The 288,358-nt window shown below is 41.5% G+C and overlaps 1 protein-coding gene across 1 annotated transcript; it reads left to right on the forward strand.

The window, feature by feature from the left end:
• Positions 1–12,211: 12,211 nt before the first annotated feature.
• Positions 12,212–207,478, forward strand: odad2 (outer dynein arm docking complex subunit 2). The gene is made up of 20 exons (XM_039753888.1): positions 12,212–12,275; positions 16,904–17,154; positions 32,603–32,760; positions 36,390–36,591; positions 42,246–42,352; positions 44,045–44,181; positions 49,154–49,270; positions 74,267–74,478; positions 86,361–86,528; positions 86,638–86,785; positions 111,971–112,117; positions 112,760–112,969; positions 120,833–121,069; positions 121,286–121,396; positions 122,720–122,874; positions 144,118–144,360; positions 160,366–160,480; positions 169,854–170,042; positions 170,195–170,416; positions 207,033–207,478. The coding sequence occupies exons 2-20, from the start codon at positions 16,931–16,933 to the stop codon at positions 207,144–207,146; spliced, it is 3,216 nt and encodes a 1,071-aa protein (XP_039609822.1). The 5' UTR covers positions 12,212–12,275; positions 16,904–16,930; the 3' UTR covers positions 207,147–207,478.
• The last annotated feature ends 80,880 nt before the right edge of the window (positions 207,479–288,358 follow it).

Genomic DNA, 288,358 nt, shown 5'->3' on the forward strand with positions numbered 1-288,358 from the left:
CTTTTCATTATCTGTCTGTCTGTCTGTCCTGAAGATCTTGCTATTTGAGTTGAGCTCAGACTTGAGGAGCAGGCGCAGTCATCTTTAATGTTCTTTTGCTGTCTTCTCCTCTATCTTAGTGTGCTGAATGTCATCGTTTTCTTCAATGCCCAAGTTCTTATAGGTGTCTTCCTGTATCAGGTTCTGAAAACCTCTCTTATTATCCAGCTGGATATTTCTGCTTTAAAACAAAATGAGGAATAAGCTAAAGATTTGGGATGTCCCCATGACCAATGGCTTTAATGACTACTTCATTTAATAATGGAAAAAAACAGTGATTGCAAAGGTGTCCATGGTAAACAAAACGCCAGTCACTTTTGCAGAAGGACAGGGTCTCACACAGTCGTGGGTTCACAACATCGACTTCTGTGGTGATCCATTGTTATATGGTGACAGGGGCAAAAGCAGCAGGGTTTCCAGTGTCATAGAGGAAGTGATGTCATTGGTCTTCTGAACAGATCTACTGACCTGTGCTCGTGTCCAAACACCAAAGCGTTCATTGTGATCGCAAAATAAAGTGCTACACACTGTGACTGGTGTGAAATAGAACTCCAATGTGGAGAAGCAGCAAGGGTGAGCCCAGACCCCCTGCGAAGGAAACTCATTTCTACCACTTGTATCTGCAAACTAGTTGTTTCAGTCACTACCCAAAGCTCGTGACCATAGGTGAGGGTAAGAACGCAGATCGACCAGTACATTGAGAGCTTTGCTTCTCGGCTCAGTTTGATCTTTGTTACAGCGTGTCCTGGGTCTGTCTGGAGGTCTCCTTCCAGTTGGACATTCCCAAAACGCCTCCAAAGGGACGCTTCCAGGATCAGGTTGCCAAACCACCTCAACTGGTTCCTTTTGATGCGGAGAAGCAGCGGCGCTACTTTGAGCTCCTCCATTATCTGCTACTTATCCAGGTCCAGGTTGCAGGGGCAACACTCTAAGGATTGATTAGTTGCTTTTCCTTGCCTCCTCCTGCAGCTCCTTCAGGGGGATACCGAGGCATTCCCGGGCCAGTTGAGAGGTATAATCTCTCCAGCATGTCCCGGGTCTGCCTTGAGGTTGGATTCCAGATGCCCGAACCATCTCAACTAGCTCCTTTCTCTTCTTTGAGCTCCTCCTGAATGGCTGAGCTTCTCACCCCATCTCTACCACTGACCTCAGATACCTTTGGAAGGAGACTCAGTTCTGACCCTTGTATCCTCAGCCTACTTCTTTCCAAAACTCATGACCATAGGTGAGGTTAGGAACGAAGATTGTCCGGTTAGTCAAGAACTTCTCCCCTCTTCACTACAACTGACTCGGCTGACAAAACTGTGGACGCTGCTCCGATCCGCCTGTCGATCTCCCGCTCCCTTCCACATGTTCCAGTAGTCATCGTTAATTATTACTATTATTATTATTCTAAGGAGACATACAAAAATGAACCATAAAGCATACAATTCAAATGAAAAATATATTACGTTAACAAGCAAGAAGAGAATAAAATTCCAACTTCAGCACAAGGATTGCAGTGGCGTAGTTAGTCGAGGGTCCTGTAATTAAACCCAGACCCTCGGCAGTGGGTTCAACAGCGGTAACCACTGCACGTCTCCTTGAATTACTGACTTGATTTATAAAGGCATTGAAATTGGCTATGAGGAATTCGCAGAGTGGCCACCTAAAGCATTAGGCCTCAGGGTTACATTTGTTTAAATAATCAATTTGACTTTTTCTTTTTCCCCTAACCTTTCACCTCAGTGCTTTTACTAAAGCATTTGCTAGCAGTTTTGCTGTTGAGTGGTGCGGCGTGGACGGGGCGGGGGGGTGCAGGTATTACTTTATATAGTGCCATTGTCAGCACACACATGATAAGGAGCTTGACGGAGTAGCGCATATGGACTTCTGTATATTGAGCAGGGGGGTCACCAAAACTTGGAGGCAAAAAAATAAATAAAATAAAGCAAAGGCAGTATTGGATCTCAGGGAGAGGAGGAGCTGCTTTGCTATTCTGGTACTCTGGCCACACAAAAGTGACCACAGAAGAGATGAATAAAAGAGAAGAGAAAAGGGGCGTGCGGTCTGGGATTTGCAGAAACTGGCTTGGAAACCGAAAACTTTGGGCCCATAGGGCGGCTCAGCCACATTCAGTGCTTACTGTATTGTGTAACCTCAATGACCCCAAGAGAATCTTCTTGATTAGCATCATCTGATGATCTTTGAATGGCACTACGAGCCGTAAATAAACCACAGAGTCACAGAAAAAGATCGCTGGGATTTGAACATGTTTCTTATAAAACAAAAATCGGTTTTTGCGTAGGGGGGCTGCGTCGGCTTTCATCTGCAAAGGAAAATAGGATTTAAAGGTTATTACCAGGCTGGAAAGGAAAGAAGGGTAGAAACCCAACATTTTGGCTGTATAGTCGTCATCAGGTGTGCAGCTGAAAAGGAGAGATGAGGTGACATATTGGGGGGGGTGGGGCAAAGCCAGGACACGTGACATGACAAAATGTAGGATTAGCTGCCATTAGAGAAGATGACAGTCACTCTCACTCAACATTTCAGAAAAGTAGTGGAAGGCAGCAATGCAGAGAATTCACTCGCGCTCCATATGCACAAAGCATACAATTATTCAACTTGAAATCATCAATCGAGCGCATCTCTCTCGTTTAAAATTGTCCAAAATGTTTCCAGGGAGAACATTGCAATCAAGTTCTGACCTCACTGGGCCACATGTTCTGGGCCTGCACCAAGTTCACATCATTCTGGACCAAAATCAGACAGCCTGGGTGTCCCAATCCCTCCTAATCCACTAACAGCTGTGTTTGGTGGGCTCACAGAGGGGCTTAAAGTGGAGAAGGACAAACAAACTGGAATTGCTTTTACTTCATTGTTGGCACGTAGACTTATCTTGCTCAACTGGAAGAATCGTAACTCACCTCTATAAGTCAGTGTGTAATGGCCGACCGCTTACCCGGCCGGCAGCTACACCTCCAGGACTTGTGGCCTGGATAAATTACTGAGGTTGAATCTAATTATCAAGCCGCACCTTTAACAAATTAAACTTTTACCCACAATTGACGGTGTAAATAAGCACAAAAGAAAAGCAGATATGTAAACTTAAACTGATAAATTGTATTAAATGAAACAGAAAAAATAATAAAATAAATAAATATATATATATACTCAGCAAAAAAAGAAACGTCCCTTTTTCAGGACTGTGTATTTCAACAATAATGTTTTAAAAATCCAAATAACTTTACAGATCTTCATTGTAAAGGGTTTAAACAATGTTTTCCATGCATGTTCAATTAACCATAATCAATTAATTAACATGCACCTGTGGAATGGTCGTTAAGACCTTAACAGCTTACAGAAAGTAGGCATTTAAGGTCACAGTTCTAAAAACGCAGGACACTAAAGAGACTTGTCTACTGACTGTGAAAGATGCCCAAAGAAAGATGCCCAGGGTCCCTGCTCATCTGCGTGAACGTGCATTTGGCATGCTGCAGGGAGGCATGAGGACTGCTGATGTGGCTAGGGCAATAAATTGCCATGTCCGCACTGTGAGACGCCTAAGACAGCGCTACAGGGAGACAGGAAGGACAGCTGATCATCCTCGCATTGGAAGACCACGTGTAACAACACCTGCACAAGATCGGTACATCCGAATATCACACCTGCGTGACAGGTACAGGATGGCCACAACAACTGCCCGAGTCACACCAGGAACACAATCCCTCCATCAGTGCTCAGACTGTCCGCAATAGGCTGAGAGAGGCTGGACTGAGGGCTTGTAGGCCTGTTGTAAGGCAGGTCCTTACCAGACATCACCAGCAACAACGCCGCCTATGGGCACAAACCCACCTTCGCTGGACCAGACAGGAGTGGCAAAAGTGCTCTTCACTGATGAGTCACGGTTTTGTCTCACCAGGGGTGATGGACGGATTCGTGTTTATCGTCGAAGGAATTGAGCACGTCTGGGACCTGTTGGATCGCAGGGTGAGGGCTAGGGCCATTCCCCCCAGAAATGTCCAGGAACTTGCAGGTGCCTTGGTGGAAGAGTGGGGTAACATCTCACAGCAAGAACTGACAAATCTGGTCCAGTCCATGAGGAGGAGATGCACTGCAGTACTTCAAGCAGCTGCTGGCCACACCAGATACTGACTGGTACTTTTGATTTTGAGCCTCCCTTCATTCAGGGACACATTGTGAAACATTTTTAGTTTATGTCTTATGGTGTTGACTCTTTTAGTGTTCATACAAATATTTTACACATTAAGTTTACTGAAAGTAAAAAGAGTTGAAAGTCAGAGGACGTTTCTTTTTTTGCTGAGTATATATATCCCTCCACCAAAGCAACAACGTGACAACAACCTATATGAATATAACAAACCCTCCCTTGCCCTTGTAACATATAACAAACAACACGAATAACAAAAATGAATGAGATACGGAAATGAACGGTCGTGAACTTCAGTCTGAGTAACAATTGTCCTGAATGCAGATGACTGGTTAACCGATATATGGAGTGTTTGTAATTCCCGGAACAAAATGGAACAGCCTCACCGTGTATCCTTGGCACGTGGTGAATGATGAAATCCGACCCCGGGGTCTCTCGTGATGAGGGTATTGGAGTAAGTCTGGCGGAATGAAAAACAAATTGGATGGAAATGCGCGATGTGGAATACAGCAGGTACAGATGGTTAGTGGTCGTTCAAAATGAACGACTCCTTCTCTCTCTTCTTTGATTGTTTTTATAGTCCTGTGATGGATGTAATTGATTGATTGTAAACCGGTGTTTTCCAGGTTTGGGGCTGCGGTCTCCCTCCATCATCCATCCCCCTTTACGGGGACGGCATTCACTCACATACACAAACAGCAAACGGGACGATGGAAACAAGACGCACGTGGTACGAACACTGACAACACTATTACTGCTATGTAGCCCCGCTACATGTGGGTAACTGATGTTGAAAACTATTTGAAACTGGAAAAAATGAAATTCTCACTTAGTGGATCTGTTCAAAACACTTTTAAATTCTGGCAGGATCTAATCAGTGACATTTTAGAATAAGCATTTAAATAGAGGAAGCAGATTCTCTTCCCTTTTATTTGTTTTAAATCCTATTTATTTTTTAATTACCGTTGTAACAAGAATGAGTCCCCAGACATCATAAAGGTTTGGGGCAGCCACCCATATAAAAGTTTTGAAATATCAGAGATGTTCACAAGACTGAGTCCAAAACAGAACTGAATATTTGGAGGTAAGATGGCGGTTTTAAGGGCCAGAGAAGGAAATGATGTTATCTATGCCGGAACCGGAAGTGTCGTCATCAGAGGTGCCGGAGCTGGAAGTGACGTCATCAGAGGTGCTGGAACCTGGTGAGATTTCCCGGGAATGGTCTGCAAGAAAGTGAGAGAGACGGTCAGCACATTCTGCCACCCCCTGGTCTGGTGTAGTATTACAGTTACCCAGGCCCTTTAGCTGTCTCCTACTCGCATGTGTGTGACACCATATATACTCACGTTTAAGCTTGATATTACCATATAATTTCCGGTATTTTATAATGTCGGTCATATAAGTTAAATGCAGAAAACTCACACTATTGGCCCAAGAGATTACGATATGGTAATGCCCACCTGAGAGAGTAACCACAGAGCACACGGCCTTTGTTTTCTATGTATTGTGCCCATGTGACCACAAGGTAATACCCAAACTATTCTGAAGCGACGTTTGCAGTGTTTTGTTTTTTTTATCTTAAGAGCATCCCTTATCTATGATGGGAGCGTTCGATCAGAAGAAAATATGAAGCAGGTTTCAAATTAAAAGTTGTTAAAGTGGCAAAAGAAACTACGCTGCTTCCACAAAATTCGATGTGTCTGAGAAACTGGTGCGAGATTGGAGGAGGCAAGAAGATCAAGTGTCGTATTTCTGAACTGGTGTATAAATCGGGGTCTGATTTTATGATCAATTTTTCAGGTTTCAAGACCCGACTTATACGTGAGTATATACTGTACAATATTTATTTATTTATTTATTTTCTTAATTTTCCTACTATTAAAGTTTTCCTCTGTTGGCCTAGCTCTCATGGGTGACTGTTGATTTGATTCAAACTTAGTATTGTAAAATTTGACTTGCTTGTATGGAATGTTATTTGATTTTATTAAATTCAATAAGATGTTAAATTTGATTTTATTACATTCAATACAATGTTAAACAAGACCTAATAATAATAATAATAATAATAATAATTCATTACATTGATATAGCACTTTTCAAGGTACTCAAAATGCTTTACACATTAAGCGGGGAGCCACTTCAATAATGTGTAGCATCTGCCTGGATGATGTGACGGCAGCCATTTTGGGCCAGTTTGCTCACAACTCATTAGTTGTTAGGTGGTAAAGTGGTAAGAGAGACAGTTAACCAATCAGAGATGGGGAATGATTAGGAGGTCAGAATGACCAGGCCAAAGTGGACAATTTAGCCAGGAGATTAGGATACTCCCTACACTTTACTAAGGATGCCCAGGGATCTTTAATTACTACAGTGAGTCAGGACCTCGGCTTTACGTCTCATCCTAAGGACGGTGCCATTTTTAGAGCACAGTGTCCTTAGCACTGCACTGGGGCAATAGGATTCACATTCAGACCTTGGGGTAGGTGCCCCCTGCTGGCCTCAGTAACACCTCTTTTTCCTGGTTGATCTCCCATCCAAGAAATATGTGATCCCAGGCTGAGAATGAGCTCTGCCTCGTCTGTTTTTCTTTGACAAGTGTCTTTGAAGCCCTGTGAAAGAACGCAAACAGAAATATCAGGGTAGCCATGATCAAGGGATGTGAAGGGTCCTATAACCGACTTTGTGAAGTCTTTGATTTTCAACAACAACAACAACATTTATTTATATAGCACATTTTCATACAAACAGTAGCTCAAAGTGCTTTACATATTAAAGAATAGAAAAATGAAAGACATAATTATAAAAAATAAATCAACATTAACATCGAATAAGAGTAAGGTTCAATGGCCAGGGGACAGAAAAACAAAAACTCCAGACGGCTGGAGAAAAAATAAAATCTGTAGGGATTCCAGACCATGATACCGCCCAGTCCCCTCTGGGCATTCTACCTAACATAAATGAAACAGTCCTCTTTGGATTTAGGGTTGATTTTAATGGCTCAGATACACTCCTTGAAATGGTCAGCTAGCTGTCTCTCTGTTGCACCTCTGTAGACGGCTGGACACTTTCTACAAGAAATGCAGTAAATAAGATTTTTAGACTGGTAAGAGGCTTGTTGTTGAGTATGAAATATACCAGAGGGACCAGAGAGAAGGGTAGTGTTGGTGACATATTTGCAGATCACTCAGTGGCTCTTGTCACAGTTCAAAGTGCCTGGTGAGGAATGTGGCCCTCCTCTGTGAAGTCGAGAGCATGAGATGTCACGGTAGGTTAAGTGATCAAAGGAAGGAGATCAAGGGAGGGTTAGGAGAAAAGACTTCTGTGGAAGAATCAGTCAGGAAAATCAGGGACATTTAGTTTGATGACCTGAGGGAGAGACAGAGAGTGTTAGAGCAGAATGGGAGGACCAGCATGGCATGGGTTTCATTATTGGGGCTCCTCTTAAGAATGGATGATACAAGGTGTGCTCCTGGCTTGATTGAGGGTCCTGTCCACAATATGATAAGTGTATCCTTTATCGAAGAACAACCTCCTTAATCTGAGTGCTTCATTACAGAAGTCAATCTCATCAGTACAGAGGTGGTGGAGTTTAATGAACAATGAACGAAGTAAGACAGATTTTAGCACACCAAGGATGGAAGGGATGGGAGGAACTGTCGAGAAGGTAACACAGAGAAGGTAACTCTGTGAGTCAGTTGGTTTGGAATAGTCAGAGGTTTCAGGTCCTGGAAAGCTGATAGAAAGACTGGTGTATCAAAATGGTAGAGCTGTGGTGGAATTGTCAACTGCAAACCTGAGAGATGAATGGAAACAACTACAGTCATGAATGAATTCCTGTAGCTGGCTTCTGGAGTACGTGGCAGCATGAACACAATTTATCTTGTGTAAAAGTCTGAGGCAAATCCTAGGTAGTCAAGTCAAGTCAAGTTGAGGAGCATGCACTGGTACAATGCGTTGCCACACCCACTACATGACGAAACAACTCGGGATCCCTGTTGGCAACCCCCCAGGCAGACACGCGGTCCAGTCCCACCCTCCGGAAATGACCCTCTATCTGCCGCAGCCAGGTGTTACCCCCTTGGCCTGGTCCAGCCACTCGGGTCCCCAACAATGAAGATCTTACGAGCCGTATCACCCTCGGGGAAACGTGTCACATGGCCGTAGTGCCGTAACTGATGCTTCCTCACAATGCAGGTAATGTGTCTCATTTGGGACTCCATGAGCAATCGCTCATTCAACACAAAGTCAAACCAACGGTACCCAAGGATTTTCCGGAGAGACACAGTACCAAAGGAGTCCAGTCTTCATCTCAGGTCACTCGATAGCGTCCATGTCTCACAACCATATAGCAAGACAGGAAGCACCAGGACTCTAAAGACTTGGACCTTTGTCTTTTTGCATAGATAGGAAGAGTCACCAGAGACATGAATGTCACTGCCGAGGTAAGTAAACCTCTTGACAAGGTCGACACTCTCTCCGCAGACAGACACACTGCTGATGGCTGTGCCCAGGAGGTCATTAATCCAGGCCTAGGTAGGAAGAAAGGAAATGCCCTTCCATCCAGCTCTTGGCATTGCGAGGTCCTATTCGTGTGCACTGCAATGCCACTGACCTGCTTAAAAAAAAAAAGTAATCAAAAGAGAAAGGATTGAGGATAAGAATTAGCTCTGCCAGTCTGATGAGGGTGTTCAGGGGAGGATCTGGTCTGGACGTCTCTTGAGTGTCTGTCTGAGGGCAATGAGACCTTCATCATGAGGAATGACTGTATACAGAGAGGCGATGTCCATGGAAAAGGACTGTGAAACATAAAACTATCAAACAAGTGGAGGGCATGCTTGGTGTGTATATATATATATATATTGTCACACACGTGCGCATGGGAGGCAGCTAAAGGGCTTGAGTGACGGCAGTTCTGAGGCAGGCAGAGGTGTGGCAGAGTGCACTGACTCTTTTTCTCACTTTCCTGTAGACCATCCCTGGGAGACTCCACCTGGCTCTCTTGACATCACTTCCGGGACCGAACCAATGGACACAGACCTTACCGGCTCCGGCCCCCCTGATGTCACGTCCGGGCCTGATCCAATGAGTGACGAACATGTGCCCGATTCCCATGACCTCACTTCCTGTCTTCCACTTTAAAAGCCTGCCCTTTTTCCCTTTTCCCTCAGTCTTGTTTTGGACTTGGTTGTATGCACTTCAGTGCTCTGTACTACTACAAAACGCTTTTGCAGCCAGGAAACCAGAATATACGGGTGGCTGCCCCAAACCTTTATCGGAGTATGTCTCATTTTTGTGACAATATATATACTGTATATGTATATAGCATATATATCTCTCTATACATAAAATCCTATGTCTGACTGTCTGTCTGCTTTTCACGAGAGAACTACTTAACTGATTTAGATCATATTTTTTTCTAGAATTTGCTTGAACATTCCGGTTGATGTTGCGACTTCTCTTATCGTGCTATGTATCATAGTTCGCTTGCGGTACAAATTTATTTGCGCAAATCCGAGAGAGAGATGCAGAGGGCCTAGGGGAGGGGGACAGGGCCCTCCTCACTCACGCACCAGTCTCGGGGCGTATCTTACATCCGCTTAGCTAGCGAACGAGAGAACATCTTAATGGATTTAGATCTGGCTGTTTTCAACAATTTGCTTGAACATTCCGGTTGATTTTGCGACTTCTCTCATCGTGCTAATAAACATAGTTTGCTTGCAGGAGCGATTTATTCACGCTAATTCGAGGACCGAGGGGAGGGGGAAGCGTGACGTCAGGAGTGGGGAGCCGAGCAGGGCCCTCCTCACTGTCCTGTTTCACTTCTACGCGGGAGAAGCTGCGGGAGGCAGCTAGATTATAAATCTATAACAAAAGTTAGCTCTGAAATATTATGGAGTTTTATCTCAAACATGGTACTAGTGGAGAAAACTTGTAACACAAAAACTAAACTGCTCATTGTGCGGCCAAGGCCTCCCTAAAGAGGTGTCAGGTAGCCCAACTTGACGTTGGATCAGCTTACTTGCGTTACCAACAGCCGCGGCTCATTTCCTCTCACAATTCCTATCTGCTGGTGAATTCATGCTTTTTGTTGTTTTTTTTTTTACTTGCCAGAACAAGCAGGGTGGGAGCATTCACATGCTTCTCTTCGGTAATTTCTTGAGACAGGGGGTCCGTGGCTGCCATCCAATGCTCTCTGGTGCAACCTTGACCCCCCTCCCCTCAGCTAAGGCATGTGATATTCAGGTGTTAGCTGACCTCTTAGTACCATAGTGGAGCAACAGGAACTCGCCATGGTAATCTGCAGCGAAAAAAAAACTGAAGGGACGAACCCTGAGAGATCTTAGAGGCCCTCCAGTCCACAGCGCCCTGCTTGAGGTGCCCTCTCACAGTTTCCTTTAGCTGGTGTTATCAGTTAGCTTGCTAGAGATAAACAGCACAGACAAAAATGATTCACCCCACAGGCACATTAAAAATGCAGAAGGGATAAATATGTGTACAAATCTTTTGTCATGCAGAAAACTGTGACAACTTTCAAGGGGACTGAATAATATTACACGCCACTGTATATCAAACTCAAAAATCAAAACTGATATCCAGTATGAACAATGCTGCACATCCTCTCTGAGACGCACCAGCTTTGAGAATTTGTAACCCATGAATTATTCTGCGTAAGTGCATCACGAAATGCTGCTGGGACTCCTTCATACCAACAGCAACCTGCTTTTATAATACCTCACTGTGACTGCTGTCTTACCATTAGAAAAGTAAGAGAAAGAGAAATTGTCTTCCTTTTTGTAATTCTTGTCTGTAGTTCAGTGGGTTTGCTGTTAAGTATACAGGTATTTCTATATTTCCTGAACTTCTGTAAAAAGCTAAGTTTCCCTCTATGGACAAATAAAGTTCTATCTATCTATCTATCTATCTATCTATCTATCTATCTATCTATCTATCTATCTATCTATCTATCTATTTATCTATCTATTATATAGTGCCTTTCATATCTATCTATCTATCTATCTATCTATCTATCTATCTATCTATCTATCATATAGTGCCTATCTATCTATCTATCTATCTATCTATCTATCTATCTATCTATCTATCTATCTATCTATCTATCTATCTATCTATCTATCTATTATATAGTGCCTTTCATATCTATCTATCTATCTATCTATCTATCTATCTATCTATATAGTGCCTTTCTTATCTATCTATCTATCTATCTATCTATCTATCTATCTATCTATCTATTATATAGTGCCTTTCATATCTATCTATCTATCTATCTATCTATCTATCTATCTATCTATCTATCTATCTATCTATCTATCTATCTAATATTGCCTTTTTATGTAACCTTATTCTATGCTTCTATTATATATTATCCTTATAAATATTTACCTTTATATTTACCTGCCTTATGTATAGGCTCTTCCTTTGAGTCAGTGGAAAGCTTTGAATGGCCACTGCAACACCAAAGCACTTAGCCACTTCGACACTTTAAAACTGCACTGCGGCTTCTTAATCATTTCTACAATGTGCACACGACGTCTCACATAGGGTCACGTAATCGGGCCGAACTGTCAACCCCATAATTAACGTGGCCGCTTTGTCTACCTAAAACAAAAGAAATCATTAATGAAAGATGACGTACACCACGCGCCCGTCTCTTGTACATTGTACATGAAACAGGGTCATGAAAAGATAATTACAAGTAAATATCCACCACTCGAACAGGAAATAAGTTAAGGCAGTAGGCATTCTTTAATTGTGCAATCCTGTTTGTGAAACGTCTATATCGACACGATTTTAATTATGTCTACATTTTATGGTATGTAGAAGAGCGCTGCATACTTATTTGATCGTGTTAATTACCTGGTGAAATAAAACGTCGTGCGAAACAATGCATTCATTAAGCTGTTTGCGCGCTCGTCGAAGTGTTTTGGGCAGCTCAGGCACCCGTTGTTCACACGTATCCTAGTAACGAGACGCGCTCCTCCACAAGCGTTTCTAAGGCAACAAAACCGCCGGAGTGCTTCAACGAAGTTCGCTCAGCTTGCTACTGTAACACACGAGTAGAAAGGTAAGTTTTCTTGTATTAAACACACATAATACATATGTTAAATATGTTAGATATACGTAAAATAATGTCCAAATAGGACATGCTTGCTTGGTATGTTACATAGCGGGCAAAAGCTAACAACATTTTATAATATAGCCTGCGTGAATCAATAATTAAATCTGTGCTTGTATTAATGGAGATTTTTGAAAAGCAGCAGAATTGTTTCCTTATATTTTTTCACGCAACTTTCGAGGTGTTTTTAATCATAAGAAACGTCGTGCGTCTGCTTTTTTTATTTAACTTTAAAGATTAAGTTTTTTTTTCTGATTTAAGTAATAGGTCCAGCTAAACAACGGATAAAAGGGAAATATATATGCCTGTATATATAATGTGTGTAATTATTTCGATTGTGGCCTTACCAAAAACAGCATTTTGGAATTTTTCTTTTTATTCCACAAACATACACTACAGTATATCATCTATTACAGCGCGCATTGACGATTGATTGCTATTAATTGCGTCTCCACTCTTTTATCGTATTTTAAGTCTCTGTATTCAAACAGCGGGTGCTTGAAGTTTGCACGTTCTTGATTTATTTCTACGGGCTCCCTCACTTATCAAATCAAATCAAATCAAATCAAAAGTAGTGCAACTTGGTGAGTAGAGGAAACATAAATGGCAGGGTCAAGCCAGTTGCCCCATCCCGGGCTGGTTCCTGATAATGCTAACTTTGGAAGAAAGAGGGTTAGGAGTCTGAGTGAAGGTACTCCAGATACTTACTGCTTAAAAGTTTTAGAAACAACAGTATGAAGGACATCCATTATCCAACCCGCTATATCCTAACTACAGGGTCACGGGGGTCTGCTGGAGCCAACACCAGCCAACACAGGGCACAAGGCAGGAAATAAACCCCGGGCAATGCACTAGCCCACCACAGGGCGCGCACACAGTAGGGACAATTTAGAATCGCCAATGCACCTAACCTGCATGTCTTTGGACTGTGGGAGGAAACCGGAGTACCCGGAGGAAACCCACACAGACACGTGGAGAACATGCAAACTCCACACAGGGAGGACCCGGGAAGCAAACCCAAGTCTCCTTACTGCGAGGCAGCAGCGCAACCACTACGCCACCGTGCCGCCCACCATACATACAGTTCTCTCAAATTTGAAGACAAGGACAGTTAATCTCAAATGCTTTTAATTGATTACAGGTCACAGTTATGCACGCTGGGGAAATTCATAAAGACTGGTAAACAGCAAATATTATTCCATTATATTAAAAAAGCATATTGGGAATATCCATGCAACCATAGGCCAGTAACCTTAAGGTGCATCACAGACAAATTAATAGAAGGAATTATTAAGGAAAAGACTGAGCAGCACATGGCAAGAACATGAGCTGTAGGGAACAGTCAACATGAGTTTAGAAGAGGGAGATGGTGTTTCACTAATATGTGGGAATTCTATGAAGAAGCACCAAAAGGATACAATGTGAGAGATGCATGTGATGTTATTTATGTTGATTTTCAGAAAGCACATGATAGGATGGACATGTAATTAAAAGAAGTGGGGGTTACAGGAAGCAGAGGCTGATGGGATGAGGAACCTTATGTAGATGATATCAAAAGTGGTGTCCCTCCGGGCTCAGTGTTGGGGCTGTTGCTATTTTTAACATAAATGATCTAGATGGGAATTTAAACAACTAGCTGCTTAAATTTGCAGATGATACCAAACTATATCGATTGGCAGATAATCTAGAATGCGTTGAATCATTACAGAGAGTCTTGGACAAAACACAGGCTTCGACAGATTTGTGGCAGATGAGATTTAAAGTATGCAAACATAATTAATATATGTAAATGTAAAGTATGACAAGTAGAAAGAAAAAATTTTAAATTTGAAAAACACAATGTGAGGCTGGAAAAGTGAAAGTGCTGCTTATGAGAAAGACTCAGGATTCGTAGTGGACTCTATACTATCAACTACCAGACCGTGTTCAGAAACCATTAAAAAGGCTAACAGAATGTCAGGTTATATAGCGCCTTGATGTGTGGCGTACAAGACCAAGGAGGTCCTGCTCAAGCTTTTTAACACACTGGTGAGGCCACATCTGGAGTCCTGTGTGCAGTTTTGGTCTCGGGTCTATAAAGAAAGACACAACAGTGCTAGAAAAAGTCCAGAGAAGAACAAAGAGGCTGATTTCAGGACTTCAGGGTTTAAGATATGAGGAAAACCTGAAGGAGCCGAACCTGTTCAGTTTAAAAATACAGAGATTAAGAGGTGACATCATTAAAGAAATTATAAAGAGAATTAGTCCAGTGGATCGAGACTGTGACTTTCAAATGACTTCATCAAAAACACAGGGACACAGTTAGGGAAATTTGTTAAGGATAAATATCACACATTCATTTGAAAGTTATTCTTCCCGCTGGCACATGGAATCAGTGACGTGCGATGAGGTTCATGGATGGTGAGGCACTGACTCCTTCACAGTCAGATTTACAAATATATTAACCCAAAAGAGTAGCTTATTCACTGGCTGCAGGCTTCTTGGTAATTGTTTCATGTTACAATATCCTGTGTTAGTCCAGACATTGTCACAACTTGAGAACAAAAGGCATGAAAAGCAGTAAAGGCAGTTTCTTGTAGGACAGCCTCACAGCCAGTCTTTTCGGGTGTACCACCACTCCGTCTGAAAAGACCAAGTTGTTTTTTGTCCCTTCCTTTGAAGCAAACCTTTCGCTCCGGCGTTGGTCTTCCATTATTTATCACTTTCTGTGTTGCAGTTTTGAGAAATTTTTTAACTTAGACATATAATCAGGGTGGCATGGTGGCACAGTGGTAGCGCTGCTGCCTCACAGTAAGGAGACCTGGGTTTGCTTCCCGGGTCCTCCCTGCATGGAGTTTGCATCTTCTTCCCATGTCTGTGTGGGTTTCCTCCGGGCGCTCCGGTTTCCTCCCACAGTACAAAGACACGCAGGTTAGGTGCATTGGCGATCCTAAATTGTCCCTAGTGTGTGCTTGGTATGTGGGTGTGTGTGCCCTGTGGTGGGCTGGCGCCCTGCCCGGGGTTTGTTCCTGCCTTGTGCCCTGTGTTGGCTGGGATTGGCTCCAGCAGACTCCCGTGACCCCGTGTTAGGATATAGCGAGTTGGAAAATGAATGGATGGATGGCTGGATAGACATATAATCTTCCATTTTGGCAGTCAGTCGGAAAAAAAAATAAAAATAAACAGACGGCTGCAGTGCACTTGACTTTCTGATATCGCTAACTTATTGTCACCAAGAGCCTCTGCGTAGAAGAACAGCAGCAACAAGCACCTGTTGGGCTCACATGTGCCCCCTTCAGTGCGGCACGGTACTGTCTGCCTCACCTTGGGCCTCTTCACTGCAGTTTTATGCCTGATCAGCAAGACTAAATATGTCACACACATTCATTAAAGATATTAGCCAGACTGTGGAAAGTCAGGGTGTATAATAAACATGACTGCAAACATTATATTGGCGACATGCAGTGAGACAACACCAGGCAGGCGCCAATTGTCTGCATCAGCCCAGTGTGTGGGGGCCAGCGCAGTCCGAGGTGAGGTGAGGCTCGTCGCTGTCGCACCTCTCATTTCTCCCCTGTATTTGAACAGGAAATGCGCCAATTCAGCGATTTGAACTATAAAAATCATCAAAATTATTGGAATCATACAGAAAACAAATTTATGGCACAGACCAGTGGACAAATTTAGTTTATGTTATCATTATTAGTTTTACTTTTCACGATGATCCTCCCTTGTTACCCCGGACCACACATCCCTGAGCCCTGCGTGGAATAAGTTATCAAGTATTGCGGTGGACAATAGGACTCTAAGGACATTCAGAATTCAGCTTGATGTTGTTTTGGAGGAATTAGGTGCATAGGACGGTGTTCTCTGCGGTGGGCTGGCGCCCTGTCTGGGGTTTGTTTCCTGCCTTGCGCTCTGTGTTAGCTGGGATTGGCTCCAGCAGACCCCCGTGACCCTGTAGTTAGGATATAGCGGGTTGGATAATGGATGGATGGATGGATGGATTGGTGCTCTTGTCTAAAGAAATTCCATTTAGGCTACCAGGCAAACACCTAATCCTTGTTGTGTCTCCCATCTTTACAAATAGACATTGGATGTTCCAACAAATGGGCCTCAGTCTGTTAGAATGGGAAATCACACACAAATGATAAGCACTGGGACTCCACGAGGTTGTGTACTGAATCCTATGCTCCGTGCTCTTTTAATGTATGATTGTGTTACTAATCAGGAAACACCAACATCAACAAATTCATTGATGGTACCACAGTTATTGGTTTGATTCCAGGGGGGCCATGAGTCTGTGTATAGGAAGAAAGTGGGTGGATCTTATGGTATGGTATAATTTAAAGAAGAACAAGGAGATGATTGTAGAGCTACAGAAGAGGAGGTAACACCCCAGAGCACTGCACACTGGTGGGACAGAGGTAGAGGTTTCATGTGAGGACGCTGATCACCATTAGTGGAAAGACAGAGGAGTGGTAAAGAACATGAATAGAACCGTGTTAGCTCCTAATATCCTTGTCTAGGCCTTTACCATTCATGTATGTTATATGTTATATGCACTCTGATTAGTTTTTAAATTTTATTTTTCAAAGTTAACAGGAACAAGTACATTTGGTACCATGGGAGTGGCACTGACTAGAGCGGCTCAATGGACAACTGCTGGTTTTGGTACAGGCAAACTGGAAATTACCCCATTGAATGAGTCCATCCTACAAGAGATTATAGCATTTGTGGAAAACTTTAGCAGCAAACATCCTCAAGAGTCGTCTGTAGTTTTCAAGGAGCCACTACAGTGGACAACAACTTTAGAGCCAAGCCGGTTTGGATCAGGTTATGAAGTCAGGTATGTAAAGTGGGTGATGGCGTCCTTTATAATTTCTATAACTCTATGATGGCTTTGTCTATGTTTGTCTATGTTAAGGAGTGCTGAAGTAACATCACTTCAAGAGAGGCCCAATGAATCAACAAACTAATTAAATGGGCAGGCTCAGTTATGGGATGCACTCCTGACCCCCTAGAGGTCATAGAAGAGAAGAAAATGAAGATAAAACTGTTGGCCCTTGTGAGCAATGCTGCACGTCCTCCCTCTGATACACTAGCATTGCAGACTTTTGGCCAACAATTTACTCGGTATACCCTGCTGTGGCACTGTGCTTTGTATCAATTTGTGCCATAGAAATAGATGTTGTTGCTGAATGAGTGTGTGTGTGAGCAGTGCCTGTAAAAAGCCCTTTCGGAGCTCTAGGCGGCGTTGCCAGACGCTGCCCCTTATTGTCTGTAGCGGGTGGACAGTATTATTAGACTTCGACAACCCTTAAGATTCCCCCTTGCTATCTAGAGCATGCACCCCTTCAATAGCACAAATGGCACCCCCTTGTGTATATACTGCAGACTTGAAGTAGCACACACCCCATGGTGTCCGAAGCATGCATACCTTCACTTTTATAAATGGTGTCCCATGGGTAAAAGTGTCATCAGAATTGACTGTCAGGGGGTGTTTGGGGTTTTCTTCTCAGTTTCTAGATTGTGTATCCTTTCAAGTGGGTTTTACCCTTTATGTATATACCACAGACTTTAAGGAATGAGTGCCCCTTGGTGTATGGAGTGTGCACAATTTTATTTTAATAAATAGAGCCCCATGGGTAAAAGTGCCCACTCAGTATTATCAAAGTTTGACAGCCGTGTTCCCCCTTGGTTTCCGGAGCGTGTATCCCTTCAGAAGATAAGGCACCCCTTTGTGTATATACGTGCCCCTTGGTGTCTGGATCGTGTGCACTTCTGTTGTCATAAATGGTGCCCCATGGGTAAAACTGGCCACTCAGTATCATCCAAGTTTGATAGCTTTGGTTCCCCTTGGTTTCTGGAGCATGCGTCCCTTTGGTAGTACAAAAGGCGCCCCTTTGTGTATATACTGCGGTCTTTAAGGAGCATGTGCCACATGGTTTCTGGAGCGTGTGCACTTTTACTGTGGTAAATGCTGCCCCATGGGTGAAAGTGTCCACTCGGTATCATCAGAATTTGACTGTCAGAGAGGGGTTTCCTTCTCGGTTTCTGGAGTACGCATTCCTTCAGTAGCACAAATTGGAATAAGAACGTTTTACCCTTTGTGGATATCCCACAGACTTTAAGGACTGTGTGCCCCTTGGTCTATGTACCTTCATAAACAGAGCCCCATGGGTAAAACTGCCTACTCAGTATCATCCAAGTTCAACAGCCTTGGTCCCCCTTGGTTTCTGGAGCATGCGTCCCTTCGTTAGTACAAAAGGTGCCCCTTTGTGTATATACTGCGGCCTTTAAGGAGCATGTGCCCCTTGATGTGCAGCGTGTACTACTTTTACTGTCATAAATAGTGCCCCATGGGTGAAAGTGTGCACTCAGTATCATCAGAATTTGACAGTCGGTGGTGGGGAGAGGTGCACGTCTCTTCAGTAGCACAAACTGGAGTAATTCGGTTTTACCTTTTGTGTATATACCACAGACTTTAAGGACTGTGCGCCCCTTGGTGTATGGAGTGTGTGCAGTTTTACTTTCATTAGAGCTCCATGGGTACAACTGCCCACTCAGTATCATCAAACTTCAATAGCCTTGCTCCCTGTTGGTTTGCAGAGTGTTATGTACTTTCAGTAGTACAAAAGGCGCCCCTTTGTGTATATACCATGGACTTTAAGGAGCATGCGCCCCCTGGTGTACAGAGCATGTGTATTTGTACTTTCATAAATGACAACCCATGGTTAACATAACCACTCAGTATCATCAGAGTTTGAGGACTGGATGATGGGTGGGGGGGGCTGTATGTCCCTTCAATAGCACAAATTAACCCCCTTTTGTGTATACACCATGGATTTTAAGGAGTGTGTGTCCCTTGGTGTACAGTGTGTGCACAATTTTACTTTCATAAATGGTGCCCCAAAGATAATGGCGGCCACCTATGTCACCCAATGGTTTGACTGCCTCTCTGTGTGAGTGCCGTCCCTTCCAAGACTATTATCTATTTTTGCTGGGTTAGGCTGCTCCGTGATCCCAAGCTGATGAAAGCAGTCTTTACACTTAATAGATTAATGGATGACTTTATCTAAAATAATATTTTTGTTGAAGATGTAGTTAAATGTACTAAAAAGAAAGGCAGAATATCAGATGGGGCAAATATTCTTCTAACCCGAAGAGGCCAGAGATGTCTTCCTAAATGTTCACAGTAATGCAGCCCAGGTATTAACCATACAATTGTCTTCATAGGGTTTAAGAACTGTTATTACAGCAGATCATACTACCCAGAGTGCTACAGTGCATTTTCATAGTAAACAGCATCCCAATGCACTATACAGCTGAGGTCTAATGATTTCCATGATAATACAGCTGGCACTCTGTCAGTTGACGTAGTTCACTAAGTTCACATACACAGAGTCAGAACATCAATCTTGCGATTCGCAGCCCATGACGTGACCACTGGGGCACACTGAACATCTCTAGCAGCTCCCCTATACAAGTCATACAGCACCCTCGGGTCCCTTCTTTTTGACACAATAGTCAAAATGGCAGCAAGATATATAAACTAACCAAGCTTCAGTTACCTTGTGTTACTGAGCTTTTAAAAGGATAACACCAGTTTGAACTTGTACAGTACTTTCTCACAGCGTATAAGTCATACAGCACCCTTGGGTCCCTTCTGTTCATTCTTCTTACAGCTTCTCTGCTCGTAGTTTTTGAATATTAAGGTGATGTTGGACCCAATTCCACAAGCCCTTCCAGATTTTTAAAATTATTTAGTGTTAAAAAGCGCCCATCATTTGTTGATTGTCTCTCCTACCCAATCATGCTGTGATCTGATATGATCTGCAGAAATGTTCAATTAGATTTAATATGTGTGCTGAGTGCTTGGACAACACAAGTCATCGCATCACTCTCTCTCCATGATGCAATCCAGATCTTTTCTATTATGCTTTGAATGAAAGATAGCAGAATAACAAATCACTCCTCATGTGTAAATGGTAGCACTTCATTTTTTTGTTTTATTGGGCTCAGCTTTTCTGCTTGTGTGCTCTTTTCTTTCCTAACTGTGGAGCAGCTCATGGGGCTGTGCTGTTGTTTTCTTTGTAAACCCTTCTGCTTGTGGATTGACGTTTGACAGTTTTTGACAAGTGTCTGGTGGTGCCTTTAAAATGTGACTTATGCAATTTAGATTTACAGATCTCATTAGCATTAGGCCGTACATCTTTATTGAATATGCTAGTTTAACAAGTGGATGTTCGCCTCCATGCATTCATTACTCTTGTCTTTGTTGATAATGCATTCTGTATGTAGTAGAAATTTAACATCTCTCTATTATTGTTATTGTCTCTATTATTACTTGTCAAAAATGGCAATTAACAAATGAAATGAGACAGAGCATTATTACCCTTAGAAGTGTAGGCCTCTTATTTAGAGAAATTGGAAAAAAAAATCAAAGTGTCAGTGAGTACAGTGGCGAGCTACACAATCCAACTGGAAACTGGGAGAAACTCTGACAGGAAGAGATGTGGCAGAGCCAAAGCCACCACCCAATCAGAGGATGAATTTCTCAGGGTCACCAGCTTGAATGAACGTTTCTTCACTGGTGCTCCCTTTCTCAAGCGTGTTCTGGTAAGCCCTGCTTCTCAGACGTCAGTGTCTTATTATATCCCTCTATATATACTGTAAAATCCAACGTCTGTCTGTCTGTCTCTATGTCAGTTTGCTTTTCATGGGAACTACTTAACAAATTTAGATCGCTTTTTTTTTCTATAATTTGCTTGAACATTCCAGTTAACTGTGCGACTTCTCTCATCACGCTAAGTATCATAGTTTGCTTGCAGGTGCAATATATTCACGCTAATCCGAGACAGAGGCTGCTGGCCGAGGGGAGGGGGAAGCGTGACGTCAGAAGTCCTGTTACATGGGCAGAGGCACGGGGTAATGCTAGTAGTATATATAATAATAGCATGTATGTGTATTGTGATAAGAAGAAGTCTCAGACAACGTTAAAGAGTTGGGGATTTAGCCCCATATATTGTTTGATGATCTTATTTGGTCAAATTGAGTATAAATTCATTCAATAATCGACATTTTATTGGCGTTCTGCAATGGCTTTTATATTCTGAGAAAATGGCGGCAGGAAATGAGTTGTCACGGAAATGGCGTCATCTGGATGGGCCCGGAAGTGACGTCATCAGAAATAGCCGGAAATGACGTCATCTGGATGGGACTGGAAGTGATGTCATCAGGAAGAGCCGACAGTGGCGTCATCGGGAAGAGCCGGAGGTGACATCATCTGGATGGGACCGGAAGTGACATCATCATGAAGAACCGGAAATAATATTGTGGAGGAAGTTGACGAGTCGCCATTTTCATAATTCTGAACTGGTGCAGGTATTGTAGAGTTATTTAACGTCTTTAGTTCTGTAAGGTCAGAGAGAGAGGCATCATTACCACAGTACAACCCCCCATCTGTGCATTCTTCACTCACCTGAGGACCTGTTGACTGCCTCCTAAGCACACGCGTGTATATATATATATAGTGGTGGGCAGCCAAATCCCATGCCTGGACGGGATGCCCCTTCTACATATGTTCTGGGGGAGCAACCATGGACGTCTCAGGACCTCCCCCGGGATGCTTGGTGGCAGCCTCCCTGGCTGACGATGGTGCCTCAGTTTCCCGCAAGGCATCATGGGAGGTGAATTTTTCCAGAGCCCTGTTGGGATCTGGGGTGGCCGCCAGGGGGTGCTGCATGGGTCCCTATATAGGGTGATCCAGATCTAATTATGCAATTTTCATTACGCTATAACTTAATAAGTTTATTACATAGAAAATCACCCGAAAAATCCCAGACCATTAAGAAGTGTGTGAACTGACGACATGAAGAATCGTCTTCGTGCTGAACTGGAATCGTCCCCGCATAAATCAAAGTCATCCAAACGATCTGGATCTGCATAATTAGATCTGGACCAACCTGTATATATTGTGTATAATATATATATTGTGATGCCCAATTGTGCGTACAGCCACCCTAACTCTGACACAGACAGGCAGGACACAGTTTTACCACAGAACAGACACTTATTTGCAGCTTCTCTCTGCTCCCCATAAACCAACACAGTACATAAAGCACCAACATTGTCCCTTTGACACTGTCTTCACTCCTCCACACAGACTTTGTCCTCTTCCTCCCGATTCTGGCCACTGGATGCTGGTGATTGGCCCTTTTGTGCTTCTTCCGGCAGCAATTCCTGGTGTAGCAGAAGTGCTGCCAAATAGGGCCCTGCAAAATGTCCATGCGACCCTTGGTGGTGGCCATGGGCCCCAATGGGGTTGAGCTTCTATGCTCATGACCCATGGCCCAGCTGGAAACCAAGGAGGCTGCCCTGTGTCGGTCCGGGGGGAGAAACTCTCCTGGAAGTGCTCTCCCTCCTGGTCCTTCCATAATCAGGGTGTCCCGGCCAGGTAAGGGCCCAGACTGTCTGCCGCTATATATTTATATATATATATATTGACTGCAGTACCATGTAGTGACACAATGATCAAAATGGCAGCAAGATATATAAATTAATCAGGCTTCAGTTATGGTACTATGTTACTGACCTGTTGAATGGATAACACCAGTTTTGACTTGTGCTTTATCTCAGCGTCAAGTTTTTTGCTCATTTTCTTTTGTTCTCTTCCTGCCTTTTGTTAAGATCAGGATTGTTCCACAAAGGCAAAATGGCGTGAGGCCTCCAGAGGTTGCTACTCAAGCAGGACAGGATCTTCACTGGTCTGTCCTACAGAGCCTTCACCTTAACCCAGCTGTGCCCCCAAACATTACCTGCTGTCTTCAGCTGGAGCAGGCCCAAAAACGGGGAGCTGGAAAAACAATATTCACAAAATATAACAAAAGCCCCACAAGATCAGAGAGGATCGTAAACCTTTGGATTGAATTAAAAAGGCAAACAGAAAATATTTGTACTCCAAGGATTTCCTCACAGAAAAGTAGATAATACATAGAAGAAGCTCAAAAGAGCAAAAAGAAACACAAAGGAGTTGTCTAAAAGACAATCCTAAGAAAATGAGTCCCAAAACTTAAAGTAAAAATCAGAATCAGAAGAACATAAGCAATCTGACAAGCGAGTGGAGACCTTTGAGTCCATATGATGCCTGTTTGTTTAGCTAACAGCGAAGCTGTCCCAACAGCTCATCCAGGTTCTTCTGATTGGTTGTCCAGGTTTCTGCTTCAACTCCATGTCTCAGTAGCTTGTTTGAGAGTCCCACAACCCTCGTAGTTAAAAAGTGCTTCCTCGCTTCAGCCCTAAATGCACTTCTCCCTGAATTTAAGTAAGTGATTCACCCTCAAGCTGAAATAATGTTGCTATGTTTGCTTTATCAGCATCCCTAAAGATTTTGCGCAATTTCAAGTGCAATTTCCTTCAAGCAAACCTTGCCCTCCATCTCCCGAACTCCAATTCACCCAGATGAGGCTGAGAGGCTTCTTTTATGCCAGACCCAGGAGTATTTCCGGTGCCACCCAATTAGCAGTTCCGGGTCAGATGAAACCTCCTTAAAATGGCTGAGTTCTCTCCCCACAGCTCTCTCTGGTGGCACCTACTTTCCCCAACAGGGCTGTCCAATAGGAGTGCAATTGCCAAGATGCCCTGTGAGTGTAAAGATGGGAGCTCTACTTGAAGGATGCAGCCACCTGCCATACTGGGGAACTAAATGACCCCAAGACACAGTCTTTCCCTGTCCTTCCAATATATCTTCCTGACCAGGAAATGTACCCATAACCAACTGGGCCGGGTTGCCTGTCCATTCAAATCCTTCCCTTATGGCCTTGTTCATCCAGTCCATCCATCTAGGTATCTACTATAAATATATATAAATATTTGATTTTTTTTTTTAAGTTTTGATACACTTTATTAATCCCTGAGGGCAAATTGTCTTTTCGCATGACCTTCGGAGGTCAGAGTGCAGGGTCTGCCAACGAACAGCATTCCTGGATCAATTTTCAGATTAAGAGCCTCATTCCAGGGCCCAGCAGTGTAGGATCCCTTCTGGCCATAATGGGATTTGAACCAGCAGCATTCCAGGTACCAGCGAATAACCTTAGCTTCAGAGCCACCACTCCATCCTCTGTGTTATATTACAATTACTAGGGGGCTTCCCCCCTTGCTTGCTTCATTCTTTCATTCGCCAATCCCTAACCCCAATTTCCCCTTCCTGGCCACGTCACTTCTCTTCCGCTTGTGTTTTGAAGAGGGGGGGTTGAATGCACCCCAAGGAGACGCGGTTGCTCCTTCGAAACCCCCTCTTAAATGGTGATACAATTTGAAGCAAATACTTTTATTTTTTACCTCCTCTTTGCTCAATCAGCTGCTGGCTTGCTGCTGCTGCCACCATGCCGCATGATCTGTGCTTCGTACATTTAAAAGCTTTGTCTTTCTTCTCCCCCAGACATCCTCTGATCCTGTTGGGGGTCCCACTCCCAAGGCGCGCCCCTATGAAGAGGAAGATTTTCTATTCTTTTAACTGAGAGATGGAACTGTCCCCTCCGACTACACACGGAGCTCGTTTCACTCCTGAAAGAGAATTACGTTTTTTTGAAGCGTTTGAATAACGTTTCTGTCTCTAAAATCTCCTGTGTATTTGTGCAACTCTGTGACCCAAGCGTGACAGCGTATGTGGATTTCACTTTCACCTTTTAATTCTCACAGATACGCCTCTTCATTGTGAAGAAACACTACTTTTCCTTGATGGCAACACAAATTAGACGATCTACAAGTCTGAGACTTAAAAGTTTAAATCCAAACAATATCTACATACTTCCGTCATATCACCTATGTCCATATATTCGATCTCTTTTCGCTTTCACCTTTTCATCAATATCGCATTGAATTTTGATTCCGTGTTTGGAATTACATCGTGACAATACAACGTATAACTGCCGTTGAGTGAAAATCGTTTCTTTCTCTCTACACATACTGTTTCTGACAATAGCATTCACACAAATGAGAAATGATTGACTTTTCCTAATCTCTTTGCATAAGCTCTTGTCTTGCGGGGCTTGAAATTTTCTTTCTTGGGGTTTTCACTTTCACCAAACAACAAATGTTTTAAGTTTTGGGGATACGCCTCTTCATTGGGAAGAAACACACATTTTTTTTTTCCCTGATGGCAACACGAATTAGATGATCTACAAGTCTCTGACTTAAAGTTTAAATCCAAACAATATATTCCATGTCTTTTAGCTTTTCCGTTATTTCACCGTGTAATAATTTCTATTTGTTTGCACTAATGCAATCTTTACTATCATTTTTTGGAGACTTTCGAATTTTTGTATTTCCATTATCTCTAACCTGCTCTACATGTGTATCGCGCTAATGTTTTTGAATTCTTTACGACGTTCTACTTTGTCATCTACTCTTTGTCTCGCTAGACGTGAAAGTGTCTCTCTGAGAAAGTCTCGTCTCATCCCAAGATTTTTTTTATATAATAGAGAGACATTATAATAAACAAACAACAATCCCCCCCCACCAGCACACATATTAACTCCTGGCTTGGATAATGAAGAGCTGCTGCCGTCAAAAACAAGCTTGAAGGTGGCAGTTAAGCTGGTGAAACATGTCCAGTGTATTATCATTTAAATACAGCAGGTCCATTTTTAAAAAACAAACAAAAATACCCATGAATCCACACTGATCCATAACACTTTCCCATTGTTAAAGTGCATGGGCTAGAGGAAACTGGGCGGTGGGTTTTTAAGAAGGAACTCTGCAGACGGAGCCTTTTTAGAATATTCTCATTCCGTGAGTCATGTCTGGCCCTGTGAAACTACCAATTGGATGGCAACATGGCGGCAAAAATGTTGGCCTCATCACTGTGTGTGGATCTGTAACTTCTCCTCATGTTTGTTTGGGCTTTCAAAGATATGCATGTTGGGTTTACTGATGATCCTACATTGGACCAGTATGAGTGGGCCATTCAGTGGACTAGCATCTCATCTGTTGTGTGGTTCATGTCACTGTGCCCGTCACTGGGACTGAAAGGTTTGAGAATCTTGCTTTATGTGAGTTGCCAGGTCAGTATGTTGGAATGAGCACACTGAGTTTAGTGGTGTCACTTCACCACTCCAGGACAGTAGGCCCGAGCAGCAGCGTGTAAAGTCTGTATGTTCTCCTTGTGTTTCTGTTTTTGTTTCTTCCCAGCTCTTATTCCCAAATCACAAAGGCACGTAAGTTTAGTCGATTGGTCGACACTGAACTGACCTTGTATGAGTGAGTGTGGGTGTGTGCCCGAGTTACGACTTGAACCCAGTGCTGCCAAGATAAGCTCTGGCGCCCCCAGAATCCTGCATTGGAATTAATGTGTACAAGAAAGCCAGTGAATGATAATTTTAAGAAATCTGAGCATAGTGAAGTGAAAGCAGAGCCTATCCATTCTCTCTTTCAGGCTTATGTTGGCTACACTAAGGTGCCTTTCATAATATCAGGGATTTAAAATCTGCTTTAAAGTTAATAGTCTCTTGCTTGTAATTGCTTTAGCTGCATCTACTTTATTATTTAAAAATGTGTTGTAAGTAGCGTAAAAAGATTAACTTGCTGGCTTCCCAGCACCTCCTAGAATCTGTATGTGATTAAGCTGTGACCTCTGAAAGGAGTTTGCTGAGTGATCTGCTTTCAGGAGAAACCACAGATATGTGTTTATTATGTGCTGATAAGAGCTGAGCAATGTGCAAATGCCCAATAGATAGCAGATCATCTGTGCTACAAACTTTCCATGTCTGTTTCTCATATAAAATTTGGCTACATCTCTTAATACAAGGAGAAGATTTTATATTAAACTTTTAAACAGTACTGTTTTCAAAAAGTATTATATGTACTGAAGTTCAGAGAAGAGATGGGACTCATTACTTCAATGTGTGGTATATGACCGGCCATTCATCCTGGCCAGTAGCCCCAGGCCGCCAGATGGAGCCCTCCCTGCAGCATGGAGGTGCCCCGAATGCCAGCAGGGAATCCTGGACAGTTGGAGTTTTTATCCACAGCCCTGCTGGATACCATGGTGGCTGCTAGACGACGCTGCAGGGAGGAGCAAGGATTATTGTTCTTACAGCACAGTCGTGTGGTCCGAAGAAATGACGTACTTCCGGGTTGAAGAAAAGGAGTTTTCACCTGACCCGGAAGTGCTGGATAATCACATGGACTGAGGGATCAGAAGCACTTCCGGGTCACGAACTATAAAGGACTGTGGGAGATCCCAGACGGACGAGCTGAGTTGGGAGGAAGGGAACGACGCATCTGGGAGAGTGGAGGATTGATTATTGTGTATTGATTTATGAGTATAGTGTAGTGGAGGGTGCTTTGTGCACATTATTACTTTAATAAAGTCAATTATTGGACTTTTACCTGGTGTCTGGCATTTGGTCTGATGGTTCAAGGGGATGACAGCGCCCCCTATCTGTCACAAATGGCACAAACTGATCTCTGTTGTAGTTTACATGCAGTTCCATGCATGTATTTTAAGGCTTGTGCATGTATAGAATTTCACACATTTACTTTACATTTTGAGTTGAAATTGAATAAGTCATAACTGTTATCCTCTTGGGGTGGCATGGTGGCACAGTGGTAGCACTTCTGCCTTGCAGTTAGGAGACCTGGGTTCGCTTCCCCGTGCTGTTCTCCCCGTGTCTGTGTGGGTTTCCTCCCTCAGTCCAAAGACTTGCAGGTTAGGTGCATTGGCAATCCTAAATTGTTCCTAGTGTGTGCTTGGTGTTTGGGTGTGTGTGTCCTGCGGTGGGCTGGCGCCCTGCCCGGCATTTGTTCCTGCTTTGTGCCCTGTGTTTGCTAGGATTGGCTCCAGCAGACCCCTGGGACCATGTGTTAAGATATAGCGGGTTGGACAATGACTGACTGATTGTTATACTCTTGATTTTCATGATTTTACATGATGTCTTGGGTACTGGTCATGTGACCACATTGTCTCACTTTTGATGTCACATTTAAATTATGGCAACAATCAATCATCCAGGTCATCTCTTGGAGGTTCCAGATCCCTTTTCTTTATTATTAGTAGTTAGTTTTTAAACATTGGAACATTAGAACAATCTAGATGAGAACAGGCCATTCAGCCCAACGAAGCTCGCCATTCCTATCCACTTAATTCCTTAAAAAAAACTTCACGTCGAGTTTTGAAACCCCCTAAAGTCTTACTGTCTACCACACTACTCGGTAGCTTATTTCAAGTGTCTACGGTTCTCTGTGTAAAGAAAAAGTTCCTAATGTTTGTGTGAAATTTACCCTTAACAAGTTTCCAACTTATCTTTTGATTGGCATTGCCCACACTCCACTAGACTGGTTCAGATCCTACCTCTCAGGTTGCACTCAGTTCATTCAGCTTAAAACTTTCATATCCCAACCCACCGCTGTTAGTTCAGGTGTGACAGAGCCCTGAAGCTTCTTCTTTTTTATTATTTACCTTCTTCCCCTTAGTAATATCTTTTGTAAATGTAAGATTAATTTTCACTGTTATGGCTGATGACACCCAGCTCTACCTTGCAAGTAAACCCACCTCTTCTTTTCCACCATCTTCGCTTATTGACTGCATTGCTGAAATTAAATCCTGGTTTTCTTCAAATTTTCTTGAATTAAACAGTGACAAAACTGAGATGTTATCCTCATCGGTATAAAATCAACATTATCCAAAGCCGATAATCTTTCATTTGTTATTGATAACTCCTTTGTTTCCCCTTCACCTCAGGTCAAGAGTCTGGGTGTCATCCTTGACAGTACTCTATCGTTTCAATCGCACATTAATAACGTCACCCGATCTGCCTACTTCCACCTACGCAATATTAATTTGCATTCCATCCCTCCCTCACTCCCCATACCACGTCCATCCTTGTTCACAGTCTCGTTACTTCTCGTCTGGACTCCTCTTTGGTCTCTGTAATTAATCTCTCCATACACTTCAGCTGGTCCAGAATTCTGCTGCCCTCATCATTACTCGAACCCCGTCTATTCACCATATTACTCCGGTCTTGCAGCCGCTTCATTGGCTCCCAATTAAGTTTCAAATTGATTTTAAAATTCTTCAAGTTAACATTTAAGGCCATTCATAACCTCACCCCTCCATATCTGTCCAACCTTCTTCATGTTGCCATTCCCTCCCGTAACCTTAGATCCTCTTCCTCCATCCACCCTGACCGTCCCTCTCGCTTGTCTAACCTCCATGGGGAGCGCATTCAGCCGTTCTGCTCCCAAGCTCTGGAGCTCACTACCTACTGAGCTTAGAAATAAATACGGAACCATTCTCAACTTTCAAATGTAAACTTAAAACCCATCTGTTTAAAATGGCCTATTCTCAATGATTACGATGGCTTTGTTTGGTTTTACCTTTTTATATTTTCTGGTGCTTTAAGATCTGTTTACAATGTGCTTTTTATGTATTGTTTGTATGTTTTCTTTGAGTGCTTAGAAAGGCGCCTTTGTATAAATAAAATGTAGTAGTAGTATTATTAGCTGTGTCCCTGTATTCTTGATGAACTCATTTTAAAGTTACCGTCTCAATCCACTGGACTAATTCCCTTCATAATTTTAAACACTTCAATCAGTTCTCCTCTTAACCTTCTTTTGTTTAAACTGTAAAGGCTCAGCTCTTTTAATCTTTCCTCATAACTCATCCCCTGTAGCCCTGCAATCAGCCCAGTTGCTCTTCTCTGGACCTTCTCTAGTGCTGCTATGTCCTTTTTGTAGCCTGGAGAGCAAAACTGCACACAGGACTCCAAATGAGGCCTCACCAGTGTGTTATAAAGGTTGAGCAGATCCTCCTGTGACTTGTACTCCACAGATCAAGGCGCTATATAACCTGACATTCTGTTAGCCTTCTTAATGGATTCTGAACACAGTCTGGAAGTCGATAGCTGAGAGGCCACTACGACTCCTAAATCCTTCTCATAAGATGTTCTCTCGATTTTCCGACCGCCCATTGTGTATTCAAACCTAACATTTTTACTTCCTATGTGTATTACTTTACATTTACTAACGTTAAATTTCATCTGCCACAAGTCTGCCCGAGCCTGTATGCTATCCAAGTCCTTCTATGATGATGTAATGGATTCAAAATTATCTGCTAATCCACCTATCTTGGTATGATCTGCACACTTAACCAGCTTGTTACTTATATTCCAATCTGAATCATTATATATATTAAAAATAGTAGCACACAGGACTCCAGATGAGGCCTCATCAGTGTGTTATAAAGCTTCAGCGTCACCTCCTTGGACTTCAGGGCGCTATATAACCTGACATTCTATTAACCTTCTTATGGCTTCTGAACACTGTCTGGCCATTGATAGTGTTGAGTCCACCATGACTCCAAAGTCCTTCTTATAAAGGGTACTTTTGATTTTCAGACCTCCCGTTGTGTATTCAAACCTCATATTTTAACTTACTACATTTAACACTTCACATTTACTGATACTCAATGGTTAACAGGTTCAACTCCTTCAATCTTTCCTCGTATCACTGAGGAAACCTGTAGCCCTGGAATCAGCCTTGTCGCTCTTCTCTGGACTTTTTCTAGTACTGTTATGTCCTTTATGTAGTCTGGAGACCAAAACAGCACACAGTACTCCAGATGAGGTCTCACCAATGTATGAGTGGTGGCTCTGAGGCTAGGGATCTGCACTGGCAATTGGAAGGTTGCCGGTTCGAATCCCATAAATGCCAATAGGGACTTTGCTCTGTTGGGCCCTTGAGCAAGGCCCTTAACCTGCAATTGCTGAGCACTTTGAGTAGTAAGAAAAGTGCTATATAAATGCAAAGAATTTTTTTTTTTTTATAAAACTAGTTTGAAAACAAGTAAGCCCTAGTGTCACATATTGATTATTATTTATCTGTCTAAATTTATGTACAGTCAATTCTTGTTATCTGTGAGGGTTGCATTCCTGAAAACCTCATGGAAACTGCAAATGTGGATACTGAAGAGTTGATCCTGTGGGGAGAAATGGAGTTAGCTATTGGCGGACCCTATTCACCATACACTTTTGTTACCCATTACCTTCAAACAAACCTGTTTCATTGGTGTTTAATGTCTTCTCAGGCAGGTACCCTTCCTCCTTGATGATTTTAAGCAGGAGTTCTGCAAATTCAGCCTCACCGTAAAGTTTCACGTTTTTATGTTGCGCCCTCCACTATGTTTACCTATCATCTGTATGGGAGAAGTAAAAGCTTTAGATTCGTCAAAAATATCTCCAGTTTTCGACGGATCTCGATGTTTTAGGGTCCCCTGATACTGAAAACATTGATATCTTGATGATGGGTGTGTGTCTGCCTCTGTGTGTGTCACAATTTCTTCAGTACGGTCCAGAGCTAAAACAGCTAGAGGGAAACTTAAGCCTGTTATGACTGACGATGTGCTGATTTGTTTTTGAGCCAAATCGTGCAAGAGAAGGAGGTACTCTAGAAGAACCCTCAAATACCGTGATTTTACAATTAATTATGAATTGTTCTCGTCAGTTGCTATTGCAATGACCTATTTTATGATGAGAAAGAACAGCATCAGGGTGATAAATTATTACTAAAATGGTATAAAATAGTTTGGGTAACTTGGTTTCTAGGGTGCAAAGCCAACTGACACCAATGTCTGAATTTTTTAAGTTTAAAATGAGTAAACTAGCCAATACTAATAGAGAATGATTACACATTTTTCTGATGTTCGTAAATTTATTTGGCTTTTTGTCTTTTAATAGTGGTGTCCATAATACTTCCCTTGTGATTAACCACCTCAGTTATCCACAAACCAATTTGCAATTCCATTGCTTGGTCACAAACCATTGAAGTCAGTTTAGCACTTTGTGGAACAGATTCACGCAGATTTACGGATGTTGTCTTCCTTTTGAGAGATTGATTGGATAGTTGATTCATTTGCATGAAATTGTCGGCCTACAGACGGCATCAAGTTTCCATAATGAAGCAAGTTTTTAATTCTTGTCTTTATTTGAGTGGGGTTGCTGTTAGGTATATTTCTATATTTCTTGAACTTCTGTAACAAGCTAAATGTCCCTCTTGGTACAAATAAAGTTCTATCTATCTATCTATCTATCTATCTATCTATCTATCTATCTATCTATCTATCTATTATATAGTGCCTTTCATATCTATCTGTCTATCTATCTATAATATAGTGCTGTTCACGTCTATATATCTAGTGCCTTTAATGTCTATCTATCTATCTATCTATCTATCTATCTATCATATAGTGCCTTTGATATCTATGTATCGTAAAACTAATATTATTTTATTTTTTTCAGCAAACTCTCAGTAACCTCTCTTGAAACTGATAAAGATGGCCGACCTCTTCTTCGCCTCTCTGCATCCAACATTGAAGTTCTCAGCTTCAGCCAGCTATCAACCATACTGAGAGTGGCTCAAGATAAAAAACTAAGAGAAGTCCAAGCCTGCCTTGAAGGTTAGCACATTAGTGACGCTGTGCTTCTAAGACATAGACAGTGGTGCGGTAAGGTGGGGGTATTAAAAAAAATTATACAAAACCTTCTTCCTTGTACAATTAACCCTCTTTTGAATATAATTTAAGCCTAACTGGTAATTCATTAGAACATTAGAAAGCTTTAGACAAGAACAACCCAACAAAACTCACCAGTCCTATTCGTTTAATTCCTCTAAAAAACATTGTTGAGCTTTTAAGTGCTCTAAAGTTCTACTGTCTGCCTCACTACTTAGTAGCTTATTCAATATGTCTGTGGTTCTCTATGTAAAGAAACATTTCCTGAAGTTTTGTGAAACTTACACTTCACAAGTTTCCAACTGTGTTCCCGTGTTCTTGATGAATTCATTTGAAAGTCACACTCTCGTCCACTGGACTAATTCCCTTTATAAATTTAAAAACCTCAATCGTGTCTCCTCTTAATCTCATTTTGCTTAAACTGTAAAGGCTCAGCTCTTTTAATCTTTCCTCTGTATCCCTGCAATCAGCCTAGTTGCTCTTCTCTGGACCTTTTCTTGTGCTGCTATGTCCTTTTTGTAGCCTGGTGACCAAAACTACACCCAGGACTCCAGACGAGGCCTCACTAGTGTGTTATAAAGCTTGAGCAGAACCTCCTGTCCACATCAAGGCGCTATATAACCTGACATTCTGTTAGCCTTCTTAATGGCTTAATGGAGGGGACTGGGTGGTCTCGTGGTGTGGAATCCCTGCAGATTTTATTTTTTTCTCCAGCCGTCTGGAGTTTTTTTTTTGTTTTTTCTGTCCACCCTGGCCATCGGACCTTACTCTTATTCTATGTTAATTAATATTTTCTTACTGTGTCTTTTATTTTTCTATTCTTCATTATGTAAAGCACTTTGAGCTACTTTTTGTATGAAAATGTGCTATTTAAATAAATGTTATTGTTGTTGTACTCCAAACATAAGCCGACATTCTGTTAGCCTTCTTAATGGCTTCTCAACAAGTTGATAGTGTTGATTCCACTACGACTCCTAAATCCTTCTCATAAGCAGTACTTTTGATTTTCTGATTGCCCATTGTGTATTCAAACCTCACATTATTTCCTTTGTGTAATTCTTTACATTTACTGACATTAAATAAAATTTTTTACAAATCGGCCCAAGCCAAGTCCCTTTGTGATAATTCAGTGCACTCCAGATTATCTGCCAATCCACCTTGCTTGGTAAATTTAACCAGCTTGTTACTTATATTCCTATGCAAATCATTTGTATTTATTAAAAATAGCAGCTAACACCAGTACTGACCCCTACTGGACGCCACTTTTAACTTCACCTAATTCTTCACCATCACCCTCTGCTTCTTGTGTCTGAGCCAATTCTGTACCCACCTACACACCACACCTTGAACTCCCACTTCTTTTTGTTTGATGCCCAATCTCTCAGGTGGCACCTTATCAAATGCTTTCTGAAAGTCAAAATACTGTAAATAATATTTTATTGGCCACTCTGATTGTATCCTTTATGTTGCTTCCTCAAAAGGTTATGGTCACAATGGTGTATATATTATTTAACTCTCTGAAAAGCACACAAAGCGATGGTTTCACACATAAATCAACATAAAACGTCTGTTGCTATGTGCTGTGGCTGCTGATGGCGCATGTTCAGCATGTCTGGCAGCAGTGGGGGGCACATAGGTGGTCAGCAGGAATGCAAGGTGGGCTGGCTGCCTGGCTGTCTTTGCACAGCAAGTGGGTGGCAGTGGTGGTTCTCAGTGTGACACAATATGGTTTGTACCTTTCGTTATCATAAGTGGTCCTCCCAGGCGAACTGTGCTGTAGGTGCATCAGTTACACGAACGTGTTCAGCACCACGATCAGTTGGGGATCGATCAGCTGATGCCAGTACCTCCCTTTTGTTTTCAATATCCATCTCCAGATCACTTGCATCAAACATGGAGTCTGACAAGTCTGAGTCCTATTTAATGTCCATGGAGTATTTTGCTTTGCACATTCGCTTTGGTCTCTTGCCAAATGTCGATGTCATTTTCGAGGTTGTTTGCTCTTCGCTACTCACGCACGTGTAGGGAATTGAGGTTAAATCAACAAATCTTTTTAACTTTCCTTCAAGGAAAGAGAGTTGACCTAAAACGCAAGGGCAAGTTTTGTTGCATTTTACAGCTGATTACCGTCCTCTGCCCCTGAATTTTGACATCAGCCCTGAAAGAGTTAGTTCTGTCAAAAAGTGGATCAAGATGTCTTTTATCTTTATATTTCAATAGAATGAAAAGTAAATGTGTTGTTTTAGAATATAATTGGCTGATAATTGATGAAGTACAGCATATCAAAGATCAATAATTAAAGTTGGAAAAAAAGAACTGGTGGGTCGCCCTGCTGTTTTGTTTGTTTTATTATTGAAGCGATTTCCAGTAGTGGGTTGCTGGATGTTTTCTGGGTAAATACTGGATGGGTTGGTACTCATAAGGGCAGAATGGAGAGGTGCCAGTATAGAGGACCATTGAGTCCCACCCTACTTCAAGCTCTGTAATCATTATGTTATCATACTGATGGTAGGTTGTGTTAGTTTTATTTAACATCCACCCGCAGCCACGGACCATCTGTCACATACCTCGCTCCATAAGGCCGCAGCTGCATGGGAAGGCTCCACCCTTCTCTCAGCCCACTGCCACTGGTGGCACAGGTCCGTGGCGTGGCCCTACACTGCACTAAAACCCAATAAATAATAAAAGCACTAAAACTAACCCTTTCATAAAACAAAACCCAAGCCCCCGTCATAAAAAAGGACAACAAAGGAATTTAAAATAACAACTAAAATCGGGAATAAATAAATCCACCATTTAAAAAGTTCAAAATCCTAAAATGACCTCTCCTGGCTTGAGTTCATGGTGTCCTACTGTGACAGTGACACTATACCAGCACTTAACCCAACACAGACAAACGCAGTAGGCACAATTATAAAAACACAAATGATTTTATTTTCTTTTTCCTTCACCTGTGGGCAACATTTTCCCCTTTTCTCACAGGCACACAGCTCAGTCCCAATGCACAAACAGCACACCTTAACATGCTTCTCTTTTTCCTTTACTCTTTGTCCTCCACTCCTTCTTGACATATTTCTTCTCCCTCCTCCCGACTCTGGCTCACCGACTAGTCTCTGCTGGCCCCTTATACATAAGTCAACAGGAAGTGCTCCAGGTGCTCGTTGCCCCACTTCCGGGTGTGGTGGAAGAGCTGCCAAGACGGGCTCAGGAACAGCTGCAGCACCCCCTGATGGCACCCCCAGATCCCAACAGGGCTTTGGATAACTCCATCTCCCATGAAGCCCTGCGGGAGTCCAAGGCATCACTACAACCCATGGGGACTGCCATCTAGCGTCCCAGGGAAGGTACTGTGCTGCCCATGCTTGCTCCCCCGCGTCCCGACCGTCTGTGACACTACACAGTCTGGCACCTAATCCACTTGCTTTTTCTTCTGTTCTGCTCTTTGGTCCTCATCATCACAGGTCATCCCACTGCTGCCACCAAATGTGACAGTGGCGGGTTACTTGGCACTTCATTTAACTGCAAGACGTCTGTTATTATTATTTTGTTTAATTGTTATTGTTTTCAATTTCAAGCCAACAGAGATCCAGTGGCAAAAATTCTGGGTGCAAGCTATGCCACAGTTGACGGAGAAGATTATTCTGTTTTGCGTCTGCTGGAGAAGGTGAAGCAAGATGATGATGCAAATCATGACGCTGAATTTGAGATGAAAGTCTTTCTTCTGATTCAGCAACTTGACATGCAACTGATGAACAAATCCTTAAAGCAAATTTCACAGTACGTATTTATCTTAATCTCGTTCTATTGAATGCAGCACGGTTGGCCAAAGGATGAAAAATTAAAATAACATTGGTAATGTGTTTAATTTACCTCAGTGCTACCAGGACAGGCTCAGATAAAGCAGACCCTAAATTTGTAAAGACGTGTATTTATAAGTAATGAATGGATGGGTCAATTAAATGACAATTTTTGGTATTTATAGGGTCAATATAGGAATTTTAACTTGAGTGTTGCTTGAAATTCCCTTGTCTACCTGGAAACAGTACCTTTTGGTGGCTCACAGAGACAATACAACCCTTATCACTAAACAAAGCCAAACAGCTATGAACCACTGGACATCCAGGGTATTTACCTCAGACAGACGTAATTTGTTTATTGACACTGTCAGAATAAAGTCATCATAAAGGTTTGGGGCAGCCACCCGTATAATACGTATATCCTGGCTGCAAAATAGTTTAAATAATTGTGATATGTTCACAACTCAGAGTCCAAAACAGAACTGAAGTCTTTGAGTTAAGATGGCGGCTTTATAGGCCGGCTAAGGAAGTGATGTCATCTGCCCAGGAAACAACGTCATCAGTGATGCCGGAACCTGGTGGGATTTCCCAAGAGTGGTCTGCAAGGAATGGAGTGAGATACTTAATGCACCCCGCCTCCCCCTGGTTTGTCGTGGAATTACTATTACATGGGCCCTTTAGCTGCCTCCTACTCGCACATGTGTGACAACACTTAGTGTAACGATGCCTACACTCAACAAAGAGTGCTAGACGAAAATGAACCGCATTAAATCGAGTTGAAGAGCGGCTTCCTAGTGAGGCAAAATAATAGTAGACCACACTTTTTCCTTGTCTGAAGCATCAACATCACATTCCTTTCTGTTCTTCAATTTCATTCATTGCACAGGTGATGAGCAGTGTCTGGTTTCTTCCAATTGATGACAAACAGTTCAATCTTGGTTTCATCAGACCAGAGAATCTCATTTCTAATTGTCTGAGAGTCCTTTAGTTGTCCTTTTCAATCAATCTATTTTGTGTGTCATCTGGCCACCCTGCAATAAAGCCCAGATTAGAGGACTGTGGCAGTGGTGGTTGACCTTCTGGTAGTTCCACCCATCTTCACATAGGTTCTGTAAAGCTTAGTCTCAGTGACCATTGGGCTCTTGGTCACTTCTCCTGCCAATACCCTTATTCCACATTTGGTCAGTTTAGCTTAGCGGCCAGGTTTGAGAAGAGCGGTGCACGTTCTGGACTTCTTCCATTTAAGAAATATGGAGGCCACTATGCCCTTGGGACCCTTCAATGCTGCAGTAATTCATTTTTATTTTTTGCAGTCTTATTTAGATCTGTGCCTGAATGTAATTCCTGCAACTTCATGGTTTAGTTTTTGCTCTGATATAAATTGTCAGCTGTGGGACCATTTCTAGTCATGTCCAGTCAGTTGACTGCAGGTGGACTCCAAACAAAGTGTAGAAAAATCTCAAGGACGATCCTGTGTCATACCAGAGGGTCTAAATACTTGTGTCAATTGGAGATTTCAGTTTTTTATTTTTAATAAATTTGCAAAAAATCTTAAAATCCTGTCTTGGGGGATTAAATGTTGTTTAATGAGGGACAAAATGGACTTCAATGATCTTAGCATTAGGCTGTAACATCACGATATGTGAAAAAAAGTGAAGGGGTCTGAATACTTTCTGATGGCTCTGTATATACAAAGGCAAAGCCACATGTGACAAACAGATGTGATTGGCTGATACTCAATTCTAGCATTAACAAGAAACAAAAAACAATAACAGAGAGGCAAAGTCTAAAACATATGAGCAGAAGTCAAAATGAAATGAAGGCTCACAATTCCAGAGGAAGTCACGATTGATTGAATGTCATGAAGGCCACAAGCTTTTCAGATGAACTGAATTAATGACTCAAGTATGACAGATTTAATGCACAGACAGTTCAAGTTAACAGGTAGAGCCAAAAAACAGGACCCTTAAAACATACCGAATACGTCCGTTTTTCAGGCCAAGACAGCTGTTGAGTATTGACCCACATCTTGCAATTATACAAACATTGTACAAGCTTATACGTGTAATTTTTGAACAAAAAAAGACCAGTATAACGGGTTTAGGCCATTTTAAAAGACAACCAGCAGTGGGCGCTTCCTCAGCACTTGTAGTTTTCCTCTAATTTGTCATCGTCACGGGGTGTGGTTTCTTCCAAATCCGACCAAATCACAATGAACTGTTCGTGTCACGTGGTGGGATGTGTTTTGATGTATATCTGCATTTATGTGCGAACTCACACAAGCAAATAGAAAACGTATCCCTACTTCGAGAAAAATAGTTCCAGAAATATGCGATAAAATTATTATTTCCAGATCCCTTTTGTTGTCACAAACATGCAACGGAAACATGGATGGCATGTTTTCTTTTAGAAGGACATTTATGGTAAGTTTTAGACTTTTTTTTTTTTGGTGGTTCTTCATGCCCTTATGCCCCATTGTAAAACTCCAGTGCAGGCAAGATAATTTTTTTTTAAATTTATAGAAATCGCTAGACTTTGGAATACAATTTCATTTGGAAAATGCTTATATACCATATTTGTGAAGAAATAACTTTGACTTGAAAAATACCAAACATCCTTTAACACTTTGGAGGTGGGAGTCAATTTATGTCGACATATACGGGTAAAGGTAGATGTTGACTAATATCGACCTCCAATGGTAGAGGGTAGTAATCAGCTGTAAACATCGAGAAAACTTTCAGTTATGTTATATTTCGACTCTCAAAGCTATTAGTTAGCTTTGTTAATTTGATCTCAAATTCCTGTGCAAGTAGCACAAAGTAAACAACGTCTAAAATGGCATCGACATCTGTTGGCAAAGTGAACGCAGAACACAAAATACTCCGTGGATGATGGTTTGCTTATTATTGCTGAATTGGACTCTGCATTGCGGTGGGCTGGCGCCCTGCCCGGGGTTTGTTTCCTGTCTTGCGCCCTTGTGTTGGCTGGGATTGGCTCCAGCAGACTCCCGTGACCCTGTAGTTAGGATGTAGTGGGTTGGATGATGGATGGATGGATGGACTGTCTTATCAAACTCCGATTTTGACGCAAGTGATCTGCAGATCAAAACTGAAAGCAAGCTACCTGTGTCAGCGGATTAGTCCCCAGCTTATCGTAGTGCTGAACACGTTTGTGTAACTGATGTGCCTAAAATCTGGAATAGCTGACCAATAGAAATTAGTCAAGCTAATACGGTGGAGCACTTTAAAAAACTGCTAAAAGCTCACTATTTTAACATGGCCTTCTCAAAGCTTCATTTTAGTATAACCCTGCTATTCTTTATATCCATTAAATTATATTTTTTATCATGACTCCACAATCTGTGCTAACTCCTACTTTCTCTGCTGTTCTTTTGCTGGTTTCTGTGGTGGTGATCTGCGTCAACACCACCTGATCAGGGCACATGCAGTCCCTAGACCATCATCGTCTAATTCTTTCATGTAAAGCCTGAAAACCTTGAGGACTGTCCATCCATCCATTTTCTAACCCGCTGAATCCGAATACAGGGTCACGGGGGTCTGCTGGAACCAATCCCAGCCAATACAGGGCACAAGGCAGGAACCAATCCTGGGCAGGGTGCCAACCCACCGCAGGACACACACAAACACACCAAGCACACACTAGGGCCAATTTAGAATCACCAATCCACCTAACCTGCATATCTTTGGATTGTGGGAGGAAACGGAGTGCCCGGAGGAAACCCACGCAGACACGTGGAGAACATGCAAACTCCACGCAAGGAGGACCCGGGAAGCGAACCCGGGTCTCCTAACTGCGAGGCAGCAGCGCTACCACTGCGCCACCGTGCCGCCCCTTGAGGACTGATTGAGATCATTTATGTTCGGTAGAATGCCCAGTAGGGGCTGGGTGGTCTTGTGGCCTCAGGACCCCTGCAGATTTTTTTTTTTTTTTTTTGTTCTCCAGCCATCTGGAGTCTTTTTGTTTTTTTCTGTCCTCCCTGGCCATCAGACCTTACTTTAATCTGTTACTCAGTATTGCCTAAGCTTATTTTTGGTTTTTTTTTTTTTGTATAAATTTTCATCCTTCATCAGGCAAGATGTATCTTGCCTGAAGAAGGGGCCTGAGTTGCCTTGAAAGCTTGCATATTGTAATCTTTTTAGTTAGCCAATAAAAGGTGTCATTTTGCTTGGCTTTTCTCTACATTCATAATGGCTAACACGGTACAACAACCTAGTACTACATCCTTCATCTTGTAAAGCACTTTGAGCTCCCATTATTTGCATGAAAAGGTGCTGTGGAAATAAATGTTGTTGTAGATGCGCCCAAGGCAACGTTCAACTGGAAGTTACAATGACAAGATTGCTTAGTGTGCAGCAATGGGCGCCTGAAACAGCGGCACCAGTGTAACACATACTGACTGTAAGCAGTGTAATGTGGCGATGCATGCAGTTGGCTACTTCAAATGTTATCATACCATACCTTGTAGTGCTATGCTATGTAATAAGTATGTGAATTCACATAGTGCCCTACGGTGGGCTGGCGCCCTGCCAGGGGTTGGTTTCCTGTCTTGTGCCCTGTACTGGCTGGGATTGGCTCCAGCAGACCCCCGTGACCCTGTAGTTAGGATATAGCGGGTTGGATAATGGATGGATAGATTCGCATAGTGTAGAGGCTCATGGAACATAAAACAAAGTGGCATTTGTCATAAGTAAATGTTTTATGTTGATTTATGTGTGAAACCATGGCTTCATGTGCAAATCAGAAAAGTGAGTTTTTTTGTGAAAAATATTCAGCCTTGGGCCAAAACGGGAAAAAAAAAATAGCCCTCAAAGAGGTAAGAAAAGCTCAAGAGCAATAAATAGAAAATGTTGTATCACCATAAAGCACTGCTATCCATCCAGGTTGTATTTGGGGTAAATGCCACATCATCGCTCTGCTTCAGCTTTAGACACATTTTAGGAATTAAGGAAAATGATGCTTAAGATTTATAATGATTGAATTAAGAGTTGTAGCTGCTCCCCAGCTTGACCGCTGGACTGTTCACTCTGTTTTCTGTCTCTGAGGGAGGGAGAGGGCGGGCGGTGAGGAGCAGGCCCTGATACAGTGCATTGCTGCACCCACCACATGACAAACCAACTCAGGATCCAGATTAGGACTCCAGTGCATCCATGCAGTGGGTGACACCTCAGCACCACACTAGTTCAGATGGAATGGAACCAGTGTGAGGGATTTTTATGGTGGCTGGAGTGCCAGTTCTGCCACCAGCCCCCAGGTTTACCTCTGCAGGTTGGATGGGCCTACACGCAGGGCAGGATGCAGATTAACGTCATACCCATCTGTGAGGAAGTTAACGATAAATGGCATGGACAGTCAATTCTGGTTTGGTCTGTCTGTGATTAGTGTCAGGCAAAGAGGCCTCACACCCTGCCTACCAGATACATGGGCAGAAGTTAAATTAGGGAGAGTGGGGTCCCTCGGTGACACCCCCAAAACTGAACAATATTACTTTATACCATCTGCGAATTACTGCATTCCGCGACCTAATAGTGAGCAGCTTTCTTTCAGTTTGAAAATTGCCCTGCGTCTCAATCTAGTGGTTCTCATTGCAATTCTTGACACTTTTTTTGTTTGAAGAGAAGTGCGGCTCAGTCCGGCCACAGTGAAGAATGAGGTGGAACTGCTGAAAACCTTCTGTGGGGAGGAACAGGAGGCTGTTTTGAAGTCCGTGGAATACACATCAGGTCAGTTATTTTAATATTTTGAAATTAGACCAAATATCAGGGTTATTATTTTTGTAATATTCATATTTTTAACACAAAACAATTAGAAAGAGAGGAACTAAAGGAATCTTTATGCAAGCCTGATGCACCACATGTTGGAAACACAAAATCATATGTCCTTCCACCGAGGAGATTTGTATGCTCACATGTGTCCGCTCCCATCTGTCTACTCAGATGTGGAGTGAGAGCCGTGTCATTTCTTTGCTGAATGTTATTCTTCAGCTGTCTTAGCTCATGAGGACACACTGGTCTACCAGACCTTTTCTTTGACAAACGTATTTCCAGTAATGAAGACCGCTGAGTGCATCATCGGCAGCCCTCTATCAAGCCTCCAGGACATTTACACCTCCCGCTCCCTACATAAGGCCACCAGCCTCGTGGTTAACCCCTAGCACCCCTCCCATAAACTGTTTACCTCCCCCAAAATCCATCTGGAAGAAGATTCTGCAGCATCAGGAGCAGGTCTGCAAGACCAGGGGTGTCGAACTCCAGGCCTGGTGGGCCACAGTGGCTTCAGGTTTTCTTCCTAACCCTTTTCCGACTAATCAGTGAACAGTTTTCATTGCTAATTAACTCCTTTTCCCCGTCATTTTAATAGCCCTGTTTTTAAGGATTAAAATCACTCTTGCTGTTAATTAAACCCATTATTTAATCCCGTGGCTCGTTGCTGCTCTTATTCTGCCACAGCAGACGTTTCCAAAACAGTTGATTTTTCTGTTTTTTCTAAGAGCACCGTCAAAATGTTTTGGTGACCTAAAAGATCAACCTCACTGAGACCTTCAACGTTCTTTATTTTCAGATATTGTGTGATGGGCACAGGTGAGCTGGTCATGTGGCGGCTTGTTTTGTGTCTCATTATTGTTTGGCTACTAATTAAGGAAGCAGAGACAACTAAGGGGCCTGAGTGAAGTTAATTAAAAGTAAAGCAAAAGAAGTTAATCAGCAGCAAAAACTTGTCACTAATGAAGAAGATGGTTAGAATGAAAACCTGCAGCCACTGCGACCCTCCAGGACTGGAGTTTGACACCCGTGTGCTAGACTGCCATAGCTTTTTCCCCCAAGCAGTCAGGCTCCTGAACACCATGCTGCCCGCTTCTGCACTGGACTGTCTTCTCCACAAACTGCTCTGCCCTATTTAATCCCCCCGGCTGCTTCTTATACTGTACCTACAATGCTTATGCCTACAATGTTATGTTTACATGCCAGCATTCTGGTCCGTATGTACATCCTTACTCTCTCAACTCAATGCATACTTGCACAATTGTTCATATTTGCACGGTGTAATTGCACTAAAGAATTGTACATACTGTATACTCCATGTTTACACGACTTACCTGCCGTTTTGCACTGTTTCTTATGGTCCTTTTTGCTAGATATATTTTCATATTTAAGTATAGGTATTGTATATTTAGTATATATGTGCAGTTATATGTACAGGTATTATATTATTTATTCCGTCCTCCCATTCATCCTCTTGTGATCAGTCTGAAGTGCTGTCTGGTTGTTCTGTTGTCCTGTTGTGTTGTACGTTGCACCTTTGGTCCTGGAGGACGCTATTTTGTCTTACTGTGTGCTTTAATGTATATGGTTGAGATGACGATAAAGCTCTATTTGACTTGACTTGACCCCAAAATGTTTTTTTTTTTTTTTCAGACTATGAATTTTCAAATGGTTGTCGTGCTCCCCCATGGAGACAAGTTCACGGAGAAATTTGCTATCTAAAAATTAAACCACACGACACCGATGTGCTCTATGCCACCTGTAGTACAGCAGGTGTTTTTCTTAATGGGGTAAGTAACCATTGTTAATTCTAACACCAGTTACATCCAGTGTCCTGTTATTGTTGTAATGGGTTGCATAACTGGTGAAAAAAAAAAGATACAGTAGGAGAAAGGCCTGGGACACATAAAGGCTGCCAGAGTACATCTCTGCCATCTATCTCTGTCCAGCAGTGGGACAAAAGAGCAACTTCTAGAGGGTAGAAGAAGATTCTGAAAGTAATTTTTATGAGGATAATTTTAAGAGAGTGAAGGATTCTGGAAAGTTCATTCATAAAATTCTCTGCCAAATGGTCTAAAATAATTGCAAATTCAGCCATGCGTCGAGTTACAGCAGCATTTGGGACCAGCCGTTTGGCTGCATGCCTGTCATGAAGTATACAGGTCAGTGCATTTAAGGCTCTGGTCTGGTGTGGATCACTGGTATGCATACTCTTAACTGCCGGTACACAAATTGATCTTCAAATCTCGGCATCCGTTCACTGTGTCCTCTTACATCCTCGCAATCTATCTTTCCCCTGGATTGTGCAGCCAGTGGATTGTGGTGTGCTGTCATTGGTTTTGCAAGTGGGTTGCCTACGCCAGTGTTCCTGAACAGGTAGCCGCCATTTCATCATGGGTTGCCATTCTTAATTTATGAGTGGGTCTTGGTGGGTTGCCTGAGTGATCGGCAGCACTATGCAATATGCTTCAAGGCAGGCCCCCCGATTGTGCAAGTTTCACCAAGGAGAGATTTGCAATTACTGCTAGAACTGAAAAAGGTAAAATTGGGTCATGGGAGTGAGGATCATAAAGGTCGAGAAGAGATGGTGTAAGAGAAGGCAGTGCATTAGTCACGTGGAGCAGCACCAATCAAAGCAAACCATAAAAGACCATCCAAGAGTCAGAAAACACATGAAACCCTGTGAAATAGAGGGGGGAGAGGTTTGCAACACGCGCTGATACAGCGCATTGATGCACCTGCCACATGACAAATGTGGAAGCATGTTGTGGACAGCACAGTTATCAATCTGAAGCCGAATCATCCTTTTCTTCTTCTTCATATTGTGAGGTCTCTGAACTCATTTGGGACCCCCCCCCCACTCCCCACCCAATGGGAACGACACGCTGAAGTGCGTCCCGAAGTGCAATTGCCACGTCTGTGGAAGATTGTTTGTCCGTTGCCAGGGCAGGGCAACAGTAGGCTCACAGCGCTGCAGTGAAGCGCCACAGAAGCAAATCAATAAAGATCGGGGTCACGCTATAAGTTCCTGTCTTGCACCCCAAAACATGAGGCTTAGTCTCAGTACTTTAGCAAAACCAGCTCTATTCAGCTTGAAACAGGAACAGCACGGTTATTTATTGTAGCGTGATCTGCCACTCTCCTATGCTCAGACAGGGTCGTGGCCAGGTTAATGGCCAAGTAACACTGTGTCCTGTCATTTACAATGTCCCTTGCATCACCCATCGACATCTTTTCTGTTTGCTTTGGTGAAGAGCCATAGCAGAGCTGTGAGCCTGCTGTTGCCCTGGCAACAGATAAACAGTCTTCCACAGACACGGAGATCGGACTTCGGGACGCTCTTCGGCGTGTTGTCCAGCTGGGGGAAGGCCCAAGAGAGTTTAAAAACCTCACATCTTCTTGAATGAGTGCCGCATTAATAGGAATGTTTCTTGAACGAGCATCACTGAACCACATAAAAACTGCTTTTTCATCATCTTAAATTGCAGCAGGTCACATACGTTTGCAACCCGAGATTTTTCTTCTTTTTTTTGCTCAGTCTTTCAAGAAAGTTGACAGCGTTGATGACGAAATTCCAAATTCACGTCTTTGTGCCGCAATCGAGAGCTGCAAAAATATAAATTTTTTTTTTTTCTAATGTGCATAGCTGAGCTGCGACCACAGAACTAACTGCTCTGCGGATGATTCATTCAGGCATTTCAAGGTCTTTTGGGAACTTCGTTGGAATGAAAGTGTCTGCTGAATGTATTTCTAATAACAAGATTTCTATAGACTGGGAAAACTGTCGGGACCATAAAAATACTTCGTTGTAATGAAAATATGTTTTGTAAAGATATTCGTTGTAATGGAATTTTACCTGTATTTCATTACAGTGGTAACCTCTTCCCGATTCTCGATGTTCAAAATATAGAAAAGACTCGCAGACTCAAAATGTATTAAAACTAACTATTTGGTTTGATTTTCTGGTAATGAATCTTTGCTTCCTTTGCTTTGATTTCTGGTTTTGCGTAACGAGGAAGTATCAATTAAAGTCTGTTTTTTATTTAGTCAAATCTCTGCCATCCATAAAATTAACCACCAACAACATTTTTTTTAAATTAAAGATGACCTCTATAGTCACAGACTGCTTAAGGAGATTCTCTTGAAATTAAGGAAAAGATACAGTGGAACCTCGGGTCACGACCATAATTCGTTCCAAAACTCTAGTCGTAACCCAATTTGGTCATGACCTGAAGTAATTTCCCCCATAGGATTGTATGTATATACAATTAATCCATTCCAGACCGTACAAACTGTATGTAAATATATTTTCTTTAAAGATTTTTAAGCACAAAAATAGTTAATTATACCATAGAATGCACAGTGTAATAGTAAACTGAAAGTAAAAACATTGAATAACACTGAGACAAACACCCTGGCTCCCTGCTCAACTTCACCCGAGGCTGCATGTGAGCCTGGGCTCGCTCTCTCTCTCTATCTCTATCTCTATCTCTCCTGCTCTGGCTTTCTCCTCCTGCTTCCTGCCTTCTCCTGCAACCTCCCGTTCTTTCCTGTTCTCTTCTTTTTCCCTTTAGCTGACTCGCGTGTCTATTTATGAAGAGGACGTGGTAGTCGTGGCAATCAGTAGCTCTTGGTAACAATTACGGATGCGGACCGCTTCTCACCTGTGCACTAAGGTGAGCAACGGCCACATCACGAACTCCTCAGGACCTGCTTCGGCCACACACCACCACTCCCCCTTGCTAAGCTGCGAGTGCGGTGATTATTTATTAAAACTGGCCTTTTTGATGGGAGCTGTGGACACGCTATATCACAGGAGGAAGCTGGGTTGAGAGGAGGTTACAGTTTTGAGGGAGAGAACCTCTGCGTGATGCACTGAGAACAACGTACAGTACAGGGAGAGACTGAACACGTGCAGAAATCATCGGCGCGCATGAACCAGAAGGGAAACTGGCTTGTTCGTCACCCGAATGTGTGGTCGTGAACAGATGCTAAAGTTTGGTGAATTTTTTGGTTGTAACCTGATTTGTACGTGTTCTGAGACATTCGTGACCCAAGGTCCCACTGTATATTAATGGTTTATTAGGAGCTGTGTAGTGTATGAAAATGAATCCTGGCTGATAAAGGTGGAATGTAAAGCTAAAACAAAAATGGCTAAGATAATAATCACTCGAGTTTATCCTAGGAAGAGGAAAATGAGTGCAAAGTTGAAGTTATGTCTACAGTACTATGTTTTCATTGAAAAACGTCATTCGGCCTCCATCTATAACAGGGTTTTTTATATCGTTTATGAAAGTGTCTCCATCACAATAAAAATGACTGAAAACACATATGGCATAGACATTCCACCTGAACTCAGCATGTGTTCAGTACAATGGCTGACCCTACACTCTGACCTCCAATGGTCATGTGAAAAGACAATTTCCCCTCAGGAATTAATAAAATATATCAAATCGGTAACACCGTCAGCCATGGGATTTACAAAAAAGTTTTAGCGATTGCTAAATTATTTGCCTTTTTCACATGTAGGCAGCACTCAAACTGTACAAAATGCACTTTAAATGTTGTCAATGACAAAGAAAAGAGTCAGAAAAAGGTTTGGGGCAGCCACCTGTATGTTGTTCCTGGCTGCAAAATAGCAATAATTGATGTTACAGTACAAAACAGAACTGACTCAATAGCACAAAGATGGCAGCTTTAAAGGAGAGCGGAGGAAATGACATCAGTGGGCCTGGAACCAGAAATGACGTCATCCATGGGGCCGGAACAGGAAGTTATGTCATCCGAGCCAGGTGGGATTTCCAGTAACTGGTCTGCAGAGAAGTGAGAGAAAGAGTGGTGTGGCACTGGTGTGGCATGGAATTACTCTCATTCAGGCCCTTTTTTAGCTGCCTCCTAGGTGCACAATGTAAACAAGTGAGCAACACAAAACATGCTATGGAGTACAACTCCTCTGTGTCCACTAAGTTGGAAAATGGTTGTCTTCCATGAACGGTGACCAATCAGGGAAGGAGATGTTGTAGTGAGGAGGATCCAGTCAGGGGAGGGCAATGTTATAAGCAAGAACAAGTTAGAGTCTGGTTAGACTGTGTTTTCAAAAGTCCGCGTTTTCACCAATCTGCAATGCAATGCTTTGACTGTGTTTTCAGAAGTATGCGGGTCTAGAGATCATCTTCAAGAGTCTCCATTTTACCCCTAATGTCTGTTTTTAAATAAAAATGTAGTCGTGTGGATGTAGCCTGAGGAAAGGTTTTTTGGAGGCAACTGGCCATGGGAAAAAGGTGAAGAAAACATATTAAAAAACAGAAACCTTGACAGCCTTTAAGAAGTAATCAGGGCAGCTTAGCCATTAGCCAAAGAAACAAACTTGATGGACTGAATGGTCTCCTCTCGATGCCAAAGAGAGATGCCAAAGAAAAGGTTGATAGAATGGTGCGAAAAGAAAGAGTCTTACTCCTTGGGATATCCAAGATGGCTGAAAATTGAAGATCTGAGGTTGGCAACTGTCTATCCCTGGTAATCTTAGATGAAGGTCATTAAAGAGTCTGTTGTACTCATTAATTCAACCTGGGTACATTCTGCTTGAGTATCCATACTGGCACTTAGGTGGTCTCTGTAGCACACAAGCTGGGTTCTTTTCAAATCTGGTCTTAGTTTTGCTTCTTTCTCTGGCTACATTTTGCTAGCAGGACCACCTGTCACAGCATATAATGTTTGTGGGTCACGTCTGCTTAAAATCACGTTTTTGCTTCTATTCAACAGGGTGTGGATGAGGAAAAAGAGAAGACGGACTATGAACGAAAAAGTGAGGTGTACAAAGACTTGGTAACCCTGCTAAAACAGAGATCCTCCCATTTTGCCAAAAATATTGTTAAGCAGGTATGCCTTCATTTGTTTTATTAAAATCTTGAGCAGCATGCACTGTTCCCATCATTCTGAAAGATAAGCTTATTAATAATGTTATTGGCTGAGTGATCATCTATACTTCACAACAAAGTTAAGGACATCTCGTTCCTATATTGGCATCCACACAACTCTGTGTGTGAATTTCAATGTTTTCCCGTTTCTCTAGCAGCTCACTTTGTCTTGCATGAAAAGACATTAAGTTGAATGGTGTATCATATGTGGGGGTAATTTATGGTGGTATATTATTTTGGGATTCCTATTTTGGGATTGTTCTTAATAGAGTTAAATGGCTAAATTCACAAACAAGTTTTTTCCAGTGAATATGCTTAGATGAAGGGAATTTAGTGGAAAGACAAACCTTTACTTCCTAATACCTTAGTGATGCCAGCATGACATCACAGAGCTGTGGCGGCCAATGTTGGATGGGCCAGACACCTGGGTGTATAACACTGACCCTAGTAGTGGGCAAAAAATGAACAGAAAACGTTTAAGTACAAAAGGTGCACACAGAAGAAACTGGAAATGTATTGGTGTGTTCGTGTTTACATGGTCTTGTGTGTAACCTGTGTGTAATATGTCAGCTAGCCCCTTTAATAGTATTACCCATAGTGCTGTGCAGCTCATGTGAACAGAAAGGAGTGAGGAATCAATGAACTTCAGTGCTGCGCAATTTGGTAACCCAGGAGTAGAAATGGTCAGTCCAGGTAGATACACTGTTAAAGGGAGAGACCAGGGGGCAAAGAACCACAGGATAATAACAGGAAAACGAAAACACCGAGCATCTATCTATCTATCTATCTATCTATCTATCTATCTATCTATCTATCTATCTATCTATCTATCTATCTATCTATCTATCTATCACTCATATAATGCCTTTCATATCTATCTATCTATCTATCTATCTATCTATCTATCTATCTATCTATCTATCTAGCTATCTATCCCTCATATAGTGCCTTTCATATCTATCTATCTTTCTATCTATTATATAGTGCCTCTATCTATCTATCTATCTATCTATCTATCTATCATATAGTGCCTTATCTATCTATCTATCTATCTATCTATCTATCTATCTATCTATCTATCTATCTATCTATCTATCTATCACTCATATAGTGCCTTTCATATCTATCTATCTATCTATCTATCTATCTATCTATCTATCTATCTATCTATCTATCTATCTATCTATCTATCTATCTATCTATCTATCTATCTATCTATCACTCATATAGTGCCTTTCATATCTATCTATCTATCTATCTATCTATCTATCTATCTATCTATCTATCTATCTATCTATCAAAAGCTCTGATATTGATCGAGTAAACTTATCCAAAACAATGCATAGTAAAAATGATACACATTACTGAAATCCTATTTCAAATGCTCAGAAACTATTGATGACAGTACCCAGATTAAAATAATAAGACTCCAGGTAAGCCATTAGAATTTTAAAACAGTTGTGACATGACCAGGACCCTCAGCCCAACAAACTTGTCCATGCTGTTCACCTGATTGCCCCAACTGCCATCCAGCTGAGATGTCTGAATGTTTGTTCATCTGTAGAGTTTCAGAACTCTTTGTCTATAACAAGCTAAAGCACCCAACAGAGAGGTGAGCGGCCATATAGTAACATGGCAGTCGTATCAGGCAGAGCTCAGCTGGTAGGAGACCCAGGACACCCTGGAGAGGTTGTGCGTCTCAAGTGGCCGGGCGTCAATTCTGAATTTCCTAAGAGGACTGTTGCTGTGGATAATGAGGCCTGGTGGTGATTCTTATGTCAAACACAAGCCGAGATGAGAGACATACAGTAATGCTCACGTTCTTTGTTTTTGTCATTACCACCATCTTAAAGCTCTTTTATATGAATGTCTTCTACACTCTTGGTTAGAAAATTACACAATGCTGATTTTCTGTGCTGCAGGGGAAATACGCTGGTGTGTTTGCTGGTTGACAGACTCTAAGATAAACTAATTTTGTTTTATACCTTAAAATCCGGGAGATGGAAATTTTGTCATAAAAGTTTATTTCCTTTTTACATTACTAAGAATCACGGGGTTTAGCTAAATCTTAAGATATTCTAACTTTGCTTATAGGTTACAGATGTAAAATCGGCACCCATTGGGACAAGAGTTTAAATGTTTTAAATTATATCCAAGTACAACAGTAATTTTATCTGAAATTTGTAGACAGGATCTAGACGTTGTTTCAGTGCAGCTTTAGTCACAAAATGTTGGAAATATTTTGCTTTTCTAAGAAAATAACCCTTGACACCCAAGTAGCAGTCCATTTACTTCATTCACTGTGTATTAAAGTTGCAGTACGTCAATGACACGTTTTTAGCAGAGCTTCTTTTTTCTCATTAATCATTGTAACTCGGCCAGCTTTCCAGATGACTTAACGTAATTTTCAAAAAAATATACACAAGGCTTGCAGGGATTTACAGGATTTTTCCAATATAGGTGTTATTGCTACCAACAGAGACTGATAAAAAAATTTATTTCACGTATTACCATGTTCCCGGAGATCTGACGCAGTTTCCTTTGAATGTGAAAGGCCATTTTGATCCACCAACCTCTAGGACTGAACAGTGAGAAGTGAGGGCTTTACCAAGTCTGACCTCTGAGTTTGTTGAATTATCTCTGAGTTGGACTGTCTGGCAATCCTAAAGACAAAGGGGGTGTTTGCATGCTGGGAAATCATGGAAGTGACCGAATTTTAAGTAACTGGGCTAACATGGAATCATATTGTTGAAGTTAGGCCTATGGGGTTGTTGAGTTTGGTTAAGCTGAACGGCCTGTTGCTGTCTAAACGTTCCTAATTTTTTTAAAGATATTTTGGATTCAGTGCTGTGTTTCCCCCAAGTTGAAGTTCTTGTTGGTATGCCCCAAACATCCAAAGCTCTCGCACTAGCACTTTTTATTAGACTGTAATGCAAGAGGCTCATGTCTCTGAAGCGGACGGCATTACTGGTTACTGTAGTCATTTGGGGTGGGAGGGTCTTTTGATGGTCACAGGGGGCAAATCAACGTGAGTGGTCACTTTGTCTGCATGGAAATTCTCCTTTCTCAAAGGTAGACCTACTGTGTGAGTCACATCATGGTTGAAAGAGTGTAATGTCCGTTCAGTTCATTTTAGTTCTGTTTGAGCTTGGAAAGCACTCTTACAAGTCCAATGTGGTAAAACAAATACAATTGAATTAAATTAAGTTGAAAATAGCGTAGAGATAATGGAAAGAATAGAAATATCATGTAATATGTACATAGAAATACACACTGGATTCAGAAAGTATTCAGTTACAGCTTCGTAAGTCTTGCACACATGGATTTGGGAAGTTTATCCCATTCTTCCTGGCAGATAATCTCAAGATTCATTAGGCTGAGTAGAAAGTGTCCATAAACTGCCATTTTCAGATCACTCCACATAGTGGGGTACAGGTGTGGGCGCCTCATGAACAGACAGCAACTAATTGCAAGGGTTTTGGCTATATGCTTCAACTGGTGATTTGTCGTCCTGAAAGGTGACATGTCCCCCAGTCTTAGGTCACATGCACTCTAGATCAGGCTCTCTCCGAGGACCTCTTTGAAATTTGGCCGCATTCATATTTCCCTCAATTCTGACCATTCTCCCTGGGCTCTGTTGCTGAGACACACCCCCATGGCATGATAATGCCACCACCATCTTTCACTGTACGAATGGTAGAGGGCAGGTGGTCAGCATTTCCTGGTCTTCACCTCACATAGTGCTTGGAGTTCTGCCCAAAATGTTCAATGTCTCATTAGACCAGAGAATCTTCTTCTTCAAGCTCTCGGAGTCCGTTAAACTGTCTACCATAACCGCCCGAGTAATGAAGTGCTGCTAAATTAGTTGCTTCGGTGCTCCCATCTCAGCAGTTGACTTCTGAAACTCTGTCAGAGTGACAATTGATTTCTTGGTCACCTCCATAACCAAGGCCCTTCTTGCCTGTTTACTCAAATTGGCCAGATGGCCACCTCTAGGAAGAGTTCTGGTAGTTTCAGACTTTTCCCATCCATTTCCCAAGTATTGATGCTACTGTGTCCATAGAATTACCCAAAACTTTAGAAATGTTTCTATACTCTTTCCCCTTTCTATGCCTCACCACAATTTGATCATGGGTGGTCTACAGAGAGTCCCCTGGACTTCATGGCTTGGTTTTTGTCCTGAAATGCAGTGTGAACTGTGGACCTTCTATACACAGGGGCACGTCTGCCTTTCTAAATGATGTCCAGTCAATTCAGTTTGCCACACGTAGACTCCAGTCACGTTCTAAACACATCTCAAGGATAGCGAAAGGAAAAAGGATGAACCTCAGCACAATTTGGAGTGCCCCACGCAAGGAGTCTGAATACTTATTTGAATGAGGGATTTCAGCTTTTGGGGTCTTGATACATTTGCAAACTTTTCTACAAACAAGTATTCACTTTACAATACAATACAAAACAATACAGTTTATTTTTGTATAGCCCAAAATCACACAAGGAGTGCCGCAGTGGGCTTTAACAGGCCCTTTTTTTTGACAACCCCCCAGCCTTGACTCTCTAAGAAGACAGGAAAAACTCCCAAAAAAACCCTTGTAGGGAAAAAATGGAAGAAACCTTGGGAAAGTCAGTTCAAAGAGAGACCACTTTCTAGGTAGGTTGGGCGTGCAGTGGGTGTCAAAAAGAAAAGGGGTCAATACAATACAATACAATACACAGAACAGAACACAAGTAATACTCAATATAATACAATAGTAAAATAAAAATATTACGAGTACAGAACAGAATTCAACAGTAGATGATATCACGTAATACGATTCTGATTTGTTCAGATTCCTGGAGACCTCAGCCATCAAGCTTCCTCCCCCTATTGGCCATTCCACAGCTGAATCAGTGCTGGTTCAGCCCATACAATGAAAGGACCCCTCTACCTGACGATTCCTGCGATCATCCATCAGACTTTACCTTAGGCAAGCAAAACAACTTGGCAGGCGGGCAGTGGCACCAACTGCCACATTTGAGTACTGAGAAGAGAAACAGAATAGGTGAGGGTTAGTAACAACTTCTAACTATCATGTTACTTATGTTTTAGTGCTAATAAGTAAAAACAGAGATGCAGTCTGTACAGTTAATCAGCAGCTCTAGTCAGGGTGTGCTAAACTGAAGTTGTGAGTCTTCAGCCGGGATTTGAAAGCTGAGACCGAAGGGGCATCTCTTATAGTAGCAGGCAGACCACTCCACAGTTTAGGGGCCCTGTAACTAAAAGCTCGACCTCCCACTGTTATTTTATTAATCCTTGGAATCAGAAGCAGACCAGCATCTTGAGATCTTAATGTGCGCTCAGGTTTGTAAGTCATGTGTAGTTCAGACATGTAAACCGGACTTTCGCCATGTAAGGCTTTATATATTAGATGGAGGATTTTGAAATCTGCCCTGGACTTTGTCATTATGAGTTAAATCTATCCATTTAAATTTAAATCTGCATCACAAGAACATTAGCCCAGTGTGAAGAGGTGTGAATGCTTTCTGAATCCACTGTAAATTAAAAGATCAGTTGTCCCATAATTTCTTAAAGCAGTTCCCCAATTTCAATGATTTGACTTATTTAACTGTCTCATATTTTAGGCATATTTCTCATACACTGTCTAGCTTGGGTAAAACAAGAAGCGGACACAGAAGAAGGATGGGGCATATCCGTGACCCTGGTTAACAAAACATCAAAATCAAAATAATCTTTTCACGGAGATAAAGTAAACATTTTTTCAGACAGGAGTCCATTAGTGAACTGACTCAAATATGGCCGAACTGCTGGATATAAGGATTCCAGGCAGGAAGGGGAGGGTCCAGGAGGGTGGACAATAGATGGGAAGTAGAATGGCCGACACTCTTCCATTCTGCAGAAAGAGGACGAGAGACAGCATTAGCACACAACACTTAACTCCTGGTTCGGTGGGTAACTACCTTCATCAGAGCCCTTAAGCTGCCTCCCAAGTGCCCACGTGTGACCCTGGAGACATCAGCTGTTGAACTCTCATAGTTGAAAGTTTGTGCCCCCTTCCTGAAGTTCATCATTTTAGATATTATAGAGATTTTATGATCCTGAGCTTGTAATGAATCTGCTAAATAACAACCTCCCACATGTATAAAAGGATTTGAATTCTTAGATTATCACACTAGATGGAAAAAGTGAGTGTGAGATTGATAAGTGAATTGGAGTGGCAGCTGCTGTTCTGCGGGCACTGTACCAGTCCATGGTGGTGACATGGGAGCTGAGACTAAAGACAAAGCTCTCAGGTTTGCTGGTCAGTCTACATCCCTGTCCTCACCCATGGTCATGAACTGTGGGTGATGACCCGAAAGGATCAAATCATGAGTACAAGCAGCAGAAATAAAGTTTCTTTGCAGGGTGGCTGGGCTGACACTCAGTGATAGGTATGGAATCTCAGAAATTTGGAAAAGATCAAGAGTTGAGTTGCTGCTCCTCCAGATCATAAAGAGCTAGTTGAGGTGGCTTGGGCATTTCGTAATTCGGCATACTTAAAAGCCCAAAAGCACATATTGATTTTTTGATTGTTTGCTTTTCTCTCTCTCTGACATTCCCTCTAGACACTTCCCATTCAGCGCAAACCCTGTGGCAGACACAGACCCATTGGGAATGCCTGTAAATTCCCCAGAAAGAGTTGGGACCTGTAGCTTGGGACTGGGAAGTTTGGGGTTGACCTGCTTGGTTTGCAGCCACCGTGACCCTCACCAGGAAAAGTGGTTTCAGCAAATAAGATGAGATTATCACACTGTTATATTTAACAAACAACCGGATATTCTTGTGTGCAAAAGTAAATGAACCCTGTTAAGCACGTCCTTTAGGCGTAATCAATCTTCTCCTCTAATGGGTAACCAGTCCTTGAGAGCTTACTGGAGAGATTTGTTTCCTCTAATTCCTCCTAACAAACTCTTTGAGTGTTGATAGAGGTCTCATTTCCTTCCAAAAGCCATCTTCACATTCTGCCACAGCATTACAGTAGGATTCAGGTCAGGGCAATTCCAGGACCCCTTTTTCCTAAGCCATTCTTTAGTGGACTTAACTTTGATGTTTTGGATTGTATCAAGCTTGAATTTTCAAACTTGTGGCCTGATGTTCTTCACAAGAGTTCCTTTGTATTTCTCAGAATCTGCAATTCCCTCGACATGATAAAGTTTCCTACACACAGAGTAAGACAAACAGTCCCCATACATGGACACATCCACCACTCTGCTTGATACGTTTTGCTGGTGTTAGACTGTGTTGGATCGTCACCAAGCGTGGACCCTTCAAATAGGACAATTATGAACTCATCTTTCCAGAGAACAGAATTTCAGATCTCTTCAGAATTGTATTAGTGTTCTTTGGCAAACTTTTTGTGGCATTTCCATCCACAGGGTATTTCTGCTCAGGGCTCTTCTTGTTAATGTCCAGAGACCATTGTAGGTCTCTTGATGTTATTTAGAGATTACCCTTTGTCTCTGTAATTATTCTTCTTACGGCTTTGAACATTCAAACATTAGAACAATCGAGATGAGAACAGGCCATTCAGCTCAATAAAACTCGTCAGTCCTATCCACTTAATTCTTCCAAAATAACATCAAGTTGAGTTTTCAAGGTCCCTAAAGTCCTAACTGTCTACCACACTACTTGGTCACTTGCACATAGCAAATAAGCACAATAATACAAAGCTTTGTTTGCCTTCTTCTCCGCATCCACTTTTACTCCAGCAAGCTTTGTCCTCCACTTTCCAAATCCTGGAGCAGTGGCAGCCGGCTCCTTTTATTCAGTACCCAGGAGCACTTACGGTGGTCCATTAGCATGGTCCAGAAGCATTTTTGGGTGAGGTGGAAGACTAATGAGGTTGGGCTCTGCACCTCCTGCAGTGTCCCCTTGTGGCACCTACAGAACTCAACAGTGCCGTACCGACCTCCAACTCATTTTGGCACATAGTTTAGTACTGCTGCCCAACGGCTCAAGATTTCTGGATCTAAGCATTAATTTACATATTCTCACGTCTGCATGGGCTCTTCCTCAGACAGCCCCATTTCTTTTCATATATTAATCTTCATTACTCAAGACCATGCAGGTAGATAGTTTTGTAAGCCATTCTTCTTTAACCCAAGAATGTTCATTTTAGCCCATCAGTTAGCACTCTCGCTCTGTTCAGTGACGCCAGACCACGTAATAGTTTGACTATAAGCTGCTGGAAGAAACCAGATACCCCATGTGAACACAGGGAAAACATGCGATTTCCACAAGGAGTAGGGATCGAACCAGGGTCCTCTATGATGCCATCAGGTAAGGCGTGTGTTTAAAATTGAGTTTCCCATCTGTTTATTTTGTCAACCCACTAATTCCATTTCAGCATCTGCCATCGTGTGCTATGCAGGATCAAGTAGTGAATGGCATGACTTCTCATCAGAGGGGGCACAATAACTCTCAATGGCTACTAGGAGTGGGCAGTATGGCCTAAAACCGATGTCACGGTTTCACTTGATACCAGTATAAAGTATTTGTATGTACTTTGCAGAATGAAACTTATTTATTAAGAAATAACAAATGACTGATGTAATTAACACTTTTATCCATCGAAACGCTGACCCCTGAAATGTTTAGTTACTCGGATAGATTCAACTGCAGGTGATCACCTCATTTGAGCCGATTAAAGTACAGCTTCATTCTCTCTCTCCCTGTCTTACTAAGCTGCTCAATCGCTCATGCTGCCACCGCTGCCAAGCAAACACAGCACAAGACACGGGTTCTCCCTGTCCTCCTTTTCTGTTTGCATCGACTCACCGATCAGGTTGGAGTGCATATCACGCTGGGCAATTTCGGTTGCTGGTTCGAATACCATAAATGCCAAAAGGGACTTTGCTCTGTTGGGCCCTTGAGCAAGGCCCTTAACCTGCAATTGCTGAGTGCTTGGAGTAATGAGAAAAGCGCTATATAAATGCAAAGAATTATTATTAATGTATTACAGTAATCCCTCCTCGATCGCAGGGGTTGCGTTCCAGAACCCCCTGCAATAGATGAAAATCCGCGAAGTAGAAACCATATGTTTGTATGGTTATTTTTATATATTTTAAGCCCTTATAAACTCTCCCACACTGTTGACATTATTAGAGCCCTCTAGACATGAAATAACACCCTTTAGTCAAAAGTTTAAACTGTGCTCCATGACAAGACAGAGATGACAATTCTGTCTCACAATTAAAAGAATGCAAACATATCTTCTCTTCAAAGAAATGCGTGTCAGGAACAGAGAATGTCAGAGAGAGAGAGAAAAGCAAACAATCAAAAAATCAATATGTGCTTTTGGGCTTTTAAGTATGCCGAATCACCGCGATAAAGTGGCATTTTGTTGAGGAGCGTCCGTATCCGCTAGGCAAGCAGCCTCTGTGCAAACAGCCCCTCTGCTCACACCTCCTCCATCAGGCAGAGAGAGTGAGAGAGACAGAGAAAAGCAAACAATCAAGCACCGCGCGAGAAGCATATCGTATATCATTGAGGAGTTTTATTTAATACGTAATACATGTTCTGATTGGGTAGCTTCTAAGCCATCCACCAATAGCGTCCCTTGTATGAAATCAACTGGGCAAACAAACTGAGGAAGCATGTACTTTAAATTAAAAGACCCATTGTCCGTAGAAATCCACGAACCAGCGAACAATCCGTGATATATATTTAGATATGCTTACATTTAAAATCCGTGATGGACTGAAGCCGCGAAAGTCGAAAGGCAATATAGCGAGGGATCACTATATTATTGTTACTAGCAAAATACCCGCGCTTGGCAGCGGAGAAGTAGTGTGTTAAAGAAGGAAAGAGAAACAAAAGGAAACATTTTAAAAATAACGTAACATGATTGTTAATGTAATTGTTTTGTCATTGATATGAGTGTTCTCATATCTATATATATATATCTATATCTATATATATATATAATATATATATAACAAAATCCTCAGCGCTTCGCAGCGATGTCGTGTGTTAAAGAGGTTATGAAAAGAAAAGGAAACATTTTAAAAATAACGTAACATGATTGTCAAAGTAATTGTTTTGTGTATTTGGCAGCAGCGTCACGAAGTTGTTTTCGGTAGCTGCATCAGAAAATGTACCACAACGTCTGACACGCCTCCTTTTTACTGTTTTCTCACAGCTTGGATTGCTGCTGTCATAATGGGTTTGAGTTTACATATATATATATATATATATATATATATATATATATATATATATATATATATATATATACATACTTATCTACATAATATATACACACACATACATACATACACACACACAAATTATATATGTGTGTGTATGTGTATGTATGTGTGTGTGTATATATATATATACACATACATACATATATATACACATACATATACTTGTGTGTATATATGTATGTGTCTATATGTGTGTGTATAGCTTTGGTCACTGAGTGCAAGGGAAAAATAATAAAATATAGTCTATAAGTTATTAAACAGTAAAACATTAACGTTTTAAGAAGTAAATCTACATTGAGCACTACTGGAGTGGTAGCGGGTAAACTACATTTTAAAGACAGTGTAACAGAACAGGTAAGTAGTACTAACAGCAGCTAAAATGTATATGGATCATCTCTCGGTAGTAGATCCCTTTTGAAAGGTGCTACACGACGGCTGTGGTATAGAAATTACATTTTCTATGTGAATGTTCAAATTTCTGCCTCTGGTAATGTGCCTTACCGGCAATTAAAGAAAATTAGTTTTGTGTCCTCTGCAGTGTTAAGAGAGAAAGGCTTTGGTTTGGGATAAAAAGAAAAAAGGTGTAAAGAAAGGAAAGTTGCCTTTTTCTTTTATATAGTATAGAGAGATGTGTTCGCTGACGTTATGATCGCCTTTTGGGGACAGTCGCAGTGGGTCTTGTGTAGACTGGTGAGATGTCCCCGCCTTTAATCGGCTGTGATGGTACTGTCAGTCCTCCACTCCTGTGCGTGTCTTCATAATTCGAGGTGAGGACCTCATAATCGTATACGTGCAAAAGAAAGTGTGAATCGCCTTAATATTATTTTGCCGTGGTGTAGAAAAGAGGTCCCGTGTTTGCACTTGTCTGGGCTATAGCGCAGGGGGAGGATGAAAAAAATTAAAAGTGCTCACTTTGACTTAAGGCAGAAGCGCAGTCAGCGTCTCAAAGGCCGGCACAGCTATGCACGCGCGCTGGCTGCTCGACTTTTGCTGGGCAGGAGACCCCAGTTTGCAGACACGTTCATGATATCAAAAGTCTCAGCGCTCTTTGGAGGTCATTCATTCATATATATATATAGCAAAATACCCGCCTCGCAGCGGAGAAGTAGTGTGTTAAAGAAGTAATGAAAAAGAAAAGGAAACATTTTGATAATAACGTAACATGATTGACATTGTCATGAGTGTTGCTGTCATATATATGCCTGCCTAAATAAGTCACCCTCGCTTCGCTCTTACTTTTTACCGTTCATTTAATCATGGCTAGTGGCGGAAAAATTATAAAATGGAAGGAGGATTACACTGAGTATGGCTTTACCAAAACAATTATTGATGGCGAATCGATTATTCATAAAGCTTGAATTGGTGATCTGTTTTTCTGTGTTAACCTCATATTTTTTCATACTTCTTCTCAAACTAAGGTGGTGCGAGGGTAAAATGAATCGGGATGCGCTGATCAATGTAATCGTGTACCAGGAAATCATGCATTGACAGAAGTTCCCCTTTGCTTGTAATGCAAAGTGTGATTAAACGCGTTATGGAGCACATGCATCGAAGCTTCTCAGCTGTGCTTGTGCTAAGAAAAGGAAAGATTTTAAAAATAACGTAACACGATTGTCAATGTGACCTTTTGTAAGTAGTGCCTGGAGGATTCAGTGTGGAGAAACTCTACAGACAGCATGTGTATTAACTTGTGGATTTTTCTGTGAGTATTTGGTGGCAGCGTCACAAAGTCGCTTCTGTAACACTACGTTAGCCGCGGAGCTCAGCTCAGAGCGAAATGAGGTGAATGGGAGGGGAGATGATGACGTGACTCCCCCACCCGCCTTAACTGTCAATCCCCCACAAACACAGTCTCTCAGAATTTGCATAAGCACACCCCTTCACCTACAATTTTAACTTAGTTACAAAGTGATCAAAACTCTCGTTTATATCCTGCGTCCTCTCATTAAACTTGTATCCCGCATTACCTGTGGGCATGAGAAACGCCAGCGGTAGCCTGTCTATGAACTTAATTTAAAGTTTAGGTTTACACCTTGCTTTCTTTCCGAAGTAGCAGCAGTCATGAATATGGTTGTATATGTCACTCGCTCGCTTCTTATTGTTTCGCTGCCTTCTCAATTATATAATGCATGTTTTCTTAAGCGCTTTTTGGAGGTCTTCCTGGTTTTCTACGCACTGCGTTGACAGTCAGTTCACGTGATTATGTGGGAGGCGTGATGATGTCACACGAAACTCCGCCCCCCACCTGCAGTTCCCGAGAAGCACATACTGAGGTCTGTCTGTAAGATATTCCACAATCCATTCTGTCCAAACACTTCCCCCGTAATTCTGAGAATGTGATTTTAAACGCTTTAAGAAGTTTACTCGCCGTGGAAGTTGCTGTAAATGGTTGCGATTGCTCGGGTTTTTTGTAAGCCAGTTCATTTCTACTTCTTTATGAACAACTTGCATGAAGCAAAAATAAAGAAAAGATGGAGACGATTGCCTTGATTTAGGCCCAATATTGATGTTGTGCAGCCTTTTTTCTTTTAAGAGAAGCCATATTGTGTACCATCGTCATGGTTTCCGTCCAGCGTTTCTAGCGGGCGTGGTCTCCAGGGTCGTGACCTTGACGTAATCAGCAATATATGGTCAGCCATTTGCATTAAGCCTGTGGATAAAAATCCTTATTTTCAATTTGTGATTACTTTCAGGTCTGGTCTGGGTTTTGACTTATTTCATGTTATCTGACTTTGAGTTTTGCCTCTCGTCTGGGTTTCGGCCGCTTCAGTTTATTTTTATTTTCTATTGTTTAACTTTTGCTCGCGTCTCTCAGTTTTTCCCATAAAATTAGTTATCTGTTTTCCTGCCGAGTCAGGACAATGATGGGGCGGCGAGTTTATAGGAACATGCAAGAGCAAGGAGACCCCCATTGTGTCTTTGACCAGATTGACGGTTGAGAGTTTGCTGTGGTGGATGACACACACGACATCTGGCTGGATCTGACCAGCTTCTTACAACAGGGTGTAATTTACTGATGTTTAATTTAAGCGTGAATGCTTATACTTGAACAGATCGTCCCCAAGATCCAGTGACTTGCAGCCGTAAACAAAAAGGACAGAATTTAAAGGCCATTGCAAATTCATTAAACTTTGGTCCGATTTGAGTTTATTTAAACATATCCTAACATAAACTTTGGTTTTATTTTCCTGCTACATGAGCTATCTATTATTTATTTTCACTGCTAATTTAAAATGCTGTAGTAATCAGGGGAAAGTTCAAGGCCGGCTTTATGTGACAGTAGCTCTCAAGTGGTTTTGGGGTTGTTATAAATTCGGCTCTTGCGCATCTTATCAAAGTAAAGAAGTAAAATAAATCTGGGCAATTTATTTATAAGTAAGGAATGAGACTGGATGTTGAGTGAAACCTGTGCGACGGAGCGAGTGTTATGAGAAAGTAAAAAGGCTTGAATTAGGCAGACACAACGACGGCAACGTCAAGGGACGCCATGTTTATTAGGACAGGCCGGAGTCGCGGAAGAGAGAGTTGAAAAGAAAGGCTGACACACGGGCCACACTGACGGTTATATACTTTTGTTATACATTTGCGATGATATTTTAGAATAGAGACTTTGAGGGCTTGCTGTAATGCATCTCTTAGTCAATAATCGCTGCATAAAACAAGCAGAGCTTTTGTTAATTCTTGTGACCGATACGTGCCTTTACACTTGACCGATAGACAAATCACAGTCAGCCCCCATTCTAAAGTGTTGCCAGTGCTTTGTACGTCTTTTTAAAAATCCAAACAAAGTGTTTATTAAGGTCTTGATATGTAACTGACTAGACAGGGACAAATTTGTTGGTGCCCCTCCACAAGAAAAGAAAAACCTGCAATTGTCTCTGCCATACAGTTTTACAATACAATGCAGTTTATTTTTGTATAGCCTAAAATCACACAGGAAGTGCCGCAATGGGCTTTAACAGGTCCTGCCTTTTGACAGCCCCCCAGCCTTGACTCTCTAAGAAGACAAGGAAAAACTCCCCAAAAAAACCCCAGTAGGGAAAAAATGGAAGAAATCTCGGGAAAGGCAGTTCAAAGAGAGACCCCTTTCCAGGTAGGTTGGGCGTGCAGTGGGTGTCAAAAGAAGGGGGCCGCCAATACAATACAATACACAGAACAGAACAATACAGCATAATAATAAAAATTTTAGAAGCACAGAGCTGAATTTAACAGTAGATGATATCACATAATAAGATTTGGATAATTTTAGAGTCCTGGAGACCTCATCCATCAAGCTGCCTCCCCATTTGGCCATTCCACGGCTGAAACGTTGCTCCGATGAAAGGACCCCTCTTTCCCATGATTCCTGTGATCCTCCATCAGGGATGACTTTACCACAGGCAGGCAAACAACTTGGCAGGTGGGCCGTGGCACCAATTGCCACATTTGAGTACCATAACTTGAACCTGACAAAAGGAATTGGCACCCATCATTGTTTATTCAGCATTTAGCAAAAATCTGACTTTGCATTAGCGTTTTGATCCAACACAATATTTCAGATAATAAGGCAAACTAAAATGATGGGATCCTTAACCTCAGATTTGGTTGCACAGCCTTTTAGGATTTGCAGTTCCTGCACACAAGCGACTCCTGGAGCTCCCCATTAGTCTTCTGTGCCTGTCCACAGGTTGTATGGCCCACTCGTCCTGAGCAAACTGCTCCAGCTGTGCCAGGTTTGAAGGGGGGTCTTCTCCAGATGATTCAAATTAGGGCTCATGGAAGGTCAACAGTGTGTTTTTCCTCCTTATCCTGATGGAGGATCCATGACCTGTATCTGAGGCAGAGCTTACTGACACTGGGCACGATGTTTGGCTCCAGAGTGTCTTGATAGTCTTATGATTTCATTGTTCCCTGCACAGACTCCAGGCACCCCATGTGAGAATCAGCATAGCAGCCCTAAAACATAAGCGAGCCTCCTCCATGTTTCACAGTAGGCGTGGTGTTGTCTTCTCTGTGGATGTAGAGCTGATGTGACTTGTCCCTTGTCCAAAGGACATTCCCCCAGGAGCATTGTTCTTCATGTCCTGTGTGTCTCTATCCTTGTTTTTCATGTTTCTGCTGCTGTATGCATGTGAATCTTCCCTTGAGATGAATAAAGATTATCTAATCTAATCTGATCTAATCTAAAAACTGCGGTCACCCATTCAGGAATTCATTAGCCCAAGCTAGCTTCAGTTTAATTTGTATGCTGTAATGAGTGCTGCGACAGTGGAGACAGACAGACAGACAGACAGACAGACAGACAGACAGACAGTCACACCAGTATTCCACGGTCCAAGGATTTCTTCCTCTCCTTCAGCCCCATTGATGACTATTCTCATGTGTGGTCAAGCCAATTCTGGAGGCAATGCACCAGCTACATACTCAACAGATGAACGGTGCCAGACCTGTGTCAGTGCCAAGGTTAGCGGCTCTACGTTTGATTGTCTGTCGAGTGACCTCAAAGGCAAGTTGTCCACAATGGATACGCTTACGCACACTTCAATCTATCAGAAGTGAGGATTCTATCAGTTCCCGAGTGGCATGATGAATTTGCTCTTCATTTAATCTTTGAATCTCATTTTCGGATACACACACACACGTAACTACGTGCATTTAAGAAGCGCTTCTGTTTGCTACGATATCTTTCTGTCATTTTGAGCATTGCATCACTACAGGGTGGCTCATATCTCTCTATTATAATGAAAAAAACCTTTGGACGAGACGAGACTAATCCTGCGATGAGACGTGACTTTTTGCAGAGACTTTTTAGAAAGAAGTCCCACCAGAATGAGACATTTGCCATTAGATTCTTCAAGTCACACCATACTTACAACTTTTGGAAGCAAGTCATGCGAGACGGAGACTTTTACCATGAGATTCTTTCAAGTCAAGCCTTACGTAAAACTATTTTCAAACAAGACCACTGTCATCAGGTACATTCTGGAACAACCTGGACAGACACCAATCCATTAAAGAGCTTACTTATGAACACACACACACACACACTTACGAAGATCCAGTTTAGAATCACCCATTCATCTAATTATGGCAGTGGGAAACAATGAAATCAAATGAATTAATGAGAAAAATGTCAATCAGTTACACAGAAAATTGATTAAATGCGTATCAATATAATCATTCATTGCCGGTGAAGCACTTCTTGCTCAAGTGACATTTTTCTGGTTTGTTTTAGTTGTTTCTCTTGTTATATTTTCAACCCTTACTTGCTTATTTTAGTCTTAAACAGCTGTATTCGTTGTTTTAAATGCTCTCTATTAACAATAATGACAAAGGAACCAGCAGTTCTCCATCTGGCTTGTCTCCATTTCCACCCCTGTGTCGTCATCATTCACTATTTGCTTTAATTAAGTACTCAGAAGGAAACTGAAGGGAAATTGAAAAACTAAGAATTAGTCATCCATGTTAGGCTTCAAATCACTTGGATGATCATTAGAAAGGGAAAAAAAATCTATGATTTAAGAATGAACTGACATGGTGGAGGGAAAACACTAAGAAGCCATGAAATTGAATAAGATCTGTTAATGTTGAGGACTGGCTTCTAATTACGTAACTGGGTTGGAACAAAAACCTGCAGCCACTGCGGCCCTCCAGGATTGGAGTTGCAGTTGGCCACCCCGTGACGTGTGATGACGGCAGCTTTATGCTATCGGGGTGCGTCTCTGAGACGGAGACAGACTGGTCAGAATTTTAGGGGAAGGATGAGCGCAGCCAAATGCAGAGACATCCGTAAAGGAAACCTGCTGCGGAGTACACACCACTTCAGACTGAGGTGACAATGACATCGAGTATACTGTACAGCCAAGACAACGCTGGAGTGTCTTTGGGATAGGCCTCCTGACCTATCTATCTATCTATCTATCTATCTATCTATCTATCTATCTATCTATCTATCTATCTATCTATCTATCTATCTATCTATCTATCTATCTATCTATCTATCTATCTATCTATCTATCTATCTATCTATCTATAGCTTCTTAACATACAATCAGTTATACATTTAACAGTACAGGTTGCAGATCTCCAGAGGTTTCATGCAGAGTGTTTTGGTCTCGATTTGTGAACACTCGATAATTTCTCGATGCTCAGTTGTTTCAGAAAGCCTGGGGAACCCCCTTGGTGATTTTGGCTTGCAGACATTTTGTCGTTTCCGTGATTGTTGGGAGGGGGGGTGGGTTTTTTTGTGAGTGACCCTTGAGGATTCTAGCGTGCAGACGTTCAATTGTTTCATCAAGCAGTTGGGGGTCCTTCTTGGTGATTTCACTAACCAAGGGGGAGTCTCAACTGTTCTATCAGGCATTGTCATTTGTGTGACATAATGTATGCAAATCTCCTTAAATGAAAGTCTGCAAAGTGCACTTTAATCATGATGTCTTGTTTGATTTGTAATTTTAAACTGTGGAACAGAGGAGGAAATCAAGGAAAAATGTGCCTTTGTCTCGAACATCATGGAGGGCCCTGTAATTCTGCAGTTTTTCACTACCTTTATCGTCACAGAACTCCCCAAGATGGGTGAGATCTCCAGAAATAGCCATTGAAGCAGGCCTGACTCCCACCGCTCAGCCGAGAGGAGGTGCTCAATAATGTCAGAAATATTTGATATGGAATTTTAAAATTTGGAGGGCAGAGGAAAATCAAGAACATAATGGGTCCTTGTCCCAAAACATTATGGAGGGCACTGCATGTGCTTGTCTTTGTGGTTCATCCTGGCATCTTCTTCAGGATGATCAGGGTGTTTTGTTTTTGTGCTGCACTTTCTGCTGCCTGAATGGATCCCCACGTCCTCAGACCCGGGGATTTGAAAAACTGATGGATGTCCCGTGCTTTTCTTCTTCTAAACAGCTTTGACTGACATGGCTACTTGCGTTTTTAAGGAATGCGTTCAAGTTTATTACCATAAAACTAATGTTGAACATTTCAGTTTATTGCAAAGTGTTTTATTGACTGATAAAGCTAAACTCTAAAACATTGTTTCTCCATTTACTGTTGAATTTGGAAAAAAATGTATATTTTCACCATTTAGAGCTGCTTTAATCTTTTTATAATTGCATCCAAATGTATTCACACATGTCAAAAATGTTCTGTGCAAAATAAGCTCATACTTTATTCCATTATTTCAACACTGGAAGCAGCGTGGTTCCAAAACGACTCAGACTTGCTTGATGACAGCCAAAGATAACATTGAGGAATCTTTGAAACTATTCCTTTGTTTCTGGTGCACAGAAGCTGCTCGTTTTTTTTTTATTCCCTAGTTTTGTTGAAATAAGTTGGGGGAAAATGCAAATACAATCAGATCCAGTTGCCATCACCGTTCTTGAATTGTTCAGAGTGACCCCATGTTAACATTAGAAGGACTCACTGGCATTGTTCTGTGTTTCTGTCTTTTGTCATTTTCTTGTTTTTTCATTTCTTGCACCTGCCATTCTTTCCTTTCCCTTCCTGCTCAGTTTTTTATTGAACTGTAGACCCTTGAAAACCACAGCTAAATCAATTCAGTTCTGATTATTTTTTTATATGCAATATCATTATGGAAGGATAGATAGATAGATAGATAGATAGATAGATAGATAGATAGATAGATAGATAGATAAGGCACAATATAATAAATTGATAGATAGATAGATAGATAGATAGATAGATAGATAGATAGATAGATAGATAGATAGATATGAAAGACACTATCGATAGATAGATAGATAATGAAAGGCACTATATAATAGATGGATAGATAGATATGTGAAAAGCACTATATAATAGGATTTGTGAAAGGCAGTATATAATAAATAAATAGATATGTGAAAGGCACTATTATAATAGATAGATAGATAGTGAAAGGCTCTATATAATAGAAGATAGATATGTGAAAGGCACTATATAATAAATAAATAGATATGTGAAGGACACTATATAATAGATAGATATAGATATGAAAGGCACTATATAATAGATAGATAGAACTTTATTGGTCCCCAGGGGGAATTTGGCTTTTTACAGAAGCTCTTTAAATAAATAAATGCATAAATACAGTATATACATACTTTGGTCTCTACACACACTGGGGTCCTAACTTGGCTGTCCCAGTCCCAGTGAGGCACTATGCAGACGTATTACTGTGTGTATTAAGGAGTCCCCATTGCATTTCCTGACACACTTCTGCTGACTGATCCTTAGTATTGGTGTGTCAGAAAGTGGATGTGCAGCATTGTTCATAATGGTACTCAGTTTTGTTTAAATACTCTCCTTTACTACGACCTCCAGGGTTTTCAGTGTGCATCCTCATATAACTGAGCCTGCCCTTTTAATTAGTCTGTTGATTCAGTGGGCCTCTCCTGAAGTGATGTTACCAACCCGGAACACCACAGTGTAGAAACTCACCAGAGTTATAGCAGATGTGGAGTTGCTCAGTACTCGCATTAAAGGAGTGCAGCCTCCTAAGGAAGAAGAGGCCTGCTCTGGCCTTTCTTAAATAGTTTTTCTGTGTCAAAATTTGTGCCAAAATTAAATGCAATCCAAAGTGGTTCCTACACTTATATGCATGTGGTGTGTGACATTTTGGCACCCTTTTACCGTGTTGTAATTAAAAAACATATCAACCAATTGATCGATTGCTTTTTACTCTGGCACACAACTTTTGGTCATCCTAAGGTTTTACTGTTGTTCCTAATGGTTGTATTCTTGTTTGCCAGCCTCTTGATGGCTTCTTTGGCTTTCATTGGCAAAGCTCTTGTCCTCAGTTTTGTACAATGGAGACTGCAGACTCCAAGGGTTAGAAGCAAGCCGAGGTGTCTTATGAAGCCTGAGGAATCGCAAACACCTATGACACCACCAAACATTATAGTGTCCTGTAATGGGGGGGCCGTGTAACCGAAATGTGTGCAAATCCCCTTAAATGAAAGTGTGCAGTGGTAGTGCTGCTGCTTTGACTGTGGAAGATTGTGGGTTCGCTTCCCAGTTCCTCCCTGTGTGGATACGTAGCGCTTTGAGTACTGAGTAAAGTGCTATATAATATATATAATATGTAATGAATTATTTATTATTATTAAAGTGTACACTTTAATCGCAATGATTTGTAATTTTAAAGTTTAGAACAGAGGGGCAAATCAAAGAAAGAATGTGTCTTTGTCCCAAGCATTCGGAGGGCTACAATAAGGGGTTTCAATAAGCAGATGCCAACAATTTGGAGTATTGAGATTCTTTAAAGAAATAAAAAATGCTGTGCACTGTTGGAAAGAAAAGCAGAGGTGCCTGCGAGTGACTCTGCAGACCTCGCCGTTGCTGTCTGGGATGTGTCATGTTTTCCTACTTGAAGTAGCTTTCATATTTCGGGGAGGAGGGATTGTGAATGACTTGTTAAATTTAACAGCCCATTATTCTGCTATTTGGTTTTTGAGAGTTTTTTTGGTGTGTGTTCTGTACAAGTACGGCTGTCTATCCGTTTCATTTCTTTGCGGCGTATTTTTACATCTTTCGTGACTGATATGTCTTGTGACAGTAGCCAGATAGCACATTTCATAATTGAACTTGAGGAGCTGCTGCATCTGTTTAACAGTTAATAGTAAAACAATTTTAAAAAGCGCACAGTGATTAATTTTCCATGAACTTCACTAATCAATCTCAATTTGCGTTACGTGCCGATTTTGTACATTAGTGGAAAATATGCATAAATGGGTCAGACAATTTTTTGCATTTTTTTTTTTTTTTTTCTGTTTTGCATAGCGCTTAGGCAGCTCTGACTCCAAATAAAATAATACAGAAATCAGACTGGCGGAAACAAACAGGCACTTTTGTGGCTGCTTGGCCAGCACGCTTACTGGGCCTTCAGAACGTATTCAGACCCCTGCGGCCTTGTGCTAAAATCATTCCCCTCCTCAAGCAACATTCAATACCCCAGAAGGACAAAGTGAAAAGCAGGATATTTACGGAAATTTAGCAAATTTATCTGAAAAAACAAACTAGAAACGGCACACGGACTCAAGTATTCCGACTCTTTACTCAGAACTTTGTTGAAGCCCCTTTGGCAGCCATTACATCCTGGAGTCGTCTTGGGTCTGACGCGGCGAGCTTTGCACAGCTGGATGCCTTTTTTTTTTTATCCTCATGATCTGTCAGGCTGGATGGAGACCGTCAGTGGTCAGCCATCTTCAGGTCTCTCCAGAGAGGGGTCACTTCTGGGCTTTGGCTGGGACACCCAAGGACATTCCCAGAGTTGTCCCTAAACCGCTCCTCTGTGCTTAGGGTTATTGTCCTTTAGGAAGGTGACCCTTGGACCCGAGTCTGAGGCCCAGAGTGCTCTGGTGCAGGTCTGAACTTTGCCATAACCCTGTCGTCGTGTCCCTGGCCCTGCCACTGGAAAATAACCCCACGGCATGAGGCTGCCACCACCTGCCACTTGACTGTTGAAATGGCGTTCGGCACATTTACTCTAAAAGAGTTTCTGGACTGTTCTGCATTGCATTGTGGCTCCTTTTCAGTTTGCATTCTGTTTCTATGACAGTTAAAAGTGACAATCCTGGCTAAAATGACACCGACGGAAACAGACATTAGAGAGCCAGAAACACAAGGAATGAATGGCCAAATAGTGAGGTGGAGAGGAGAAGAACGTGCAGGACCTTCAGACCACAACTTGATGTACATTGTAAGGAGAACCGCTGAATGCACTTTAAAAAGTACATTATGTAAATATAATACAATAAACAGTTAAAACAATGATTTTAAATGGATAAATACTCAAAAACATACATTTAAGGAGTGTTTTAGCTGTCAATTCAATGTGCAGGACTATTGGTGTGTTGCTGTAAAGTGACAATGGAACAGAAACTGAGATTTGACTAAAGTTTGAATACATTTATTTATATTTGCATAAGGAACGCACCCCAAACCACCCGCCCCGACAGCCCCCCCCCACCCCATCTTAGCCATACTGTAAATTGATCCTGATGGCCCCCACACCTTAGTACTGTGAGAAACAAAAACTTAAAGATGGCAAGTAGACGGTTTATCCTGATTGTGCTGAAGGTGTAATTCTGTTTTTTTTTTTGATAAACTGCTGAACCTGCTGCACATCCTACTTCACAAAAGCAATCTTTGGTTTCCCACCAGAAAACATAAAATAATTGCATGAAACATTGAAATTGTACCAAAAAATGATGGTCTGTGTGTCTGACTGTCAAATAATTGGAAGTCATTTAACTGTTAGGGTAGAAACACAGTATAGGATATAGTCTTTATCACAATGTCAACTAACTACAATTGTTTTTACAGTAATTTACAGTAAATTAGCGACTAAAGAATTGCAGCACTATTACTGTTGAAAAAATTCAAGAAATAACAGCAGCAGGCTGCTACATCACATTAATTTTGTGGCTTAGTTTACTGCAAAGGCCCTGTATTGTATTGTATTTGTACTGTAAAATACAGTAATTTGATTAAATTACAGTATATACACAGTAAATCGCAGTATACAGTAATTTGATTTAGATAGATGTGAAAGACACTATATGAGATAGATAGATAGATAGATAGATAGATAGACAGATAGATAGATAGATAGATATGAAAGACACTATATAACAGATAGATATATGGATATATAATGCCTTCCCTATCTATCTAACAGATAGATATATGGATAGACAGATAGATGTGAAAGACACTATATGAGATAGATAGATAGATAGATATGAAAGGCACTATATAACAGATAGATAAATAGATAGATAGATAGATATGAAAGACACTATATAGATAGATAGATAGATAGAAAAGGCACTATATGATACATAGACTGATAGATAGATAGACTGTGGTAGGCTGGCGTCCTGCCCGGGGTTTGTTTGGGATTGGCACCAGCAGACCCCTGTGACCCTGTAGTTAGGATATAGCAGGTTGGATAATGGATGGATGGATGGATGGATGGATAGATAGATAGATAGATATGAAAGACACTATATAACAGATAGATATATGGATATATAATGCCTTCCCTATCTATCTAACAGATAGATATATGGATAGACAGATAGATGTGAAAGACACTATATGAGACAGATAGATAGATAGATATGAAAGGCACTATATAACAGATAGATAGATATGAAAGGCACTATATAACAGATAGATAGATAGATATGAAAGACACTATATAACAGATAGATAGATAGATAGATATGAAAGGCACTATATAACAGATAGATACAGTTGATAGATAGATGGATAGATAGATATGAAAGACACTATATAATAGATAGATAGATAGATAGATAGAAAAGGCACTATATGATACATAGACTGATAGATAGATAGACTGTGGTAGGCTGGGGTCCTGCCCGGGGTTTGTTTGGGATTGGCACCAGCAGACCCCTGTGACCCTGTAGTTAGGATATAGCAGGTTGGATAATGGATGGATGGATGGATGGATGGATAGATAGATAGATAGATATGAAAGACACTATTTAACAGATAAACATATAGATATAGTAAAGGCACTATATAACAAATAGACTGGTAGAAGAGGAGATTAAAGACGAGGCTATTAGTGGCAGCGCCCCCTCTTGCCCCATCTGGGTATTGCATACCTGTGATGAGGTTGTTCCTCTGACATGCATGTGTGACACCAGTTAGCATTTAAAATGATTATTTAAGAAAGAGCTAAGGGAGTTGACCATTAGGTCACTGAAGGAATGAATACTGAAAATGTGGCTTTGCTGTTTTATATGAATAACAAATGAAACTCCAGTCCTTTCAAGCAGTAATAGCCTTTAGCAACACTAGTAATGTCCCGACTGTATTTTGAAATCAATTCAATTGCACTTTCAATAAAAACAGTAATATTTCTATCAAAACATGAGCATTACTGTCTGTGTCCAGACTTTTGGCTGTTAGTGTATGACAGACATTATGTCATTGATATGAAACTCACTAGAGATACAGAGTTATCAGGATGAGATGTTAGGACAGTGTAGGTGTTACCTCACCTGATGAACTTGATCTCCTGGTTTGTCAAGTGACATTTATTTGGTCCTTATGTATAACTGGTTATATGCCCTTGTTGGCCCTTGGGCTGTCTATGCTGTCACCTTCTCTTGGCCTTCTGCCCATGCCCCATGGCCTCCATCTCTCCATGTTTTTGTCACGTCAGTATTTACTTCCATGGCAGGTTGTGTAGACACAGGATACGCCACTTACTGGTAGTTCTTTACCCACACCAGTGCTTTATATGATGGTCCAGTCCAGTCTGGGCTCATCTTTTAAGATATGAACCTTGTCGTATATCTTCTGTATGCCACATCTGCACCTGACAGCTCTTCCCAGCTCAGTTAGCCATCATGGTGTTTATTAAGTGGATGTGTTTGTTTGCTGAGGTTTTTTAATATGATTTTTTTTTTCATATGCCTAAATTACATCAAGGGCAGGTAAAGCATCTCATTTTGAGTTGCATAATGAAGTTCAAATATATTGTCATGTGTGCATCACATTAAAACCAACATCAGACAACCCATTCAGGAAGCGGCCATGCAGTTGTCGGTATGCGTCATCGTTGTGATCCAAAAGTTCACCACACGACATGTTCTCTAGTTTTGATGATGTCTCCACAACATGTTGTTTGTAGTTCTGCATCACATTTTGTTCCTCTTCATAAAAGACCTCCTTTTTTTTTTTTGCTCTTTAGGATTTTGCAGTGTACAAAGAACCCCTGTCTGCACGACAACAAGTGGACCCCGTTGATGCTGAGGAAGAAGGACAAACTCAAAGGTCTGGCGACCATCAAACGAAGAGGGCGCACGAAAAGGCTTTGCAACCAACTTCGCAGAAAATGACAAGCAGCAAAAAGAAATTAGAACCCTCTCTGAAGTGGAAGACCCTCGGCTTACCTGCTCAGAGGTGGGAAGCAATTTCTTTTTCTCGTGTCAGTTCCTAACTCCTCTTCACTTCTTTGAATTTTAGCTTTTTGATTGTAAATTTGACAAATGTATTCTTGGTAGAGGCATCTAGTAGTGGAAGCTCATCTCGGTCATTATTATCGGTGGTGTCGGGTTCAAGAGGCTCCCAAAAACTAAGAAGGAGCATGCGGCCGACCTGCACCATCACACCCTCTGGAGGCCTGCTCTCCAAAGCCATGTGTGCATCAGGTCCTGTTCGACATATGGCCTGTTCAGGTCGTAATAGAACTGGCCGTGCAATGTCTTCTCCTTGTAGTACTGCCTTCTGGTCTCAATGATCTTGGACTTGAGTAACTGCTTGGTTTTCTTGCGGCTAGCACTAGTGGCCTCGGGCAGACCATACTTTTCTTTTATCTCATGGCTGCTGTCACACACGTGCGATTGGGAGGCAGTGAAAGGGCCTGAATATTAGTAGTACCACGCCAGATCAGGGGGTGGCAAGCTGCACCGACTTTCTCCCTCAATCCTCTGAAGACCATCCACAGGAAATTTCACTAGCTCCTGGCGCCATTGTTGACATCACTTCCGGTACCACTGCCTTTGATGATATCACTTCCTGTACCAGTGCTATTGTTGACGTCACTTTCTGGTCCTGATGATGTCACTTCCAGTTTTGGCGCTATCGATGACATCACTTCCGGTCCGGGTCCCGGTCTTGATTATGTCACTTAAAGCTGCCATATTTGCACTCTTAAATCAGTTCTGTTTTGGACTCCAAACTGTGAACAGCTCAACCAAAATACCCATTTGCAGCCAGGGCATAATATACGGGTGGCTGCCCCAAAAACCTTTTTGATGTCTGTGGGCTGTTATTGTGACACTGCTCTTCACAATAGACTTGCACTCCAGCAAGGCTTGGTGGTGTTTGAGCAGCAGTCATATTATTATTATTATTATTACTATTACTCCGCAAATCCCCGTGTTTGGTTTACCAGATATATAATTTAAAGTGATTATTATTTTCATGTGAATTGTTACATATGCATTATTTTCACTTTTACAAACTTTTGTAAAAACAATACTTGTCCTTTATTTCTGGCCCCGGGCGTGGTTACATCTCTTTCTCGCAGGACGTATAATGCTGCTCGTGTTGTGAAGGGGGGTCAGCTGAACGCACGCTAAGGAGATGCCGGCGGATCATCTGCTGGCTTTCTGCTGCTGGCGAGCTGCCTGTTCTGCTTGTCGCATGTCGTTGTTTCTTTTAAGAGCTGGGAGCACATGAAGCGTGTCTGCCAACAGCAATCCAACAACTCCTAGGTTAGATGTCCATGGACTTGTTTTAAATGATGGCTCACCGCCTTGTCTCGTGTGATGTTGTAAAAACAATACTTAAATCTCTTTCTCGCAGGACGTATAATGCTGCTCATGTTGTGAACGGGGGTCAGCTGAACGCATACTAAGGAGATGCCGGCGGATCATCTGCTGCTGGCAAGCTGCCTGTTCTGCTTGTCGCCTGTCGTTGTTTTAACAGCTGGGAGCACATGAAGCGTGTCTGCCAACAGCAATCCAACAACTGCTAGGTTAGATGTCCATGGACTTGTTTTAAATGATGGCTCACTGCCTTGTCTCGCGTGATGTTGTAAAAACAATACTTAAATCTCTTTCTCGCAGGACGTATAACGCTTCTCACATTGTGAAGGGGGGGGGCAGCTGCTGTTGCACTGCCCGTCGATCATTTTAAAGCCTGTACAGCTGCTGTCCTTTTTGCCACTACATGTGTCTGCTGCTCGCATTGTGAAGACGGGGGATTGGGGTGGCTGAACGCACGCAAGGAGAAGTGGTCGGATCATCGGCAGCGAGCTGCGTGTTTTGCTTGTCACTTGTCATTGTTTTAAGAGCTGTGAGCAAGTTAAAGTGTCTCTACACGGGACTTCAAATTGACTTCAAATTCAATCTGAGAAGATCACATCTCGTCTCCCTAGTCTGCCTCCCCAAGATTAATTTTTATAATAGAGAGATTATTTTTATTGTTATCTCTCTATAATAAAAAAACATCTTGGAAGGAGACGAGACGTGATCTTCTCAGAGAGACACTTTCATGTCCCGCAACACGCGACTTTATGCCAAGAGATTTAACCATGCTTGGGGCTGGAAATAAAAGACAAAGAGTAGATGACAAAGTAGAACGTCGTAAAGAATTTAAAAAAGTTGGTGCGGTACACATGCAGAACAGGTTAGAAATAATGAAAGTACAAAAATTTGAAAGTCTCAAAAAAATGATAGTAAAGATTGCCTTAGCAGCAAATTATTACTCGGTGAAATAACGGAACAGCGAAAAGAAATCGAATATATTGTTCGGATTTAAACTTTAAGTAGGAGACTTGTAGATCGTCTAATTCGTGTTGCCATCAGGGAAAAAAAATGTACCATTTCTTCCCAATGAAGAGGTGTATCCACGAGAATTAAAAGATTTGTTGTTTGGTGAAAGTGAAATCCTGCGAGAGAAATCATTTCTCATTTGTGTGAATGCTATTGTTAGACACATTTCTTGTAGAGAGAAAGAAGCGATATTCACTCACGAGCAGTTATATGTTTGCATTGTCATGATGTAATTCCAAAGACGGAATCAAAATTCAATGCAATATTGATGAAAAGGTAAAAACAAAAAGAGATTGAATATATGGACATAGGTGATAGAAGTGTGCCGTGTGAAATGCAGATCACGTTGCACGTCAGCAGTGGCAAGCCAGCAGCTGATCGAGCAAAGAGGAGGTAAAAAAAACAACTGTATTTGTTTCCCATGGTGATCACCGTTTAAGAGTGGGTTTTGGAGGAATGAACGTGTCTCCTTGGGGTGCGTTTAGCCCCCTTCTTCACAACGCGAGCGTAGGAGTGTGGAGCATAGCGCAGGCCCAGGGGTTGGCGAGCAAAGCGAGCTATTATTATTATTATTATACCTGATACATCAACAACAAAGACAACATTCTTAATTTTATTTTTTGGTATTTGGTACACTATATTAATACCTCTGGGGAAATTGTCTCTTTGTATTATCTTTGGAGGTCTGATACTATTACCACCTCTAAAACTAATAATATAAAATGCAACAACTCCTACTAATAATATTAATAATTAAATAAAAACCAATAATACTATTAATGAACATGCTTAATAAACTTAAAGCAGTAAAAGGCAAAGGCCTCACTGACTCACTGACTCACTCACTCACTCACTGACTCATCACTAATTCTCCAAGTTCCCGTGTAGGTAGAAGGCTGAAATTTGACAGGCTCATTCCTTACAGCTTACTTACAAAAGTTAAGCAGGTTTCATTTCAAAATTCTATGCGTAATGGTCATAACTGGAACCTATTTTTTCGTCCATATACTATAATAGACTTCTGCTCGATGCCCGTGGGAGGTGGAGTTACGCCTCCCACGTAATTTAGTGCCTGCCCATATAAGGCCGTCTGTCAGCAGCAATCCAATAGAAACACTGCTGCTAAATATTCACGGGTGAAGGACTGTGCTTATGCAGAGGAAGATGAGATGGTCAGGGTGGTGTTTGGCACAAACTCAGCGAAACTTCGAGAGAAATTTTTAAGTGCTGGGTCTTAGCTAACATTAAATACAGCTGTGGACATCGCATGAGATGGCACCAGCACAGCTGGGAAACTTCGATGCATGTACACCGAGCGGCTCACGTGAACTGACGCAGTGCACAGACAAAAAGCAACAGTTCCAAAGAGTGCTGAACAAAAACCAAATTACACAATTGAGAAGGCAGCAAAAAAATATGAAGCGTCTGACACATACAAGCATATTCATAAGTGCAGCTACTGCGGAAACAAAGCACACGGTGGAAAAAGTGAATGTCCCGCTAAAGGAAGACAGTGTAAAAGAAAACCCGTGCATGCAGTGTGTCACGTCTCAGATAAAGAAGAAGACGAGCTGTTTATTGATGCAGTAAGAAACGAATCGATGAATGAAACCTGTCATCTTTACAACGATTGACAAACACGGAATGTAACTTAAACACAACACATCGTACAAATACGAATCTGATTGAAAGAAATAATGATAATCAAATCCTTGATGACAGCAACACTCATAACACTCACAAAACAATTACTGTATATTGACAATTGACAATTACTTTTAAAATTTTCCCTTTCCTTTTTCATAACTTCTTTAACACACTACTTCTCTGCGAAGCGCGGGTATATATATATATATGTATATATATACCCCGATCTACATACTCTCAAATAGACAAACCACACACTGTGGCGTGCCGACGTCCAAGTTTCAATTCCCGAGAGGGGGTGAACTGAGTATGTGCGCACGCTTCCCGATTCATTTTACCCTCGCATCCCCTTGGTTTGAGACGTATGAAAAAATATGCGTTAACGCAGAAAGACAGATCACCAATTGAAGCTTTATGAATAATGGATACTTTATTCGCCATCAATGATTGTTTTGGTAAAGCCATACTCAGTGTATTCATTAGATGAACAGTAAAAAAGTAAGAGCGAGGTGAGGGTAACTTATTGAAGCACGCAGGCAAAACCACAATAGCACGTGGGCTTGATGTACTGTAGTGTGCGTCAACTCTATCTGAATTGCCTGATCACATTTGAAAAAATATATCTTTTCAAGTTCTATTTAGTTGACACAAATATCTTTGGTTGGAATGTAAGGCGAATTTACTCTTTACATTTGTATGGTGAAGAAAAATGTATGCAATGATGCCTACATTTAACTTACATTCCTACCAAAGATATTTCTGTCGACTAAATAAAAATTCCTTCTATTTAAAATTTAAATAGAACTTGAACAGATATGATAGTTCATAATATCCACGCAGACTTGCACGTAAGAGCGGGAGTCATCTGTTTTAACAAACAGCGTATTGCACTGATACGAAATAGCCTGCCCATTTAATTATTTAGGAATGGATAAATAAATTAAGATTTTGTACAAATAATGTCTTTCATTTTTCTTCCTTGATGGATTCTGGCACCCCCAGCAACAGTTGCTCACACCCCAAAGAGTGTATGTATATATATATATATATATATATATATATATATATATATATATATATATATATATATATATATATATATATATATGTGTGTGTGTATATGTATATATGTAGATATGTATGTATATGTATATATATGTTTATATATGTGAGTGTGTATGTATATATATATATATATATATGTATTTGTGTATATATATATATGTGTAGATATATGTGTATATATGTATTGTGGACCCGGCCCGGACACAGACAGGCGGACATATTGTTTTTCACCACCACACGTTTATTATTTACAATATTTACACAAGTTCAAGTGCCACACAAACCCCAACACAGTCCTGGCCACCCAATGCCTTCTCTTCGGGGCGCCTCCACACTCTCTTCTGCCTCGTCCTGCTTCCACCCGACTCCAGCCTCGAATGAAGGGAGACGGCCCCTTTTATCTGGTCCCCCTGGACACGCCCCAGTGTGGCGGAAATGCCGGCTGTTCTCCCGGAAGCTCTCCGGTGTCCTCTTCTTCTTCCCCAGCACTTCCTGGTGTGGCGGAAGTGCTGAGGTCCAGGGTCCCCAAGGCATTGGGGCGCCCCCTGGCGGTGACCACGGGTCCCTACAGGGTTGGGCTTCCAAGCCCTCTACCTGTGGCCCCCAAAGCAACCAGGATGGCGGCCCCCACATGATCCCAGTTGGGCACACGCCCACTTCCAGTCCCTGAAGGCGTCCTGGCCGGGTTGGCGCCCCTGGCATCCTTGACAGTATATATATATATATATATACTGCTCAAAAGAATTAAAGGAACACTTTTTAATCAGAGTATAGCATCAAGTCAATGAAACTTATGGGATATTAATCTGGTCAGTTAAGTAGCAGAGGGGTTGTTAATCAGTTTCAGCTGCTGTGGTGTTAATGAAATTAACAACAGATGCACTAGAGGGGCAACAATGAGATGACCCCCAAAACAGGAATGGTTTAACAGGTGGAGGCCACTGACATTTTTGCCTCCTCATCTTTTCTGACTGTTTCTTCAATAGTTTTTCATTTGGCTACAGTCAGTGTCACTACTGGTAGCATGAGGCGATACCTGGACCCTACAGAGGTTGCACAGGTAGTCCAACTTCTCCAGGATGGCACATCAATACATGTCATTGCCAGAAGGTTTGCTGTGTCTCCCTGCACAGTCTCAAGAGCATGATTCTAGGAGACAAGCAGTTACTCTAGGAGAGCTGGAGAGGGCCATAGAAGGTCCATAACCCATCAGCAGGACCAGTATCTGCTCCTTTGGGCAAGGAGGAACAGGATGAGCACTACCAGAGCCCTACAAAATGACCTCCAGCAGGCCACTGGTGTGAATGTCTCTGACCAAACAACCAGAAAGACTTCATGAGGGTGACCCAAGGGCCCCATGTCCTCTAATGGGCCCTGAGCTCACTGCCCAGCAGCATGTAGCTCGATTGGCATTCGCCATAGAATACCAGAATTGGCAGATGCACCACTGGTGCCCTGTGCTTTTCACAGATGAGAGCAGGTTCACCCTGAGCACGTGACAGAAGTGAAAGGGTCTGGAGAAGCCATGGAGAACATTATGCTGCCTGTAACATCATTCAGCATGAGCAGTTTGGTGGTGGGTTAATGATTGTCTGGGGAGGCATATCCATGGAGGGTCACACAGACCGCTACAGGCTTGACAAAGGCACCTTGGCTGCCATTAGGTATCAGGATGAAATCCTTGGACCCATTGTCAGACCCTATGCTGGTACAGTGGCTCCTGGTGCACGACAATTCCTGGCCTCATGTGGTGAGAGTATGCAGGCAGTTCCTGGAGGATGAAGGAATTGATACCATTGACTGGCCACCACACTTTCCTGACCTAAATCCAATAGAACACCTCTGGGACATTATGTTTTGGTCCATCCAATGCCACCAGGTTGCACCTCAGACTGTCCAGGAGCTCAGTGATGCCCTGGTCCAGATCTGGGAGGAGATCCCCACAACACCATCTGTCATCTCATTAGAAGTATAGATATCCAGGAGGATTTCTTTTTCCCATTGCATGTGTTTTCAAAGTGTTCCTTTTAATTTTTGAGCAGTTTATATATATATATATATATATATATATATATATATATATATGTGTGTGTGTTGTGTATATATATATATATGTGTATATGTGTATATATATATATATATATATTGTATAGGAGGTCAGGGATTGTTCGACAGCACCTGGGAAACCACTAATGTATTAACTTTCTCCCTCTGCTTCCTCATAGAAAAAAGACCGCCCTGCATAGTATATATATATATATATATATAAAATGGCCGACGCCAGGAGTCGGCGCGCGCATTATGAACTGTTTGTTTATAATTTTGACCTGTTTTTTGTCTGTACAATATACGGGCCGGAAAACCCCAACCCTTGCTACTGTCTCTCGGTCCTTTACAAGTGGCGTAGTCGGCAGGATAGAGATCCCGGAATGACGGAGGGACAGGACCTGAACATGCTGCAGGGAATGAGCGCCCAGCTCCAGGCCCTGCAGCAAGCGCAAGCCGCTACCAACCGGGAGCTGGAGGCCCGCGAAGGCCAGGTTAGTGGAAGCCCAACGGGCGAGACCAGACCCGCCCAGGCAGCCGCCTCCTATGGTCCGGCGGGCCTTCCGGAGGACGCCGATGCCTACCTGGGCATGTTTGAGAGGACGGCCACCGGAACGAGTGGCAGCGGTCAGTGGGCGCCCATCTTGGCGCCATACCTGAAGGGACCAGCGCTGCGGGCCTATTATGACCTCCCTGAGGAGGAGGCTAATTACGACCTCCTCAAGCCCGAAATATTGGCCCGCTACGCGGCATTAGCCCGGCCAGCAGGCGTCAATGGCGGAACTGGGTCTTTGACCCGAAAAGCCCTTCGCGCCCAGGCGCTCGAAGTTCTGGGGCAAGATGGGCCGCTGGCTACGGCCAGAGAGCCCGACGGGCGGAAAGTGGTCGGCGGGTGGCCTGTGAAGGCCTGGTCAATGCAATGCCCAGTTCCCTCGCCCAGCAGGTCCGGGGCACGCTTATCAAACATGTCGGGCCTCCTCGACGCCCTGGAGCGCCAGTTGGCGGTCCTCCGACTTGGGGGTCAGAAAAGCCTGCTCGGGGAACCGGCAGGGACGGGCGGCCACCCCGAGCCCCTCGACGCTGCAGAAGCGCCAGCCAGAGCCAAGAGAGGCCGGGTCCGCCGCTGTTTCAAGTGTGGCGAGACCGGCCACCTGCTGCCAAACTGCCCCCATCACATCGCCCGGAGCCTATGGACTGCAGCTGGACATCAGCGGAGAGGTATTGTACCCGCCGCATCCCTTGGCGAGTCCGAATCACGGGAGTGGTGTTGCTAAATGGAGCACGCCGTGGTGGCTTTGTTTGATTCCGGCAGCAACATTACCATTGTTGCTCGCCGCTTGTCTTACCGCAACAGTGGTTAAAGCAGCATTTGTTGGTTACCTGTGTACATGGGGGACTAGGTCATATCGTTCCGCCACTGCTATCTTACCTGGAAGGGGAACCAATCCAAATGACGGTCGCTGTGTTACCTGACCCCCCTTCCCAGTGATCTGGGACAAGACTGGTCTAAAAGAATCAGCGGTAAGCCATTCGCGCTCCCGGGCCTCGCTGGATCTTGTCATGAGGGGAAAAGGCACCCTCCCGCGGCCTCCACGCCGTGCACAAGGGCAGGCCCTATGGGCGCTGGTGTCTCGGGGACCTTCCGTGGCTACGGACCTTGACCCGAAGATTCCGCCGGAGAAGGGACTAGCCAGGAACTCTTCCCGGCCCAGGCCCCAAGACCCTCTCGGCGCCTGGACCATCAATTTCGTCCACGATGTTGTCAGGCATGTATACAAGAACACATTACCCAGTCTATATCAGTATAGATATCCAGGAGGATTTCTTTTTCCCATTGAGATCTGATGTGTTTTCAAAGTGTTCCTTTAATTTTTGAGCAGTTTATATATATATATATATATATATATATATATGTGTGTGTGTGTGTGTTTGTGTATATATATATATATGTGTATATGTGTATATGTATATATGTATGGATATGTATATATATATATATATATATATTTTATATGTGTGTGTGTATATATATATATGTATATATATATATATATATATATATATATGACAGCAACACTCATCACTCACAACAGTGACAAAACAATTACATTGACAATCATGTTACGATATTTTTTAAAATGTTTCCTTTTCTTTTTCATTACTTTAACACACTACTTCTCACAACTGGGTATTTTGCTAGTATTTAGATATATTAAACAAATGAACATGTGAATATATCACCCACACTTATGAATTGATCTAAACTTTAATTTGTCCTTCCATTGACAGCGGATAGCAATAAGGCTGTAAAAGAACACACACGACAAAGTGAAAGGTTTGGGGTTCCACCCCGTATACTTGAAAATGGTTGGTTAGTTTGGTCTTTACACACGTGAGCTCAAAACAGAACTGTAGGAACAACAAAATGGCTGCCTTATACAAGGGACGTTCAAAAAGTTTCCAGACTATTTTTTAACTCTGTTTAGATAGATAGATAGATAGATAGATAGATAGATAGATAGATAGATAGATAGATAGATAGATAGATAGATAGATAGATAGATAGGTAGATGAAAGGCACAATATAATAGATAGATAGATAGATAGATAGATACTTTATTAATCCCAAGGGTTTATTAAGAATTTCAAAAACAAATGACATAACTTTTCTACATAGTCACCTTCCTTTGCGATGCAATTTTCCCAGCGTCGTACCAACTTTTTAATTCCACTGATGCACCGCTGCTTTCACATCATTGTGGCTGTAACTGGACGTCCGGAGCACTCTGCATCCCTCACACTAGTACGGCCGTTTTCAAACATTTCAGCCTACTCATAGACGACTCTGTGAGAGAGAACTTTATCCCCATACTGATCACACATGCAGAGATGAATTTGTGCTCCCGGAACACCTTCTGCCTACAAAAAGCGAATGACAGAACGCTGTTCCTTTTTGGTGCAATTTCTAAGTTTCGCAGCCATCTACACCACAGGGTGACAACTCTTATACTAAACTGCAAGGGCAGTCGGCTTGCCAGACAGAACTAGTCACATGACACTTTCAGATACGACCAATTTCTACTCCTCCAGCCTTCACCGTTTCCAATGAAAATATAAAGTGTGGAAACTTTTTGAACGTCCCTCATATTTTTGGTAGACAGGAAGCGATGTAATGGGAGAATGGTATTCTGGGAACCGAAAGTGACATCAGAAGGAAGTGAGATCTTGAGAACTGGAAGAGAAAGCGATGTTGGGTGTCTTCTGAGGACTGGAAGTGGCTTTAGGCTGAGGGTTTGTCGGCTGAGGGTTCGTCAGAATTAGGGGGCAGTGCCCACCCCTGGTCTAGCGGAAACACACTCCCAAGTGCACGTTTGTGACAGTAATGTTACCTACCAATAAAATGAACCACCAGCTGAAGTTCATTTGAGCTGATTGCTCTTTTCGTATGTCAAAGTTGCTCACCTGTTGCTTTTCCACAATTCATCCAATGACTAACTAGTAAGCAGGAGAGCCCAATTGTGCTGGTTGCATTTACAAACGTGTTCTCAATGCAGAGCACTTTTATGGGTGCTGAGGTCTATATGGTGGTTATACGACTGCATGTCAGTTTGGTACTCTAACGACAGATAGTTTCTGTTATACATTTGATTTCAAAACTATTATACATAATGCTATTGTTACTCCAGTAAACTGCTAGCTTTGGCACAGTGGCAAGTTATATAACGTTAGCTGGCTCGCTGGAAGTTAGTGGAATTTCGTTTTGTGAACACACCTGCAAGTTATGCTTTCATTAGTTATGCTTTCATAGTTTTCTTTTCTGCTCTCCTGACTGGTGCTAACTTGAAGGCATCTCTCTGCTCGTTAACGCAAAATGACCACAATAGTTGACTGTCAGTGACGTTAACCTGACAATTCATGAAACGGCAACAACACCATGAGGTCCACCCTTCTTCTCATCAGACCTTCGACCATGGGCCCCACTTGCAGTGTGTGATTAGTGTATAGCAGTGTTTTTCAAAGTGGGGCTCCACGAGAGCTACCCAGGTGTGCCGTGGAAATAATAGTGTAGCACACCTGATCTGAACCTGAGAAGAGACAAGGGCTCCACAGGTGGCTGAGACCTATCTGAGGAGGACAGGACTAGCTGCAGAAGCTGGCATAATAGCCACTCTGCGATCGCCATGTTGCAGAGACAATACTTGGAGCACTTTAGAGGAGTCTTCCTGCTGCTGGAGTCCATCTGCCTGGGTGTGTGGTGGCCAGTAAGCCTCACAGGACTGGTGGATAGTGGGCATACGAGTAGTCTGTGAGGCAGAGAGGGGCAGACAAAGAGACGACACAACTGGGGATGCACCCAAAGTGCTCACTAAGTGCTGTGTCTGCGAATGTTGGAACTGCTTTTTTACTGACTTCACCCAGTAGCCTCTCCCCTGTGGACAGTTGAGGATGTGAATGAGATAACAAGATGTTTGTGGTTAATAGAACTGTGGTGTCCCTTAGGATTTTTTGGTGTGCCACCATAGGAAAAAGGTGAGGAAACAGTGTTATCCAGGAATTTGCAGCTCTGCATTTATTTACTAACTGTCTGCTAGAATGACACAAGAACAGAATTTAGTTTTTGCTATCAGATGCTGCTTTGTTTTATCCTCAAAATATACTTGATCTCAACTAAATAAACCATCCAAAAGATAACTAATTAAAGAATTCCCATAAGGCTCAAGTAACGGTGACGGATATTCTTTGCAGTGAGCAATCCGATTTGAAAGAGCAGAACGAAAATGGGAAAAGAAGAAAGACCGGAAAAGACGACACAGAAACTGAAAAGACGGACAAAAAGCTACCAAGTCCAAAAAGCAAGAAACGACCAAATTTTCCTTCTTCCCCTCTGCACGCCAAACATTCAGGGCAAATTAGGTAAGTCTAGCTCCTAGCTTTAAAACTATAATTATTCATTAAAAAGACATATTTGTTTTGGTGTTCAGCAAATTTCATGATCTGTTTTATTTACTTTGGATTATGTAAGCAAAATATCAGGAGCATGGACCGAGGAGTTCAGCGAGAGCTCTTCAGAGAGTGAGGAAGATGAAGATCAGCTTGATCGGCGTCAAGAATCCAGTACAGATTTACCATCGGAGTACTGGCAGATTCAGAAGTTAGTGAAGTATTTAAAGGTAAGAATGAATTTTAATTTTGGTCTGCCAAAATTTATCGCCTTTTATTTTTTTTTTATCGTTTTACGTAGCAATTACGGACATCCATGTAATGCTGCAATTGTGATTATTTCATTCTTGTTTTATTACAATATGCGTATTAAAAGGCAGAAATAACAGTAAAGATAAACTTCAAAATACACTGCCTGGCCAAAAAAAAAGTCGCCACCAAAAAAAAAGGTCACACACACTAATATTTCGTTGGACCGCCTTTAGCTTTGATTACGACATTGGCATTGTTTCGATAAGCTTCGGCAATGTCACAAGATTTAGTTCCATCCAGTGTTGCATTAATTTTTCACCAAGATCTTGCATTGATGATGGTAGAATCTGACCGCTGTGCAAAGCCTTCTCCAGCACATCCCAAAGATTCTCAATAGGGTTAAGGTCTGGCCAATCCCTGTGTGAAAATGATGTCTCATGCTCCCTGAACCACTCTTTCACAATTTGAGCCCGATGAATCCTGGCATTGTCATCTTGGAATATGCCCGTGCCATCAGGGAAGAAAAAATCCATTGATGGAATAATCTGGTCATTCAAGTATATTCAGGTAGTCAGCTGACCTCATTCTTGGAGCACATACTGTTGCTGAACCTAGACCTGACCAACTGCAGCAACCCCAGATCATAGCACTGCCCCCACAGGCTTGTACAGTAGGCACTAGGCATGATGGGTGCATCACTTCATCTGCCTCTCTTCTTACCCTGATGCGCCCATCACTCTGGAACAGGGGCAATCTCGACTCATCAGACCACATGACCTTCTTCCATTGCTCCAGAGTCCAATCTTTATGCTCCCTAGCAAACTGAAGCCTTTTTTTCCAGTTTGCCTCACTGATTAGAGGTTTTCTTACGGCTACACAGCTGTTCAGTCCCAATCCCTTGAGTTCCCTTCGCATTGTGCGTGTGGAAATGCTCTTACTTTCACTATTAAACATAGGCCTGAGTTCTACTGTTGTGTTTCTTCGATTTGATTTCACTAAACGTTTAAGTGATCGCCGTTCACGATCATTCAGGATTTTTTTCCGGCCACATTTCTTCCTCGAAGACGTTGGGTCCCCACTATCCTTCCAGTTTTTCATAATGCGTTGGACAGTTCTTAACCCAATTTTAGTAGTTTCTGCAATCTCCTTAGATGTTTTCTCAGCTTGGTGCATGCAAATGATTTGACCCTTCTCAAACTGACTAACGTCTTTTCCACGACCACGAGATGTGGATGTTTAAGAAATGAGAAGCAACTCATTGCACCAGTTGGGGTTAAATAACTTGTTGCCAGCTGAAAGATAATCGCCCATGCAGCAATTATCCAATAGGAGGCTCGTACCTATTTGCTTAGTTAAATCCAGGTGGTGACTTTTTTTTTGGCCAGGCAGTGTATATAAAATGTATTATTCAAATTAAAAATGGAATGTAAAAAATGAATACAAAACCAACCCACTTCTCTGGGCCAGACTAAATGTGGGTTTCTGCCCTTTTTTCCCTTCTCTAATCCGAGTGGCAGCCTTTCCAGCAGCACCGTGTATGAATTTATCTTTTTATCTTTTTTTCTCTATCTCACTGATCACTTCTACCACTTTCTTTTATAGTGGTGTGAAAACTATTTGCCCCTTCCTGATTTCTTATTCTTTTGCATGTTTGTCACACAAAATGTTTCTGATCATCAAACACATTTAACCATTAGTCAAATATAACACAAGTAAACACAAAATGCAGTTTTTAAATGATGGTTTTATTATTTAGGGAGAAAAAATCCAAACCTACATGGCCCTGTGTGAAAAAGTAATTGCCCCTTGTTAAAAAGAACCTAACTGTGGTGTATCACACCTGAGTTCAATTTCCGTAACTACCCCCAGGCCTGATTACTGCCACACCTGTTTCAATCAAGAAATCACTTAAATAGGAGCTGCCTGACACAGAGAAGTAGACCAAAAGCACCTCAAAAGCTAGACATCATGCCAAGATCCAAAGAAATTCAGGAACAAATGAGAACAGAAGTAATTGAGATCTATCAGTCTGGTAAAGGTTATAAAGCCATTTCTAAAGCTTTGGGACTCCAGCGAACCACAGTGAGAGCCATTATCCACAAATGGCAAAAACATGGAACAGTGGTGAACCTTCCCAGGAGTGGCCGCCGACCAAAATTACCCCAAGAGCACAGAGACGACTCATCCGAGAGGTCACAAAAGACCCCAGGACAACGTCTAAAGAACTGCAGGCCTCACTTGCCTCAATTAAGGTCAGTGTTCACAACTCCACCATAAGAAAGAGACTGGGCAAAACGGCCTGCATGGCAGATTTCCAAGACGCAAACCACTGTTAAGCAAAAGAACATTAGGGCTCGTCTCAATTTTGCTAAGAAACATCTCAATGATTGCCAAGACTTTTGGGAAAATACCTTGTGGACTGATGAGACAAAAGTTGAACTTTTGGAAGGCAAATGTCCCGTTACATCTGGCGTAAAAGGAACACAGCATTTCAGAAAAAGAACATCATACCAACAGTAAAATATGGTGGTGGTAGTGTGATGGTCTGGGGTTGTTTTGCTGCTTCAGGACCTGGAAGGCTTGCTGTGATAGATGGAACCATGAATTCTACTGTCTACCAAAAATCCTGAATGAGAATGTCCGCCATCTGTTCGTCAACTCAAGCTGAAGCGATCTTGGGTGCTGCAACAGGACAATGACCCAAAACACACCAGCAAATCCACCTCTGAATGGCTGAAGAAAAACAAAATGAAGACTTTGGAGTGGCCTAGTCAAAGTCCTGACCTGAATCCAATTGAGATGCTATGGCATGACCTTAAAAAGGCGGTTCATGCTAGAAAACCCTCAAATAAAGCTGAATTACAACAATTCTGCAAAGATGAGTGGGCCAAAATTCCTCCAGAGCTGTAAAAGACTCATTGCAAGTTATCAAACGCTTGATTGCAGTTATTGCTGCTAAGGGTGGCCCAACCAGTTATTAGGTTCAGGGGCAATTACTTTTTCACACAGGGCCATGTAGGTTTGGATTTTTTTCTCCCTAAATAATAAAACCATCATTTAAAAACTGCATTTTGTGTTTACTTGTGTTATATTTGACTAATGGTTAAATGTGTTTGATGATCAGAAACATTTTGTGTGACAAACATGCAAAAGAATAAGAAATCAGGAAGGGGCAAATAGTTTTTCACACCACTGTATGTGGAATCGTTCCCTGGACACTTTTTACTATTTTATTTATTTTATTTACTTCTTTTACTATTTTTACTACTTGTCATGGATTCTTACACTCCGAGACTCGCCTATTGAATTTCCCTTTGGGATTAATAAAGTATCTATCTATCTATCTATCTATCTATCTATCTATCTATCTATCTATCTATCTATCTATCTATCTATCTATCTATCTATCTATCTATCTATCTATCTATCTATCTATCTATCTATCTATCTATCTATCTAACTAACTCAATGGGAGACGTGGCTCTGCTGTGTGGTGACAACCGCTTGACAAGTTTAACCGGGCACGGCATCAGATATGACAGAAAAATGGAGCTGGGCAGGTTGTGGTGGTGGTGCTGCTGTGATGGTGAGAGATGACACCCTAGATTACAAGCAATTACTCTGGAAGCAGTTTGGCACCACCTGAGGTGGCTTGGAGCTTTCGCAAAAATAGTAAGGGAAATAGCGGATTAAAGAAAAAACGAAATCTAATGGGTGTGAATCAACTACGATGGGTTTGTTTCCTGTCTTGCGCCCTGTATTGGCTGGGATTGGCTCCAGCAGACCCCCGTGACCCTGTAGTTAGGATATAGTGGGTTGGATAATGGATGGATGGATGGATGGGTGTGAATCAACCATTACACCACCTGTTTGATTGTAGGAGGGTTTTGGGGTTACCCTATCCTAACTTTGTTATGCAGACCCACAGTTATGTCCACCATCCCGACTCTTGTCCTCTTATCCTTACACTCACCTGGCTGAGAACTAGATCATTTACACCTGAGACTCCAGTCTGACTTCACCCAGAGCTAAATGCCACTATGACTTTGCATCTCCGTGTCCCCAAGGCTGTACATCAGCACCCTTGCTTGCTTACTTACTATTACAACCCAAGTGGTAAGTGGCAAGAAAGACCTACAAGGTAAGTAATATGCCAAAAGCGAAAGCAAAGCAAATACAACCTGGATGTTTCAGTAGCTGTCATAGACAATACATTCGGTCTCTCCAGGTTACATTGCTGTGGCTCAGACAACAAAAACAACAATAACATTTATTTATATTGTGGCAGTAGGGGGCAGTAGTGCACCCTTGAACCCTCAGGTATAACTCCAAACACCAGGTAAAAGTCTACGACCGTTTTATTTTCTTTTTTCACAGTGCACCAAGCACCTCCCACACTACTCATAAATCTCACAACAAATAAACTCAATAACCTCTCCTCCTCGCCCAGACACTTTGCTCCTCTCCCACCCAGCACAGCTCAGTGTCTGGACTGAGGCACGGTCCTTTTGTAGCCCCTGACCCGGAGGTGTTCCTGTCCCAGCAGTCCACAGTTCCTTATTCCTTCCGGGTCAGGGCAATCAGTCTATTACTTCAACCCGGGAGCACGCCATACCTTCCTGTCACGTGACCGTGACGTACTCCCGGGTCATAAGGCACAACAGAGCCCATAAGTCCCCCCACAGCGACTCCTGGTGGCCCCCAAGGTATCCAGCAGGGCTGTGTATAAACACCACAGAGTCCATAAGGCCCTGCTGGACCTCGGGCACGCATCCCGCTGTCGGGAGAGCTCCTCCTGTCGGCCTGGGGGTGCGGACCGGCCTGGGAAGCCGGCAGTCTTCCACAATATTTATATGTCCCTTTATACATTCAACAAATTAATAGCACAAAGCTGAAACTTATAAAACCATTATTCTGATTTCTAAATCTATTTTGCTTTCAACTTTCCGATACAGTGAATGCACCGAGTGTGTACCATTCACTCATTCCTTCCAGTTCAAACTGAATCTTTACCCGAAACTGAATCACACGATTCTCGTTCATTTGATTAAACAAGCAAATCCCTGAATCTTCACCGGAGAACAAATTACACGATTCTCGTCCATTTGATTTGTGAAGCCAATCCCTGAATCTTTACCTGAAAGCAAGTCACATGATTCTCATTCATTTGATTCATGAAGTGAATGTCTGAATCTTAACTGAGAACGAGTCACACTATGAAGTAAATCCATGAATCATTACCCAGGAATGAGTCGCACAGTTCTTGTTCGCTTATTATTCTCTGAACTTAGAGTTAATTATGCATTTTCACTATATTATCATACTTTGTTCTTTCATAGAGGTTGATATTATACAATGCTAGCCGTCCCCTGTGGCTCTGCCCGCATAGTAGTGAAACAGGATAAAGTTTAAAAATCAATAAACAAAAAGGTATCGCTTGCTAAGCGGAGGCAAGGTACACCCCAAAATGCAGAGGGAGACTGACTCCCCACTCCTGACGTCACGCTTCAGCCCTCCCCTCGGCCCGCAGCCTCTGTCTTTAATTAGCGTGAATATATCACTGTTGCAAGCTAACTATGATTCTTAGTGCAATGAGAGAAGTCGCAAAATCAACCGAAATGTTCAAGCAAATTATAGAAAAAAACCTGATCTAAATCCGTTAAGTAGTTCTCTCGTTTGCTAACTAAGCGAAGGTAAGGTACACACCCCGATTCTGGTACATGAGTGAGGAAGTCCCCACCTCCCTCACCTCGGCCCACTGCGTCTTTCTCGGATTCGCACAAATAAATTTGTACTACAAGTGACCTATGATACTTAGCGCAATGAGAGAGGTTGCAAAATCAGCCGGAATGTTCAAGCAAATTATAGAAAAAAACCCGATCTAAATTCGTTAAGTAGTTCTCTCGTGAAAAGCAAACAGACATAGAGACGTTGAATTTTATATAAAGAGAGATGAATTACCAGCATGTTGAATATCCATCCATCCATTATCCAACCCGCTATATCCTAACACAGGGTCACGGGGGTCTGCTGGAGCCAATCCCAGCCAACACAGGGCGCAAGGCAGGAAACAATCCCTGGGCAGGGTGCCAGCCCACCGCAGGCATGTTGAATATATGTTTTAGAATTAATTATATGTAAAAGTCCTTTTATACATTCAACAAATTAGTCATACAAAGCTGAAAATTATAATTTGATTTCTGAGTATACTTTGCTTTCATCTTTACTTTACGGTACATTGAATGCACTGAGTAAGTAACAGTCAGTAATTCTTTCCAGTTAAAACTGAATCTTTACCCGAGACCGAGTCACTCAATTCACGTTCATTTGATTTGTGAAGCCAATCCCTGAATCTTTACCTGAAAGCAGGTCACACGATTCTTGTTCATTCATTTCACACAGTGAATCCCTGAATCTTTACACGAGAACGAGTCACTCAATTCTTGTTCATTTGATTTGTGAAGTGACTCCCTGAATCATTACCCGAGAACGAGTCATACAGTTCTTGTTCTCTTATTATTCTTTGCACTTGGAGTCTTATTTTAGTTATGCATTTTCACTATATTGTCATTCTTTGTACTTTCAAAGACGATAATATTATACAATGTGAATTACCGGCATGTTTATTGTATGATTTAATAGATATAAATGATGTTATAATTAAATAAACAAGAATTAATTTGTGTTTCGTTCAAGAAGGAAGTTGACTAAGAAGGTTTTTTTTTCGTGATGACTCAAACCAATCAATCGATTCAGTTAATTGAGAACTTCGAAAGAGTTGAATCAGTAAAGTGAATCGAAATGCCCCTCAGTAGCTGATTGTCTGTTTTTCTTGAATTTCTGATTAATACACGTGTATCACAGCCCAGACATCTGCTCATTCATCCACATTTACCCTTCTCCTGATGATGTCCTAGTCATCAAATCTCTACCCATACATCAATAAAATACCAAATAATGACATTTTACATGTCAGAGTTGTGCAGGGTCCCTTCAGTGCAGTTCCAGACACTAGCAGACCACATCCTGAGGTTTCTTCTGGTATATGATAGTCACGTGCCCTGTTAGGACAAATTTCAAAGGTTAGTGTAGGACTGCACCAGCAAAGGCAAAAAAAAAAAGGTTAAAGGATATTTCTACATGGAAAAGGATATATGGCCTTCATCAGGTGTGCAATGAAAAGAAAAGAGCAGGTGACATGTAGAGGAAAAAACAAAGGCAGGGTACATGAAAGGAGAAAAGGTGAGAGCAGGTGAGAAAAAGTTGCTATTAGGAAAAATGAGGGGAGAGATTTAAATTTTGTTCAGTCATTGAGACCTGAAGAAGTGTGCTTCTTCTGCTTCTTCTGATTTTCTTTGAAAAGTGTCTTTGAAGCCTTGTGAAGGAACACAAGCAGACTGATCAGTGTGGTTATGACCAAGAGATGTGATGTGTTCTACAACAGCATTACAACGGATCAAATGTGCTCCATGAAACAGTCTTCTGGTTGTCTCTTGGTTTCACCTCTGTAGATGGCTGGACACTCCCTACCAGCAATGCTCTTTCTCGCCAGTCCCTAGCTGGCATCTGGAGGAGGCAATAGGCCACGCAACCAGTATGCTGCTGTGGGTGCCTCAGGATTTTGGACACGCTTCATGATGGTTTTCCATGATTTACGGTCATGGTGATCCTAGCCTGGTTCAGGTTGAGTCGTCGGAACTTTAGATCTTCCTCCATTTGCTTGGTCCATGTTTCCTTGGGCGCGGTCCATTGTATTCTCCACTGGGTGGGTCACTGTCTCCAGAGGAATCTGTGCGGTCGTCTGTTTGTGCCCATTTCTGCACACCTGGCCAAACCACCTCAGGCTTCACTGCTGGATTTTTTCATCTATGGTTGGTTGCAGTTGACATCTTGCCCGAATGGTTTCTTTGGTGATGCAATCGTGAAGGAAGACACCAAGAATCTGTTGCAGATATTGCAATTGGAATATCTTGTCTTTGCTCAGATTTAGTTTGAGCAAGGTCCATGTTTCTGATCTGCAAAGGAGGATTGATAAGATCAGCGTCTGGAAGAGGTGAAGTTTGGTCTTCATGGAGATGTTGGCTCTCTTCCACAGGAACCATTTCAGGGAAGTGAACACCGCAGTCACCTGCCCAATTCTGCTGTGGATCTCTGCTATGGCTGACTCTTCTCCTGGATCAGTGACCCTAGGTATTTGAAATCCTGTGCCTGCTCAATCTGGACATCCTCTAGGTGCACAGCATTGTCAACACCTTGGTCTTGTTCGTATTGATTTTCAAGCCATAAGACTGGGCAATGTAGGCGATATTGTAAAGGATGTTCATGGTCTCGGCATTATTGTCTGTGAAGAAGTCACTATCATCAGCAAACATCAGGTTGATCACAAAGTGGTCCTGTACTCCACATCTGTCCTGGAATTTTTTTCTCATGATGGCATCAGTTACGATGTTGAAAAGAAGTGAAGAGGCTACGTCCCCTTGACAGACTCCAGTCTGAATTGTAAGCACCTCAGAGAGGTCATTTGGGATAGGCACCTGTCGGGTTGAACCACTGTACGCTGATGACTTTCGGAGGCACGTGTTCAATTTCCAATGATCCCCCTAAGGCTGGCCGGTGAACAAAGTCGAAGTCTGACTTGAAGTCGATGAATACTACGACGGTTCACACCAGATTCTTTCCTCCATTAGTTGACGAACGGGAAAGATTTGATTGCAGCATCCACAAGAAATGCAGTAAATACGATTTTTAGACTGGCAAGTGACCCGTTGTTTAATATCAAATTTACCAATAGGACCAGATACAAAGGTATTGTTGGTTGGCGACATATCTACAAGTGACACAGTGACTCGTGTTATAGCTTAACGTGCTTGGTGAGGAATGTATCTTTCCTTTGTGAAATGAGATGTGGATATGAGGCCTTTGTATCTTAGGTGGTCATCAGAAGGAGATCAAGAGAGGTGTGGACACTAGGTGCCACTGTTGCCCCTTAAACCCAACAGACAGACACGCAGGACACAGGGAAAAAGCACCAAGAAGTAATTTATTTTATTTTCTTCCTTAAACAGAGCCCACCCAGCACCACAGCCACAATAAACAGGCAAGTAATACCACAAAGCACAATATTCTTCTCCTCCACACTTCCCAGCAAGCGTTGTCCATCTCCTCCCAACTCAGGCTCGTCTGCTGGGTCTTCCGCAAGTCCTTTATATATTCCTAGACCCGGAAGTGCTTCTGCTCTTCTGTCCACGTGACCTGCCAGCACTTCTGGGTCAGATGGAAAATTCAAGTTTTAAATCAGCCCGAAAGTACTCGTGACTTCCTAGTACTTCTGGGCTATAAGGGAAGCATGGCTCCTCAGGTCCTTTCACAGCACCCTCTGGCAGCACCCATGGCACCCAACAGGGCTGAGATACCAAACTCCAAGTCCCAGGATGCCCTATGGAAATTCAGGACACCGCTACACTCTTTGGAGGAGGCAGTGTCCAAAAGTAGCAGCCTTCCCCCATCCTTCCATTCTTGGGGCGACCCAGCCGGACTGAGCTGCTGGCCGTCTCTTAGGCCTTGTTCACACGGGCGTTAAAATCGAGCGTTTTTTTTGCGTTCTTAGTGTCCGGTGAGCTCGGATCAAGCGCCGAGTGTTTTCTACACGTAGGAGTCAATGAGAGTGTTCACACGGGCTTTGGTGACGTGCGTTTGTCCGGCTGCGCGTTTATACGGCATCAAAAAAACGTTGCATGCAGCTTTTTCTTGGTGTTCAAAACCCAACGAACGCAAGGAAACCGCTTCTAGTTCGTTTTCTGCGCGTTTATTTTATGCTTTGGAGGAGCGGGGGGGCATTTCAGTGCATAACACCGGTGTAAGCGCACACTCCACTACTGTTTCCTTACCTCAAAGTGACAAGTCTCTCTTCGGGGCTAACATCAAGTTGCATATTGGTTGATCGGCGTGCAATGTGGCATTGCACCAGCTGCAGCAGACAATCAAAAGTGGAAACCGACATCCGACAGTAATTAAAAAACTTGCGCGGAAATTTTCTCATTTCTTCATAAAGCACAAAAAAACTTCCTTTAACCCGACGTTGTGCAGTCAGAGGATGAACCCAGTAGTGGCGGCGATTTTTTCTCTCCCTACGTCGCTGTATTACGAGTATTTTTAAAACAAGAAGATTAATATCTAACATAGCAAAATGGTCCATATTGAAAGGAGGCACCTCAAATAAAACGACAAGGGCTTTCATATCCAGTTCCCGACACTGCCTCCACAGGTTAACACACAAACTACAATTTGGGCTGCAGGCTGGCGTTAGACAGAGACAAACGAATGCCGGTGTAGAAGTCAATCGATCGCCACCACAAAATGCAACATAAACGTCTAGGACGTTCAGAGCAAGTTCGTTTATCCAAAAACTTAACGCCCGTGTGAACAAGGCCTTACAGAGGTTTAGGGAAAAAAAAATAAATAAAATGCTTCTGTTAAGGATCCGTCCACGGAATTGGGAACATTTTGTTTGATGACTTGTAGGACAGATAGAGTCCTAGAGTGGAGATGGAGGACCAGCGAGGTGTGGGTTTCATTATTGGTGATTGTCTTAGAATGGATGTTACAAGGTCTACTCTTGGCTTGATTGAGGGCCGTTCTCCACCTTATGAGAACGAAGATGAAGAACCTCCGGATCCTGAGTGCTCCTTTACAGAAGTCTAAGAAACTGTGAAAGAGAAACACAATGGAAGTGTTTCCTTTATTTCATCCGTTTCCATGTGTCATGCTAAAACATTCTACAGCTTTCACTTGACAATAATTTGCCATTTATTTTTGGCCTTTTAAAATTAAATTTCAATTTTATGTGAGAGGTCTTTGTGATGGAGAATCGACAGCTGAATATATTCAGCACACCTTAAGTACCGTCAATTATTTCAAAGCCGTGGTGCCAATATTCTTCTTTCCATATTATTTCATTGGCCTTGATATTTGGGTAACCACAGGGTGTTTGTTTTACAAGCAGAAACCAAATTGCCTCATTAGGTAACATTATATACATACAGGGTAACAAAACAGTGCTTCATGAACATTTCTTACACTTAAGCTGGTATCAATTATTTTTTAATCTGCTGTGTTTGGTTAATTTGTTGAACAACTTTATTCTAGTTGGCTGAGAAGTGTAAAAAAATAAACATCTTGCAAGTAAAAGTTATGTACTAATTTGGTTTGCATATTTTAAGTTACATGGGGGTGGCAAATAGGAGTGCATGTAGCTATGAGGTGACTAATTCAGCTGAATGCCCGCCTATAGGTGGTGATCTCTGTAAGCTGTATCAACAGTAGGGGGCAGTGACCAAAGTCTGCCAGCTGTCACTTTAAGTTGTTGGTCCTTTCCAAGAGCCGTTGGGCTACAGTGGCTTCAAAAAATATTAAAAAAGTATTCAAAAAGTACCCCTTTACTTTCTGCACACTTTATGGTGTTGTAGACTTAATTTTAAATTGATACATATGCCATCTTTGCCTGTCAAGCTGCACTCAATAACCCAAAATGACAAACTGAAAACATGTTTTCAGATAGGTTTGCCAATTTATTAAAAATCAAAAGCTGAAATCTTTCATTCATAGTATTCAGACCCTTAATTTGGTGTTTTGTAGCAGCAATTTCAGCTTCAGATCTTTTTGGGTAAGACCTGGATTTGAGAAATGTATTCCAGTCTTTCTGGCAGTTTCCTTTCAAGCTCCATTGGATTGGATCAGAAGTGTCAGTAAACTGGGTTCTGTGGGACCACTCATAAGGCCACTCCAGCGTAAGGACACTCGCAGACTTGTCCCAAGGCCACTCCAGCGTAAGGACACTCACAGACTTGTCCCAAAGCCACTCCAGCGTAAGGACACTCACAGACTTGTCCCAAAGCCACTCCAACATAAGGACACTCACAGACTTGTCCCAAAGCCACTCCAACATAAGGACACTCACAGACTTGTCCCAAGGCCACTCCAACGTAAGGACACTCGCAGACTTGTCCCAAAGCCACTCCAGCATTGTCTTGGCTGTATGCCTCCGGCCATTGTTGTAATGAAAGGTGAACTGTCGCCCATGTTTGAGGTCTTGTGCCCTCTGGAGCAGGTTTTCTTCATGGTCCTCTCTGATTTTGGCTGCATTCATCCTTCCCTCAATTCTGTCCAGTTTCTTTGTCCCTGCCTCTGAGAAGCACCCTGATGTCTTGATGCAGCCCACCACCACCATGCTTCACGGTCTAAATGGAATTAGGTAGTTGATGAGCAGTGCCTAGTCTTCGTCCGACATAACGCTGGAAAGAGATGTTGCCCAAAGGGTTTAATTTTTGTCTCATCAGACTAGAGAATCTTTTTCCCTCGGCCCACAGAGTCATTTGAACTGTCCTATGGATTAAATTCAAGAGTGGCTTCCATCTAGCCACAGTACCATAAAAGCCAAATTGATGAAGTGCAGCTGAGATGGTTGTCCTCCTTACTGGTTCTTCCATCTCAGCTCTGTTAGCCATAGGGTTCTTGGTCGCCTCCATGACCAATGCCCTCCTTACATGGATACTCCGCTTCATCGGATGACAAACTCTAGGAAAAGTCTCGGTGGTTCCAAACTTTTTCTGTTTTACAGTTATTGAGACCATTGCACACCCGGGAAGACTCAAAGCTTTATAAATGGCTTGATCCCCTTGTTCTGATCTATGCCTCAGTGCAATTTGATCATCAGGGATATACACAGAGTTCCTTGTACTTGACGTCTTGTACTTGACACACAATGTGAAATTTTGGGACCCTCTTTACACAGGGGTGTGCCTGTATAAAGAGTGTCCTGTCAATTCAGCTGGCCACAGGTGGACTCCAGACAAGTTCTTGATGCAACTCAATGAGAATTAAAGCAGACAGGAGGCACCTGAGCACAGTTTGGAGTGCCACAGCGAATAGTCTGGATACTTACAGGAATGAGAGAGTTCAGTTTTTGAATTGCAATACCTTTGCAAACCTTTCAGAAAACATACTTTATCATTATGGGTAGGCAAAAGTGTCAGATGTCTTATTCTTTGGCCTAGCATTTGTCCCGCGTAGGTGCAGGGTCCGCATGTTTGCTCTCTTGTCTCCACTTGACCCGGTCAAAGGCGTCCTCAGGGGCAATTTTGACATGACACATGTCTTCTCTTAACCTGTGATATCAGACAGGCAAACTTCTCTTCTGTTTGTGAGGTCCAAGACACCCACATTCCTTATTCCTCGTTGCTGCATTCTATGTGTTGTACTCATTGGCTGTCAGCTCTTGTGTGGCCAATGTCACCCATACGACTAACGTCAAAGCTGTCTGATGTTGTTGGAGCGAGCTGTGGACTATCAGGACTGAGTCACTGGGCATGTCATTTTACACAACTGGCTTCATGACAGACAGCGCACCGACTCGCTGAGATTATGTAAATGAAGGCCACAACTGACAATTGATGGAAAAGTCGCATAAGGTGCCATGGACTTCAGCCATAGTGACACACTCGGTGTCTACTTTAAAAACAGAAAAATCAGAAGGAAAAGTTTATCTATTAAAAGTTTTTTTTTTTCCTGGTGGAAATGTGTTCTGTGCATTAGCCTAGATTGACTTACAATTGTAATAAAATGGTCACATTGTGGGGGGTGTGCTAACTCTCTCAAACAGTAATTTAAAATTCTAATAAATAACAGCGAAAGGGCCAGAAACAAGACCCCAGTCGCGTATGTCTGCATGAACAAATGGCCCACTAAATCTTCTACAATGCGGCATATTGTCTGTTATTTATCTAAACCCTGGCTTTAAAGGCTAAAAGAATGCTTCTGATGGGGTAGTCCAGATAAAATCCCGGCTTTCATCATCACATCAACCATTTTATAGCCGAAAATTTTCCAGAGAAAGTCAACATGATAGAATCATAGGTTTTTGTAGCAATTTAGTGCAATTATATTATTTTTATAATAGGACATGATGATAACCCTGTGTTTGAAGGTTAAAGAATGTCAAAGGCAGAAAGGGGAATAGAGGAACACCTACTGCTAACAGACAAATGGTTTACATTTCCAGCAGAATGTGGCCTGCACATGTTCCACTTCTGAGGACTCTCTTCTGGAATGGAGGGCTCTGAGTGCTGAACAGCAAAAATGTGACCTGCTAATCCATCATATAGTGCCTTTCAGTTCAATCAATTTATCTATTATATAGTGCCTTTCCTTTCTATCTATCTATCTATCTATCTATCTATCTATCTATCTATCTATCTATCTATCTATCTATCTATCTATCTATCTATCTATCTATCTATCTATCTATCTAGTGCTATCTATCTATCTATCTATCTATATAGTGCCTTTCTCTATCTATCTATCTATCTATCTATCTATCTATATATATATATAGTGCCTTTCCTTTCTATCTATCTATCTATCTATCTATCTATCTATCTATCTATCTATCTATCTATCTATCTATCTATCTATCTATCTATCTATCTATCTATCTATCTATCTATCTATCTATCTATATTTATTATATAGTGCCTTTCCTATCTATCTATCTATCTATCTATCTATCTATCTATCTATCTATCTATCTATCTATCTATCTATCTATCTATCTATCTATCTATCTATCTATCTATCTATCTATCTATCTATCTATATAGTGCCTTTCTCTATCTATCTATCTATCTATCTATCTATCTATCTATCTATCTATCTATCTATCTATCTATCTATCTATCCACAGTGCATCCGTAAAGTATTCACAGCGCATCACTTTTTCCACATTTTGTTATGTTACAGCCTTATTCCAAAATGGATTAAATTCATTTTTTTCCTCAGAATTCTACACACAACACCCCATAATGACAACGTGAAAAAGTTTACTTGAGGTTTTTGCAAATTTATTAAAAATAAAAAAACTGAGAAAGCACAAGTACATAAGTATTCACAGCCTTTGCTCAATACTTTGTCGATGCACCTTTGGCAGCAATTCCAGCCTCAAGTCTTTTTGAATATGATGCCACAAGCTTGGCACACCTATCCATGGCCAGTTTCGCCCATTCCTCTTTGCAGCACCTATCAAGCTCCGTCAGGTTGGGAAGCGTCGGTGCCCAGCCATTTTAAGATCTCTCCAGAGATGTTTAATCAGATTCAAGTCTGGGCTCTGGCTGGGCCACTCCAGGACATTCGCAGAGTTGTCCTGAAGCCACTCTTTTGATATCTTGGCTGTGTGCTTAGGGTCGTTGTCTTGCTGAAAGATGAACCGTTGCCCCAGTCTGAGGTCAAGAGCACTCTGGAGCAGGTTTTCATCCAGGATGTCTCTGTACATTGCTGCAGTCGTCTTTCCCTTTATCCTGACTAGTCTCCCAGTTCCTGCCGCTGAAAATCGTCCACACAGCATGATGCTGCAACCACCATGCTTCACTGTAGGGATGGTATTGGTCTATCTATCTATCTATCTATCTATCTATCTATCTATCTATCTATCTATCTATCTATCTATCTATCTATCTATCTATCTATCTATCTATCAATTTATTATATAGTGCCTTATCTATCTATCTATCTATCTATCTATCTATCTATCTATCTATCTATCTATCTATCTATCTATCTATCTATCCTGCCTTTCATATCTATCTATATCTATCGATCTATAATATAGTGCTGTGAAGATCATGGGTGCACCTGCTGCCCCAATCCAACACAATGAGACAATGCCAGCAGCTCAGTCCAACAAAAACCTTTATTTTATGGAAAGCCACTCAGATCCAGAGTTGTCCCCAAGGACCCGATACCAATTATCCCAAGCTGGTAAAACTCCGTCCCCTTTCCCTCTAAGGTCTTGCAGCATCTTTTCTCTTTTTGAATATGAACCTCACCAGCCTTATCCTATAACTCTGGCTTGTTTTGGGAGGTGGCCGTCTCCTTTTTAAGGCACACCCAGGAACACTTCAGGTGGTTCATTAAGGAGGTCTGGAATTGCTCCTAAGTGCGGCTGAAGCCCAAAATCGGGTTATGCAGCTCCTGCAGTTCCCACAGCTCTCCCTTGTGGCATAGTAATTCCCACACAGCCCTGCAGGAATCTGAGGTGTTGTTGCAACCTAGGGGGGCTGCCAAATAACAGTTTGGGGAAGTGAGCATCCCCTGGAAGTCCTCTCTGACTGTCCTTCCACCTCAGAGGCATTCCAGCTGGGTAATGGTGGCGGCCATCATCTGTCACAGTGCCTTTCATATCTATCTATCTACAGTTGTGCTTGAAAGTTTGTGAAGCCTTTAGAATTTTCTATATTTCTGCATAAATATGACCTAAAACGTCATCAGATTTTCACTCAAGTCCTAAAAGTAAATAAAGAGAAACCAGTTAAACAAATGAGACAAAAATATTATACTTGGTCATTTATTTATTGAGGAAAATGATCGAATATTACATATTTGTTAGTGGCAAAAAAAATTTTCTTTCAGTATCTGGTGTGACCCCCCAATAACTGCAACTAAACGTTTTCGGTAACTTTTGCTCATTCATGCACACCGGCTTGGAGGAATTTTAGCCCATTCCTCCATACAGAACAGCTTCAACTCTGGGATGTTGGTGGGTTTCCTCACATGAACTGCTCGCTTCAGGTCCTTCCACAACATTTCGATTGGATTAAGGTCAGGACTTTGACTTGGCCATTCCAAAACATTAACTTTATTCTTCTTTAACCATTCTTTGGTAGAACGACTTGTGTGCTTAGGGTCGTTGTCTTGCTGCATGACCCACCTTCTCTTGAGATTCAGTTCATGGACAGATGTCCTGACATTTTCCTTTAGAATTCTCTGATATAATTCAGAATTCATTGTTCCATCAATGAAGGCAAGCCGTCCTGGCCCAGATGCAGCAAAACAGGCCCAAACCATGATACTACCACCACCATGTTTCACAGATGGGATAAGGTTCTTATGCTGGAATGCAGTGTTTTCCTTTCTCCAAACATAACGCTTTTCATTTAAACCAAAAAGTTCTATTTTGGTCTCATCCGTCCACAAAACATTCTTCCAATAGCCTTCTGGTTTGTCCACGTGATCTTTAGCAAACTGCAGATGAGCAGCAATGTTTTTTTGGAGAGCAGTGGCTTTCTCCTTGCAACCCTGCCATGCACACCATTGTTGTTCAGTGGATGGTGGACTCATGAACATGAACATTAGCCAATGTGAGAGAGGCCTTCAGTTGCTTAGAAGTTACCCTGGGGTCCTTTGTGACCTCGCTGACTATTACACGCCTTGCTCTTGGAGTGATCTTTGTTGGTCGACCACTCCTGGGGAGGGTAACAATGGTCTTGAATTTCCTCCATTTGTACACAATCTGTCTGACTGTGGATTGGTGGAGTCCAAACTCTTTAGAGATGGTTTTGTAACCTTTTCCAGCCTGATGAGCATCAACGACTCTTTTTGTGAGGTCCTCAGAAATCTCCTTTGTTTGTGCCATGATACACTTCCACAAACATGTGTTGTGAAGAGCAGACTTTGATAGATGCTGTTCTTTAAATAACACAGGGTGCCCACTCACAGCTGATTGGCATCCCATTGATTGAAAACACCTGACTCGAATTTCACCTTCAAACTAACTGCTCATCCTAGAGGTTCACATACTTTTGCCACTCACAAATATGTAATATTCGATCATTTTCCTCAATAAATAAATGACCAAGTATAATATTTTTGTCTCATTTGTTTAACTGGTTTCTCTTTATCTACTTTTAGGACTTGAGTGAAAATCTGATGATGTTTTAGGTCATATTTATGCAGAAATATAGAAAATTCTAAAGGGTTCACAAACTTTCAAGCACAACTCTATCTATCTATCTATCTATCTATCTATCTATCTATCTATCTATCTATCTATCTATCTACAAGTGGCCCAGCTCTCTATTACCTCAGTCCTGGGGTTGATTGCTGACCTGGTCACTGTATGGACTTTCCTTGTTCTCCTTGTTTCCATGTTTATGTTCCTGTCACATCACTCTGATGTCCTGACTGCCTACTCTGACCTGGACGCAGTATAAGTGAGTGTGGGTCTGCAGTGGATGTCCACTTCCAGACAGTTTCTTGTCTTGTGCTTAGTGTTACTGGGATGATCCTCCTCTCCCCATGACTCTGAAGTGGATTAAGCAGGTGTGCAAATGGATGGATGGATGAGACTGACTCATCCCCTCCACTGCTGTCCTCCTAAATTAGAGCCAAAAGCAGCTCATTGGCCTCTATAATTGGACCAAGCTAGTTTGTATGTGCAGTAAAGTCACATCATAGACCAGTCCTCTCCAAGGTGAGCCCCTGCATTGTGTTGTGTTGTGTTCAGCTCTGCCACTTTTGCTTTTACTCTCTGAATTACGTTTAAAATGAAATGATGAATGATGGTGTATAAGCCTTAAGCAGCGCACTAATGTTTAAATGTTCGAGTCCATATAATGACTTAACTTGTAAGCCTAATATGTAGACACTTACGGGATTTGTTTCAGGTTTCTTTAAGACTTGTACCTTACAGTGAACATTCCTTGTTGAAGATTTTATTTATTCCATAATGGAAATTGCTTGCTTTCCATTTCAGCTAAATTTGGTGAGCGCATTTCATGGAGAGCACTTTCACTTCAACAACACAACAACATTTATTTATATAGCACATTTTCATACAAACAGTAGCTCAAAGTGCTTTACATAATAAAGAATAGAAAAATGAAAGACATAATTATAAAAAATAAATCAACACTTCTTCGAGACTGGAGATTTTTGGAGGGGCCGAGAAATCCAGCAGGCTATGAAGCAGTTATAGCAACGGGAAATTGGGCCGCTGAGAGTCTCTGTGCGCCTGGCGTTTTCTGTGCTCTGCCTCTGATCTGCACTTCATCAAGTGAAGTTCACTAACAGCACTAAATCTCTGTAAATTGTTTCTTCATAACCCTTAGCTGAGATGAAGGTGATGAAGATGAATGAATAGCATCATTATCTAAAAATACACCAATTATCTTTAACCACTCTGTCTAGGGTTCACGGTGGGCTTGAATAAGCCCAGTAAGTATTGCGGTGGTGGGTGGGGGGGGGAGTCTGCTGAGGATGACGAGTTCATCCCAAGAAAGCCAGTAAGCCCCTACAGTAATTCAGAGAGACCCACAGAAAATTTAAAGTAGACTTTGGGGACCAGAAAGAGAACTCTGGGCTTCTGTGCCATCTGCTTTTAAATAAGGGCAAAATGACGATCTTCTGTTGTTTAAGGTGACGTGGGTGGCTTGGGGGTACACTGGGTAGCATTGGCACCTGGCTGGGATGCATGCTCTCCTATATTTGTGTGCTTTCCATCTTGAGATTCTCGTTTCCTCACTCGGGCTAAAGACATCTTATAATGTCAGTGGGCCATTTTTACTTGGTGTGGTTTTGTGTAAATGTGCCCTGCAATGCCAGTCAAAGCTGCCATCTCCATACGGAGGTAGTTGGGAGCAGGCGCTGAGAGCACATTGCTGCACCCACCACACGATGAACCACCAAGCTGAATGCAGCGGGTGACACCTCAGCACCACAGTGAAACAATGTGCGGTTTTTTATGGGGGCTAGTGTGCCAATCCTGCCACCAACCTTCATGTTTTCCTTGTAATTTGGATGTGAATCAACATCATACCCAGGACAGAGTAATTTGCATGTTAAGTGCCCTACTGAAGGGCCCAACAGAGCACCCCATATCTGGACATATGACGATTTGATCTTCATTTAAACAGTATCTATAGATAAAGAAAAAAACGCAACAAAAATTTGACTTTGCAATCATTTATTCAATGAACAAGTTAACAAAATAAGCCATTTTCCTCTATTCGGGAAAAAAAGTCCCCCCCTTGGCTTTAACAGCTGGTGGTGCCCCTCTCAAGTCTTTGGGCATTTCCTCAAACTGTTTAGTAGGCTCTGAAATTGATTGTTTGAAAGTTTCTCCCACTCTTTCTGCTGTGGTGAGGTTTGAGGGGGGCGCCTTGCACGCTCGGCCCATTGTAGATTGCCCCCCCATGCACCTCAGTGGGATATAGATCTGGACTTTGACTTGGCCATTCTAGAACCTTCCATTTCTTTTTTGTCAGCCATTCCTTGCTGGATTTACTGGTGTGATTAGGGTCCATTTCATGGTGCAAGGTTCACTTTCAATTTAGCTTCAACATTTAGGCAGGTGGTCTCTCATCTTGTTCAAGCACCCTCTGGAGTAATGAAAATTTCCTAGCGAACTCTGTCATGTTGAGCTGGCTACAAAATTTCAAACCATAGCATTTCCAGCTGGTACCTGCTTCTTCTGGTCACACAATGTCTTTGGTTTTCACCAAACCTCTCTTCTGGTACTATAACTGCTGACCAAATAGCTTTGTCTTTGTCTTGACTGTCCAAATGGTTCCACACGTACTCCTGATCTTCATCAAGATGTTCATGGGTAAATTTTAGTCTTGTCCTGATGCTTTTTATAGACAACAAAGGTTTCCTTCTGGCACAACATCCAAGTAGATCTAATTTGTATGGACTTTTTCTAATGATTGACCCCTGCATCCCCATGCTGTCCACGTCACCCAAAGCAACAGATCATCATTTTGCACTTATTTAACAGCAGATGGCACAGAAGCCTACTGTCAAAACACCAAAAAAGGAAAAAAAAAAAACCGTAGAGAAAACTTCTTACATGGCAGTCCCAGTCCCAGTGAGGTGTTCCTTATGCAGGTGTAATGCTGTCAGAATAAAGGAGCCCCCATAGTGCTTCTGGACACGCTTCTGCAGAATAATATGTTTGGGTAAAAGTCAAAGCGTCAAGGTAAACTTTATTGTCATCTCAACCATGCACAAGTATACAGACAGACAAAATTGCGAAGCTCAGGGTCCACAGTGTAACAACATGACATGCAAATAATAAATTAAAAATAGAATTAAAATTAAAACACAAACAAGACAAGACATTGTGCAAAGACAAGACAAAGAAATAGCAGCAATATTGACGTGTTGTAAGCAATATGAACATTGATGCAATGTATGGCCCTCCATGCTGTACAGCATTGTTCATAATGGCCACCCATTTTGTCTTCATTCTCTGCTCCACTACCATCTCCAGCGGGTCCAGAAGGCGTCCCGTAACCGAGCCTGCCTTCTTCACCTCCTTACTGTTACATTTTCTTCTCAAAAAAACCTGTAAAAAGTGTTGTATTTTTTGGCTTGAGAAATTACATATTTATTAGGTCTGATCTTTCTACTGTAAAACCTACAAAACAGTAAAAGTACGAAGTCAGAAGTGTACAAAGTGTAATAATAATACAGATAATAATGAATAATAACACCGTATATACTGTCAATGTGTCATTTGTGTGTGGTGTATGTTGAAGCACAGTTAAATACACAATCTGACGTCACAGTCAGGACAATAGTAGCACGATTCCCTGTGGATTTTCTTGCCAGCTTTTGAACAGCACACTGCACATGTGCGATTGAAACGAGCGTCACTTTCAGATTCATCAGAATCCCTTTCGATTTCACTGTGCATGTCAGTTTCATTGCCTTAAGACAGATTCACCTCGTTGTCACTGATCGTATCACTGTCATGTTCGTGCAACACCTGGGTTGCGTTTCATTTGAGACCCCATTATGAGGCTAGGAAAAGAAGCGTCTGCACCGTTGCCCGGGTAACACTCAAGCCTGTCACGCAAGACACGCCTGTATCACTTTGTGAGTGACGCTGGGCACTAATACTGTTGACACTTTTTCAGCCCGAGTACTCCTCCTGCCTACCGCTTATGCGAGAGTTGTCTACACCATTGTCTGAGTGATGCTCAGGACTAATGTTAAAGAGGTTAATCTGCTTGTTAAACCCTCAAACCACCACAACCGGCTATAGTCGGTTCCTAATGCAATTTGCCAGCATGCTGGAGCCGAGTACATTCAGCTACGTACATTCGTTGAATGCCGCAACTGGCTATAGTCTGTTCCCAGTGCAATTTGCCAGCATGCCGGAGCTGATCAGACTGTGACGTACATTCATTGAGCAGCCGGCTTATGACCACTACTGCCCCCTAGCAAATCAGAATCACTGCCTCTGGACTTCAGCCGCTGCACTGGACTGGCCTGCAAGAATCAGCATTGGCCCCTGTGTGCTTGTATGCAGCCAGGTCAAACGCAGTTGGCTCGGTGATTTACTGAATTTCATCAATGACATCAGTTGCACATTGTACATATAATAACAGATTGTTGCAGTAGTTTTTTTTTTATTGTTTTTACAGTTCATTGGCAGTGTGTAAAATGAAAAAAAAAATAGGTGCTCCATTAAAATTTCACTTTTTTTTGGTAAATTGTGACATTTCCTTAAAAATTGCAGCAAAAAAATATTTTCCGTCCAGGGGTTGACCCCCCAAGTATGTGGTGGTTTAAGATTTAATTCGGTGGGCGTCCTGTCTGGATCCACGCCTGGTAGGATACCCAGGTTACCTCTTTTTTCTTTCCTAAGTGAAGGGGTGGGAGATATGCAGTTCTAAATCTCTGGTCCTAGAGACTTTAACAGGCCTGGTTACCTGTAGTGGGCCCTTGTCTCACAGACCTGCCATTGACATCCCAAATTAACATTAAAAGATCTTTAGCGTTTTTATTACAGTGTTTATTTTTACAATGTTCCAGCAAAGATGACACTTCCTCTCTGTCTTCAAGATGATCTTTGTTATTTTATACATGTAATTTGATTCTTATAATGAAGCTAGGCGGCTTTGCCCCCTGCTCGTATAAACTCGCCAACCCCATGCCTGCGCTACGCACTAGGCTCTTTGCGGTTCCACCGCTCGCGCATGGGGATGCGGATGTATAATTTAAACAGATTTTTATTTTCATGGGAATTGTTACATGTGCATAATAGAACTAACTATTTTACATTACAGCGAGTAATTAACCATATTAAAAAATAGTAAAACGTAAAAATTAAAAGACAATTATGTTTTTATGTTGCATTAGAGGTATTTGTTGCGTTACGCATTTTCGTTCTGTTTCGCTTTGAAATGAACACGCAAATACTTTTTAAACTTACACTTTTACTGTAAAACCTCAGTAAAAACTATTTTTCAATTAACTTTTCGTCAATATTGCACTGTATTTTGATTCCGTGTTTGGAGTTACATCGTGACAACGCAACGTATAACTGCCCGTGAGTGAATATCGTTTCTTTCTCTCTAATAAATAAATCGACTTTTTCGAATGTTTGTCCCTGTGATTTGTTAAATGTCATAACAAAAGCTATTCTAATGGGAAACTGTTAGCATTTTAATACAAATGGCATGTCGAGATCTCCTTTGGTGTCTAATGTTATCCGCTGAAGATGTACTACATTACCTTTCTTGTCGCTTTTTCAAATTTTACGTCAGAATTGCTTGACCAATTTTAAATACAACTAATCTTGTCTTATTGCATAGCCCATCACTCATACGTAAATTACACAATAACATTACGATACATCCTTCTTTCTACAGTAATTTGGCCGGTGGAAGACTGGAAGGTGTTAACGGTTGTAGATGTTCTTCATGATATTGTAAGCTGATGTTTTCATCTTCCGTACCATCACCACCTACTGTTTCAGCATAGTCTACTGATACACATTTAACCAATTTGCCGTGTAACCGATCAACAATTTTCACGTTAATTCATTTGACTTCATCATTTCTCGGTGCTAGGATTGCCCGTGTACTCATTTCTTCTGTTGATAACCCTTCGTGATGAAATTCTTCAATAAGATTTGGACATAATACGTCTTCTTGAATTGGGAACTTAAAGTGAGGAAAAACGTTAAAATTTATAAGAGCTGAAAGCGCAGGAACTGTGTCTGACTAAGCATTCACACAAATGAGAGGTGAGAGGACTGTGTGTGTGGTTGAATATGGTTGAGAGGAGGGCAGGACTTGAGAAAATCTCATGGTCAAAGTCTCGCGGGACTTGAAAAAATCTCTTCAAAAAAGTCTCGTCTTGTAGCAGGATTTTTTTATATAACAGAGAGAAATGCACCGAATTGCTCTGATTCTCCTCTTTCTTACTTAACTGTTTGTTCCACTCTGAACTTTCCCTAATACTTTTTATATCTAACTGCGTATAAAACATATAATTAAAATATACATTTCTTTAGATGGTTAATATTTACTTATTTCTAGTTAAATGTAAGCTTTACACTTACTGTTATCTAAACAGCACTACAGTACTCCGAATTAAAATCTAAAAACATTTGAAATCATAACATCCCAGTTATAAAGTTGTTTAGTTTTTCTCCAATCCCATCCAGGAATCTGAAAAACTTCTTATTTCAAATTTTTCAAACCATTTATTTCTAAATGGCTCACTTCAGGTCTTAATAGTGGAACTTAAGAGACCCTCATAGATCAAAAGTTTAGATAATCAAGCAGAATTGGAGCCAGTTTGTGCTGCTGTCATTCTTGTGGTCAGTTCATCTCCAGCTTCTCCAAGATGTCAGATAGATTTTTAAAAACCAATTCCAGTCTGTAATTATCTGAGGGTCTCCAGTCCATTTCTGGCTCAATTCGTTTTTTTGGCTGGGCCAAGGTGGTCTGGGTCCTCTTGAAGTGACGTTACCAGCCCAGTACAACACAGCATACAAAATCACACTGGCCATCACAGAGTTGTAAAAGATGTGAAGGATGTCACTACCCACAGTAAAGGAACGCAGTCTCCTAAGGATGAAGAGTTTCCTTTACCTTGTCTTCTATAGTTCCTCTGTGTTACGAGACCAATCCAACCTGCCAGTGATGTGGACCCCCAAGTACTTGAAGAAGCACACCAGTTCTACATCAACACCCTGAATAGGGACCAGACATGGAGGCTCTTTGGTGTGGCAAAAGTCAATAAGCAGTTCCTGTCGATTTTGCTGATGTTAAGTTGCAAACAATTCACAAAGTTCTCCACCTGACTTCTCTCCCCTGTCTCATCCCCCTAACTGATAGACCCCATAAGTGCAGCAACATCTGAGAATTCCTGCAAGTGACAAGACATATTTATAGCCCAAGCTCAATTCTGTGCTCTGTTGTATTTAGAATTTGAAAGTCTGTGAACAGCTGGTGATGATAGCTCAGAATAAGTGGAAATATTCAAGTAGCTTTTCAAACTTTTTATTTATTGTATTTTTTTATTGTCTTTTATTTCAGGGAGGAAACCAAACAGCCACTGTGATTGCTTTGTGCTCGATGCGAGACTTTAATTTGGCACAGGAGACATGCCAACTGGCCATCAGGGATGTAGGTGGCCTTGAAGTGCTCATTAATTTGCTGGATACAGACGAAATCAAATGTAAAGTGAGTAGCAAACGCCAAAATATTAAAATGTCTGCAAATATGGAGAAAATACTGTGTTTGTGTGCCAGCATGTTTTCAGCACAGAGGCATTTTAAACAAAAAATAAATGGGGGAGATTAAATGGGTTAAGCGTACAGTTAATAAAGTTTAGTAGAGCTCTGCTGCAGAGCAAGACCCTGATCTGTCTGTCTATCATATTGTGCCTTTCACATCTATCTATCTATCTATCTATCTATCTATCTATCTATCTATCTATCTATCTATCTATCTATCTATTATATAGTGCCTTCCATATCTATCTATCTATCTATCTATCTATCTATCTATCTATCTATCTATCTATCTATCTATCTATCTATCTATCTATATAGTGCCTATCTATCTATCTATCTATCTATCTATCTATCTATCTATCTATCTATCTATCTATCTATCTATCTATTTTCATATCTATCTATCTATCTATCTATCTATCTATCTATCTATCTATCTATCTATCTATCTATTATACAGTGCCTTTAATATTTATCTATTACTTAATGTTGTTTTAGTGATGTATTTTAATTGGACTCTTGAAAAGGTTTTATTTGTTTGTTAATTTTATTGTGAATCATCTGTTTTTTTTTCTTTATATTTCATTAGATTGGTTCCCTAAAAATCTTAAAGGAAATCAGTCGAAATTCACAGATTCGTCGTGCTATTGCGGGCTTTGGAGGCTTACAGATGATGGTAAACATTTTAGACTCCCCAGAAAAAAAACTGAAATGTTTAGCGGCTGAGACAATCGCTAATGTGGCCAAGTTCAGAAGAGCAAGAAGAACTGTTCGGAAACATGGAGGAATAAAGAGACTGGTCAGTGAATTTTGAAATTTTCTCTTATTGTTTACTTCCTCATTTTCTCGAGCCCTGAGTGGTTTTTTTTTTGCTACTTAGATGTGTTGATCTATGGAGTCTGGAGTTGCGTCAGAGCTTAACTGAGGTTTGGAACGTCTGCTGTGTGTTATTTAACGTGACTGCAACACTTTCTTTTTAATACCTGAATAAGCTTTTTTGCATTGAGTTGAGTTCTGTGTTGAAATCACAACAGGCAGCAGTTGAAGTGACACACGCTCACATACTGCAGGGCATTTTGAAAGTGTACAGCTGAGCCGTCCTCCTTGTCCTGCACTTTGCTTTTTATTCTTCTTGCATTTCTCAGTGCTGTTTCTCTGCAGCTGGGACTAAACTGGAAACTGAAGCTGACAGGAAAAACTGAGTTTTACAATTAGAATAGTGAAATATTTTGCATATTGATGACTTCTTATTGTTTAAGTCATTTCGTACATTTAGTATTGATTTTGAGTATTTTGAATATTCATGTGATTCATAAAGTCCCCTGGCCTCAATGACTTGTTGTTTTCTATGCTCTTTTTCTTTTTCTGTGAGAGAAATCCAGTCTTGTTCATTCTTTCCTTTCGGAAAAAAAAATCCCAACTTAGTGCACGTCTGTGTCCCTGTCTGTCACACCAGTGCTTACATTGGCCAGGAGGGACAAGACATGAGTTACACCACGGAGAGAAAGAGCCTTTACACACAGGCCTGGCCTTGGGTTTTTAACTTTAAAAGAGATAAATAGAAACGTAAAATGTGTAGGAAATCTAACATGACATTCAGCTCGTTTAAAAATGTTATTGATGCTGTTAGTCACTCTGCTCTGCTCAAATACACCGTTATGGGATCTCTTATATAGTGCCTTATCTATCTATCTATCTATCTATCTATCTATCTATCTATCTATCTATCTATCTATCTATCTATCTATCTATCTATCTATATAGTGCCTTTCATATCTATCTATCTATCTATCTATCTATCTATCTATCTATCTATCCATTTCTTATATAGTGCATTTCACATTATCTATCTATCTATCTATCTATCTATCTATCTATCTATCACATAGTGCAGTAGAAAAACAACATATAGGAAAAAATAGGAGGATGTACAGTATGTATATTTACGTCGCCTTACTAATTAAATTAGTAACAATTTTTAGTTTATGTAAATATTTAATCAACTCATATGTAATTTATTTTTGATCAATTGGAATGATTAGAATTGGGATTATTGTTTTAAGCTTCTTCTAAGTATGTGCAGGTGAATAAAAAATGAAAGTTCTTAAAATACAATTATTTATTTGGTATTACTGCTGCACTAGCTGAGGTGGTTTGTGTCCCTTTTTCCAGTACTTAAATGTCAGTGTTTGACTGTCAAGACGTAATAAAACAGAATCTTTTTGTGGAATATCATTTCACAGTGAAAGAGGCAGTGATGAGACGTCAGGCAGACGTGTTTGTGTTTTCAGTATTCGAGTATCTTATGTGCTGTGATCTTAGAAAATGGCCTGCTCTGAATGGCACAGCCACTTCGATTTAGTGTGTTGTATCTTCATTATTAGATATTTGTAGCATCTTATTTTTATCCACTCTTGTATTTTTTAAATCAATCAAGTGTTTGTATTTTCAATATGTAAGTATCTCATATACTGTGATATTAGAAAATGGAGTACTCCTGTCAGGGCTGGATTAACATCTTCAGAGGCCTTAAGAACACAAAAGATTTTGATGCCCATACATTTATCTGATTCAAAATCTAAACAATAATAAATCGTAAAATAAAATTAGATTTTTTAAAGCAAAACACAACTTACATTAAGATGGAAAATAATGTATATTTTTGTAAACTTCCATTTTATATATTTTGAAAAGTTTTCTCTTTTTTTATTTGTGAGGTCTTTGATCAGATCCTCAAAACTACTGGTAACACATCTGCTTCTATACTTAGCAGAGGTAAGGCATCCAGCCTGCCTCTATTATTATTTTATTATTAATTTTATTATCATATATATATATGTATATTTATTTTTAAAGAACTTCAAAAACAAATTACATTACTTTTCTACATAGTCACCTTTCTTTGTGATACAATTTTCCCAGTCACATGACACTCTCAGAAACAACCAATTACTGCTTCTCCCACCTTCCAATGAAAATGTAAAAGTGTGGAGACTTTTTGAATGTCCCTCGTGTGTATATATATATATATATATATATATATATATATATATATATATATATATATATATATATATATATATATATATATATATATATATATATATATACATATATACTCAGCAAAAAAAACGTCCTCTGACTTTCAACTGTTTTACTTTCAGTAAACTTAATGTGTAAATATTTGTATGAACAGTAAAAGAGTCAACACCATAAGACATAAACTAAAAATGTTTCACAATGTGTCCCTGAATGAAGGGAGGCTCAAAATCAAAAGTACCAGTCAGTCTCTGGTGTGGCCACCAGCTGCTTGAAGTACTGCAGTGCATCTCCTCCTCATGGACTGGACCAGATTTGTCAGTTCTTGCTGTGAGATGTTACCCCACTCTTCCAACAAGGCACCTGCAAGTTCCTGGACATTTCTAGGGGGAATGGCCCTAGCCCTCACCCTGCGATCCAACAGGTCCCAGACGTGCTCAATTCCTTCGACAATAAACATGAATCCGTCCATCACCCCCGGTGAGACAAAACCGTGACTCGTCAGTGAAGAGCACTTTTTGCCACTCCTGTCTGGTCCAGCGAAGGTGGGTTTGTGCCCATAGGCGGCGTTGTTGCTGGTGATGTCTGGTAAGGACCTGCCTTACAACAGGCCTACAAGCCCTCAGTCCAGCCTCTCTCAGCCTATTGCGGACAGTCTGAGCACTGATGGAGGGATTGTGTGTTCCTGGTGTGACTCGGGCAGTTGTTGTGGCCATCCTGTACCTGTCACGCAGGTGTGATATTCGGATGTACCGATCCTGTGCAGGTGTTGTTACACGTGGTCTTCCACTGCGAGGATGATCAGCTGTCCTTCCTGTCTCCCTGTAGCGCAGTCTTAGGCGTCTCACAGTGCGGACATGGCAATTTATTGCCCTAGCCACATCAGCAGTCCTCATGCCTCCCTGCAGCATGCCTAATGCACGTTCACGCAGATGAGCAGGGACCCTGGGCATCTTTCACAGTCGGTAGACAAGTCTCTTTAGTGTCCTGCGATTTTAGAACTGTGACCTTAAATGCCTACTTTCTGTAAGCTGTTAAGGTCTTAACCACCATTCAACAGGTGCATGTTAATTAATTGATTATGGTTAATTGAACATGCATGGAAAACATTGTTTAAACCCTTTACAGTGAAGATCTGTAAAGTTATTTGGATTTTTAAAACATTATTGTTGAAATACACAGTCCTGAAAAAAGGACGTTTCTTTTTTTGCTGAGTATATATGTGTGTGTGTGTGTATGTATGTATGATATGTATGTATATATATATTGTGAAAGATCAGACAGACACGGACTCCAGATGTCGAAAACACACCCGTTTATTGCACAAAACACCACAGTATTTCTCACAGTCCCTTTTGCCTTTCTTTTTTTACCACTTCTACTCCTCCCTTCACAAGCTCCTTCCTCTTTCACCTGACTCCGGCTACCTGAATGGAGTCAGGCGGTCCCTTTTATGGCACACTCGGATGTGCTTCAGGTGCTCCTTGATGATCTTCTGGCAGTACTTCATGGTGTGGCGGAAGTGCTGCAGTCCATGGCTCAGGAACCATCCAGGTTGTCATTTTATTGATTCCAAAACTTTTAGAACTAATTATTGGAACTCCAATTGGCTTGGTAAGCTCAGTGACCCCTGACCTACATACACAGGTGAATCCTATAATGAGAAAGAGTATTTAAGGGGGTCAATTGTAAGTTTCCCTCCTTTAATTTTCTCTGAAGAGTAGCAACATGGGGGTCACAAAACAACTCTCAAATGACCTGAAGACAAAGGTTGTTCACCATCACGGTTTAGGGGAAGGATACAGAAAGCTGTCCCAGAGATTTAAGCTGTCTGTTTCCACAGTTAGGAACATATTGAGGAAATGGAAGACCACAGGCTCAGTTCAAGTTAAGGCTTGAAGTGGCAGACCAAGAAAGATTTTGGATAGACAGAAGCGACGAATGGTGAGAACAGTCAGAGTCAACCCACAGACCAGCACCAAAGACCTACAACATCATCTTGCAGCAGATGGAGTCACTGTGCATCGTTCAACCATTCGCGCACTTTACACAAGGAGATGCTGTACGCGAGAGTGATGTAGAGGAAGCACAAACAGAGCCGCTTGTGGTCTGCTCAAGCACATTTGGATAAGCCAGCTTCATTTTGGAATAAGGTGCTATGGACTTATGAAACTAAAATTGAATTATTTGGGCATAACAAGGGGCGTTATGCATGGAAGAAAAAGAACACAGCATTCCAAGAAAAACACCTGCTACCTACAGTAAAATATGGTGGTGGTTCCATCATGCTGTGGGGCTGTGTGGCCAGTGCAGGGACTGGGAATCTTGTCAAAGTTGAGGGACGCATGGATTCCACTCAGTATCAGCAGATTCTGGAGACCAATGTCCAGGAATCAGTGACAAAGCTGAAGCTGCGCGGGGCTGGATCTTTCAACAAGACAACGACCCGAAACACTGCTCAAAATCCACTAAGGCATTCATGCAGAGGAACAAGTACAACGTTCTGGAATGGCCATCTCAGTCCCCAGACCTGAATATAATTGAAAATCTGTGGTGTGAGTTAAAGAGAGCTGTCCATGCTCGGAAGCCATCAAACCTGAATGAACTAGAGATGTTTTGTAAAGAGGAATGGTCCAAAATACCTTCAACCACAATCCAGACTCTCATTGGAACCTACAGGAAGCGTTTAGAGGCTGTAATTTCTGCAAAAGGCGGATCTACTAAATATTGATTTCATTTCTTTTTTGTGGTGCCCAAATTTATGCACCTGCCTGATTTTGTTTGAACAATTATTGCACACTTTCTGTAAATCCAATAAACTTCATTTCACTTCTCAAATATCACTGTGTGTGTCTCCTGTATGATATATTTAACTGACATTTGCAGGAAAATAATGACTATTAACAAGGTTGCCCAAACTTTTGCATCCCACTGTACATATGTGTGTATGTGAATTTCCCCTTGGGACTAATAAAGTATCTATCTATCTGTCTATCTATCTATTATATAGTGCCTTTCACATCTATCTATCTATCTATCTATCTATCTATCTATCTATCTATCTATCTATCTATCTATCTATCTATCTATCTATCTATCTATGTAAGTAGGTTTATGTATAAATGTGTATATATTTATATATATATGTATGTGCTTGTATGCATGTATATATACTGTATATATATGTGTGTATGTTTGTATGTGTATGTATGTATATACAGTATAAAGTCAAAACTTGAATATATAAAGTCAGCGCTGGAATATCCATCCATTTCCCAACACGTTAAATCTGACCACAGGGTCACGGGGGTCTGCTGGAGCCAATCCCAGCCAACACTGGACGCAAGGCAGGAACCAATCCTGGGCAGGGTACATGCATCATTTTCAAAACATTAACCGAACAGTGTTTTTTTAATTTATTTTTCTGAATACGTTTTTGTTAACTTATTTCAGTTTTTTTAGTTTACTAAAAATGTGCCTGAGTCGTTTCAATCAATATATTTTGACTTTGACTTTATATAATCAGGAATGACTTTATATATTCAAGTTTTGACTTTAAATATTCCAACGCTGACTTTATATATTTTTGACTGTATATTTTCTAGCGCTGACTTTATATATTCAAGTTTTGACTTTATATATTCGGAAATGACTTTATATATTCTGACGCCGACTTTATATATTCAGAAAATCAATGTATTTGCCTGTTTGGCACCCCATAGTGTATGTATAAATGTGTTTATATATATATATATATATATATATATATATATATATATATGCTTGTATGTGTGTGTATGTATGTATATATGTATATATATATACTGTATATATATGTAAGTAGGTGTATGTATAAATGTGTTTATATATATATATATATATACACTCATATGTATGTATTTCACATAATGTATGTATATGTATACGTTTCTATGTCATGTTTTATTTAATGTAAAAGCTGGCTCAGCTACACCTTATGGTGCACAGTAAATCCGGCAATGGAAACTGTCAGTTGTGCCCCCCTTCCCTTGATGCCCTAAGCACCTGCTGATTTTGCTTATTGGTTACTCCAAGCCTGACTCCTGTTTATCCAGTTTTTCCTCTTGTATGTTGGATATTATATATTCATATCATCTATTTTTATATTTTACAGTATTGCATGTTTAAATCAATTAATGTTTGCATTGAATATCCCATATACTGTCATATTATACAATAATGTGACACTCTGTTCACGACAGTGAATTCTTTTGTTTTTGTACTTTGGTTTGACTAAAACTACTCTGTAAATAGCAAATAGTCAGGAGTCCCCAATAATAGTGCAATTTCAGTTGGATGTCTTTTATTCTGCCAGTCTTGTGCACTAAAATAACAAACCAGTGGCTTTAAATAAAGAAGGTTCACGTGCTTCAAGTCAGCTTCCATCAACTGAAATACAGTAAACGGTATGCTCTTCTGATATTATCTGGAGTCCCGAAATTGTTAACCAGAATAGAAGTTTTTGACACGCACACATTTACTTCTAAAGAGAAGCTTCTTATTTATTTACTAAGGGGTTCATCCCCTGTTTGCTTTGCTCGCCAACCCCCCTGGCCTATGCTACGTGCCCGCCACTTCGCATCTCTGCCACTCCCGTTGTGAAGAGGATGGCTGAACGCACCAAAGGAGACGCGGTTGCTCCTCCCAAACCCACTCTTAAATGGTGATACAATGGGAAAAGAAATAATTTTTTTACCTCCTCTTTGCTCGATCAGCTGCTGGCTTGCTGCTACTGCCGTGCCAGGTGATCTTCATCTCATGCGGCACTTTGAACATTTAAAAGCCTGTACAGCAGCTGTCATACTCTTTTATTTCCAGCCCCAGGCAGGGTTAAATCTCTTGGCACAAAATCTCGTCTCATGGGATGTGAGTTCTTGATATTTTTTATTTTATAATTTAAAAATGGAAAAAGAATCAGAAAATAACAACATCACATTAAAGTTCAATAAACCCTGAAAAGAATGATACCAAACATATATATGTAGGTTTTAAAATGAGCCCAATTTAAAGCGTGAAAAGAAATGTGACATTAAAAGGCTTAGGATTTTATATATATAGAGTAGATAAACTCTTAAAAATGAACTGCATCTAATTCTAATTATCTTACTGCTCCTTGTCTAATAGATACAGAATTTCTTAGCTGTACAGGACAGGCACACCCAGAATACTCATAAATTCATGTAGTAATAATAAAACACACAAAGTTGTACTTTTTGAATTCTTTTGGTATGGCTTACTAGATATTCATAATCTCTATTTTTATATCCTATTGCACTACTAAACAACGTAATCATGAATAAAATAGCAAGGGACCTTTTCAGCTTCCTGCCATTATGAAATATCTCAAGAGAGTGATTGTGCTGTCTGTGTTTGTTATAGTTAAGGACCTGATAAACATAATGTATAATTTCATGTATAATCTGTAAATATTCCATGTATTAGTATATAAATATTTTCCTTAAAGTTGCTGTTTTCTATCCTGCTGTGATTATGAGTCGTATTTCATTTACTATGTCACATTTTACTATCAGTTTACTATTGACGCTGCCTGACACACTGAGATGTCTCCCTTTTTCCCTTTAAGGTGGGTCTCTTAGACTGCGTGCCCAGCGACTCGGCTAATCTGACTCCAGAGCAGGAAAAAGACATCGAAGTGGCCCGCTGCGGCGCTCTGGCACTCTGGAGCTGCAGCAAGAGCACCAGAAATAAAGAAGCCATCCGCAAAGCCGGGGGAATTCCATTACTCGCAAGGCTTTTAAAGTCGCCTCATGAAAACATGTTGATCCCAGTAGTTGGCACACTGCAAGAGTGCGCTTCTGAAGTAAATAAAGAATTCTCTTTTTTTAGCAAATTTTAATTTTTTTTCTAAATTTGGGGATAAAATATGTAACATAGCTCTTTGAAAGATTTTATTCATTAGTGCATTATTGCAGCAATAAAGTAAAATTTATGCTTCGATGTAGTAATTGCTCCAATTTCTGTTTTATTGCCAGCTCATAAAAATTTTAATGTTCTCCACTTGTTTTTTTTTTCTCAGCAAAGTTACAGGACAGCAATTCAGAGTGAGAAAATGATTGAAGATCTGGTGAAAAACCTCAGCAGAGACAACCAGGAGCTGCAGATGCATTGTGCCAGTGCCATCTTCAAGGTAAAGAGCGGCTTCGGTTGAACTGAATTTGTGGGATTGTTCTGTGCCGATTAATAATGCCTGCAGTGAAATGTCTGGTTGGAAGAATTGAGACCCCACTTATTTAGTGAATGGCTTAAAACCGATTCTTTATCAGAAAAATATACGTTTATGTATGTATATATGTATATATATAAGGGTTAGGAAATAGTAGTATGTATTCTGTCAACTAATACTTGTTTACATTTATTATCGTATCTGCAGCACAAAAACAGACAAGGAAGAGAACAAAAGATCAATAAACTGAGTGACATCTGTCTAGTATATAGTGCCTTTCATCTATCTATCTATCTATCTATCTATCTATCTATCTATTATATAGTGTCTTTCACATATCTATCTATCTATTATATAGTGCCTTTCATGTATCTGTCTATCTATCTATTATATAGTGCCTTTCACGTATCTTATCTATCTATCTATCTATCTATCTATCTATCTATCTATCTATCTATTATATTGTGCCTTTCACATATCTTATCTATCTATCTATCTATCTATCTATCTATCTATCTATCTATCTATCTATCTATCATAGTGCCTTTCATCTATCTATCTGTCATATAGTGTCTTTCACTCTATCTATCTATCTATCTATCTATCTATCTATCTATCTATCTATCTATCTATCTATCTATCTATTATATAGTGCCTTTCACATATCTGTCTGTCTATCTATCTATCTACAATATAGTGCAGAAGAAAAACTTTCAAATTTCAATAAGGAAAAACTGATTTTCACTTTACTCTCAAAACCATGAAACGAGATGAGACGTTGGCTCCAAGAATTCTTTCTTTCTTTCTTTCTTTCTTTCTTTCTTTCCTCCTTTCACCATGTTCACATATAGGAGCTCGTGTTGTCACTTTGTCGGTGACTCTCCTGATGGTCCTGTGCCTTTGCCAGAACTTGTGTCTGGATGTCAGGTGTAGCAGCGTCTCACATGTCATAAATGTCTTTCTCATTTCTCACTTTAATCTCTCATTCTAAAAGTCATTATGATAGAAACACTTTGCTAAATGTAAATATAGTTGTTGCAACAGAAGTCCAGTTTTTCCCATAAAGTACGAGAGCTCAAACTAAACTCTCACGCCTGCCTGTGCCTTAATGCTTTGTCTTACTACGTCTTTGTGTGTTTTTTTTGTAAACCAATGAAATGTTTGCGTTTTTGAACAGAAATACATAATGGCAGACTTTATTCTGTTTTGTAATATTTTACTGCTTGCATGTCTTGAGTTACAAGATAATATCGCATTGTCCCTCATTTTTTTCCCTTTGCTTTAAAGTGTGCTGAAGAAAAGGAGACCCGTGAACTCGTTCGACAGTTCGATGGCCTGAAGCCGCTGGTGACACTTCTTAGCATGTCGGAGAATAAGCAGCTCTTAGCGGCGGCCACTGGGGCAATCTGGAAATGTTCCATCAGCTTGGAGAATGTGGCAAAGTAAGGACTAATTATAGTTGTTGCTGTGACTACCAAGAAAATATTGATAATTCACGTTTCACCATCACCTAATTACATGTACACACCACTTCGACTCGTTCATTTATTATATTCATTATTTCTCATATCTAAAGCATAAAATATTACATTTATAAGCCATTGAATCATCGCACAATCAAGCCAAATAGCACATGTTTCAAATTTTCATACAACGAGAAGGACACCACCACCAACCAGGCTTTACTTTATTAATTTTATAAAATATGACTTTGTAATAGGACTGGAAATGAGGTAAGGGTGTCATTTTTTAATGCAGATTTTAATATGTACTTACTTTAATAGCTAGTATTGCTTCCTCTGATGGATTCATCATAATTTATATTAAAATAATCCGTATAACTGCAATTTAGAGATATTTACTTAACCCATTTTGTCTAATAAAAGCCATTTTTAAAATGTTAAGGCTAAAATCCTCAGCCTATATTACATCTGATTTCTTAAACAGGTAGTCCTAAATCAATATTAGAGCCTCAAACTGGTTTAGGGCCATAGTTGGGTGGAGCACATCCTGGCAGCACTGAGTATAAGGCAGCAGCCGGCTCAGGAGACACCACAGGTCCATGTCATGTGCTCAGAGTGGGCCGACATGCCAACCCAGTCCTCAACTTCAACACCTCAGCCACCTGCAAGTAACAAGCTGGTCACGTTGGCAGATAATCGAGAATCCATTCAGTCGTCACAGAGAGATTTGAACAGCATACAGGATTGGACTGATTTGTGGCAGATGAAATTTAATGTCAGTAAATGGAAAGAATTACACAGAGGAAGTAAAAATGTGAGGTTTGAATACAAAATGGGCGGTCGGAAAATCGAAGGTACGCCTTATGAGAAGGACTTAGGAGTCATAGGGGACTCTACACTGTCGACCTCCAGGCAGTGTTTAGAAGCCATTAAGAAGAAAAACAGAATGTCAGGTTATATAGCGCCTTGATGTGTGGAGTACAAGTCACAGGAGGTGACGCTGAAGCTTTATTACACACTGGTGAGGCCTCATCTGTAGTCCTGGGTACAGTGTTGGTCTCCAGGCTACAAAAAGGACACAGCAGCACAAGAAAAGGTCCAGAGAAGAGCGACTGGGCAGTAAATGTAAAGGATTACATATAGGAAGTAAAAATGTGAGGTTTGAATTCATAATGGTAGGTCTGAAAATCAAACGTACGCCTTACGAGAAGGATTTAGGAGTCGTAGTGGACTTGACACTATCAACTGCCAAACAAAAGCCATTAAGAAGACTAAGAGAATGTCAGGATATATAGCGCCTTGATGTGTGGAGTACAAGTCACAGGAAGTTCTGCTCAGTCTTTATAACACACTGGTGAGGCCTCATCTGGAGTCCTGTGTGCAGTTTTGGTCTCCAGGCCACAAAAAGGACACAGCAGCACTAGAAAAGGTCCAGAGAAGAGCGACTAGGCTGATTGCAGGGCTACAGAGGATGAGTTATGAGGAGAGATTAAAAGAGCTGAGCCTTTACAGTTTAAACAAAAGAAGATTAGGAGGAGACCTGACTGAAGTGTTTAAAATGATGAAGGGAATTAGTCCAGTGGATCGAGACGAGGCTTTAAAATGAGATAGATAGATAGATAGATAGATAGATAGATAGAAGTGAAAGACACTATATGACAGATAGACAGATAGATTATTGATAGGAACATTTACATAACACCTCTGTAGACCCTCAGAGCTCTCTACATAGACAATGGGCAGCCACTTTAACCACCAGCTGTATGAAGCACCCACCTTTCCTGTGCCAGTATGCTCACCTCTCGCTGGCTTTGAGGAGGTGAAGGAGTGTGAGAGAGCCAATTAGAGACAGGGGATGATAACAGCCCAGAATGGCTAGGTGGGCAATATCACCAGGCGGACACCTTACTGTTTCTGAAGGATGCCCAGGGATCTTTTATGACCACAGAGAGTCAGGTCCTCAGCTTTACGTCTCATCTGAAGGACGTTGCCATATTTACAGCACAGTGTCCCATTCACTGCATTGGAGTCCACAGACAGACCACCGGGTGAGTGGCCCCTACTGGCCTCGCCAACACCTCTGCCAGCAGCAACCCAAGCTTTTCCTAGATGGTCTCTCATCCAAGTATTGGCCAGCCCTGAACACACTTAGCTTCAGGTGGAAGGGCAGGTGGGGTGGCTGCTTTCTAAAAAGAGGCACATCTCTGGAATAGGAGACATGGCAGTCCACCACAGATATAAAGGTGCTCTGTGGCCACTGAGTTATTAGCTGTATGTTAAGACGTAGAGCTGGGCACAGCGGAGTCATGCTTGTTCTTCATGTGTCTCTATTTACTTATTTTTGTTTATTTTGTTTTTCCTTCCCATCGCATGCCATGCAGTTTAAGTGGCAATTACAACATTTACAAATGCTGCAAATCTCAATGCAGCCATGACAGACTCTGACCCTGCAAGTCTGAAGTGGATTTAGCGTCTTCAGTGAGAATTAAGTTGTCGAAAACTTTTGACATTTATATGGCTCGTGTATGCGTGACACGAGTCTGACACTTCATCATTGACTTCGACACCTAAAATAAGTTGTCTTTACGTTAGTAACTGGGCCTGCTGACTGACATCTTTGCATAAAGGGTTTGCTTATTTAAAATCACTTTTGTCAAATTGTCCAGTTCCGCTATATTGTGGTAAAAGCAGAGAATGTGGTGTCAAACAAGCCAATGATTCAGGCGGCCATCTCTTATTGTGTTTGAGTCACCGTCAGCTCAGTCAGTCCTCGGGCTGTGGCCGCCGGTGTTTCACTTCTTTATCTTTTATTTGAAGCTCACTTTTCTTTTGCTGTTATTGGAATGTGCCGTTTAATCAGACGCCTTGCACTTTACTCATTCAAATCCAAATATTTATCTTAATCAAACAAATTCCTTACTTGTTTATTTTCGATTTTTTTTGGTTTGTTCTTATCAAGATAGCTTAATTTTGATCCAAAAAAGTGCAAAATGTCAAAGAAGTTAAAATGAATTCTAATTTGCACCTCAATGACATGCAGTGAGTAAGACATAGAAATAAATTCATATTAGAAAAGCAGTTCAGTGAGTAATGCAAACCATGGTTTAACATTTAAAAAAAAGCAAAATAAGAAATAATTTGTCTATTTAAGAAAAAGATTAAAAAGTTCATTTTTGGTTACCTTCTAATTTTACTTGATTGGTATACGGTGAGTAATGCAGACAAATAAATACAAAAGAAATTCAGCAAGTAATGCAAAACATTTAAATTTTTCAAAAAGTAATATAAGAAAAATTGAAGAATTGAAGAAAAAAGTAACAAAGTCAAAGTTAGTTTTTGGTTACCTTCTAATTTTACTTGACTGGTATACGGTGAGTAATGCACACAAATAAATACATATTAAAAAAAAAAAGAAAGAAATTCAGTGGGTAATGCAAAGCATAATTTTAAACTTAATAAAAGCAATATAAGAAAACAATTTGTCAATTGAAGAAAAAAGAACCCATTTAAGCCAAGTTAGTTTTTTGGTTACCTTCTAATTTTACTTGATTGGTATACGGTGAGTAATGCAGACAAATAATGTAATATTTAAAAAAAAAGAAATTTAATGAGTAACTCAAGACAAATCGTTTAAATGTAAAATAAATATGCAATAGGGCGGCATGGTGGTGCAGTGGTGGCGCTGCTGCCTCGCAGTTAGGAGACCTGGGTTTGCTTCCCGGGTCCTCCCTGTGTGGAGTTTGCATGTTCTCCCGTGTCTCGTGGGTTTCCTCCGGGCACTCCGGTTTCCTCCCACAATCCAAAGACATGCAGGTTAGGTGGATTGGCGATTCTAAATTGGCCCTAGTGTGTGCTTGGTGTGTGGGTGTGTTTGTGTGTGTCCTGCGGTGGGTTGGCACCCTGCCCAGGATTGGTTCCTGCCTTGTGCCCTGTGTTGGCTGGGATTGGCTCCAGCAGACCCCCGTGACCCTGTATTCGGATTCAGCGGGTTAGAAAATGGATGGATGGATGGATAAATATGCAATAGGGCGGCATGGTGGTGCAGTGGTGGCGCTGCTGCCTCGCAGTTAGGAGACCTGGGTTTGCTTCCCGGGTCCTCCCTGTGTGGAGTTTGCATGTTCTCCCCATGTCTGCGTGGGTTTCCTCCCACAGTTCAAAGACATGCAGGTTAGGTGCATTGGCGATCCTAAATTGTCCATAGTGTGTGTCCTGTGGTGGGCTAGCGCCCTGCCCAGGGTTTGTTTCCTGCCTTGTGCCCTGTGTTGGCTGGGATTGGCTCCAGTAGACCCCCGTGACCCTGTAGTTAGGATATAGCAGGTTGGATAATGGGGCGGCATGGTGGTGCAGTGGTGGCGCTGCTGCTTCACAGTAAGGAGACTTGGGTTCACTTCCTGGGTCCTCCCTGTGTGGAGTTTGCATGTTCTCCCCGTGTCTGCGTGGGTTTCCTCCCACAGTCCAAAGACATGCCAGTTAGGTGGATTGGCGATTCTAAATTGGCCCGGGTGTGTTTGTGTGTGTCCTGTGGTGGGTTGGCACCCTGCCCAGGATTGGTTCCTGCCTTGTGCCCTGTGTTGGCTGGGATTGGCTCCAGCAGACCCCCGTGACCCTGTATTCGGATTCAGCGGGTTAGAAAATGGATGGATGGATAAATATGCAATATAAGAAAAAAGAACAAAATAGGTCAAAGTTAGTTTTTAGGTAACTACTAATTTCACTTGATCTGTATACAGTGAGTAATGCAAACACATAATTTAATGTTTTAAAAAAGAAATTCAAGTATTGCAAAAAAAAAAAAGAATTAAAAAAGTGCAATATAAAAAAACCTGACAATTTACGAAAAAAAAACCAATTAGATCCACGTTAGTTTTTGGTGACCTTTTTATTTGCACCTGATTGGTATACAGTGAGTAATTCAATATATGACTTAAGGAAAATTATTTATTAAAAAAAAAAGAATCAATATTAGAAAAAGAAATCAATTCAAGGTGATGTCAAAGTCAAGACTTGCCAACCCTAACCCTGGCTCTTTTATTTGCACTTGAGTTGGTAGTTAAAAAATCAGATTAACGGAAAAGACGAGAATCCAATCAATGTGTACTGCGTATTTATTTCTATCTGACTGGATTCTGTTTATGAAAAATAATCCATTAAAAAAAAGTGTCATCATTTAAATGAATTGAACTTTTTTGCCCTTTCAGCTCACTCCTGTTTGCATCTGTTAGAAAATACAATTAATAAAAAATGAAATTGTTTGCTGGCAACCTTCTTATTTACATGTGATAGGGATGTATCAGGTAATGAGACAAAAAAAAAAAAAACAAAGAAATTAATTTAGGAAAAATAATAAATTTAAGAAAAACAAATTAATTGAAGTTTGTCAACATGACGTGTGGCCTCTGGTTGATTTTTTTGTGTGACATATTTTATTTTATTTAAAAAACATTGCAATGACATGCTAGTCAGTGAAATAAATAAAAAATATCATAACAGATATACTGCGGTGGGCTGGCGCCCTGCCCGGGGTTTGTTTCCTGCCTTGCGCCCTGTGTTGGCTGGGATTGGCTCCAGCAGACCCCCGTGACCCTGTAGTTAGGATTCAACGGGTTAGAAAATGGATGGATGGATAACAGATATATCCTTTTTATTTTCAAAATCAATACAGTAAAATACACAGAAAAAGGAAGCAAAACAAGACTCAGACCGCACCCGTCGAGGTTGGCTGTTTTGAATCTAAAAAAGAAAAAGAAAGCAACAGTAAAGTTCAAATGATTTGTTATTTACAATCCAATATGTGTCCCCTTACAAACAGATGTAAAATATATTGTAAAAATAGATTACTACTTATACGACTATATTCTGCAATGTTATAAAGTAATTCAAGGATACATATGTTATAATATCTTGTAGTATTCTGAATTATATTGTAAAATATGTAAATTATTTCTATCTTTGTACATTGAGATGTATTTTCCAAAATATAAAAATGAATTGCTCAGTACATTTTAAAATAGTAGGAATACAGTAATGTAGTATAAATCACAAATATTATAACAGATTTTTATTATATATATTATAACAGATTTCTAAATTATATATATATTTTGTGCATGTTTTTAAAAGAATAGTTTTATTAGTTTATTGTAATCTATATTTGTATATTAACTTTCCACTAATTGGAAATTTGCTGGAGAACAGAAGCTGTAATATTCCAGATGTATTTACAATTAAAATTGCTCGCCTGCTAGTAGATTTAATCCTCTCTAGAAACTAATATTGAAAACAACACACGTTTAAAAAAATGGTAGCAACGTAAGTTTTTTAAACCAAAAATCTTGAAATGTGCAACAGCATGAAGCTTCCAGCCCACGTTTCACACGTTTCTACAGCACACATGCAGAGCCGTCCACTCGAGCAGCTCCTAGGCAGCTGTGGGCCGTTCAGAGTGCGGTGGGCTCAGTGGAAAGCCCCTCGCTAGCTTTATGCAGATTAAGAAGGAGCCAGGAATGATCACACAGAATACGGCATCGCTTACGGCAATATATTAAGAGAAACTTAAGATATAATCTTAAAAATATATTTATATGAACTACTTATATTTTACAGTAGCAGACCACGTGCGCTTCGCTGCAGTCGCAGTAGTTGGAATAATTATGTATCTATATGCGACTTATAGAGCTTCTTTATATACAACATTTTTGGTTTGTCCTCCTGGAGCAAAAATATATACATTTTTTCTAACAACACCGCCGGGAACACGTCTACTAAACACTAAGAAACACTAAGTAGAAACACTAAAGGAAAAAATACTATTCAGTAAATACTGCGTCTAGTAAACAGTAAATCAGTAAAGGAGAGAGGACTAAACACTAAGGAAAAAGAATGACAAGACTGCGTCAGCTGCGGAGCTCAGCTCGGAGCAAAATGAAGTGAATGAAATGACGTGAATGGGAGGGGAGATGATCACGTGACTCCCCCACCCGCCTTAACTCTCAATCCCTCCACAAACACAGTCTCTCGGATCCCAACTCTCCTTTATATAAGTCAGTAAAGGAGAGAGGACTAAACACTAAGGAGAGAGGACGGTAAGACCGCGTCAGCTACGGAGCTCAGCTCAGAGAGAAATGAAGAGAATGAAATGAGGTGAATAGGAGAGGAGATGATCACGTGACTCCCCCACCCGCCTTAACTCTCCATCCCTCCACAAACACACAAACACAGTCTCTCGGATCCCAACTCTCCTTTATATGTATAGATTATACTGTAAGTCATGTCAACGTATTTTTCACATTTTAAAAAAGCAAAGTAAGAAGAAATGTGTCTAAGAAAAAGAAAAAGTTTGTTTTTAGTTACCTTCTAATTTCACTTGATTGGTATACGGTGAGTAATGCAGACAAATAAATTCATATTTAAAAAAAAAAAGAAATTCAGAGGGAAATGCAAAGCATAATTTTAAATTTAAAAAAGCAACATAAGAAACAATTTGTCAATTGAAGAAAAAAGAACCAATTTAAACCAAGTTGTAGGACATGTCAACATATTTTTCAGATCTGTTGCAATGTTTCATTTTTATAAGAGGCTCATTAAGGGAAAAGGATTCAAAGTACATTTCGATTTTCATCTGTTTTGAGGCTGTTTGTGAAGAATCAATTAAAAAAGATATCACTTAACTAAAACGAACTTTACTCTATAATTTATTCCTAAATGGTAGCTAGTAATTTGAAAAAAAGAATTTAAGGAAAACAGAATAAATCAAAGAAAATGTAGGTATTGGATGTGTTTTATTTCTTCAGAATTTGTTAGTAATTTTAAAAACATATTAAAAAAAATCAAACCACTTGCTCAACCGGAAGAATCCTAACCCACCTCTTTTAAGTCCTTCACTATACTTATGTCCTACACTATTTGAAATTGGAAAAAAATCAAATTCTCACTTAGAGGGTCTGTTCAAAACTTTTTAAAAACCTGGCAGGATCTAATCGATTATATTTCAGAATATTTTATATTAGGGAGAAGGATTCTCTTTCCTCTTATCTACTCTGGTTGTTGGCCTTCCTCTCTTACTCTGGCAGTGAGGGTTGAATAGAATTTAGTTTTGATAAGTTGGACTTCTTTGTATGGAATGTTACTTTGAATAATTTCAATAAAGAAATCATCCATCTATCCTCCAACCCTTATCCTAACTACAGGGTCACGGGCATCTGCTGGAGCCAATCCCAGCCAACACAGGGCACAAGGCAGGAAACAAATCCCAGGGCAGGGCGCTAGCCCACCACAGGGCACACACTATGGACAATTTAGGATCGTCAATCCACCTAACCTGCATGTCTTTGGACTGTGGGAGGAAACCCACGCAGAGACGGGGAGAACATGCAAACTCCACGCAGGGAGGACCCAGGAAGTGAACCCAAGTCTCCTTACTGCAAGGCAGCAAGGCCACCACTGCGCCACCATGCCGCCCCCATTATCCAACCTGCTATATCCTAACTACAGGGTCACGGGGGTCTGCTGGAGCCAATCATAGCCAACACAGGGCACAAGGCAGGAAACAAACCCTGGGCAGGGCGCTAGCCCACCACAGGGCACACACACACACACCAAGCACACACTAGAGACAATTTAGGACCACCAATGCACTTAACCGGCATGTCTTTGGACTGTGGGAGGAAACCCACACAGACACGGGGAGGACATGCAAACTCCACACAGGGAGGACCCAGGAAGTGAACCCAGGTCTCCTTACTGCAAGGCAGCAGCACTACCACTGCGCCACCATGCCGCCCCCATTATCCAACCTTCTATATCCTAACTGCAGGGTCACGGTGGTCTGCTGGAGCCAATTATAGCCAACACAGGGCGCAAGGCAGGAAACAAACCCTGGGCAGGGCACTAGCCCACCACAGGGCACACACTATGGACAATTTAGGACCACCAATGCACTTAACCTGCATGTCTTTGGACTGTGGGAGGAAACCCATGCAGACACGGGGAGGACATGCAAACTCCACACAGGGAGGATTCAGGAAGCGAACCCCGGTCTCCTAACTATGAGGCAGCAGTGCCACCACTGCACCACCTAAAAAAATCAAATAATAATAATAATAATTACACGTATTTAGTGCTTAATCTACGTTAGTCCTTAGTGATGTTCTCTCTTTGCACTTAACTGACTGCTGGTTATTTAAAAAAGAACCAACTTAAGAGAAAAAAAAAATAAAAAACATCCAACCAAGTCAATTCATATGGTAGCCAACAACTAACTTTTTATTATTTCCACCTGTGTGTAATCAGCAACTGGAAGCAATTTAAGTAAAAAAAAAAAAAAGTATTAAAAAATAAATTATGACTTTAAAATGCCTCTTTAGTTTTACTTACCAAGAGTTACTGTAAGTTGTAGGAATTTCAGACGCGGCAGGATGACAACAGTAACAGGCCATCTAATTAAATGACATGCACCATTAACAGTAAGAATCGGTTTCTAATTAAAATAAATTACTTGGAACAAAAAGCAGCCGTCACTGAGGGCCATGCAGGACTACGTTTGAGTACTCGAGCCTGGCAGGGCCACAGGGTAGGATCGTGATATGAGAAGAAGTTGGGTACTGACAAGGGCAACGGCATCACCATTAAATGTAGTTCTGTGACTCTGAATTGCAAACACAGGCTCGGAAGTATACACATTTTACTAAATATCATTTATATAATGAACAATATGATTTTTGTTTTGTTTTTAATGACTTGTCAGCTCATCTTGGTGACATTACCAACGGTGGTGGGTTCAGGGCTCCCATAAGGACGATGGGAGTGTGGAGCAGACCCGCATCGTCACACCGATACTGTATATAGTGCATGTGTGTATATCTATTATACAGCACTCATCATTAGAACTTTAGAACATTAGAATAATCTGGATGAGAAGAGGCCATTCAGCCCAACAAAGCTCACCAGTCCTATCCACTTAATTCTTCTACAAAAACATCCAAGTTTCCAAGGAAAACACAGGCAGGTACAATCTCAAAACTTCATTCAAAATATGAGCGGTTACTTCAGCACTCAAGCACGTGAAACAGGATCCGTGACTCGGGCGATCATCCTGCTATAGCTTCCATCTTCAGAGTAGAAGAACACCAATGGCTCGGAATCACCGCTGTGGCAGGAGAGTGCGGGGAAGAGCAGGTCAAAGCCCCATGGTACATGTTCTAACCATTCATGCGAGAAGCATGTTACGCATAAGCCTCATCCTGCAGTGGACAATCAGTTGCTGCTTACCAGACACAGCAGAGCAGCTACAGAGTTGTCCTTGTACTGCTGCTGCCATTAGAGATGGCAAATCGCTGGCGACCCCAGTCACAATTAGTATACGTATTTTCTGTATATTCTTTGTAACAAACTATATTTATGGTCCCATGAATTTTGTTACAATGGGATTCCAACCAGTTACACACCCACATTGTACAGTATGCTGTGACCCATATACTCCTATATGCAATATATACAGGGGTGAGTCAAATGAAAACCTTAAATATGTATCCATAATTTATTACACCAAAGGTGTCGTACAGTTTTCTACGTAATCTCCATGGTGTTTGATACAAGTCCTCCAGCATTTATAAACTTCATGGATTCTTCTAGGGGGAAAAAAATGCTTTTGGTCGCATGCACAGACACTCATGGACCACCAGCTGCACCTCTTCATCTGACTCTTTTCAGCCATTGAGTAGTCCAGAAATGTCGTAATCACTGGGGATGAGTTTCTTTCAGCTAAGGAGTACGCTGCCTTTGCACCCACCTCACCGACACTTTGTGGAAGTGGAGCACATCGCGGATGATTTGGTGTACAGAACCATGACATATCCTTCATTGACACTCACTGACTTTCAATCACGATGCGTTCAGCTTCTTCAAATGGCAATGGTGTCACTACTCAGTGTGTCTGACCAGGTTGAGGAGAACTTCCTACTCCACTTGTACACTTGCTGGAGTGACAGACACACGTCCCCATACTGAGTCTTCATTTGTCAATGAGTTTTGATACGCTGCTCCACTTTGGCGGATGTTTCCAGTAGGGTTGCCATCTTTATATTGCTGCAACGGCATCACGTGGCTCATCTGCACTGTACTTCTGTACACCCACCTTCTCAACTGGACACTGCAAATGTCATTGCTCACAATGTGGCCAACTGACATGACAATGGTATGGTATTTAGGATTTCTATCACAATTTTAAGGTTTTTAATTGACTCACTCTTGTATACAAGCAGAGATACGAAAATGACCAGAATTGTTTACAGAAATTATCTTGATTAAACAACTTGCATGGGGGCGGCACGGTGGCGCAGTGGTAGCACTATAAAGAGACCTGGGTTCGCTTCTCGGGTCCTCCCTGCATGGAGTTTGCATGTTCTCCCCGTGTCTACGTGGGTTTCCTCCCAGAGTCCAAAGACATGCAGGAGCATTGGTGATCCTAAATTGTCCCTGGTGAGTGCTTGGTATGTGTATGCCCTGCGGTGGGCTGGCACCCTGCCCGGGGTTTGTTCCTGCTTTGTGCCCTGTGCTGGCTGGCTGGGATTGGCTCCAGTGGACCCCCGTGACCCTGTGTTAGGATTTAGTGGGTTGGACGATGACTGACTGACTGACAACTTACATGATTCCCGTTTTAGTCACCATCAAAATCTTCCCTTTGAGATGCAATCCACTTGTCTCAGCACATTTCCAGAACTCATCTTTTATTTCTATGTCAAGATCCTCCTATGATTTCTTTCTGGATTTCTTCCATGGTAGCAAATCTTTTTCCCTTCGTTCTTGTTTTTAATTTTGGTAACAAAAAAATAAATAAATTCAGAAGGAACAAGGTCGGGGGAACTTGGGGGTGTAAATCAACAGCCTTATTTTGATTGACAATCTGGTGTGTGCAGGTGCACGGTCGTGGTGAAATACACAGCTGCAATGTGCACCACTTCTCTAGACGTTTTTTCATCGTTATTTCCAGCAGACATCTCAGCAGGTCGATGTCATGTTGCTGGTTTACAGCTTGCTCACGGGAAAACACTCTTTATTAACAAGTCCATCAAACTGCAAAAACGCAGTCATCGTTGTTTTGGTGTTCGATTTGTCCTGTTATGTTTCTTTCAGTATGGAGACAAAAAAATCAGCAAAGTCACGCGCACGATTGTAGAATAAATGTCAGAAATACGCCCTCGATCAGCTCAGCATAGGGCCACTCGGTGGAGTGCTTAACCAGGCTGTAGGCTGATGATACTCAGGTTTATATTCCTGTCTGCAACTCTGCAATAAATCAACTCCACAACTGTCTTTCTGAACTAAGATCCTGGATGGCTAATAGTTTTCTTGATCTGAATCAAAATAAAATGGAGGTGCTTATGGTGGGTCCATCAGCTGAAGCTCAAATTGGTCTTGGACTTCTCGGCTCTTTCTCTGTCTTTTGCAAACCTCAAGTCCACAATCTTGGTGTTATCTTTGACAATAACCTCTCTTTTGAGAAACAAGTAAATTCTGTAGTCAAGAGTTGCTTCTTCCAGCTTCGTCTATTAGGTAAGATCAAGCCTTTCTTATCTTCTTGGGATCTTGAGAAAGCTACTCATGCTTTTATTTTTTCTCGCCTCGATTACTGCAACTCTCTGTATTTTGGGATTTGCAAATCCCAGATACGCAGGTTACAGTTGGTCCAGAATGCTGCTACTCGTTTTCTGGTTGGGGCAAGAAAGTCTGATTCTGTTTCTCCAATGTTAGCTTCTTTACGCTGGCTGCCTGTCAGTTTTTGAATTGATTTTAAAATCCTGTTGCTAGTTTTTAAATCTTTACATGGGCTCGCTCCTGCCTATTTATCTGAATTGTGTGTTTTACACCAGCCATCTAGAGTACTTAGATCTTCTGGTCAGTTGTCTCTTGTTGTCCCTTGTACTAAGTGTAAAACTAAGGGGGACAGGGCTTGTGCAGCTGCTGCTCCTCGCCTGTGAAACTCTTTACCTCATCACATAAAGGAGTCGTCTATAAATGAACTGTTCAAAACGAGATTAAAGACTCATTTCTATTCACTTGCATTCTGTGACCTCTTTGTGATTATACTGTATAACATTACTTCTGTTTATTATGTATTTCATTTATGTTCATATATTTTATTTCTATTTATGTTATTTTATTATTGTAAAGCACTTTGGCCACAGCATTCCTATGTTGTTTTAAATGTGCTGTATAAATAAATTGACATTGACGCTAACATTGACATTGACATAGGCACTGTAGGTACTCCCATGCTATTGAATGATTATGGGAATTTTTGGGTCCCACCTCATATGTGTAAAGAGACCATTTATATCTGCACATGTACCTCTAAACTGCATGCGGCTGGTGTGAGAAGGATAATGGCGGCATTGATGGAAGGACAGCTTCATGATCTTGCCAAATTCAAACAGGTGGCTCAGATATTGTGTGTTTCCAATCTCATTTGCGTTAGATTTATGTTCTAATATATTCCATACGCTGTGTGGCTGAGTACAGGGTTGCCAGGTCCCCAAAAAGAATATAGCACAGCGACAGCTTAAAAATAGAGAATTTCGCCAAAAAGTAGCCCAATGACTGAGGCAGACAAAAAATGACACACTGGAAAGCAGAGGGCGGTGTCAGAGCAAGAGGATTAGGTACACACCATCAAAGCCTGATTAGGGGGGGTTCCCCTCTCAGATAATTCAGAATGATATAATGGGAATATACCATCACACAAAGGGGGAGGTAAAGAACATATACAAGTGTGAAGAGCAGGGAAAGGGGTTGCCAGATGAATGAAAAACATGATAAAAATTTGTTGGAGGGGTGGTTGAAAAATAACCCAAAATACCATGTTGATTTTTAAAAAGTAGCCCAAAAAAGCAACCTGTGACAGCCCACTTCTTCCCACGGACGATGATCAAAAATTGAGCAAAAAACCTGCAGACCTGGCAACACTGGCTGACCAGGAGACCAAAGAATGTGAGGACTGGGTGGTTTCTGCCTCTGCTCACGTGACACGCCACGTCACATGACTCGGTACATTCTAGAAGATACTGCTTAGGGAGCCATTATCCTGGCTTGAATGCTGACAGTCTTTCTGAATGAACTGGCTGTTCCTAGCTTTATTTCTCTGCTGAGTACAAATTATTCTAACAATGTTATAAAAATGCCAAGGGTTTGTTTTTTATTATTATTATTACTTTTCTGGTACAATTGTAATGAAAAAGCAAGTTAAGAAAATTAATGGATGGATGAAAATCATTCAAAATGCATATGCAAATTATAATTTATTTCCTTCAACAATCACGAGGCAGCAACCATGTTTTGTAATTTAAAAAAAAAAGTAATTTTATTATCCAACGTTCATTTCTCCTGTACGAAAAGGCAAAATTAGATGTGTTTTTGTAAGGACTTTGTAGATGTGGGAAGTATGGAATCTCCTTTAAAGAGAAACAGATCCAACATGTGGTAACTATTTGCTTGATTAATGATGCATCAAAATGAAAAATGATTGAGCACAAAAATATAATTTACATTTTTGATTCGGAAGAAAATCAGGACATTTATTTTAATCATACATTGTTTAAATACCCTGAGATTACTGTCTTTATTGAACATGCAGAGTTAGAAAACAGAAAATTGTCTCCAATAATAAAATAGAATGTAAGATAATCTTTCTGAATACAAAATGTTCATGATCTAATGATAAATGGACTGCTGTCCTGCCCACTAGGAAATCAAACTTTTACATTTAGTGATTAAAAATCATAGTGGGATAAATCATCAGAAAGGCTTTAAAGAGAAGGAGGCAGGCTTGTCATTCTTCATTTAAAAGAATAAAATATATATATATATATATATATATATATATATATATATATATATATGTATATGTATATGTATATGTATATTTATATATATATATATATATATATAAATATATATAAAGTAAGTTTTTAATACCAAAAACAAGAAATCGTCAGCAGAGATACGAAACGCAGTTCATAGCATTCCATGCAGTTCTTGCCCAGCGGTATACGTAGGACAAACGTCAAAAAGAATCGCAACACGTATACAGGAGCATCAAAATGCTGTCAGAAGGAAGGACTCACAATCACTGATTTATACGCACACAAATTCAACCGGAACTTGCATTTAACTTAGACAATGTACAAGTAAGATTTAAGGCCAGTACTAAAAGTGCCAGAGAGCTGGCTGAATCTTGGCTATCAAACAAAAGCGTCATTAACAGACATAAACCCAGCGTATGCAAACTTAAGCAGAAGAACATCCTCATAATAAATAAAACTTTACGACCAACACCCTCCTAACCCCACCTCATTACCTCACCCCCCCACTACATATACTAGCCGTACCCCGTGGCTGCACCCACGTAGTAGTGAAACAGGACAAACTTTAAAAATCAAGAGACGTTGCCAGTGCCTCTGATCGTGTTCAGCTCTCACAGGAGAGCATTCCCTGCGAGGTGGAGAAGAGCATGTGGCCGTGATATCTCTGGCATTCAGCAGCTACCCTCTAAAACACACGTAGCTCGGATCGCTCTCTCTCAAAAACGTCAAACGTTACTCCTTAACAATCTGTAGATGATCATGTCTGTTGAACAAACAGGTATCGCTAGCTAAGCGGAGGTGAGGTGCACTCCAACACGTGGCAAGACGTAGACTAACTTGAACAGAGGCTGGCGAGTGAATGAGGAAGGCCCCTCCCTCCTGCATTCGGCCCACAGCCACTCTCTTGGATTTGCATAAATGCATCGGTACCACAAACGAACTCTGGTACTTTGCGCAATGAGAGAAGTCGCAGAATCAACCAGAAAGTTCAAGCAAATTATAGAAAACAACCAGATGTACATCTGTTAAGTAATTCTCTCGTGAAAAGCGGACAGCGCTTGGACAACGATATTTTTAAAACCATTTCTTAGTGAGCACCTATGGGCCAAGGGTAACCCACATTCCAAATTTCAAGTCCCAAGTCCTCATGGTTCAGGAGATTCCGTGATGAGTGAGTCAGTGGGATTTGCCTTTTATACAGTATATAAAGTGCCCTCCGTAATCTTTGGGATAAAGACCCATTTTTTTACTTGATAGCCCTCTCAGACATCGTGATTGAAGTGGACATTGTAGACTTTCATTTAAATGGATTTGCATACATTTCAGTCACACCATGTGGAAATGACAGCACTTTTTATACACGGCCCCCCATTTCAGGGAACCATAATGTTTGAAGCGTCACAGGGGTTTGTGATCACTCAGGTGGGTTTCATGGCTTCATAAGATACCTCGACCTGCTTCTACCCTTTGAAGTCTGTAGTTGCCATTGTTCAATATGAGGATGAGAGCTGTGCCAATGAAAATCGAAGAAGTCATCATAAGCTGAAAAACAAGAATGAAACCATTAGAGACATTGGTAAAACCTTAGGATGACCAAAATCAGCTGTCTGGAATATCACGAAGAAGAAAGAACACACTTTTGAGCTCAGTAATCACAAAGGGACTAGTAGGCCAAGGAAGACCTCCACTGCTGATGACAGAAGAATCCTCACTATGGTCAAGAAGAAGCTCCAAACTCCTGTCTGACAGATCAGATCAGAGACGGCTATCAGCAGAAAACTTCATGAATAGAAACACAGAGGCCACACTGCAAGTGCAGACCACTAGTTAACCACAAAAACAGGACGGCCAGATTACGGTTTGTGGAAAAGGACTTAAAAGAGCCTGTAGAATTCTGGGAAAAGGTCTTGTGGACAGACGAGACAAAGATGAACTTCATCAGAGTGATGGGAAGAGCAAAGTGTGGAGACCAAAAGGAACTGCCCAAGATCCAAAGCAGACCACCTCATCTGTTAAACATGGCAGTGCTGGGAATGTTCTGGCTTGGGTGTGTATGGCTGCCACAGGTCCTGGCACACTTCTCTTCACTGATGGTGGAAATGCTGATGCCAGTGGCACAGTGAATTCTGTGGTGTGTAGAAACATCTGATCTGCTCGAGATCCAGTAAATGTCTCCAAACTCACTGGATGGCACTTCATCCTACAATAAGATAATGAGCCAAACACACTGCTGAGGCCACATATGAGTTTATCAAAGTTGAAAAATGGAAAATTCTGGAATTGCTAAGCCAATCACCTGATTAAAATCCAATTGAACAGGCTTTCCATATGATGAGGAGAGCATTTAAGGGGACAAGCCCACCGAAACAAGCAGGAGCTAAAGATTAAAGGATTTACAGAGCATCCCTAGAGAAGACCTTCAGCACCTGGTGACGTATATGAATCGCAGACTTGAAGATGTCATTGCATGCAAGGGATATGTGACAAAGTGCCAAATGTGACGGCTTTAATAGACCTGCCATTGCTGTGTCTAAACATTATGGTGCCCTGAAATGGTGGGACTGTGTAGATTGGTGTAGTTGTGCGACCAAAATGAATGCAAAGTCTGCCATGTGCACTTTACTCACGATGTCCGAGGTGTTTGATTTGTAATTTCAAACTGTGGAACAGAGGGGTGAATCAAGGAAAAATAAATCTATGGAGGGCACTGTAGATTTTCAAATATTTCAACTCCTCATAGATATTGTTCCAGTGTTGTAGGTGAAGTGTCCAGAGAGAATTGTTAATATTGTGGGATTTGTACACTCCACCAAGCCGTGCTGACTTAAAACACGCTTTACACCAAAAAAAAGATGTATGCCGTTTGTTTCAAGACAAAGTAGCACCAATTATTTAATATCTGTTTCTGATTTAAAAAGACATAATTCAGTAAACCTCTAATGATTTACCTTCCTGGAATCATTTACTGGCTTTGGCAGCCAGGCCTTTCTGTACATTAACGTCCTGACTAGGCTGCCTTTCTTTTACTCTTATCAATTGCATTATTGATAGCTTTTAAAACCCCTCTTGGACCATCAGGTACAGTAAATGACTGAACTAATCATTACATAATATGGATTTCAATTCCAAAAGACAAAAGTAAACACATTTTTTGTCTTATTGTTTCTCTCTTAATTGTTTTTTTTTTTCATTGTTCCATTTTCTACAAAATGCTGTCATTCATTGTTTTGCTTCATGCTGCTGGGGTCAGAAACAAATTCAAGAGGAGAAATGTGTTTCCCATTCAATTATAACAGTTTTTAATTATCGTAATTAAAGAACTTGTTTTACATGGCATGGTGTGGGTCTCAGCCGAGATCTGCACTTTTGGTCCCTGTAGGTTTCCTCTGGTCCTCCTGTTTCTTTCCACGTCCCACTGATTACTTGGTAGGTTGATGGACAGCTGATAATTGGTTCAGCGTGTGTGTGTGTGTGTGAGGGAACTCATACTGTGATTGACCAACATCTTGTCCAGGATTGGTGCTTGTCTTGTACCTGATGTTCAAGAGAACTCCTGCTCCTCCTGGTCCTTGTAACAGATAAAGTGGAGTCAGGAAATGGATAAATGTAATAACAGTGTGGAAGCTGGCCCAGACACAGACAGGCAGACACGTTCATGTCACCCACAAACAAGTTTATTTACAATATTTACAGTCTTAAAGTGCACACACAAAACCCCCAAAGTCCTGGCCACACAATGCCTTTCTCTTCAGACCGCCTCCTTCTCTCTTCTCCAGCTCAGTCCACTCCACTCCCGACTCTTGCCTCAAATGAAGGGAGGCGGCCCCTTTTATTATCACCCGGATGTGCTCCAGGTGGGTTCCGGCAATCACCCACCGACCCGCCCCTGTGTGGCGGAAGTGCCGGCTGCATCCCTGGAAGCACTCCGGGTGTCCCTGCTCTTCTTCCCCCCAGCACTTCCTGGTGTGGCGGAAGTGCTGAGGTCCAGGGGCGGTGACTACGGACCCCTACAGGGTTGGGCTTCCATGCCCTCAACCCGTGGCCCCCAAAGCAACCAGGGTGGCAGCCCCCACGTGATCCAAGGCGGGTGCACCCCCTCTTCCGGTCCTTCATGGCATCTCGGCCGGGTCGTCGCCCCGGGCACCTCTGACAACAGATATTCTTACAATGTACATCTGAACTTAAGCTGACATACGAGGGGGGTACCCGAAAATAACCGGAACTGAAAAAAAAAAATTGTTTTAATAATATTTACTTACTGAAACTTTAGTCTCCTTCAAAGTACTCTCCATGTGAATGAATGCACTTGTCCCAACGGTTTTCCCCAATGGTGGAGACATTTTTGGCATCGCCGAAGAGGAACGTTGTCCAAGGCCTGCAGCGATTTTTCTTTGACACCCTCCTTCCTGTATGGTACAAAAATGATTTTCCTTTTTTTCGTATATGGGAACAAGAAAAAGTCGCACAGAACAAAGATCAGGTGAGTAGGGAAGCTGGCAAAAGGTCCAAGACACACAAGTCAATTCAGAAATCCCTTCAATAGTTTGACGACGATCTTCGTAAATTGCATTGCAAACTTTTTAAAGATTTTCTTCATTCCTAATTGTGGAAGGTCGGCCAGATCTTGGTTGGTCTTTGAGTGACATTTCCCCTTATTTGAAATGCGAAAACCACTTGTAGACCTGTGTTTTACGTAAAGCTTCCTCTTTAAAAGCAGTTTCAAGCGTCACTACAGTTTAAGCAGCTGTTTTCCCTAAGAGAAGACAAAATGTAACTCAGACTCGATGTTCTTTATGATCATCCACAAAAATCTCAGAACACATATAATACGCACCAAGAAAAACCGACACGAAATGGCGTGTGAACAATGCAGAGTGACGCCACTTGTCAGACTGCCACAGAATACTGTTAGTGGGCTACCCCTAACGGTGAAATTTGCAACTAACTCGAGATTGCGTGCCAGGTACAGATTCTGGTTATTTTTGGGTATCCTCTCGTACACTCAAAACTCTTAGGACCACCACGCTATCCTAGGTAGGGCCTCCTTTTACTGTCCGAGCAGCCTCAGTTCTTTGTGGCTTGGAGTCCTCAAGATGTTGGAAACATTCTGGTCCATGTTGACGGTTCTGTGAATCCCACGTTCTGCCACATCCCAAAGATGTTCTGTCGGGTTGAAGGCCACTGAAGAACATTGAACTCTTTCTTGTGTTCGTGAAACCAGTTTGAGTTGACTTTGGCTTTGTGACGTGGTGCATCATCATGCTGGAAGTAGCTATTAGAAGATGAATAAGATGTGTCCATGAAGGGATGCAATGGTCAGCAGTGATACTCAAATAGGATCTGTGGTAGCCCAAGATGGAAACTTAGATGAAGAGTGCAATGTGGATGGAACAGTTGGAAGGAGTGTTTTGTGATCGTAGAATGTAGACAAAGGTTAAAGGTGAGGTTGTGAAGACAGTCGTAAGATGAGCAATGATGTATGGAACTGAGATATGGGCAGTGATGGGAGCAAAGACAGAGAAGAAGTTGGATGTGGCAGAAATGAACATTTCAAGATGGATGTGTGGAGTTACAACAAGGACAGAGTAAGATATTAGACAATCAGAGGTATAACAAAGGTGGAAGAGACATCTAAGAAAGGACTGGAAAGTATGTTGAAGTGATATGGATGAGAGATAAGGAAAGACCATGAGTATGTCGGCAAAAGAGTGATGGGAATGGAAGTCCAAGGGAAGAGAAAGTGAAGCAGAGGTGGATAGATAAAGTAAAAGTAGATCTGAAGGAAAAGGGTCTGACTGGCGCTGGAGGTGCAGGACCGAGCTGAATGGAGAAGGTTCATCAAAAACATTGACCCCACATAGAAGTAAGAAAAGGTGAAGAAGAAGATTCAACTAATGATTGATTAGTATTAGTGGAACAAAAGTTTGATTGGTTTAATAAGTAATTATACAGGTGTGTTTCCTCAGTGATGGAGATTACAGTGTGTCTGTGCTATCAGTTTAAGGAGCAGAAGTGTGCCATGAAGTCACAGAGGGAGGTGTTCACATTGCAACACAATTTTCTTAACCCCACTTAATCCAGTTCAGTGTCGAGCTCATCTGTAGACAGGGTACACCATTGCTGGTAAAACTCATAATATAACCCTCAGAAGGTCGCTGACTGGTCTCCCACCAGAAACAAAAGAGTCCATTTAAACAGTGGCACTGTGCTATGGAAATGCTAATCATCTTCAGTAAAGGCTTCCTTTGCAAATGTACATAATAAAAATGTCTTATTTATAAAACAATCTGTTCACGACAGCTTTTTTTTTTTCATGGGCTATCACTGTAAAGTGAAAGATGACTAATTAATGTATTCTTCTTTTTAGATTTCAGGAGTACAAAGCAATAGACCTTCTAGTAGGATTGCTGACTGACCAGCCTGAGGAGGTTCTCGTTAATGTGGTGGGAGCTTTGGGAGAGTGCGCCCAGGAACAATCCAATCGAGCCATCATTAGGAAATGTGGCGGCATCCAACCTCTCGTTTCCCTACTGACTGGCACCAACCAGGCCCTTCTTATCAATGTCACAAAAGCGGTGGGAGCCTGTGCGATCGATCCTGAAAACATGACGTGAGTTTTTAACTTTTGTTTAACTGACAGTTCCGATAAAATGCGTGCAATGAATGGAAAATATCTACAGTCTTAAGTAGAAAACTGCACAGTCAACTTCACTGATGTTGTTTAAATGTGTAAGGATTGAAAATACTTTCCATAATTGCATTATTAGTTAGGAGCTAAAATATAGTGTGTCTAAAAGAATATCTATCTATCTATCTATCTATCTATCTATCTATCTATCTATCTATCTATCTATCTATCTATCTATCTATCTATCTATCTATCTATCTGTTATATAGTTCCCTATCTATCTATCTATCTATCTATCTATCTATCTATCTATCTATCTATCTATCTATCTATCTATCTATCTGTTATATAGTGCCTTATCTATCTATCTATCTATCTATCTATCTATCTATCTATCTATCTATCTATCTATCTATCTATCTATCTATCACTACACTTAATAACCTATACTGATAAACAGACAATATTTTTTCAGAAAGATGTACACATCTCTCTATTTTACAAGAAAATCTTGAGAGAAGACTTTTGCCAAGAGATTTTTTCAAGTCCCGCCCTCCTCTCAACCATTTTTCAGCCACGCCCACGGTCGTCTCACCTCTCATTCGTGTGAATGCTTTTGTCAGACACAGTTTCTACGCTCTCAGCTCTTATACATTATTACATTTTGAGTTCCTAATAAAAGAATATTTATTATGTCCAAATCTTATTGAAGAATTTTATTCTGAAGGGTTATCAACAGAAGAAATGAGTACATGGGCAATCCTAGCACAAAGAAACGTCAGACGTGAAAATAGTCGATCGGTTACACGGCAAATTGGTTTAATGTGTATCAATAGACTATGCTGAAACTGTTGGTGGTGATAGTGCGGAAGATGAAAACATCAACTTACAATATCCTGAAGAATATCTACCACCGTTAACACCACCCGGTCTTCCTTCCTTCTTCCTTCTGAATTACTGTAGAAAGAAGGATGTATCATAACAGGCGACATGAAAGGTAATATAGTACATCTTCAGCGGATAACATTAGACACCAAAGGAGATCTTGATATGCCATTCGTATTAAAATGTTTACAGTTTCCCATTAGAATAGCTTTTGTTATGACAAATAACAAATCACAGGAACAAACATTTGAAAAAGTTGGTTTATTAATTAGAGAGAAAGAAACGATATTCGCTCACGGACAATTATATGTTGTGTTGTCACGATGTATGTCCAAACACAGAATCAAAATTCAAAGCGATATTGGCAAAAATTAATTGGAAAAAATAGTTTTTACTGAAATTTTACAGTAAAAGTGTAAGTTTAAAAAGTATTTGCATGTTCATTTCAAAGCCAAACAGAGCGAAACGTATAACGCAACGAATACCTCTAACGCAACATGAAACATAATTTTCTTTCAATTTATTAATTTTACTATTTTTTAATATGGTTAATTACTCGCTGTAATGTAAAATAGTTAGTTCTATTATGCACATGTAACAATTCCCATGAAAATAAAAATCTTGTTAAATTTTACATACGCAAGCGGCAGATTCATGAAGTGGCTAGCACGCAGCACCCACCCGGGGGTTGGCAAGCAAAGCGAGCAGGGGGCAAAGCCCCCTAGTTTATTAAAACTTAAAAGCTGTAATCCATCATTCCTAGGTGTATTCAGATGCTGTGCTCTTTCACTCCCGATTGTGCTCAGGTGAATCCTGTTGGCTTTAATAATCCTTGAGATGTTTCTAGAATTTGATTCGAGTCCACTAGTGGAATCATTGGACATCATTTAGAAAGGCACACGTGTCCCTGTATATAGAAGGTCCAACAATTTATACTCCATGTCAACATAAAAACCAACCCATGAAGTCTAAGGAACTCTCTGTTGGCCTCTACGATCAGATTATGATGAGGCACAGATCAGGGCAAAGGAATTAAATCATTTGTAAAGCTCTGAGTGGTCCCAGGATCACAGTGGCCTCAAATACTGGGAAACTCAAGGTGTTTGGAACCACCAGAACTCTTCTTAGAGTTGATAGTCTTGCCAAATTGAGTAAACAGGCAAACAAAGGCCTTAGTCAGGGAGGGACCCAACATCCCATTGCTCACTTTAACAGAGCTTCAGATGTCATCTGCTGAGATGGCCAAACCTATCAGAAAGACGACCATCTCAGCAGCATTCTATCAATCAGATGTTTATGGCAGGGTGGCTAGATGGATGCTACTCTTGAGTGAAAGGCATTTGACAGTTCAAAGAACTCTGCATGCATGTAGAAAAATATCCTCTAGTCTGATGAGACACACAGTCTTTGGGCAAGCATTACGTCAGAAGAAGACCAGGCACTGCTCATTACCTGCCTAATTCCATTTCTACGGTGAAGCTTGGTGAGGGAAGCCACTCTTAAGTAAAAGACATGTATGTGACAGTTTAGAGGACTCTGAAAGCAAGAGGCGAAAAGATTCTGCGATCTGAGGAGACAAAAACTGAACTCTTTGGGAGTTCAGGCCACTTTCCTAATCAGGTTCAATCAACTGAATTGACCACAGGTGGACTCCAGACAAGGTGTAGAAACATCTCAACGTTGATCGATGGAATGGGATGCACTTGACGCAGATTTCAAGTGTCATAGCAAAGGGTCTGAATAATTGTGTCAATGTGAGAGTTCAGTTATTATTTTGAAAAATTGCCAGAATTCCTAAAGTCCTGTTTTCACTTGGTCATTCTGTGGGTTTTCAGTCTGGGAAGCAATGAATGGAAAATAATTTAACACAAGGCCGCAACATAACAAAGATTCTAAATGCTTTCTAAAGGCCTTTCAAATTTCAACCTGAACACTACTTCAAATGTTTGATCAAATTCCAGGATGCAGGGTTTTGTGATTAACCACAGTAACACCAAGCAGCAAATTCTGGACCGTCCACCTAAGTGTGCCCTCATGGTGAGACATGTACCATCTTAACCTACAAGCGGAGATCCCACTCCTTCCAGTTCCGTTTCATGATGGGTGTCTTTTTTGGTGCAAATTCTTTGTTACATTTTGTTTCTGTCCCTACATTTTTCTTTTCACTTTTGGCTCTGCAATCTGCGCGCCTTTAATTTCTTATATTCCTTCTGCCTCCATGCCAGAAAGCGATGCTAAATGGATTGGAAAGAAGCAAAACGATTAGCTATAATTGTACTTCCTTAAGTCCTGAACAACTTGCTCTTTCTGTTTCCCCCACGCATTTCCATTTCTGTTATAAATAATGGCAAAATGTCGGTGGAAAATCTTTTAAGGAAAATAATGGGTTTATAGTTGAGTCCTAGGCATTCCAAATATCAAAGAGAGCCTCTGTACGTGCCAACTGTGTATCTCACTGGGTTCAGAGTCCATGGTAAGCTAAACTCTCCTTGGCTTCTGAAGCGCAGCTTTGGAAAGCGCTTGCCGTAAATGGAATTCTGTACATGGCGGAACGCCTACCCTGGCAGTGTCAATGTTGCAAGGCGCGTGTACCAGTCTTGGACAGGGCACCAGTTCAGCCAACATGGGCCCAATTTAAAACTGCCACCTAAACTAACAGACACATTTTTCAGGAATGAAAACCAGTGTCACCAGACAAATATTTAAGGAGAATTTGTAAACTTCACACAGAGAGCAGCAACCAGGTGCGGGATAAAAATGGTTCTAAAAAAATGTCTCATAATGGGCTAGTAATCTTTAAAAGATTTTCAAGTCGATACTGCAAAGCAGCACATCTGCATTTCGGAAGCTCGTTACTGCAGCACCTCCACCATCTATGAAACCTCAAAGAAGACAAAAAGTGACAAAAGGGACTTTGTGCACCTCTGTGTGAGAGACCCTGCTGAGAGATGTCCTTGAGACATCTGTATTTAACCAGAGCTGCACTCATTCAGTCCATCTTACTTAGTGTGGGATTTCTTCTAAAGACCTTCAGTTGCTCCGGAGTTGACTCAGGTGTGCCACCCCAGAGCAGGTGACTGTTTAATGTTTCTTATTTCAATCAAGGAGAAGCATAAAGTGAGAGTTTCGATAATCATATTGTAATGGTTGCTACATATTTTATGTGCTTTTATCTGTCTCTGCCGCTTGCTCCCTTTGGAATAAATGTCCGAGGGAATGGTTGTCTTGGAAGATATCTCTTTAAGGGGAGCAGGGAGTCAAACCACGCCTGAGGGTCCTTGCCCAAACGCGCTGGTGTTTGTGGTAAGAAGGAGAACCGACTTAAAAAGGGAAGGAGGCGCGCATTTTAAAAGAAGGATTGTTTAAGAAGGAGCCGGGAAGGTGGATTAACAAGGACGCTATCTGTAAAGCAAATAATGCTCTGTAACTAGAACGGTTCAGGCGCGCAGAAAAAAGAGAGTGCTGGCTAACCAGAAAAAGTCGTCGGAGCGCACGGCTTTACCTTATATTTTTGACGCTGGCATCTGCTATGGTTAACGCCAATACTGTACACCCGGGTGAGGTGAACTTTAACATTCAATAAAAGAGTCGTCGCCAAGTCAGTGAGCTCGCTTTTTTATATCTAACAAGTCAGTGGGATACTTTGGCTAGTAGGCTGGATTTATCGGTGGACTTCCCAGGCCGGTTGGATTCAAAACTAAGACAAAGTTGATATAAAAGGAACTGGGGAATGCGTGGGGAGCGTGTATGCCTAATTTATATTTTTATATATATGTATATATATATGTATGTGTTGTGAATATTTTTGTGCTGTCTGTAAATGGTCATAAAGTAAACCCTCATTTATCGCGGTTAATCCGTTCCAGACTCTACTGCGATAATTGAATTTCCGCAAAGTAGGATTCTTTATATATAAATCTAATATTTTCGCAGTTAGAGCATAGAAAACCTGTTTACGACCTTCTAAATACGTTTTTTAACATTATTAAAGCCCTCTAGACATGAAATAACACCCTTTAGTCAAAAGTTTAAACTGTACTCCATGACAAGACAGAGATGGCAGTTCTTTCTCACAGTTAAAAGAATGCAAACATAGCTTCCTCTTCAAAGGAGCGCCGTCAGGAGCAGAGAATGTCAGAAGGAGAGAGAAAAGTAAACAATCAAAAATCAATAGGGCTATTGGGCTTTTAAGTGGAAGCACCACGATAAAGCGGCCGCAAGGAAGGGATCAAGGTGAAGGTAGTCTTTCAGTATTTTTTAGAGGAGCGTCCGTATCCGCTAGGCAAACAGCCTCTGTGCAAACAGCCCCTCCGTCAGGCAGAGAGAGTGAGAGAGACAGAGAAAAGCAAACAATCAAAAATCAATACGTGCTGTTAGAGCTTTTAAGTGTGCAAAGCACCGCGCGGGAAGCTTATCGTATATCATTGAGGAGTTTTATTTAATACATCATATACGTGCTCTGATTGGGTAGCTTCTCAGACATCCGCCAATAGCGTCCCTTGTATGAAATCAACTGGGCAAACAAACTGAGGAAGCATGTACCATAAATTAAAAGACCCATTGTCCGCAGAAATCTGTGAACCAGCGAAAAATCCGTGATATATATTTAGATATGCTTACATTTAAAATCCACGATGGAGTGAAGCTGCGAAAGTCGAAAGCGCAATATAGCGAGGGATTCTCTTTTCTGTTTTGCCATTTTCTGGGGAGTGCATTATTGAGGGGTTCAAGGGGGTGGTCATATTAATTAGTATTTATTTATTTGTTCCGGATTTGGGGTAGGATTGGTTAAAGGTTGTTTATAGTTTTGTTTGGTTGTTTATAATATATATTCTTGTTTGTTTAATTAACTTAATTGTTTGGGTGGTTATTTCCTTTTTCAAAGTTCAAAGTTTATTGTCATGTGCATAGTAAGGAAACACGTTTCCCTGTACAGTGAAATTCTTTCTTTGCTATCCACACCAAATTCCAAAACCAACGTATAAAGATAAGCATAAATAACAAGTAGCAGATAGATAATAAGTAACAGAGGCAGTATAAAGTATAAAAACAGAATAGAAGTATAAAGTGTAATTGTGCAGGTAAGTGTGTGATGGACAAGTCAAATACAGTCGGTGTGAGGTAGATAGAATGAGGTGAACCACGGTTATAAACTCCACTCAGTTATTTAGGAGTCTAATGGCCTTGGGAAAGGAAGAGTTCTTTAGCCTGGAAGTCCTGCATTTCATACTTCTGTACCTCCTGCCTGAGGGTAGAAGTGTGAACAGTTCATGCTGGGGGTGGGTGGGGTCCCTGAGGATCGAGGCAGCTCTCCGTTGAACTCATCACTTGTAGATGCTCTGCAGAGAGGGCAGTGAGGTCCTGGTGATCTTCTCAGCAGTCCTTACCATTTTTTCCAGGCATTTGCGGTCCATAACAGTAGTGTTGCCGTACCACACGGTGATGCAGCTGGTCAGGATGCTCTCAACAATGCAGCTATAAAAGTTGCCAAGGATCTTAGTCGACATATCAAACTCCCTTAGCCTCCTCAGAAAGTACGGCCGCTGCTGAGCCCTCTTGACCAGCTGTGTGGTGTTAAGTGTCCAAGTGAGGTCCTCACTGATGTAGACGCCCAGGTATTTAATGCTGCTCACCCTCTCAACTTCAAGCCCTCAGATGAACAGTGGCCGGTGAGCTTTCCTCTCCTTCCTCATGTCCACTATCATCTCCTTTGTCTTGTCTGTGTTGAGGGTGAGATTGTTGTCCTCATACCATGACGCCAGACTGTCCACCTTCCTCCTGTAGGCCGCCTCATCCCATCTGTATTTTTAAATACATAAAGGACATCTCAATCTAAGGGGATCAGATTGGGGTTAAGGTTCTGTCTGGTTCCATTCCCAATAGAATTTGCTTTTCCTAAGAGTAGGAGATTTGTGTATGTACCAGGCTCCTCATATTACTTTAAGAGGAACTTGCTACAATATGAAGTACATCAAATAAAATCAGTCTCATAAGTTTCTAGCATTTGAAATTAGGAAGATCGACGATGAGCGAAGCAGGCAAGTTTCAATCCACGTACTGTTTTGAAAAACTGAAACTAAAATTCCTTTTGCAGGCATTTTTGCAATTAGGCAACACAAAGTTCACTAAAAAGTGTTTTTTCTGAGGGTATGTATTGCTTTGCAATCACACCACGAAGCATCTCCATTCCCCGATTTGCACTGTGGTGAACTGCCAGTGGTCAGCTTCAACTCATAACGTCTGGCTCAGAAGTGGTCTTATTACAATGTGAGCTAATGGAAGAAGCTCTTGCCTCTGCCACACAGAGACTGCTTCTGAACACTGCGAGCGGAGCACTTCCTGATGACGTCAGCTGAGCTCTCTCTCTCTCACCCTGCACCTTTTCTGTGCAATGTCACCACTACACTCCACCTGTCCACTGTGCAAATCCCATCCTCGTCACCAAGAGTATTGCTGTGGATTCACACCATGAAACATCTCCATTTCCTGATTTGCACTGTGATGAACTGCCAGTGGTCAGCCGCAAACTTGCAGTGTCTGGCTCAGAACTGGTCTCTTTACAACTTGAGTTAATGGAAGAAATTTTTGTCTTCTCTGCCACACTGCTTCTGAACACGGCGAGCGTAGCACTTCCTGATGACGTGACGTCATCTGAGCTCTCCCTTTCTCAGCCCAGATCTTTTCTGCACAGCGTCATCGCTACACTCCACGTGTCCATTGTGTAAATCCTATTCTCGTCACCAGGTGCATTGCTGTGGATTCACACCATGATGAATCTCAGTTTGAAGGTTTACACTGTGGTGAACTGCCATTCGTGAGCCCTCAGCGTCTGGCTCAGAAGTGGTCTCCTTACAGCATGAGCTAATGGATGAATTTCTTGTCTCTGTCACGCAGAGACTGCTTCCTGATGACAGCAGCAGAGCTCTATCTCTCTCTCTCTCACCCTGCACCTTTTCTGTGCAATGTCACCACTACACTCCACCTGTCCACTGTGCAAATCCCATCCTTGTCGCCAAATGTGTTGCTGTGGATTCACACCACGAAGCATCTCCATTCCCCGATTTGCACTGTGGTGAACTGCCAGCGGTCAGCTTCAACTCATAACGTCTGGCTCAGAAGTGGTCTTATTACAACGTGAGCTAATGGAAGAAGCTCTTGCCTCTGCCACACAGAGACTGCTTCTGAACACTGTGAGCGGAGCACTTACTGATGACGTCAGCTGAGCTCTCTCTCTCTCACACCCTGCTCCTTTTCTGTGCAATGTCACCACTACACTCCACCTGTCCACTGTGCAAATCCCATCCTCGTCACCAAGTGTATTGCTGTGGATTCACACCACGAAGCATCTCCATTTCCTGATTTGCTCTGTGGTGAACTGCCAACGGTCAGCTGCAAACTTGTAACATCTGGCTCAAAAGTGTTCTCTTTACAACGTGAGCTAATGGAAGAAATTCTTGTCTCAGATGCAGAAAGACTGCTTCTGAACATTGCAAGATCAGTGCTTTCCGGTGATGTCGAGCTCTGCCGGCTGCAAAACCTGAGTAGCTTGAGTCTGGGAGATGGAGAGAAACAGATGCACTGGGCTCAGGAAGAATAAGCGAAAAAACCCAATGACTGCATGGTTTTATTCTGTTTTTATTTCTTGGATTATTTATTTGATTTTAACTCATGGACATCACTAATCTTATGGAATATTTCTTTTAACTACTTAATGGATGGAGCACGGCACTTTTTGAGCACTTTGTTTGTTTTTAATTAAAGCACCTAACAGTTTTGCTCCAACCCCTTGCTGAACATTGTGTGTGTCCTCATTTGCCTGGCTCATCTCCATACATTACTATTGACAATTATGGGTTCCAGAGGCTCCTGGAAGCACCAGTGAGCAGAGCCGTCAGCGCATGGGCATGCTGGGTGGTTGCCCGACGAGCATAGGGGCCCCATGCTAATCTATGTATGTTGTGACTTACTAAGTGGTTGTGTAGGCAGGGGCCCCAGTGCGTTGCTTTGCCCGGGGACCTATAATTAGAACATTAGAACACTCTAGACGAGAACAGGCCATTCAGCCCAACAAAGCTTGCCAGTCCTATCGACTTGTTTCCTCCAAGAAAACATCAAGTCGAGTTTTGAAAGTCCCTAACGTCTTACTGTCTACCACACTACTTGGTCGCTTAGTCCAAGTGTCTATCGTTCTTTGTGTAAAGAAAAACTTCCTAATGTTTGTGCGAAATTTACCCTTAACAAGTTTTCAACTGTGTCCCCGTGTTCTTGATGAACTCATTTTAAAATACAAGTCTCGATCCACTGTACTAATTCCCTTCATAATTTTAAACATGACCATGGGCCTAGTAATGGATGGATACATTTGCCCAGTGTGAGTGAAGGTGGCTCACAGCCAATCCCAGTAGCACTGGACACAAGGCAGGATCTATTACTAGCTACACTCAGACAGAGGCCATTCTGAAGTTACTTGTCCACTTAACTATGGTGTGGACACAGGGAAACTTGCAGGGTCCATATAAGTAATGCCAGGGTAGAGAATTCAAACCCAGGACACTGGGCGTGTGAGGAAGCAGAGCTAACCACTGTGATACCAGAATAAGTTATTAAACAAACTTAAAATAAGGATAACTCATCAATCCATATTCTGAACCCACTTATCCAGAGGGGAGGTTACAGGGATGTTGGAGCCAATCATAGCAGGCATATGACAGAAGCCCCGGAACAATCCTTGGACATGGCGCCACCCAATCACAGGGTGAATACGCAGACACATAATAGGAGCCAGTTTAGCATCACCAATCCACCTAACCTGCATGTCTTTGGACTGTTGGAGGAAACAATAGCATCTGGAGAAGACCCACATGGACAGAGAGAGAACATGGAGGGAGCACCGAGACTTAAACCCCAGTCTCCTCCTTTTTGTGGATCAGCAGCACTTTTACTGTGTCACTTTGCTGCAAAAAGAGAACTCATATCACGCTCTGTCAAAATGCTTTGGGAAATCAAATCCCATGACTAGACAGACTCCCTGGTTCTTTGCTTATCACTTTTCAGGGAGCTTCATTTCCCTTTATTTCATCTATTACTACCTACCAGAGGGGCTGACTTTGTGTACAGGTCTTTTAACCAAAACGTGAAGTATTCTTACAGATCCAAGACATAAAATATGACCTTCAAGTTTTGATTTCTAATGTCGTTTATAGGGCTAGCTGGGGAAAACCACTGGCCAAGGTGCACTATGGATCTCCAAGTGACTATTCGATGGGATTGCCATCTGTGTTCTGTTCTGATTTACCTTTTCTTCCTGGAGCACAGAGCGTTTCTAGTAACCTCCCACACAATCATTCTAATAAGGTATATACCATATTGAATTCAATTTTATATTACCCAGGGCTGAGCACCACTTGTGTTGAGTGTGCACGTTCCCCTGCGTTTCCAGGGGTTCTTCATTTTCCTCCCACATCCCATGAAGGTTTGGTTCGTTAGTTTCATTGTATTGTGAGTGGGATTGTAATCCATAAAATGACCCCATGTAAGGGAGCGCGAGTGGGCTCTACACAAAAGTAGCATCACCAACAACAGGGGCCGTGGCAGAAAGGAGATCATTGGGACCTTTAGGCAGATTTCACTTCTGTTCACTACAAACCTTTTAATGGGTTGTCTTCAGACGTGTATTCTGGTTGGAGAATCACGACTGGCCCTGCAAGACTAAGCAAAACAAAGCAAACAGAACTGCAAAACGTGTTAGAGTCTGATGTTGGCAGTTAAAAGTTTGCTGATGCATGTGGTATTACAGGACCGAGGCTCAGAAGAAAAGGCCAGCTTTTAAATAAATAATCGCCGCACTCACGGCTTAAAGAGCGGATGTGACAGCGAGGCTGGAGCGGTTCCAGGGCGCGATGCAGAGTTGGGCGTTCCACACTGAAGTACACAAGTGTGGGACTGCACGTGTCCGTGGTTGATGTCGGGAGCTGCTAATCGCCGCACCTGTGCCACGTCCGGCATAGTTGTAAGCCTCTTCCCTAGCCCTCAGGGACACTATAAAGGCCACCGTACCATTACAGTCAACTCCGGACTTGTTCACTTCCTCTGTCCCCTTTGACTTCAGTGCATTTTGCGGAGTTCAGCGAAGCTCCAAAACATTTTTGCCATTTGGCAAAACACACGGCAAAATTAACTCTGTGGAAATCGCTCATCACTATTTGAGTGTTTGCAAAGTGCGGCCTGAGAGTTTTATTGAGCATATCGGATGGCTGCATTTCCTATCCCTGAAGCTATGAACGAATCGGTCCTTAACTAGGTGATCAAAAATCTCGTCTTTTGATAATCTGATATTTCAGCCATGTATTGTTATCTGTTGTGCCAATGAGCTGTGTGCTTCTCTGGCTGTAAACAGAAGTGAAGTGGAGGTTAAAATCCAATAGAAAAAAGTCTTCATTAAATGCACTGAGGTTAAAACAATGCTCGAAGCAGTCTCTTTAAAAACAAGCCTTATGCGTCCAGCTGTCTCTCTATCTGTCTCTCGTGTGTGCATACGGTAGGTCGATAGTCCTGTTTCCCCGGGTGTTACAGTCCACATACTGGGAGAAGGCAGGTAATGTTTTGTCCGGCGTCACATGGTTAAAGTCTCCAGCGATTAGCACAAGCGCCTCAGGGTGCTGCGTTAGTAACTTAGCAACTGCGGAATGGATGACGTCACTCGCGTTCGCTCGAGAGGGGATGTAAACAATAACAACAATCACATGTCCAAACTCTCTGGGCAAGTAATAGGGATGCAGACTTACGGCCAACAGTTCGATGTCCCTGCAGCAAGTGGAGATTTTACCGTTTACATGTCCAGAGTTGCACCATCTTGTATTGACATAGAGAGCAACTCCCCCCCCCCCTTTCTTCTTACTGCTGGTATTTGCGTCTCTGTCTGCTCTAACCGTGCTGAACCCGGGTAGCTCCACGTTAGCATCTGGGATGGTAGTTGTCAGCCGCGTTTCACTTAAACACAGCAAGCTGTATTCTCTGTAGGTTCTGACATTTTTCAGCAGCACAGCCAGTTCGTCGATCTCATCTGGTAGTGAGTTCACATTTCCAAGGATCACAGAAGGCACCGACGGTTGATAACGCCATTTTGTCGCAAGCTGCTTGGCTTTTATCTTTGCGCCAGCTCGGCTGCCCCGATATCGTCTTCTTACCTCGTCAGGTAAATAGGGAACCTCACCGGCGTGGGCCTTTCTTCTCAGTGCTTTAAGTTGACTACTTGAATAGGCGAGTCTCGGAGTGTAAAAATCCATGTCAAGTAGTACAAATAATAAGAAGTGTCCAGGGAGCGATTCCACATAAAAGAAAGTGGTAGGAGTGATCAGTGAAATAGCGAAAAATAGAAAAAAAAGGTAAAAAGATAAAGTCACACAAGGAGCTGCTGGAATGAGTGCCACTCGGTGCGGCGCCAGAAATGATCAAGAAAGGTGATGGGGAAACCATTAGACACCAAAGGAGGTCTTGATATGCCATTCGGATTAAAACGTTTACAGTTTCCCATTAGAATTGCTTTTGCTATGACAGTTAACATCACAGGGACAAACATTCAAAGAAGTTGGTTTATTTAATAGAGAGAAAGAAATGATATTCACTCACGGGCAGTTATACGTTGCATTGTCAAGATGTAAGTCCAAACACGGAATCAAAATTCAATGCTATATTGATAAAATTCAAAAAATTGTTTTTACTGAAGTTTTGAAGTAAAAGTAAGTTTAAAAGTATTTGCTTGTTCATTTCAAAGCCAACCAGAACAAAAATGTATAACATAATGAATACTTCTAATGCAACATGAAACATAATTTACTTTCAATTTATTACATCTTATTATTTTTTTAATATGGTTAATTACTCGCTGTAATGTAAAATAGCTCTATTATGCACGTGTAAGAATTCCCATGAAAATAACAATCTGTTTAAATTGTACATCTGCTTCCCCAAGCGCGAGCAGCAGATCCACGAGGTGGCTAGTGTGTAGCGCCCGCCCAGGGTTGGCGAGCGAAGTGAGCAGCTGGCAGAGCCCCCTAGTCTGTGTATTATAATATTACCGGTCAAAATAACAGATAATATAATTGTGCCTTGTGATGAGCTGGCATTTCATTTGTATCATGAAAAGGTAGGCAGTCAGTTAATTTTTACCATTTGTAAATGGATTTAAATTATTATTAAAAAAATCAATCACACTAGGTATGCAGCAAAAAGCCCCCATTTATTTATTTATGTATTTTTTTCAACATGAATGCATATTTTACAATAGTAAAAATAACATTAGGCCCATTTATGACTAATTTAAACCCATCTTTTTATAAAATCCTAGCGTCGCTACTGGGAGGATGGATTAATATTTGAATTCCTCCCAAGCCGGTCCCTGTTGCTCACGCAGCACACACTTTGTCCAGAATATACAACCACCATAGAGCAAGCTGCATGCCTGAGTGATCACCGGGACGTTTTATTGCTAAATTTATAACTTTCACTTTGTATGTTTCTAACCTTGTTACAGATCACATTTTTCACATCAATTCTAAATAATTACTTTCAGAGGCCTTTAAATCACACCAGGGCGATTTGCCGTTGCACATTTTTCATCTGGTTGAAGTTTATCATATCTTTTCCCCCTAAAATAGCAGTGTGTGTGAAGCATATTAAGTTTGGTTTGGCATATCTTTCAATTTAAAGTACCCATTGGACTCTAATCTGCAGTTAAGATCCCCTTGACTGATTTATAAGTAAACAGAAGACAGATGGTTCAGAGATGACTCTGAAGATAATTCATGTTGAGCCCGTCATGGAGATACTTTGATTAGAGAGTGTTTAAGCCATTAGAACAGTAGTCGGCACTCAGAGAGCTGTGTTGTTCTTATTGGTGGAGCACACATGGCAGACAAGTTATTTATACCAGACGGCGGGTACTCTGTGCTCTATTTGTTTTTACTTCCCTGCCCTGAGTTAAAGCGTTTAATGTTAAATGTGATTTAATATAATAACAAATTGCGTGTATCAGATTTTGAATAAATACATGCAAATTGGCTATACACCATACTGAGAGAGCGGGGTGGCACGCTGTTTAGTGCTGCTGCATTTAGGTTTCAAATCATGTGTTCAAATCCCAACCCAGTTTGTGTGGAGATATTGATGTTCCCCCTGTGCCCATGTGGGTTTCGCTGGATGCATCAAATACCTTCACACATGCCAAAGATGTACAAGTTATCTTAATTTGAAAAACTGAAAAATCAGTTGCCTACAATTGGGTATATGGGGGCCAGGAGTACACCTTGCAATGGACTGTCATCCTGTTAAAGAAGGGTCTTCACCAAGGGTTTGTACCTCATGATTAAGGGATTGGTAATACGCAACAGCGTATTTCTCTTGAGGTCTAGCTGCATATATGTATAGAAAGAAAGAAAGAAAGAAAGAAAGAAAGAAAGAAAGACAAATGTGCACATGGGGACCACCTTCTCAGCTTCAAGAGGTATGCAATAACACTCCAGGGTGAGAGGGTCTGCTTGCACCTGCTGTATCTTCTCTTTCCCCCATAGGCCTGAGTGGATGCCCAAGCTGGAACAGTCACCGTGGATGATGCTCCCAGTGGTGCTATGTGAAAAAAACTATATAATAGATAGATATGAAAGGCACTATATGATAGATAGATGGATAGATAGATAGATAGATAGATAGATAGATAGATAGATAGATAGATAGATAGAATAGATAGATATGAAAGGCACTATATGATAGATAGATGGATAGATAGATAGATATGAAAGGCACTATATGATAGATAGATAGATATGAAAGGCACTATATGATAGATAGATGGATAGATAGATAGATAGATATGAAAGGCACTATATGATAGATAGATAGATAGATAGATAGATAGATAGATAGATAGATGTGAGAGGCACCTTATAATAGATAAATATGAAGAAGTTCCCTTGGATAGATAGATGTGTTTCCTGGTCTCGCCTGGGGAGTTTTATTTCAAAATGTAGCTATAAATTTAACTTTATGTTCTTCTGAAAAATTGACAGACAGTTGCCTGTAAGAGAAAAACGTTCTTTGGAGAAATCTGGCTACAATACATAGACTCAAAGGGAATGGCAGCTGTTTGAATTGGAATAAGTCATCTGACAGGATGAAAGAAATCTACACTATAAATCCGAATATTGCATTTAATGTATAGGGCAGGAATCAAAGCTGGATTAACTGCTTGAAAGTCTAGTCTGCTAACCATTACACTACCATTGAAACCAATTGACTGATCACACTGTAGTATGACTTTGAACCCAAGCCTTCCATGCTAGGTTGGGGCAAGGCTAAATTTCAATAATGTGACTTATACTAAGGAGGTCTGAAAACTCAAAAAGTAACACAAAAAAACGCAAATTGTGCTATATATTGCAATTTCTGTTTATATGGTATATACAATACTCACCGAGTATATATACACTCTGTATGTGTGTGCGTGTGTGTGGTATATATATATTTTTCTATATACGTATATGTTCCACCTTAATAAAAGGACTACAATCTATCTATCTATCTATCTATCTATCTATCTATCTATCTATCTATCTATCATATCTATCTATCCTATTCATTATCTATCTATCTATCTATCTATCTATCTATCTATCTATCTATCTATCTATCTATCTATCATATAGTTCCTTTCATTATCTATCTATCTATCTATCTATCTATCTATCTATCTATCTATCTATCTATCTATCTATCTATCATATAGCTCCTTTCATTATCTATCTATCTATCTATCTATCTATCTATCTATCTATCTATCTATCTATCTATCTATCATATAGTTCCTTTCATTATCTATCTATCTATCTATTATAGTGCCTTTCACATCATCTATCTATCTAGTTGTGTAAATAGAGATATTTTCAGTGTTCATCTGTGACAGAGGAGTAAGTTTTCATTTTATTACAATAGTCACTGTAGTAAACATTATACATATCATTCACAAATAGTGATTTTTTTTATTTGAGTATTCAATGTGATCTGGCAAATTGATATATTTACATTACCTGTTTTTGTAATTTTTTTCAGAATAATAGACCGTATGGATGGACTTCGCTTACTTTGGTCCTTGTTCAAAAATCCAAATCCAGATGTTCAAGCAAGTGCAGCCTGGGCCATATGTCCTTGTATTGAAAATTCTAAGGTACAGTAACATAGACTGATTTCAACTGTTTAGCTGTTTTTAGGGAAAAGTTCAGATATATTGTATTGTGTAGGTTTAAAAATCACCAATGAGTTTAAATGGACCTTACAATGTGCTGTTCAAAAACAGCTTATACCTCTGTCTTCTGTCTAATTTGTATTCATTTACTACACATCATCCTCACTGATTTTCCAACCCTCATAATCCAGTTGATGGTGGTAGGATTCTGAGCCTGTCCTTACAGAACTGGAGTCCATATTGATATTAAACCTAAGTGAGGAAGCAGCCCATCACGGTAATAACAGACCGATTTCAAGTGAACATTTAAGCTGTCTTTGTTGGAGGAGAACTACAAAATAAACACCCAGACATGAGAATATGCCCACCACACACAAACAGCTGCCAGGCCCACATCTGAACCCTGTCTCCTGGTTGTGTGCATTGCTAACCACTGTGTCACCATATTACACTGTAAGTAATATTTAGAAAAGAAAAGAAAAAGAAATGGAAAGTCCTTTCATGGTCATATTTAGTATTGTACCTAAGTTAAGTATGGCCCCTCATGAGATCGAGCTTGCTTCTGTCCCTTCATATAAAAGGTAGTGGCATTCCCTTAGACGTTTCATGGCTGCTCACTACTTTAACCACCTGTGGGCAACCAGCAGGCCCTTCCTGCCCTAACACGGTTTTCAAAGTTTGGTTAAAGCCCTGGGTGGTGCAGTTGTAACGCTGCTGCCTCACAGTAAGGAGCTTAGGGTCCGTGTCTCATGTCCTCCCTCCCTTAAGCCGATGTCACATTACCTTACTTGTATTTAAGGAGATGTCACACTGATCTTGTCACCTGATGATGTCAGATGTCACAACATCTGTAAAGCCTGCATACAGGCAACACATTATTGGCTGTCAAAGAAAGGGGGACACTGTGCTGGTTAGCTCATCCCCCAAGTATGTTTGCCATCAGCTCCAGTAAGTAGTACTGTAATGAGACATTGGCTTTAGTAAGATAAGTTAAACTAAATAAGACAATGGATGTTATTCCTAACTAATATGTGGCTGTTGCATTCTCTCTTCTCTAAGCCATATTTGAAATGAAATACTGTATCCTCCACAACATGCATCTTTGACAGGTTTATTCCATTTCAGGTCCTCAGGGGGACCTATCTCTGCTGTCCTGAATGCAAAGTAAGGTCTATGCCTGCTGGGGAGGCACACCTGCTCACTCACGGCCAATTTAGAGTCTCCAAACACACACATAATTAGGAAGTTTGAGGAAAACCAGAATACAACAAATCTGAACTCTGACTCCTGCAGCTGTGAGACAGCAGTGGTGACCACTGCACCTCCCAGTCACGTATGTTGTGTTATGAAGAAGATCTCTCCATTCTGGTGGATTTTAAAACACTTGCGTTTATTGCCTCATTACAACAAATATGGAGATGTAGAAAGATTGCGTTTAAAATTTAATAGCAGCAGCAATTAAGAATACTATATGTTGCTTACTGTAAAGGAGCAAACTCAAGCCATCCACAAAACCAGGATAGATAGATAGATGGATAGTGTGAAACGCACTATATCACAGATAGATAGATAGATAGATAGATAGATAGATAGATAGATAGATAGATAGATAGATAGATAGATAGATATGAAAGCACTATATGATAGATAGACAGATAGATAGATAGATAGATAGAATATGAAAGGCACTATATGATAGATAGATAGATAGATAGATAGATAGATAGATAGATAGATAGATAGATAGATAGATAGATAGAAAGGCACTATATGATAGATAGATAGATAGATAGATAGATAGATAGATAGATAGATAGATAGATAGATAGATAGATAGATAGATAGATAGATAGATAATATCTTACTTGACCCAAGAGGGAAATATCATAATAAACTTAACCAACAATAGCCCCCCTCAAATACACACAGGACTTGTGCGGACAGTAGAAGAAATGGCTAAAGGTAAGAGAGCAGTCACAGTGTGGCACTATAAAGGCTGTAGGTATGAAGAAGCCCGAGTAATGTTTCTTGATACACTTCTGCTGAATAATTGTTTGGGTGAAGATACAATGCTATTGTTTCAGAGAGAGGAAATGCAGCATTGTTCATAATGGCCATTGGTTTTGTGTTCCTTCTCTCCTCCACTACCACCTCCAGCAGGTCCAGAAGGCATTCCATGACTGAGCCTGCTTTCTTAATCAACTCCTTGATTTGGTGGTCCTTCTTTTAAAGCCATGTGGAGAAGCTGGCCCACTACCAAGCCAATGACCTCACAAGACTTCTTCTTTTCACCTCTTGTACTTCTCACTCTGAACTTTGGCAGCTCTTTCTTCGATGAGTTGAATTTTTCTCTAGCTTGCCTCCTGACTTCAGGTTTCCTGGAGCACTCACTAATAGGGGCTTTAAGGTCTATCCAGACAGACTACATTTGAACCCAAATTTTTGACCATTGGGGGGGCACTAGTGTTTTTTTTACTTTCTTCATGTTTGCACACCTGTGGACCCTGATGGTTCAAAGCAAATGAAACATCCAAGCAGACTGACGCCGGACTAGCAGGCAAAAATGACGAGAGCTTAACATGACTTAGCTGGACAACAGCGCCTGCTGCTTCAATCTACTGATATATGAAAAGGAGTTTTGTGTGCCTTTATAGGGGGTTGATGGGAGAGGCCTGATCGAGAGTGGAAGTGCAGCACAACAGCACAGAGAATCAAAGGGCTCTTGTTTAACTCCTGCTTTTTTGCCTTTTCTTCATAATTGAACTGTCCACCTTTACTAAGAAGACAAGTCAGATATGACAGCCTTAATGGTTATAACACAGCAAGGAGTTACTGCAATTCTGGAATCCACTCAGACCCAAAAAGAACAGATTCTCGACTCGCTTAAGTGCAATGGGACAGTCAGCAATGACAACAAGACCACCATTTAAAAAACACATAAGTCTTTACTTTGTTTCCCTAACCCATTTTTCAAATATGCCCAGGCAATGCCAAGCACTTCAGCTAGTATGTATATAAAATAAAATATCTGCCTGTCTGTATGTTTCTATACTACATCTTTTGACCAATCTGCATCATTCCTCTCGGACCAAACAGACAAGACAAACTTCTTTGTAACCCAACATTTTGACTCTAGGGGTCCCAGTGTTTTTTTTTTTTTTTCCTGCATGTTACACTTTGCACACCAGTGCCACCTGCTGGCACAGAGCAAAGAGCAAATGAAACATCTGATGAGCCTGATGCCAGACTAGCAGACAAAATGACCAGACCTTAACATGACTTACCCAAGCAACGGTGAGTGCTGCCCACTGTAATATAAAAAGAAGTGTTGTACATTTCTGCAGGAGTGTGTTGGGTGAGGCCCGATCAAGAGTGGAAGTGCAGTGCAACACCACGGACAATCAAAGGGTGGTTGTTTAACTTCTGTTTTGTCTGCTTTTCTTCGTAACGTACAAACTGTCCACCTTGAGCTAACAGGATGAGTCAGAGTTGACAGTGTTCATAGTTACAACCCAGCATGGAGTTACCGCCATATTAGAATCCAATCAGACCCAAAAAGAACAAATTCTCAACTTATGAGAGAAGAGACATAAATACAGAGGCTGTGTGGATGGCGAATGGGACAGCTAGAAATGTGTCACATAGATAAGTAAGTACAGCCCATGAAGTGTTTTTATTCTCACATATCTGTACATATGAAGATTTGATCTTCATTTAAATAGTGCCTATAGATAGAGATGATACAATATAACAAGCATAATGCCACGTTTATATGTTGTAGTCACTGCCTAACCCGGTTTGCCCTGGACAGGGCCGTTATCGGGATGAGTCAGACTTGACAGTGTTCATAGTTACAACCCAGCATGGAGTTACCGCCATATTGGAATCCAATCAGACCCAAAAAGAACAAGTTCTCGACTTATGAGAGAAGAGACATAAAGAGAGAGGCGGTGTGGGTGGCGAATGGGACAGCTAGAAATAACATCAGGGTCACCTTTGAAAAAAAACATAAACCTTTACTTTCTTTCCTTAATCCAGCGTTTCTCAACCTTTTAAGTATTTGTGACCCGAGTTTTCATGACAGTTTTAATTGCGCCCCTCCTAACATTTTTTTGAAAGGAGCCCACTAATACCAATTTGTTCTTTTTTAATTAATGATATATCATAGATGCATATTTTATTATACCTACTTAACTTTTATCGACATTTATCTAACTCTATATTCATTTTTCTAGTATCAGAATGTAGTTTAAGTTGATTTGTTTTGGTTTCAATAGATGTATTTTTTGATATTTTTGATTCTTGTTTGCACATATTCGTGCCCTGCTTTTTGTTACTTCGCGCCCCCTAGGGGCACAGTTTGAGAACCACTGCCTTAACCTATTCTACAAATATGCACGGGGCAATGCAATCAGACCCAAAAAGAACAGATTCTCGACTCTTAAGTGCAATGGGACAGTCAGCAATGACAACAGGACCACCATTTAAAAAACACATAAGTCTTTACTTTGTTTCCCTAACCCATTTTTCAAATATGCCCGGGCAATGCCAAGCACTTCAGCTAGTATGTATATAAAATAAAATATCTGCCTGTCTGTATGTTTCTATACTACATCCTTTGACCAATCTGCATCATTGCTCTCGGACCAAACAGACAAGACAAACTTCTTTGTAACCCAACATTTTGACTCTAGGGGTCCCAGTGTTTTTTTTTTTTTCCTGCATGTTACACTTTGCACACCAGTGCCACCTGCTGGCACAGAGCAAAGAGCAAATGAAACATCTGATGAGCCTGATGCCAGACTAGCAGACAAAATGACCAGAAATATCATAGATGCATATTTTATTATACCTACTTAACTTTTATCGACATTTATCTAACTCTATATTTATTTTTCTAGTATCAGAATGTAGTTTAAGTTAATTTGTTTTGGTTTCAATTGATGTGTTTTTTGATATTTTTGATTCTTGTTTGCACATATTCGTGCCCTGCTTTTTGTTACTTCGCGCCCCCCTAGGGGGGCCCGCCCCACAGTTTGAGAACCACTGCCTTAACCTATTCTACAAATATGCACGGGGCGATGCCAAGTACTTTGGCTAATATATACAAGAGGGTACCCAAAAATAACCGGAATCTGTACCTAGCGTGCAATCTCGACTTAGTTGTGAATTTCGCCGCTAGGTGTAGCACACTTACAGTATTCTGTGGCAGTCTGCCCAGTGGCGTTGGTCTGTATTGTTCACACGACATTCCGTGTCGGTTTTTCTTGGCTTATTAAACGTGTTCTACAATTTTTGTGACGAGTGATCATAAAGAACAACGAGTCTGCGTTAAATTTGGTTTTCTCTTGGGGAGAACAGCTGCCTAAGGTGTAGTGAGGCTTGAAACTGCTTTTAAAGAGGAAGCTTTACATAAACGTTTACGTCAAGCTTCCTCTTTATAAAGCAGTTTCACGGGTCTACGAGTGGTTTTCGCGTTTCAAACGAGGGGAGATGTCACTTGAGGAACAACCGAGATCTGGCCGACCTTCCAGAATTAGCTATGATGAAAATCTTGAAAAAGTTCGCAATGTCATTTACGAAGATCACCGTCGGACTATTGAGGAGATTTCTGAACTGACTTGTGTGTCTTGGAGTTCTTGCCACCTTCCCTACTCGCCTGATCTTTGCTCCGTGCGACTTTTTCTTGTTCCCGCATATGAAAAAAAAGAACTCAAAGGAAAGCGTTTTTGTACCTTGGACGAAGTCAAACAAAAATCGCTGCAGGCCTTGGACAACGTTCTTCTTCAGCAATTCCACCAGTAGGGAAAAACAGTTGGGACAAAAGCATTCATTTATATGGAGAGCACTTTGAAGGAGACTAAAGTTTCAGTAAGAAAAAATGATTGCAATTTTTTTTTTTCAGTTCTGGTTATTTTTGGGTACCCCCTCGTAAGCAGTATCTGAAATTGAATTCCTGTATGTTTCTATACAATCCTACACCCTTTGACCTCTCCAGACAACAGTTTGCATAGTTGCACTCTAAGACCTTAAGAAGAAGATAGACTTCTTTGGAACCCAAAAAAATTGACCCTTGGGGTCCCAGTGGATTTTGTTTTTAGTTCATTTGTGCTAGTTTGCACACCAGTGCCACCTGCTGGCTCAGGGTAAGTGAAACATCCGAACAGACTGATGCCAGACTAGCAGACAGAATGACCAGAGCGTAACATGACCTACCTGCGCAACGCCGTGTGCTGCTTCTGTCTCTTGTAATATTAAAAGGAGTGTTGTGCGCTTTTACCGGGAGCTGTTGGGCGAGGCCTCAGCGAGAGTGGAGGTGCAGCGTAACACAAAGGGGAATTAAAGCGTTGGTGTTTAACTCCTGTTCTTTGTCAGCTTGTCTTCATAATTGAACTGTCCACCTTGAACTAAGAAGACAAGTCAGACATGACAGCCTTCATGGTCACAACCAGGCAGGGATTTACTGCAATTCTGGAATCCAACTGGACTCAAAAAGAAAATCTGGACTCACGAGGGCAGAGACGTTGACAGAGAAACAGCGTGGATGACAGATGGGACAAGCAAGCAATAACAAAAGGGTCACCGTTTAAAAAAACACATAAACCTTTGCTTTCTCTCCTTAACCCATTCTACCAATATACCCGGGCAATGCCAGTTACTTCAGCTTGTCGTAAATTATAGCAACTCACGACCCAGCGGCTGACAAAAACAAAGGAGTCACATAACACGTCTTTTATTTATAACTCATACAAATGCGCTACATGGAAAAGTTTTTATTCATAGTTTTTAGGTCGTATTTTTTGAAAGGTGCTACAGTCTAAAGTAACATATTATTTATAATTTTTAGGTTGTTACCATATGGTACTATAAAAAACTTTTATTTATTTCTTTTATGAGATTATAGGAAGTTGCTATATAAAGTAAATTTTTTATTTATACCTTTTATGCAGTTTTTAGCCCCAATAAGCCTTTTTACTAAGGTAATTGTGATGTATATTTGAACACCTGGGGTTTTATACTCAGTGAATTATCATGAAATAAACATTAATGAATGTCGGCCATATGGTAGAGTGAACACAAGATTTTATTGAAAGCTAACAAAGTTTGACAGTGTTTGTCTGACATTTACAACACCAGTTATTTGGGATACAAGCTCCTTCTGTGGTTTCTTGAGCTATGGCAGTGAGAAGAGCTAAACATTGTACTTTTGTACATGGAAGGAATTTGATATTTCTAAGAGCGGTGGATATTTAGATAAAACACATCTGGTTTTGGTTAAGCCCAGCTTAGAGAATTGACAGTGGAGTTGTGCTGTAAATGAGACTTAATGCTCTTTTGTAGGCTGCCGTACACAGAAGTGCATGACGCCACTATGTACTCTTGTGTTCCTAAACATTTTATTCAGGAGGATCTCACAACAGTAAACCTCTTTCCAACATTTAAAAAAAAAAATGTACATTTATCACATTCAGTCTCTCTTTTGATTTGACATAAAATAATTAAAGCTGTCTTATGGTAAGCATGGCGCCACAATGGTTGGTGTTGCTGCCTCACAGCTCCTGAGTCCTCAGCTTAGTCGGTGCCGATGTGGAGTTTGTCCGTTCTACCTGTCTGCCTGTGTCTACATGGCTGTTTCGCCTGGTCCTGTGGCTTTCCTCCCACATTCCACAGGCAGGCAGGTTAGCTTGTGGGTGTGTATGTAATTGATGGAATTGTACTTTGTGATGGCCTGGAGGTCCTTACAAGGCTGGGTTCTGTTTTGCACTCAGTGACAGCCTCTGGAAAAGTTAAGCCGAGGGAAACGAAAACCATGAGAAGAAATTTAACACACCTGTTCACCCCGATGCACCCTTACAGAAACTCGATTAGAGGACTCCTGCATGTCCAACAATATCTATCTATCTATCTATCTATCTATCTATCTATCTATCTATCTATCTATCTATCTATCTATTATATAGTGCCTTTCCTTTCTATCTATCTATCTATCTATCTATCTATCTATCTATCTATCTATCTATCTATCAAATATGCCTTTTCTATCTATCTATCTATCTATCTATCTATCTATCTATCTATCTATCTATCTAGCATGCATCCATACTACGTGCACTTCACAAGAGGTCATCCCCTTAAGCTAATCATGTTCTTGAATGGCCAATACTTAGATGTGAGACCATCTAGGAAAAGTTTGTGTTTATGTTGGAAGAGGTGTTGGTGAAGCCAGCAGAAGGAGCTAACCCTGTGGTCTGAATGTGGATCCCAATGCCCCAGTACAGTGACAGAGACACTGTGCTGTAAAAATGGCACCATCCTTCAAAAGAGACGTAAAGGTCCTGACTCTCTGTGGTCATAAAAGATACCCGAGCATCCTTTATAAAGAGCAGAGTGTATTCCGATGTCCTGTCTAAACTGGCCACCACAGCCTAGTCATTCTGGTCCCCTACTCATCCCAGAAAAGTGTGATATAAATGTAAAGAATTTATCTATCTATCTATCTATCTATCTATCTATCTATCTATCTATCTATCTATCTATCTATTATATAGTGCCTTCTATCTATCTATCTATCTATCTATCTATCTATCTATCTATCTATCTATCTATCTCTCTCTATCTATCTATCTATCTATCTATCTATCTATCTATCTATTATATAGTGCCTTTCATATCTATCAACAACAACAACAACAACAACATTTATTTATATAGCACATTTTCATACAAAAAATGTAGCTCCAAGTTCTTTACAAAATGAAGAATAGAAAAATAGAAGACACAATAAAAAATATAAGTCAACATTAATTAACATATAATAAGTAAGGTCCGATGGCCAGGGTGGACAGAAAAAACAAAAAAAAAACTCCAGAGGCTGGAGAAAAAAATAAAATCTGTAGGGGTTCCAGACCAAGAGACCGCCCAGTCCCTTCTATCTATCTATCTATCTATCTATCTATCTATCTATCTATCTATCTATCTATCTATCTATCTATCTATCTATCTATCTATCTATCATATAGTGCCTTTTCTATCTATCTATCTATCTATCTATCTATCTATCTCTCTATCTATCTATCTATCATATAGTGCCTTTTCTATCTATCTATCTATCTATCTATCTATCTATTTATCATATAGTGCCTTTCCCAGCTATCTTATCTTATCTGTGTAAGTGTACTAACCAGTGCCCTCTGCAGGGTTTGTTCTTGCCTTGTGCCCAGTAGTGCCACGATATCCCAACCCATGAAACATGAACAAGTTTAAGTGGGTTGGAAAAGATATTTATGAATGTATATAAAAAATAACTGCTAAGAAAAACAAAAGATCCAATTAAGTCGATCACCTTGTATTTCAGGATGCAGGTGAAGTGGTGCGCTCCTTTGTCGGGGGACTGGAGCTCATTGTTAACCTCCTGAAGTCAGACAACAAAGAAGTGCTTGCCAGTGTATGTGCAGCCATTGCCAAGATAGCTAAAGATGAAGAAAACCTCGCAGTTATAACGGATCACGGAGTTGTTCCAATGTTAGCAAAACTAACCAAAACAGTAAGTGGGTTTTTGTCACTTTTACTAAAGACGTTTGTGCACGTTTGCAGAAACATGAAGCTTTACTTATAGTCTTTTTTTTTTTGTTTTTACTTTTGAATACCCCTGAAAAGGTTTACATTTTTTTGTATATCTGAAACAATGTCTTCCAGACGGATGATAAGCTACGTCGCTATCTAGCTGAGGCCATTGGAAACTGCTGCATGTGGGGAAGCAACCGGATGTCCTTTGGAGAGACAGGAGCTGTGGCACCTCTGGTTCACTACTTAAAGTCAAGTGACGCTATGGTGCATCAGGCAACATCCGTGGCGCTGTTTCAGCTTTCAAAAGATGCCAACAATTGCATTACCATGCATGAAAATGGGGCTGTCAAGGTGAGTAATACATTGAAGCAAATCAAAATGGCCTGAATCTAACTACTTTAAAAAGAGGCGCACCGCGCTGTCTGTGGATCACACTTGCTCTCCTCGTGCGGGTCCATTTTTGCTAAGGACGTTTAATGTTTGTTGTACAGTTTTCCAGATTCAGTCTTTGTTGTTTTTGTAATGAATCAAGTTTTTGCATCCAACAGATCTATCATATAACGCTTTATTTTTCTACTGCCTACCAGTCTTATTGAGCTCTTCCTGTCTGTTAAATGGCATTTTCTTGTCTATTTCTTTGTATTTTTTTTCTCAATATCAATTGTACACTCACCGGCCACTTTATTAGCAGCGGGTTTGACCCCCTTTGGGTTTCAGATCTGCCATAATTCTTCATGGCGTAGATTCAGCAAGGTACTGGAAACATTCCTCAGGGATTCTGGTCCATATTGACATGATAGCATCGGGTAATTGCTGCAGATTTGTCAGCAGCACATCCATGATGAGAATTTCCTGTTCCACCACATCCCTAAGGTGCTCTACTGGATTGAGATCTGGTGACTGTGGAGGCCATTTGAGCCCAATGAACTCATCGTCATGTTGGAGACACGAGTTTGAGGTGATCTGAGCTTTGTGACATGGCGTGTTGTTCTGCTGGAAGAGGCCATCAGAAGGTACGGTCATAAATGGATGGACATGGTCAGCAACTATATTCGGGTACGAGGTCCAAAGTGTGCCATGAAAATATCAATTAACACCATTGCACCAGCAGCACCAGCCTGAACTGTTGACACAAAGGCAGGATGGATCCACACTTTCATGTTGCTGACACCAAATTCTGCCTCTACCATCCAATAGTAGCAGCAGAAATCGAGCCTCATCAGACCAGGCAACATTTTTCCAATCTTCTATTGTCCAATTTTGGTGAGCCAGTGTGAATTGTCGTCTCAGTTGCCTGTTCTTAGCTGACAGGAGTGTCACCCGGTGTGGTCTCCTGTTGCTGTAGCCCACCTGCTTCAAGGTTTGACGTGTTGTGTGTTCAGAGATGCTCTTCTGCACACCTCACTTGTAACGAGTGCTTATTTGAGTTACTGTTGCCTTTCAATCAGCTCAAACCAGTCTGGCCATTCTCCTCAGACCTCTGGCATCAACAAGGCACTCAGTGGATGTTTTCCCTTTTCTGGGACATTCTCTGTTAACCCTAGAGATGGCTCTGTGTGAAAATCCCAGTAGATCATCAGTTTCTGAAAAACTCAGACCAGTCCATCTGGCACCAACAAGCATGCCACGTTCAAAGTCACTTCTGTCCCCTTTCTTCCCCACTCTGATGCTTGGTTTGAATGTCAGCAGGTCAGGATCTTTACTTTCTTTGTTTTGACCCTGTCTTTTTTTTTCTGCTTTCATATTCTCCATCTTGCTCTGCATGTGTTTCATGTCTACGTTTTTTTTTGAGTCTTTTGAATTCCAGCTTTCATTTTCTCTAACCTGCTCTGCTTGTGTTTGCCCCCCTTGTTTTTTAACCTCTTTATGACGTTTTACTTTGTTTTCTACTCTTTGTCTTTTATTTCTGACCTTGCATTGTCCTGATTTTGTTTCAATGACACCTGGTCCGTGGTGATTACAGTGATCCCTCTCTACTGTATATCGCGCTTCGACTTTCGCGGCTTCACTCCATCGCGGATTTTAAATGTAAGCATATCTAAATAAATATCATGGATTTTTCGCTGGCTCGCAGATTTCTGCGGACAATGGGTCTTTTAATTTAAAGTACATGCTTCCTCAGTTTGTTTGCCCAGTTGATTTCATACAAGGGATGCTATTGGCGGATGGCTTAGAAGCTACCCAATCAGAGCACGTATTACATATTAACTAAAACTCCTCAGTGATATACGATGTGCTTCCCGCGCGGTGCTTGATTGTTTGCTTCTCTCTGTCTCTCTCACTCTCTCTGCCTGACAGAGGGGCTGTTTGCACAGAGGACACGGACACTCCTCTAAAAAATGCCGCTTTATTGCGGTGCTTCTGCATACTTAAAAGCACGTATTGATTTTTTGATCGTTTGCTTTTCTCTCTCTCTCTGACATTCTCTGCTCCTGACGGCGCTCCTTTGAAGAGGAAGACATGTTTGCATTCTTTTAATTGTGAGAAAGAACTGTCATCTCAGTCTTGTCGTGGAGCACAGTTTAAACTTTTGACTAAAGGGAGTTATTTCATGTCTAGAGGGCTCTAATAATGTTAACAGTGTGGGAGAGTTTATAAGGGCTTAAAATATATAAAAATAACCATACAAACATATGGTTTCTACTTCGCAGATTTTCATTTATCGCGGGGGGTTCTGGAACGCAACCCCTGCAATCGAGGAGGGATTACTGTATTTTCCCTTTTTTGAGTAATGATTTCTGTTTGTTTGCGCAAATGCGATCTTCACTTTCTTTTTTTTATACTTTTTTTAATTTTCCTACTTCCATATTCTTTAACTTTCTCCACATGTGCATCGCACCGTTTTTTTTTTTTGAGCCTTTCGAACTCCACTGCTTTCGTAATCTCTAACCTGCTCTGCATGTGTTTAGCGCCAACGTTTGTGAACGTCTTTAAGAAGTTCTACTTTGTCTTTTAATTCTGAGCCCGATTGGACGTGCTTTTTTTTCAATTCCACTTGTTACGGGCTGATAATTAATTTCCTTATTTTCTGAATTTGCACCTCGATTATTTTTTCTTTTTCTTTTTTTTCTCTCCAACGCTTTTGAGTCTCTTTTCTCTGTGCTGCTTTCTTCTTCACTTAGTCGTCGACGTTTCATTTCTAACGTATTGTCCTTATACGCTTTATATGCGCTGAGAGCCTGGATCTCTGTGTGCTCAAGGCCAAAACACGACTGAGTGATTTGCTGCCCGCGCTCTTATTTGATATTGATTGTAAGTAGGGCGTGTCTTGTAAGAATCTCATGTTCTTCGTCATCACGAGACGGTCTTGGGTCAATCTCTTGGCACAAAGTCTCATGTTCAAGGTCCCCGCCAGACGCTCCGTGGCCATTCTCTTTAGTCTCGCGGGTCTTTTAAGTGTCTTCCGTGATCTTCACATGAAGATCACGTCTCGTATCCCTAGTGTTTCTCTCCGGGATTTTTTTTCATAATAGAGAGATATTGTGCCGGGGATTTGTAATACTGTGTTTGTCATCCAATATATTACTACACATGATTTACATTTGAATATTGTGTTGCTTGTGTTTAACCATCGATTGGGGGGCAATATTATTTGTCAGAGGTACGGCTTGGTAGATTGAAGTTTTCCTCAGTAATTTATCCAGGCCACGGGACCTGATAGTGTGGCTGCCGGCCGGGTTAGGGGTCGGCTGTTAAAAGTTAGTGCACCCTACCTCCCCCTGGTCGGACGTAGAATTGCCATTATTCAAGCCCTTTAGTTGACTCCTATTGGCATGTGAGTGACAAGTTGAAAGTATTTAGAGAGAGAGAAAGAGAAGTTAGGACCAGACGCTGATACAGCGCATTGCCGCACCCACCATATGACAAACCAACTCAGGGACCCAGATTAGGACCACAGTCGAGTGCAGCCACCTCAGCACCACACTAGTTCAGATGGCTGGAGTGCCAATCCTGCCACCGGCCCCCAGGTTTTTCCCTGCAGTTTGGGGGGCCTACATGCAGGACTGGACACAAATTAACAGGTTAAGGGCCTTGCTCAATCTCTTCTGGTATTTACGGGATTCAAACCGGCAACCTTCCGATTACCAGCGCAGATCTCTTGCCTCAGAGCCACCACTCCGCCATTTAGACATAAAAAATTTAAACTGAAGTACACATTGTAATATTTCAAATATTTAATGCAACCATTCTTTTTCATTATGTGTACATCCACCTCATTACGTAAATCTTTACATTTCTTGTGAACACCTCAAATGAGTGCGGCTTATTTTATTACCTTGGAGTGCTAGCAGCTAAGGAAACCATTGCTGATACTTTTAGCCACCACTGACTTTTAGGTGAATGTGCTTCAGCCGCCGTTTATATTGCTGCATAAATCAAAGTCCATTTCATGAAAGAGAGTTCTATTCATTTTGAAAAATGACCCAACAGGATGTTTTAATTTGGCCTTGTCGTACAGCAAAGTGACAGCCTTCCCTGCCGACTTAGTGGGCTCAGTTCATAAATCTCATGGCATTCTGGCTGATACCACAGTGAATGTCTCACCCTGTCATAGTCACCGGTTTCATCTTCATGTGGTCAGCATACCAACACAAAAATACGAAAGCAATCCACATTACTACGGTGTCACCTCTGAAACCCCGGCTTCATTTAATGTTTCAATAGCAGTCTTTGTTCATAAAAGTGGCATGGCGGTGCAGAGCTTAGCACTGTTGCTACATGGGGCCAGCATCCTGGATTCAAATCTTGTGTTCAGTCATCATCCTGGTGAAGTTTGTGTATTCTTCCAGTGTCTGCATGTTTTTCTCTGTGTGTTAGGACACTGTGTAACACTAGATGGCGCTATACCAGCGCTTAACCCGACACGCAGACACTGGCAACACATTTTAAAACACCAAGAAGCTGTTTAATTTCTTTTGCCTTCTTGTACAGTGCCAAAAGCACCTCCACCACAATAACCAAATGCACAAAATAATACTAAAATCTCTCCTCCACACCTCCCAGCAAGCTCTGTCCACTACCACCCAACTCTGGCTCGGCTTGTTGGGTTCCAATCAGTCCTTTAAATAGTCTTTGACCCGGAAGTGCTTCTGTCCTTCCGACCATGTGACTGCCTGGCATTTCCAGGTCAAATGAAGAACTGAGATTTTCTTCAACTCGGAAGTACTTTGGGCCTTCCGTCCTCGTGACCATAGCCATATATGCCATATATAGACAGACGCCGCATTCACTGTGTTGCCCAGTCGACACGATACGTCAGCGAGTCTGCCATATTTCGAGTGGCAAAAGTGCCATTTAAACTAATACAGTAATCCCTCGCTGTATCGCGCTTCGACTTTCGCGGCTTCACTCTATCGCGGATTTTAAATGTAAGCACATCTAAATATATATCACGGATTTTTGCTGGTTCGCGCTTTCTGGACAATGGGTCTTTTAATTTAGGTTACACGCTTCCTCAGTTTGATTGCCCAGTTGATTTCATACAAGGGACGCTATTGGCGGATGGCTTAGAAGCTACCCAATCAGAGCATGTATTACATATTAACTAAAACTCCTCAGTGATATAAGATATGCTTCCCGCGTGGCGCTTGTTTTGTTTGCTTGTCTCTGTGTCTCTCACTCTCTCTGCCTGACGGAGGGGGTGTGAGCAGAGGGGCTGTTTGCCTAGCGGATACGGACGCTCCTCTACAAAATGCCGCTTTATCTCGGTGCTTCTGTATACTTAAAAGTACGTATTGATTTTTTGATTGTTTGCTTTTCTTAGCGAGCGCTCTCTCTGACATTATGTGCTCTTCACGGTGCTCCTTTGAAGATAAGATATGTTTGCATCCTTTTAATTGTGAGAAAGAACTGTCATCTCTGTCTTGTAATGAAGCACTGTTTAAACGTTTGACTAAAGGGTGTTATTTCATGTCTAGAGGGCTCTAATAATGTTAACAGTGTGGGAGAGTTTCTAAGGGCTTAAAATATATAAAAATAACCATACAAACATATGGTTTCTACTTCGCGGAAATTCATTTATCGCGGCAGAGTCTGGAACGGATTAACCGCGATAAACGAGGGTTGACTGTACATGTAGAAATGGAAACCGGGTTTTCTAATGTAAAAACAATAACGTTTAAAACAGTATCGTTTACATACAACAGATTTTGGCGAATCGTTTACATGCAATTATTTATATTCATTTATACACTAAAAATGGTAATTATTAAATAATAATAATTATTATTATTATTAAATAATTCCTCCCATATAAGTAACATTTCTCGGACTGCCTTCTTCCAACTCAGAAACATTTCTAGACTTCGTCCTGTTCTTACGCAACACAGTACTGAAGTATCGGTTAATGCCCGAGTCACCTCACGTATAGATTACTGTAATGCTATTCTATCTGGCATCCCACAAAAACGTATCCATCGCTTACAACTTCTTCCAAATTCTGCTGCCAGGATAATAACCTGCTGTTCTAAATCCACTGAACATATCACACCGATTCTCTCTCAACTTCACTGGCTCCCTGTTAACTACAGAATCCGATACCCAATATCGCTCTTAACATTTTAAGCTCTCCACAACCTCACTGATCTCCTCCAGACTGACACTCCTCTCGCTCACTCAGATCCTCATCTACAGCTCGACTTTCTGTATCACACGTCAGACTCAGTGCTATGGGAGCTCTAGCGTCTCTCATTGTGCTCTTCCCTCTCATATTCGTCAGCTCGATTCAATAACACATTTTAAAACTGCCCTCCAAACTTATCTTTTCAAGCCGGCATGCCAATTGTGAATTTTGCACTATTATTGCCTATTATTGTTATCTTTGTTTGTTTGATAATTATTGCTTTTTGATTTATCATTGGCTTGTTTTAATTCTACTAATGTTGTTTAATTTTATTGTCAGGTGACCCTGGGGTCATTAGTTTATAAAATGGGATTTTCTAATGGCCATAGCATATAACCAAAACAATTGTTCAGCCTTACCTATGAAATGTAACCTCCCGGGATCTGGTTTGGAGCGTACAGCAGTTTGTACAATCCCAAGCAGCACATTATTCATTACTTCACTCCACAGCAGTGCCACTTGCAATATGGCGGCGGCATTGACATATGATGCTGCTGGTCATGAAACGTCTAGTAATTCAATGTCTATGCTCGTGATTGCCTCATACTTCTGGGCTATAAAGGAAAGAATACGTCCCCACGTCCTTCGACAGCTCCTCCTGACGGCATCCAACAGGCCTGAGAAATCAAACTCCATGTCCCAGGATGCCCTGCTGGAATCCGGGGCACAGCTACACTCCAGAGGAGCTGCCATCTAGCGGTCTGGGAGAAGCAGTGTCAGCAAGTAGCTGCCGTCCCCCATCCTTCCATTCCAAGGGAGTCCCTGCCGGGTTGAGCTGCCGGCCATCCATTGCAACTGTTAGAATGATGTGTATGTGAGCTGCTCAGGGATGGCAGACATTTTACTATGTTACGTTATTTAATAACAGGGCAAAAAAAATACCACCTGTTGTTATTAATTCTTGAAACCAGGCATAGCTTTTAACTCCGATTTGCTGAGATTTATTATTTGTTGCATTGTTTGCATGTTCAGTATCAGTATTCAATTCTGTATACTCTTCCTTGTGTTTACTACTAGCTGTCCCCTGCGGCGGAGCTCATGTAGTAGTGAAACAGGACAAACTTTAAAAATCAATAAAAGAAAATGTAATAATTTGTATTGAGAAGAATTTATATTGGTAGCTTTCATATCCGAGGGCCTCTTGATACACAATATTTTTGTTTTTGCCATTGGGGCGAGAATGTAGCTGTGATCTTTTTACCAAAAACTGTAAAAAGAGGGTAAGGTATCTCTGGCCAAGCGAATGGTAGGTACGCTCCAAAGTCAAACGTCGCCACTGTATCTGATCGTCTGGTGGGAGAGCGTCCCCCATGTGTGGAGAAGAACACATTGCCGTGATATCTCTGCCAATGATCAGCTACCCTCTAAAACACACATAGCTCTGATCTCTCTCTCAAAAACGTCAAACGTTACTCCTTAACAATCTCCAGATGATAATGTCTGCTGAACAAACAGGTATCGCTAGATAAGTGGAGGCAAGGTGCACTCCAACACGCGGCGAGAGGTAGAGCGACTCAAACTTAGGCTGGTGCGAGTGAGGAGAGCCCATTCCGGCTCCCTACTCCTGAGATCCCACCACCCTCCCCTCAGGCCCGCTGTGTCTCTCTCAGATTCGCATGAATAAATCGGTGCTGCAACTCTAATACTTAGCGCAATGAGAGAAGTCGCAAAATCAACCGGAATGTTCAAGCAAATTATAGAAAAAAACCTGATCTAAATCCGTTAAGTAGTTCATTCGTGAAAACTGGACAGACAGACAGACAGACAGATGTTGAATTTTATACATGTGCTGCTCTGCCAGGCTCAAGAAATTGAACATCTTTTAATTTTCAGGAGTGAAGGCTGCATGGGGACTTAATCCAGGTCTTCAAAATTCTCAAAGGCATTGATAAAAGTGCTAAATGAGGAGTCTTTGAATTGTATACGTGACAGTAATGACCTCTACACTGTAAAAAAAAAAATAATGTTAAATTTACAGTAAAGTACTGGCAGCTGTGGTTGCTAGAGTTTTACTGTAAAAAAGAAGGTGACAATATTCTAGGTCTACGGTATAACTTTGTAGTAAATAACTGTTTTTTCTTTACAACACATTCCAATAGAAGTGAATGTTTAACCATAACCTGATATCCATGCACTATAATATACTAGCCGTATACTGTATAGAAGTGAAGTGAAACAGGACAGTGAGGAGGGCCTTGCCTGGCTCCCCACTCCTGATGTCACGCTTCCCCTTCTCCTCGGTCCACAGCCTCTGTCTCTCAGATTAGCGTGAATATATCGCTCCTGCAAATGAACTGTGATTCTTAGTGCAATGACAGAAGTCACAAAAACAACCAGAATGTTCAAGCAAGTTATAGAAACATCCATCCATCCATTTTCTAACCCGCTGAATCCGAATACAGGGTCACGGGGGTCTGCTTGAGCCAATCCCAGCCAACACAGGGCACAAGGCAGGAACCAATCCTGGGCAGGGTGCCAACCCACCGCAGGACACACACAAACACACCCACACACCAAGCACAATTTAGAATCGCCAATCCACCTAACCTGCATGTCTTTGGATTGTGGGAGGAAACCGGAGTGCCCGGAGGAAACCCACGCAGACATGGGGAGAATATGCAACTCACGCAGGGAGGACCCGGAAGTGAACCCGGTCTCCTAACTCTGGCAGCAGCGCTACCACTGCGCCACCGTGCCGCCCATTATAGAAACATCTAGTCGTTCTGTCATTTGCTAGCAGCTAAGCGGATGTAAGATGCACCTCAAGGCTGGCACGTGAGTGAGGAGGTCCCTGCCCTCCTCCCCTCAGCCCACTGCAATTTATTTGTGCAAATAAATTGGTATGACAAGCGAACTATGATATTTAGCGCAATGAGAGAAGTCACAATATCAACCGGAATGTTCAAGTAAATTATAGAAAAAAAACCCGACCTAAATCCGTGAAGTAGCTCTCTTGTTCGCTAGCTAAGTAGAGGTAAGGTACGCTGCGAGGCTGGCGCATGAGTGAAAGGGCCCGGCACCCGTCCCCTCGGCCCGCTGTGTGTCTCTCAGATGCGTACAGATAAATCGGTACCGCAAGTGAACTATGATACTTAGTGTGATGAGAGAAGTCGCAAAATCAACCAGAATGTTCAAGCAAAATATAGAAAAAAAACCCAACCTAAATCCGTTAAGTAGTTGTCTGGTGAAAAGCGGACAGACAGACAGACGTTGGATTTTATATATATAGAGAGATATGCCAATCAATAAACCATCAGAAAATACTGTCAGGATCAAACACCAGTACACAGTTTGCATCAGTAAAGTAACAACAACCAATAGCAAACATGTATCGTTTAATTATACACATTGTCTAAGGAAGTTACGGCACAGTGTCTGGTGGAGAAGTAACGTTTGCTTTTGTGCTGTGTGGGGTCCTACAGGTGTGCCAGCTTATCAGATACAACCCACCAAAAATCAGCTCCCATAACCTCAAAAAACCTTCAGCACGCGGGGAAAAATTACGTCTGCTAATTTTGTTTCATTTTTTTTCTCCCTCCTGTTCAAAGGTAGGCGGGTCACCAGGAACAATATGGTAAAAGGGGGCGTGTCCTTATGCAAATATTGTAACTTTGCTGTTACTGAAACAGCGCTTTACCGTTTTACATTTTTATCTTTGCTATTTAACAGTTTTACACTGTAAAATGAACAGAGATTAAGTGTTTAAGTGTAAATGTATCGGCACGTGGTATGTACAGTAGCATATTTTGAAGGTAGAAAAATATTGATTTTAAAAAAACTTGGTTGTAAAAAATAATGAAATGTTTTGTTTCAGATATACAGGTAATTTTCAGTAGAACATAATGTAACTTTCCTTTTTTCTGAAAACGTATTTCACTTTCATCATTCGGAGTATTTTTACCGTTAAATTTACTGTCATTGTGTAGCCTAAAAATAGATAGCAGGTCACACACAGTAGTCATAGTGGACTCGTCATTATCAACCTCCAGACAGCATTCAGAAGCCATTAAGAAGGCTAACAGAATGTCAGATTATATAGCGCCTTGATGTGTGGAGTACAAGTCACAGGAGGTGACGCTGAAGCTTTATAACACACTGGTGAGGCCTCATCTGGTGTCCTGTGTGCAGTTTGGGTCGCCAGGCTACAAAAAGGACATAGCAGCGCTAAAGAAGGTCCGGAGAAGAGCGACTGGGCTGATTGCAAGGCTATAGGGGTTGAATTATGAGGAAATAATAAAAGAGCTGAGCCTTTTAAGCAAAGGGGGATTAAAACAGCAGAAAGACCAGAAACAGAGGAGGATGGAAGCCGCGTCGAGGGTCTGAGGAGAAAGAACTGAGCTTGAACAGCCAGGAGAAGCTGAGACCCTGGAGGGCCTGCACTCGGTTGAATATCTTGTGTGGAATTTGTTCGCAGTGATTGGTCCTTATTTAACATTTAAAATGCAAAAAGTTTACTCAGGCATCATATCTGACATCATTGCTCCCGGCTTATTACTAAGGAGGCCATTTGATAAAATGGCTGTGACTTCTTACGAGCCGTTTCTTGAATTAATTTATTAGAAAGCAAGCATTACTAATCTGTTTTCCACTTAATTTCCTCTTCTAGGCTTAATAGAGTGAATTATTTATATCATTACAAATGCTGGAGATGGAGCTTACATATTGAATACGGTACTGAGGAGAATCGCACACATCAGTGAAATCATAGAAATTAAGTTTACTGTACGTGGGTGTAGAACACTTCATGAGAGCTTTAAGGATAAAGCAGACTTCTGGCACCAATATTGAACATTTACTCAGACAGTCTTGTGGGTTGGAAAACTCATGAAGTCAGTTCAAATATATGTAACATTACAAAGAAAATAATACATTATGAAATCTTATGAAAGAATTCTGAACGTGTTTTACTTGCTCTGACAAATTACATTAATTTATTAATATCAAGGCATAAACAGCTGCTCTTTGAAGACTTGTCAAAGAAATTACATTCACTCTTCTCATCTCTGTTAGCTTATTGAAAAGGAGAATTGATATTAGGAAAGCTTAGAAGTGAAAGTTTAAACAAATGCAACCTATATGGTATAAATACAAAAAAATGAAAGTGAAGAAAGTAAAACATCAGCATGAAAAATCAATAATGGGCAGTTTCCCTACCAACGGAGTAGTGAATTATGTCATGTGGGCCTCTTTGAAATGCGGTTATTCATTATTAGAGCATAAAATCACAGTCATATGCTACACTTTGACTTGAATGAGCCTGTTTGTATTGTAGTCAAAATAATTACACTGGATTGGAGTCATGATTTTACGTACATAGTGGAGCAAATTTCCTTGATGAGAGTTTTTGTCATTCCTGTTCTCGGAGCCAACGTCTAAACATCTCGTCATCTCTTTTCATGGTGTTGAGAGTGAAGATTAGTTTTTCCTTATTGTAATTTGAAAGGCTGGAAGATACAGATGGTCTTCTCATAATCAACCAAAATACTTTTATCCTTCTTCTTTCTATATGTTGCTTTTCTACTGCCCTTCTCCATTACTGTGTAGAGAAACAGACATACAGATAGCTAGATAAGGCATTCTGCGATAGATAGATAGATATTGAAAGGCACTATATAAGATAGATAGATAGATAATGAAAGGTACCAGATAATAAATAGATAGATAGATAATGAAAGGCACTATACAGTATGTTAGATAGATAGATAGATAGATAGATAGATAGATAGATAGATAGATAGATGGATAGATAGATAGATAGATAGATATTGAAAGGCACTATATAACATAGATAGATAATGAAAGGCACTATATGATAGATGGATAGATAGATAGATAATGAAAGGCACTATATGATAGATAGATAGATAGATAGATAGATAGATAGATAGATAGATAGATAGATAGATAGATAGATAGAAAGGCACTATACAATAAAGCATTCTGCAACAGATACTTCTACAATTGCTACTTTACTTTTTATTCATGCAGCTGCAGAGTCCGATTTATTCAAATTTACTTTTATAATAATTGTTAAATATATTATTAATTTGACTTCATTTGTTGTTGATGGTTCTTTAATTTATCTGTACTAATAAAAGGCAAAGCCCTCACTCGCTGACTCACTCACTCGTCAGCTTACTTACAAAAATTAGGCAGGTTTCATTTTGAAATTCTACGCATAATGGTCATAACTGGAACCTACTTATGTACATATATACCAGCCATAGCCTGCAGCTCGGTCGCCGTGTGAGGCGGAGTTGCGTCCCTCATCGTCACGCCTCCCATGTAATTGAGTGCCTGCCCATATAAGGCCGCCCGTCAGCAGCAATCCAATAGAAACACTCTACCGCTAAATATTCGCGGGTGAAGGACTGTGCTTATGCAGACGAAGATGAGATGGTCAGGGTGGTGTTTTGAACAAACTCAGCGAAACTGCGAGAGAAACTTTTAAGTGCCGGGGTCTTAGCTACTGTAACATTAAATAAAGCCGTGGACATCGCACGAGATAGCACAAGCACAGCTCAGAACCTTCGATGCATGTACTCCGAGCGGCTCATGTCAACTGACTGTGAACACAGTACGCAGACAAAAAGCAAGAGCTCCAAAGAGCGCTGAACAAAAAACGCATTACACAATTGAGAAGGCAGCAAAAGAACATGAAGCGAGTGACGCATACAAGCATATTCATAAGTGCAGCTACTGCGGAAACAAACCACACGGTGGAAAAAGTCAATGTCCAGCTAAAGGAAGACAGTGTAAAAAAAACCATGCATGCAGTGTGTCAGGTCTCAGATAAAGAAGACGAGCTGTTTATTGATGCAGTAGGAAAGGAATCGGTGAATGAAACCTGTTATCTTTACAACGGTTGACAAACACGGAATATAACTTGAACACAACACATCCTACAAATACAAACCTGACTGAAAGAAATAATGATAATCAAATCCTTGATGACAGCAACACTCATAACAGTGACAAAACAATTACTTTGACAATCATGTTACGTTGTTTTTAAAATGTTTCCTTTGCTTTTTCATAACTTCTTTAACACACTACTTCTCTACTGCGAAGCGCGGGTATTTTGCTAGTATAATATAAAAATATAATCATTGTCTTGTGGTTTACTCCTCAGATATCTATCCCTTTATCGGAGTATACGAGAAAGTCGACGGGAGACCACTCCTATTTTTTTATATAATGTGATAATATTTTCTATTCTTTTGGAATTTCCCCAAGGTGAAGAGATTTTCTTAAAGTATGCATCAATGGTTTATATCTGTACTCACTAAGCTCCTTAAGAACTCGAGGATGTCCTGGTGAGTTCTTTGATTTCAGCCTATTTAATCACAGCAGCCCCTCTCTCTCTACAATTTCCAAGTCACTCAGTTCCTCCATAGCAGTCTCTATTACTGATGGAGTTTATCCAATTCTTCACATGTGAAAACCTCAGAAAAATGCAAGCTTAGAGGATCCACTGTTTAACTCTCCGTACTGTATATTTTATTCCTCCTTTACTGTTCCTGATGCACCTCACTTCCTCCTTGACTGTTCTTTTATTACTAAAATACTGAAAGAATCTCCTTGGGCCTTCTTTCATCTTATTTACACTGTTTCTCTCCAACTGCCTTTTATCTTTCTTGATGGTTGCCCACATGGTCTTATACGCATTATGAATCACATTGGAGTTATTAGTCTTATACTCCTTATAAAGCTGGTTTTTCCTTTGCAGCTTCTTTTCCATCTCTTAATAACACATTGCAGAGTTTTTTTTTTTATTTCCTACTAATTCCAAATTTTGGGATGTACCCATCTTGCGTTATATGAAAAACATTTTTAAACCTGTTTAACTGCTCCTCAACTGTCTCCACACTTATTTTAGTTCGTCCCTTTAAGACTTTCCCACTTTCGGTAGTTTCCCCACCAAAGTTAAATGTAACTGTTTTAGTCGCTGGATCTGTGCTCTTCCAAACCACTGACAATCTACTCTGTATATATAAAAAGATTTGCTAAATCGTTCATGTTTTCATGCACCGCTCATTTGTCTTCAAATCCGTACATCATATAGTATACATTATAGATTCTTAATTTTAATTTTTAATTTTTATCTGCACTTCATGTAGTTACACTGTGGACCCTGAGCTTTGCAATTTTGTCTATCTGTATATGGTTGAGATACTTTGATACTTGATTTGAGATGCCACATGGGCTGAATGGGCATCCCGGCCAGGAGAGGGGATAGTTCCTTGCCCGGGTGAAAGACTTCTAATGGATAGATAAGCATCCCGGCCAGGGAGAAGAAAGGGATCAGGGACTGAAAGGGAAAAGTATTGCTGTTTTTTTTTTTTACTTCCCCAGCATGCTAGATGGCAGCAGCCCCGGATATCGGTGCCCAGTGGAAAGTCAACAGGGCATGCAGGGAGATGTAATCCGGCAGAGCAGCCCTGCTGGGGTCAATGGGTGCCACAAGAGATGAGCTAGCTCCCTGCTGTGATGGACGTCCGTATGACCTGGAAGCGCTTCCATCGGGCAGTGGCCCTGACACCGGAATAACTCCAGAGTCTTTACTGAAAGAAACCGCACTCCCTAGCCAGGCGATTTAGAGGTGGGAGGAGGAAGGGCAACACTCCACTGGAGGAGGGCAGTGTGGTGAGAAGAGCTGGAAGGAGAAGAGATTTTGCGGATATTGGCGAGAGAAACCTGTGTTTTGTGCTTTTCCAACTATGGAAAGGATACTGGTGAATAAACCGACCTTTATTTGAACCCGTGTTTGTGTGTTCGGGTTGGGGTTTGCCTCCCCGGTTTCCATCACAACATCTACAGTGAACCCTCATTTATCGCGGTTAATCCGTTCCAGACTCTACCGTGATAAATGAATTTTCGCGAAGTAGGATTCTTTATTTATAAATCGAATATTTTCGCAGTTAGAAAACCTGTTTACGACCTTCTAAATACGTTTTTTAACATTATTAGAGCCTTCTAGACCTTAAATAACACCCTTTAGTCATCATTACACTCGTATTACCCAATATATTAGACAAAATAAGACATATTAGACGTTACAAATATCATATTATTACTAGGCTCACCCGCCTTTTAAGACTTTTATCCTCAATTTTTGTGCGCTCCATGTGTACATCAGGCATGTAAGTGTAGGGAATGAGAACATCAAAGTGCCCATTCATAACATCTCCCGAAAACCTACGTTTTTTTTTATCCCCTCGAGTGCCTGTCCAAAGTCGTACAATGTCAGCCCGAATCTGTACCGCTAAAGACGGAGTTTCATGCACTAAATAAGCTATAGATGAGAATAAGCAAGCACCATCTCCCCTGATATTTATTACACGGTGATGCATTTGTACTCCATCAACATTAATTATTTCCAGAGACATAATTTTGTCTATTTTTTCAGCGCATTGCGCACAAAAGCAAGAGAACGATGGGAGCACCACAACTCTGCTCACTTTGCTTTGTACCGCAAGCCGCAAGTAGTAAGTCTGTGATAAGCGGAATACCACTTTCTATAGTAGATTATTGTACTGTACATTTAATTGCACACAAACACACACAGTTCTTACACACAACCACAAACCTATGAAGGCACGACCTCAGTAGGAGAGTCTTCAGGTGGTGCAGTATCTTCAGCAGGTGCGTCGTTGTCTTCTTCCGCTGAAGGAGTACTAGGAGTAGGCAGTGGGTGTCTGGGTGCGCGGCTGAAGAACATCTTGATAGGTAGTGAGGAGGCTTTTGTAGGGTATTGCCATCTTTAATCATATCCAAGAGTTTCACCTTCTCCTGGATAGTAAGCATCTTCCTCCGGCGCTTAGTTTTATTGTCAGAAGGCTTAGAAAAAGCAGCACGTTTAGGAGCCATCGTAGGGCTTAGATAAAAGTTCTCAGAAAGCACATGTGTAGTGACATAAGCATGTATGAGAAAAAAATCGCGATAGAGTGAAGCCGCGAAAGTCGAAGCGTGATATAGCGAGGGATCACTGTATATATATATCTCTTTTTTCATCCTCATTAGGAGAATGCAACAATAATACTCTCATGTCAAAACAACCAATTGAACGTGAATACGTCAAAAAAAACATACATTATATACATCTGTTCCGCTGAGAACAGCAGTGGTTGAGTTGTGCGTTTGCACAGGTGGCGCAGTAGAAATGTGGCAGTCTTATAATAAGGAGATTGTGAGTTTGCATCTGGCATCCTCTCTGTGTGAAATATTGTTAAAAGGGTTACTTTTCTTTTTCATTCAACAAAAAATTCCACCGTGTGCTGATAGCGAGTGAAGCGAGCTGTCTATGGAGTGTTGGGCCGCCATAGGCAGCCAGGGGGGTACACCCGTAGTTGTTATATATTATGGTCACTCGACCCTAGTGGTTCAATCATCTCTACACCCTCAATTCTATCCTCATTACTACAAAATACTAAATTTAGACAGCCATTCGCCCCCCGTGTTGCTGCTTTAACTTACTGTGTTTTACAAAACAGTCACTGATTACGCCTAAAACCCCCTGTTCTTGTGCTCTGCTATTTTATTCAGATAATTGAAGTTGATCGGGCTTGTAAGATCCTCATTGTTGGGGACCCGAGTGGCTGGACAAGACCAAGAGGTCGCCCACGTAATACCTGGCTGTGGCAGATGGAGGGCCATTTCTGGGGGGTGGGAATGGACCGCGCCTGCCTGGGGGGTTGCCAGCCAGGATCCCGAGTTGTTTCATTGTGTAGTGGGTGTGGCAACATGCCGTGCCAGTGCATGCTCCCCAACTTGACTTGACATTTCTAACATTATAGCGTTCCTTATTATTTGCTGGCAAGTTTGAACCCATTGACGAAGTTCCCTAATAAAGTTTTGTTTCAGAAATTCCTAAACCTTCTTACGAGCAGAAGAGAGGCACAAGGGCAGAATGCCGAAAGCAATGTCACTGCTTGGCATTCTCGTTCTCTGATTTAGAAAATTCAGGTTTTAAATTTGACTTTGTGAACAGCTTTAAAATCACAAATTCCAATTTGTCGACTGTAGCCACTAACTGTTACATTTCGGGTTCTTAAGGAGAATTTAGATGGATGAGGCAAGTTTTGCCCTTCACTTCCCATTATTTGCCAGACTTATTAAAACAGTTGGTGTTTGTGTGGGTTTTCTCTGAGGACTGCGATTTCCTGCCACAGTCCAAAGACATTCTATCAGATCAATTGAATTGTTGAATTGGCTTCCTGTGTGGCTGCGTTTTTGTGGGCCCTGGGGTGATTTGGCATCCCATCCATTATGGGTTACTGCTTTGGCCCAACTGCTGTTACATTTGGCTCTCGTTTGTCCAGCATTTTAATCCAGAATAAACATCTTTGATAATAATAAATGAATGAGAATGACTTGAAAGTAGAGCGCACAGTGAGGCAACATCTCAGGGTGGCCAGAGGATCCCCTGTTGTGTCTTATGATTCATGAAGCAGCAGCTCACTTTGAAGCTTAAACGTCTCTATAGTGAGGCAGACTAAAGATGGCGACAGAAGGCTTGCAGAGGCTCTACTAAGACCGCCTTCTCCTCCAACTGTGCGGTTTGAAGTTCGGTCTCCTCAGCCACATTAGATTACGCATTTACATTTCAAGTGATGATCATCATCATTTTACAAGCTTCTGTCTGAGGACGACTGTGTTTTGACAAGCAGCACGCAAAAAAATGAAGTGGTGTGAGGCCTCTAAAAGGCGTACCCTGGCCTGGCCTAGACAACTTCAGTGAGGCGATACCCAAACTCTTACTCCAATCATTGCTAATATTTATTTGCAGGGAAACCAGACATAAATGTCAGATATGAAAACATACAACCTGAATGATTCAAATCAGGGTTCCACAGAAAGCTTTGTGTCAGATGACAACTGTACTGGCGTTCTTTAGCTGTGATGCTTGTGAGCGTTGGGATGGTAGATGGCAAAAACAGTGGTCTTCTCTCTTTTTGGCAGTTATGATGTCCTCTAAAAAAATGCTTTTTAAAATCCTTAGAATTGATAGCGTCCTGCTGGTTGGCCTTGTGTAAGATATTGCACCAGTCAAAAAATGGAGACAACCGATCAGGGCCATCTTAACAGCGTGATAGCCAACGCCGGACAAAGCAGTGCATTGGGGTCCCAACCTACACAACCACTCAGCAAGTCCCAACATACGTAGATTATTAACATGGGGCCATGCGTTTAAACGGCCCCGCAACCGATATGTTCCTATGGTCTATCTGATCGTTAATTCGATTATTTTCACCTACACGTGAATGTTAAAGTCCCACACCTCCATTTTATTTATTTATTTTATTTATTTTAATTAAGATGTGTGCCGAGGCTACCTCAGGAGCACACACTCACACACACAGCACTAACAGCCGGGGTTTAGGGGAGGAGTACATTCAAATACGTCTTAATTTATACTCCGCATGTGTCATCGAATAAACCATTGCTTACCAACGGGGATAAAAGGAGGGTGGAAAGGAATATACCACCAAGGACGTTTTTGAAGCGCAGAAATGCGCAGATGTTTAGGGTTGGTTGGGTGACACCTAACAAATCAGGACTGGGATGGGTTTGTCACTCCCCACACCTCCATTTTAAATATTCTTACAAGCATATACAGGCTGGTTAGTTTATCTAAGCTTAAACAGATAATAAGTCAGTCAGTCATTACCCAACCCGCTATATCCTAACACAGGGTCACGGGGGTCCGCTGGAGCTAATCCCAGCCACCACAGGGCGCAAGGCAGAAACAAACCCCGGGCAGGGTGCCAGCCCACCGCAGGGCACACCCACACACACACCCATACACCAAGAACAATTTAGGATCGCCAATGTACCCAACCTGCATGTCTTTGGACTGTGGGAGGAAACCCACGCAGACACGGGGAAAACATGCAAACTTTATGTAGGGAGGACCCGGGAAACAAACCCAGATCTCCTAACTGCGAGGCAGCAGCGCTACCACTGTGCCACCCAGATAATAATAAATAACATTTTTTTAACATCTTTATATTTATTTTTACACCCCAAATTATTCTCTAGTTCTGAATTCACTCACGGAAAGCCACTTTATGAATATTAACAATCTAAGGAGCTCATTGTGCTTGCCTGCGGTTTCATTTGTAGGACATTTTAAAACATTGAGATTGCACAAATATTGGTTATCTTGTATGAGCTCTGGGTCCACAGGTTAAGATTTGGGTAGGGGATGGTCACCCGAAAGCATGCCTGGGCACACTGATTCAATAAATAAAATTTTATTTAAAAATATATACCCCTCTGTATAAAACACCTAAAATACCTTTTAAAACCCCTTTAAATGTGTCCTAAAACTGTCTAAACCATAATCCATATAGAGTTCGAAAAATTCCAACCATTTTTACACTAAAAACCTGAACTATAATAATGGGTTCAAGAAGAGCGCCCCCCTATCGGTCAGATTAAAAAGTGTCTAAAATTTGGAATAAAAAATCAATTCAAATATTACTAACCAGTAACGGCATACTGCACGATAACGTGCAGTGAATACGCTTGACTTGAGCATTCCTAGTTTTCATCCTCTTTCTCGTTCTCTGTACGTTTACCATTCGTTTGCTCAGAGGTTGATGGTGTTTGCTGCTTCCTGAGCAGCTCTTCTTTTCTCCACCCTAACGGCCCGCTTCTTCTTTTCTTCCGTCGGCATCTTTTCACTTTAGTACTGATTAGGTCAGTGTTTGTGTCGGAATTGCTTAGTATGTTTTCTTTTTCACTTAAGTCTTAAGATTTAAGATATGAAGAGGTAGGGGAAGTGACGGTGAAGGTGGTAAGGATGAGAATGGCGCCCGTATGCATGCACCACATGGCTGTTCTGCTGCCGAGAGTTAATTCTACAATAAAATAAAATAAAAAGAGGAATAACCTTGGATGTCAATCATCACCCTAAAAGCGGACAGTAGAGGTCACGTAGTATATGTGTACCAAATTTCAGGTCAATAGGTCAAACGGTTTGCGAGCTACAGGTGATTTAAAACCCTGGACAGACAAACGGACAGCGTACGGTAGCGTATTATAGAAGAAGATCATAGACCATAAAGAGCCATTATCTAATCCTAAAATGAAAACTCACCAAGATAAAACAGACAAATTAAATATTGCAAGCTGTATTTAGCATACCATAACAGCACTATTTTTTAGAAGTATTACAAATGGCAAAGAAAATGCAAAAGAATTTAAATAGGGATTTCCTAACAGGCAACCCAAAGCAAACAGATTCCAAATCAGAATCCAACAGAATTCACAAAACAGAAGCAGCAACCCCAAGAACTAAAAAATCAAAACTCACTTTGATATACAGTACACGCTATGAACTTCAACGAACCCCTGAAGGATCCTCTCTCAGCTTCAGAATATAAAGGCCGAGGGCGGTCCCTTAGGTGTGACATCACTGGGCCCCGCCTCTTGGGGAGTTCCACCCATAAAGTGCAAAGAACATACGAGAACTGTACAAAATACATAACAACTAAATTTTGAATAAGCAAGTCAAAATGAACAAAGAATACATCATTACAATGAACATATGAAAAATGATACATTTAAAATAAACAAAGGCGGCAGGAAACGGGATTATAAACGTATGCTAGAAAACACCCCCTGGCTCTAACTTAGCAGAGTGAATAAGACATAACCTCGTTCTACACATACAATCTGGGCAACAGATGCAGGTATTTACCAGGATATATTTAGGCTATGTCTTCATTTAAAAATGACAGTTTAAACGAAAAACAATCTCCATCCACGCTAGTGTTTTCACCTTGCTTCCAAAACGATCTCCATCCACACTAAAATGACTGAAAACGCATATGATTTAGATGCTCACCTACACTGGACATGCACTCATCAGAGGAAAAAACCTTTGAAGGGACAGAAACGTCACTAGCCATGAGATTTTAGAATGTGAACAGGCCATTCAGCCTCTCAAAGCTCGCCATTCCTACTACTTAATTCTTCTAAAAAACATCAAGTCGAGTTTTGAAAGTCCTTAAAGTCCTAAAGTCTACTGCACTGTTTGGTCACTTATACCATGTGTCTGCGATTCTCTGTGTGAAGAAAAATTTTTGTCCTAGTATTTGTGCAGAATTTATCCTTAACAAGTTTCCAATTGTGTCCCCATATTCTTAATGAACTCATTTGAAAGTCACCGTCTCGATCCATTGGACTAATTCCCGTCATAATTTTAAACACTTCAGTCAGGTCACCTCATAATCTTACTTTGCTTAAACTGTAAAGGCTCATGTCTTTTCATCTTTCCTCATAACTCATCCCCTGTAGCCCTGGAATCAGCCTAGTCGCTCTTCTCTGGACCTTCTCTAGTGCTGTTATGTCCTTTTTTGTAGCCTGGAGACCCGAACTGCACACAGGACTCCAGACGAGGCCTCACCAGTGTGTTATAAAGCTTCAGCAGAACCTCCTGTGACTTGCATTCCACATGTCAAGGCGCTATATAACCTGACATTCTGTTAGCCTTAATGGCTTCTGAACACTGTCTGTCAGTTCTGTCAAGTCCACTATGACTCCTAAATCCTTCTCATAAGGTGTAGTTTCAAGTTACGGACCTCCCATTGTGTATTCAAATCTCACATTTTTACTTCCTATGTGTAATTCTTTACATTTACTTTCATTAAATTTCAGTTGCCACAAATCTGTCCAGACCTGTATGGTGTAATGATTCAACAGATTCTCGATTATCTGCCGACCCACCTCTGTTGGTATCATCTGTAAAGTTAATTAGCTTGTTACTTATATTCCTGTCCACATCATTTATATATATATATATATATATATATACTAGCAAAATACCCGCGCTTCACAGCGGAGAAGTAGTGTATTAAAGAAGTAATGAAAAAGAAAAGGAAACATTTTAAAAATAACATAACATGATTGTCAATGTAATTGTTTTGTGACTGTTATGAGTGTTAACATAATATATATATATATATATATATATATATATATATATACACACACACACACACATATAAACATATATATATACATATACACATATACATATACATATATACATATCTACATATATACATATACACACATATATATACACATACATATATACATATATATATATATATATATATATATATATATATATATATATATATATATATATATATATATATATATATATATATACACATACATCCACATAATGTTTATTTTAGAAGTCAGTATTATAAGACACGGCATACAGATAGTCCTTAAGATCACGCCCTGCATAAGTAGGAAGAATTGCAGCAAGACGTCTTGATAGTTGAGCGCATTTAGACTTGCTGGCTGCCTGACTGCTGGTAATTCCGCTTTGTATACGACGCGTTATGCCAACCCTCGACTGAGTTGTTTGTTCACAGCATGCCATCAGCAGTTATAACAGTTATAACCTAGGAAATAACGTGTACATAATGTGCACGTATGCGTCCCACTCTCTTGGCCTCTCTCGCGATTTTGTCGGCGCGCATTTGTCGAAAACCAGTTAGCGAGTTTGTTGGCGCGAGTTTGTCTATCGCGCTTTTGTCTGTGAACCAACATATATACATATATATACACATACATCCACATATATATATATATATATATATATATATATATATACAGTATATATATACATATCTACATATATACACTCATATATATATGTGTATGTGTGCGTGTGTGTATATATATATTGAAATAGTTTTACTGTCAAATAATGCAAAGAGTACGCGACACTTGTTTCGCCCTAATTCTGGGCTCATGAGGCATACACACTCACTGCACCCCCTCTCAGGAATTGAACCTCGGACGTCAGTGCTAGAGGCATGTGGTTGGTTTATTTGACAGTATGTAGATCGGGGTATATATATATATATATATATATATATATATATATATATATATATATATATATATATACAGTATATACACTGTGTGCACAATTATTAGGCAAGTTGTATTTTTGAGGATTAATTTTAATATGGAACAAACACAGTGCTATCAGTCAATCCAAAATGTTAATAAACCTGAAACCTGAATGTTTCACAACGGAAATGTGAGTGTGAACATCATCAGGGGAATACATATGTGCACAATTATTAGGCAACTATTAGTGTGCAGATTTATTATGCAACTAAAGGAAAAATGAAAATTTTCCCATCTCACTTGTTTATTTTCATCTGTTATAGTGAGAATAATAAACAAACACCTCAAAATTTACAAATAAACATCTCTGACATTTCAAAAAATCAATCAATCAATCAATGACCAATATAGCCACCCTTCTTTCCAATAACAGTCATAAGCCTTTCCATTCATGAGTCTGTCAGTTTCTTGATCTGTTGACGATCAGCTTTTTGTGGAGCAGTGACTACAGCCTCCCAGACACTCTTCAGAGAGGTGTATTGTTTTTCTCCCCCGTAAATCTAGCGTTTAAGAAGTGCCCACAAGTTCTCGATAGGGTTTAGGTCAGATGAGGAAGGGGCCATGTCATTATTCCTTCATCTTTAAGGCCTTTACTGGCTGGCCACGCAGTGGAGAACTTCGATGCAAGTGATGGAGCATTGGCCTGCATAAAAATCATGGTCTTTTCCTGTATCACTGTTTGAAGAAAGTGTCTTGAAAAACTGGCAGTAGGTTTGGGAGTTGATTTTGAGTTCATCTTCAATGCAAAAGGTCCAACTAGCTCATCTTTAAAAATACCAGCTCATACCAGTACCCCACCTCCACGTTGGAGTGGAGCTCTGTGCCCATTACTGATCCACAGGTCCATCCATCTGGTCCATCAAGAGTCACTCTCATCTCATCGGTCCATAAAACCTTTGAAAAAAATCTGTCTTCAGATATTTCTTGGCCCAGTTTTGACGTTTCAACTTATGTTTCTTGTTCAGTGGTGGTTGGGTTTCAGCCCTCCTTACCTTGGCCATGTCTTTGAGCACTGAACACCTTGTACTTCTGGGCACTCCAGGTAGGTTGCAGCTCTGGAATATGAAAGTACTGGAGGATAATGGGTTCCTGGTAGCTTCACGTTTGATTCTTCTCAAATCTTTGGCAGCTAATTTGCGTCTTTTGTTCTCAACACGTTTCTTGCGACCCTGTTGACTATTTGCAACAAAATGTTTGATGGTTCTGTGATCACACACCAATATCTTAGCAATTCCAAAAGTGCTGCATCCCTCTGAAAGACTTTTTACAATTTTTGACTTTTCAGAGTCAGTTAAATCTCTTTTTTGGCCCATTTCGTCCGAGGAAAACTAGCTGCCTAATAATTCTGCACACCTTGATATAGGGTGTTGATCTCCTTAGGCCACACCCTCCCTCATTACACAAATACACATCACCTGACATGCTTAAATCCAATAAGCATTCAAGTTAATACAGCTTGGAGTTGGAATATACGCATTAAAAATGATGATATGGTCAAAATACTCACTTGCCTAATAATTGTGCACACAGTGTATATATAGCAAAATACCCGCGCTTTGCAGCAGAGAAGTAGTGTGTTAAAGAAGTTATGGAAAAGCAAAGGGAACATTTTAAAAACAACGTAACATGATTGTCAAAGTAATTGTTTTGTCACTGTTATGAGTGTTGCTGTCATCAAGGATTTGATTATCATTATTTCTTTCAGTTAGGTTCATATTTGTAGGATGTGTTGTGTTCAAGTTATATTCCGTGTTTGTCAATCGTTGTAAAGATAACAGGTTTCATTCATCGATTCCTTTCTTACCGCGTCAATAAACAGCTCGTCTTCCTCTTTATCTGAGACCTGACACACTGCATGCACGTTTTTTTTTTACACTGTCTTCCTTTAGCGGGACATTGACTTTTTCCACCGTGTGCTTTGTTTCCGCAGTAGCTGCATTTATGAATATGCTTGTATGCGTCACTCGCTTCATATTCTTTTGCTGCCTTCTCAATTGTGTAATGCGTTTTTTGTTCAGCGCTCTTTGGAGCTCTTGCTTTTTGTCTGCGTACTGCGTTCACAGTCAGTTGACGTGAGCCGCTCGGTGTACATGCATCGAAGGTTCTGAGCTGTGCTTGTGCTATCTCGTGCGATGTCCACGGCTTTATTTATTGTTAGCTAAGATCCGGCACTTAAAAGTTTCTCTCGCAGTTTTGCTGAGGTTGTGCCAGACACCACCCTGACCATCTCATCTTCGTCTGCATAAGTACAGTCCTTCACCCGCGAATATTTAGCGGCAGAGTGTTTCTATTGGATTGCCGCTGACAGACGGCCTTATATGGGCAGGCACTCAATTACATGGGAGGCGTGACGATGAGGGACGCAACTCCGCCTCACACGGCGACCAAGCTGCAGGCTATGGCCGGTATATATGTACATAAGTAGGTTCTAGTTATGACCGTTACACGTAGAATTTCAAAATGAAACCTGCCTAATTTTGTAAGTAAGCTGTAAGGAATGAACCTGCCAAATTTCAGCCTTCTACCTACACGGGAAGTTGGAGAATTAGTGATGAGTCAGTCAGTCAGTCAGTGAGGGCTTTGCCTTTTATTAGTATAGATACATTAAAGAACCATCAACAACAAATCAAGTCAAATTAATAATATATTTAACAATTATTATAAAAGTAACAGGAAGTTGGAGAATCAGTAGTGAGTGAGGGAGGCAATGAGTGAGTGAGGGAGTGAGTGAGTGAGGGAGGCAATGAGTGAGTGAGGCAGTGAGTGAGTGAGTGAGTGAGTGAGGCAGTGAGTGAGTGAGGCAATGAGTGAGGGAGTGAGTGAGTGAGTGAGTGAGTGAAGGAGGCAGTGAGTGAGTGAGTGAAGGAGGCAGTGAGTGAGTGAGTGAGTGAATGAGTGAGTGAGTGAGTGAGGCAGTGAGTGAGTGAGTGAGGCAGTGAGTGAGTGAGGCAATGAGTGAGTGAGGGAATGAGTGAGTGAGGCAGTGAGTGAGTGAGTGAGTGAGTGAGTGAGTGAGTGAGTGAGTGAGTGAGTGAGTGAGTGAGTGAGTGAGTGAGTGAGTGAGTGAGTGAGTGAGGCAGTGAGTGAGTGAGGGAGGGCTTTGCCTTTTATTAGTATAGATTAAACATAGCAGCGGCCCCAGCACTGACCCCTGAAGGACACCACTCTCAGCTCTTACTCTTACTCTAATTCCTGCCAGGTTCCCCCCACCATCACCCACTGCTTACTGTGACTGAACCCATAATCTGAACTCCCACTTCTTTTAGTTTGTTGCTCAACATTATCAAATGGTTTCTGAAAACCAAGATAAATAATTTCATATACAGCTCAGCAGTCACGCTTCTCTCGCTACAGTTTTCAGGTTTTACTCAGTACCTCCATAGGGTGACCAATCAGAAATGAGACATTATAATGAGCAGGATCCAATCAGGGAAGGGCTACATGATAAATGAACAAATCAGAACGCAATTAGAGTTTGTGTTTTCGAAATTCTATGTTTTCATCTGTCCACATTGCAGTTCTGAGCTGGTGTTTTCAGGAGTATATGTCTCTGGATTAACATGGGTTAAAACTCTGAGGTAGTGAGGATGAAAGGTGAGAACAGAGACTCATGGTTTTTTTACATAAAAATGTATAGGGTGGTCCAGATTTAATTATGCAGTTTTCATTACACTATAACTATCACCCGAAAAATCCTGGGCCATCGAGAAGTGTGTGAACTGATGGTATAAAGAATCATCTTTGCGCCAAACTGGAATCGTCCCCGCATAAATCAAAGTCATCCAGACGATCTGGATCTGCATAATTAGATCTGGACCGCCCTGTAATAGTATGGATGAAGCCTTAATCACATGCGCCAAGAACAACCCAGTAATTTCCAGGGTATCAAGCTTTTCAAGTTAAGGGTATAGGAAATGGAAAGTTTTGGCTGAAAATGTAACCTCCGCACCATTTCCTCCGAATCCGTTGGTCAATCTCATGATCACCTCCTCCTCTGACTTGTGATGTCTGTTTCTTCAGGCAGTTGCTGTCCCCTAATCTCAGATTTGGAGGTGCTGATTCTCATCCCATCTGCAACACCACACTCAGTCTAGTGCTCTTTGGACATCACAATCTGACAGAAGATAACTTCATCCTTCTCGTTCCCACACTGGGTGCTATCCAAACTAGGGCTGTGCTTCAATAACATGAGAAGATCAGAGTCCTAAATCACTTTAAACTATCTCAGCATAACAGTATGGGAACACGGCTCACAATTCTCTGATTCAGGAACCTAACGGCACACAGCAGTGAGTGCTGAGCCCTTCTGGCTGACAAGGCTGCAGGGGTCTCCAGCTACCAGATACTCACTGACGGAGTCCTAATATCCCTTTAATGGAGGAGCTGCCAGTTCATTTTTTTACAGTCTTACTTTTGGATTCAAGTTTTTTTCTGGCCCATCTGTTTAGACCAGTTTGCCCAAATTGGAGCACAAGCTTCATGGCGACATAACTCTAAGGATCATGGAGGCACAACAAGTAGATAGACAGGAGAGTCACAATGTAAAATAATACAGATGGGAATGGCAATATATACATGATGACAATATATGCAGTACATATGGAAGGCACTATAGGAAACATTTGACATCTTCTATATAATGTAAGGTGCAGTAGATAGATATGAATTACACAATATACAACAGAGATAGTGCTACAGTATATAATGTAAGGAACTGTATAGCGTATATGAGCATAGGGTGATATATTCAAGTTTTTTCTGGCCCATCTGCTCAGACCAGTTTGCCCAAATTGGAGCACAAGCCTCATGGTGACATAACTCTAAGAATCATGGAGGCAAAATATCTTCTTGATCAATTCATGCAGTCACCATATCTTTAGCTTTATATACAGTGTGGAGCTCGGCCCGGACAGGCAGACATCGTTAATAGACGACCCAACACACGTTAATTTACAACTACTACTTACAATAGTGCAAAGAAAGACTACAGTGACAAATTGACGATGTTGCGTGTCCTTCCATGCCTCTTCTCAGGCTAACCATAAAGTCTCGTTGCAGCGGAGCTTTGTGTTCTTCAGTCTTAGGTTCTTTCTGAATGGCAGCTTCCAGGAATCCCATTCTTTAAATATCCCAGGTTCACGAGGTCAATGGATTGTGTGTTTTGGGTTGCAAGTGAAAGAAAAGGGTCATTTAGCAATCGTGTTTTTCCCCCTAGTGCTTGTGTTGGTGTGCTTACCTTGTCAATGGCGTGGAGATGCTCCCGATCCACTCGTGTACGACAGGTCCTACACACACTAACTAAGAATCATCAAGTGATGAGGGAGACCGCAAAGTTTTACAGGCACAGTTCTGCAAAACTAGAAAGAATATTCATTAAGTAGCTGATTTCACAATTGCTAAATTCACAAAACTTTTTTTGTGTTTCTTGGGTGTTCTTTGGGTGGAAAATAAGGAATACTCATCCCTAAAGCCTCATTCACACTTTCATGTTTACCTGTGTTATTTTCTATAGCTATGTAAAGCGTATGATTCGTACTCATCCATCATCCAACCCTCTATATCCGAACACAGGGTCACAGGGGTCTGCTGGAGCCAATCCCAGCCAACACAGGGCGCAAGGTAGGAAACAAACCCTGGGCAGGGTGCTAGCCCACCGCAGGGCACACACACACCAAGCACACACCAGGGACAATTTAGGATCACCAATGCACCTAACCTGCATGTCTTTGGACTGTGGGAGGAAACCCACACAGACACAAGGAGAACATGCAAACTCCACGTAGGAAGGACCCGGGAAGTGAACCACTGTGCCACCATGCCACCCATAATCTGTACCACATCGGTAAAATCAGTTCTATTCGTGCCTCTCTCTGGGGCATCTGTTGGTGAAGAAAGATTCACTGATGTTGACTTTGCTGACGATGCAGTGATCTTCACAGAGTCAATGGAGGCTCTGATCACCGTGCTCGAGAGACTTGAGTGAGGAGTCTGAGTGTCTGGGCTTGTGAGTGTCCTGATAAAAACCAAGAGCCAGGCCCAGCCTTGGCAGTGTGTCGGTCTGCGGAGAGATTGTCCACTGCGTCGAGAGGTTTACTTACCTCGGGTCATGAGGTCACTGGAAAGGGGTGTGTGGCGCTCCTGAAATCTGCAAAAGGACAAAGGTCCAAGTCTTTGTGGAGTCCTGGTTCTTCCTCACTTACTATAGGGTTGCGAGACATGGATGCTCTCCAGTAACCTGAGATGAAGACTGGACTCCTTCGGTACTGTGTCTCTTCAAAGAATCCTTGAGTACCGCCGGATTGACGTTTTATCAAGCGAATGAGGCACATTACTTGCATTGTGAGGGAGTGTCAGTTATGGCACTACGGCCGTGTGGCGCAATTCCCAGAGGGTGATCCGGCTCATTGTTGAAGACCTGAGTGGCTGGACCAGGCCAAGGGGATACCCACGTAACACCTGGCTGTGGCAAATAGAGGGTTATGTCTGAGGGGTGGGACTAGATGACATATCTACATGAGGGTTTACCAACCAGGATCCTGAGCTGTTTCGTCATGTAGTGGGTGCAGCAATGCGCGGTAGCAGTGCACCCTCCCCAAACCTGACCTAACCTGACCTGACTTGACCGTTCATTAACAACAGCACAGAGGAGTGCAGTACATTTTTAAAAATATGACATGCCACATATTGTCCATGTGAAGACACACTAAAACACACCACCGTGCACATTACTGTCATTCCTCCACAGGAACACTCAGTACATGGAAAGCCGCTGATGCCAAAACCCCCAGCCCGCGCCATTACATACCAGCCACCTTATCCTAGTTTAGGATATGCACACTTCTGGTGATTTGTTGTCTTCACTAGAGAACTCTATTTAAATACTAAATGACTGACCGACGCCTGCGGAATTATTGCTTGAAAATGCTTCCAGACAGAAACTACAGTTTATTGTGCGAATGTCATAGATTTTGCTGGATGTAAAACAAGATTTAATCTGATTTTTTTTTTTCACAGATTTTCACTGTGAATTGCATTGTCGCAAATTGGTTTTTCTCATCACCAGTCCACATGGGCAATGAGTGAACTCCATTGAATTTGCTTTGCCGAGAGTTTGTTGAAACCTCGGAAGTGTTTGGGAATTTCATCCAACTCAACTTGAAGTCAGTAAGGGAAGGAGAAACCAGAACTAGTTTTGAGGGGATTATAATGGTGCCAGTGACCTTTTTAAGTGGATAAGGATGTGCCTGTCAACTATGCTGACTGATGATTGTGGGCTAAAAGAACGACCTGAGCTGCGAGGCGGCGGTGCCAATCACTGCACCACCATGCAACCCTGAAATAAAATTATAGTCCGAGTCCACAAAACTCTGAGTCTGATCTCTCTCCACATCTCCCAAGTTCATATCACTATAATTAAATAACACCCAAAGACCCTGCGACACCAGATACTCGGGTGGGTTGTATCTCCAATACATAGGAACTCCAGCAGTTAGGACACAACGTACAATGAGTCCATGCAGAGTGGCAAAGCATTTTCATAATAAATTCTCGTTGTGGTCAGCTAATGTATCCTCAGATAAAAATAACGTGAGAGTTTTGTTTTTTTTTTTTTTGCTGGGTGCACATTCATCATGAGTACTGATTGGGTGGTCACATCACACACCAGTAGGTGCCTTTAATTATTCACGCATACACAGAGCAGATCATGGCAGACCTATAAAATGGGAGGTTGAGTCCTCACCAAGTCCTAAAATGAGACACACAGTAGCAACGTTCAGATGACAAAGAAAACAGATCCAGTTTTATTTTTTTAGTCATTTGTGCAACATGCAGAAGCCAAGTGTGAGAAAGTAAGTGCACCCACACTTGAGAAGCTGGCAGAACTGCCTTTAGCAGCAGAAACAAGTCAGCCATGTGTGTGTGAAAAACAGGGCAGCACAGCACTTGTGGAGCAAAGGCATCTGGAGAGACGACACCAAAAACATTTCTGAAGTTTATGTTATTATGAGGTACTTCAATTTTCATATCACTGTGTTTGTTATATAGTATTTTGCTTTTTAGATTCTGTCCATTTTAAACACAATGATATTTCATGGCTCAGAGTGTGACTACAGACCTGACATTCCTGGCAGTGTTGGACATCAGTGCTACATAAGAAGTGAACAAGATTAATTATCATCTAGTTTGAGTTGACGTCTAAGCTTGATATCTCACAGTTTTATACTGAAATTCAAGATTATTGTCCCTTGTACAAAGCCAACACATACAGCCTTTGACTATACATTACTTCCAGAGGGCTGGGGATTGTTTGCTGAAACCATAAATCCTTAAAGACAGTTTTGGCTAGCTTCTCATTAAAGAACCTCTTTCATAAAACAAGCTTTGTGAAGTAAATTGATGTAAATTGCAAAATGTGCATGGTAATTATTGGTAATTTCCAACTGATGCTGTTCCAACAAATACCATTTGCCAGTTCCTGCTATGTGTTTTAGGGTCTGAATCACCCACAAGAAAAGTATTTGTTAATGTGCCTCCCGTATTTGTGTTTGTCTCATTTACAGACATGTCCTCCTGACTGCACTGGCAACCTGAAAAATCAGTGGAGAGTACATATCAGACAAGTATGATGAGATAGATAGATAGATAGATAGATAGATAGAGAAAGACACTATATGATAGATAGATAGATAGATAGATAGATAGATAGATAGGGGAGTCACTATGAATAAAATACAGATGAGAATAGCAATATATACATTACGATATAAGGAAGATACTAGAGGAAACAGATTTGAAATCTTCTATATACTGTAAGATGTAGTAGGAACTGTACAGTGTATATGAGCATATAATGCTATATAAAATAGGTAAAAGACACTATATATATATATACACAAGGGTGGGCAAAAGTAGGTATGCAGTTGTGAGTATGGAGACCAGCAATTTGTTTTTGCATGGAATTGAGATTGCATCTAAGTGCACTGTGCCATTGTGACATTCTTTTTAGTTATTAAAGTTAATAGAGCTATTGAGTTAATAAAGCTTTACCAATGGTATATACGTATATACATATATGGTAGTGGTAGTAGTAGCAGGAGTAACATAGCATGTATTTTACTACAGTAAAATGTTTTCTTTCAATTTTGAACCACATGCAATAAGCTGCTACTCATCTGACGCTATGAGAAAATCATAATGATGTTTCCTGTAATTTTCAGTGGCAAACTTTATTTGCAAAATCTGAGCAAGTTTGAGACAGTTGCTGCACACTCCCTTGTTTTCCAGTTGTACAGCCTGACATACTCCATGACTTGGTCAGAACAGTCTATGACTCAACCCAAAAAAAAATCAAACAGGTTTAATTACATCATCAGTCACAGGGTGCACTTTGTATGTGCAAGAACAGCTGATAACCAATGAGTACAAAGCCTATAATGCAGCTTTGAGGAATAAGGAGCAGAGGTGCTTTGGATCTCACGGACTGAAGAGACGCTCTTTACTGTGGTGTCTTCTGTTTGACATACCATGATGAATGGAAAAAAAGCTGACTAGTGCCTTTTCTATCTATCTATCTATCTATCTATCTATCTATCTATCTATCTATCTATCTATCTATCTATCTATCTATCTATCTATCTATCTATCTATCTATCTATCTATCTATCTATTATATAGTGCCTTTTCTATCTATCTATCTATCTATCTATCTATCTATCTATCTATCTATCTATCTATCTATCTATCTATCTATTATATAGTGCCTTTTCTATCTATCTATCTATCTATCTATCTATCTATCTATCTATCTATCTATCTATCTATCTATCTATCTATCTATCAGCCTAGTCCCAGATTTTGTAGTCTTTGCACATTATCCAGTAATGGCCTGTCCAGAGTTCTTCCCTGCTTGGTGCCTACTGGTGTTCTGTGATCCACCAGCCCTCCGTGACCCTGAATTGAATTTAACAGATCTGAGAATGTTATGTTATGTTATGTTATGTTAGCTTAGCCTTTCCACCTCAGAGCACCATATAAATACGCAGATAGATGGTGCAAAAAAATACTGGCTTCTGAAGTGTCTATTCTGGCAGAAAACTGAACTTCTAAGCTCACTGACACTTTTAGAAGAATGTGGATTACAATGTGTGTCAAACCTCCCAGCTTTGCCGTCATTCCTGGGGAAATTCTGTTTCACTTAGTTGTACAGCAGAGCTGCTCGATGTGTCATCCTTTTCTTACATGTGAGTTTGTTTCATTAAAACGTTGCCTGCCCGTCTTCTTGTTCCCTTAAGTTTGCCTTTAATTGTTCCCTTCTTGACTTTCCATCACATCTGAAGAACTGAAGACACGTAGCCATTAAAAGTGAACACTGGCCTCTAGTCATTAGGCTCTAATTAACACCAGTCTTAGGATTTCAGCGTATCACACAATTTATTGCTACTCTTTTACTATTTCTCTTCCAGGTGGCACAGCAGGTAGCGCTGCTTGCTGCCTTTCTCTTTTTAGTGGGCACAGTGGTTAGTGCCGCTTCCTCACAGATCCATTGTAATGAGTTTAAATCCCATGCCCGGTCATTATCCTTGTGCAGTTTGCATGTTCTGTCTTTGCTTTTGTTTTTGTGTTGCTCTTCTTCCCATCCCTAAAAGACACAAAGTGGCACCAGTGTGGGTCCCGCAGTGAACTGGCACGCTGTCTGCAGTTGTTTCCTGCCTTGCATTGAAGCCTGCTGGATGGGCTCCCTCCCACTGAAGCCCTCCATTTAGACTATGTAGGTCTGAGAGTGTGTGAGGCACCTGTGGGCCTTGAATCTTGACAGATGAACAGGAACAGTTGCAACTGATCCTTCTGCGAATGAGCGCACATTTAACTGGGTTATTATGGGGAATATTGAATGTACCCCACTTTACATTCCTCGGAGTCTCCCACATTCTCAGATGCCGGTGATGTAAGGAAGCCTTCAGATCCTCTACGCTCCTCCTTTGACATCAAGTTTGCAGCTTCTCAAAAAGGCAGCTGGCACGAGCCGACGCTTAGCTTTGTGACGACAGCAGCATGCCTTCACTTTAAAAATCCAGTTACAAATTTATAGTGACAAGCCCAGTGCCAGATCACACTCAATCACAGCATTAATAATTAATATTTGTTTTATTAAAAGCTAAAATCATTAGAAACAGATTAACATGAAGGCAGCCCATAATGAACATGAAGGCTGTCCATTAATTACCTGATGAACTATCACCAGTTGACAGTAGAGGTGAGGAAAACATAAACTCCGGTCAGCAGCATCCCTGGAGAAAATGAACCTCTGGAGGGTCCACAGTCAGTCATAAAAGACAAAACCAGACACAGTCAGAGAGTCCTGGAGACTTCGGCGAACTGGTCGCCCACCCGTTGATTCCAAGGCTCCCAGTTTCTCAGATGGCTTCTCCATGGGCAGGATAATAATGTCATTTCAACGATTAATTAAAAACTTACTAGCTGTGCTACTCATATAAGACAGGTTGATATCAAAGTGATCAACGTAGACCCCAGCGTTAACATTTACAGTGCACAATGCAAAGCGTGTCTTCTGTTATATGCCATTTGGTATGGGATTCGTAATAACTGTATATATGTGTGACGTGCCATCTGTTTGAATGACAAATGCAGCGCATTTTATTACTACAAATGTTTGTGATGTGCCATCTGTTTGAATATCAAATGCAGCATATTCTATTACTACAAATGTTTGTGATGTGCCATCTGTTTGAATGTCAAATGCAGATCATTTTATTACTAGAAATGTTTGTGATGCACCATCTGTTGGAATGGCAAATGCAGTGTATTTTATTGTTACAAATTTTTGTAATGTGCCAACTGTTGGAATGGCAAATGCAATGCATTTTATTACAAAAATTTTTTGTGATGCACCATCTGTTGGAATGATAAATCCACTGTACAGTATTATATTACTGTAAATGATTACGATGCAGGCGGCTCGGTGGCGCAGTGGGTAGCACTGCTGCTTCGCAGTTGAGAGACCCAGGTTCGCTTTCCAGGTCCCCCCTGCGTGGAGTTTGCATGTTCTCCCCGTGTCTGCGTGGGTTTCCTCCCACAGTCCAAAGACATGCAGGTTAGGTGCATTGACGACTCTAAATTGTCCCTAGTGTGCGTGTGTGTGTGTCCTACCCGGGGTTTGTTTCCTGCCTTGTGCCTTGTGTTGGCTGGGATTGGCTCCAGCAGACCCCTGTGAACCTGTAGTTAGGCTATAGCAGGTTAGATAATGGATGGATGTTTACGATGCACCATGTTTTAGGATGACAGAGACACAGCAACCTGACTGTCACACAGACACTTATCTTTTTATTAAGGCAGATGTATAGAAGAGCAGCGTGAATCAAGCTCAACTCTGATAGTCATGTCCAATTATAAAATAACAAGCCTTTAACCTTTGATTTAAAGACTGAGACCAAATAGGCTTGTGACTATTTTTTTTTTTTTTTTCAGTTCACCTTCCCCTCTGGTTTTTTTTTTTTATTCCTTTCCTTAATTAAAACTGAAATGTGCTTTTATGTTCTATTTAGCTATTTATCAGAAACGTTTTACTGTGTGTAATCTTGCCGGCTAACATGGCTTCAATTGACTGCTGAGAATTTCCTAACTTGTGGTTCGTACATACTTGTAATTCCCCGAGTGACACAAAGGAGCCTTTAAAGGAATTCCTTACATATCTGAGGACAGGCTCGAGTGCTATCAGGACGGTGTAAAGCCAGGTTTCAGTCTGACCGACTGCTCTGCTGAATACGTGTCGTCTGTGTACAGGCCGAGACTCGCTCCCTGTAAGAATATTTCCAATAGAAGTTAATTTGGCAAATTTGTTTCTGTTGTTTGAAAAACAATGGGAACAAATTTTTAAAAAATTAAGAAAGGGGATAAGCAGGGAGTTCAATTTACTGTATTCACAAAAACAATTGTTTAGAAAAAAAACACAATAAAAAGCTTCTGAAATTATCTAAATATGGACAACAACAAAAATGAAAATGAAGAAATAAATTGGAGCACAATGTTCACATACAAGGTTTAATTCCAGAATAAATGGGACTTGTATCGGTGGGCAAGAAGGATACACAAATGACTATCCAGGGAAATCTGAATATATACAGTAGTAATGAAAAATATATTACACAAATATACATATATATATATATAAAACAATACAGTAATAAGGAGCTTAAAAGAATGTCGCTGGGAAGAAAACCAGAAAACGTAAAACATCTCGCCATGTCTAAAATTTCCTGCAGCTGGATGATGTTCTCCTCCTGAACGGGGATCCTCTTAATTCTTCATTCAAATGTATGTTTCCAGTTTTATTTTTTTCCCCTTCTCTCTAATTGATCCTGTTGTTTGGTCTTTTCTCAGCTGCTCCTCGGTTTGGTGGGATCCACAGACGAAGTGTTGCAGGAGGCCGCGGCTGGCTGTGTGGCCAACATTCGCAGACTGGCACTTGCCAACGAGAAGGCCAGGTACGGTTAAAGCATCCAGCATTTCAAGAAATGCTTCACCTTCCGAACCGAGGACACCCATCCGGGTGTCACCACTTCATGATTTTTACTTAAAAACATTTGACGTAGCATGAAAGCTTTTGCCTGAAACCTAACGCATAGCAGATGTTTTGTGAGGACAAAATAAAAATGGCTTGTTTCATCACGTCTAGCAGAGAGCAAGCTTTGTTTGATTAAAATGTGAGAAATGCCATGGACTGAGTACATTTAACTGCTGGCATCGGATCCCTGGATGCATAATCCGCTCACAATGTGTTGTTGGGCTGTCTGATTTACAAATAATAAATGTCTTTCTTCATGGTGTGTGGCTGTTCCTTTCCTTTCTCATCATTTCTAAAAGGTTTTGTATCCACATTAAAGTTTGCCTTTTGAAGGAAGTAAGGGACGGCCAGCAGCCCAACCTGGCTGGGGTGCCCAAAAGACGAAAGAAAGGGGGAAGGAAACTTCTATAGGGCACTGCCTCCCCCAGAACACTAGGTGGCAGCACCCCTGGGTTGCAGAGGTGCTACCGATTCCCACAGGGCATCATGGGACTTGGAGTTCTTTACCTCAGCGCTACTGGGTACCGTGGGTGCCACCAGGAGGTGCTGCAAAGACTGAGGTGTCGTATGGCATTGGGGCTTCCGCTTTACCTGGAAGTGCATACAGACCACGTGGGCAGAAGAGCAGAAGAGGACTTGGCGGTCTCAGAGGGACCAGCCTGAGTCCGGTGGAAGGTGGATGAAGCTTGACCCAAAGATCGTGAGAGAGAGAGAGAAAGAAAGAAAGAAAGAGAGAAGAAAATAGCAATAATAGAACAGAAAGAAAAGAAAATAGCAATAATATGAAAGAAAGAAAGAATAAATAGCAATAATACAAACGAAAGAAAATAGCAATAATATCAAAGAAAGAAAGAATAAATAGCAATACAAAAGAAAATAGCAATAAAAAGAAAAAGAAAATAGCAATAATATGAAAGAAAGAGAGAATAAATAGCAATAATACAAAAGAAAGAAAATAGCAATAAAAAGAAAAAGAAAGAAAGAAGAAAATAGCAATAATAAAAAATAAAGAAAATAGCAATACAATACAATACAATACAGTTTATTTTTGTATAGCCCAAAATCACACAGGAAGTGCCGCAATGGGCTTTAACAGACCCTGCCTCTTGACAGCCCCCCAGCATTGACTCTCTGAGAAGACAAGGAAAAACTCCCAATAAAAACCTTGTAGGGAAAAATGGAAGAAACCTCGGGAAAGGCAGTTCAAAGAGAGACCCCTTTCCAGGTAGGCTGGGCGTGCAGTGGGTGTCAAAAGTAGGGGGTCAATACAATACAATATACAGAACAGAACAAATCCTTAAGACAGTATAATAATAAACATTTTAGAAGTACGGTTTAACAGTAGATGATACGATATAATTAGGTTTGGATATTTTTAGAGTTCTGGAGACCTCATCCATCAAGCTGCCTCCCCATTTGGCCATGCCACGGCTGAAACGTTGCTCCGATGAAAGGACCCCTCTTTCCCACGATTCCTGTGATCCTCCATCAGGGATGACTTTACCATAGGCAGGCAAACAACTTGGCAGGTGGGCCGTGGCACCAATTGCCACATTTGGGTACCGAGAAAAAAACAGAATAGGTGAGGGTTAGTATTCAAATATAATTATCATGTTACTTATGTTTTAGTGTTAATAACTAACAACAGAGATGCAGTCTGTACAGTTAATCAGCAGCTCTAGTCAGGGTGTGCTAAACTGAAGTAGTGAGTCTTCAGCCGGGATTTAAAGGCTGAGGCTGAAGGGGCATCTCTTATAGAAGCAAGCAGACCACTCCACAGTTTAGGGGCCCTGTGACTAAAAGCTCGACCTCCCACTGTTATTTTATTAATCCTTGGAATCCTAAGCAGACCGGCATCTTGAGATCTTAATGTGCGCTCAGGTTTGTAAGTCATGATAAGTTCAGACAAGTAAGCCGGACCTTGGCCATTTAATGCTTCATATGTTAAAAGGAGGATTTTGAAATCTGCCCTAAACTTAACTGGGAGCCAGTATAAAGATAATATGCAATAATGCAATAATAAGAAAGAAAGAAAGAAAGTTAATAGCAATAATAGAAAAGAAAGAAAAAGAAACTAGCAATAATAGAAAAGAAAGAAAATAGCAATAAAAAGAAAGAAAATAGCAATAATATGAATGAAAGAAAATAACAATAATACAAAAGAAAAAAGAAAGAGAGAAAGCAAGAAAGAATAACTGTCTGCTGTACTATTCTAGTACTTGTGGCTGTGGTGGTGTGAAACGCTTTAGTTTCCCACACAATAAAAAGGCTCTTTGGTGTTTTTACCTTGCGCCCCGTGTCTGTTGTGTTGGGTTTGGGGAGCTGGAGCGCCCCCTGGTGTCCTCAAGGCTTTTTGTGATAACAGCAGGTCAGCCCAGCTGCAGTACCAATAGTTAATGTCTGAGAACGGCAGCAGCGTTTCATGAAGACATCACAGACACCACGACTTCATAAAACACGACGTATTGTGCAGGTATGATCATCCATCAGTGTTGATCATTATGTGCTGTCCATCACCTAATCTTGTTAAATAACGCCTTTGCGGAGTATAGGCACCTCATCTAGGGTTGGTTGTTTTCTTGTGCCCAGAAATTTTGTCAGGCCCCAACGACCTGGGACTGGATTACGCAGGTACAGTAATCAATAGAAGGGCTTGTGCAGAGTAAAGGGTGCGCTCTTAAAAAGAAAGGTGCCAGAGGGGGTTCTGCAGAGCGATGCCATATGGCAGGGGTGGGCAGTGTTGCTCCTGGAGGGCAGCAGTTTCTTAATGAGAAGTCAATTCTTGCTAATGAAGCACTTATTGCTCAAGTGACCTTTGATGCTTTATTTTGGTGGTCTCGCTTGTTAAGGTTCCCCACCCTTATTTGTTAATTTGTCTTAAACAGCTGCATTCCCTGTTTTTAATGGCTCCTTATTAGCAATAAGATGGAAATGACAGCAGTTCTCCATCTCGCTTGTCTCCATTTACACCTGTGTGTGTTCATCCTGCACTATTTGGTTTAATCAATCACTTAAGAGAAAAATGCGACAGGCTGAAAATGATCCGTCATTTGGATGATTCCCTTGGAAAGGAAAAAAAAATCAATGATATAAGAAACTCACATTGCAGATTAACAAGCCATATAATGACATAAGGTCTGAGACTGGATTGGCTTCTAGTTAAGGAATTGGGTTGGAATGAAAACCTGCAGCCATTGCGGCCCTCCAGGAGCGACGTTGCCCACCCTTACCATAGAGGAGACATGTTTTGGTTCCCAGAAGACTTATCGACGTGAAGGGTCCTTTATGTATTTAGATCGTAACGGGCTCCTTACAGGGAGTAGCCACAAGTAGATTTGTGAAATACCAATGGGTCACCATTTTAAAAGGACTCATACGTCCAGTTACTCGGGCTACAGTGGGTATAGAAGAGAATCCCCCCCTTCAAAATATTCACATTGTGTTGCTTTCCAGTCTGAAATGAACACACACACACACACAAAAAGTATTTCTCCAGCCATATTTACTCAATGGAACAGTTGTAGTGTGAAATCAACTCTCTCTCTGTATATAAAATCTTAAGCCTAAAAGTGCAACAATTTTATGTCACGCTTTAAATTGGCCTTATTTTAAAACCTACATATATATGTTTGGTATCATTCTTTTCAGAATTTATCAAACTTTAATGTGATGTCAGATTTTCAGATTTTCTTATTCATCCATCCATCCCGCTATATCTGAACTATAGGGTCATGGGGGTATTCTGGAGCCAATCCCAGCCAACACAGGGCGCAAGGCAGGAAACAAACCCCGGGCAGGGCGCCAGCTCACCGCAGGGCACACACACCCACACACACACACCAAGCACACACTAGGGACAATTTAGGATCGCCAATGCACCTAACCTGCATGTCTTTGGACTGTGGGAGGAAACCGGAGCACCCGGAGTAAACCCACGCAGACACGGGGAGAACATGCAAATCTCCACACAGGGAGGACCTGGGAAAGAAACCCTGGTCTCCTAACTGCGAGGCAGCAGTGCTACCCACTGCGCCACCGAGCCGCCCCAGATTCTTATTCCGTTTTTAAATTACTAACTAAAAATATCAAGAACTTGTGTCCCGCGAGACGAGACTTTCTGCCAACAGATTTAACCACGCCCAGGGCCGGAAATAAAAGACAAAGAGTAGGACAGCTGCTGTACAGGCTTTTAAATGTTTGAAGAGCCATGCGGGATGTAGCAGACCAGCAGCTGATCGAGCAAAGAGGAGGTAAGTTAAAAAAAAAAAACTATTTTTTTCCCATTGTATCACCGCTTAAGAAGGGGTTTGGGAGGAGTGACCGCGTCTACTTGGGGTGCGTTCGGCCCCCTTCTTCACAACGCAAGCAGCAGAGACACAAAGTGGCTGGCGTGTAGCACAGGCTGGGTTTGGCAAGCTGGGGGTGAACCCCCTAGTTTTGCATATAAGTTGATAAATATTTGCATGTCTTTATTTGTAACTTATAACAGTAATGTCCGTCATTGATAAGAACAGCCTAAGCACTGAGTCTCTTTGTAATTTTACGACAGGGTTGGGTGAAGTGCCTCACACCAGTGTGGTAAGTGATTCTCTGTAGGCCTCTCTCAGTCAACCCCCACAGGAAAGCCAGACTACCTAGCGGGAAAACATGAGCTGAACAAATGGTTTCGGGGGCAGGTGGAAAGGTATTGTGTGCCCCATTGGTCTAAAGTTGCCTGAAGTTGTAACATGACCCCTAGAGAGTCTATAAATTTGCTTGCTTTACCCCTCCCTCTCTGTCTGTCTCTCTCTCACACCATCATCATGATGGAAAAGAGAGGTCCTTTCATCGGATTGGCTGGCCCAGCACTGTTTCAGCTGTGGAATGGCGAAATGGGGGAGGCAGCTTGATGGATGAGGTCTCCAGGACTCTAAACAAATCTAAATGACATTATGTGATGTCATCCATTGTTAAATTCTGTTACGTACTTCTAAAATTTTTATTTTTTATACTGTATTGAGTATTTGTTCTGTTCTGTGTATTGCATTGTATTGACCCCCTTTCTTTTTGACACCCACTGCATGCCCAACCTACCTGGAAAGGGGTCTCTCTTTGAAATGCCTTTCCCGAGATTTCTTCCATTTTTTTCCCTATTGGGGTTTTTTTTTTTTTTTGGGAGTTGTTCCTTGTCCTCTTAGAGGTGGGCTGTCAAGAAGCAGGGTCTGTTAAAGCCCATTACGGCACTCCTTGTGTGATTTTGGGCTATACAAAAATAAATTGTATTGTATTGTATTGTATTGTATAATGAGCATCTCACACACCATGAACTGAAACAGACAACACAATGAGGAGCACAGCTCGGCAGCCATATTGAGACAGGCATGCGACCTGTTCTGAAGAAAGCTGACCTCAAATGAAGATTTAACTAGAGACATTTTAAGTAACAAACAAGTCTGTGTGCCCCCTGAAACTACACATCACCATTTATCAGGTTGTATGGTTGCCAATATTCAAAGGTACTTTGCATATGGGAGTAGACTCACACCTGGTGGCATGGATCGTGGACTATCTTACAGACAGACCTCAATATGTGCGTCTTGGGAACTGCAGGTCTGACATCGTGTGCAGCAACACAGGAGCGCCGCAGGGGACTGGACTTTCTCCGCTCCTGTTCAATCTATACTGTATACATCAGACTTCCAATATGACTCGGAGTCCTGCCACGTGCAAAAGTTCGCTGATGACACTGATATTGTGGGCTGCATCAGGAGTGGGCAGGAGGAGGAGTACAGAAAGTTAATCAAAGACTTTGTTAAATGGTGCGACTCAAACCACTTACACCTTAACACCAGCAAGACCAAGGAGCTGGTGGTGGATTTTAGGAGGCCCAGGCCCCTCATGGACCCTGTGATCATCAGAGGTGACTGTGCAGAGGGTGCAGACCTATAAATATCTGGGAGTGCAGCTGGATGACAAATTGGACTGGACTGCCAATACTGATGCTCTATGTAAGAAAGCTCAGAGCAGAATATACTTTCTGAGAAGGTTGGCATCCTTCAACATTTGCAGTAAGATGCTGCAGATGTTCTACCAGACGATTGTTTCAAGTACCCTCTTCTACGCGGTGGTGTGCTGGAGTGGCAGCATAAAGATGAAAGACGCCTCACGCCTGGACAAACTTGTTAAGAAGGCAGGCTCCATTGTAGGAGTAAAGTTGGACAGTTTAACATCTGTGGCAGAGCGACGGGCACTGAGCAAACTCCTGTCAATCATGAAGAATCCACTGCATCCACTGAACAGTGTCATCTCCAGGCAGAGGAGTAGCTTCAGTGACAGACTTTTGTCACCGTCCTGCTCCACTGACAGACTGAGGAGATCGTTCCTCCACCACACTACGCGACTCTTCAATTCCACCCAGGGGAGTAAATGCGAACATTAATTTTATTTTAATTTTTTTCATTTTTATTGGTATTTAATTTTATATTGTTTCTTTGTATCAGTATACTGCTGCTGGATTATGTGAATTTCCCCTTGGGATTAATAAAGTATCTATCTATCTATCTATCTATCTATCTATCTATCTATCTATCTATCTATCTATCTATCTATCTATCTATCTATCTATCATACTGTTATTATTTATTAATATTATCAATTATACGTTATTTAAAGTGTAACTTAACTCCTGCTTGTCTTTTACTACGCCTAATTGCTTGAGGTTATAAATGTAAAAGGGAAGGTGGGAAGAAGTGTAGCTTTGATTACAGCCTTGAGTCTGCTGGGATTCTTCTTCACCACCACCTTGGCACACCTCGAGTCATTTTTGCCCACTCCTGAACTGTTCAAACTCAGTCAGACTGGATGGTGACCGCTGGTCGGACCGCAATCTCCAAGTCATTCCACAGATTTTCAATGAGGTTTGACTCAGCCACACAAGGATGGGCTTTTCACCACGTTCGATGTTGAGGCCAGATAGTTCGATTTTGGTCTCATCTGACCATTAAACTGTTGTCCACTTGGCCTCCGAATCTTCAAGATGCGTTTTGACGACGCTCAGTCGAGACTCGATGTGGCCTTTCTTCATGCAACCCTCCCACACAAGCGACATTTGTGGGGTATTTGTAATACACACGGTGACCACTCTTTGCCAGGAATTCCTTTAACTGCTTTCTAGGTTGCCATGGGCCTTTTGGTGGCCCCTCTCTGACCAGTTTCTTCCTCGTTCTTCCATCCAGTTTGGAGGGACGCCCTGATTCAGGGAGGGTCCTAGAAGTACCAAACACTTTCCACTTTTTAATTATGGATTTAACTATGAGTTCCTAGGGACTGATAGGGCCTTTGAAATAATTTTTCTCTGTCTCTTGACGTGTGCCTGTGCACAGCTTCACCCCTGAGATCTTCTGACATGACAGTGCCTGGCCTGACCACCCATAGTTGATGGTTTGCTCCCCATTACACTTCCAAGCACTGGGATGGCTGGACGAATCAGAAGGACTACAGATGATCACCAATAGAAGCCAATTAGCTTAGTGAGCCACGGAGAATGTGATTTGTTATGCCTGACTGAGGACTTTCAGGAGGAGGTCATCCTTTAACCATCCTAGTGATTCTGCTATTTTCAGAATTGTGGTGACCAGATAAGGTGGCAGTTCCGATCTACAGGCACAGGAGGAGGTGGCCTGCAGTCTTGAATCCTGATGTCCTGACAAGGACCGAGTGTTAAACAAAAAAAATGCAGAGGGTTTCTCCTCCATGAACTGGACGATTTTTAAATATATTTACTTGCATGTATTATTTATTTAATTATTTATTTGCTAGCTAAAGTACTTGTCACTACAGTGCTAGAAATGTTTGTGATGTGCCATCTGTTGAAATGACACATGCAGTGCATATGTGCTTGTTATATGCCATTTGGTATGGGATTCATAAAAGAGGTGTTAATGTTTATCGTGCGTCATCTGTTGGAATGGTACATATAATGCATATGTGCCTGTTATATGCCATTTGGTATGGGATTTATAATAGCAGTGTTAATTTTTATGATGCGTCATCAGTTGGAATGACACATGAAATGCATTTTGTTACTGCAAATGTTTGTGATGTGCCATCTGTTAGAATGGCACATGCAATGTATATAGGCCTGTTATATGCCATTTGGTATAGGATTCGTAAAAGCAGTGTTAAAGTTTATGATCTGTTGGAATGATGCATGAAGTGCATTTTGTTACTACAAATGTTTGTGATGTGTCATTTATTATTTATTGAATTATTCATTTATTAGCTGTATTACCTGTCACAGCAATGCCAGTCATTATTACAAATGTTTGTGATGCACCATCTGTTGGAATGCCATTTGGTACAGGATTCGTAAAAGCAGTGTTAAAGTTTAAGATGTGTCATCTGTAAGAATGACACATGCTTTGCATTTTATTACTACAAAAGCTTTTGATGCACCATCTGTTGGAATGGCACATGAAATGTATATGTGCCTGTTATATGCCATTTGGTACAGGATTCATAAAAGCAGTGTTAACATTTATGATGCATTATCAGTTGGATGACACATGAAATGCATTTTGTTACTACAAATGTTTTTGATGTGCCATATATTATTTACTGAATTATTAATTTATTAGCTGTATTTGCTGTCACAGCAATGCCAGTCATTACTACAAATGTTTGTGATGTGCCATCTTTTAGAATGGCACATGCAATGTATATGTGCCTGTTATATGCCATTTGGTATGGGATTTCTAAAAGCAGTGTTAAAGTTTATGATGGGCCATCTATAGGAATGACGCATGAAATGCATTTTGTTACTACAAATGTTTGTGATGTGCCATATATTATTTACTGAAGTATTAATTTATTAGCTGTATTTCCTGTCACAGCAATGCCAGTCATTACTACAAATGTTTGTGATGCACCATCTGTTGGAATGGCACATGTAATGTATATTTGCTTGTTATATACCATGTGGTACAGGATTTGTAAAAGCAGTGTTAAAGTGTATGATGTGTCATCTGTTGGAATGACACATGCTTTGCATTTTATTACTACAAAAGTTTGTGACGTGCTAATGCAGTCTCTGCTGTATTTAAAATTAAGTCCACTTGACTGTGGTACAAGGCACTAAATTCATTAAATACTGTGACCTTTACCAGACAGAAGTAGATACAGAAACTTGGCAGACGAATGTAAAATACCGTGGGGTACAAATTTCCATGAAGAACAGCTTTTCTCCTTTTGTCACTCTGGCTGCTCCCGTTATAGAGTTATCCTGCTGCTATTAAGTTATGGAAAAAGACAAATACAGGTAAATTAAAAATAATGGAATAATTACTTAATAGCACAGTGACTTTCATGGAAATTGAAAACTGATTTGCGTTCTCTGAGACATGATGATAGTCTTTCAGATCATTAGATCCACATGCCAGACATGCTGTCACAATTGCGTCGAGGTTTCATTTGTTCCCTTTGGAGTCGTTTCGCAGCATTGAACCTTTCAGAGAGGAAGACGACTGAATTAGTTTTCGTGTCTACGCCATTTAGTATTTCCATATATAACATAAAACAAAACTTCCTCGGGCTCCCTTGATGGTTGTAGGGCACGGTGGCACAGTGGTTGTGCTGGTGCCTTGCGAGACGGAGATCCAAGGTTTGCATTCTGGCTGCGTCGAGAGTTTCTCAAGTCCACTCAATGTCCACACGGGTTTCCTCCAATAGTCCAAAAACATGCAGGTGAGGCGGAATGGCGATGCTAAATTTTACCAGTGGGAGTGTTTGTGTGTTTGTGTTCAGCCTGCGATGGGCTGGCGCCCTGTCTGGTGGTTGGTGACTGTTCCTGCCTTGTGCCTGGTGTCTCCTGGGATAGATGCCAGCTTTTCTGTGGCTTTGGAAAAAGGAGTGGAATTGTTGTGCTGGGCTGACGCTCTTACCTGAAGCTGCTGGTACAAAGCAGAAACCAATGGATGGGGCCTAAACTGAACCTCTTTGGAGATGTAAAAAGAAAACACCATGCAGGCACCGGGGGAACATGCAGACTCCACATGAACATTACCCAAGAAAAGAATTCAAACCCTGGACGCCGAATCAATCAGGCGGCTGTCCTACTTACTACGCCATGTCTTACTGGGTGACCAGGCAGACCCAAGTCACTCATGGCCAGTAAGCTTAACGTGCACCACAGGTAAGTGAATGGAAGGAATTATTAAGGAAAAGATCAAACAGCACGTGGCAAGAACAGGAATATCAGAAAACACTCCACATGGGTTCAGACGAGGAAGGTCGTGTTTGATTAACTTGCTGGAATTCTATGAGGAAGCGACAAAAGCAGACGAGCACAGAGGCGCATGTGATATCATTTAGAACATTAGAACAGTCTGGACGAGAACAGGCCATGCAGCCCAACAAAGCTCGCCAGTCCTATCCACTTATTTCTTCCAAAAAAACATCAAGTCGAGTTTTAAAAGTCACCTAAAGTCTTACTGTCTACCACACTACTTGGTCGCTTATTCCAAGTGTCTATCGTTCTTTGTATAAAGAGAAACTTCCTAATGTTTGTGCAAAATTTACCCTTAACAAGTTTCCAACTGTGTCCCCGTGTTCTTGATGAGCTCATTTTAAAATACAAGTCTTGATCCACTGGACTAATTCCCTTCAGAATTTTAAACACTTCAGTCGTGTCTCCTCTTAATCTTCTTTTGCTTAAACTGTAAAGGCTCAGCTCTTTTAATCTTTCCTCATAATTCAACCCCTGTAGACCTGGAATCAGCCCAGTCGCTCTTCTCTGGACCTTTTCTAGTGCTGCTATGTCCTTTTTGTAGCCTGGAGACCAAAACTGCACCCAGGACTCCAGATGAGGACTCACCAGTGCATTATAAAGCTTGAGCAGAACCTCCTGTGACTTGTACTTCACACATCAAGGCGCTATATAACCTGACATTCTGTTAGCCTTCTTAATGGCTTCTGAACACTGTCAGGAAGTCGATAGCTTAGAGTCCACTATGACTCCTAAATCCTTCTCATAAGGTGTACTCTCGATTTTCTGACCGCCCATTGTGTATTCAAACCTCACATTTTTACTTCCTATGTGTAATTCTTTACATTTACTGACATTAAATTTCATCTGCCACAAATCTGCCCAAGCCTGTCTGCTGTCCAAGTCCTTCTGTGATGATATAACAGATTCCAAATTATCTGCTAATCCACCTATCTTGGTAATCATCTGCACACTTAGCCAGCTTGTTACTTATATTCCTATCTAAATCATTTATATATATTAAAAATAGCAGCGGCCCCAGCACTGACCCCTGCTGGTCACCACTCTTAACATCGGCCAGTTCTGAAGCGGTTCCTCACACCATCACCCTCTGCTTCCTGTGTCTGAGCCAATTCTGCACCCATCTAAAACATCACCCTGAACTGCCACTTCTTTTAGTTTGATGCCCACCCTCTAATGTGGCACCTCATCAAATGCTTTCTGAAAGTCAATTTTATTAGTTAGCCAATAAAAGGTGTCATTTTGCTTGACTTTTCACTGAAAGTCCAGATAAATAATATCATATACTCCACTCCACTCATATCATTTTGTTGCCTCCTCATAGAATTCCAGCCTGTTAGTAAAACAATTTTTATTAATTAATTATTAATTTATCTGGATTTTCAGAATGTTTTTGATCGGGTAACACTTGAGAGGCTGGGCATCAAACTAAAAGAAGTGGGAATTCAGGGCATGGCCTGTAAGTGGGTACAAGATTAGCTCAGACGCAGGAAGCAAAGGATTATGGTGTCAAGAACTGTTTCAGAATTAGGGGATGTTAAACATGGTGCCCCCTCAGGGTCAGTGCTGCCGGTGCTGCTCTTTTTAATATGCATAAACCATCTGGACAAGAATATAACCAAAAAGGTGGTGAAGTCTGCACCATGGTGATTATAGTTAACGAAAAACGAAAATCAAAACCGAAACTATTAATAAAAAAAATTCTCGTAAACTGAAATGAAATTATTAAGAAAAACTGAAATTAAAAACTAAAACTAAACAAAAGTGTTACAGTAGCCGGAAAGACTAACTGAAATAAAAGAATAATTTACTATAAGCATGTTTAATTTTCGTAACAACCGGACTTAAGCAAGGGCTAACCTCAGCTGCAGGGGTCCCGAAATTAGGCAAAATATATTAATAAAAATTTGTATTTAGTTTTAGAATAAATATTCCAGCCATTGGCCTCTAACCCTTGTAACTTTAAATTCTAAAACAGAAAGCCATCCACCTGCATATGTTCATCCAGTGAACGGCAGCTGGTGATGAAAGGCAGCTGGTGACGGAGTTTAGTGTGTAACAGAGAGCAGCTGGTGATGGTGGGTGGCGGGTGATGAAGGGCAGCTGGTGATGGAGTATAGCGGGTAACAGAGGGCGGCTGGTGATGGTGGGTGGCGGGTGACAGAGGGCAGCTGGTGACGGAGTGTAGTGTGTAACAGAAGGCGGCTGGTGACAGTGGGTGGCGGGTGATGGAGAGCAGTTGGTGATGGAGTCACCACATAATAATTTCCATTTGTTTGTGCTAATGCGATCTTTACTATCCTTTTTTTGAGACTTTAGAATTTTCGTACTTCCATTATCTCTAACCTGCTCTACATGTGTATCGTGCCAGCGTTTTTGAATTGTTTACGACATTCTACTTTGTCATCTACTCTTTCTCCTTTATTTCCAGCCCCAGGCGTGGTTAAATCTCTATCTTCTGGGACGTATAACGCTGCTCGCGTTGTGAAGAAGGAGGGCTGAACGCACGCTAAGTAGATGCGGTCGGATCAGCTGCTGTCTTTCTGCTGCTGCTTGTGCCGAGCTGCGTGATCTGCTTGTCGCGCTGCGCGTCGATCATTTAAAAGCCTGTACAGCAGCTGTCCTTTTGTCTCGCTGTCCTTTTGTCTCACTGCCTTGTCTCGTGTGACGTCAAAGTGTCTTCCAAGAAGGTCACGTCTCATCTCCTTCATCTCCCTTCCAGCCAAGATTTTTTTTTATAATAGAGATATTCACAGCTCAAAATACCTGATATGGTGAAAATATTCTGGTGGCAGAATTATGTTTTAAAATATTTGTCTCCCTCTTTTCAGCCTTTCTATCTCTCATAATAAACAGCTGAAATATTGCACTCTTTTTTTGTTCTTAACATCAGCCATGCCATACATATTACATACAGTCATATGAAAAAGTTTGCATAATAATTGACTCGCCTTTCAACAAAAAAGATAACAGTGGTATGTTTTTCATTTCCTAGGAACATCTGAGTACTGGGGTGTTTTCCGAACAAAGATTTTTAGAGACGCAGTATTTAGTTGTATGAAATGAAATCAAATGTAAAAAACTGGCTGTGCAAAAATGTGGGTCCCCTTGTCATTGTGCTAATTTGAATGCCTGTCACTGCTCAATGCTGATTACTTGCAACACCAAATTGGTTGGTTGAGCTCGTTGAGCCTTGAACTTCATAGACAGGGGTGTCCAATCATGAGTGGTCAAAGGTATTTAAGGTGGTCAATTGCAAGTTGTGCTTCCCTTTGACTCTCCTCTGAAGAGTGACAGACAGCATGGGATCCTCAAAGCAACTCTCAAAAGATCTGAAAACAAAGATTGTTGAGTCTCTTGGTTTAGGGGAAGGCTACAAAAAGCAATCTCAGAGGTTTAAACTGTCACCTTCAACTGTAGGGAATGTAATCAGAAATGGAAGGCCACAGGCACAGTTGCTGTTACACCCAGCAGGTCTGGCAGGCCAAGAAAATTACAGGAGCGGCACATGTGCAGGATTGTGAGAATGGTGACAGACAACCCACAGATCACCTCCAAAGACCTGCAAGAACATCTCGCTGCAGTTGGTGTATCTGTACATTGTTCTACAATTCAGCACAATTTTGATACATACCTAAATTTGGAATTAATAGAAAATCAAAAAAAAACTCCACAGTGGATTAATAAAGATTTAAAAAAGAAGTTGCAAAGGAACAACAACAACATTTATTTCTATAGCACATTTTCATACAAACAGTAGCTCAAAGTGCTTTACATAAAAAAGAATAGAAAAATAAAAGACACAATAAGAAAATAAAATAAGTCAACATTAATTAACATAGAATAAGAGTAAGGTCCGATGGCCAGGGTGGACAGAAAAAACCAAAAAAAAAACTCCAAAAGCTGGAGAAAAAAAATTTAATCTGTAGGAATTCCAGATCACGGGACCACGCAGTCCCCTCTGGGCATTCTACCTCACATAAATGAAACAGTCCTCTTTGGATTCAGAGTTCTCACAGAAGGACTTGATGATGATGGTCACGTAGACTTCTTGCTTTTAGTCCATCAATGTTGGAGCATCATGAAGCTTTGAGTAGGTGGAGGTGGCGCAGGCCGCCACCACAAAGAAAACGGAAAAAGAAACAGAAGAGAAAGTTGGGGTCAGTCCGGATTTTAGAGCCACTATGAATAGTTATTATGATGAATTGAACATACAGAGTATCAGGATTAGATGAAGGTGAAGCTATAAAAGGCCATGTTAAAGTAATGTGTTTTCAGCAGTGTTTTAAACTGCTCTACTGTATTAGCCTGGTGAATTCCTATTGGCAGGCTATTCCAGATTTGAGGTGCATAGCAGCAGAAGGCCGCCAGCCTCACCACTTCTTTTAAGTTTAGCTTTGGAATTCTAAGGAGACACTCATTTGAGGATCTGAGGTTACGATTTGGAATATAAGATGTCAGACACTCTGATATATAAGATGGAGCAGATTATTTAAGGCTTTATAAACCATAAGCAGAATCTTAAAGTCAATTCTGAATGACACAGGCAACCAGTGTAGTGACATCAAAACTGGAGAGATGTGCTTGGATTTTCTTTTCCTAGTTAAGATTCTAGCAGCTGCATTCTGCACTCGTTTCAAGAGATTTATGTCTTTTTTGGGTAGTCCTGAGAGGAGTGCGTTACAGTAATTCTAGATGACTGAAAACAAACGCGTGAACTAATTTCTCAGCATCTTTCAGTGATATAAGAGGTCTAACTTTTGCTATGTTTCTTAAGTGAAAAAATGCTGTCCTAGTGGTCTGATGAATATGCGATTTAAAATTCAGGTTACAGTCAACAGTTTTTTACTTCCGTCTTAACTTTTAATCCTACTGCATCAAGTTTATTTCTGATAACCTCATTGAATCCATTATTGCCAATCACTACAGTTTCAGTTTTTTCTTTATTTAGCTTGAGAAAATTACGATTCATCCATTCAGAAAAAACTGCTTTATTAGGCATATAAGACTAATGACTGCAAAGTGAATCGTAGCGGGTATGAGAACATGAGGGCAACCATTAAGAAGGATATCAGAGAGGCTGAAAGACAGTTGAAGAGGAATATAGCAGATAAGGCGAAAGAAGACCCCAAGAGATTCTTTCAGTATTTTAGTAGTAAAAGAACAGTTAAGGAGGAGGTCAAGTGCATCAGGAATAGTAAAGGGGAATTAAAAGATACAGACAATGAAATAGCAGATGCCCTAAACTTACATTTTTCTGAGGTGTTTACAAGTGAGCAAGTGGATAACCTCAGAGCAGTAACAGGGACTACTAAGGAGGTACTGAGGGAATTGGAAATTGTAGAGGGAGAAGTGCTGCTCAGATTAAATAAACTGAAATCAAACAAATCACCAGGCCAGATAATATTTATCCTTGTGTTCTTAAGGAGGCTAGTGAGTACAGATATAAACCCATGACACATATTTTTAGGAAGTCACTGAGCACTGGAGAGATTCAGAATGACTACAAAATGGCAAATATCATCCCATTATATAAAAAGGGTGACCGGGCAGATCCAAGTAACTATAGGCCAGTAAGCTTAACATGCATCACAGAAAAATTAATGGAAGGAATTATTAAGGATAAGATTGAGCAACACATGGCAAGGACAGGAGTTATTAGGAACAGTCATATTGGGGTCAGAAGAGGGAGGTCATGTTTCACTAACAGGCTGGAATTCTATGAGGAGGCAACAAAATGATACGTTTAAAGTGGAGCTTATGATATTATTTATCTGGACTTTCAGAAAGCATTTGATAAGGTGCCACATGAGAGGTTGGGCATCGAACTAAAAGAAGTGGGAGTTCAGGGTGATGTTTTTAGATGGGTGCAGAATTGGCTCAGACACAGGAAGCAGAGGGTGATGGTGTGAGGAACCTCATCAGAACTGGCCGATGTTAAGAGTGGTGACCAGCAGGGGTCAGTGCTAGGGCTGCTGCTATTTTTAATATATATAAATAATTTAGTATAGGAATATAAGTAACAAGCTGGTTAAGTTTGCAGATGATACCAAGATCGGTGGATTAGCAGATAATTTGGAATCCGTTATATCATCATAGAAGGACTTGGACAGCATACAGAATTGGGCAGATTTGTGGCAGATGAAATTTAATGTCAGTAAATGTAAAGAATTACACATAGGGAGTGAAAATGTGAGGTTTGAATACACAATGGGCGGTCAGAAAATCGAGAGTACACCATATGAGAAGGATTTAGGAGTCATAGTGGACTCTAAGCTATCAACCACCAGACAGTGTTCAGAAGCCATTAAGAAAGCTAACAGAATGTCAGGTTATATAGCGCCTTGATTTGTGGAGTACAAGTCACAGGAGGTTCTGCTCAACCTGGTGAGGCCTCATCTGGAGTTCGGTGTGAAGTTTTGGTCTCCAGGCTACAAAAAGGACACAGCAGCACTAGAGAAGGTCCATAGAAGAGCGACTGGGCTGATTCCAGGGCTGAAGGAAGATTAAAAGAGCTGAGCCTATACAGTTTAAGCAAAAGAAGATGAAGAGGTGACATGATTGAAGTGTTTAAAATTATGAAGGGAATTAGTCCAGTGGATCAAGACTGTTATTTTAAAATGAGTTTATCAAGAACACGGGGACACAGTTGGAAACTTGTTAAGGGTAAATTTCGCACAAACATTAGGAAGTTTTTCTTTACACAAAGAACGATAGAAAATAGGAATAAGCGACCAAGTAGTGTTGTAGATTGTAGGACTTTAGGGACTTTCAAAACTCAACTTGATGTTTTTTTGGAAGAAATAAGTGGATAGGACTTTGTTGGGCTGAATGGCCTGCTCTCATCTAGACTGTTCTAATGCTCTAATGTTCTAATTTGCACAAAGAACATCTGTATGGCAGGGCGATGAGAAAGAAGCCCTTTCTGCACTCACACCACAAACAGAGTCGCTTGTTGTATGCAAATGCTCATTTAGACGAGCCAGATTCATTTTGGAACAAAGTGCTTTGGACTGATGAGACATAAATGGAGTTATTTGGTGATAACAAAAAGCGCTTTGCAAGGGGGAAGAAGAACAATGCATTCCAAGAAAAAGTTCAGTGACTTGTTAAAGTTGAGGGTCGGATGAATTCATCCCAATATCAACAAATTCTTCAGGCTAATGTTCAAGCATCAGTCACAAAGTTGAAGTTACGCAGGGGTTGGATATTCCAACAAGACAATGGTCCAAAACACAGTTTGAAATCTACAAAGGCATTCATGCAGAGGGAGAAGTACAATGTTCTGGAATGGCCGTCACGGTCCCCTGACTTGAATATCATTGAAAATCTATGGGGTGATTTGAAACAGGCTGTCCATGCATGGCAGACATCAAATTTAACAGAACTGGAGAGATTTTGTATGGAAGAATGGGGTCAGAAATACCTCCATCCAGAATCCAGACACTCATCAAAGGCTATAGGAGGCGTCTAGAGGCTGTTAGATTTACAAAAGGAGGCTCAACTAAGTATTGATGTCATATCTCTGTTGAGGTGTCCAAATTTATGCACCTGTCTAATTTTGTTATGATGCATATTGCATATTTTCTGTTAATCCAATAAACTTCATGTCACTGCTGAAATCCTACTGTCTCCATAAGGCATGTCATTTATTAAAATGAAGTTGCTACTTTGAAAGCTCAGCCAATGAGAAACAAAAATCCAAAGAATTAACCGGGGTTCCCAGACTTTTTCACATGACTGTATACGTATATAGTGTTATTGCAATAGGCTGACACCCTGTTCAGGGATTTTTCCTGCCTTGTGTCCAAAGCTGCTGGGATAGGCTCCAAGTTTCCTGAGATCCTGCTCTGGATAAGCAAATTTAGAATATACGAGGGTTAGTTAAAAATGATCTGCACTCCAGCTGTAGAATTTATTTTAATCAACTTTCAGAAAAGACAAATAACATCATTTTTCGACATCATCTCCCTGCTTTTCAATACACTTTTGTCCATCTGTCAACAAGCCTTTGTACTTCCTTTATTGAAAAATGTTTCAGGCTGAGCTGCAAGCCACGAATGCTCCCCTGTCTTTTCCTCTTCATCAGACATGAATCTTCGTCCTCGTAGGGCTTCTTTCGAAACCCAAGTCTGTCGTGGATTATTAAATAGGCAGAGCCACGGCTGGTTTGCAAATGATTTGCCACATCATCTACTGCAGGGGTCCCCCAACTCCAGTCCTGGAGGGCCCCAGTGGTTGCAGGTTTTCATTCTAACCCTTTAAATGGACTTGTTTTTTTTTTAGATTTGTTTCCCTGAATTACTCCATCGTTCCTCTGAATTGCTTAATTTCTTTCCTTAAAAGACACCCAAACAGAAATGAAATGTGAAGTGAGTGAGCCAACAGAAGACCAACAGGGCCTCAAACTCCAACCAGTAGCTTAATTAGGCGCTGATTCTCTTTGTTAATTAAACTCATTCTTTAATTCCATGGCTTGTTGCTGCTCTCATTGTGCAATATCATATGTTTCTAAAATGGTTGATTTTCTCTTTTCTAAGAGCACTGTAGTGAGAAGTCAAGCAAAATGACACCTTATTACATCTAAGATGTCTCACTTAAAGGTTTTCCAATTCTGTATCTGTCCTGGTGTCTGTATAGACACAGAGAATTCCTGTTTCTGTATTACATCTCACCTGAAGAAGGGCCTGAGTTGCCTTGAAAGCCTGCATATTGTAATCTCTCTAGTTAGCCAATAAAAGGTGTCATTTTGCTTGACGACTCACTACATCCATAATGGCTGACACGTTACAACACCGCAGTACTAAGAGCAGTGTTCAGATGTTTTTGTGACCTGAATGAAAACCTGTAGCCACTGCGGCCCTCCAGGACCAGAGTTAGGGACCCCTGATCTACTGTCCCTCGTCTATTCAACAGAATCAATGTTGTCATCAGTCGTGGACAGGCGTCCAGGTCCTTCTTCATGGCTGACACTTGTGTGACCTCCTTTGAACTTCTCTATCCATTCATACAGACTTCTTCACGACAAAACACTTTCTCCATACTGTACACAAAGTCTTCGGTAAAGTTTGGCACCAGGCACACCCTCAGACCACAAACAAATTGTTGCTCTTCTTTTGTGCAAATCACAAGTGGGAAAACCATTGTTTCTCACACCACAGTTACAAATGATCTGACATAACACGTTCACACCTGCACAACAGTGACTGGGGAGACGGGGACCTCAGACAGAAAGTGTTGATAAAATACAGTGCTGCCAACACAAGTTTTCATATAACTGGAGAGCGGATCATTTTTGATGCACCCTCATATATATATATACAGTATAAAGTGGTGTGAAAAACTATTTGCCCCCTTCCTGATTTCTTATTCTTTTGCATGTTTGTCACACAAAATGTTTCTGATCATCAAACACATTTAACCATTAGTCAAATATAACACAAGTAAACACAAAATGCAGTTTTTAAATGATGGTTTTTATTATTTAGGGAGAAAAAAAATCCAAACCTACATGGCCCTGTGTGAAAAAGTAATTGCCCCCTGAACCTAATAACTGGTTGGGCCACCCTTAGCAGCAATAACTGCAATCAAGCGTTTGCGATAACTTGCAATGAGTCTTTTAAAGCGCTCTGGAGGAATTTTGGCCCACTCATTTTTGCAGAATTGTTGTAATTCAGCTTTATTTGAGGGTTTTCTAGCATGAACTGCCTTTTTAAGGTCATGCCATAGCATCTCAATTGGATTCAGGTCAGGACTTTGACTAGGGCACTCCAAAGTCTTCATTTTGTTTTTCTTCAGCCATTCAGAGGTGGATTTGCTGGTGTGTTTTGGGTCATTGTCCTGTTGCAGCACCCAAGATCGCTTCAGCTTGAGTTGACGAACAGATGACCGGACATTCTCCTTCAGGATTTTTTGGTAGACAGTAGAATTTATGGTTCCATCTATCACAGCAAGCCTTCCAGGTCCTGAAGCAACAAAACAACCCCAGACCATCACACTACCACCACCATATTTTACTGTTGGTATGATGTTCTTTTCTGAAATGCTGTGTTCCTTTTACGCCAGATGTAACGGGACATTTGCCTTCCAAAAGTTCAACTTTTGTCTCATCAGTCCACAAGGTATTTTCCCAAAAGTCTTGGCAATCATTGAGATGTTTCTTAGCAAAATTGAGACGAGCCCTAATGTTCTTTTGCTTAACAGTGGTTTGCGTCTTGGAAATCTGCCATGCAGGCCGTTTTGCCCAGTCTCTTTCTTATGGTGGAGTCGTGAACACTGACCTTAATTGAGGCAAGTGATGCCTGCAGTTCTTTAGACGTTGTCCTGGGGTCTTTTGTGACCTCTCGGATGAGTCGTCTCGCTCTTGGGGTAATTTTGGTTGGCCGGCCACTCCTGGGAAGGTTCACCACTGTTCCATGTTTTTGCCATTTGTGGATAATGGCTCTCACTGTGGTTCGCTGGAGTCCCAAAGCTTTAGAAATGGCTTTATAACCTTTACCAGACTGATAGATCTCAATTACTTCTGTTCTCATTTGTTCCTGAATTTCTTTGGATCTTGACATGATGTCTAGCTTTTGAGGTGCTTTTGGTCTACTTCTCTGTGTCAGGCAGCTCCTATTGAAGTGATTTCTTGATTGAAACAGGTGTGGCAGTAATCAGGCCTGGGGGGGGGCTACGGAAATTGAACTCAGGTGTGATACACCACAGTTAGGTTATTTTTTAACAAGGGGCAATTACTTTTTCACACAGGGCCATATAGGTTTGGATTTATTTTCTCCCTAAATAATAAAAACCATCATTTAAAAACTGCATTTTGTGTTTACTTGTGTTATATTTGACTAATGGTTAAATGTGTTTGATGATCAGAAACATTTTGTGTGACAAACATGCAAAAGTATAAGAAATCAGGAAGGGGGCAAATAGTTTTTCACACCACTGTATATCGCTCCTAATTTCAGGTGCTGTCCTGTCATTTTGTGGCCGTCCACACTCCTATTACCTGCTCTTACACTGCTCATTAAGGGTTTACTGTTCTTAGTACTCAAGTCTCACTACTCCTGACCTTGACACAACATACTTCTGTTTCTTTATTTTCCTCAATACAGCTAGCTGGGGTCTACACACTCATTCAAGCCTAACAGCCCAGCTCTTTCTAAGCCCCCATGATTTTCATGATCACACCTGTCAGAACACAGTAGAAACTACTTTCTGATTTTTTATATCTTTTCAGGCAAAATTCTGTCTGTAAATTGTATATGCCTGAGATGGAATTTGAGGTCAATACGGCTCAGTATGGGAGATCTTTGAATACAACATTGAGGGTATTAATTGTAAGCACATTGTCTTGGAACAGGATATGTTGTAAGGTGTAGACATTGAGAGTAAAAAACCCTCAAACTTTAAAATTCACCTAAATTTCATTACAAATTGGCCCATTCTGGGCAAGAAATGGAAAAGCTGAAATGTGTCAACTGTCCATGCACATTTGTTCAGCACAAATGACATAGAAAATATTTTAAAAATTATAAAATTGTATGAAATTGTTCATACTCAATATTTGGTTTTTATTTTAAAAATTATAAAATTGTATGAAATTGTTCATGCTCAGTATCTGGTTTTCATTATGCTTGCTTTTATCAGATAAAAACAAAACCAGATAGTAAACCACATAGTGTAGTAAGCTTATAAACTCCCAACCCATTAAGTGTACAGTTTTGTCTGATTGTGACACAAAACTAAACTCCGTAGTAGCCTTTTAGCCATAACATAATTACTAAAACTGAAACTAATATATATATGAAAATAAAACAGAAATGTCTTTGCTATATAAAAACTAAATTACAACTAAAAATACACAATAAAGGAAGACTACAACTAAACTGAATTTCCAAGTAAGACGATAGTGAAAAGTCAAGCAAAACGACACCTTTTATCGGCTAACTAAAAAGATTACAATATGCAAGCTTTCGATGAAACTCAGGCCCCTTAGTCAGGCGAGATGTCATTAAGTATAATCAGGTAAGAAGAGAAATAATATAGAAATAGAAATTAAAATAAAAAGGCAAAACTGTAATAACCCTGGTCTAGGGTTGAAGCAAAGCTTCAAGGGCGCTTATCGTCTTAAATAGGGGTCCCCAGTTCCAGTCCTGGGGGGCCGCAGTGGCTGCAGGTTTTCATTCTAACCCTTTTTTTTAAATAGTGACCTGTTTTTGCTGCTAATTAACTCCTTTTGATTTCATTTTCATTGACTTGATCTTGAAGACTCCGCCCCATTAATTGTATTTTTTTCCCTAATTAGCAGCCAAACAATAATGAGATACAAAATGAGCCAAAATACGACCAGCAAACTGTGTCCATCATACAATATCTGAAAATAAAGAAAGGTGAAGGTCTCAAGAATGTCGATTTGCTCAGGTCCCCAACAAATTTTAACAAAGCTCTTAGAAAAGAGAAAATCAATAATTTCAGAAATATCTGCTATTGCACAATAAGAGCAGCAACAAGCCATGGAATTAAAGAACGAGTTTAATTAACAACAAGAATCGGTGCCTAATAAAGCAACTGGGTGGACTGAAATTGATTGGAGTTGGAGGCCCTGACTTAGTTGACTCCTACTGGCTCCCTCACTTAACATTTCATTTCGGTTTGGGTGCCATTTAAGGAAAGAAATGAAGCAATTCAGAGGAACGAGGAAGAAATTCAGGCAAAGAAATCTTAAAGAACAAGTCCATGAAAATGTAAGGAAAGGAGTTAATTAGCAGCAAAAACAGGTCACCAATTAAGAAAAGGGTTAGAATGAAAATCTGCAGTCACTGCGGCCCTTCGGGACTGGAGTTGGGGATACCCTGGTCTAAAATGTCTTTATACACTGTGGCACTACCGGTGCTCTTCACTGACCTAGACCCAAACCCTGGAAAACACAGCCAGGCCTTTATGCCACCTCCACCAAACTTCACAGCAGGTACAATGTAGTCCAGAAGGTCATGTTCCCCTGGCATCTGCCAAACCCAGATTCAGACGGGCAGATAGTGAAGCATATTTCCTCACTCCGGGCAGCATGTTTCCAGTACCCCAGAGTCCAATGGTGGCATTCTTTACACCGCACCAGCCCATGCTTGGCATTGCACAACGCAATCTTAATCTTAGCCATGGAAAACCCAATTCATGGAGCTCCCGACGCACAATTCTTGTGCTGATGTTGCTTCTGGAGGCAGTTTGGAGCTCTGTTGAGGGTGATGCCACAGAGGGTAGACCATCTGAGCACACTTCAGCACTGCGTGGTCCTAGTCTGTGAGTTTACATGGTCTACCACTTTGTGGTTGAGATGCTGTTGCTCCTTGACTCTTCCACTTCACAATAATAGTGTTTACAGCAGACCGGGGAAGATCTGGCAGAGCTGAAATTTCACAAAGCTGGCATCCTATGACACAGAGGAAAGGTCATTTAAATACACTTCAGCACTCGACAGTCCTGCTCTGTGAGTCTGCGTGGTGTAGCACTTCTTGGCCGAGCCACTGTAACTCCACTTCACAATAATAGTTTTTATAAGCTGACCTGGGCAGATCAAGCCGCATTTTATGACCATGGAATGTTCTTTGATACGCCAATGGAGACTCTGTGACAAAGGCCCAGTGAGCTAGAATTGTACACTTGGAAGGGATTAGCGTGTTACTGAAACTCCAATTTCTTGCTAAGCTTTTATTCTGAAAAGACTGCCAGAGGTAATGTGAACACAGGAAGGGCTTTTATGTCGATGCAAAGTGTAACAGGAAACTCGTCACACTGAAGAAGGTAGAAAAAAAAACAGAAAAACTGGAAAAGAGAAAAGAAAGCGGAGATCCGCCATCTTGGAAAGGAGGCTGCTGGGATTGGTCTTAAGCAGAGGTCCTCAATCAAAGTCAAAGAGACTATTCCCTTGTTTGGTGGGAATGTTGAAAATAAGACTCGTCTCTGTTGTGTTTATTCTAACATTTTACTTCTGTATACATAGATATGTATGTTCCAATATCTATAGTTGTTGATGAGTTCAATCTAAATTGAACCCCTTGTAGAAGTTCCTTAACCCATCAGCAGGACTGACTGGTATCTGCTCCTTTGAGTGAGGAGGAACAGGATGAGCACTGCAGAAACAATCAGAAACAGACTTCATTAATGTGGCCTGAGGGCCCGACGTCCTCTAGTGGGCCCTGTGCTCACTGCCCAGCACTGTGGAGCTCGATTGGCATTTGCCATGGAATACCAGAATTGGCAGGTCCACCGCTGGCGCCCTGTGCTTTTCACAGATCAGAGCACATGTGACAGATGTGAAAGTGTCTGGAGAAGCCATGAAGAGTGTTATGATGCCTGTAATATTGTTCAGCATGACCAATTTGGTGGGGGGTCAGTGATGGTCTGGGGAGGCATATCCATGGAGGGACACACAGACCTCTACAGTCTACACAATGACACCTTGACTGCCATTAGATCAGTCAGTCAGTCATTATCCAACCCGCTATATCCTAACACAGGGTCACGGGGGTCTGCTGGAGCCAATCCCAGCCAGCACAGGGCGCAGGGCACACACACAGTAGGGACAATTGCAGGATCGCCAATGCACCCGAAGGAAACCCACGCAGACACGGGGAGAACATGCAAACTCCACGCAGGGAGGACCCGAGAAGCAAACACAGGTCTCCTTACTGCGAGGCAGCATCGCTACCACTGCGCCACCATGCCGCCTCTGCCATTAGGTATCCAGATGAAATCCTTGGACCCATTGTCAGACCCTGAACTGGTGCAGTGCCTCCTGGGTTCCTTCTGGTGCAGGACAATGCCCGGCCTCATGTGGTGAGAGTATGCAGGCAATTCCTGCAGGGTGAAGGAATTGATACCATCGACTGGCCCCCACGGTCTGCTCGCCTGAGCTCAATCCAATAGAACACCTCTGGGTGGGACATTTTGTTTTGGTCCATCTGACGCCTCAGACTGTCCAGGAGCTCATTAAGGCCCTGGTCCAGATCTGGAAGGAGGTCCCCCAGGACACCACCCATCGCCTCATTAGGACATTGTCAGGCATGCATATACAAGCACATGGGGGACAGCATACATGGTGGTCCAGATCTAATTATGCAGTTTTCATTACACTATAACTTATTAAGTTTATTACTCCGAGCCTGTATCCAACTGAATGAAGGACAAGTGGGATATTACATGGAAAATCACTGAATTAATTCAATGTAAGTCCATTTTCGTTTATTACACAATATTTTGAACAATTCTTTTGTCTTGTATTGTTTTCCTGCATTGCATTAAAAGTTGCATAATTAGATCTGGACTACCCTATACAAACAACTGAGTACGATTTAGAGTTGCTGCAATGACATTTCAGCCAAATGGACTCGCCTGCCTGCCACCACATCATTTTTTCACTTTGATTTTCGGGATGTCTTTGAATTCAGCCTTCTGTAGGTTGATCATTTTCATTTCCATTAAACGATGTGGCATCCTTTTGTTCCTAACACATTACCATATCAGTCCATATCAGTAGAGATAGCCAGCAGAATTGTATTTCCCATTGAGATCTGGTGAGTTTTCATAGTGTTCCTTTAATTTTAAGTTTTCTTACACCGTAAATTCAAGGGGTAAAGCTTTTTTATTTTTTTGGAACATTCCAGCCTTGGCGTGTTCGTACCTCAGCTTGGTGACAGCTGATTGTTACAACTCCATGGCTGTCTTGTTTGACGTGATGCACCTGCTAATGATGGAACATCTGCACAGTCCCTCATAAAGGTGTCTGCATATCTTGTGCTCTGCCGTGTACCTTGGAATGATGAACTGAGGCTCTTTGACAGGTTATGATCACAATCCAGTTATCCCTAACCCTAACCCTAAGCCTAACCCTAACCTTGACAATGTGAGGTGACTGTCTTGTCACCACGAGTGAGATGCTTCCTATGAAAAGTGACTTTTGTTGCAAGGAAGACGAACCTGAATTGTCAACATATTCTGCTGTGGCTGAAGTCAAAACTCTCAAGAAACACGCTGAACATATGCAGGGAATTAAAGAGTTTGTTCCATTTAGCACGTCCCGCTGCAGATAAATCTATTACAAGAGGGCCTTGTGCTTATGAAGAATTACATGGCACTGGGAGTGACTTACATGCGGCAAAGAAATGTCTCGAGCAGCACCGAGAGGAGAAGTCGCAGAAGGGAAAATGTCAGCATAATGGATGAGGCATTACAAATTACTGCTGTGAAAAGTCCCGTAAACAGTGACGTAATGCGGCCTGCGGCGTTACTTGCAGGATGCAACCTAATTAGCCCTGTGTTGGAAAAATAAAAAAAGGGATCAGGCAGAGGGGCGGACGGAAATCGGTCGAGAAATGTCAACGACGGGACGGGCAAACTCTAAGAGACAATGCAAAAGCCCAAGACTTATCTGCTGCCGGACGATTTGATTCATGTGGGAGAAGAAACAGGTGAGAAACAACTGGAACAGTCCAAGAAAAACAGAACCGTGAAAGAAAAAAAAAAAGCAGTGGTAAACCGCAGTGCTGACAGGGGGCCCTCGAGGAATGGAAACGCCACCCTCATCTTCACTGCCATAGAGGAACACCATAAAGAAATCCAAGGAACCGGTAGAACAGAAGGAATGAGAAGCATCCAGCTGCAGCCTCGGAAAAATCCACGCACCTCAGACACTGTAAGGTCCGCAAAAAGAAGCGTTTTACACAAGCATAAGCTATCGTTCTGGAAGGATGGAAAACTTTTGCCTCTTTATGTCAAAGTTGTCCTAGTGTAAACTTTCAATCACCAATACTATAGGATACTACTCACGACACAAAAATCTGCCTTTATCTATATTTTTTTTTTTACCTTTACTAGGACCTTGCTAGGGTCATCCTCAATAGGATCCGTGATCACTTGCTCACCTACCAGTGACCGGAACAGTCTGGTTTTATACCTAAGAGGTCTACCATCGACTGCATCCTGGCACTGAGGGTTCTCATGAAGTGCAAACGCGAATATTAGCAGAGTTTCTTTGCAGCCTTTGTCGATTTTCGTAAAGCGTTCGACTCAGTTGATCGAGCTGCCCTGTGGGACATTCTGAGGGTTCGCGGGATCTCCTCGAGGTTGCTGGATATCATGGCCGGCCTGTACACTGGTACTGTGAGTGCTGTGCAGAGTGGAGGGAGGACCTCTGTGTTTTTCCTAAGTTGATTCTGGGGTCTGTTCTGCTCCTACTCTGTTCAATGCTTGTATGGACCCAGTGTTGGGCAAGGTCGTAGGGTCAAGCGGCTGAGGGCATCTGTTGCTGAAGAGAGATTCACGGATCTTGACTTTGCTGACGATGCTGTGATCCTCACATTGTCAATGGAGGCTCTGATTGAGGCGCTCGAGAGACTGAGTGAGGAGTCTGAGTGTCTGGGCTTGTGAGTGTCCTGATAAAAACCAAGAGCCAAGTCTTTAATGACCTCTTGGGCACGGCCATTCGCAGTGTGTCTGTCTGCAGAGAGAGTGTCGACCTTGTCCAGAGGTTTACCTACCTTGGCAGTGACAATCATGACTCTGGTGACTCTTAATATGAAGTCAGTAAACGGATTGGGAGAGCATGGGGGTCATTAGGTCTGTCAGAAAGTCCATTGTCAGGTTGAATTGCGACCTCTAATGGCAATATATTAGAAACACTTGTAAAACTTTTCTTACATATTTCTGGGTGAAAGTTCAGGCTTTGCACGTCTTTTGTTCCTTTGTTTACTTGCTGCACGTTGTGAGAATAGTTTGTCCTTTTCTCTTATCACTTGAGCCATTAATGCTGTGCGTCCTTGCGGAAATACCACATCAACAGGAATTAAAGTACTTTCAGAGTTTAGATTGTGTTTGAGATTAATCCTTATCTCGATATTTGAAAGGGGAGTTTACAAACAAAGTTGTATCACCGTGGAGTCAATAGCGGCACCTCCCGTGGCCAGACATCTGATCGTGTCTACAGTCGTTTGGACTTTATCTCACCTGCATTACTTACACCAGCCTGTCGTACTGAGACCAGCACTCATTTTTAAGGTCGCTGGAAAGGGGTGGGTGGCGCTCCCAATATCTGCAAAAGGACGAAGGTCCAAGTCTTTAGAGTCCTGGTACTTCCTGTCTTGCTGTATGGTTGCGAGACATGGACACTATCCAGTGACCTGAAACGAACACTGGACTCCTTTGGTACTGTGTCTCTCCGGAGAATCCTTGGGTACCATTGGTTTGACTTTGTTGCTCATGGAGTCCCGAATAAGGCATTACCTGCATTGTGAGGGAGCGTCAGTTACAGCACTATGGCCATGTGGTGCGTTTCCCCGAGGGTGATCCAGCTCATAAGATCCTCATTGTTGGGGACCTAAGTGGCTGGACCAGGTCAAGGGGTCTCCCACGTAACACCTGGCTATGGGAGTTAGAGGGTCATTTCTGGAGGGTGGGACTGGACCGTGCATCTGCCAGGGGGTTTGCCAACCAGGATCTCAAGCTGTTTCACTGTGTGTTGGGTGTTTAGCGACATGCTGTACCAGTGCATGCTCCCCAACTTGATTTGACTTGACTTTACTAGGGGATTTGCCCCCTGCTCACTTCATCCACCAATCCCACCTGTGCTACATGCCAGCCACTTTGTCTCTCTGTCGCTGCGTATGTGGATTTTACTTTCACCAAACAACAAATCTTTTAATTCTCACGGATACGCCACTTCATTGGGAAGAAACACTACTTTTCCTTGATGGCAACAGAATTCAGCGATCTACAAGTCTCCGACTTAAAGTTCAAAGCCAAACAATATCTATAGACTTCTGTCATATCATCTATGTCCATATATTCAGTCTCTTTTCGCTGTTCCGTTATTTCACAGAGTAATAATTTCCATTTTTTTGGAGCTAATGCAATCTTTACTATCAGTTTTTTGACACTTTTGAATTTTAGTACTTTCATAATCTCTAACCTGCTCTGCATTTATGTTTCATGTCACGTTAGTGGTATTCGTGGCGTTATACATTTTTGTTCTTTTTGGCTTTGAAATTAACATGAAAATACTTTTTAAACTTACACTTTTTACTGTAACATTACAGTAAAAACAATATTTGGAATTCACTTTTCGTCAGTATCGCTTTGACAACGCAATGTATAACTGCCCGTGAGTGAATATCATTTCTTTCCCTCTAATAAATAAAACAACTTTCTCGAAAGTTTGTCCATGCTCTTTCATCATCGCTTTGTCACTGACGTGTCATCTTGAACATCTAAAATTATTGTCCTGATAAAATGTTTAAGAGCTGAGAGCGCAGAAAGTGTGCCAGCCAAAAGCATTCACACGACTGAGGTTAGATGACCGTGGTCTTGTTTGAAAATAGTTGTGACTTGAAAGAATCTCATGTTTAAAGTCTCCGTCTCACGGGACTTCATACCGCAACAGCATTTTTGGAATCTTTTAATTCTCGCTGGCAACACGAATTAGACAATCTACAAGTCTCCGACTTAAAGTTTAAATCTGAACTTTACAGTATATTCGATCTCTTTTCGCTGTTCTGTTATTTCACCGTGTAATAATTTCCATTTGTTTGCACTAATGCGATCTTTGCTATCCTTTTTTTGAGACTCTCTAACCTGCTCTGCATGTGTAGCGCTCCAACATTTTTGAATTCTTTACAACATTCTACTTTGTCATCTACTCATTGTCCTTTATTTCCAGCCTTAGACGTGGTTAAATCTCTTTCTTGCGGGATGAAGAAGTTGGGCTGAATGCACACTAAGGAAATGCGGTCGGATCAGCTGCTGTTTTGGTGCTGCTGCTTGTGCCGTGCTGCGTGTTCTGCTTGTCGCGCTGCGCATCAATCATTTAAAATCCTGTACAGCAGCTGTCCTTTTGTCTCACTGCCTTGTCTCGCGTGATGTCAAAGCGTCTTCCGAGAAAGGAGTGGAGGCGGCCAGAAGGCAGGTACTGGACTGTAAGGCCTGGACTTTGGGGGATTGGTGCTGGAGGCACTGGGTTTGTGCGCCTCGGAGTGATGGGATCCGGGAGGTAAGTGCCCTGCCCCATGGCGGTTGGCACTTCGGGGTCGGACGTACATTCTGTGTTTCAGGCAGGGACTACCCGGTTCCGCGTCCATGGCATTGGCATGCCAGTCCATGCGCCATCGGCAGTGCAGAGGCGGCAGTAGGAGATGCCGCGAAGACGGAGCTGCTGCAGCTCGAGAGGCCGCGGCAGCTGCGAGGTTGCCAGGAGGCACTCCACCGCACCTGGAGATGGGGAGACAAGATGGCCGTGAACTGGAGGTCCCTCCTTGTGACAGGCGGGACAGGTGTGTCTTGCGGGCCCCCCGATGATTGGATGGAGGTGGGACGAAGGAATGTCCATCGCGTGCCAGAGAGAGACCTGATTGGGCCAGAGGGAAAGGCCCACAGGAGGCAGTCGACGTGTGTTGCTGATGGACAGGTAAGCTCACTCTCACCCTCAGCTGTCTTCCTGTCCTTGCCGGTGGCTCTGCGCGAGCCGGAGGAGTGACTTTGGCCCGTAGAGTCGCCTTTCTTGCTGGTGCTACATGCTCTCCGTGCAGAGTTGTTGAAGCTGAAGGGGAAGGCAGTCATGTCATCTCAGATGCTGCATGCTGCGGAGGAACGGCGTGACGCTGGAGTCTTTGGCCGGAGTAGTACGGCGGGGAAGGTGAGTACATAAAGGAGAACCTGCCGAAATTGGCCGTGATGTAAATGACCGGCATCGAGTAGGCACTTCTCCGAAAACAGATGCGGTGGTGCGAGCTGTGCGCGAGGTGAGAAGAGAGAGAGCACCGGGGATGGCAGGACGAGTGCTGATGAGTGCCCTGGGTCCTAGCGCCCTACACTCCAAGCCCGCGGCAGTCTCCCGTCACTCTGTAGGGACGCAGACGGGATCGGATTTGAGCGTTTGCCATGCTGAGACCCAGACCGTCAACCCGTCCAAGAAGAAAAGGAGGAATCGAGGGGTGAATGCCAGTTCCTCCGATAGGAAGGGCCGTTCTGCTGGGTGCACACGTCCAGTGAAGGGCCACCCTCTACGGGTGCAGAGGGAAACCCCACAGCCGGCTGAGGTGACGGGGGCGTGTGCGGTCCCGTCTGATGTCCCAGCACGGAGGAGCACGGAGGTCTCGGAGGGGAGGCCGAGGTCGCAAGCACCGGGGTGCCGGTCAGAGGGGTCTCAGCTTGTGGTGGGGAACTGTGGCAGACGGCTGGGGTTGGTACCCAGCGGGACGCCCAAAAGGACCGGAGGAGGGCTTGCGCCTCCTCCAGACCACAAGAGGGCGACCGCCCTGGTTGCACTGGGGACAACGGGTGCAGAGCTTGGAAGCTCAACCCTGTAAGGGCCCATGGTCACCGCCAGTGGGCGCTGCTGGGGGGAAGAAGACTTGGGACACCCAGAGGGCTTCCGGGTGCGCCGCGCACCCGGCCACACAGGGAGTGTCCGCGGAGGAGTGTCGGGGAGCAGCTGGAGCCCATCCAGGCTGCTATAAAAGGGGCCGCCTCCCTTCATTCAGAGTCAAGAGTCGGGTGGAAGTAGACGGGAGTCTGGTGAGAAAGGAGTGGAGGCAGCCAGAAGGCAGGATCTGGACTGTAAGGCCTGGACTTTGGGGGATTGGTGCTGGAGGCACTGGGTTTGTGTACAGGCTGTAAATAGTTGTAAATATTGTACATAATAAATATGTGTGTGCTGGGTGACAAACCGTTGTACGTCTGTCTGTGTCCGGGCCACGTACCACAATATATATATATATATATATATATATATATATATATATATATATATATACACTGTGTGCACAATTATTAGGCAAGTGAGTATTTTGACCATATCATCATTTTTAATGCGTATATTCCAACTCCAAGCTGTATTAACTTGAATGCTTATTGGATTTAAGCACGTCAGGTGATGTGTATTTGTGTAATGAGGGAGGTGTGGCCTAAGGAGATCAACACCCTATATCAAGGTGTGCAGAATTATTAGGCAGCTAGTTTTCCTCGGACGAAATGGGCCAAAAAAGAGATTTAACTGACTCTGAAAAGTCAAAAATTGTAAAAAGTCTTTCAGAGGGATGCAGCACTTTTGGAATTGCTAAGATATTGGTGTGTGATCACAGAACCATCAAACATTTTGTTGCAAATAGTCAAAAGAAACGTGTTGAGAACAAAAGGCATAAATTAGCTGCCAAAGATTTGAGAAGAATCAAGCGTGAAGCTACCAGGAGCGCATTATCCTCCAGTACTTTCATATTCCAGAGCTGCAACCTACCTGGAGTGCCCAGAAGTACAAGGTGTTCAGTGCTCAAAGACATGGCCAAGGTAAGGAGGGCTGAAACCCAACCACCACTGAACAAGAAACATAAGTTGAAACGTCAAAACTGGGCCAAGAAATATCTGAAGACAGGTTTTTTTCAAAGGTTTTATGGACCGATGAGATGAGAGTGACTCTTGATGGACCAGATGGATGGACCTGTGGATCAGTAATGGGCACAGAGCTCCACTCCAACGTGGAGGTGGGGTACTGGTATGAGCTGGTATTTTTAAAGATGAGCTAGTTGGACCTTTTTGCATTGAAGATGAACTCAAAATCAACTCCCAAACCTACTGCCAGTTTTTCGAAGACACTTTCTTCAAACAGTGATACAGGAAAAGACCATGATTTTTATGCAGGCCAATGCTCCATCACTTGCATCGAAGTTCTCCACTGCGTGGCCAGCCAGTAAAGGCCTTAAAGATGAAGGAATAATGACATGGCCCCTTCCTCATCTGACCTAAACCCTATCGAGAACTTGTGGGCACTTCTTAAACGCTAGATTTACGGGGGAGAAAAACAATACACCTCTCTGAAGAGTGTCTGGGAGGCTGTAGTCACTGCTCCACAAAAAGCTGATCGTCAACAGATCAAGAAACTGACAGACTTCATGAATGGAAAGGCTTATGACTGTTATTGGAAAGAAGGGTGGCTATATTGGTCATTGATTGATTGATTTTTTTTTTTTGAAATGTCAGAGATGTTTATTTGTAAATTTTGAGGTGTTTGTTTATTATTCTCACTATAACAGATGAAAATAAATTAATGAGATGGGAACATTTTCATTTTTCCTTTAGTTGCATAATAAATCTGCACACTAATAGTTGCCTAATAATTGTGCGCACATATGTATTCCCCTGATGATGTTCACACTCACATTTCCGTTGTGAAACATTCAGGTTTCAGGTTTATTAACATTTTGGATTGACTGATAGCACTGTGTTTGTTCCATATTAAAATTAATCCTGTTGATGATAAGGAATTTATACAAAATTTATTTGCATCCATTCCCAATCTGAACACTCATAAACTTATAATGGCTGGGGACTTTAATTGTGTTCTAAATCCACTTTTAGATAAGACTTCCTCCACAGGGGGAAAGCAACTAACACCGCAAAGATAATTACAAAGTTTATAACTGATCACAACTTATCAGATCCCTGGAGGTTTTTAAACCCAAATTCAAGAACATATTCTTTCTACTCACCAGTACATCATTGCTACTCAAGGATTGATTACTTCTTTATAGATAATAACTTCTTGCCTAAGATTAAATCTTGTAAATACGATGCTATTGTTATTTCAGACCATGCTCCGATGATCTTGGAGCTGAAATTACTAAGCCCCATACACTCACCCCGCAGATGGCGTCTCAATCCGCTTCTATTAGCTGACGAGAATTGTACTGAATTTATATCCAAACAAATTGAATTCTTTCTAGAGACAAATACATCCCCTGAGATCTCTGCAGGAATACTCTGGGAAACTCTTAAGGCCTTCTTAAGAGGACAGATTATCTCATATCTTTCCCACAGAAATAAATCCGAAGCGAAGAAAGTAGCAGAGATAAAAGCGAAATTACTAAAATAGATGAAGAACATGCCAGACTACCAAGCGAGACTCTACATAAGAGGAGGCAGGCTCTACATTCAGAATTAAACCTCTTGACAACTAAAGAAACCGAACAACTAATTTACAAATCCAGACATCATTATTATGAACATGGAGAAAGCTAATAAGCTTTTAGCAACAAATTCACAAGCAAGAAGTGCATACGCAATCTCGGTAATTACTAACACGAATGGAGATAAAATCATGAACACAAAAATATAATGTACACTTTTAGAGACTACTATAAATCCCTATATACTACTGAGTTTAAAGAAGACAATATACAATCTAATGCATTTCTGGATAAATTACAGATACCACAAATTGACGCTATTAGTGTGGAGGAGCTCGATAAACCTCTGTCATTATCAGAATTACTGGATGCTATAAAGTCACTCCAAGGTGGAAAAGCAGCAGGCCCTGATGGCTACCCTGCCGAGTTTTACAAGAAATTCTCCGCTCAGCTAGCTCCCTCCTATTAGCAACATTTACAGAAGCCAGAGATAACCAATCTCTTCCACAAACCTTTAAGCCAAGCACTAATCACTGTCTTTCCAAAACAAAATAAGGACTTATTACAATGTGCATCATACAGACCAATTTCACTTCTGAATAACGACGTTAAAATACTCTCTAAAATCATAGCTAGAAGGATGGAGAAAGTGCTCCCCTCAATAATATCACAAGACCAAACTGGATTTATTAGGGGCCGACACTTATCTTCAAATCTTGACGCCTGTTTAATGTAATATACTCACCAACTAAATCAAACACCCCAGAAATATTATTATCATTGGATGCAGAAAAAGCATTCGACATGATTGAATGGAAATACCTTTTTACTATTTTGGAGAAGTTTGGGTTTGGCCCAACATTTGTGCATGGATTAAATTACTGTATACTAACCCAGAAGCTTCAGTTTGCATCAATAACATTTGCTCAGACTACTTTAAACTAGAGCGTGGCACAAGACAAGGATGCCCTTTGTCACCACTGCTGTTTGCAATTGCCATTGAACCACTGGCAATACATTGTCGAAATACTGATCAGATAAAGGGGATTAGCAGAGAAGGACTGGAACAGAAAATCTCATTATATGCAGATGACATGGTACTGTATATATCGGACCCAGAAAATTCTGTGCCTGCAGTCTTAGCAGCACTCACAGAATTTCAAAAGCTCTCTGGTCTCAGAATTAATCTGAATAAAAGTGTACTCTTTCCGGTGAATTCGCAAGCATATAATATTAGATTAGACACCCTTCCTTTTATCATTGCAGAACAGTTTAAATACCTCGGGGTAAACATCACAAGTAAACATAAAGCTCTTTATCAACAAAATTTATGTCTGTATGGAAAAAATTAAACAAGACTTGCATAGATGGTCAACCCTTCATCTCACACTAGCTGGAAGAATTAACACTGTTAAGATGAATATTCTTCCTAAGCTCCTTTTTATTTCAAAACATACCAATATACATTAATAAATCGTTCTTTAAGCAATTAGATTCAACAATAACCTCATTTATTTGGAATTCTAAACATCCACGCATCAAAAGAGCGACCCTACAAAGACAAAAGGCAGAAGGCGGCATGGCTCTACCTAACTTCCAGTTTTATTACTGGGCGCAAATATACAGTCGATAAGAACCTGGACACAAATAGAAGAACATACACAGGCATGGACCGCAATAGAAGTAAAATCCTGCAGTACTTCTTTGTATTCCTTGCTTTGTGCTCCAATAAACACACGTTATCGGCAATACACTAATAACCCAATTGTGCTCCACTCACTTAGAATCTGGAACCAATGTAGAAAGCATTTTAAGACGGAGAAGCTTCTTTCTGTGGCACCCTGCAAAAGAACCACCTCTTTCAACCCTCACAAACATATGCAGTTTTAATATCTGGAAAAATTTGGAATTAACTTGCTTAGAGATCTTTATATAGACAACGTCTTTGCATCCTATGAACAATTACATTCCAAATTTAACATTCCAGCTACAAATTTCTTTCACTATCTTCAAATCAGGAACTTTGTTAAACAGAACCTTCCAGATTTTCCTCATCTTGCACCCTCATCCACGCTGGAAAAATTATTGCTCAATTTCAAGGAGTTAGACTCCATCTCTACAATATATAAAATCCTTTTACAATCCCTTCCTTTCAAAGATCCAAGAGGACACTGGGAAAATGACCTCTCAATTAATATATCAGAAAAGGAGTGGAAAGTAGCAATGCAGAGAATTCACTCAAGCTCCATATGCAAAGCATACAATTATACAACTCAAAATTATATATCGAGCACATCTGTCTCGACTAAAACTCTCAAAATGTTTCCAGGGCATGATCCAACCTGCGACCGTTGCAACCAAGCCCCAGCCTCACTAGGTCACATGTTCTGGGCCTGCTCCAAATTAACATTATTCTGGACAAAAATTTTTAATTACCTCTCAGACAGTCTTGGACTCACAATCCCTCCTAACCCATTAACAGCTGTGTTTGGGGTTCTTCCAGAGGGTCTTAAAGTGGAGAAAGACAAACAAATTGTGATTGCATTCACTACACTGTTGGCACGCAGACTTATTCTGATAAACTGGAAGAACCCAAACTCTCCTCTTTTAAGTCAGTGGGAAACTGATGTGTTATATTATTTAAAATTGGAAAAAATCAAATACTCAGTTAGAGGATCTGTGCAGACTTTTTCAAAACATGGCAGGATCTAATCAGTAATATTTTGAAATGATTTTATAAAGCACAGAGAATTTGTTGATTTAGGTATTTTTAAAAGCCTTAAATTTTACACCGTTTGGCTTGCTCTCTCTCTCAAGGGTGGGGATCGATCTGTTCTTAGCATAATTCTTTTTTTTTGTAAAACTTGATTGCTATGTATTGATTGTAATAAAATTAATAAATAAAAAAAAAAAAAAATTAATCCTCAAAAATACAACTTGCCTAATAATTGTGCACACAGTGTATATATATATATATATATATATATACGCTCACCTAAAGGATTATTAGGACCACCATACTAATACTACTGTTTGACCCCCTTTCGCCTTCAGAACTGCCTTAATTCTACATGGCATTGATTCAACAAGGTGCTGAAAGCATTCTTTAGAAATGTTGGCCCATATTGATAGGATAGCATCTTGCAGTTGATGGAGATTTGTGGGATGCACATCCAGGGCACGAAGCTCCCGTTCCACCACATCCCAAAGATGCTCTATTGGGTTGAGATCTGGTGACTGTGGGGCCATTTTAGTACAGTGAACTCATTGTCATGTTCAAGAAACCAATTTGAAATGATTTGAGCTTTGTGACATGGTGCATTATCCTGCTGGAAGTAGCCATCAGAGGATGGGTACATGGTGGTCATGAAGGGATGGACATGGTCAGAAACAATGCTCAGGTAGCCCGTGGCATTTAAATGATGCCCAATTGGCACTAAGGGGCCTAAAGTGTGCCAAGAAAACATCCCCACACCATTACACCACCACCACCAGCCTGTACAGTGGTAACAAGGCATGATGGATCCATGTTCTCATTCTGTTTACGCCAAATTCTGACTCTACCATTTGAATGTTTCAACAGAAATCGAGACTCATCAGACCAGGCAACATTTTTCCAGTCTCCAACTGTCCAATTTTGGTGAGCTTGTGCAAATTGTAGCCTCTTTTTCCTATTTGTAGTGGAGATGAGTGGTACCCTGTGGGGTCTTCTGCTGTTGTAGCCCATCCGCCTCAAGGCTGTGCGTGTTGTGGCTTCACAAATGCTTTGCTGCATACCTCGGTTGTAACGAGTGGTTATTTCAGTCAAAGTTGCTCTTCTATCAGCTTGAATCAGTCGGCCCATTCTCCTCTGACCTCTAGCATCAACAAGGCATTTTCGCCCACAGGACTGCCGCATACTGGATGTTTTTCCCTTTTCACACCATTCTTTGTAAACCCTAGAAAGGGCTGTGGGTGAAAATCCCAGTAATTGAGCAGATTATGAAATACTCAGACCGGCCCGTCTGGCACCAACAACCATGCGACGCTCAAAATTGCTTAAATCACCTTTCTTTCCAATTCTGACATTCAGTTTGGAGTTCAGGAGATTGTCTTGACCAGGACCACACCCCTAAATGCATTGAAGCAACTGCCCTGTGATTGGTTGATTAGATAATTGCATTAATGAGAAATTGAACAGGTGATCCTAATAATCCTTTAGGTGAGTGTATATATATATATAGGTTTTCATTCTAACCCTTTTCTTAATGAACAAATCTTTTTTCGAGTCATTTCGTTCATTTTAGCAAAATATAATTAAAATGTTACCTGTTACCTCCCTAACACATCTACTGCTTACACAAATGTTGATCACAATAATTAATCAATAATTTATTTGTAACAGGATTATTTATTTATAAAATAACACACCACAGATCCTCAAGAAACAGTAACAAAATCATAGTGACAGAAATTGACAGACCTTTTTTATTTATAAGAAAATGCGTTTTAGATATTTTTGATAATTTTATGATAATTTCTAAATATGGTCCAACATACAACAAATGGAATTTTACGTTAGTATTTGACTGAGGTACTGAGCCGGTAAGTGGTCACGTGACAAAAAAACGAACGACTCGAAAGACTCGAGGAATGAACTAATCAATTCTCTTTCCGGCTCAGACTGCATAGGTTAAGCTTATGGGGCTGTCACGTGATGAACGAACAATTCAAACCCGAAGACTCAAGAGATGAACTAATCAATTCTGTTTCCGGCTCAGACTGGGTTGGTTGAGCTTATTCCAATACAGAAACTATAGGAAGTTGCGCAAATGCGCATGTGCGACTGAACGAATCACTCCCACGAGACGACTCGTTCTTCCCGAGTCACATTAAAGATTCGTTCAAAATGAACGAATCGTTCAAAATGAACGAATCGTTCAAAATGAACGAATCGTTCAAGAACGACCCATCACTACCCAGCTGCCAGTTTTTTATCGTAAAAATAACATTTTTATAGACCTAAAAATACATTCACTTTTTTTTATTTTCGGTGAAATTCTGGCAACCCAGCTGCCAGTACTTTACTGTAAATTTTTACAGTATAGGAAGTGTCTGTAAACTGCCATCTTTAGGTCTCTCCACACTTGTCAGTCGGCCACTCAAGGGCTCCAGTCTAAGAAGACTCGTTTTTCACTTTAAACACGTGATTTTTTTTATTCCAGTTTTATAACAGGCAGGGTTAGCCTCAAGGTGCTCCAAAACAACTTTCATTTGCCCAGTGTTTCTATTACACCTCATTGAACACAGCAGGTCTTAGGCTGGTGGTCCGCAGTGCTTCCTTTTTGACTATTACATTATTAACAAGATTAATAAAAATGAAACGAGGACCCAGCTAGCACTGCTAGACCGTAAACCTCATATTGTAGATTTATCAGATGAAGTCTAATATTTCTTCACTTCCTCAGCTTCTGACTACTGAAACATGTCCGACTCAAATCGGTGGCCACAATCTTGAAATCTGCTGTAAGACGATGCTTTTATTTCCCTTTTCAACTTCTTTTTTTCCCCCTTTAGTAATCCACAGGGAGCAGATTGGAATTAGAAAAACGTTAATACGGATATTTCTGAGGGAATTTTACAAAGCTTGTTAGGTCATACATGAGAGGGATGAAGAATGGCTACGGTGTCCAAAAAAATGCAGCGAGAAACGCGAAGAAAGAGGAAAGCAGAGAAGAATTCTGACCAAGGAATTGTAACCACTTAAAAATAACTTCAGCATCCAGCACTCCCCAGAGCACGAGAAGAAAATATAAACGAGAAAGCCGCTGTCTAGAGGAACGCGATTCTCGAAATATCGAGGAGTATGAACTGCACACGCACAGCAGGGTTCACTGGAATGGCACGTTAGAAATGAACTCACCTACACCTTCATGAAAACTGGAAACCAAACACCAAACACCGAATCAGAAATTAGTATCGGATATTGGACAGATTTCATTTCACGTTCAAATAAACATTCACTTCTTTTTTTAACATTTCATTAAGCGGTCTACAGTGAATTCAGAGCCCTTCACTTTCTGCACACTTTATTGTGTTGCTAAAGAGAGCTGAAAAGATGGCAGCTTACAGACACTCCCCAACCCATCTAATGGAGCTTGAGAGGGTCTGCCCGGCAGAGTGGGGTATACTGCCCAAATCGAGGAGTGCAACGCCTGCAGAGACTCACCCAAGAAGACTTAGGGCTTCTACAAAGCAGTGAATTAAAGGTCTGAATACATCTCAGAATGGAAACCTTCAGTTTTTGATTTTTAAGAATTTCGCAAACCTTTTCAAAAACATGTTTTCACTTTGTCATAATTAGATCATTCAGTGTAGATTAATGGACAAATATGGCAACGTAATCTATTTAAAATTAAATCAACAATGCAATAAAGTGTGAAGAAAGTGAAAGGGTCTCAGTGCACAGTAATATATGAACTGTACATGAAAATGAAACACTAAGAGGATGAGGGTTGAGGTGCCTCAGGAGACCCTGTTTAACATTAGCGTCCAAAGGATGAAATAACAAAAGATCAGCAATCGCTGTGATGCTGGTCTGTCAATGAATGGCACATTCCAGGTGTCTTCTGAGATGTGTCATGGGCATCCAAAGGGGCGGGACTTCATCTTTAAACAGGGGACAACAGCAGACCACCGCAGCTTTCTCACCTCCACTCTAAGGAAACACATGGAACAAATGTTAGTAGGGATGTCTCACCCCCAGGTGTGTAGATAGATAGACAGATAGATAGATAGATCATTTTAATTTTTTAATTTTAAACAATATTAATATTAACAATTAGAACATAATTGTAGTCACATTAACAGACAAAATTCAACAACAAAACATTTTTACTCATACTTTAGCACTAGACATAATTTTCAGATTTTTCTAAATATTTCTAATTGCTTAATTAGTTTAAAATATGCAAATTCAATCTTTAGATATAGATAGATAAGAAAGGCACTATATAATAAATAGATAGATAGATAGATAGATAGATAGATAGATAGATAGATAGATAGATAGATAGATAGATAGATAGATAGATAGATAGAAAAGGCACTACTAGATAGGTAGATAAGAAAGACATTATATAATAGATAGATAAATTGATGTGAAAGGCACCATATAATAGATGTAATAGAAATGTGTGTGCAAGGCCCACAGTCGCAGAGCAATGTAGACATACAACATAAGAAATAATCACATCGATCATCATGCTGTTGTATTTCAGCCAGGGTTAGGGTTAGGTTTTTTGGGAGGTACACTCTGTTCCCAGAGTCTCTTTGGAATGCACAGGAGATTCCCTGGGAAGGGAGAAAGCACTGTCCATCCAAACACAGAGCCATTGCCCCTTATCCCAGCTGGTGTTTTTGGCATTATTGCATGGGCCAGATCTGGTTACAGATGGTGGATAGGATCCTTAGAGTTATCAGTTTGTTTTCTGTCTTTCTCCAGCCTCCCTGTGGCCTTGTGGGCTGTCCCTTGATGGTGATTGACAGGTGGCCCAGCCTCTTGGGGAACCATTCACAAAACACAAGGAATATGACAGAATATGCATAGACACTTAGAAATGAAATAACAGACAAAACTAATAAAACTAATATAATAATTCAAATAACTAAAAGCATCAACAATTGTAGGAGGAGAACCGGCATCCCAGCCAGAATGGAGAATATTTCACTACCAGGATGAGAGGCCAGTGCGATAATGCACCTGAACTGGCCAGCGGGACAAAGAAATAAATTTGTACCCAGCCAGTACGGTTCAACGGATGGACTGAGGAAAGCCAAGTATCAGGAGTGGTTCCATCCCCCATACACTAGGTGGCAGTGGTCCTCGTATGATAATCCAACTGGGACGCCCGCAAGGATACTTGGGAGTTGGAGTCCGGAAGTGCAGCCCTGTCGGGGTCCTCAGGAATTGATAGAGAGCACTGTCGGGGTAGGACCTCCATACATTTTCAATGTAGGTGCTTCCTCAATGGCATGGCATGATAGCAGAAACTTCCGACTCATAAGGAATCTGCTGCCTCACATAGAGGAGTCAGAGTCGGGAGGCAGCAGGCAACACTCAGGGGTGGACGGAAGGAGGAAGATTTGTTTATTTCTATTCTTGTGACTAATTTCTGGAGAGGTGCCTCGTGAGAATAAATACCTTTTATTTTATAACAACAACAATAATAATAATAATATTAATAATAATAATAATAACTTTATTTATATAGCACCTTATCTTATATTTACATGCAACTCAAGGTGCTTTCCACAGATTAATCAACAAAAACAAAGATATACCACATTTAATAAAGTATCTATCTATCTATCTATCTATCTATCTATCTATCTATCTATCTATCATATAGTGCCATTCATTTCTATCTATCTATCTATCTATCTATCTATCTATCTATCTATCTATCTATCTATCTATCTACTTGGATTATTATCATTAATTAATACTATGACCATCTCTCTCTATATATATACAATCCAACGTCTGTCTGTCTGTCTGTCTGTCCACTTTTCATGAGAGAACTATTTAACTGATTTAGATTGGGTTTTTCTCTTTAATTTGCTTGAACATTCCAGTTGATTTTGCGACTTCTGTCATTGCGCTATGTATCATAGTTCGCCTGCGGTACCGACTTATTTGTGCAAATCCAAGATACACGCAGTGGGCTGTTGGTATGGCCGTCCTCACTCACACATCAGCCTCGGGGTGTACCTTACCTCCGCCTAGCTAGTGAATGAGAGAACTACTTAACGGATTTAGATCTGGTTTTACTCTATAATTTGCTTGAACATTCTGATTGATTTTGTGACTTCTCTCATCGCGCTAAGAATCATAGTTCACTAGCAGGAGTGATATAGTCACGCGAGAGGCTGCTGGCCGAGGGGTGGGAGAAGCGTGATGTTAGGGAGTGGGGAGCCGGGCAGGACCCTCCTCACTGTCCTGTTCAACTACTATGCTAGCGGAGCTGCGGGGCACGGCTAGTTTCTAATAAACTAAGTATAGTAGTAGGCATTCGTCCATCTCGAAAGATGATGTTTGCGCTCTGGAATGATCTTCATTTGTGTTTTTGGGGACAGCGTCTGGAGTGACTCAGCAGTCCGATCCTAGATCGACAGTCTCTTCTACAGTGGCTGCAGGTGAAGCTGGATGGGGGGCCCGAGTCCTGTTTCTGCTGTCTCATTTTTCTCCTTTGCCTTCTGGTTTCCATCTGTTGACTGCGATGTTGCTCACCCCTCTTGATGCCTTCATGGACAGTCTGGCGCCAGGCGTTCCGGTCATCAGCAAGCTGTTCCCAACTGTCAGGGTCGATGCCAGTCAGCTTGAGATCGCGTTTACAGACATCTTTGAAGCGAAGATGTGGGCGACCAATGGGGCGGTGTCCTGCGGCCAATTCACCATACAGAATGTCTTTGGGTATGCGTCCATCTTGCATTCTATGCACGTGGCCCAGCCAACGTAAGCGTCTTTGGCATAGAAGGAGGTGTATGCTCAGTGAGCTGGCTTGATCAAGCACGGCAGTGTTGGTGACTTTGTCTTGCCACGTGATGTTAAGGATGCGTCGGAGGCAGCGAAGATGGAAGCTCTCAAGGCGGTCTTCCTGCCGGGCGTAGGTGGTCCAGGCCTCACTGCCATACAACAGAGTGCTGAGAACGCATGCATGATATACCTTAAGTTTGGTATTCTGTGTTAGATGGTTATTGGACCACACACGTTTGCTCAGCCTGGCCATGACGCTGGCTGCTTTGGCGAGCCTCTTGTCAATCTCGTTGTCGAGAGACAAGTTGCTGGTAATAGTGGAGCCCAGGTATATGTATTTATCGGTGGTCTCCAGCACTTCATTGTCGATGGTGATAGAGGGTGGAGCAGAGATGTCTTGACCCATGACGTTGGTCTTCTTGATGCTGATTGTCAATCCAAATTCCCTGCATGCCTGGGCAAAGCGGTCCATTAGCTGCTGGAGGTGTTCCTCTGTATGTGACATTAGGGCAGCGTCATCAGCAAACAGCATGTCCCTGACAAGGACAGTGCGAATCTTGGTCTTTGCTCTTAGCAGGGCCATATTCAGCAGCTTTCCGTCACTCCTAGTGTGTAGGTAAACACCCTCGGCAGAGCCCTTGAAAGCAAAGTTTAGCAGCATTGAGAAGAAAATGTTGAATAAAGTAGGTGCTAGGACACAGCCCTGCTTGACGCCACTTTTGATTGTGAAGGGTTCTGAACTGTCCCCGTCGTAACTGACCACTCCCTGCGTGTTGTCGTGGAAAGAGGTTATAATGCTGAGCAGCTGAGGTGGACAACCGATCTTCTTTAGTAACCGAAACAGGCCGCTCCTGCTTACAAGGTCGACGCTTTAGTCAGATCTATGAAGGCGATGAATAATGGCATCTGCTGTTCTCTGCACTTCTCTTGAAGCTGGCGTACTGAGAAGATCATGTCAACTGTGGATCTTTCTGGCCTAAAGCCGCATTGTGACTCGGGATACACACGATTCGCGAGGATCTGAAGGCGTTCCAAAATCACGCGGGCAAAGGCTTTGCCCACCGTGCTCAGCAGTGAAATACCCTGTAGTTGTTGCAGTCGCTGCGGTCTCCCTTGTTCTTGTACAGAGTGACAATCTTGGCGTTGCGCATGTCCTGTGGAACTTTGCCTTCCCTCCAACACATACAGAGGAGCTCATGGAGTGGTCTGAGAAGAGCTGGTTTTCGCATTTGATAATCTCTGTCGGAATACCATCATCACCCGGTGATTTTCCGCTTTTCAAGCAATCAATGGCTTTGCTGAGTTCATCCATGGTAGGTTCGGTGTCCAGCTCCTGCAGAACTGACAAGTCTTCTATGGCGTCCATCGCTGTCTGAGTGACAGAGTTTTCTTTGGAGTACAGTTCCAGGTAGTGCTCCACCCACCTTCCCATTTGTTTGTCTTTGTCTGTGATGGTCTCGCCTGATTTGGACTTTAAGGGTGCAGTCTTCTTTATTGGTTTGCCTGTTGCTTGCTTGATGCCCTCGTACATGTTTCTTGTGTCGCCAGTGTCTGACGCTTGCTGAATGCTGCTTGCCAGCTGGAGCCAATAGTCGTTTAGCAGCGACGAGCAGTCTGTTGGGCTTTTCTTGGGCAGCCTTCAAGTCTTGGAGGTTGTACTGACTTGGGTCGTGTTTATAGTTGATCAGTGCCCTTCTCTTAGCGTCAATGACGGGCTCGAGCTCTGCAGCATTGGCCTCGAACCAGTCAGTGTTCTTGTGCTCCTTTTTGCCATACGTCAGGATGGCAGCTCTGTAGATGGTGTTCCGGAGTAAGTTCCATCTGTCCTCTGCATTTGGCTCTTGGTCACAATTCTGCAGTTCCCCCAGTTGTTCTATAAATTCCTTGTTCTTGATTAGGTCGGTGGTCCGGCAGGTGTTGATTTTTGGCTGACATTTCTTTTTGGAGAGGTGGAGCCTCTTGGGGCATAACTTAATCCTTGAGGCAACGAGGGAGTGATCTGTATCGCAATCAGCGCTATGGTAAGCTCTGGTGTTGTGGATGCTGTTCAGAAATTTGCCTGGTGATGATCAAGTCCAGCTGATGCCAATGTTTTGATCTTGGGTGTCTCCATGATGTCTTGTGACATGCCTTGTTCTGGAAGTAGGTGTTTGTCACACATAGGCTGTGATAGCAGCAGAGTTCAGTAATCTCTGGCCATTTTCGTTCATTTTCCTATGCCATGGTGACCTAGCACACTTGGCCAGGATTCGTGGTCAGAGCCGACCCGGGCATTGAAATCTCCCAAAAGGTAGAGGTGTTCTGAAGTAGGGACTGCGGCAACAGCACTGTTTAGTAGCTCATAGAACTGATCTTTAGTTTCGGTGCTGGCTTGCATGGTTGGTGCATAGGCATTGATCAGATTTACGTAGCCTGTACTTGTGAGAAGGCAAGTGTCATTATCCTTTCTGTGCCCGGTTTGCATGGCTCAATCATATCTAATAGAGAGTTGTTTATTGCAAAGCCCACACCATGTTCTCTGACTTCGTCATCTTTCTTTCCCTGCCAGAAGAATGTGTATTCTTTCTCCTTCATGCTTCCAGAGTCCGGCAGTCGTGTTTCCTGGAGGGCTGCGATGTCAATATGCAGCCTTGCCAGCTCATTATTGATGACTGCTGTTTTGCGAGCATCACTTATGTCCTGTACACTATCAGACAGGCCTGGTGTCATTGTTCTTACGTTCCAAGTTCCAATTCTCAAGTGTCGTTCTTTCTGTTTGTAGTTTGATTTTGTTTTATTGTTTGGCTTGGTGCTTACTTTACAGTCTGCTTGTCGGCCATATTAATGTCCTGAGCCCTACGCACCCAGTAGGGCAGACAGACTGTGACGAGACAACACCTTATTGACTGGGGGCTGCCCAGTTTGAGGCGGGCGGTAGCTGTCCAATGAGATAAGGTAGTCTCTCCCACCGACGAAGGCAACCCCTGGCGCCAGCTCTACGTCAATCGAGCAGGTGGCTTATAACCGGTAGACTGCTGCCTTCCGTGTTTTGTCGACGCTGAATAGCGAAGCTGGAGTGTCCTCTCCAGGGCGCAAGCCTGGGCAGCATGTTGAGGAGAGACTGATGTTGCCCATGTACCAGTTCCCTCTCTCCACACATCAGATGTTTACAAGGGAAAGGCATAGCCTATACATCTTGGCATCCAAGGTGTCGCAGGAGTTGCCAGAAAGCTATGAGACAAGCAGATAGCAAACTGCCTTAGGGACTCCGACTCCTGATTTGTCTTCGGGGTTTACTCCCTTAGCCTTCCCCATGAATGGGTCTAGCCACAAGGCAGTGGAGGTTTGGGATCAGAGTTTTCCTTCTCCTAGATGAGTAGCCTTACAAGGCTAACGAGCCCCATCTGCCCGAAGCAACTGGTTTTGAGGCGCCAGTGGACCGCCTTCCATCCCTTCTCCTGTTGGTTTAAAACGGGTTTCGCCGGACTCATTAATGAGCCGCTCGTGAAGGCCAGGAGCTGGATTTGATTGTCAGAGGCGCTGGGAGATGCTAGCTATTTGGAGTATTTCTTGAGAACTGGGAGCTTATCCCCAGTTCCACTCCAGCAGTAACAACCCTTGAAACCCAAAAACTAAGTATACTAAATACAAAATCACCAGGCATTGTTAAGCAAAATCGAACCAATAAAGTGCAAAACAAACCTTCTCAAACCTTTTCTAATTTGACAACAGAACAACCTGATTTAATTAATATATATAAAAAGAAATATAAACTGTATATGTCTACATTTTACAATACCTAGGTATATGTACATGGCAACCTATTGAGTAGGAAGAGTTTGTTGTTATTAAAATTAAATGCAAATATACAAAAGCAAGTAAGACAGTCCATAGTGGTTTCAGTTGATTTAAGATGTAAATGGAATGAATTCTGGATGTGGATGGTTGACCAGCTGACATGGAGGAGAGGAAACCAAAAAACTCCTGCGATGGGCCTGAGGAGATAAATAAACCTCTGGAGGGCCACGGTCGGAAGACAGAAACTCGCAAATCAAATAGTCAGGTCTAAAAGAGTGCGGTGTATTGCTGTGTTTTGGGTTTGGGGCTTAGTGTGCCCCCTTGTGGCCACAGAATATTAAAATAAACAACCAAAAAGAGAAAGGGAATTGAAATACCGGCAATGGAAGGAATCCTGGCTGAACCATAACACTGTCATGGCATGTAAAACACGAGACATCAGGGAGATGAACTGCTCTTCTGTTTGTGAGGTCCAAAACACTTGAGGTGCTCCTTATTCCTCGTCACTGCATTGTCGGTGCTGTCCTTCAAGATGAGCACTCCTTGTTTGTCAGCTCTCATGTACCCAGAATCACCGTCCTTATGACTAAACGTAAAATCAAACTGGTTTGATTTTATCGGCTCAAGTCGTAGATGAATTGGTGAAGAAATGAATCGCTGAGTAGGTCACATTAGGTGATGGGTTTCATGGGAGTGAGCCACCAACTGCCTCCAACTCGTTAAGCAGGTTACAACTGAAAATCGCTGGGATGGTCATCTAACTATCACCTCACCATCCATTTTCAAACCGCTTAATGCAACAGGGGGGACCCGAGGGTGTCACCACAGACTCAAAGCCAAGTGCACAGATTAGGTTTAATGCAACTGATTCAAATTGTAACATTTGAAATACTGCACCGCCTGCACGTGGAACGTCAAGTTCAATGTGATGAAATGATTCCATTTTGCCAACATAAACTTCACGACTCATGTGTACATGAATAAATTAAAGTTTGGACACACTTCAGGGCTTTCAGCTTTTTAACTTGATATGAAATATTTAGCAAAAATGTAATTATTTTAATGTCACTTTCAATTTGATTTTATTTTTAAAATTTCCTTCAATTGTGTCATCAGTCCAATGTCTCATTTTTCCAGACCTTGTTTCTCTGGCATATTCTTGACATTTCTTCAATTAATTTTTATGTGACATTTTTTTTTTCAAACTGCAAACCAGACCTTGTATTACAGCTGCAAGATTCTGCAATAAAAATGAATATTAAGGAAAGGCCTGTCTACATGCCACAGTGTAATAATACTCATATGTGTCACTTGACTGAGGTAGGCCCCTTATTTGACTGCCTACTGCATGCCACAGTGTGACCACCTGGCCCATCTGACATACAGGGCCCCCCATAATGTTTGGGACTAAGACACTTTTGTCCTTGATTGACCAGTCTACTCCACAGATTAAAAAGACAAATCAAACATTTCAGACATTGTGATTAAAGTGCACATTGCAGACTTTCATTTCAGGGGATTTGCGGACATTTTAGTCGCACAACACTTTTTCTGCAAGGTCCTCCCATTTCAGGGCACCATAAAGTTAGGGACACAGCAATGGCAGGTATATTAAAGCCTTCGTATTTAGGACTTTGTTGCATATCCTTTACATGCAATGACTGCTTGACGTCTGCGATTCATAGACATCAGTAGGTGCTGAGGACGTTCTCTGGTGATACCCTGCCAAGCTTCTAATGTAGCCAATGTGGTACCCGGATGGGGGTGGTACCCAGCCAGGACGCCCAGGAGGACCGAAGGAGGGCTTGCGCCTTCCCCAGACCATGTGGGGGTGACCATCCTAGTTGCTATGGGGGCCACGGGTACAGAGCTTTGAAACTCAACCCTGTAGGGGCCCCTGGTCGCCGCCAGGGGGCGCCCCTATGGCTTTGGAGCCCTGGACCTCAGCATGTCCGCCAGACCCGTAAGTGCTGGGGGGAAGAAGAGAGGGGACACCCGGAGTGCTTCCCGGGATGCAGCTGACACTTCCGCCACACTGGGGTGTGTCGGTGGAAGATTGCTGGGAAACACCTGGAGCACATCCGGGTGATTATAAAAGGGTCCGCCTTCCTTCATTCAAGGCGAGTGTCGGGAGCGTAGTGGACTGAGCTGGAGAGGAGAGAAGGAGGCGGTCTGAAGAAAGGCATTGTGTGGCCAGGACTTTGGGGACTTGTGGGGTTCGTAGAGTACTGTTGGCATTTTATATAGTGTAAATAAACGTGTGATGGGAAAAATGAATGTGTCTGCCTGTCTGTGTCCGGGTCAGTCTCTACACCATCTTCAGCTTCTGTTTGTTTCTGGGGTTTGTCCCCTTAGGTTCTCTCTTCAGCATATGCAACACCTGCTCAGTTGGATTTAAATCAGGTGACTGGCTTGGCCATTCAGGAATTTTCCATTTTTAAGCTTTGAGTAACTCCTGTCTTGCCTCAGCGGTGTGTTTGGATCATCATCTTGTTGCAGGATGAAGCGCCGTCCATTGAGTTTGGAGGCATTTGCTGGAAATTGAGCAGATCAGATGTTTCTACATAACTCTGAATTCATTGTGTGTCTGCCGTCAGCAGTTCCGTCATCGATGAAGATGATGGTGTGCCAGGACCTGTGACAGCCATACATGCCCAAACCATAACACCCCCAACACCATGTTTAACAGATGAGGTGGTCTGCTTTGGATCTTGGACAGTTGCTTTTCGTCTCCACACTTTGCTCTTGCTGATGCAGGTTCATCTTCGTCTTGTCTGTCTGCAAGACCTTTTTTTCCCAGAATTCAGCAGGCTCTTTGAAGTCCTTTTCCTCAAACTGCAATTTGGCCATTCTGTTTTTGTGGCTAACTAGTGGTCTGCATCTTGCAGTGTGTCTTTTGTATTTCTGTTCATGAAGTCTTCTTCTGATAGTCATTTCATACACACACACATCTCTGATCTGTCGCACAGGCGTTTGAGGGCTTTTTCTTGACCATAGTGAGGATTCTTCTGCCATCAGCAGTGGAGGTCTTCCTTGGTCTACCAGTCCCTTTGCAATTACTGAGCTCACCAGTGTGTTCTTTCTTCTTCATGATAACCTAGACAGTTGATTTCGGTCATCCTAAAGTGTTACTGATGTCTCCAATGTTTTATTCTTGTTTCTCATCCTTATAACTCTTATCTTCATGTTGAATAATAGCAGCTACAGACTCCAAAGGGTAGAAACAAGCCGAGGTATCTTATGAAGCTATGAATCCCACCTGAGTGACCACAAACACCTGTGACAACAATCGTCCAAGACATTATTATGCCCTAAAATGGGGAGACCATGTAGAAAAAATGCTGTGTGACCAAAATATATGCAAATACCCTAAACTTTAATATTGTGACCATGAAGTGGACTAAGTGGAGTGCCTAAGGAAATGGATGCATCCATAGAATTGTAGAACAGAACATTTAGAACATTAGAACAATCTGGATGAGAACAGGCCATTCAGCCCAACAAAGTGCGTCCACAGCAGTCCTATCCACTTAATTCTTCTAGAATAACATCAAGCTGAGTTTTGAAAGTCTCTTAACGTCCTACTGTCCACCACACTACTTGGTCACTTATTCCGTGTGTCTGTTGTTCTCTGTGTGTAGAAAAACTTCCTAATGTTTGAGCGAAATTTACCCTTAACAAGTTTCCAACTGTGTCCCTATGTTCTTGATGAACTCATTTTAAAATAACCGTCTCAATCCACTGGACTAATTCCCTTCATAATTTTAAACACTTCAGTCATCCATCCATCCATCCATCCATTATTCAAACCGCTATATCCTAACTACAGGGTCATGGAGGTCTGCTGGAGCCAATCCCAGGCAACACTGGGCGCAAGGCAGGAAACAAACCCTGGGCAGGGTGCCAGCTCACCGCAGCACTTCAGTCATTCTCCTCTTAATCTTCTTTTGCTGAAACTGAAAAGGCTCAGCTCTTTAAATCTTATCTCGTAGAACTACAGTATATCAAGAAGGCTACAATATATACATATACTGCTCAAAAGAATTAAAGGAACACTTTTTAATCAGAGTATAGCATAAAGTCAATGAAACTTATGGGATATTAATCTGGTCAGTTAAGTAGCAGAGGGGGTTGTTAATCAGTTTCAGCTGCTGTGGTGTTAATGAAATTAACAACAGATGCACTAGAGGGCAACAATGAGATGACCCCCAAAACAGGAATGGTTTAACAGGTGGAGGCCACTGACATTTTTCCCTCCTCATCTTTTCTGACTGTTTCTTCACTAGTTTTGCATTTGGCTACAGTCAGTGTCACTACTGGTAGCATGAGGCCATACCTGGACCCTACAGAGGTTGCACAGGTAGTCCAACTTCTCCAGGATGGCACATCAATATGTGTCATTGCCAGAAGGTTTGCTTTGTCTCCCTGCACAGTCTCAAGGGCATGGAGGAGATTCTAGGAGACAAGCAGTTACTCTAGGAAAGCTGGAGAGGGCTATAGAAGGTCCATAACCCATCAGCAGGACCAGTATCTGCTCCTTTGGGCAAGGAGGAACAGGATGAGCACTGCCAGAGCCCAACAAAATGACCTCCAGCAGGCCACTGGTGTGAATCTCTGACCAAACAACCAGAAAGACTTCATGAGGGTGACCCAAGGGCCCCATGTCCTCTAATGGGCCCTGAGCTCACTGCCCAGCAGCATGCAGCTCGATTGGCATTCGCCATAGAATACCAGAATTGGCAGATGCACCACTGGTGCCCTGTGCTTTTACAGATGAGAGCAGGTTCACCCTGAGCACGTGACAGAAGTGAAAGGGTCTGGAGAAGCCATGGAGAACATTATGCTGCCTGTAACATCATTCAGCATGAGCAGTTTGGTGGTGGGTTAATGATTGTCTGGGAGGCATATCCATGGAGGGTCACACAGACCGCTACAGGCTTGACAAAGGCATCTTGGCTGCCATTAGGTATCAGGATGAAATCCTTGGACCCATTGTCAGACCCTATGCTGGTACAGTGGCTCCTGGTGCACGACAATTCCTGGCCTCATGTGGTGAGAGTATGCAGGCAGTTCCTGGAGGATGAAGGAATTGATACCATTGACTGGCCACCACACTTTCCTGACCTAAATCCAATAGAACAGCTCTGGGACATTATGTTTTGGTCCATCCAATGCCACCAGGTTGCACCTCAGACTGTCCAGGAGCTCAGTGATGCCCTGGTCCAGATCTGGGAGGAGATCCCCAACAACACCATCTGTCATCTCATTAGAAGCATGCACCGATGTTGTCAGGCATGTATACAAGAACACAGGGGCCATACAAAGTGCTGCGTACAATTTGGAGTTGCTGCAATTAAATTTTGGCAAAATGGACTAGCCTGCCACATCATTTTTTCACTCTGATTTTTGGGGCGTCTTTGAATTCAGGGCTCTGTAGGTTGATCATTTTCATTTCCATCAAACAATGTGGCATCCTTTTGTTCCTAACACATTACCCAGTCTATATCAGTATAGATATCCAGGAGGATTTCTTTTTCCCATTGAGATCTGATGTGTTTTCAAAGTGTTCCTTTAATTTTTTTGAGCAGTTTATATACTAAAAACAACTTTTTTTGGTGACAGTATGCACTGGTACAGTGTACCAGCACATCGGCCACAGCAACTGGTTGTGGAATCAACTGCATGTTACCGTAGATCCCGGAATATAAGCTTAGAATTTCGTCCTAGATTTTTGGCTTGGAGTTTGGGGGTCGGTTTATACAACGAGTATCGTTTCAGATTCAAGATTTCCAGCGCAATGCCGGTTTTGCCGATGAATACGGAAGTAAATAATGACGGAACCACAGAGCCATCTTTCAGATGAAGAAGTAACTTTGCATGCCGGTACTTTAAATTAAATAAAGAATTTATTCAAAAAGGTGTTTTAGTTGTTGATTTTATTAATAAAATTTATAATAAATTATCGGGAAGTTTAAAATAAAAATTTTTGTTTTGATTTACGACCAACATCTTGCGTTACGACCCGGATGTGGTCACGTGTATCCGCTCGCGCGATTGTAAACAAACAACCGAGAGCGTTAGTAGCATCAGTCGGAGCCCAGATACATGTGTTTGTGGATGTAATTTCGATCAGTGCAGTGATTTACCTATATATATATAATTCATTAAGACCATGCAAGCAAGACACATAATTGCTAAGGAAGGAAGAGAAGGTAAAGAAAGCGATCACAATCGAAACGAAGATGGAAATTGTGTGGAAATATGAGAGTGCTGTTCGTGTGACTGATCTTGCTAATATGTACAGCATGTCGAAATCCACCATCTCGACAATTTTACAAAGAAAAGATTTGCATAAGGAGGCTCCTTCTAAACAATAACCACCTTCCGTTTCATTCTCCTCCTCCTCCTCCCTTCCTGCAGCCCAAAGATGTCAAATTAAATGGTGAGTACAGTATGAAATTGTTGTTTCTAGAATAGAATAGAATGCCTTTTATTTTCACTATACACATCTACAATGAGATTAAAAGCAGCTCCTTCAGTGCAGAAAAAAGTTCCGTATAGGTCTTGTATGGTTGTTTTTTTAGCCTTAGCATAACGCTGGATCTGCGGCCCTGCTTCTGCTTTCTTTCCCTCCTCTGTCTGCGTCGTCTTCTAGACCCGACAACAATCTACGGAGAGCCCGCTGGTCTCGCTATGTTGTCTGGGATGTTGTGCGTGTGATGAAAAGCACTCAAAACAGATGTCTGGCTCTGGACACCGATGTCTAGAAGGTTCTGACGGGTGTAGTGGATGTTCGCCGAACCGATTGTGCACAAACAAGGAAAAAAAAAAAACTTTTTGGTTAATACATTAGAAAAATTATTGGTGTTTTGGTAAATTATGCACATTATACAACCCTTTTTATTATGAAAAGGTTAAGTAAGTGTTGAAGTGGGAGGTTCGGAACACATTATGGGTTAGCCTTGGCGAATGAATTAAGTTCGTAAGTCAAGGGTCCACTGTATTGCGTATTTAAGTTAGTCAAATTTATAACGAGTCTCCGGAAATCCACCCGCCGATGTACCGTATTTATGTATATAGTTTCAACACAAAGGTTTCATTTTACCAAAGTTCTCCGCAATCACTTCCTGGTTTCCATCAAAAATGCCGGCAGTCTCAAATTCTCGCCGATAAACATGATAAATATACCTGAAGAGACACTTTTAAGGAAATTTAGAAAATTTTCCTTGGAGAAGGGGGTCTGCTTAAATACCGGTCATCGGCAAATACATGTAATTTAGTAGGTAGAGAAGGGGGTCGACTAATATACCGAGTCGGCTTATATTCCGGGATCTACGGTAAATGATTCTACAACCAATTGTGTGTTATCCACATTTGTACATTTTTACCTGTTGCTGTGCGTTCTGTGTTAACTGCTTCCAGTACATAACACATTCGCCTATATTGCTTAATGGTCTTGTTGGTCCTTTTTTGGTTTTATTAAGATGCTGTCCCTTCTTAATAATTTCATGGTGATGGCACCACCCTGCCATTGTTGTTTATGTTGCAGTTCTGTTGTATGATTGGTTGGTTCTCCACTCACACGCTTTGATCCTGGAGGATAAGTTAATTCATGGCTGTTACCAGGACAACAATCAGCCATTGACACTTGTACTGTCCTGGAGTGGCAGATCTTCAATTTTAAAATGGAGATGCATGGATGAGAGGGGAGCCAAAAATAACAAGAATTTTCTTCTGGAGGCTGGACGGGCGTTAGTTCTGCCATTTGCCGGCTAGGTGTGTGTACTAGACTACCCACTGCATTATTTGGCCAAGCAGCGTACTCGGGAAAAGGTCTGTAAGGTCAGCGTAATTTTTTTTCTGGAGCTTCTGTTACCGACTTCGTCAATTTTGTGATGGCAGACTTGAAAGAATAATGTGTTTCATTTTTGGGAAAATAGCAGCAGAAGCTGCCACGATGCTTTGAGTGGCTTTCAAAGAAGAAGCTTTGAGCCAGGTAAGGGTTTTTACCTTAAACTGCTCAAGCGATTGTGTGATGCAATGCGGAGAAAACGACCCAAATTGTGGCCATCAGGTGAGTGGCCTCTGCATCACCAACAATGCTCCTGCCTACACAGCAGTTTCTCATGAAGAACAGGATGACAGCAGTTCACCACCCATCAAACCCAAACCCCCCACACATACTTCCCAGACCTTACACCCTGCGATTTTTTTCTTATTTCCAATAATGAAGAAGGGCCCTTAAAGGAAAGCATTTTCAGGATGAAAAGGAGGTCAAGAAGCAAATGTCGGAGGCACTGAAGGCTATCACTTTGCAAGAGTTTCAGAACAGTTTTAAACAAAGTGGTGGGACAAGTGTATTGTGTCTCAGGTAGAGTATTTTGAGGACAATTACATTTAGGATATGTTCTAAGAAATATACAATTTTTTTTTTAATTCTTGTTATTTTTGGGGGATCCCCCTTCGTATTTTAGTTTTTTTATTCAAACAAAGAAGATGAACTTAACACTTGCAGAGGCGGTTAACATCAAAGCATCATCTCTTCCTGAATTGTACCAGAAATCTGTCACCTTAAAGCATCTTTGCAAATGAAGTAGAAGACCAGGAAATACTTTATATCCTGTGAACAGATGGACAGCATAAGACTAGGAATTACCAAATTAGTTTACAGTTTGGGAAAGTAAGGAGTGCAGAAGTGCTAAAAAGATCAAAAACTCTGAGCAAAGTCATCCATCATGTGGACAGCCAGACAATCAAATGTAGGCAGTGTGGTGTGCTGGTTAAGACTATGGACTTCAAGTCCTGAGGTTGTGTGTGACCCTGAGGAAGTCGCGTGACCTGTCTGTGTCCTGATTGGAAAAACAAAAGAAATGTAACCAATTTTATCATAAATGTTTTAAGTTGGCTTGGATAAAAGTGTCAGCCAAATAAGTACATGTGTGTAATACCACATGATCCAGAGCCCCACGTGGAATTTTAACATAAATATGGCTTATCCGAGGGACCAAAAGAGAAGAAACAGCAACGACAAAAAGGACTGAAGAGGGTGAAGGCGACATCAGAAAAGGAGAGATGGCTGGCCATCCCGTTTGAATGTCAGCGAGAGCATCTTATGAATAACACGAGTGCTAAATTAAAAGCCGCCCTGGACAACTTCCAATCCCTGACACTTTCCGCCAGCTTTTTCTAAAGACTCTTACTATCAATTTCATTTTCTATCATATCTTGCTCTATTTGGTATTATTATTTGTTAATAAATAACCATTTTGCTTTTATATTTCCTACACTTTGTTCTTGTATCTACAGCACGTTGTCGCACCCACCACACGGCGAACCACCTGGATTGAGATCTGAGTGCATCTAGAGTGATTGAAATAATACATTGAAAATGAAGGTACCTGTGTGAGGAGTTTGTCACATTACTTGCCTATAGGGATATGAAGGCTGGAGGTTGCTCCTTAAAAGATGAACAACTGTGGTAAAAGCTGGGCATAATGTATTGTTTTGAAAGTGTCATATAACCAAAAGAGTTGTGTTTTTAATTCTGTCGCGATGATACCAGCATGTTAGTCAGTGCTGTTGATAGTAAGTTCTTAAGCTGAGACTTGTATACAATGTTGTGTGAAGCCCTTAGACATTAGAATACAATACAATTTATTGTTGTATAGCCCAAAATCACACAAGAAGTGCCACAATGGGCTTTAACAAGCCCTGCCTCTTGACAACCCCCCAGCCCTGACTCTCTAAGAAGACAAGGAAAAACTCCCAAAAAAACCCTTGTAGGGAAAAAATGGAAGAAACCTTAGGAAAGGCGGTTCAAAAAGAGACCCCTTTCCAGGTAGGTTGGGCATGCAGTGGGTGTTAAAAAGAAGGGGGTCAATACAATACAATACAATACACAGAACAGAGCAAATCCTCAATACAGTATAAAAATTTAAATTTTAGAAGTACGGAGTAGAATTTAACAGTAGGTGATATCACATAATTTGGATGGATTTGTTTAGAGTCCTGGAGACCTCGGCCATCAAGCTGCCTCCCCTATTTGGCCATTCCACAGCTGAAATAGCGCTAATCCGATGAAAGGACCCCTTTAGACATTACCACTGTCTAAATTAAAATATCTATATATGGCTCATTGCAGGATGAGGGCCAAGGCTGAAGCTTAACAGGAGAAGGATGAGGCAGAGGTCTAAGTAAACCCATGTCATTTAAACCTGTTTGCAGGACCTGATTAAACTCTTGGATTCTAAAGCTTCTGGAATTCTGACCCTTTGATTTCATCCCTTAAGAAATGTTCAGTTTTAATCTATTAATATGACATGCCACAATAAAAGTGTATTCTCCAAAAAAGAAGAATATCTATATATGAATGAGAATATTGTGGGGTGACTGACCATTAAGGCTTGTTACAGTGTATAAAATTTGCAAATTATTGTCTATATTTTCATTATATTCTGCTCAATCCCGACAAGATGAATTGAGATGCAGGACAGCTTTATAGGCATTGTAAAATCAAAAGCATATCCTCACTTTTATAACAGTTGATCACAACATAGTGCTAAATTAGTTTACAGCCTGGAAAAAGAAGACATGCCAGTAGGTACTAGGCAACATCAAAAAAAAACTTATTATTTGGGAAACGATAGATTAAGGAATTTGAGCAAAATTCATCCATCAAGCCTTTTTTGTTTAAACGCAACCTTGAAACAGTGATACATGCTTTTATAACCTCTCATCTAGATTACTGCAATGTGCTTCTTTATGGAATTAGCTAGGCCTCCATTGCTCGCCTACAGCTGGTGCAAAATGCCGCTGCTCGATTTTTAACTGGCACAAGAAAGCATGAGCACATTACCCCAATTTTGGCTTCCAGTTCGTTTTCGAATCCATTTTACGATCCTTGTATTTGTTTTTAATCCTTTAATGGTTGTACCCCATTTTATTTGTCAGAACTGCTGCACCCTTATGTCCTGTCTCTCTCTCTCAGGTTAGCAGACCAGATGCTTTTGCGTGTTCCTAAGGCACAATGCAAACTCCGAGGTGATCTGGCTTTTTCAGTTGCAGCTCCAAAACTCTGGAATGATTTGCCGTTGCATGTTAGGCAGGCTCCTTCACTTGCTGACTTTAAATCTTATTTAAAAATGCACTTTTACTCCCTGGCCTTTAACATATGTATGATATGTTGACTATATGTGTACTTTTTATTATGAAGCTCTTCAGCTCTTATGTGTTTATGTGTTTCTGTTTCTTTTACCCTTTGGTTATTGTTTGTCTGATATGTTGGGTTTTTATGGTACAGCACTTTGGTCAGCCTTGATGTTGTTTTTAAAGTGCATTATAAATAAATAAATAAATAAATAATGACAGCCAGCCAATCAGCTGCATGCAACAATCACATGTTGTGAAACCTCCAGCATGAGATTTTATAATAAATATGCCTCATCTGAAAGCAACGTCCGAAGAGAAACAGTGATGACGGAAGAGTAACGTCAGAAGAGAAAACAAAGACATGTATGACCAGTTTTCATCCCATCGTCAGTTAACAGCATTTTCATGAACATCGATTGCTAAATCAAACGCTGCCCTGGGACATTCATCCTTGACATCACTAATTCCTTTCAGTAAGTTTTTTAAAGACTGTTTATCCAGACTTTACTATTGATCTTATTTTCTTTTACTTATTACTGTTCTTTAATAAATATTAACGTGTTTTCATCTTTCTATACTTTGTCTTTATATGCAGAGTGATTAAAGTAATAAAGTAGTTTTTGAGCACCTGGAGCAGCCAGAGGTTTGCCGTACTCTCTGTGCTGTAAAGTTTATTAAGGCTTAGGGTGAGAGCTCTACCTGCTAGTAGGGAACAGTACGTAAAGTAAGACATCTTTAGTTGATAAATGGTGTATAACCAAAGATATGGAGCCTTTGTATGTTTAGATACATTCCTAGTATTTCGGTCTGCTATATTTAAACATCGTATGTTGTTTGTGCCAATAATAAGTAAGTCTCTTGAAGTGCTAGGAGAGTGACAAGTTGCGTAATTCTTATAGCACTTGTGTGGTTTAAAGTGCTAGAGATTAACCAGCTGTGTGTGTGTCATTCATAGGGTACTGTGAGTGTATGTGTATAACTATGTATGTGTGTGTTATTATTAGGGTGCAGGAGTAGACCAATCCAATAATGAACTTGACAATTGTAAGGGGTAGACAGACAATAACACATGCTCTTACCTGAGACTTTGTCTACAGAATCCCTATATTTGTGTGTATATCTGTGCAGTATGTGTTGTAAGAAATGAGACAAGACAAACAGGTAAAGAGTTGGGGAACCTCCCCGTAGTCCCATTTGTGGCAATAAGGTCAATAACAGGCAAATAATAACCATCGACAATTCACAGTTCAAGCATGGTTGCTTGGAGCTTTTATAGAGAACTTAATGACAGGGAGGAAATGAAATAACGGAAGTGATGGGGATCGAGGGAGCTGGAGATGACATCAGAAACAGAGGTACGGAACTGAAGTCATCAGGAGGAGACTGGAAGTGATGCAATTCCATTGTGTGGGACGGGTGTTTTCTTCTTTGGGAATGGCAGCCGGTTTTTGAGGTAACGTCTTTTTATTCTGGTGTTTTCCTGTGGAAGTGAAGGAGAGAAGAGCATTAATACTGCATTTCAGATCCCCGTTTCAACACTCGAAGCAAAGAACGAATAAAGAAGACTGCATTTGATGAAAACACAATGCAGAAAATTTGGAATATTCTTTAAAACTCAATCAAATTAAGCATTGATTGCTTTGCGGGACTACATCACAATGTTTTTTTGTAGAATGTAGATCTCGTTATTAGCTTGCGGCTGATATTCTTTGATTTCAAAAATGCTGTGTTTGTAATTTCAAACTGTCAAGCACAATATTATGCAGTACGGTATACTTGGCGATTTGTCAATTTCAACTTTTAAATGTTATGTTTCACCAAATAAACAGAACATGTAGCACTAGGATTCTCTGCCTCTGTATGCCGTCACAGTACCTCCAACTTGATCCAAACACAACTGCCACCTTTTTGTTTACAGAGAAAGCACTGCTAAAAACTACATAAATGATACCAAACCAGGGGTGTGCAACTCTGGTCCTGGAGGGCTGCAGTGGCTGCAGGTTTTCATGCTAACTCTTTTCATAATCAGTGACCAGTTTTCACTGCTAATTAGCTTACTTTCCCTTCATTTTAATAGTCTTGTTTTTAAGGATTCAGTCCTCTGAATTGATTCGTTTCTTCACTAAATGGCAGCTGTCACAAAAAGACTCCAGACAGTCAAAAAGGTTTGGAGCAGCCACCTGTATATTATGATCCTGGATGCAAAAGGTTGAAAATGATTGAGTAGTTTACAAGACTGAGTCCAAAACAGAACTGAAAATGTGGAGGTTAGATGGCGGTTTTAAGGGCTGGTGGAGGAAATGATGTCATCTTTGCAGGAAGTGGCATCATCAGATGTCCTGGAACCGGAAGTGACGTCATCAGAGGTGCCGGGACCTGGCAGGATTTCCCGGGAATGGTCTCCAAGGAACTGAGAGAGAGAGAAAGTCGGCATACTCCATCACCCCCTGGTCTGATGCAGTATTACACTTACTCAAGCCCTTTAGCTGCCTCCTAATCACACGCGTGTGACACAGACAATCAGAAATGAGATGTGAAACGAGCCAACATATCACCAGCTAAATTGGAAGGTCAAACTCCAGCCAATTTCATTCCAACCAGCTTCTGAATGAGAAGCCAATTCTTGCTGTTAGTTAAAGCCATTATTCAATATCAGGACTTGTTGCTGCTCTCATTCTACCACAGCAGACTGTTGATTTTCTGTTTTTTCTAAGACCACCGTCAAGATGTTTTGGTGACCTGAGCAGAACAACATGACCGAGACCTTCACATTTCTTTATTTTCAGGTTAGCTGGCTTGTTTTGTGTTCCATTATTGTTTGGCTGCTCATTAAGGAAAAAGAAACAACTAAGGGGTCTGAGTCACGTCAATTAAAATGAAGGCAAAACAAGTTAATCAGCAGCAGAAACGGCTCACTAATTAAAAAGATGGTTAGAATGAAAACCAGCAGCCACTGCAGCCCAACAGGACTAGAGTTCGACACCCTTGTACTAAACTATACTCTACTAAAACTATAAAAACTATATAAACTTCAAAACATCTCTACCATACAGCCTCTGCTGTATAACCAAGCCACACCGCTAATGAACGAGGAGCAGAGGATCAAGAGACTCAAGCAGAGACATTGTGAACTGTTTTCAGCATCATCAGCCACTGGGGTATAATCTGATCTCACACCATGAGCCGTAAACTGAGCCCACTTTTTATGGCTTCTCCCAGGCTTGCTACACATTCAACACATTGGATCTCCATAACTCATTAACAATCTAAAATAAATGATTGTGTCCTTCAGGGGTCCAGTGCCAGAGTTAATATAAGTTTTCAACAGTCCTATACTTCAGCCAGAAGCATTTCTGCGTTGGATGAATTCCCTACTGGCTTTCCAAAAGATCTAACATCTGAGTGAGGGAGACATTTAAGAAATTTTTTTTCCCTTTTACTTCAGCTCTCTTTTTTTAATTTTAACTCGTTTAATTGTTGGACAGACCTAAGCATCACTTACGAGAAGTGCATGCCTGCTGGAGCCTCTGTTGGTATCTGGCAAACGTCCTAACATTTCAATACAAAAAAAAAAAAGAAAAAAGCAGATTACAGTTCCGCATTTCCCAAGTCCGCTCCTTTTAAATGGCAAGTTCTTGATAACAATCAAAGGTGAACGGCTTTTCCATGTGTAAAGCACCCCTGTTATAATGCTTTTCCTAATGTATCAATACGACCATAAATTGTTAGTCTGCAGGAAACTTAAATTACAGTTCCGTAAAGCTCTGATCGTTATTCAAACTGGCTAGCCCTGACAATCCTTCATTATCAGCTTGGCAACATCGAGGGCGAGAGTGAATTGTAATGGAAAAGAATGGAAATGCACCTCAGAGTTCAATACGCTCTCGCAAAATCATTTTCAGTCCGCGCTCCAGAGGGAGAGTGTTCACAGGGTCTGCTGAAAGCCACGGCCCACCATAAGGCATTCGAGAAAATGACAAAGTGCAAACGTTTCGTTTAGTTTAACTCAGTGATTCTTAACCTCTTTTGGAGTCACGGACTCCTTTAAGAATCTGATGAAAGCTATGGACCCCCTTCCCCAGATGCATTCACATAAACACAACTTTGCATGCAATGAATATAATGTACTTTATTTATCGAGATTTGATTGTGTCATATATATATATGACTGTGACATATGGCTGGGACGTCTGCCTGGAAGGTGGAAAGACCGGGAGAGGATCGATACCTCCCACGAGACACAAGAGGGCAACCACACTGGTTCACATGTGGGAAACACGTTTGGAGCTGGGAAGCTCCACCCAGTTGAGGCACATGGCCACCACCAGAGTCTGTCCAGACGTTCCAGTAGATGTGGAGTGCAGCACTTCTGCCACAACAGGGAGTGCTAATAAGCCAGGAGGCAAATACACCCGGGTGTGCTTCCGGGTGCTCAGGCAGCACTTCTGCCACACCCGGAAGTGCTGCAGGAAGATCGTCAAGAAGAACCAGGAGCACAACCGGGTACTGTATAGAAGGGGCCGCCTCACTCCAGTTGAGGAGCCAGAGTTGGGAGAGAGCGTGACAAAGCTTACAAGAGAGGAGTGGAGGCGGCAAGAAAAGAATAGAGAGAAGGAAGGACTGTGAGTGACTAGTGCACCGTATTTGAGAAATCAAAATAAAATGTGTGTGTTTTGGACATAAGCTGTCTTGGTTGTAGCAGTGCTACCATTAGTTAGAACTGCATCTCCCAGCAGTCCTTGCAGGGGCTGTTGGGGTCAAAGGTGGCCAGAGGGGTTTAAAAGGAGGGCAGGGGTCGAAGGGGAAAAAAAAGTTTGTTTTGTTTGTTTGGTGCTTGTATTTATTAGTGATGGGAAGTTCGGATCATTTTACTGACTCGGATCTTTGAGTCTCGTTCAGAAAAATGAACGAATCATTTTTCGAGTCATTTCGTTCAATTCTCTTTCCGGCTCAGACTGCATAGGTTAAGCTTATGGGGCTGTCACATGATGAACGAACGACTCGAACCCGGAATCTTGAGAGATGAACTAATCGATTCTGTTTCCGGCTCAGACTGAGTTGGTTAAGCTTATGGGGCTGTCACGTGATGAACGAACGACTCGAAAAACCCAAGGACTCGAAACAGGTGAATCAATTCCAATACAGAAACTATAGGAAGTTGCGCAAATGCGCATGCGCGACTGAACGAATCACTCCCACGAGACGACTTGTTCAAAATGAACGAATCGTTCAAGAACGACCCATCACTAGTATTTATCTGTTGAACTGCCTGCTGTTTTCCTGCTATACATTTTCGTGTCCTGGATTGTATTGTTTGTTGAGGTCTGGAATCATTTGTCTACCTGTCTACTGTTACTGAGGACGGTGTCTGGATTCTCCTGAACCATTCATCTGTCATCATACTTCTGCAATTACCGGTAGGACTGTGTTTTTCCATTTCCCTCGCTTCATACAAATCTCTGGACATAACTTCACCGCTGATCATTTCATACATGGACTTTACTGCGTGTTTGTCATGTTTATCTGTTAAATGTAATATCGCCGAAGGGATCAGGGGTGGTATTATTGGTTCCATTTAGTTAATTTTAATTTCATTATACTTTTTTATCGTTTAAGTTCCCAGGGTGTTTTCTTTGTTGTCAATGTAATGTGTGTGTGTGTGACGTGCCAAGGCTGGGGTTGTCCCTGGTAATCCTCGTGTAAAATAACTAAATCACCGTCACACATGACGGTGTGAATCTTAGCGGCTTCTGACCGCTACATGGTGTCTGTCCGTGTCGAGGCTGGGTCCCACAGACATAACATATTATTAAGCTTTATGAAGTAAACAATCTAAAACAAACACTCCTTTGTTATGCAAAAAAGTAATGGTCACTCATTAGAATTATGAAATACAATCCTCTTATGTAAATTAAAACAGATCTACTACTACAAAGTTTTCTACTACCATTACTGCTACTACTACTACATCTACTGTCTCATTATCTACTTTATTTCAATGAGAAGGTTATTCTTGTTTGCCTTGAATAAGAATATGAAACTGTGGCAGGGTGCGTTTTCTCTAATTTCTTTCAATGGGAAACCGTTGATCGGGACAAGGGGGTGTGGGCCGTATGTTGACCATTATTTTTCTCTATTTTTCTGACGCAACATTTTTCTCGCCTTTATTTTTCTAGTGTGTCATTTTTCTCACGAATATGTAACATTAGACTTAGGTGAGATAAATACTTCTGAGAAAAAAAAAAAACGCAAGAAAAATAACAGCGAGAGACGTAACTCGGGAGGAAAATCACGTGAGAAAGTTCATGCAAGAAAAACCAACAGTACCGGGCTGTATAGTGGATATAAATGTTAATTTTTATTTGATCCATACGGACGTCAGGTTAAGAACCCCAGGTTTAACTTATTTCTGGTAATGTAGTGTTGTGATCCGAATAACCTGCAGCCACTGTGGAACCTCCAGGCCCGGAGTTCGATACTCAAGCCTTACAGGGTAAAAATCATTCTGCTGTGTTTTTCTGAAAGCAGAATAAGGGAAGAGAGAAAAGACCAGCTAACTAGAGATCAAGTATTATCAATTATTATTACCTTTTGTGAATTTGGTTGGAACAAAATTCTGCAGCCACAGGGAAGTTTGGGAATCTCTTCTTTAAGGAATGGCTTTCTTTCTGTCACTGTCGCTGTCTCCTATTCACAGTACAAGCTGACATTTGCTTTTCTTGACCTGCACTGTTAAGCTGTGCTTGAAGCTGCTGTGCTCTGAGGCTCCTGTGATCTCGCAAGTTTGGCGACCCTCAAAAACTCGTGTTCTGATTGGCTCGTGACTTTGGGTTGGCCAGATCTCTTCCTATCAGAGCTCCTTCCACTTTCCAGTTGCCTTTGGATTGCGTAGGACACCCCTGGACTCGCTGACTCTTTGATTTATTGTGCAGTCTCTCTAAATGGAAGGCCAACACTTCTAAGGGTAATAATGCCCTGTCTCATTTCACTTGTTAATTGTCGTTTTCTTGCCATTATCACTAGCATATTGCCCAAGTGCTAATTCAGAGGGTGTAGTAACACAGTCTGTTCCAACTCTGCTTTGGGTTTTTAAGTAATCAACTAAGGTTGGAACACCTGCGCAAATTGTTTGATTCAACTTGTAAGTATTCATTTATTTTAATTGCTGTAGAACTTCTGTAGGTTGTAACCTATTAGTCATTCCCTGAAGAAGGCCCATTTGTAATATTCTGAAATTTCCTTTTGTTTTCAGTTTTTGCTAACCTAAACTAAAACTTTTGACTGGTAGTGTAGTACTGCATACCTCACAAGATCCATGAAGGAGATCCTCAGGCGCCCATATGTGGCAGTAAGCTTAAAAAATACCTAAGAAGAATCAAAATAAATAAAAAATGCATTTGATTGATTTTTGCAGTTAATGCCCCTTTGAAAGAATTAGGTCTGCATCAACTGGCTTGAAGTATTCAGTTGATTTAAAAGTGCATGGATCACTAGATATGTGCTAAAATATTTATCAACAGACATGAATTATAATCTGCGCATTTAGATTTATACTGTGTGCAAATGCAAATGCAAATGCAGAATAAACATATAGTGCCTATAAAAAGTTTTCACCCGCTTGGAAGTTTTCACCTTTTATTTATTTTATTTTAAGGCAGGTTGAAATTTAAGTAATGAACGTAAACCACAGCATTAACTCGCCATGCAATGCATGTGTCTCTATTATATGCAAATTGGTATGGGATTCATAAAAACAGTAAAAACAAGAGGGGATTAGATTATCGGTTCTCAGTGCCCAGTCCCCAATGCCCCCCCACCCATAGCTGCAGGTTTTTGTTCTAACCAACTTCCCAATCAGTTAGTCATATTAACCTTTAGTCAATCTCTTTGTTTAATTAGCTAACACTCTTTTTTCCTTATTTATTTTGCATGTAGAAAAGTGCAGAAGTGTTGGCAGGGCTGGATTAACCATTAAGCAAAATCAGAAAGGGCAGCTTGGCACCCCAGAAATTTTCCATTGGCCGGATTTACCATGGACCATACATTGCAGCTGAACCAGGTTCCACAAAAAGGGGCTCCCACGTTAAATTAAAAAATTACATACATAAATATCTCTCTATTATAATAAAAAAAATCTTGGGAAGAGAGACGAGATGTGACTTTCTCAGAGAGACACTTTCACGGCCCACGAGAAATGACTTTGTGCCAACAGATTTCACCACGCGCGGGGCTGGAAATAAAAGACAAAGAGTAGATGACAAAGTAGAACGTCGTAAAGAATTCAAAAACGTTGGTGCGATACACATGTAGAGCAGATTAGAGATAATGGAAGTACGAAAATTACAAAGTCTCAAATAAAAGGATAGTAAAGATCACATTAGCACAAAGAAACGGAAATTATTACACGGTAAAATAACGGAACAGCGAGAAGAGATCGAATATATTGTTCAGATTTAAACTTTAAGTTGGAGACTTGTAGATCATCTAATTTATGCTGCCATCCCCTTGGGATTAATAAAGTATCCATCTATCTAAAAGTAGTGTTTCTTCCCAGTGAAGAGGCTGTGGTCCCCGGCCGGGACGCCCAGGAGGACGAGAGGAGGGCTTGTGCCTCCTCCAGACCGCGAGGGGGCGTCCGTCCTGGTTATGTTGGGGGCCTCGGGTAAAGGGTTTGGAAGCCCAGCCCTGTAGGGACCCGTGGCCACCGCCAGGCGGCGCCCCAGTGCCTTATTATCCCGAGAGCCCGGCACATCCGCCACACCAGGAAGTGCCGAGAGGAAGACAACAGGGGACACCCGGACGGCTTCCGGGGGCGCAGCCGGCACTTCCGCCACACGGGGCTGTGTCCGCGGGAGATTGCCGGGAAGCAGCTGGACCCCATCCGGGTTCCTATAAAAGGGGCCGCCTCCCTCCAGTCAGCAGTGGAAGTCGGGTGGAAGAGGACGGAGCTGGAGTGAGGACTGGAGGCGGCCAGGAGGAAAGAGGCACAGGACTGTGTGTCCTGGACATTGGGGGAATCGGTGCTGGAGGCACTGGGGTTTGTGCACGTGATTATTGTAAATATTATTGTAAATAAACTGTGTGGTGGAAACAAAGATGTCCGTCTGTCTGTGTCTGGGTCCAAGTTCACAAGGCCTATCCACGAGAATTAAACGATTTATTGTTTGGTGAAAGTGAAATCCCGCGAGTGAAAATTTCAAGCCTCGCGAGACAAGACTTTATGAAAAGAGATTTGGAAAAGTCCTGCCCACATCTTAAACATTTACAACCACGCACACAGTTCAATCATCTCTCATTTGTGTGAATGCTATTCTCAGACACAGCTCATGTAGAGAGAAAGAAACGATATTCACTCTCAGGCAGTTATACGTTGCGTTGTCAAACACAGAATCAAAATTCAATGCAATATTGATGAAAAGGTAAAAGTGAAAAAAGATTGAATATATCGACATAGGTGATATGACAGAAGTATGTAGATATTGTTTGGCTTTAAACTTTAAGTCTCAGACTTGTAGATCATCTAATTCGTGTTGCCATCAGGGAGAAGTAGCGTTTCATCCCAATGAAGAAGCGTATCCACGAGAATTAAAAGTTTTGTTGCTTGGTGAAAGTGAAATCCACATACGCGAGTGACAGAGACGCAAAGACGTGAAGCTCAGGCAGGGGGGTTGGTGAGCGAAGCCGCCTAGTACAATAATAAAAATATTAATTAAATAGTAATAATAGAGGCAGGCTGCATGCCTTATCTCTGCTAAGTGTAGAAGCAGATTGATTAGTTTTGACAACCTGATCAAAGACTTTGCAATTCAAAAAGAGAAAACGTTTCAAATATAAATAAAGTGGAGTACAATATACAAAAATAAAAATTATTTTCTCTCTTACTGTAAATTTTATTTCAGTTTGAAAAGTAAAATTTTACTTTATGGTTTATTATTGTTTAGTATGTATGAGAGCACAGGGTCACCTTTTGTAATATTGTCTGAAACCTGCTTCTTTGTCTTATTAAATATGCAAATTATTTACGCTTGATTTACACTTCATTTTTATTTCGTGCAATGTGCGACTTTCTGAACGTGAACTTCCCCCGAGTGCCTCCGCCACTTGCTGTGCCACTCCATCAATCCCCTTGTGCTGCTTATACCACTGCTTAAGCCACCAAATAGTACTTTTCTCCTTGTCTCCACTTCACTGAGCAGGACCTCCATTTTGCAATCGCTGAAATTCTTTTTTGCACATATGTTTGCCATTGTCTTTTAACAAAACAGTGAATGAAGGGGGCTATTTATATAGGGTGGTCCAGATCTAATTATGCAATTTTGATTACGCTATAACTTATTAAGTTTATTACATAGAAAATCACCCCAAAAATCCCGGACCATCGAGAAGTGTGCGAACTGACGACATGAAGAATCGCCTTCACGCCGAACAGGAATCATCCCCGCATAATTCAAAGTCATCCAGATGATCTGGATCTGCATAATTAGATCTGGACCATCCTGTATTGATTTGCATATTCAAATAGGTGAAATTCCGGGAGGAGTCAGGATGGGGCTGTAGGCACGTGCATGTGCGTTAAAATTCATGTTGACTGGGATTTATAAAGGGAATATGCGTAGAACTTTGATTATGCTCAGTTTTATGCATCTGAATTCTTTTTGTGCGTATGCACATTTCTAGTTTTGCCTGTACGACATGTTTTAGTGTAAATGTTATGCAAAGCATTATACATAAGGCCACAGGGGCGTCATTTATAAAGCTTACGCATGCACAAAAAGAGGCTCTAAATGAGCACATGCAACTTCCCACGCAAACGGCGGGATTTAGAAAAGTAAACTTGACACCAAAGCTTGACATATATTTATGGCATCTCTGACCCTTGAGTGGGCGACATTTTGGGGAAGCTGGGAAATGACAACCTCCACTTGATATAGCGGGGAAATGCAGCCAAACCACCTAAATGATGATTCGCACGCAGAATAATTTAGATCACCAAGATGTTATTATTATGTGTGTTGACGTGACGAACAAATTACTGTACACCTCAAAAATGATTAATATGATGCACTGAATAACTTTTTTTATTTTTTGACAGCTACCTGCTGTCACTTCTCTGTGAAACTGGCTGACAGGTCATTAATATCTCAGCCAAGCCAGGGCCATCTTAACAGCATTATAGGCCCCCGGGCAAAGCCTACAAAACCACTCACAGGAATAAAAATGTAAATGGTCGGTAAAATTAAAGATATATTTAATGTATTGGTACTTCCGATAAAATCAATATTTAAACAATAAAGAAATATGAAGTACAGCAAAGGTTAATCAACATAAACGTTTGAACAATATAACATGAGCCTTGAGAAACACAAAACTTTCAATATATAAATGACACTCAATTGGTAAACCACACAGACGGAGATGGCACAGTATGAAGTGATTATGAATTATGTATTAGTCAAGTGTTCAACACAAATATTTGCAAACTTTCTTTGCTGAGAATTGAGCTGAAGTGACGTTAACATATACAGTGGTGTGAAAAACTATTTGCCCCCTTCCTGATTTCTTCTTCTTTTCCATGTTTGTCACACAAAAGGTTTCTGATCATCAAACACATGTAACCATTAGTCAAATATAACACAAGTAAACATAAAATGCAGTTTTTAAATGATGGTTTTTATTATTTAGGGAGAAAAGAAATCCAAACCGACATGGCCCTGTGTGAAAAAGTAATTGCCCCCTTGTTAAAAAATCACCTAACTGTGGTGTATCACACCTGAGTTCAATTTCCGTAGCCACCCCCAGGCCTGATTACTGCCACACCTGTTTCAATCAAGAAATCACTTAAATAGGAGCTGCCTGACACAGAGAAGTAGACCAAAAGCACCTCAAAAGCTAGACATCATGCCAAGATCCAAAGAAATTCAGGAACAAATGAGAACAGAAGTCATTGAGATCTATCAGTCTGGTAAAGGTTATAAAGCCATTTCTAAAGCTTTGGGACTCCAGCGAACCACAGTGAGAGCCATTATCCACAAATGGCAAAAACATGGAACAGTGGGGAACCTTCCCAGGAGTGGCCGGCCGACCAAAATTACCCGAAGAGCACAGAGACGACTCATCCGAGAGGTCACAAAAGACCCCAGGACAACGTCTAAAGAACTGCAGGCCTCACTTGCCTCAATTAAGGTCAGTGTTCACGACTCCACCATAAGAAAGAGACTGGGCAAAACGGCCTGCATGGCAGATTTCCAAGACGAAACCACTGTTAAGCAAAAAACATTAGGGCTCGTCTCAATTTTGCTAAGAAACATCTCAATGATTGCCAAGACTTTTGGGAAAATACCTTGTGGACTGATGAGACAAAAGTTGAACTTTTTGGAAGGCAAATGTCCCGTTACATCTGGCGTAAAAGGAACACAGCATTTCAGAAAAGAACATCATACCAACAGTAAAATATGGTGGTGGTAGTGTGATGGTCTGGGGTTGTTTTGCTGCTTCAGGACCTGGAAAGCTTGCTGTGATAGATGGAACCATGAATTCTACTGTCTACCAAAAATCCTGAAGGAGAATGTCCGGCCATCTGTTCATCAACTCAAGCTGAAGCGATCTTGGGTGCTGCAACAGGACAATGACCCAAAACACACCAGCAAATCCACCTCTGAATGGCTGAAGAAAAACAAAATGAAGACTTTGGAGTGGCCTAGTCAAAGTCCTGACCTGAATCCAATTGAGATGCTATGGCATGACCTTAAAAAGGCAGTTCATGCTAGAAAACCCTCAAATAAAGCTGAATTACAACAATTCTGCAAAGATGAGTGGGCCAAAATTCCTCCAGAGCGCTGTAAAAGACTCATTGCAAGTTATCGCAAACGCTTGATTGCAGTTATTGCTGCTAAGGGTGGCCCAACCAGTTATTAGGTTCAGGGGGCAATTACTTTTTCACACAGGGCCATGTAGGTTTGGATTTTTTTTTCTCCCTAAATAATAAAAACCATCATTTAAAAACTGCATTTTGTGTTTACTTGTGTTAAATTTGACTAATGGTTAAATGTGTTTGATGATCAGAAACATTTTGTGTGACAAACATGCAAAAGAATAAGAAATCAGGAAGGGGGCAAATAGTTTTTCACACCACTGTATGCTTTGACGTGATGTAGTGCGTGAGATCCATAAACATACAACATGCACGTGAGGTTGCAGAGGTGACGGTGATACTAAATCAGAGGCGAATGCCAACGTCCACTTGTAACATAATAACAAATATTTATAGTTCAGTATAGTATCGTATTTACTTATTGACAGCCAGTCACAACATACATAGATTAGCGTGGGGCCCACGGGCAACTGCCCAGTGTGCCCATGCGTTAAGACGGCCCTGAGCCCAAGCTTCACTCCATTATGCCTGCTGTGCTAGACTGGCAAGGCACTATGGTGTACGGTGTGGGTCTACATACATGAAACATAACATACTTTTGTCAATATAAAAAGCAATTTGCAGCTGTGTCCATTTTTCCTAACATAACTGGAGCACTACACTGCACCCATATTGCAATAAGGCCACCTAGCGAGAATGAAGCTCCTTTGTTAACCGTAGGCTGTTGCATTCCATTAATGCACAAGTCATCTGTGATGCCACGAGGTGGCTAAGAAATGTTGTATCCCCCGAACGTTGGTCAGCTTCTAATTTGCTTATTTTGAGGCAGATATAATGGTGCTGTACGTGGTGGTTGGCTAACTGGTAAGGTAACTGGCTGAACCCTCAGTGCTCCATATGGCCATATTCATTGTAACAGCAATCACCACGTTACATGCGGTAGGGGATAGAAGCTACCCGTTCACATGCTGGTGCCTTAAGCCTTTCCCAGACTCCCAGAGCACAGGGAAGATGCGCTATAATGCCATGCGTGATCTTATGAACTCAGTTGTGGAGCACAGCCAGATACTCTCGAATGCAAAGGGCGGGGTCTTGATGGGCTGATGCTCCACCAGCCAATGAAGTTCTACAGCATTGTGATTGCATATGTATGAGGTATATCAGCATGCCCCATATATGGTGTGATAGACGGCCAGGAACCCTGCCCTGCCGGGACGCCTGGAGGAAGGAAGGACCAGGAAAGCAGCACTTCTCTTCCTTGGGCACCTGGACGGTCCTTGATCCCTGGAGGACAGCGCTTCCGCTACACCAGGAAGTGCTGACGAACCAGGGATGGTGTACGCCCGGAATGCTGCCAAAAGTTCGTCATCGTGCACCTGGAGCACATCCAGGGAGTTATAAAAGGGGCCGCCTCACTCCATTTTGGGGAGCCGGAGTCAGGTGGAAGAGGATGGAGCTTGCGAGGCAGGAGTGGCGGCAGCCCGAAGGACCAAAGACTGAGTGAACTGTAAATAGTTGTGTAAATAAACGTGTGTGTTGTGGATATTGCGGTGTCGTGTCTCTCTGTGGCCGGGCTAGCTCTTACAATGGATACTTCTGGACGGTGTTCTAACGAAACATCCTACCCATCGAAATGATCTACACACTGATACTACGCATGCGCAGACCAAAATTACGCAACTTTTCTCGAAGTTTACCAACTGTTCGTCGATCTGTCCTACCTAGTGTTTACTGTTACTGTATTTCAGTAATATGTATGCTTTTCTTAGCCTTTACTACATTGCATTTATTACATGATGCATATAGAATAAATTGAGAAATGTTAACATTTCCATAAATTTGATAGACGACTTCTAAATACAACATGTTAAATGATGACATGGTATAACGTTATAAGTTTAATGTTACGACTTACAATAAACGAATGGGTGTAACATATACGGAGTATATACCGTAGCTGCCGGTAGGATACTTCGACAAAGTAGGACAAATCGTCCGAACAACGGCATTCTATGTTCGTTTCTGCATTCTTGTACGCATATTTACCAGGCCACTGTGATTTATAAATGGCAAATTGCATTGAAATATGCATACGGCAGGTTTAATAAACTTTTTTTTTTTTTTGTCGTGCACATATTTTCACGCAGAGCGGCACGGTGGCGCAGTGGTAGTGCTGCTGCCTCGCAGTTAGGAGACCCTGTTCGCTTCCCAGGTCCTCCCTGCGTGGAGTTTGGATGTTCTCCCCGTGTCTGCGTGGGTTTCCTCCGGTCACTCCGGTTTCCTCCCACAATCCAAAGACATGCAGGTTAGGTGGATTGGCGACTCTAAATTGGCCCTAGTGTGTGCTTGGTGTGTGGGTGTGTTTGTGTGTGTCCTGCGGTGGGTTGGCACCCTGCCCAGGATTGGTTCCTGCCTTGTGCCCTGTGTTGGCTGGGATTGGCTCCAGCAGAACCCCATGACCCTGTATTCGGATTCAGCGGGTTAGAAAATGGATGGCTGGATGGATATTTTCACGCTCAACTTTTATAAATGAGGCTCCTGCACACACATCTCTGAAAGTGGCAGCTACTTCAGTGTTACTCACTGGTGTGCTTATCTACTCTCTGTATATTGTGAACTTGGCCCGGACACAGACAGGTGGACATGTTGTTGTTAAACCACCACAGGTTTATTTACAGTATTTACAATAATAATAATGGTCACAAAGACCCCAGTCCATTGGTCACACAGACCTTAATCACGTGCACAAACCCCAAACAGTCACAATCCTGGCCACAATGCCTTGTCTTCGGGCCGCCTCCACAGCTCCTCTTGCCTCGTCCTCCTTCCACCCGACTCTAGCCTCGAATGAATGGTGGAGACGGCCCCTTTTATAGAGGACCCGGATTCCTCCTCTAGCCACGCCCCAGTGTGGCGGAAGTGCCGGCTGTCCTCCCGGCTGCTCTCCAGGCGCCGTCATCAATCTTCCCCCCCAGCACTTCCTGGTGTGGCGGAAGTGCTGGGGTAACAGGTCCCCAAGGCACTGGGGTGCCTCCTAGCGGTGACCACGGGCCCCTACAGGGTAGGGCTTCCATGCCCTGTACCCGTGGCTCCCAAAACAACCCAGAAGGCAACCCACACGTGATCCAGGATGGGTGCAGACCCACATCCGGTCCTTCCTGTCGTCCCGGCCAGGTCATGGCCCCTGGCATCCCTGACAATATAAATATCCTAAGCCTAAAAGTGCAATGGAAGTGACGTTTTTAATGTCACGTTTTTTGTCACACTTTAAATCAGGCTTATTTTAAAACCTACATATACGAGGGGGGACTCAAAAATAACCGGAATTTTGTTGCTGTTAGGTTGGTACTTGTAGTACGTGGTTGGGCGGCTAGGGCGATCTAGTCATTCCTCACAAGTCAGTCTGCCAAGTGCCATCAGTCTGGAAGGTTGTGCTTGTGTTCAGTGAATTTTTTAAAAGTAGTTTTGTGTGTCTTTTTTTTTTACGATGGCCGATTATCGTGAGCAACGCGCGGCAGTAAAATTTTGTTTTCTTCTTGGAAAAAAGTGTTGCAGAAACTATTGTTATTGAAACGGTATGACAACCCTGAACCAGCCACCCTACTCACCGGATTTAGCTCCGTGGGATTTCTTTCTGTTCCCTCGGATGAAAAAAAGACTTGAAAGGAAGGCGTTTTGCTGGCGTCGAAGAGGTAAAACAAGAAACGACCAGAGCATTAATGGGCATTACTTCAGACACATTTAAAAAATGTTTCGAACAGTGGAACAAACGGTTAGATAAGTGTATTTCCGCCAATGGAGAGTACTTTGTAGGAGACTAATTGTAGTTTGTACAGAAAATTAAATTAAACACGTTTTTAAAATATTTTTGGGTCCCCCCTCGTATATATATTTTTGGTATCATTCTTTTCAGAGTTTATCGAACTTTAATGTGATTTTGTCAGATTTTCAGATTCTTATTTCGTATTTTTAAACTAAAAAATCACGTCCCGCAAGATGAGACTTTGTCACAAGAGATTTAGCCACACCTTGGGCCGGAAATAAAAGACAAAGAGTAGGACAGCTGCTGTACAGGCTTTTAAATGTTTGAAGTGCCGTGTGAGATGCAGATCACGTGGCACAGCAGCAGCTGACTGAGCAAAGAGGAGGTAAAAAAAAACAAAACTATTTGTTTCCCATCGTATGACCCTTTAAGAGGGGGTTTGGGAGGAGCGACCGCATCTCCTTTGGGTGTATTCAGCCCCCCTACTCACAACACAATTGGCAGAGGCATGAAGTGGCTGGCGAGCGAACCGAGTGGGGGGAACCCCCTAGTTATTAAATAATAATCTAAACAACCAGAACATTAAAAATAACAAATATGTTTTAAATGAAAACAATGAAACTTTACTCATCGAACAAATATAAATTCCTCTTTATTCAGTAAAAATATAACATAACCAAAAAAAAAAAGAAAAAACACAAAACATCAAAACATAGAAATAACTTTTTTTAATTGTGGTAGGAGTGCGATTAAGAGAAGACGTGGATTGGCACAAAAACCTGCAGGACCGAACACAGAGAACCACTGGATTAGAGTACAGAAATACAACTAAACACGTGCATACAACCCTAAGCAGATAAGAAAGAAAAATGATTAATTTATTTGCTTTGTTCTTTACTGTATTTTCTTCATATATACAGGGCTGTTTCCTTATTCTCTTTAATAGAAATATAAGCATAATGTTTACATACTAAACAACATCTTTCACAAGATGCCAACAGCAGCTGAGGCAGGACCCAACTTCTAAGTAGTAAAAAATATCATGGGAGTCGTTCCAGATTTCCACAGAATGAATGCCAGCATTACCTCCCCTATACAGTAGCATTACACTGATTTCCCTTGTTACTGTGCTTGGACTTTATACAACATGCATTTATACATTTGGCAAAGGGTGCAGGTTCAGTGCCAACGACTGACTCACCAGCTGACCCTGAACAGGTCACTTCATGTACCTGTGGTCCAATTTTTTAAAATGACTAACAACACTATTGCATTTATAATAATAATAATATAATTTAGCATTTTCAAACCCATTGAATCGAATTTAGGTTCATGAGAGAGCAAGGGCCTATCATACTGTAGCAGCATCAAGTGAAATGTCTGAATAGCGGGTCAGTTCACTGTAAGGCCAAATCATTTACTCACCCACACTAGGCCACTTTGGATTTGTCAATTAACACGGCTGGAAGATCTTTGGGGATGTGGGAGGAAAACTGGAGTGCTCCAGGGAAAAAAAAACAAAACACGCAGACACGTAAAGAACATGCAATCTCCACACAGTCAATGACCAACACTCTTAAAAATCTGGATTGTTTAATGGCGCTTTACTGGGTTGTGTCAGTGGATCCTCACAGAGCAACTGCCTGACAATGAACCATTTTAATTATGGTAAGGGTTCTACGCCTATGAAACTAGGGCTTTGAGCTTTAATATGGGTTCCTAATATGCGGATAAAACAGAAATCTTTAATTTTTGGTAGGAAGCATACTAACACATCAAAAAACCTGAACTCAGATAGAAAGATATATAGTGCCTTTCATTATCTATATCTATCTGTTATATAGTGCCTTTCATTATCTACCTATCTATCAGATATAGATAATGAAAGGCACTATATAGATATATAGTGCCTTTCATTATCTACCTAACATATACATAGATAGATAGATATATAGTGCCTTTCATCATCTATCTATCTATGTATATGTTATATAGTGCCTTTCATTATCTACCTATCTGGTATATAGTGCCTTTCATTATCTATCTATCTATGTATATGTTATATAGTGCCTTTCATTATCTATATCTATCTGTTATATAGTGCCTTTCATTATCTACCTATCTATCAGATATAGATAATGAAAGGCACTATATAATAGATAATGAAAGGCACTATATAACATATACATAGATAGATAGATATATAGTGCCTTTCATCATCTATCTATGATAGATTAGATAGATATATAGTGCCTTTCATCATCTATCTATGTATATGTTATATAGTGCCTTTCATTATCTACCTATCTGGTATATAGTGCCTTCCATTATCTATCTATCTATGTATATGTTATATAGTGCCTTTCATTATCTACCTATCTGTTATATAGTGCCTTTCATTATCTATCTATCTATGTATATGTTATATAGTGCCTTTCATTATCTACCTATCTGGTATATAGTGCCTTTCATTATCTATCTATCTATGTATATGTTATATAGTGCCTTTCATTATCTACCTATCTGGTATATAGTGCCTTTCATTATCTATCTATCTATGTATATGTTATATAGTGCCTTTCATTATCTACCTATCTGTTAGATAGCTAGATAATGAAAGGCACTATATACCAGATAGGTAGATAATGAAAGGCACTATATAACAGATAGATAGATGATGAAAGGCACTATCTATCTATCTATTATATAGTGCCTTTCATTATCTATCTATCTGTCATATAGTGCCTTTCATTATCTAGCTATCTAACAGATAGGTAGATAATGAAAGGCACTATGTAACATATACATAGATAGATAGATAATGAAAGGCACTATATAACAGATAGATAGATAATGAAAGGCACTATATAACATATAGCAGTTTATGATTGGTTTTGAATTGGAGGCCATTCTGTACTACGACACCCCTTTGGTTTGTGCTTTGTGGTAAGAATGGTTTAAAGTTGGTCACCTTGGCTTTACCTCTCTCTCTCTCTCTCTCTCATCATATGGCCATGAAGAGAAGACCATGATGAAGACAACTTTGTCTCGGCAGCCATACTGAGACAGGCATGAGGCCTGCTTCAATACTCCATTCAAAGGCCATGTGGTAGCAAAGCAAGTTAGACTGAAGATAAGCTGAGAGCCGCCTATGGACGCGAGATGCACTGCTGCTTAGGCTGGAAGGGTATGGTTGGCCAATATTCAAATCTTATTCTGCTTCTTTCATTTTTTGCCCATTTTTATCAATAATACATAATTAAATATGTAACTTAACTCCTGCCTGAAGCTCTTGATCACAGAGTGCTAAGTGTATGGGGCTGAATACAATAAAGAGTATAAAAGAGGAAAATAGAGTCACCATAAGACCCTACATGATAAAACAAACATAGACAATGCATGCTTGGTGTAACATTCAGAGACGAACTGATACGAAACTGAGCATTTCACATTTTGTATTAAACTCATCTAAGAATCAGTTATTACAATTTTTTAAATAGTTTTGTAACAATGAGTCCTATATTTAAAAGTAATAGCAATAAAAGAATGCAATTCCATGTGTTAACAGATGGCATTAAATACACGCCTTTTTAACAGCACTTTACAGTCGAGTTACCAACGGAGCACAAAGAGGCCAGTGGTGGCCCAGTGGCTTTCATACACAGCAGACTGACGTGAAAATGGCACAAATTGATGGGTGTCAGTGCTGGAGGGTCTGTGACTAATTGTTGTACACTCTTCTCAAACGTAACATTTTTGAAAACATACCCAATAGAGTAGTATCCAATAATTAGAAATTAAAAATATCTGTTAATACAAAATTACCAATACCAGCATACAATTAGTATCAATATTACCTTATAAAAGGAGAAAAGGAACTGAAGTAAGTTGTCCATCTTGCTGTTATTATTAGTTAAAGCACAGAAATTTGTTAAAATCATATAAATAAGTAAGAACCTGGAAAGGAACTGATTTATTGTATAACAGGAATACAAATGATACACGATGGGAAAGAAGATCAGGGGCTTACCACGACTGTTCATGTCTATCTGGGATTGAAAGGCCAGGGGTTGGGCACCAGAGATCAGGGGCTTTAGCCCACTGAAGACCCCCACCATCCATTTCTAAATCCATTCTGTGTTTATATCAGTTAAGGTAGCTGTGCCTTTCCTGTATTATTAATTAGTGCAAATACCATTTAGCTGCATGTTACTAACATTGGTTCTTTATAATAATAATCTGTAAATAACATTGTTTAATCAATTCAGTCTTATATGTGCTTAATAATTGCTCTCCCCTTCCTTTTTGGTCCTCTATTAGTTCATCTACCTAAAGCAGCAGGAGAAGGGCGCTGCCGTGTGAGGTGCTTGTGCCCATGTGCTCTGCCCAGCATCTGATTCACTTGCACTGGGCATTCGATTGGCCGTCAAAATGACTGAAAGAGGAAAATCTACAAAATATACAAGTTCAAGCTACCGATCTCAAGGTAACATTGGAGCAGCAAACTGATTCGCAGATGAAGTCACAAATTCACCAAAGCTTTTCAATGGAAGATTTTGACATTTTAAACCCTTGTATAGCGTGGTCTGTTTGAGATATCTGAACCAAAATTGACCCGTCTTGACAAATGTCTTTGAGGAATAAGTGGGCCTTATTTCATCGAAATTGATCCTTGGTGAGTAAAGGGCAAGTTGTTTCATGTGGACAGACAGACCTGGACTTTCACGATAGATGCATTACTACACATTTTTGGTGCACCATCTGTTGGAATGACAAATGCAATGAAAATCATCAATATGTTTCTGTTATATGCCATTTGGTATGGGATTCGTAAAAGAAATGTCATTGTTTGTGATGCGCCATCTGTTAAAATGACAGAGACATAGTAATTGGATGGACACACTGACACTTATCCTTTTATTAAGGTGGATGTTTTAACTGGTTTAAAAAAATGTAAAAACATAATATTAAACTAATACCCTTTTATGACTGGATAAATGGCATGTTGATTGTGTAACATGAGTAATATGAGGTATTTCTTTTTTTCTCCATGGACATTTTTCACATTGGTTGTCATTTTACAATTAGTAATTATTGACTTCTATTGCTGCGGTAGGCTGGTGCCCTGCCTGAGATTTGTTCCTGCCTTGCGCCCTGTGCTGACTGGGATTGGCTCCAGCAGACCCCTGGGATCCTGTGTTAGGATATAGCAGGTTGGATAATGGATGGATGGATGACTTCTATTGTACACCCTTAAAAATAAAGGTGGTTTTCCGACCGACACCAAAGGGGAACCACTGTTGGCTTCCAAAACAGCCACCAGAAAGCAGGTAAGCAGGTTCCATAATTAGGCTTGAAGAGATGATCAAGATTAAAAAAGGACACCTGCTGCTACAATGTCACAGGCCTAGTTTAGGTTTTCTTGATCTTTTAGCAGTCCCGGCTCCACACCTAAATGGTTAATGGGGTGTCTGAAATAGTCGGTGGGCATGGTATGATTAAAGGCCTCAAAAATCCCACAAGTAACAAGTACACCAGACAGTGTGGGTTGGAGAGCTTAGGCCTTGTAAATGTGACCCGCGGAGCTGTTTCTGACTCTTTGTATCCTCCTTGGTCATCCACGCTACATTAAAGATTCCTGTTTTTTCCACACGTTAGGAACCTTTACAAAGCCCAAAGAAACCTATTCTGATGCATGACCTGTCCTCTGTCAAGCAATGGTTCAACAAGGAGCCACATAAATCAGTAAAGTGCAATTAAAGAACCTAGAGTTGTCAGAGTAGGCCAGGTGAGGTTGGCATTCTGGGTGGATGATGGTGTCCTACCCAGCAAGGAGGCCTTTATAATGGAAAATGAGTGGGTGATGTCC

This window comes from Polypterus senegalus, chromosome 5 (assembly GCF_016835505.1).
Source record: "Polypterus senegalus isolate Bchr_013 chromosome 5, ASM1683550v1, whole genome shotgun sequence".
Lineage (NCBI taxonomy): Eukaryota > Metazoa > Chordata > Cladistia > Polypteriformes > Polypteridae > Polypterus > Polypterus senegalus.

Coding starts and splice junctions, on each gene's coding strand:
- odad2 (XM_039753888.1), top strand. CDS start 16,931: ATGGGAGTGGCACTGACTAGAGCGGCTCAATGGACAACTGCTGGTTTT. Junction 42,353..44,044: donor GTCCGTGGAATACACATCAG/GTCAGTTATTTT, acceptor TTTTTTTTTCAG/ACTATGAATTTTCAAATGGT. Junction 74,479..86,360: donor CTCGGCTTACCTGCTCAGAG/GTGGGAAGCAAT, acceptor TATTCTTTGCAG/TGAGCAATCCGATTTGAAAG.